The sequence below is a fragment of the Lonchura striata genome, chromosome 13 (assembly GCF_046129695.1).
Source record: "Lonchura striata isolate bLonStr1 chromosome 13, bLonStr1.mat, whole genome shotgun sequence".
In the NCBI taxonomy this organism is placed as follows: Eukaryota; Metazoa; Chordata; class Aves; order Passeriformes; family Estrildidae; genus Lonchura; species Lonchura striata.
The window spans coordinates 11,121,080-11,383,653 of record NC_134615.1 but is presented as its reverse complement, the minus strand read 5'-3'; the positions used below and the strand labels follow the sequence as shown (position 1 = coordinate 11,383,653).

The following is a 262,574-nucleotide window of genomic DNA, read 5'->3' as shown; positions in this document are numbered from 1 at the left end:
CATGGTATAGCATATCACAAAGTATCTTGATCCTCACTTACTAGATTTACACAGCAATGTCTTGGGTAAGCAATCACAATACATAGACATCTGTTATCTTTCTAATTCAGACAGCTCCAGAGGGAAATATTATTATACAGTGAGATTTTTCAAAGGTAGAAAGGAAGTGAAGTATTCACTTAATACTGATTTTCAGTCAGATGTCTAACTGCCTTTGTAGCTTCAGAAATTCTCTCATACATATTTAGGTAGTCCTGTGAGGAGCAGGGAGTTGGACTTGACAATGCTTTTGGGTCATTCCAAATTGAGATGGTTTATGATTCTGTGATTCCATCCTCACCTGAGAGCCTGACCCCTTCTGGCCAGTACCAAAAAAGGTAGCAGATACATCAGGGGGATCATCAGTGTAATGACAGGGTCAGCACAGAGGTAAAAGAAGAAATAAGCAGATGAGTTGGGATTTATCTACAAAGTAAAGAAATACAGCTAGCAAGACAAAGATTTTAAAGTAACATGAACTGTAAGTCAGATACTGATTTTTACCCATCTCTTTAAACAAAAAATATTGTCTCACCCAATAAGATGAAAGGCAATATACCTAAATCTTCCAAAGGCCATATTATTTCCAGGCATTTTTGCCACAATAATGAATTGATCAGTACTTGCCTCTGACAATGAGAAAACTGAAATTTGGAACCAAAGACAGGAACATTATTTCATAGACGTAAATGACATTATTTTTAGTACCACTGTAGCAACCACACATTAGGATTCCAATTTTCAAGGAGCTTTAATTTTTTGTACCTTTTTTTAACTGTACCCAAAACCTTACACCCTTTAGACACATTCCTAATACAATACCTGCAATCATGCCCAATGTTGCTCAAAACTGGTTCATTTGGAAGCAGATAATCTACTAGCACAAAGCACAGTACAAGTTAATCCTGAAAATATTTACTTAAAACCTCAGCAAGTGTTACCTCTTCCCCTACATTCTGTGAGGGAATTAGTCCCACAACAGTCAACTTGGACACACCCACAGTACACTGGAGTCCCTGCATATAAATCATTATAAACATAAATGACAACTGTATAACACTGCCTCACTCCTAATAATACTTTTGTCATTATTACAAAATTTTACCAGAACTTTAAAGATTTGAATGAAGAAAAATTTTAGAAGTTTACAGGGCATAAATATCTCCTAATCAAAGGCAGCTTGGAAGCAATCATAGAGGTTACACGAGATTTACTTAGTCTCTTTTTTTAATGAAAACTTGGTTGATGAACGTGGGAGGCACAGACATAAAGCACTTCAGTTGCTGTAAGATTTTTGATTGATAACTATTCTTAATTCCAATTAATGAAAGAAATAAACAGGCAAACAAGTGAATTTAAAACTGCATCATTATTAAGATGAGAGGAATCTGTGGCCAGTGGTTTCTCAAGTTTTTCACACTGACAAAGAAGAAAATACATAAATACTGATAAAGTTTACAGGTAGCCATACAGGAGAACTGCATCATAACAAGAACCAGTCATTTATAATAAAAGAACAGATATAAAAAAAGCCAAATCACAGATCTTGAGCAACTCCTTTTTGATAGGATTAAACACTGTCTGGTGTCACACTCCAGAGGATATATGAGTGTCCTTCTTTTGAAGCAAGAAAATGGAAACCCAATAGAAAAGAAAATCACTTCATAAAAGAAATACATGTGTTTACACTCCCAAAAGAATTGTGGAATTCTATCTTTTTGACAGTTTCTTAAAAACAGAGAAACAAACATGCTTCTACAAGTAAAATTAGCAGAGGAGAATGTGGGATATGCTTTCTTTAAATAACAGCAAAACAATAGAACCAACTTGTTTTTCACATCTTCAGTGCAGAACAAAGAAGTGTGACAGTTTGCTGGAGGTCACAGACCACCTGATAGACTCATCCATATAGGATACTGTTGGGCAGAGTGGTTACTACTATATACAGATCTAGAGGGCTCCCTGTTGTCAGGCAGATTGCTGTTGAGAATTTTAGGATGCTTAGAGTAGTTAATTAAAGAGAAGCACTGGGAGCATTGCGAGGCCATAAATTCCTCCCTCATAGCTTATGGGGCTCAGTGCTGGAACTTTCCATATGGCTGTTTTTAACTGGCATAAACTTGTTTTGACCTTAACCAGCATTTTAGACTAACACTACACAGGGCAAAGAGAGAAAAGGTGGGGGGAAGTTATTAGTCAAAGAGGCTTGCATACATACTCAATTATATCTGTACATATGTAATGGGAAAATCAGCACTCCTGATTTATCCACTGGTATGTTAAAAAAATTCAAAGCAAAGACAATATGGCAGTTTATAATCTAACTGTTCTACAAGCACATAAATTAACACACATTTTGCAATCAAACCAGCAAGCACTAGAAGAACAGGTTTGTTGTATCTGTAGGTATCAAATATCATAAAACATAAATTAACGAGTCTGTAGATTATTAAATGACAGTTGAGATGCCAGCTTTCCTTTTTTTATCATGGAAGATATTCCCAGGATCTGTGACATCTGTGGTGGCTAATCCCCCATAGAGAAACTGACATTAAAAGGAATTCACACTGTGGTAAAGCCATACACCATTACAATGTTAGCTATGGGTTTCCAAAGCTCTCCTGCATTCTACGCTGCAGAGCAGAACTGGAGTGAAAACTGACAAGGTTGGTTTCCACATTTGCATTGCAAACAATAGCTTTATAAGCTGGGACTTTGAACTACCCCACTGTGGTGAAGATTCCAACATCTTTCACAGGAGAAAAGAAAGATTGCTACACACCACTGTTCCCATCTGGTGTCCTGAATGTCTTGCATCTTTCAAGAAATATTTCTTTTCAATTGCTACCTGCTTCATTTTCAGCACTGAATGTGACTTTTTTAAGTTTGATAAAAATGGGAAGATATCACTATGAAATATCACTGTAATCTCTCCAAACTCTGTAATTGACAAATGTATAGTTATTCACAATAGCTTCTCGGAGAAAAAAATATCACTAAGAAAAAGGAGTGATAAAGTCAACTTTCTGTCCCACCTCATCTCAGGTAGTTAAGCTTAGTCTTGCTTGCATTCCAAAGTCACACCTCACTGGTCTTCTACTCCTAACAGGAAAGCCTGTTCTTGCTTTCTCTCATAAAACCCTTCAAGTTAACTACTATTAATTTCATTTCTGAAAATGACAGTGTCATTATCCTTTGTTTTCTATCTTGTGCTTTTGGATTGAAAATCTTTTATCTCTGCATCATCTCATTCTGACTTCTTCAAACCTTGCTGCACTAAAAACCTCCCAGTAGAAACTAGCTCAAAGTGTGACCCTTCCTTTTGGATAGAAGGTTAATTTTCAATGATTCCATCATTCTTCCCAAAGGGAAGAAACCCAGAAACCAGCAAGGCCACTTCATAAAACACCACTGGTAAAACAGCAACTTTATTTGTCATTTTTCCACATCACCTGTTTGTAAGTAGCTGGGGCAGCAGCTGTAAACCAGCAACTAAACAGGGCAGGCATCAGGAAGAAAACAGGCAAGTACCCCAGAGCAAATTGTGTCAGTAAAAACAGAACAGCCATGGAACCCAGCCTCATCTGCATCCAGCATTTGCCTCTGCTAGAAAGATTTGAAATAGGAAGCTATTTCTGCTCCATTACTTTTAGAAATAAAACTTCTAAAAGGGACATGACCTTTAAGGATTTTATACAAGGAGCTGTAGAGCTCAAGCTCATTTACAACCAAGGACTAAGTCTTTATAGTGGTATGGCAGTAACTCCACACATAAAAACATCAAAATACTTCATTTCTACAGCATTAATCATACTTTCTGCTAGCCTTGAAACACAGCATTCTTTCATCCAAAACAGCATCCCCAAAGTAATACTACATATTTTAACTTTGCTGCTATGATGAGAATAGCAATTACTGACTATGCACATACTTTCCACTTATTTAGTAAAAATTACCCACTCTTTTTAAAGCCAGTATGTTTTGCTGGCTTATATGACAGCAGATATATAAATGAGACCATATTCACTTCTCATGTATGTGAAATCACCCATTATGTTTATCTGAATTGCAACACTCTCCCTTCATTAAATATTCATATCTCACTAGACCTTCATTCTTTTCACTACATGAAATAATTTTTCAATGACTGTTTCACAGTGCAGTATATTATATCAAGATTAAAGCATCAATAATTAGCACTGAGGAGAGATAAATTTCAACAAAAAGTCTGAAATAATTAAATAATTAAAATAAATGTTCAAATTACCTCAATGGAATCATATCCAAAGAAAGGCTGACAAACTATATTCTAAAAGAATGTAAATAAAACACGATTTTGTTCTCCCAGAAACATCTAAGAAAGGAGACGCCTAGTCATTGGCTGGTAAACAGTCTGACACCACTAGATCAGTCCTAGTCTGCCTCAACAAGGTTCTGCCTCATCATCCTAAACTCTTTAATCTGTATAAGCACAAAATGAACATATTAATTGCTCCTCAGAAATACTGCATTTGCTGGGCACAGTGACAGTCTCAGGGAACTGGTGGTACCTGAAAGCACCTGTGCCACTGTACATAAACACAACAGCAACTTCATGCAGGGCTGCACTTTCTATTTACTCTGTATTTCATTTATTTTTAACTCAGACACTTGACAGATCACACAAGCACAAACCTATGGACAAACAAAGCCATTTAAGTGATGAAAGCTTTCTATTTCTACTGGGAGCTGATATAAATGACATTTTACATCACTGAAAATACAATTAGGTAAAGATACAAGAAAAATATTCTGAGCAAAAACAACTCAAAATATAAAAAGCTGTAGCTCTAATCTGGTTTGCTTTAGATGGCAGGCTATTTTGGATAAGGACCATCTTTCTGTGGGTAATTTTAACACCTTCCACAATGAGCCCTTGACTTTTATAGTGACAAAGCAGCTACCAGAGCACACATCAGACAGACAATCTTTAATTGTTATATTCTAATGTTAGCTGAAGCAAAACAATAGAACTAGGGATCTCAAAATCCATAAAAAAATATCTCAGAGTTGTCACAGGAGGATGAGATTCAACATGCTGATAATTCAGTCCAATAATCACAAAGAATAAGAATTTGTGAATTCTAGATGATAGTGTGTGAATATAGATCCACAAAATATATTATCCCAACTACTAAGAAAATGTGCATCTGACTGTGAACTAAGACAATGAAATATGGAACTTCAGTTCCACTTAAAGCAGTAGTTGCTGTATCATCAAATTAGAAATAATGTCTGATATCCTTGCATTTACATCCAAATCTCAGCATTTCTGGAGATCCAGTGCTGCCCTAAATGCTGAATATTATTCTCAAACAAAATTAGTAAAAAAGGGGATAGCACAATCCTGACATACCCTATACAGAAAGGCCTCCCAGTTACCTTCCCAAGGTCCTTAGGTGCATGAACAGGCATTTAAGACCTTCAATGGCCTCATGGATAAACTCTTGTAATACTGAAGCTCTCTAGGAGAGAGACTTGACCATGTGGTGGTCTTCCAAACTGTCCGTAGGCTGGCAGGTACCAGAGATACATGATATTATGGGAGCAGCTCAATGGCCTTTTTTTTATGTTAACAGGCAAGAAAGGCAGACACCATTCCCAACAGCCCTAAAGTTCCAGGAGTTGGGCCAGGTACACTGAAGTTTTCCTTCACATTTCAATCCTAAAATCAGCCTGAAGATTTTTGGCAGTCACATGCAACTATATAAAGGCAACTTGAAGCAGCCAGAGGCAAAAAAAAAAAAAAAAAAAAAAAAAATAGTAGGCGGCTGGAAAGTCAAGGGCACAGGAAGAAAGGCATGGTAATACATCCCTGCAAGAAAGTATGAGAGCAAGTGCACTCCCTGAAACAAAGGACTGGGAACTACAAGCCAAGAATTTATTTGCTGTAGTTTGATCCCAGCCATGTTCCGATAAGCAGTGATATAGGTATTTTCTGTGAATAAGGAACAGCTTTTTTATGTGTCTTCCCATATGAAAACTTCTTCTCTTAGCTGAAACAGACCGTAAAACTCTAAACAAGTAATAAAGTTCTTTGGCTATTAATAGCCTACACTTATGAAGTACCAGTTGTCATTGAGAATAGTCAGTGTGCCAGTCACTCCCAGAGTCACAGACCCATCATTAAATGTCCAGCAAGTGGTTGTGTGAATAGTAAAGGACAGTGAAACATAAATCTACATTTGGAAAAAAAAAAATAGGGAAGAAGGAATATGACCAAATGTTTTATAGACACCAGAAATTTCTATACTTCTGTTTTAGAATATGTTCTTCCTAAGTACCCATGTAAACTGCCAACAACATCTACATATTCTAATGAATTTAGATAAATCCTTTTAAAAGAGTAATGTGATTTGCCATAGCACCTGCAGTAGATCTAACACAGAATTCACACTGAGAGGTCACTTTAGTATTTTCCTTCAGGAAAACTCTTTTATCCAAAAGATATAAATTGTTTGTTCTAACAAGATATTTTAGGTACTACATACTAGCAGTGGAATTTACCAGAATTTCCCTTTCCTGTAACCACTTCCCAGTCTTCCCTCCTGTGCCTTCACATTCCACTGAGCTCTAAAGCAAAGGCCTCATGACAGAAATCCTTGTTTGGTGAACATCCTCATAGCCTCTGCATCATGAAAGCACCTGGAACTATTCTTCTAAATTGCAGTGTTATGTTGCATTTAGATAAATTGTGTGAGTCTTTTGTATTCTTGGGGAACCACATTCCCCTGATCAAACAAAGAAGATCCATCACTTCCAGTTCCACTGACCAGGAGAGTTCTAACCAGTGCTCACTAATAAATATCCTTCCACTCAAAAGGATAATCAGTAGGACTAACCTGACTTGATGCTATTCTAAAGTATTAACTAAAAGCTGTGCTAAAATAAAAAGGAACACAGCAACCCAGAAATCCAATATAGTTGCCAACATTTTTCTCTTTTGTGTGTCCTCTAGAGAATGACCCATAACTGAACCAGGAAACCAACATAATAGCATGAACTGAAGTTTCTTTCATCTAAAATGACCCAAAATGCCCTCCTGGAAAAAAAAATAGGGGAGGAACTTGTCTTCCCACACTACTGCTAAATCTCTGGGTTAAAAATCCATGCAAATCTAATGCAATGAAGAAATGTGATGAAAATGAAATTAATGTACTTTTGTACATTTGAGGATTTGGAAGAATCCCCCTTTCTTTTGAACATATAAAATGAAAAGATCCACAACACCCAGAAGGCTGTGAATAATTATTTTTACTAACAGGACTGCCAGAAATTTTTAAACACTTACTAAGCACAAGATTTCAGGATTAAAAAAAAATTAACTTTTAAGTTTTTTCCCCAGATTCCTTTCCTCAACAGACTTCACATAAAGAACTTATTTCAATTTTCTCCTCTATTAAAAATAGATGACATTAATAAAGCCAAAGAGGAGGCATTTCTATTCATCTAAATTCTGTAAGGAAGCATATTTATGCAGATGTATTTGGATGTGAACAGTACAAATCATTCAGAAGTGTGGCTCTGGTCCCTCAGGTTTGGCCTTCCTTGCGACATAAACAGTAAATTCAATTCTGCTCTTGACTTGCTGATTGCACAGGTGCCACTCTAACAGCATATTCTCACCGCTCATATAAAATATATCTTCATGTTTCTTGTGAACTTTCAGTAGCTGAAGTTCTGCATCACTCAGTGGCAAATGAAGGCTACAACACAGAACTCAGAATTATTTATAATGACAGCCAACAGAGAGCTCAAATTCTTCTGTTGTTTGCGCTGAAGTAATCCTAAAGTAACTTGATTTCTAAAACAAAATTGAGTCTTGATTGAATTTTGTCTAAAATATTCCAGAAGTTTTGTTAACAATTAACTATAAAAGAGTGAAATTGTCTTTTTTCCCCCTTGAGGGCTAAGCTATACTCTTCCAAGGAGGAAGCACTTCACCATTTATGAGCTACAACACTCCTGAGGAGAAACAATCTATCCTGCTTTGCTCTTCTCTCTTGCTAATCAGTGAGAATTTCTATCAGCTTGTGATCTCTAGAATATGTTGGTGTAGGCTGGGAAATCCCCAACCACCAAGACTGACAAAGATTCAAGTATTTTACCCTTTGTAAAACGTGATCTCAGTTCTCTTATGCGGTAGCCAAGATGGCGGCATAACAAAAACAGAAGCTCATCCTGACTGCAAAGTGCCTAGAATCTCATATCCACAGAATAAACTTTCTTGGTATAAAGAAAATAACAGAAAGCCAATGGTCAATGCTGTTTCTAAAAGAGGTCTGTAATCTATTAGCAGAGTCTGACTCTAACTGAACAGATTTAATCAGCTGTCTGTTGGCTAAAAGAGGTTATCACATCTCCACCTTTGCTCCCTCACTTTGCCAAACCAAGCCACGTGCTTTTTTCTTGCCATAATTGTAAAACCAGCAGGTATCTGTTGCAATACACAGAGTATCACCACGCAATATCAGAAGGCTTTAAGCAATCCCCCATACAGAGCAACACCAGATCACATCAGAAGGCTTCAGACATCTGTGCTTCTTGTTTTTTTAGCCCAACCTTTTATACCCTCACATTGATGCACTGCACCTGTGTGCCCTCTGCTCCCTTTGGGATTGCTCAGTGCCCCTGGGCACTCCATGGCTCATTGCTGTCAGTGCTGCTCACCTGCTGCTCACAGCTGCACCCACTGGGGATGAGGCTGGGCCCAGCCCCATCCCGGTCACCAAAAACTGTGTGCCTACAGGTGTCTAATGGCCTGTACAGCAAGACAGGCACAACTCTGTCAGTGAATAGCTGCCAAAGAACTTAAGAAAAAAATGTTGTCAATATTCAAGAACAGCCCATACAACTTCTTTACTAAAAAATGAAATGTACTTGAAGCATATTCAATGCAATTATTCATCTCTGTAAACAGGTGAAAATACTGGGACCATCATCTGGATTTCGATTCCAAATTTACTCTAGAAAAACAACTAGTCTGGTTTATTAAATCAGTTTGTGAAGTGTATAAATAAGCATCCTTGATAGAATGATAAAGTTCTGACAGTCTGCAATAGCCTGGGGAGACTATTCGATATGTCATTGTGCTAAGGAAGTGCTCTATTTTTGTGAAATGCTTTAATACAGTGATATTGACAGGACCAAGAGAGCCTAAGGTAAATAAATACTGTCTCCCTTTTGAGAAAGCTGTTTACTTCATGGTGTCTTTATCCTTAATAAATGCTTAGATTCACTTTATGAGTTACAGTTTTTTCACAAAATAAGGATTATTTTAATCACTTAAATTAAATACACCATGACACCTCCAGGCAGGTAAAAAGGTGTTCAGGCATTGTTGAGTCAGGCATCAACAAGCAGCTGTAGAACATCTGCATGTTAGTTTTGAAGACCAGAGCCTTTCCTAATCTTAATGTATCCAAAGAACAGGATAAATCAATAAATGATGATTTATCCACCTAGCAAATTTTTCTATATTATTTCTGTATTTGCCTACATGGGAAACTGTAGTAAAAGCAGAAAATAATTTCAAATCAAGTAGAATAAGGCTGTTCTACTTCACATCCTTCAGTTTTTAGCAGATATTATCATTTCACATAACAGGCTGTTATTTTTGTTTATGTTTAGTGTTATACATCTTTCAAGATCGTGTACTGAGCAACAATCTAAAGTAAATTAATACACTCAGCAAGAGATGAAAGAAAACAAAAATAATGAAGAGGCAACATGGTGTAATACTTGTTATAAAATAAAGAGTTTGTGAGATCAGAGGGAGGAAAAAAATCAGTGTAACTAAAGGTTTAGGTGAGATTTGGGGTCAGACTACCTCTCCTTTGATTGTTTTTTCTCAACAGATATGCAGCCCCAATATTTATTGTGTGCTTAATACAAGGCTCCCTGTCCACTGGCGCCTCTGCCTTAACTCCTCATTCCACCACTTTGGCAAAGCTGATTAAATATGGAGCATCTTAGTGGACTTAATGGATTACTGCATATACTAACTTCATCTTTATTGTATAGTATATAAAAATACAAATTAAAATACCTAAGACATATATAGAAAATATCATTAAAGAGTCTAGTATATTAAAAGCATTAAGAATTTCATGCAAGAAATCTCAAAAATTGCACAACAAAATTGCACATATTCCTTTCTCCTTTTACCCAGCAGTGTAAAAGCAAATATCACAGCCAACATTGCATATACAATTCTGCATTTGAATTCTGAACCCTGACTCTTAAAGTCAAGTTTAACTGCTATCTTGATCTGGATGTAGGGTTTCTAAATTAACTATTATTATTTTTGTCTGTACTCCCTCACTGTTTATTCCCAAGGCACCATGGCAGCTTGTGGTTTACCACCAGGGACAAGGTAGAAGGCTGTTAAAACAGAAGCTTTTGTAAATCTTAGGCAGAGTGGCTCCTACTGCTGCTGTGGTCATAGAGCAAACCAAATATGTGACTACAACACAGACCAAGAAAAAGTTCTGCAGAGTCTGTGAATTAATAGTGTCCACATAATTTCTGTCTCCATTGTGCTCTGTTAGATGCACCAGCACATGACCAAAACACCACTTTGGTACAGATCACTATAGATATTTAATATCCCTTCACTTTGTCTCATTTATGTGTACTCACATCAAGCACAAAGCTCCTGATTGTTGTTCCTTCTTGGCCATGAGGTTGGCTTAGCAATACACCCCTGGAAAATGTTCTAGTTTTCACTATATTGCCTACTGCTGTTACCAGCATTATTCCCTTCCCATGTTTTACATCACAAATTATGTCAGAATAATAATGAATCAAATCAAAACACAGAATGACAGTGTTTACCTGATGTGAACATGCTCCAAGAGTGAAATTAGACTTGCTAAAATGCACATGCATAAAACTCTTATCTTTTATATACATCATCCACTGTTCTTAAAAATATGTAAGTACATATTATGAACAAAGTGTAGTTCAGCACAAAATGAAACCATGCTGGACCTGTTACAAGTCCAGTGTCCGACAAAAATTAGCTTTTACATGTTGAGGGAACCTCTTGCATCATAGTTGAAGCCTTATGGATCTTTTTTCTATTTTGTCATATCCTTCCTCATCAAGCTGTGTTCGATTATTTTCTCACAACTTCTAACAGAACTCCAAATTTTCCAATTACCTGTGAGTGTTGTCCCCATTTGCTCCACATACCAGGACATGCTCAGCTATGGCCTTCTTCCTAAGCAATATTTTCTTAAAACCTTGTCATTTTCATCCATTTCTTCCTCAAATAAGTCTGGGAAACAAGGTCATTTTAAGCATATTACCTGTCAAGTTTCAGCCATTGCTATGTAAACATGTATTTGTCTTCTTCTGGTTGCTCAAATGAGTGGTAAATTGAGTCAGGCAGAACTGAGATCCTAGCACTTACTAAAAACTACAATTAGACTGATAAGAAATTAATGATCTTGCAACCTACTAGTGAAAACTCTCATTTAAATTACAGTCTTGTTAACTTTTCTTCCTTCACTCTTCACAAACACATTTCACAAACATATAAATGGGGGGAAGGAAATTAAATAATATCAATTATATGGAGATATGTTTAAATGGTATTCTTCAGTACTTCACTTAAATATCCCCAAACAATCATTCAGAGTGTTGTTGAAGTTAACATCTTTAATAATTTTGCATATCCAGAATAGATTCTGACATTTTGACTTCAGTATTTTGTTCAAAACAGTAACAAGCAAAAATAAAAAAGAGTTTCAGTAAATATTATCATAAAATACTGATTTGAATTTAAACAAAGAAAAGCAACCTGACTAGCAATCAAAACACTAAGATTAAGAAAAACACTGTAAACTTTATCTTATTTCATCCTGCAATTCTTCTCAATAATGTTTGTTTATAGCAATAAAAATAATTACAATGTGCTAGATAAGAACATTTTAGGATGATTAAATAAACCTAGTGCTATTTTATCTTTAAAAAGAGATCAGATTTGAAAAGAAATACTCATTAGTAATTTGAAAACCATGCTATGCTACACTTGCATTTAATAAGGTAATTATTTACATTTATGCAGTACCTTTTATCCCAAAGCAATTTACAATTTACAGCCACAGATTATCACTTCATCTCCAGTGGAACTCAGCAGATGTGAAGTGTACAACTTCTGGTAGGTAACAGTTAATATAAGGTTTCAGTTCAATAACTGACTCATATTTATGCCTCCAATTAAATCAAACAAAAAAAATATTAAATTATTTTTCTGAAGTCGTATTGCCCTTTTTACATACCATCCATTTGCAACATGAGAAACAGGTTCTACAAGAAGCAGAAAAATATTTTCCCATTACAGATTATCTAAAATACTGCAATATTGGTGGTCCAGCAAGGATTCTGAAAGTGCCATCAAATATATGGGTAGCACTTCTTCCTGAAGTGCTTCCTATGAACAACAGTATTTAGGAGTAGCTTGGGATCAGAAACCACATTTAGAAATAACTCTGATGTTCAGACATGTCAATGTAGGCAATGTTTAAAAGAAAAAAAAGATAGATATACAAAGCACTCAAAATGTAACAAGTTTGACTTTATCCACTAGAACAACCATATTACCTTAAAACAAGTTGTATGCTTCCATCTTCTGTGAATTTACTCTGTGGAATGCACATTTTCACCTTATAGCCTCTATCAACAAGGACGAAAAATTGCTCCTTTAAAATAAACAAAACAAAAAGCACTGAAGGCAAGAAGTTGTATGACAAGAAATACATTTGTTTTAGGATAAAAACACTGACTAGCTTGCTCGAAGGTTAAACAAAATCAGTTTTGCTTTTCCAAGAAAATTTGGCATGAGCATAACTATGACTGAAATTCAGGCTTTCCTGTATAGAAAAGCAAGGACATGAATGAAACAGACAAAGGCATAAAACACTGATAACTGTGAAAATGCCTTCTTGTCCAATCAGCCTGTGGAACCACCCGACATGAGATATGGGGAAAAACAAAATATGAGCTTAAAATTTCGGACACCAGTGGATCATTTTATCCTCAGCATGCAAGACAAAGTCCTTCAAGAAATAAATGCCCAACATTGGGCTGTAACATCCAGACCTGACCATGCCACTACACATTTAAATTGCTTAATGCAACTCTGTGTAAACTTTCATAAATGCTAAACAATTTTTAGAATTTGTAGTCTCCTTTGCAGACACAGTGACCACAGAAGGGAAAGAAGATTACAAAAACCTACATAAAAAGTCCATTCCAGTTCTAGGATCAGATTCTGATTCTTGCCCTGGGGCCTCCAGAGGGCTGTTGTTAAGTTGAGCTTCTACCAGAGTGGGGAGGACACTGCAACAAGAGCCACTCTCCAAGAACCTATTGGTGACAGAACCAGACAGATCACTGACCTGATTGATTTCATCTCACAGCATACACAAAAGTCCTACAAGAAGTGGCCATATTGTCATTTCCATGTTTTAAATTCATAGAAAGAACAAGTAAAGCACTAATTGATCATCTACTGTGAAAAGATCTGGAGAAATACTTAAAGCAGCAATGTGAATACCCTGTCAGAATAAATTATAAAACATGCATTTCCATATATATCTCAGAGCGAATACTTCATGCAGTCTGACAAGGCCATTTTGAATTGATCACACCCAGTTCTTCTCAGACATTCATGCATAAACACTTGATACAACAACATTAATGGGCAATGACATAAGGAATTTTGGTCTAACCAAACAGACTCCATCCGAACACTTCCATGCTTAACTCCTTCCCCATCTCCCTTAAACAAATGAGAGGTTTTTCTTTAAAGGTGAAAAAAAAATTATTATATAGTTGTCATTTCATACCTTTCTTCAGCAAGCCCTCTCAATAGAAGTGCAGTATAATAAACAGAAACATAATTAGGCCTCAGCCATGTTCCTCCTCACAGACTGCATTCACCTCCCCTCTTGTTCCATATCAGGCTAGTTATTCACAGAGACTTTGAAAGAACTAAAATTGTTTCAGAGTTTTAGTAAATCAATCCAGCCAGACAAATTTCTCACAGTTTTCATCTGATGTCATTTTCTCTGCAACTATCACTTTCTGACCTGAGCCAATCTTTTCTTAAGACTGTATTTACCACGTGGGTTTAGAACAAAAAAAAAAAAAAAATTAGAAGCTTAAACCAAATGTTCTTAGTAATTTCTAAGAGATTTATGGTTTGCACCCGGTCCTAAACATCTGGATATAGAAATAATATTATTTTGGTTACATAAAATCATTAATCTAAAAGGTCAAATGACTTTACAGTACATTCTTTTTATGCTGCTGTCCTCCAAGCTTTCTCTCAGAGAACAAAATTGCAGAGCATATCACAGGAGCTATAGAAGCATGTTACAAATTGTAAGTTCCCATCCACACTACATCTTTGGGTGTCAGTACCACTGGGAAATTTCAGGAGACAGTATGTGTAACATAAGAAAATCAATTATCTGCAACCTGGCTAGTGGCTGGAAAATTAAAAATATTCCAGCTCTAATTTATGTAAAACTTTGTGGAGTGCAGAAGGTATTCAAGGAGAATGTGATCCAGGATGTCATTATCCTTAGGAACAAGCATTATAAGCAGTAGATGACCATCACTTGTGTTTGTCTTCTGAAGCACCAGAGTACAGCCTGTGCCAATTTAAAGAGTCAGCCCCTCCTTACAGACAACGTGAAGATCTCACTTCTACTACACTTTCTGGATTGCCAGGGAAATGTAGCAAAACCTAAGACAAAGTCCCAGGTATGTTGGTACTAACTGGGACTGTGGTGGTTGCTTGTTCTTAGCATGAGCAACTATTACTATTTAACTATTACTGCTACTTCTTTTAGACCTAAATATAGTACAGTCATCAAGGAGAAAGCTACATCAGATCTTCAGTTTACTCAGGCCAAGCTGAAGTTGTCCTTAGTTTTTATTTCTTTCTAGGTTGTAGACTAAAAAGCTGAATCAAATTTAAGCCAAATACCAGTCAAAACATCTTTATTTTTTCCTTCCTCAATCTGAAAATAAAACTTAACTGCTAGTTTGATGTTTTGTCAAACAGGAATAGAAACTTCTTCCTTTTTTTCCTCTTTTTTTTCCCCCTCAGATAATTCTGCTTACTGCTTTAGAACAATAGTTTGACTACACTGACATTCCTAGGGGACCCCATTTAGCACAGAAACTGTTCATTTCCACTAGAATTTGCAGAGTGGCATCCTATTGATTCTTTTAACTTCATTTTCCTCCCTTCACATGAACACCAGTGCACCCAATATAAAATTTAGTCTCTGCACACACTGTTCTGCAGCCCCTGTGGCATCCTACTGGCTCAGACACCTTTCTTAAAGAAGTTTAAACTAAAGGCAACAGACGGCTGGACCTTTAATTCTTCTTACTGCATGGAGAAATATAAATAGGCTCCATCAACATGCCCTTGCACACATCACCTTCCCCTTTGGTGCTTCCTGCACAAATGTCCATGTGTTCCACCTGCATTTGCTCACCCCCAAAGCACTGCAATGCACAGTCAGTGCATAAAACACAAACACCTGGGGCAAAGCTGCTGCACCTGTTGGCAATGTGAACGAAGGACACCAGCCTCCAGCAGATGAAAACCAAAACTGTCACACAGTGAGGGGACACTGCAGATCCCATGTGGCCCTCTCAGTTTTTAAATTATACATTTTCCACAGAGAACTGTATCAGGATTTCTGAACCAACTAACAGATCAGTAATAGCTTGAATGCAAACACCTTCAGAAAGAGCTGAGCTAAACACAGAATTATCCCACAAAATCTGCTTGACTACTTGCATGAAATTAAAGGTCTTTAAAAAGTAACCATTCATGTAATGTCTTGTACTGTGCTTAATAGATAAGTGAACTAAAATTGTCTATTATGTAAATTTCCTTCTCTTGAACGTGACAAGTTGCTTTTCCTTTGCATATTACACCACCAAGTGGTATAATGCTCTTATTTTTTGTTCGGTATGTTTCCTCTAGAGACACCAGTACACAAAACAAAATTTAATTTAAAAAGATGAATTGCTTCCTTAAAAAGTTAACTGGAGTATCACCTAAGACACTTGTTTTAAACTTTCTCCTATTACAGCTTACAAGTGCAAATTTAATACAAGTACAAATTTCATCATAGTTTTTCCCTTACAGCACTTAAAATTTATTAGGAAAATATTTCTCTCCACATTATTTGGGTAACACATATATCTAATGGAGCATTGTGATGTGCCTGCTACAAGCACAAGCATTTTCAGATATTTTATTCAATTAAAACATGACAAAAGTAATTAAAATACATATGGAAAACAAATATTCAGGTCTTAACTAAAGTCTGGCTAAGTATGTGAATCAAGGAAGTTCAGAACTGACTGGTAATATTTTAATTGAACAAACAATCATGCATGTATTTGAAACAAGCAGGACTACACACATGAGTGAGGGCAATGGGATCAGGCTTAGAATCATGAGTAAATATAATTTGGTTACATCTCAAAGGACCCATCAGTTCAACCTAAAGTTCAAACTTTTCACCCTCAACTCCAATACCCAGCCTTATGCTGCTACCAGATTGTGTAGTTTTATCTGGAAATCCACTCCATAGTCTGACAAAAAAATGTATATACATATGATCTACTGGCCTCTGGCAGTAACATCTCTCCTCCCCAAGGAAATTACCTGCTGCAATTGCTAAGACAGATTTCAGTTCCAGTTTGCTTGCTGTTCAGGTTTCTCCCTTCTTTTGCTCCACATCCTCCAGCTGACTAGGGAAAGGCAGGGATGATGGATAAATCCCATTTGTCCATCAATCCTCTCTCATGAGGATCCAGCTGAATCCTGTTTCATTTTCCCTACCTGTGCAGCAATAGCAACCAAGAACCAAGGTCATAAATGTTTAAATTTCATGCAATTTCATGCATATCTACCAAAAATTTTGCTATTTTAATTCAGAGGTGTGCAAAAAGGTATTTCTTCAGGTGCACAAAATCACTTCAAAAGAGAGTTATTAAAAGAGGTGCTAGCAGGATCTGGGCAAGGTCACAGGAAAGATATTTACAAAACACAGATTTGTACAAATATACACACACACACAGAGCATGATCCATATGAGTGCTTTATGGGCAATAAGATAATCATCTCTATGACTGAATTACAACCTTATTATAAAGTTTATTACAGTCATAAGGATCTTGGAGTAGAAACAGATAATTGCCTATTTTCATGAGTAAATAAGTTAGACACTTCAGTGCTAAGCTGAAAAAAGAGAAAATGCATCATAATGATGAGACTGTCTATTCAAATTAAGGGAAAAAAATGCCATCTGTCACAGTGGATTTTGTCAGGACATGGAAAATGATAATGTCTCTTTAATACTCATAGAATCAAGAAAATATTCATATTTATCAAATTTTCAGCTAATGAGTAACTGATTTAAAAGTCATATTAATGACTCAACAATCAATAAAATATTGACTAGATTCTTTAGTTCAGCCACATGTGTTCAGGTATTTTTAGAAAGGCGTGTTGGGGTAAAATACCGGTTTAAAATTAATGTCTGTCACAAAAACTTTCTTCCAGTGTTTCTATGTGTCACAGACTACAGACCAAACCCACTTACAAAAAGCTCCCAGTGACTTTAACATCCCAGGTTCCTTGGGAAATGGGCTTTTTTCTTGATGCTTGTGCATTCACAGAAATCTGCTTCCAGAGACTTTGGCACACTGTCCTCCTGCGCCTTGCAGCAGCCTCTGCACATTTCTGCTGTTACCAGGATCTACCTCTTCCTCCTGAAGCAGTGATTGGAACAACAAGGTTTCACTAAGCTTTTTATATCTCTGTTGACACACTAAATTATAATGCCTATGCTACATACTCACTGAGCAAAGACAAACCCACAAATAACCCTGCTTATTGCATCCTTCTTTTTTCTTTCAGGGAGGGGGGGAATTAAAAAAAAAAACCCAAACATGACCAATTAAAAAATTATCATATTTGTTGTCTAGCTAAATGAATATACACTAACATGATCTTACGCTTTCCACGGGTCTCAATAAAAGTTCTTTATGAGATGGAAAAGGTATATGTGAAAACACTTGGTCATCTTGAAAGTGTTGAAGGCTAGAGTGGATGGAGCTCTGACTAACCTGCTCTACTGAAAGGTGTCCCTGTCCATGGCAGAGGGATTGGAACTAGGTGGTCTTTAAGGTCCTTTCCAACCCAAACCATTAATGAATCAATGATCTATTTTTCCAACATTTTCTCTGTTCGTGGCTCACAGTGATAACAACACACATTATTGTCTCTCACTCTTAAATGCTAGTTTCTTTAGAAACTTGACACGGATTAAGAACATGACCCTCAGAAAATATGCAATGAATTGAAATTATTAACTCTGCACATTCAACAAGAATGAAACCTCGCCTTTTTAATATCAGATAGTGCTAATTCTTCATAGGCTTACAAATGGTGTTTCAGACACTATGCCCAGCTAGGCTATAAGGGGTTTGCAGCGGGAAGACATACAGATCTTCTAATGGGAAAGCAGAGCTAAAGACAGGGATGGCAAAGCCAGTGTGTATTCTAGGTGTGTGTGAGGACAAACTGTTCAGAAATATCCTTCTCTGACCCAGAGGATGCTATTGAAGGACACACCTAGAAGCTCTCAATATTGGCCAGATGTCACATTACTCATTTGTGTATAATTCTCTGAGACTTTATTAATTTCAGGACAAGATTAGTCAGGAAATTTCAGAATAACAATTGAACAAACGATCTTACCATATGACATCTGAAAGAAAAAACCTTAGAAAGCCTGCCAATCTTCTTGTGGGAACAGAGGATATAGCAACATTTTTTCATTCTATAAAACATGTCCGTTAAATATTTACTAGTCTTGTATTTTCTACATGTGGCCATATCCCAAGCAAAAGCCCTCTACCTCTCACTAAAGTATGCTTAAGAACATTCACTGCATATGCAGTAAGAGTTTTAAAGGATCCAGATGTGAATTAGAAAAACAACTGCGTCCATTATAACTGAATTTCAAACTACTGGAGTAAGATCAAGCAGGAAAGCTGTGGTTTATTCCAGAGCACCACCCACACAATTCTCTGGGTAGGATACCAAATGACAGGAATGTAACCAGCAAAATGCAAAACAAAGCTGTCACATCTGATTACACTCCCAGTGACGGAATGGACAACAGACAAGAGGTTTTCTCGATCTTCACAACCTCTCAAAATAAACCTTATATCACTGTAAAGCCATATATATCATAAATTTTTAATTCTATATATCATACATTTCTAATTAACAACTCTTTTTTTTTTTTGGTATAAAACATCACTTATAAGTCAACAAACTTGAGGAATACTTACAGGACTATTTTGTGGGAATAAATTAAAGCTTCTCTTTTGAAATAGAAACAATTTAATTTTGCACTCCAGACTTCAGAGAAGTGAAATTTCAAGATGCACTGTTGAAGAGGTCTTGGCAGAAAACAATACCTACACAGCGCTGTTGAAACAGCAATGACTGCAGCTTAAGTAATAGCAACAAATACACTATTAACTTTTAAGGACTATGCAATCAATGTTGCATTTAATTTTGAAAACCACTTGCTTGCTTTGGGAGCACTCCCACGCAAGGCAAATGGGCAACTTCCAGCATTTCTAGAAGGTCAGAATTTCTTATTTTTGACCTGTAATGGACAATATATTTTTTTTTTCCTTAGAGTTTTAACCTAATTATAAAGTATTCACTTTCAAACCTGGTGAGCAGGTTTAGGCACTCAGTCAGTAAGGCTGGTCCTGTCGCAGCCTGTGCAGGACAGGACCATCACTGCCGTTTGCCAGGGCACAGGAGAGACGTGTCCCTTGGATGGGTGCAGACTCCACACACCTCTGCCAGCCCTTCTTCGGGGAGACGCACCCTCTGCTCTTCTCACTGGTACAGATTTAGGCACAGGTTCCCACACTCCAGGAACAGCAGGCCTTTGTCTCAGACTGGGGGTCTGTGCTGAACCAGAGCCTGTCGTGCCCGGCCGGCAGCAGCAGCCAGGCCGGGGCCACATCGCAGCGAGAACCTCGCCGGCCCCCTGCCATCCAGCCGGGAGCAGAAGGACAGACACAGCCCCCTCCCAGCCTGCCACGGCCCCTCCCGCTGTCCCCTCCGGCCCTGGCACACATGGTCACGGCAGGGACACTCTGTGGCACCGGGCTCTGCCAGCACCCGGGCTCACAGCTCGGGTGGCGGAGTCACCGTCCCTGGGGCGTTTAGGGACAGACCGGACGCGGCCCCCAGTGCCAGGCCCTGGTTGTCACGGTGGTGACCGGTCACAGGAGTGACTCGGTGGCCGCGGAGGTCCTTCCCAGCCTCAGTGATTCTGTGACTCCGAGAACCCTGCCCAAGTCTCCGAAGCGCTGCGCGGGCCCGGGTTCCCGAGGGCGGGATACGAGGGACAGCGATGCGGGCGCGGCCGCCGCAGGCCGGGAGCAGGGGCAGCGCCGGGGGAGCAGCGGGGCGCTGCTGGGCTGAGGGAGGCAGGGCGCGGGAGATCGCGGCAGGCGCAGGACAGGCGAGATTCAGACTCGGTATTGGGGGGGGGAAATCACTACTCGAGTGATCTGGCCTTGGAACAGGCTGCCCAGGGAAGTGGTGGAGTCAGCATCCCTAGAGGTGTTTAAGAGGTGCGTGGATCTGGCTCAGGGTGATGTGGTTTAGGGGTAGTTTAAGGTTTCTTCCAGCCTTGAACATTTTGTGATTCAGTAGGAAGCCGCGAGGGTTCTGGAGAGGCGACGCTGCCCGGGGAGCGGAGGGGGCTGCTCACAAGGGGAAATGCCCCGAGCTCTGCCCGTGCGGCTCGGGGATCGCGGCTCGGGGCGGACCGCGGCTCGGGGATCGCGGCTCGGGGACCGCGGCTCGGGGATCGCGGCTCGGGGATCGCGGCTCGGGGACCGCGGCTCGGGGATCGCGGCTCGGGGATCGCGGTTCGGGGCGGATCGCGGCTCGGGGATCGCGGATCAGGGATCGCGGATCGCGGTTCGGGGCGGATCGCGGCTCGGGGACCGCGGCTCCCGACCCCGCGCTGCGCCCGTGCCAGACCTCCAGCGCGCCAGGGGGCGCTGCGGCCGCCACCGCTGCTGCGGGCCGCGCGGGGCCGGCCGGCACCGCCTCAGCAGCGCGGCCTGTCCCGGGCGGGCCGCGCCGGGGCCATGGGGAAGAAGCACAAGAAGCACAAGTCGGACAAACATCCCTACGAGGGTGGGTCCCGCCGGGGGTGGGCGGGCAGAAGCCGCCGGGCAGCGCGGCGCGAAGCGCCCAGCGCCGGGGCGGTCCGAACGCTCGGGCGGCGGCGGCGGGGCCCTGGCTCGCCGCGGGCCCGGGCCGGGAGGTGCGGCGGGCTCGGCTCCGCGCGGGGACGGGCGGCTGCAGGGGCTGGAAAGGGCCGATGGGGCGGTGAGGAAGAGCAGTGATCGCGCGGGGCTGGTGGGGACGGGAGCGTGTTTCACCTGGTGCTCACACAGCCTGTTTCTCTGCTGATTTAAGAATACGTAGAAAAGCCACTGAAGCTGGTGCTGAAAGTTGGAGGAAATGAAGTTGCTGAGCTCTCCACTGGAAATGCAGGACTTGATTCCAGCCTCTACGAGGACAAATCTGAACATGAAAAACACAAGGACAGAAAAAGGAAAAAGAGAAAGAAAGGAGAAAAACAAGTTCCTGGCGAAGAAAAGGAGAAAAGAAGGAGAAAAGTTAAGGTATGTATTCATGCTACTGTATTTTAGCAAAAAAAAAAAATGCTTTGACTTTCTCTAGGTATCACAGCCAAAGGTCAGCAGACATAACTATAACCTGTATTCTTAAACTGGAATACATTCCAGCCTCTGTGTGTGAGGCGTTCCTGTCTCATTTTTAAATGATACACACCAAATAGCTGTCACATTTTCTAAATAACTAATTCAGTGATACAGTGCATTGCATGGCTGAATTATTTCAGTGTCCAGCAGATGGAGACAGTACATAAAGAATACAGAATTTTTAGGCACTTGAAAGCTATTCTTATTTTTTTAAACTTTGTGAATATGTCTTGAAAAATCTAGAGAGCATTATGTACATTAATAATGCAGGCTTTGCAGGTGCTCTTACATTTCCATAACAATCTTTCCAGGAGGATAAAAAGAAACGAGATCGAGACCATGGAGACAGTGAGGGAGAACAGGAAATGAAATGTCAGACCCCCGTCAGAATGGAATTGTCACCAGAGAAACCACTGACAAGCACTTTATCCAAGCAGGAGGGTAGGGGGAAGAAAGAAATTTCTTTTGCTAATTCATGTTTTCTGTAATTGACTCATGTTTTATTGTTGTTTGTTTCTGTAGCAAGTGACTTGGCATTTTGTGCCATCTCAGTGTTTTTCTCGGACAAAAGTTTGGTATTGGGTTGCTGTACACTTTTGCAGCGTGGTATCTGGTACTTCTGTCAGAGTGAGCAGAATGTCAAGCAAGGGCAGTGAGAAAAGTAGATCCCCTGTAGGTATTGGGGGGTTTGCCATGGTATTCTTTTCTTTACACTGAATTGTCAAGGTGCATCAGTTTTGTTTGGTTGATTTCTAATATCTTGGAAGTGCAGTCAGTTCTGCCTCACACTGTTTCTCCCCCTCCCTTGTTTTTGGTCTAGAGGTGGAGCAGACACCACTTCAGGAAGCTCTGAATCAACTCATGAGACAGCTGCAGAGGTAATGTCTGTGCTACAGGCTTTCAGAGATGTGAAAATAGCATCCAGTAAAGGAAGGGGCACACACAAAGCTGAGTCAAAATATTATTGGTAAATATATTGCTAAGATGGCTGTTGTAGGAATTTAACTGCTAGTTTAAGAAAGTGTAATTAGAACTTCTCTTCAGCTTAGGCTTGTTGTGAACACCTCCAGTTTCAATCAAGTACATAGTAGTTTTAAAAAGCTTTCAAAACCAGGAAAGTTTTCCAGCAATGTGATGCTTTCTTTAGTGGAAGCTTTTGAAAGGAAAGCACAAGAGATTATAATTACCTTGCCAAAGTTTCTTTTACCTTGAGTTCTCCTATTTTAGCATTATTTACTATAAAAAGGAAGTATGCACTTGAAAACTTCAAGCGTATTCTCTTACTGTTTTACTAACCACATGTCTTTTGGTTAAAACAATCAAGTCTACAGTTCTTTCAAGTAGTCTTTTATTTAAAATAATCTTTCTTGACTTTAAGAGTATCTGCATCTTGTGCAAGAGTGGTTGAAAGATCTTTCCCTTTAGCTGTCTCACGAGACTGAGCTTGAAACTTTGCAAGTTTTCTCTTATCCATAAATTTTCAACACCTAGGCGTGGTGTTAGTTTCAAGAAACTTAAACTATCAAAAGAAGTCTGTGTTAGGTTTGGTTCCCTTTCTGTGCATACAAAAAGCAGCCCTTTTGATTTTGAACTCTGTCTCTTTCCTTTTGGTAATTTCTGAGTGAGCAGTAAATGAGAAGATTATTCTTATATTCTATGTATTTCTTTTATTTCTTAATTATTTCTACTATGGTATAGAACACTTTTGTTAAAATCTAAAACTTTTTTAGAAATTGTTTTTTCATCTTCTGGGGAACACAGGTAGTTATCAAAATATAGAAGGAATTTCTGAAATACGTTTGTAGTGCTTTTTTGGTGTATGGGTCTGCATATGAGATCTTTTCAACCTTGAAAGGGAAAGATTATGCTGATGCAAGCTATTTCTCTCTTTATAGTTCTGATTTCTTTTTAGCTTAGTTATTTCCTTTGTATTTAATTCCAAACTCAGTATGTTCTTTGTTATAAGTTGAAACATAAAAAAAAAATCTTTCATTTCTTAACAGAAAGGATCCAAGTTCTTTCTTTTCATTTCCTGTGACTGACTTTATTGCTCCTGGCTATTCCATGATCATTAAAAACCCAATGGATTTTAGTACCATGAAAGAGAAGATCAAGAACAATGGGTACCAGTCCATAGAAGAATTAAAGGTGATGCTTTGAATTTTGTTTTGACTACAGAGCTTATGCTCAATTGACTTGAGGGCTAGTATTTTATGGGAATAGAAAGATGCCAGAACAAATCAGTACTTGTGCCTCAAGAAATGTTTCCCCTTGAATTTTTGTGGGCAAGAAAGTTCTGACTGTAAAAGAGAAAACTCTTCTGGTTTGTAAATGTGCATCTCAGAAAGATGCAGATGGTTTCAGGCTTTGTGCAGGATTGCATGGAATCTGGCAGTTTGTCCTTCAGCCCGTTGTTTTACATCTGTTACTTTTTCCAGGCTAGTCTGGTCATAGAGATCAACGAGTGAAGGCACTGTGAGCTTGGTCCTGTTGACAGCAACCACTTGTCCTGGTGCTGTAGTGTGCCTAATGAATTCAAGTGCCTGGCTTGAAAGCCTCCTTGAGCTTTTAAAAGATGTGGGGCCTAGTTTTGTTTTGTTTCTTTGTCAGAAATACTCTAGTTCTTTACTGGGCTAGATGAGGACCTGAGAGGTGTAATTTGTGTGTAATTAAAAATTAGGCATATGTTAGTTAATAGTATTGGTTGTATTTTTTTGCACATTCTTCTTTAGATCTCCAAAACTTAAGAAGAGCATTCCCTGTTGTAACAGCTGTTTCTGGTTAATTTTAACTTTGTAAATAAATGAGAATGGGATAAAACAGATGCACCCATAGAGGCTGCAGTGAGTATAGAAGTGCAGTTTCTAGCTCACTTGAATTTCAAACAAGCATACATTTCTTCATTGTAACTAAAACTTTGGAGTAGTCTTTGTAATAATTTAACTTTGCACTGCAGCTTTCCTTTGTCTTTGTTATGTTGCTTCACTTTGTTTTAATGACTGGTGATTGACCAGCAGGTGGGTAGTTGTAGCTAAGAGGGCTTCCCTTAAAACTTGAAAAACTACAAACAGTACTGAACACTTCAGAGTATTTCAAGGATGTTTGTTGGGCTGATAGATTCAGGTCTTAAAACAGAGTTACATACTTATCCCTGTTTACATTTTTAATAGATTTCTTAAATTCATTCTTTAAAAGTGTTTGTCTAAGTTTTTTTCCTAAAGCTCAAGACACCCCATGAATATCAGTATAGTACACTGTAAAATTAACTCTCATTACAATATTCTTCATGTTTGAACAGGATAACTTCAAACTGATGTGTAATAATGCAATGATTTACAACAAACCAGACACCATTTACTACAAAGCTGCAAAAAAACTGCTGCACTCAGGGATGAAGATACTTAGCCAGGTAACAAAAAACCTCAACCAAAATATTAAAAAGTATACTGATTCTTTGTTTTTTTGATCCCTTTTATCCCTTTTACAGGGATCTCTTGAAAATTGATAAAACCTTGCTTGGTATTTGTCCACTGCTTGTATATTGTAATATATATAGTACATTGTTTTAGTAATGCTGCTAGATCAGTCAGTGTGTAGAAACAGTTGAATTTAGTATTTCACCTTCTAGACTCCATTTATGTTTGCTAGTGTAAGAAAGAAAGAACTCTAATAAAATTAGTCTCTATGGGTAGGTTATAAAAAGATTCATTGAAGCAGCAAATAAAAGGATTTTGATGTTATTCAGGAGAGAATTCAGAGCCTGAAACAAAGTATAGAATTCATGGCTGACCTGCAGAAGACAAGGAAGCAGAAGGACAAGACAGAACTGCAGCAAACTGGGGAAGAGGAGAATGGTCCTGGGAAAGACAGAGGAGAACCTATGGATGGTGACACCAAAGCATTCAAAACACCTAGCAAAGAGCACAAAAAGTGAAGTATTATCTGAGTCATTATAGGATATACCTTTTAAATGCTACAGAAACAAGATGGCTTAGGCTCCAGTGGATGTGGGTTTCTCTCTGATCCTGCTTAGACATTTTCATCTCAAGGGATCAAGAGTTACATAAAGCATCTTCATCTACTAAAACCAAATAAGTTTAGAATCATTTATGATACAATCATTCTTGAGTGGAGGTAAACATGTACTGTTCATCAATTCCATTCCTTCAATTATTTTCTGGTTTAGTGTCCCTTTCACAGACACTGTGTAGTTTTGGAGAAAGCCTGCAAACATGAGTTTTTAAACATTTCGGTACAAAAAGCTACATAGCCAATTTTGATTACTTTTTGTCTGTTTACATAGTAGTTGTATTTGAAACATGGAGCTGCATAGCTACAGCATGTGTACTTTCTGAAATAGCTATTTGCAACTAGAAATATCAGATATGAAGATGGCAAATATTTAGGTAAATAAATGCTGGATATTAAAATTAAGAGTATTTAATATACTAAGAGTATCTTAGTTTTCTGGGAGACCTTTACAATTATTAACATAGCATTTACTGATGTAAACTTTTGTCACATGCCTTCCCCAGCTGTATTAAATACAGTCATATTCAATAACACTCTTTTTTTGTTGTTAGTTGTTCTGTCTACAAAACCAGGTAGAGAGTTGGCTAAAACTATTGTCACAGTAGCCTGTTGTATTATTTAGCCAGTTGGTGTTCCAACTTCCTGAGTTGTGTGGGTATATTCACAGGAAAGATAAAGACCTGCTTGAAGACAAATTACGAAGCAATAGCTTGGAAAGGGAGCAGGAGCAGATTGATCGGATTGTTAAGGAGTCTGGGGGCAAGTTAACCAGGCGCCTTGCAAACAGCCAGGTGAGCACTGGGGGGTTTGGTAGCTCCTTTCCCTTTTCCAGAAACCAGGTGGCCTTGGCCTGTTACACCAGCTGAAACCTGATACCTGCTTTTACTGCAGCTTACACCATTTTACACCATTAATCATCTATGTAACATCATAAGGTTTAAAAGAAAGTGCTATTTGAATGCATGCTGAATTTCATCAGCAGAACAACTTGTGCTCAAATTTTCAATAAAGTAGTAGAAAAGGCTGAAGAGTAGAAAGGTCAAAAAAATAAATCTGACCTGCAAAAATCTCGTAGTTCTGAAACAGACACATACCTGATCAAAGGCTATTAATATTACAGGAGAAGAAACTCAGATTGGTAATGCTATGCCTGTTTCATTTTCTGCATTTTTTTGTCACTTGGCCTCTGCAGAAACACTAATATTTATCATAAAATCTTAATTCTTTGTGCCTATACCAATAATAAAATTATCTAGTGAAAGTAAAAAATTAGAGCAGCACTCAATTCTCAGTGACTGATTTCCTTTCTTATTCCTGCAGATAGGACAGTTCCATTAAATGTTTTCATTAGTTTAAGGACCAGGAATTTCAAGTGCTATGTAAATTAAAATAGTCTAATCTTATTTCAGTGTGAATTTGAAAGAAGAAAACCAGATGGTACAACAACTCTGGGCCTTCTTAATCCTGTTGACCTCACTGCAGGAGGTAAGTTGGCATGGTTCAGGTAGCAAGTGACTTCTACATACCTGGCATCCCTGCAGGGGCAGATGAGCAAATCCTGGCCGAGAACTGAATGCCTCTTTGCAGCCTGATAAAGATCTGGATTGGAAAAGCTGTGGCTGGGGGATCACGTAGATAGGCCTCAGCTGTGGCTGTTGTTAGGAGCAGCTGGTGGGAGTCCTCAGTGTTGTTGCTTCTCTGATTTGTGTCAGCTGTTTGTGGAAGCTGCAAAAGAACACTTTTGCTGCTGGAGAATTTCCCAGGATCCTCTTATTTCTGATCCATGTACAGAGTGCAGTGTCTGCTGACCCAGAAGGTCACAGATGTTTTAGAACTGGGAACTGTCTGGGTCCCAGATCATTAGCATGAAGCATTTGGATAGGAAAGCACTTTGAGAGCCATGTCCTGTTCATTTTGCATTCTTAGCTGTGAGTATTAAATTAGTTTAGTCATCTTCGTATGCCTTCTCTGTTTCTGTATTTTGATATGTCCTATTGCAGAGCCAGGTTACTGCCCTGTAAAGCTGGGAATGACAGCAGGAAGGCTTCAGTCAGGAGTTAATACATTACAGGGATTCAAAGAAGATAAAAGAAACAAGGTTACTCCAGGTAAGTGCTGATTTTTTTAAAAAACAATACAAATCCTTTTTCTTATATAAACAAAGTGTATTGATCTTGCTACTAGCACACAAATTTGGAACTAAGGATTTCTAAAGATAAAGCACATTATTAGGTGTCCTTGCCCATGGCAGAGGGGTTGGAACTAGATGATCTTTAAGGTCCCTCCCAACCCAAACCATTCTGTGATACTCTGCATCCATTACACAATTAAACAGCACATCACAGAGTGCAGCTTAAGTTACACATACAAAAGGGACAAGAGATTTACTTTTTATCTACACTGAGAAGAGAAACGGCCAGATAGAGAAAGGTTTTTGGTAGCTGTAAAAGAGTAGGGGTGAGCCTGAGAACCTTTTTCCAGCATCAGACTCTTCATGTTGTGCTGAGGCACACAGTTGTATTAGTGACATATGTGCAAATACAAATGCATTTGATTGAGATCTTACTAACAATTGCTAGTTGTCAACAGATGGTATTCTGTGAAGGCCTTAACAAATACATTCCTGCAAAGTTTTTTCTTGAGGATTGTTTTACAGCCCCTTCTCATTTCTAGCTGCATGCAAAACAGGGTAATAATTAATACTATTGTTATTCATTAGTGACATACTTGAATTATGGACCCTTCAGTTCCTATGCACCAACATATGATTCAACGTTTGCCAACATAAGCAAAGAAGATTCTGACTTAATCTACTCAACATACGGGGAAGACTCTAATCAAGGATCTTCCAGGTAATCCAGCAAGCAAGATGCACAGTACAGCTCCCATGGACAGAGGCTGTTATGTGCAACTCTCTGCAGGATGGGCTGGCTTTGCTGTGGAGTGATGGCCCCGCTGCCTTTATAGCTCACAGGGGTTTGTGTAAGAAACAAACACTTCAGCAGAAGAACCTGCCTCTAAAGTGAAATTGGCCGAGATGGAAGAATTTTGATGCTACTGATTCCTAGGAGTACACTGTCTAAACTTAGTTGTATTTATAACTGAAAGACTCATGTTCAAAGCCAGAAGAATACTGAGTTGTACAAATGTTTATACAAACTGATGGGGTTTTTTCACATTAATTACTGCCTTGAATGAGATAGTTTTGTAAAAATAATTCTATTGGTTTATTATTCTTGATTGTAAAAATTTCAAAACTCATTTGTTTTATGAGAATTTCACAAGTAGCCAGCACAGTGATATAAATTTTTAGGAAAGGGAGGAATACTTTAGTACATAATGTAAATGTGAGGGGCCTGTGCAAGTTTGCTTTCATGTTGATGCATCTGCCTGAGACACCACACTTCCAAGTTTCCCAGTGTCCCATTCAGAATGGATTCCTCAGCTACAGAAGGCAGGCATAGTTAAACTAAAGCAATCCATTTGGCTCAGATCCTGTGCTATTTTTTGTGTTTTCTGTGATGTACATATTGGTTTGACCTTGCATAACTTCTTTATGTTAAATGTTTGATAAGAATGTAATTACCTTAACTATCTTTATTCTTTCAGTATTCAAGATTTTTTTATGAAATCCCAGGATTATCCTCTCTTAATGGCTGATAGTTTGCTGGATGTTCTAACTAAAGGAGGACATTCTAGAGCTCTCAGAGAACTAGAAATGGTAAGAGTGGATTTGTGTACTATCTCGTCGTTGGTTTTAGCTCTAAAGCAAGAGAAGGATGATGCTAATCCTCTTGATGGGTATCCATTTAACTGATAGAATTGGAAGGTAAAGACTGATCCTTGACTCCAGTGGCAGGATTTTCTGGAAAGGAATTATTGTATTGTTCATTAGTGACTATTAACATATTGTACATGGAGATATAATTACCTATTCTTTGTCCATTATCCCATCCCATTATCACTAACTCCTATTTCAAGACCAGTAAGCAGTTGTTTAAAAATGACGTGATCATTGACAGGCTTTTTTTTCCATGAAAATTTTATTACATTCCTAGCTGCCACTATTTCGTTCAGGTGAATTAATAGGTAGTTTTTCCCTTTACTTGCTACTGTGCTTTTAAACTCAAATGTGTGCTATGTAAAAATATTGAACAGTGACTTCAAATTCTTAGGAAATTCCAGTCCTGTCCATGCTAAACATAAGTGGTATCTAGGAGGCTCACCTGATAACCTTAATTGACAATCCAAGAATTATTTGAGAATCTTCTCAGAACAGTTCCTGTTAACTAAAAGTCTTGCTTTGAAGTTCAAATCAGTGCTGGCTATTGAAATAAACAGATTGTAGCCATTTACTAATGGGTCAAATATTACCTAAGTTAATACTAGAAAAAGTTAATGGACTTTTTGCCTCAGCTCACACCTTTCCTTAGCATTACATGCTTAGCTCTTGTACCCAGTAGTGGCACTGGCTGTCAGGGCCTCTTATTCTTGGCAGTATTGAGAGAAATACAATTACATACGGAAACAGAAAACATTTCAGCCTCTAATAACCAGCCTTCCTCTTCTTCCTGCACCCCAGTAAATAGTCTCTGATGTGACATCGCTGTGAACTTTGCAAAGATAAAGGAAACCTGAGCTGAAAAAATGTATTTCAGTAAACATTAATACCACAAGAAAGACCCTAAAAATTAGCTGCATTATAACTTGCTTTACCATGGAAGGAATTAATGGCATTGGATACTCACCTAAAGTATGGCATCTTGTAAGATTTTACTCTGAATTTAAAAGAGTCATTTTAACGCCTTCTTTAAAAATCCTTTATTCAGCCATGTGAGGAAGCTGAAGGCCCACAGGAAAGAAGTGATGCAATAAAAGATGTAAAGGTAAATTTTTTCTTTATTAATTAACTTCTCCAATCCAGCTGTACAAGCTCACAGATGTAAAATAGCCTAAAACTTTCATGGGTGTACAAAAACACTGAGACTTTGACAATCTGCAAGTCTTGGAAAATGGTATGTCCCTTTGTAGGCATGAGGAGAGTAAGGTTCTCCAAAACATTAAGTTTTAACTATATGTTAAGAGAACTGGAAGCAAATGCTTATGTATTTTTGTTTGTGGTTCTTCAAAGCTATAGCTTTGTTTCTATCTTAATCTGGTTTCTTTTAACATGAATTTGTAGTGTGAGCATAAGATGCCACATGATATTAGCAATCTTTGAGAAGTTCTCACTTTGTGCCCCTTGTAGGCAATAAATTTTAGATCTCAAATCATTCTACCCAAACTTTGCTCAATTAGGGAAAGCAGTTCTAGGGCCAGGGCTGCTCTCCTGCAGCCAGTGCCCAGATTGCTTTTAAATTTTGGCCTTAGATCTTTGATAAAATATCCTTTAGGTGAGCTGAAGGAATACCTAAACTGTTTTTTAATTGGGATGCTGCTCTTAAGTTACCACATCATTTATGCATATTCCCAGTGGTTTTGGCAGATACCATTTGCTATTTGCATATAAAATAGAATGAGTAAACAATAACTGTAGAACAGTAAGTTATACATGGTATCTTTTCAGCTTTCCCTCTGTATGTTTACTTTTTTTGTAGAGCACACTAACCTTACCTTTGCATTCTGATCTTCCCCAGATAATTTGGTTGTTTCAAGGCTGAGCTAAGTATTATCTAAATTATTACTTGCTGATTTTTTTTCAGATTATGGAAATTGATATTGCTGCCAGGTTGGACACTGCTAATAGTGACAGACTTACAGCGCTAAAAGCAGTTACAAACTTTGGTATGCCTATAGAAGAGTTTGATTCTGAGGGTGAGTCTTCTTGATAGTCATAGTTCTGATATATATCTGTAACTCCTTTAGTTTCTCAGTCACAATATTTTATATCAAGAAGTAAGTAAGTAGACTTTATTTAGATCTTACTAGTCGGACTTCCTTTTTCTCTTTAAACAGAGGCTGAAATCTTCCAGAGGAAACTCGATGAAACAACAAAGCTGCTCAGAGAGCTCCAGGACGCTCAAAATGAACGACTGAGTACAAAACCACCCCCTAATATGATCTGTCTTCTGGGTCCATCATACAGAGAAATGCACTTGGGTAAATACACTTTTTCTGATCATTCTTGCAGAATTGAGAAGTCCCAGCTGGTATCAACTCCAAGAAAAAAAACAAATCTCAAGGGCCATAATGTAGATTATGTGCTCTGTTAGGCCTAGAGGATTAATTTAAACTTCTTTGAATTTAAAGCCAGATGAAAATCTTTAATAGTAATTACAAGTATTTCCTCTTTATTCCTAAATGTCCCTAGAACTGACTGAAGCTTCTGTATGCTGTGGGATAGACAATAGTGAAATACCAATAACTCCATGAGTTTTGCAGTGTCTTTGAACAGGGCTCATTTAAATACTACCAAGTTATTATTGCAAGGCCAGCTTTGGTCCAGGATGGATCTGGTTATCAGTCTATTGAGTTACACTAATTAATACCAGTCATATATTCTTTAGTTATTTGAGCAAACCTGCTGATCCCACAGATCAATTACACAGCTTGTGTAAATGGCAGCCCTGTGAGATAGGACTTGTATGCAGGGTACCTGTTTGGCACGTAAAACTGACTTGTGCAAGACTATTCATGGTCTAAACTAAACTACATTGATGTGATTAGATAAATTCCCCATTACTGAAGAAATATGACCAAGTTGGTACAGTCTAAACCAGATCAAATACTATATTTTTTTATGGTTCACTACTTACGGCTTCCTTCTTAAGGGAAAACCACATTTGTAGGAACAAGAACAGTCTCTCTTTATATCCAAAGCTTTGTGCTGAATCCCAAAATCCAGCTATTACTAACACCAGTGCTGTGTGGGTGCCACCAGCCCTTTCCCAGCTGCTGCATGTGTGGCCCAAGTTTCATTAACTTACTTTTTAACTTCTGGTGTTTCCTGATGGCAGCAAGCCTTGGGCAGCAGCTGTTTCATTCCTCCTGATCTTACTTTGTCTCTTGGTTCCCAGGATGTCTTGCATGGCTGCACACAGCACAACACAGCTCTTCTGGTTTAGAAATATTATTTAACGTAGTAGCCTTTGTACTAAATAATTGAACTGTTTGCAGGGTGATTCAGCAATTTGGTTTCTATATATAGGATATAAACACATCCTCTTATCTGTTCCAGCGGAGAGAGTAACCAATAACCTGAAAGAACTTGCCCAGCAAGTGACTCCAGGTGACATTGTCAGTACCTACGGAATCCGGAAAGCAATGGGAATCTCAGTCCCTCTGCCTGAGACAGAAGACAGCTGGGTCGATTTGACAGAGGGTGAGTATATGAAAACATCTTGTAGCATCTGTTCAGCGGGAACAAAACTACATCTGCAAATCCTTAGACTGGCTTATGGTGGAACTTGTAGTAGTATGGTTCCAGTTTTCAGTTCTTCTCTCTTTATAAATTCTGTTTGAAATGGAAAGTTGCTGCCTTTGGTTTCAGTCCAATATGAATCTTTTGTGTGTATGGAACTTTGGTTCAGCTACACTGGTTACTTTACAATCCATCTTACAGCACTGCCAGATTTTAAATCTCAGTAATTCATTTAATTTTAGTTTTTCCATTTTGCGTGAGGTTGCAGGAGAGGAGTTAAAATGTCTCACTTGCTAAAATGAGAACATCATGATTCCTTCTGCAGGCTGCTGGCTGTGCACGCCTTTTGCTTAGTTTGGCCAGCTGTTGTGTTTTGGAAGTTGACAGTGTGAGTTCAGCTCACCTCCTCCAGCAAAAGTAGTGGCTGTTTTTGCTGGATTAGAGAGTCTGGTCAGTGGAGTCTCAGTGCCAGACCCTGTCCTCTCCCATTTAGAACATGCACAACAAAAGAGCACCCAGACTTAGGGTAGGCAGGGAGAATTTCCTCTCACGGAACATAATTCACACAACAAATTTACTCAATCTGTGGTTTATGAAAGTTTTCATTAAATAGCGTTTTAACTGAAAGAGCAGGATTAATTCAGGAACTCATTCCTATTTTTAAGGAAAGTGCTCAAAATTATTGAGCCTTTTCTATAACATTACACAGAGGCCTTGTAACAGAACCAAATGAAACAGGATTTTCTGGGACTGTTGCAGAGCAAACAGCTAACACAGAGCTATCTGCATAAATAGCAAATGACCTGAGGCGTGCTCTGCTGTTTATGCACATCTTCACTTGAGTGTTCTGTGGTCAGTGACATGCTATCTGTTGTAAACTTTCAGATTTTGAAGAGCCTAAAAAGACCATCACTGTCCCTGAAAACGAGTGTGGTGCAGTTATAAGCTGAAGATTGTGTTCCTTACAGCTGTTTGTTTGATTTTGTTTAAGAACCAGGTAAATGTCCTTCAGGTGCATTCGCCTTGTGTTTATTGTGTGTTAAACTACTTTTGTTTATTAAATTTTGAAGCTGATGGCTTTTGAAGGGTTTGTATTAGTTACTTCTGCTATGTAAATGCACTAAATTATTCTTTTTGCATTCTCTAATATTTTTTAACTCCTCTGCCACATTTAAGTTTTCCTAAATTTCCAAGTGTCTGGAAAAGTCAAAGGATAATGAAAACGTGCCTATATACGGTGCAGGGACTCAACCAAAAGTTTCTAGAAGCAATGTATAGACTTGTCTCTGAGTCTGGTTAGTGCAAACAATTAGTGTCTGAACTCCCCCTTTTTAAAATTACCGTGCAACTCTCATGGACTTGAGGAAGAGAAATAAACTTTTATACAAAACTGATGCAGTGTGGTGAATTAACAAAAGCTCAGCTTTCTGAATGTGGATTAATCTCCTCTTAGAGAAACCTTGCTGTGTACTTAGAGTATCCTAAAACTAGAGGACAAGCTCAGACCCATGACCAGAAATGAGACTAACACTGTCAGCAAGTAAAAGTACCCCATGGATGTGGTACAGTCATCTCTGAGACACTCAGGCAGACAGTTCTTTATATCGGGCAGAGGCATAAGCAGGTACTGCCAGATAATTAATGGTTCTAGGCTTATTTCTCAGAAAGCCTTCTCACATTGAGACAGTTCCCTGTTCACCAGAGGTGCAGACCAGGAGCACAGCTCTCAGGCACAGACAGCTCGAGCATTGTGGGGGTACAGGTGCAGCCTGTGACACACCCAAGGCTTTTCCTGTGGTCCCCATTTGCTCTCACACCATCACAGTGCTGCACATGGCTTCTACCACTACCAATGAGGCATCCTTCATTATTTTTAAATGTTGCTTTTCTTTCATCTGCGATTCCAGTATAACCCTGGAGTCAAGAGGAATGAGCTGTAGGGTTCCAGCCATTGCTGCTGTGTGCAGTGGCAGGGAACTGAACTAAGAGATAACTTACAGGCCAAACAGCACCCTCTCCCCTCAGTCTTATGGCCAACATCATCCTTGCTTCCTTCCTTCCTCTCTAAAAATGCTGCAGAAAGATTTGTTTTTAGACTTTCACAATTACTAAAATACATTGCAAAATTTTTAATTGTCAGTCTGGGTTTTTCTCCAGCAGTTTCACTTGTCCCAGAAGACTTAATAGTCACCACTAGAGTTTTTCAATTCTAGGTAATAGCAGCTGAATTATTACTCATAAATAAATGAATTTTTCCATTACTGTTTAAATAACTTTCAGGCTACAAGAAAAAGACAATATTTAGGGCAAATGTGCCAGCCAAATCCTTACTGTCTCTGTCCATAGCATGTCATTGCCCATCACTCACCTTATAGATGGTGCAGTAGGTAGCTGCCAGTGACAGAAGAATTGGCATTTCTCATCAGCTTTAGAACATGTAGATATCACTAAGCATTTTCTACTGGCAATATTTTTTAAAAATATAAATATTAAGTTTAGTTCATGAGTAAAAACAGTCCTATTAAGTCTGCAGCACTATAAAAATATAAAATATAAAAAATATACCTCCTTTTCATGGGTCCATCAAAATAAATGCTAAACTAAACACATTTCAATGAGTTTTTTATTTCATAGTAAAAACAAAAGTTTGTTCTTTAAAACAGATTTCTAGTTCCAGATGTTATTAGCTCTTCAAATTAGATACAGTGCCATTTTTTCTATTTAAGAAAAAAATAATGCTGCAAGAAAGATTTTTCCACTGAGATTCTTTCCTCAATGTTAAGTTTCACAGTTCACTCTCAGAAGGACTGCTGAAAACAATTATTTCAATACAGTTGCTTCTTAAGTTGAACTTTTTCTGTGGTTGAATATAGTTCTCATATTGTAGAGTTCCAGATCTGGTGAGAAATTAGTCATCCTCTTTTTCAGTACACACAGTTTCTGACTTCTCCAAGAAGGCTGTGCACAGCACACCAAGTGAGCATTCTTTTTAAACCTGCAACCAAACCCAACTCCTTCCCCTTTGGAAGCTGCAGCTCTTCCTGCCACTTCTGCAAATGAGGTTGAGTTGAAGTTACACCCAAATAAGTTACCAGCCTGACAGGCAACACCATGTAAACAAAAGTATTTCAAAATGCTGGTACAGACAGCAAATGTTCTTTCATAGATAACTTACATCTACAGTCTAGTAGTTCTGTGAACAGGAGCACTTCAGAGCCAGCTCTATTTATAGGCATAATCATTTTTCAAAATAGATTCATGAGGCAAATGGTCACTTTACCTAACATGACATGACGGACTGCTTAAAGGAGCCTTTGACACATGCATGGTCCTGTAAAACAATAAATAAATCAAATGCTTGCTGAGCACCTGTAACTACAAATACACAACATACAAGAGTAGCAAAAGCTGTTTGAAGGTTTATTCAACTACAACACTGACTTGCACTAACATGACAGTGAGTATGACCCTTCTTCAGCAGAGCCTATGTGTGAGCTAGACAAAAATTCAGGTTTTCTTACATGCTGTTTTCTGTTGGAGACTACTACACACATATATTTGATCTACAAAATTGATAAAGACTACAAGTACGATTTTTAATCCACAGTTGGACAATATTTAGGTTTGTTCCTGTCTTGAATATAGTCACTTCCTATTCTAAAGAAACTACACAGTAATTAGAAAGCAGCAGTGAAGCACAGGACTGCTTAAACACTTGTCCAGGATGGGTTGGTACTAAACCCAGCAGCATTAGGAAATGCTGTTTGTAGGGGAGTAAGGCTCAGCCAAACAGGAGTTGTACTCACTAATCACTGTGCTGTCCAGCCCTGACATGGTATATGGGGAAAGGGGGAACCCATCCTTAGTAACAGACATAACTGGGCACAAGATGTTAGCCTTACAAACTGCTATCATCTCCACCAACAGCAAACAGATTAACAGACTGCACTAAGTAAAAAATGCCATAGAAAAATGCATAGAAATTAGCAAAGGACACTAACCGCTTAAAAACCTTACAATCTAAACTAATTTACGTCATGTCCACAATGATCTTATGAATGCTCTACTCATACTTCCAGTATTGAGGTTCTGCTGAAACATTTCATTATGAATACATTTTTTCCATACCTTCTTTATAACCCTCAAAACCAGTTTTTGAAAAAAAACTGCACTGCCTTTGAAAGGCATAGAAACCAGCCAGTAGCTAGTCAAATTGTAGAAATAAGAACAGAAAAAAAAACAACCACTACTGACACAGTTCTCTTTATACAGTATCTGCTACTGTTTCTAATACTATATTAGTAATTCTGTTCTTCAGCTTCCCAGAAATTCAGAACAGATTATTTTTTCTTCCCTAAGTGCCCTCAAGAACACAGCACAGAATCAGAATTCCTGCTGGGATCAGCAACACCAGCTGCTGTCAGAGCCTGACCCTGTGCTCCTCACCATCACTTGTACTTTTTGAAATATAAAAAATTCAAGATTTACCATGACAGAACAAAATGCACACACAGATACTAATTACAGAGAAATACAAAGGAGAACATGTAATATAATGTAAACACGCTGAACTAGATGAAAGTAATTTCTGAACAGCTCTTGGTCATGAAAACATCTGCATAACACAAGGTACTGCTGTGGAGGAGGCGAGGGTGGTGAAGTGACCCCATACTGTGCAATTCAGCTTTTTTTCCCAAAAGAATTCAGCACAGTTACCATGTGACACACTTGAGTTTCCTTGTATTCCTCTTCCCATTATTCAGCTGTCTTCTGCTGTGCAGTCTGTTCAGCATTAAAAGCAGGATACGCAGTGCCCTCAGTATCAGCACACACGTCAGGACAAACACAATACTGTAAGCAGGTGTGTGCCAAGCAGGCAGTGGAATGTTTTAACATGGGAATGGCTTCTACAGTGCATCCACACCGGCTGTCACTGAGCTGCTAAGACTCCCAGTGTGAGGAAAACAACTAACTGAAAATGCTTCATGGCAATTCCAGATAAATCTTCAAATTACTTCAGGAAAAAGTAGTCATTTTCAGACTGACAGTTGTGTATCTTCTAGGAACCTCTCAGAATTCTTCATTATTTAAAAAAAAATTCTCTCATCTTGAGATGTAGAAGAGATAGGAACAGTATATACATGTTTTTAGAATAATAGTCCTTCACATAAGGAGGGAAATTCTACGTCTTCACAGAAGGGAGGCAGATCTAAGTCTATTTTGATTAACTTCATTGTAGCCTCAGTTCAGTCCCATGCCTTGGAATTTGGCTGTCTCAGTGCAAACAAAGTAAGTCCTCAGTTCTCCCTTGCCTTTGACATTAATGAGTCCCCTACATTCACATGAGTATCCCAGCTCCTGTAGTATTTTGCTTGTTTCTTCTGTGACCTTTGTGTGAAAAAAATTAGAAAAGCTTGTGAAATTCTTCTGATTATTCACATTAAAGCAAAATTCCACAACCAAATAGAAATAATGCCTTAGACATTGCAAGGCTCATAGGTTTACCTGGATCTTGCCAAGCTCCCCTGTGCTCTCCATTCGGCTGGCAACATTAACAGTGTTGCCCCAAATGTCATACTGAGGCTTCCGGGCACCAATCACACCAGCAATCACTGGACCATGATTGATCCCTACAGAAACACAGGAAGCTGTCATTACTGAGGGAAAAAGGGATGTGATTGTGTTAGCTGTAGATTCAGGGAGAAAAAAACCAAAACTTAACTGCAACACCTTTCCAGTAATCAGCATTAGTCCTCTTCTATAAATAATCACACTGAGGCTCAGGAGATGTGAAGTGACTTACCATTGCAAAACAGGAAGTCTAGGGCACAAAGCAGAATTCTTCCCCTTCTACTTTTAATATATAGAAATGAGCATTGTAATGACAATACTGTCTTTAGTCAACAGTCACTAACAGGGTACTTCACTTTTCATCTATATCTTTCATTTCTTCCAAAGTCATCCAGCTACACTCTTCCTGCTGCTCCCTCCAGTGATGAGAAAAAGCCCACCCGTGGAAGAGCTTGGCCTGTCTGAAAAGCTGACCAGACAATATTGCCTTTGGCTGTTCAGCACCTGGACCTACCTCATCCTACCTACTTCTCACTTGTGTGGGCTGTGGAGTTCCCATTCCCCACAGACAGAACTTACCAACGCGCAGGCGGAAGTTGTTAAAGGAATGTCGGTTGATGCCATCCAGTTTACTCATCAGGGCAATTCCATACTCCACCATAATCCCAATGTGAGCATGCTGCCTTTCCCTATCCTGTGCAAGTCATAACACATGTTAATGACCAAATTACAACACAAAAGGCTGTGTCAGGCTGCTACTCCAAAGCAGCATTAGAAGTGACTGGAGTGTTTATAAGGATGAGACCACTCATCCTTGTAAATGCAGAACTGCAGAATTTCAAAACTCCATTAAATACAGCTGGGATGTCTGTGAGGCAACGAGAGTGATATGATTAAATTTTATAACAAATTAATGTCTGCCCTTTATGGTTTTAGCTTTAATTCTACATATTTTGGGCACATTATTATATGCATCTTAATGTCATACAGAAACCTGCTATACTGAAAATGAGCCAGAGAAATTAGTGTTAATTATTCTAGGTAACAGTTTCAGACCTAATGTGGCACTTGAGGATTCTCTTTCTGTGCCAGTTCTCAGGTATCAGAAAAAGCCTACTGTCCAGTTCTGAGATGGCCTTTTCTTTGGCTCCCATTCTTTGACTCCCCTATTTTTAGAGCCCTTCTGTTACACATCTAGGAATGTTAAACTACTGGAATCAAAGATGAAATAGGTAAAAAGTATGCTGGGATTACTGAATACTTTAATTCAAAAATAAAATGGAACTAGGAGGTAAATAGTGAATTCAGCAGGAGACAATACAATTTTGTCATCTTTTTCCACATTTCAGGAAATCACCATTCATTATGTACTGTTTCGTATCATGTTATATTTTGTTACTTTGAACACACCTATGCACCCCCAGAATACTGAAGGCAGATTCAGAGCAAACATACCTGGTTGTTCTCCTGGCCTGGTGTAACACTGAGACCAGCTGCTGCCATGTAAGTGCTTCCAATTGTTTTTATTTTCTCAACACCGCTAAATTTAGGTTTTAACAAGAGCTGTTTGAATGGAAAAAAAACAAGAACTTGAGACTTCAATACTATATTTCAGTGTAGTATTTAACTAGAAATCTCATACTGTCTACCATAAGCATTAAACATCTCTAACAATACTATCACTCACATGAAGATTAGATGAAATATTGAGGGTTAGTTTCACAGTTTTGCTCTACCTACTCAAAGGAGAAATGAAAGCATTGAGGTACTGAAAGTCCTTAAAGTCAGAACTTTCAAACCCTACTTCTAATGGATTAGATGATGCATGTGAAAATCCCAACCAGATAGGAAAATATCTTTCAAGACTGCAGTGCTGAAGTCAGATTATTAGTACAGCATAAAAATAGGTTTTCCCCCCTCTAATGCTCACAGATCTAGTGAAACATTTATTTTGCAGAAAATATGTAATCCAGTGCATTTTTGACAGAAGCTTAATTACCTCATCAAAATCAGCAATGATTTCATTTAACAGCCTCAAGCATTCCAAACCTTCTTTATTGACATCACATTCAGTGTAAAACACCTTAAAATCTGGTACCGATGCAAACATGACACAGACACAGTCGTAGGATTGATGGTACCAGTCCTAAAGGAAAGCAATAAACCCACACATTGTCAGCAGCCACATTCCCCCTCAGGTATTCACACTCATGATAATTGTTTGTAACCAGTAATCAAATTACAGCTTTCATATGAAGTCAGCCACATCTCTTATTCTATCAGAAACATTAACAAAGTGGATTTGCCTAAGGAAAAGCTAAGATTCTTTAAAGAGAGTTTCATCTTAAACATTTCTCTTTAAACATTTTCATCTACTTGGACATTATCACTCTTCTGAGATACAGCATTGTCCTCTCTGATGACATGCTGGCAGAATGAGATTTCTTTAAAAAAATAATTATTATCAATGAACTTCTCTCTGGACATACTGTCTGCTCCTCAACTCATTTCCCTCAAAACTGTGATCCATCCGCCCTGCTAAAACAGTGTCTTGGGAAAGCAGTAGTAGATCTCATTAAAATATTTGCCAAACTAAGTCTTGAAGCTGAACTACTAATTCTGAGAACAGATTTCAGGGACTGACACTAGAAATATTCATTTGTTTGAGGCCATCTGGTTAACAGATTCTTGGGTTTACAATGGTCTTGGAATACAAACAAAAGTCAAAAATTGCACAAATTTACAGTCTGTGTTCTTTTTCACATCATGTGTAATATATATCACAGAAATCCAATTTGCTGTTCTTCACATAGGAGAGGCTCAACACACCTCATTTCGTTTTTCTCCAATGAAATATGCAGCAACGTGTGCTGGAAGTACATTTTCCAGCAAAAGCCTGTTAACATTCTCCATAGTTTCAAATTGTTCATGTTCTTTTTTAAACTTATTTTTCCACAGACAATCCAGTCGACAGTAATAGTCAATCTGCAAAGAAATCAAATATGATAAATTAAACCCATAAAATAACTCACTGAAGAATATTAGGCAATTTTCTCAAGAAGTCTAGTAGCAATAGTTTCTTCAATGCCTTTTGAGCCTATATAGTTATGAAAAATGTGCTTTGAGAGCAAAGGTCAGAAAAATATGAAGCAGCCACTAAGACCAAATGTCATTTGATACCATCAGGTGTATTAACCAAAATGACACTTTAGTAATATGATTATTTTTATCTTGAATTGCTATGTTGATTTAGAATGAATACTGATATACAAATGCAGATAGATCAAAACTGGAAGAGCCAGGAAGTTCTCCAGGGCAACATCTGTGATGCAAACACTGTTGAAAACTAGAAAAATGTTCCCATCCTTTCATAGTAAAAACTCTTTCATCACCAAAAACTCATTATAAATGTGTTATCTGCAAGATCAGAATATTAAAACAAGATAAAAATATATACTAATTTAAAGCACAATTTCAAGGAACAATACTTTCGCATTTCATTTAAATCAACTTGCTGCAAGTAAAGGAACTAGGCAATTGCGTTTTAAATACATACCTGTTTTGCAAGTAAAACTAGAGTTACGTAAAACAGAACCAGATATAAATTAGTCATTATCCTTGGTTCTTTGATGAAAAACCTGAAAATAAGAAAGCAATACAAAGTCATCTGTATGCTTAAAGAAAATCTGCACGCTGGAGGGTTGGGGTGGGAGGTGAGGGGAAGGGGGTGTCTGTCCAGACTTGCACCACAGTGTCACTGTTCATTTGTGCCAGTGGCTGGCAGGGGACAGGTCCTGTCCTAACAACGAGAAAGGATTATCAGCCAGTCTAACACACGGAATAATGCATTTCACATCTTGACACACTGGGTGTTGAAACCTTGTTCAGTAGCTGCTACAGTGAGATGCTCAAGTAAACATGGCTTTATCTTAATGGAGCCATCTTAATTTCCATCAGACTGAGTTTCAGCTCCCACCCCACACTGCCCTACAAAAACACAGCCAACAAAACCTTGAGGTAGGAAAAGAAACTTTCTTATTTGTGGAAGGAAAGACAATAACAAATTAAAAGCCTGAATTCCTAAGACAAAGGCAGCAGTTAAATCATACCTGTGTCTGAATCACCACTCATATTTCATAGTAAGATCAGTCTTACCACATCTATTACTTTTTACAAATGCAAATTAAATTCTCATCATACGAATGATTAAGTTCACCCAAGCTTTTTTGAGGTGTGCTGACAGGTTACAGCCCTTGCAAAATAAATTTATTCTAATCTTCAGCAATGAGACTATGCTGAGGAACCTGAGAAAGACTTAAAAACTAATAGTAAACCCTTTGCATGTAACTTCTCTCCAGTGTTTTCAGTTTCTGCAATTAGATCAGGTAAATTGCTGTTATTTTCCAAAATACCTGCACTTAGGTTAGTACATGAAGAGTTCACCATCCTGTTGACAACCAAGCTTGAGCCTCAGACTTTTAGCAGTTTTTCTTCGTAATTTAACACAAGAGCAACCTTACTATGACATTTATGCTCTACACTCTAGTCCTTAATATAATCCAAGACTTCCAGGGATCTCAGAAGCCACATTACAGAATGTTTTCAGAGAACATGTCCTTTGTTTAAAAAGCATATGCAAAAAAAGGTGACACGGTCTAATAGGGTTTCCATGTTGTCAATTTTACAGAAAGGTCTGCAGTGTCTGGCTTACATGATTTTGGTATGTCAATATTCCAGTAAGTGCACAAAAATCTAACAGCTCCTTAAATGCAAAGGATGAGAAAAGGATGAGAAACTTTACAGTGCACCTGGTACTGTTGCCATAGTTGTCTTTGTGTTGAAGGGTATTAAAAATGATGAGGTAGACAGTCACAGCAATGGACAGGAGGAGAACTTTGAGTTCGAAGCTCATTTGAAGAAATACCGAGCAGGCAATGAACCCCAATATGCAGCAGTAAGCATAATACTGTAAAAGAGGAATGTAAAGAGCCTTTGCGTTATCCAGAACTTATGTCTAAGAAATGTTCAAACCATAGCAAATGCTCTGAGTTCATGGTCACTGCAATTTAAAGCAAAGAAATTACAATCACTTAAAGTTGTTTTGTTTTTTTTTTAATGGCACTAAAATTTTAGTTTACTTTTATAATTTGTTATGGGTAAACAAAAATATTTAAACAAAAAAATCAACATAAGTAAGCAATGCTAGATAAAAACTGAAGAATTGATAATTTATCTACTGAAGTTTATTAATTTTAGCAATTATTTATTTAAAGTTCAAGAGTAATCTCAAGTAGGTTCACAGCCCATAGAACCAGCACTGAACAAGTCCAGCACTCTGATCCTATTCTGACTGTGCTTTCCCATTGGAACCTAGAGCAGATACCCCATTCCCAGCTCCCACACCAGTAACACATGGAGACCATGACTGGTTTTCCAGCCTGAGACACAGCTCCTTAGAAGAACAGTGGTGCTAATAAGCAGTATCAAGCTATGGCCACTATCCCCATTATGGAATTACTGAGCACTTTGCCAGGGGAATCCCAGCTCAGGCAGGGGGTCCAAGGTTAGCCTGCAGCTGGCAGCACCAGACATGGCACCAAGTGTGTGGTGCAGACAGGACTGCTGCCTTCAGCCACGGGCACAGATGTGAGGTGCTCAGCTGGCATACTTCAGTCTACAAGCAGCTCTAAAATTACCTCAGCTTCTGCTCTTCAAGAATTCATTTCTCTTTATGCACAAAGTGCAGTTTTCCCACCTGTAATAGCACGGGCCTACTACAGAACTGTGAGATTCTTGGCTAAATAAATAACATTTCCACTGAAGTGAATGAAACCAGAACAATTTATGAGTGAATTCCTAATCAGAGCCCATATATTACACATTATACCAACTCTGTATATTGTAAAGACATTGAGTCTACCTCCAAAAGATACTGAACACTCTCCCTCAAGCCAAACCTCTGGAAAAGGAGCCACTATGTAGAGAATGCCAAGAGAAGCCTGTCAGCCACTTAAGCCCTTTCACTCTGTCAACACATTTTACTGGGACATTTGCAAGTACAGCTCTTATCTTTCAGACTCAAACATTATCATCACCCTGTTCTGCTGGTTTTTTCCTTAAAGATTTAGACCTACTTCTCAGTCTGAAATTCCTAAAAACTGCAAAGCCATACTTTACTTAGTGCAACAACAGCAGCTGAATTATCTTGATTTCATTAAGAATTTTTCTACTGTCAAATATCTAAAAAAGCTTCCTTTTATACAACAACAGAACCTGCCATTTGTCAGTAATATACATGATGTTCAAAGATCAGGCCTAAGTAAGATGCATTCACTACTTACAGTTTCCTCTATGCAGGAATGAGTTGTGTTTCCAAAAGCCTGATTTACAAACATGAAAGAACAAAAAATTACCAGGTAAGCACAATGTGCATTTCATATGTGTAACTTATCATTTGCCATAAGCACCTGAATGAAAGGCTTCTCATACAACTTGCTGCACATAATTCAAAAATATGTCCATCATCTAAAGGGGTGGCCAGGTAACAAAGGAGCATCCCAAACATTTGGATGAACTCAAAATAGAACACTACTTTGGCATTAAAGACATAAAAAGTGAAACCCCCAGAAATAATACTTTTGTGTCACTAGTAAGTACTGAATTTACCCTTACATAAATGCTGGAGAACACCTTTCAAATATGCTAGGAGACCAAAATAAACCAAAACTTCAGTTTTTTTACATGAATACTCCAGACTTCTGAAAAATCCCTAAAGGATGCACAAGAAAGCTATATATAAAAATACAAAATATCCCTTAAAACTGCCTTGTGTCATGAGCAAGTCTTCATCTTCAACAATTTAAAAAAACCAAAACTTTATCTTTATAAATAAGAAGAAAAAAATTTTAAATATTGCCATCCACCTCCATGATAGGAGTAGGACTTCAGTGATCCTTGTGGGTGCCTTCTAATTCAGGATGTTCTATTATTCTATACCCACCATCCAAAACTCATTTCATTTTAATCCTAGAAATTCAGATGGTACTCTACTCACATAGGTGGTAGCACTCAGGTCATTTGATCCAGTAAAGTTGGCAGGTTTGTTCTTTTCAGTAGTCTTGATTTATTGGAGGGAAAGGAAAAAGAAATACAAAACACATCAATAAAACCACCATACAAACTTATTAGCAGGTAATCACTGATGTTTTTTCTCCATGTATTTGACAAAGAGTGCTGATCTGGATGTCTTTTCAGTGCTACTGAATAAATGTTGAAATACAATTGCACCCCATATAGTTGTATTAAACATGTATGCAGACACAAGCTGCAAAAAGGTTAAAATTTACTTATTTTCTAATTGGGGGTAAAGGTTTAAATTATGGCTATGTTAATTTAGCAGCTATTGGGCACAAACATGGTTTTGTCTCACCCCTCAGTTTCACAGCTGCTGTTCCTGTTTTCTTTCAGTCTGTCTCTGGTGGTGATCACATGACACCACTGTGAGTCAATTCAAGGACCTAAGCCAGCAGAAAAAACACCCTATGAAAGAAAATTAAGTGTTTTCTGCAGTATTGCTTTCAGAATGAACTCCCCATGGAATCAAAAGAATGGCGGGGCAAACAAACACCTGGGATCAGGAGGACATCAGTTTTAGTAGTTAACTATCAGTTAAATGGAACTGTCAACACACAGAGATTGTTTAAATAAAAAAACCAGCACAGTAATTCAAGTGTACATGCCCTAGGTACAATAAAATATTCCAATTTAAAAGACAGATGCCATTTCCACCTTACTCCAGCAGTACCTACCCTCAATGCCTTTGCTTTTAGGAGAGAGCCAAGTTATATTCTTCTCTCCCTCATCTACATTACTACCAGTGAGTGCAAACACCACAGTGAACTGCTTAAAGTGCTGCCTGCCACTGCCAAACATTTAAAACCACATTAAAATAGGAAAACATCTTAGTGATGAGGGTTACAATCAAGAGCTGTTCTAAGTGTCATCTTCAAAACAAGAAAAGTTTGTAGAACTGAAGTCTATCACTTGTACTTTCAGTTCCACAAACTAGGAGCTTTTATTTTTAATGCTTTTACTTGACGTCATGCACTATCCCTGTGCAAATCAACTCCTGCTGTAAATCAGGCATTAGAAAAAGCAGCAAAAACTGGTACTTGATGAAAAGTATGCAGGAAGTTACTTAAACTGTGGATTTTCAATAAGTTAATCAATTAATGTGATTACTTACCAAGTTAAAAATGGCTATAATCAGCAAGGCAGCTATAGTGATGACTGCTAAAGGCAGCCTAAGTAAAGGCATTGTTTCCACCTTCTCTGAGACGGCACACAGATGGCGCAGGAGAGGCCGCTGATCTGAGCAGCACTTCTGGAAACACAATTAATTTCTTTCAGTAACAGGGATAACATTTTGATACAGGGGAAGATATATTTCTAAATATAAAGTTGACCTTTTTTCTGCAGGAGAGTGTCAAGAGCCTTCACTGGAATTCTAATTTAGAACTTTGAATCTCCTCATTCGGAGTCAATGTCTAACACCTTTCCCCAGCTAAAAATAGAGACAATGTTTCCTTTCTTCAAAGGGGTTGGGTGCTAAAATTTTTCTGAATTTGTGCTTTAAAAATACAGAATTATGATCTGTTTGAAAGTTCTAGAGAAAAGTTAATAAAAATGCAGTAAAAATTTTGTATTATTTTAGTTATAGAGCTATAATACTATATTTGTAACTACATTTTCAGATTAATAAATCAAAACCAACCTAGACAGTCTCCATTCTTGCCATCCCTATGTCCTCCAACTGTTGCCATAGTCAAAAACATTCAGTAAAGCATATGATTTTAATGACTGAAAGCATTATTCCATTATTTGGCTACACCAAAACACTCCTAGCATAAAACTTAAGACTGATACAACTGCAGTCCTGGAATTTTCCATTTTCTACATGTGTAGAAAAAACACATGAATGCATATACACACATATACCCCTCTCTCTCTACAGACATATATGCAAAAATTCATGTTTATACATATATAAATACCACACATACATAAATTCCATAAATCTGTCTAACCATACAATTAGTGAGTCATAAATCTTTATCCCATGTCCTGAGTGCAATTTTCTCTTATTTTTTTCTTTCCCCTTGACACAGCTCAACCATGGCTCTGTAAGAGACTCTCTCTTTCCCTGGAGAGCCCCATCCCCTCTCTGGGTGCTGCAGTGCAGTGGTGCTGCATGTCCTTGCTCTGGCACATGCAGGTTTGATGAGTGCAAGGAACATTCTATAATCCCTTCTCTAAAATCTCTTCCCTCTCCCCACCCTGCTCCCAGGCAGTTCTGGAACTGAGGACTTTTTTTTTAACTCTGTATCGTTGAACTCCTCATCACTATGGGCTCTCTCCATCACTATATATTTTTAAACAATAATTGCATGTGTTAAATAATGCAAAGAAAAAGGAACTACAAGTGCAAAGTGTCCCAATTGATGTAATGGTGAATTTGGAATTCTAAAAGCCATTAAATTGTTGCCAATAAATTATTCATATGTTTGTAATTTTCATTACACTTCATAAATTATTATGAAAACTGATCTTCTGTTCCAACTTCTTTTAATATTGTTCCCAGCATAGAGAACAACAGTATTTACAACCAAAATTACTATTAATGACAAACATAAAAATAAAAATACATTTTAAAAATCCAACCCCATGTCCTCCCTCCTACCCATCTATTTTTTGCACTCAAATAATTCTGAATTACTATGAGAATTTTTTCAGACATGAAAATCTGTTTCAGAGAATGGAATCTTCTGGTAACCTGAGGTTCAAGGCTCCTGTAACTCCTACTGAAATTACTAAAATTTCATCAGTCTAAAAGACAGACCAAGTTGCTGAAATATACCCATCCACTTTTGAAAACAGGAAGTGTTTTTTAAAAGTAAACTTACCAGACACTTCTCAGCAAAGCACACAAACAAAATAAGCGCAATGATGACTGCAACAACTCCAAAGGAAATTCCCACTTCTGCCGTTCTAAAAAGAAGAAGAAAGCACTAAAAAACCCACATTTAAATATGATTTTTCTTCAAATAGCACTGAATAACTGTAACATCACACAAGTTATGGTTGCTCTGTTGCACAATCACTGCTTTAAGAGATTCTGCCCTTGATGGCCTGAGCCACTGCCCTGTGCATAAACCACATGGTAACTGCACTGCAACAGCCATGAAAAACAAACATACACTTCAGAATTAGCCATCATCTGCTTTCTTGGAGGTGTGACTAGCAGCTCAAAGTTTCCCCCTTGTAGCTCTACAGAAAAGAATCACTGAGCACAGTTTAACCAGCTAAATCCCATTTTCCTACTGCTCAATGTCCTTACAACCAACTGTGCTTACAAAATAGTATTTCTTATTTAACTGACCTCCTCCCTGTGTGTACTAAGCAAACAAAATCGTAAAGAAGTCTTTCTATTTTATTTTCATACTAATATCTTGGATCTTATGCCAACAACAGGAATGCAATCCTTTATCATGGGATAAATTAATGTATGTTTCTTAAATTTAACCCTTCAGGAACTCCAAAAAGTTCCATGCACATGAGGTTCACTTTAGCTGTTGGTTAATTGGAATAATAAATAATTAAAATACCAGCACTTACTTTGGCATGATAAGCATCTGGATCACAAATATACAGAGGAACACAAAGCTGGCACACACGAAGTAACTCTTGAGTTTTAGAATAGGAATGGTGCGATACTGAAACACAGAGAGAAAAAAGCATCAGGGTCATTTCAGGGGTGTTTTTTCTTAATTTTATTACATTCTTGTGATGACACATATATACAAGTTTATACAGTATTATTAAAAATGCACTAAAACAGAACAAAAGAAGACCAGCACGAAAAAAAAACAAACTAAATCACTTGAACATTGTTCAAGAAAAACAGCCTAGGCCAAAGGATAATTTCCAAATTTCCAGCCTAGAAGGAAATGCAGGCAGTATGTAAAACAGCTCTCCATAGATGCCCGCAGTCAAAATCCTTATCAAGAAAGGACATACACAGAAGTAAACTAAAGTGTACATACAGATCTACACCAGTAACTACATCCACAGCACAGTAAATTTAACAGCAGTTATTCAAACAGAAGAACTACACTGCACCTAACAAATACCAGCATTATATCTACAATGAAACAGCCACAGAAAACAAAGTGTTTTCATTATGGATGCAGAAATCTTTTTTTTTTTTTTCTTTCCTTCTTTAAATCTCATTACTTTTGAGGGAAGTAGTTTATATAAGAAAACATCAAACTCCCACTAATTCCCTTATTGCAAAAATTTGACCACAGATTAGAGATCCTCTTGTTTAAGCTCAGAATTTGCATTTTCAAGGAAGAATGACCAGTTCAAACGACTCCTGATATGTGCTTTCCATTAGTTACCAGAAGCCTCTTAGGATGTGCAGTCACCTCCTGAATCCAGTTTCAGAATGAAAAGTTTCAAACATATTCTTATCCAGCTCTGAAGGGTAAATCAAAGACCAGGAAGGATTATTTTGCTCTAACCAACCTCTTTTTCAAGACCAGGTTCTGCAAAGATGAGCGAGAATCCACAGAAGTCATCTGACCTGCCACACCAGGGACTGCAGCCAGAGAGAGACAGGGGTTACCAGGAGCACACAGGGGCCAGGGACAGACACAAAATCATTGCTGCACCTGAGACCCCACAGCCACTCAAAACACGTCTGATGCTTCTGCAAGGTCTTTATGTTTCATAGCAGAACAAAGCAGTAAAAAATAGCAGTAAAAATATAGCGTTTTTACTCATCTGACAGGCAGATCCACAATAAATTATTGTGGATCCCCTTAATAATATCAGACTCCTATTAGGAACACCTGAAGTACAGTCTTCCTAGAATTTAAATGGAAGAAAAAGTTTTTCTTCAGTGTTTTAAGAATTTGTTAGGAATTTAAATATTTTATTTTAATTTAAAACAAGACAAAAAAATTTAAAAAATAAAAATAAAAAAAAGGAAAACCCAAATCACCACCACTGACTGTGTTTGTCTGCTTTTAAATGCCAATGTACTGCCAAAGGAATTACCCGCCCCGACAGACCACTTGCCTTCATTGGACCAGACACTAAAGCAACTTTATTACCCACAAAACTTTGACTTTGTATGTAGCTTTTTGTTCAGGACAGCACCCCATCTCATGACACTTCTTGTTTTAATAAAGAAAATACTGAACAGTAAGACTGATCACTGGCTTCTTGCTAAAAAATGCAGTAACACTCTCATATGCAAATTAAATAATAAAATAGGAACTAAATAAAAACAAAGACCAAGAAAAGAGCAAGACAAAAATCCTGATAGCTTTATATATATATTTTATATCTAGGCTTAAATTAAGAATGCAGGTTAATCTCAAAGAAAAGATGAAGAATAAATTAAAGTACTGCATACGTAGTTGAACTGAGGCCTTCAATGGTTGACATCATTTCATCATAAATATCTTCCTCTATCCTTCCCTTCTGAGATGAATTTCTGGGGATGAAATGAAGTCTGTGTGATGAATGCTGCTCAGAAACAAGTAATGTGTACAGAGCACAATTTCTCAGCACACAGTGGGTCAAGTCTCCAGGAAAAAGTTAAACCAGAATGCTCAAAACTTAATTAAAATTGATTAAATTTATTAAAATTGATAAATTGATTAAAAAATACACCCATGAGCACTTGATTTCTCTAGTAACCCAAATCATGCATTTTTCAAGACAGTGTTTTGACAAAAATTGATTAAAAAATACACCCATGAGCACTTGATTTCTCTAGTAACCCAAATCATGCATTTTTCAAGACAGTGTTTTGACAAACTGAGGGAATGTTCCACAAGAGAAAATCAGCTCCACATTTAACTCGGTACTACAGGTACCATTGACAATTCTTATCACATTAATAATGCCAACCAAACCCAAATCTTTCCACTGCTCTTTATGGGTCTTTCTTCCTGATTCCCTCTCACGCTGCTGCAGCCCAGCATGCAAAATAGAATCTGAATGACTGGAGGGACAGTAAGACAAGAAGCTCCTTTTACAGTCTGCTAATAATAACAAACATGAGCTGAGAAATCTTCTAAAGGCTGAAGACTATGGCAGGACTACCATACACAGTGATTAATCAACCAAATGATCACATTCTTACAGCACACTGAACTGCAAGGCAAGCACAGGAACACAAGAAAAAATAAAAGATACTTGACAAACCTATCAGAAGTTCTCTGGCGCCCAGTAGAACACAAGGGTATTTCCTAAATAAAATAGGAATTAAGGATACGTTACACACTTTTTGAATAGCAAACAACTATGGGAAATAAACATCAAGAATCTGCAAAAACCATTTTTATTCAGAAATAAAAGAAAGCAGAACCATTCTCAAACAGAAATGTTTCTAAAAATCAATCCTTCCCAGCAATCCTTTCTGCTTTAACAAGTGAGAAGTGAGTGTTTTCTGACAAAAAAAGATTGTTAGACCTTCCCTCTCATTCTTCTCTACACACCAAAATAATTAAGCATGCACCAGCAGAAGCAAGCAGACTGGAAATTACTTCCACACATCTAGATGGATGGATAGATGGATGGATAGATGGATGGATGGACGGATGCTTAAATTAAAAGTTTCTACAGCTGTGGCTCCAGGACCACACCTGAACGCATGCACATCTCCTGCTTCCAGCTTTCAGGAAGGGCAGATGGAAGTAAAATTTTATATTCTTATATTTTAAAATCTTAAAAACCTTAAGAATTACTGATCTTAAAAATTCTTTACTGATAAAATCCAATTGCCAGAAGAGCATGTGGAGGGACTACTTACTTTCTATACATTTCATTTAAATATTGAGTGCATCTATCCATTTGGTTTTGTTTTTGTTTTTGTTTTTTTTTTTACAAAAATCACATGCACCAGGCATCTCAAGATGGAAAAATAATAGGTCAAATAGATAGTTTTACTTTGAAGATTTGCTATGATGATGGTATGCTGGAGAGCTTGGCAGTGTGAGAATGGTGACGTTCTGAGAGAAGGAGATGCTGCACAGACACCCTCAGCTGCGCGCACTGAACACCAAGGCTAAGGGCGGACATGCAGCCACTGAAGTCAGGGGTAGAGTTTCACAGAGGAGTTAGCAGCTGCAGGCTGCCGATCACCGCTCGGGAGCTGACCTTCCTGCGCCGGCCCTGCGAGCCCGAGGAGTCGCTGCTGACGCTCTCGCGGTGGCTCAGGTGGGCGAAGGGCCGCGCCGCGCCCCAGGACTCCAGGTACCGCGTCATCCGCACGGACGCGCGCATCTTCAGCCCGTCGTTCACGCGCGTTTTGGGGAGGTGATTGTTTGATAGGCATTGCTTGGACTAACAGAAAGAAAACACTCTCGTGGACAAAAGAGAAATTCAGGCAAATAACACACAGAGCTTCAGTATTTTGTAGTGTAGTTTAAGATTAGACAAATCTAAGTGTTTTGTGGGGCTCTGAAGACATTAGCAACATGTCAGCCAACCTCAATTCCTTTATCTCATTTAATTAAGGTGAGCAAAGCAAATCACAGCACACAATGAATTGCTTCAGCTGCCTTTACTAGACTCAGCTTGCAACACTGCAACAGTCAAACTTCCAGGTTTCCGTACAGTGATGCAAGGGCTCACAGGATCTTATGAATAGATTCAGCTCCCTTGCAGTCAGCACTATAGCAGGGGGAAAAGGTGCCAAACCCCTGAGCTGGGGTGTATCAAAACAGTGGTTAGAGATTCCACAAATTACAGACTCCACATTAGATTATATCTCTGTGTCACAGGTGCTGAGTCAGGCAGTGCAGACAGGGTGTACAGAACACCCTTGCAGAACTACAGGGAAGCGAAAACTACAGAATAAACCAAGACATCAGTGACTGATAATTCTCTAACTTTTCACAAGTATCTTCGAGGAAGCAGAGATCATTTTAATAGACATAGGTCCTCATTCTGAGAGTATGTGTTGTGTGCAACTTGCTAATTAAAAGTGGCTCTATGCTGTTCCTGCAGAGATCAGAGGGGGATGAAGTTTCTCATCTGCATTCTTTTTTCATTTGAAACATTTTTCTCATCAACCACAAGCCAATTCAAAATAGCAATACTCCAGTGTTTGTAGCAACACACAGCTGCTAATTTCACACTCTGAATAGAAGGTGAATCTTAATTTTTAAATAGTGAGAAAGATGTCTGATGCTATTTTACAAGGCATATTTTAGCTGGAAGTGGCCACATAGTACAGGTTTTCTTTCATTCCTTCATCCTCATCTTTTGACCAGGGCTTTTGAGACACTTGACACAAATACATAGTCAAATATGTGTTTTTACTCTAAGTGGGTTACATAAGAGGTTTCAGCATAACACTACCTTTAAAGTAATAGGCATGTCATAGAAAGCAGGATGTGCTTTCAGATCTGAACTCTCAAATCCAGGCTACTCAGGTGACTCACACCATGCTTTAATTCTATTCATGAATTAAAAAGCTGTATGCACCACAGAAACCTATGTAATTATGTGTGTATATACTTGAATAAGTATATATTAAAAACAAATACATACCCTTGGATCGACCACTAAGTAGGTTTTGATATTCATGGATTCAAGGTAAGGATCCCTCAGGTGTCCATTCCCTTCTTCTACTTCATAAGCTTTGCCTAGGTGATTTAACGTTGCTTCAGTGATGTGAACACGGCTGAGAAGGGGAGAAAGAACAAGAGACCCAAACACTCACAGAAAGGTCACATTAAGCATTTCATTTACATTTCAATGGCCCCTGCTGACATTTCTGCTTTTCAGATATCCCCTGCTTTGGCAGCCAACTTAAAAATCCTGCCAGTACTTAAAATTATATTTGCAATCTTTTACCATAGTACATAATTCATAGCAAGCATGCTAACATACACTTCCCATAATGAGATAGTATTGGTATAAAATTAAATTGAAATAAGCAGGAAAGTAAATGAAGCAAGAAAAAACGTGATCAAAAGAGAACTGATGACTCACAAGACAGGCAGGCTCACAGGCAGGTTGTGAGACCCGCAGGGAAAATTCATGAACAAAACACAAGCAAGGACCTCTTTGTGCTAGAAACCCACGAGGGTGGGGGGAGACAAAGTCTGGGAAAAGAAAGCTGGGGAAGGTTTTTTGTTAACTCTGAGGAGAATTCTGAAAGTCTGCCTTTTCTGACTGAAACAATCTAAGGAAAAAGCAACACAGCAGCAACAACAATGCACTTCTGAGAAGAGAAGCCAGTATTTTTCTGTACCTATTCACACTTCCCCTTAAATGTTATTTTACTCAGTATCCCAAATCATGTATTTCTGTATAAGTTATAATATCTTTCCATCTAATTTCTCAACAAGAGACAGGAGGGAGTTCATAAACTAGCATTTCTTAAGTTCTACTTTCTCATTGTTCATCTTCCCATGCTTTTCTCACTTTTCTTTGTCACCAATCCATTAGCTCAGGACTGGGAAAAGCAAAATTCCAGAATGGTAACTGGCAGTGTGCAGCACTGCTGCCTAACTACAGACAGCAAAGGAATCACTGTTCCATCCACCTCTCCTTCTTAAAGCTGGACATAGGTTTGCATGAACGTAATGTGTCCAGGACCTGAAAACTACTGGCTGTAGCTTCTAAGAAGGAAGAATAAAAACTTTCACAATACTTTTCAAATCAATAGTAAGAGCTGAATTGTAGAAGGCGCTTTCATTTGTTTACTGGTAGTTTTCTCAAAAAAAATGTTTAATTGTTACTTTAACTACATACTTTTGCAATTAAGGTGAACCTTCAAATCTGAAATTTTAAAGTTTCCCCTAAAGCATAATTTTCTTACACAGACACTGGAGCATTCTGGTGGGTGATGTCTGTGCCCTGAGCCTTAAAACACAGCCATGTGCTGCAGCATGTTTCCTGTGCTTTTCCCTTTACTCCAAAAAGCAATACATTTGTTCACTACCCACCGTTTTGCATTTTACCAGGCTTCCTCTCCCCTCTCCTTCAAATCACACACTGACAAAGGACATTTCTGATCCTACTGCAAACTTCTCTGCCAATTAGATGCCAGTGATCTCTCAGCAGTTACTAATTGCTCATTGGATTCCAGGACAAGCACATAACCAAGAGCTGCTCTCCCAGGCAAGCTGGAGCACGCACTGCTGCCCTTGCCATGGCAGAACAGAACACCCAGCACACTGTGCCCAGTTTCCTGTGCTGACAGCAGAATAACACGTGCTGAGATTTCAGGCATTTGCATATTAGAGAGAACTGGTCATAAATGCATTGTTTTGGTTTTATGCTACTCTTTTCTGCTTTAGTAGCGTATTACGCTGCTATGAATGTAAGTAATTTTTAAAATCACAAGGAAGATGAACAAGGTTACCCTGACACTGGACAGAAAATACTTCAAAAGCTAGAAGTTTTCCTGCATCCCTTCTTAAGTCTTTAGAATTCCTTCATTTACAGAAACTCAAAATAGATAAGATTCCTATTTTAAACAAAACCTCTGGTTGGCTCCTAATGACAAAACTGTTTCCAAAGGAGCAGGACTAGCTAACATTGGAATGAGGAATCCCCAAGAAATAATTCCTTGCAGAGCAGGAAAAAAATAACACTTGCATAGCAAATAATGCCCCTTCCACCCTGTCAGGCTCAATCCTCCACAAGTGGAAGGTGTTTCCTCTGGCCAGTTTTGAAACGCAAGATGAGTGATACTACACAGCTATACATAGAGGAAGTAGTGAGAAAAACGTTTCCGGATCAGCATGACAATCTAAACCAGCTTAATTCTTTACCATCTTATCAACTATAAACCTGACAACCATAGAAGAATAATCAGAGTTTTCAAGATTAGGCAAAGGTCCTAAACGTGACTAACAAAGTGTGGTTTTGTGCCATATCCAGAGTCATGCTGTTTGTTTTACCAACAAAAGAAACTTTACAACTCTGTATTCTTGTTTAATCACACTGAATCAACACACTAAACCCTTCAGCCTGGCTGTGGTGTAACTGTTAATCAAGCTCCAAGTAGTTTTCTTTCTGTTTCAGTCACCAATATAATAAAGTATTTTGATATTCATAACCTCTTATCACTTAATAAACCACTTTAATTTTTAAATTACAAGCATATACCTAAAAGCTGTCTGAGGTACAGAAATAATAAGAAAAGCTACAATGTCACTGGTTAGAAACATTTACTAAAAGAAACCAATTTGCACAGACTACCCCGACACAAAAAAATTATGGTCTGATTGCAAATGTTGGTGGTTTTGAAAAACATTTACATTTGTTCTGTTCAAGGAGTGTCTTAAAAAGGCTACACGAGACCAACCTCAGCCCCAGTCCTTGTATCACCGAGCAGCACATGGCAAGTTATATTCCCACTCAGCCTCAATCCTCCCATTCAGCACCACTCCCTTCCCTTCCTTCTGCCCATGGCAAATGCACAACAAACAACAGCTCCAGACTCTCCTTGTTGGGATACTCCCCATCAGGGGGCATTTTAATTTCTGAGTTTTTTGTGGGCTTTGAGTCGTGGGGGTGCTGAATACAGAGCTGATATAACTCAAGTAGAACTGATCAATGCATTAGCAGAAACACTGGGTAAAGTCAGCTTGGCCTTGGCCTAAGGAGTACAACTGTTCTTTAACTGAACTCACAAACATGTTCATCCCTGTGAACAGCTGGATTAACTAAGTCAACATAATGCACACGAAGGGAAGGTCAAGAAGCAGTCTCTTGCCTAAGAAGAATAGAATTTTACAGCTCATTGAAAACCCAATCAGAAAATACTAACATTTTACAGCTCTACTACATACACATCTGTCCTATTTCCACCACCCCACGGTGAGGATGTGTCATGGCACAGTGACAGACCCTGCGTCGTGCCAGCCCGGCTCGGCTGTGGGGAGGGTACCCAGCCCTGCACGGAGGAGCCCTCAGTTCAGCCCAGCCCAGCCCTGCACAGAGGGGCCCTTGGTTCAGTTCAGCCCAGCCCAGCCCAGCACGGAGGGGCCCTCGGTTCAGCCCAGCCCGGCCCAGCACGGAGGGGCCCTTGGTTTGGTTCAGCCCAGCCCAGCCCTGCACAGAGGGGCGGCCCTTGGTTCGGTTCAGCCCAGCCCAGCACGGAGGGGCCCTCGGTTCGGTTCAGCCCAGCCCAGCCCAGCACGGAGGGGCCCTTGGTTCGGTTCAGCCCAGCCCAGCCCAGCACGGAGGGGCCCTTGGTTCGGTTCAGCCCAGCCCAGCCCAGCACGGAGGGGCCCTTGGTTCGGTTCAGCCCAGCCCAGCCCTGCACAGAGGGGCCCTTGGTTCGGTTCAGCCCAGCCCAGCCCAGCACGGAGGGGCCCTTGGTTCGGTTCAGCCCAGCCCAGCCCTGCACGGAGGGGCCCTCGGTTCAGCCCAGCCCGGCCCTGGCTCACCCCGGCACTCCGGCGGACTCCATGCGGTTGGCCAGGGACACATCGTGCGACCACACGTCGTACTGCCACTTCCTCAGGCCGATCACCCCGCACAGCACGTTCCCGGAGTGGATCCCAACCCTCATGTTGATGTCCACACCCGTGGCTTCTCTCACCTGCCTGGGGAAGCATGGGGGAATAGAGCAGACTTGTCATTTTATCTCCTCCTCCTCTTAAGGTTTAGTCTCATCATACACTTGGTGCAAAGGCAAGACAAATTTATGATCAGAACTATTGAACTACAGCTCATAAATACATTTTGAATGTTGACAAGAAAACTAATTAATTCAATTAGTTTAAGCAATTAATCCAACTTAATTCAATATCTGCATAGTATCTATATTTTAAACAGCCTTCTGTATAACACTTACTTTATTGCTTCACACATGTCGAGCCCCATTTTAACACAGTTTCTGGCATGAACTGGTAAGGACACAGGCAGGCCTGAGACACAGTAGTAACAGTCTCCCAGGATTTTTATTCTCATGCATTCATTCTCCTGAAAAATTACACCAAACATTTTAACAGGAAAAGATTAACTGCAAGTAGGGTAACAGTTCCAAAGGTTCTGGTTTGAGAAAGTCAGGCTTTGTTCAGTCCTTGTTGAAACAAAGTTTACTTCTTATTCCCCAAATGCCTGGACATTGCTCACTAGAGATTACAAAAATGACCACTTGAAGCATTTCTGAAATAAAAACCATCTTGTTAGTTTCTCACCTTTTTCTTGAACTGTGTAAAATTGAAAAAACTATAAATAAAATAAAATCATCACAAAATTTACAAAATCATCACAAAATTTATGAAATCTACTTATCTATCTTTTAATCTTCTTCTGAATTATGGGCAGTTTCCCCTCTATTTTTACATGGCAGCCTCATAAGTAACAGTGTGAGGTGTCATAAAACCTCCCAGCACTGAGGGAAGACTTAGAAATTCAGATGCCCAACCTGGTAGTCGTGCAGATGCAAAATGGCGTTTTTTTGTTATTTCAAACATGACTGAAGAGAAAGCTGGGACACACTACAGCTTACTATTGCTAATAAAAAACCCACCCATACTGATTGGTAGCAAAAAAAAAAAAAATTCCTAACTGTAACATAGGATACTGCTGCCAATGACAGGCAGGAGAGAGCAATAAGTCTCTGATACTGGCTTTTGTTAACACTTTACTGAAGAATTTTTACTACAAAGGTTGCAAGCAAGCCAGGGCTAATTCTGCAAGGCTCTGTAACGTTTGACTGGCAAGCAGAGAGGGTTTAATTTGGGCCAGCCAATAGCTTCAGCTGTTCAACACTACCTGCTGTGGAAACACAGTTCCTACATCAACTCCAAAATCAGCCCAAATTGTGACAATTTCCCAAACTGAGCTGTTCCCCTGATCAGTTATAGCCTTTAGGGAACATCCATCAGTCTCCACATCTTAATCCATCCCAGAGGGTTCTGAGCAGTGCCACAAGTGACAAGCTCAGAGGGATCAGCAGGGAAAACCAGCCCTGGATTAGAGCTGCTGCACTTCAGCATCCAGCTCAGTGTCCATCAATTTTATTAGGTAAATTGGAGCTTGCAATATTTGTACTTCATGGAAAAGATGACAGAATACTCCCTGGCAGAACAAAAATAGCACAAAAAGCAGGAACCTCTTCTCACAGCTCAACCACAGAGTTGCAAAAGACCTTGACTCACTAAATCCAGACATTACAGTGCAATTTGCATACAGCAGTGAGAAATTAAAACACATCACTCAAAATCTAGATTTTTTTTCTATTTTTGTATCTGCAAAACAGTTACAAAACCTGACCAAATGTGTTTAACTTCTACTTCAGCATTAAAAGAAATTTTGCCATTTGACAACTAAAATGACATAATTTACTCTGTCTTTATAGCTGCTTCACAACAATACAACTGCAATAAATATAGTATAACTTTTATTTGTCAGTACTTAAACACTTAACAGCAACTGAATTCAGATAAATGCAAAACCTAGCCATGCCATTCAGTCAAAAATGTTACTAGCACCTTAGCCAGGTTTTAACCAGTGGTGTATTAAAGAATTTATTCCATTATATCCACAAGGGTTTAATTACAGCAATTTCATTAATCTGCTACATTAATAATTTTAGAGTTTTTCAATTTTTTCTGACAAATTTTTAGGATTTAACAAACACAACACACAAACGTGTAGGTGATACAGTCCCTATAATGTGAGCAATAAAAACCTGAGTTTGTGGTTACTGCTGCAAAAAATTATCCACAAGCAGCACCTGGAAGTGGTAACAGTTCCTGACAGGCTGAAGGGTCAGTATTGAGGGTATGTGTTAATAGGGACTATGTTAAACTACTCCCCAGTGTTACACTTTTTTTAAGTATCCATTAGTAACAGGAAGCTTTCTTTAGTTCACTCCTGAGCTAAAGAGCTCTTTGCCTGATGCCTTTGAAATTATGAACTTAAATGTGTGTCTGAGAGTTCTCCATTTGTGGGGTAAAACAAATGGAGTTTTGAGCTGCACACAGCAAAGCTCCTCAGTGGAGTTTGTACACGAAACCTCCTACAGCCCTGCTGCAACCACTTACCACCATCAGACAATTTCCTAAATGATACAGATAAACCTCCACACCCAAGAACTGGAATTACAGTAGCAACTTGCTACATTTCCCATTTTTTATTTACATTTTGTTTTAATGTGATTTTGCCAGTTAGCTTTAAAGCAAAAGCAGTCTTGCCTTCCTGACTTGAGGACTAACACCCAGGTGCCTCCTGTTGTACAAAAAGACTTCTTTTTCCAAAGTCCTTTATCCTACAGGACAAACCGTAAACCTACCTTTGCAATCTGATCAAACTTTCCAAATAGTTCATTCAGCATCACTACAAGTTCCTTAGGAGAGCAGTCACTAGCAAGGCGAGTGAATCCTACGATGTCTGCATAAAGAATGCTAGACAAGAGCAAAAGGGAAAAGCAGGGAAAGTGAAATATGAAGATACATCAATTCCACAGTCAGCATAACTATTGAAATGCATTTAACAGAAAACATCTCTCTCCTCTTTGGGAAACAACTGCAGCAAAAGGGGTTCAAGTATCTCCCCGGATTTCAAAAACAGCCCACCAGTTCAACACATGTTATTTTCCCACAGCAGGAAAGAAGCTCACTTCAGCCTCACAGTCTGCCTTCCAATTTTAGTTTCACCAGACCATATGTACTGATAAGAATCAGATTATATCAATACAATTAATTCTAGGGCTTCCACTTACCTAACATTTTGGTGTCTTTTTACATATAGGCTGTGGAAGTTGTTGTCATGCATCTGCCTGTTATCATTAGTTTCCTTCAGTCGCTCAATGATTGCCAGCTTCATTTCCATGGAGATATGAGCAGGCAGGATGGATAAAAGCAAATTTTCCTAAAAAGGTTGGGAGGGAGGAATAATTGTGCAAAATTATTAACACAGTAAGTCTGAAACTGCAGAATTCTACTGACTGAAAGAAGGCATAAAGAAAATCAAAACAAAAATGCCTTTATTCAAATAGTTTTTGAATAATGCGTGTCAGGTTTTTCAGAAGACATTTTTACATTGGTATTCTCCAATTGATGTCACAATTCTGTTTCATATTTTTTCTTTTGTTCCTTATGGCCTAGGTGTGACATTCCGTTGTAACCATGAAACACACAGACAAAAAATGTCAATATTCAGTACTACATTTTCTGGATAAATTACATTTTATTTTGTCCCCTGACATCAGTGTTATGTTGGCATTGTCTGATAAAGGTTCTGTAAAAGCTTATGTTTTGTACCTATCTATCTATTCAGTATTAAAAACGTTTGTAAATTCTCAAATGCTGGAAAAGCAGCAACAGACACAAAAGTGTCAGCTGCATGCTGCTCTAGCTAAACCAAAGCAATGCCACTGAAATGAAGTCTTTTGTACTGAACAAGAAACAGACTCCTCCAAACCCACTTTCATTGTTTGACTATTCAGGGCACCCTTTTACACTCACTCTCACTCAAAAGCCCATTCTTCAAAGAAGACCCTGGTAAGCTGCTGGGCAGAAGAGGATGACACAAAGAGAGTACTTTGAGTGAGGAAGGGCTCTCCCACCGCAGAGATGGAAGATTAAATGTGTGGAGCAGCTATAAGCAGGAACTTTTTCAGACAATATCAACAGCAAGATTAACACATTGTGAAGCCAAGTAAAATGCTAAATACTGTCCCCTGGGTCCAAGTCCTTGACCCCTTTCCCTGACTATCCAATGCAGCCATGTGCAGGCAGCAGTGAGCTGCCAGGGTTATTTAACCAGTGCCTGCCCCCAAGAAGAAGAGACAGTCCCTGAGCATCAAGTACTCGTCCGTGCAAGGTATAGGCAGCAGTTCAGCTTGAGACTGATCCCAGAACTAGAAGCACCTCCTTTCCCTCACCTACTGTTTTGGTACTAGGACAGTCAACCCTGAGAAAGAACTTAATATGACAGCCGAATCCCAGGGAATATAACAGGCCCACTGGGAGGCTGACACATCACACAGTTTTCAAGGAAGCAGTGAGGAACCCTGAACTGCAGTTCTCACATCTTTTTCACAGACAAGTGGGTGGCAGAAAGGATACTCCGAATTGCCTGCCAAATTGCAGCATGGACGAAAAGAAAGCTCTCCATAGACTTAAGCGCATTTACACTTCAAACAAGGAACCATTACAAAAAACAATGCCAAACCCAAAATCTTGAACACCCATGGAAGCGAGCACATTGCCCAGGAAATGAGAGCACACTGCCTGCGTGAGATGATCAGAGGCTTCCCCGGTAGCTGCATGGGGAATTCTGCCAGGGCTTTCATGCAGATCTGTCATCTCGTCTCACAAGATTAGCATCAGAGAACAGATCGCACTAGCAGTGTAGCATTTTCTTCTTCCAAGTTTGATCACATCAGTCACTTTTCAGCCTCTTCTTTTTATCTAATAACTGGTGGGCAGAGAACACGATATACATAAGCCTTGTAGAGCACTTCTTAACCCTATTTAGACCAGGAAAGGTGCCTCAGTTTCAGCTCTGGTATCCCTCTACAAACCTTCCTCAGTAAGAAATTCATGCCTGTTATTCTTTGAATACCACTGGAGTTTATGATAATAAATATTTTAATCTATTATATGATTTCTTTTTCTCCCTTCACATCCAATTTTCTCCTTCTAGCAAAGGAAAAACAGTTTGTGAGACAATAAAATATAAGAACAAATAATAGTTTAGAATTCAATGCAAAAAAATGTGACCCAGTGAGCTATAAAACTAACTGCTGAAATTATTTTACAAGTAATTTCAAAGCATTAAGGCTATGTCCTCAAGTTACCTTAGCCCAGTCCCAGAAACAGTTTATTCTAGGAAAAAAGGAACTAAAAATGACTGGCAATTACATTAATTACATTCCTGTTACAAATACTGTGATTTTCATGCAGACAAACCCCAGAAAATCGCTTCCTCCCTTTAACTTCCTTCTTTTGTTACAAATGGCACAACTTTTATTTTTGACGCTAGGTGGGTATCTCAAAGATTGGACCAAACTTTTCAACATGGATTAGTCACCAACCTTATGAATTTATGCAGACTTTGGAAATTAAAACAAGCAATTCATAACATGAACTAGCTCACTCACTTGTTGCCTCTTTTCAATCTTCAGTTTCATTCGGACCTGAATGCACTTTAAGGTGTATCTGTACAAATCCCATGAAGCAACCTGCATTTGACGTTTGTGAAATGCACCCATGAAGTTGCCACAAAGGAAAATCACAGCATTGGCAAGGAGCTGCACAAAAAGAAAAATATTTACCTACTGCAGGGCAGTCATTGATACTTCACTAACACACATATTAGTCCCATAAAACACAATCAACCCCAGACCATGTCTCATTTCCTCTTACCCCATCCCATAACAAATCATCGTTGCTATTAACCAGGATGGACTTAACAGATGTAATCTAACTTTCACAGTCACAATAATGAAACAGAAATTGCTATGACATCATTTAACATTTATGTGCAGGCACCAGTGTTTGGTTTGTGGAAAACCAGTGCACAAACTCCTGCATCAGCATGCTGTGTGGAACCTGGCACACGCCTGCAGGAATGAGCTGGGTGCTGCTGTGAACACACCCTGTTAATGAGTGTTGGGAGCCCTGAACGCAGCAGGCTGTGCTCCCAGGCCCTCCAACACCCCAGGGCAGCACTGGCCCTTTTGATCCACCCTGTGTGCAGTGCCTGGTGAAGGTAGGTAGAGCCACCTGAAAGAGCACAGGTTGGGAAGAGTGACTGTGACTAAGCTAGGCATATTTTTAACAACTTAGTTTAAAAATTAATATAACAAACTTGCTTTTTCCACTTAGGTCAGAAAAACAAAGTTGCACTATAGATTTAAAAATTTGCAATTCTATAAAAAGCCCAAGAGTTTTTGGGCCCAAGCTCCAAATCCACAAACTTGAAACACCAATGGAACTTTTGTAAATAGAATAGTTATGCCAAAACAAAGGGTACTTTGACTGGAGTATTTCACTATGTAACCAAGTTATTTCCTTACCTGAAATGGAATGGGTTCCTTATTTCCTTGAGTTGTCACACTTACTACAGTTAAAACAACAATATGGGAGAGAGCAGAAACAGCACTAATTATGACAGCACTTCTCATCCCAAAGGGTAACATGGTATAAACTGTGAAGATTATGAACAGGAAGAATGGCACCTTTGGAAAGAAAAAGAAAAAAAATAATCACACTTACTTGTTATTAGGTAAATCCCAAAACCCACTACAGAAACAGGAGCAAAGCAGTAGGATTCTCGCTCAATTTCAGGCTGAACAATTAGATATTGGTGTTTCAAAACACAGTTAAAACCATAAGGACAGTGGTAGTTCTGAGAGTTTTGAGAGATTAACAGCTACAGGCTCATAGACAAGATGGGTTAACATGACATATCACCTATAATTTTTTCAATTGTCTTTGCCCTTTATCCTGAACTTATCCTTTACAGCTGGAGATGCACTTTGGATACACTTTGTACTCACACATCAGGAACAGTGTGTTGCAAGGGTAACAATACTGAATAGAATCAGATTTATCACCTGTTGGAAGATATTTTTCTAATTTTAACATCACCCAGTCACATGTGTATGTTTGCTTTGTGTTTGATAAAAAACAAAAAATCCAACCAATACTTCCTGATCCTCCCAAAGAGAATAACCTTTATTACCACTAACCTGCACACATTTTATAAAATGCAGAACTGAACTGCTCTAGATCAGTGGGAAGGTATGCAAAACTTAAAGTCATATTTATAGACTTGTTACAATTGTACAATTGTCAGCTTATATATATGTATATATGTATATGGAATCTAACAATCCTGATCAGAGGAATATATTGTAGCATTCCTGACTCAGCTCCACCTCATCACGGCAACTAAATTGTGCCATTCCAGACAAGAGCTTCCTTCGAGGAAGTCTCAAGGTCCCGTCTGCCCTTAAATATTTTCCCAGAATAGCTATTTTGACTGGGACACTAATAATCAGACGGACAGGCAAATAAAATTTTCATTCTGCAAAAATATTTTTCCATGTATATCTTACTACTTTAGCTGCAGAAAAAACATTTTTTTCTGCCATATTTGCAATCCCCATTACACAATGTTCTGAATGCTCTGTGATAGTTTTATAAGCACAAGCAAAGGATGGAAAAACAAGGGCCATACCCACATTTAAACAAAATAAATAAACAGTAGCTTTAATTAGTGATAAATTCATTACTTGAGGTGAAAATCCAAAGTAAATCTAGCCACTTTCAGAGTAGGGCATCCTTATACTTTAGATTTAAAATCAATATGAATTAATTATTGCCACATGACGACACCACATTGGCTTGCAGCACTGAAAGCAGCAAAATCAAATCTTGCTTTGTTATGTATTTGCATTTATAGTTAAGAACAATACATTTTAGGGGGTTTGCTAAGGTAAGAGGCACTTCCTTAGGTTAAAAAATACTAAACGGCAACTCCAAATGTACAGTGCTGGATCAAGGCCATAATGCAAATCAGATTTTGGTTGTTTAACTGATAATTTCTATCTTTCTTTATTCAAATAAAGAAAGGAAGGGGCAGAGTTCATAAAACAAGATAAAAAGTAATTTTTATTTAATTAAAACTCTTCTGCTTGCATTATGAGATCTTAGGAGGAGTTTCCTATAAATTATGATATTTTTGGCTTCATGAAATCACCCATCTTCTGTTCAGAGATAGCAAGCAATGAAGTTTAGCCACACCCAGCAATTCCAGGATGTGTCATTAATCCTTATTGTTCACTTCACCTCTCCCCTGACTTAAAAACCTGCTCCCTAGGGCACACCCAGCTCTGTAGTCCTTTATACATTTCTTGAACACCTCTTTGACCCAAATAAATGAACAAAGCAAGAATTATTAACAAAAAAATCACTCAGAGATTAATTCATAGTAAATAAGATTTAGTAAAATTCCTAAATAAAAATCACATACAATTACAACTTAAAGATGCAATTCCCACATAAGTTTATGCAATTATTCAGTTTTTTCACTGAAATGTATTTTCATTATAATACTAAATTTTACTGCAACAAACCAGTAAAGCAAATTTTTAAAAGTTAACTCTCAGAAGCATTATTACACAGCTATGACATTCTGAAAGGCTAAAACACACAAACACATCCACAAGTGGCCACCAGTCCTATGCAAGCACCTGAATGAACACAACATACACACCTGTTCCCACAGCTGATAATCACTTCCTTTTTCAAAAAGGGAAACATATCCCACAGTGAGGAAGCAGACCCAAGCCATCACTCCAAACAGCACCAGCCACCTGCGGAACAGGGACTCCATGCACAGCAGCAAGTACATGGCTGCAAACACGGCCAGGGCAGCGCACACGGCGATGATGAAGGCAAGGTGGGAATGAGCTTCCTGCAAATGCAAAACAAACAGTTACAGCTGGTCCAAATGTCCCCTCAGAAAAATACAAAATGCACCAATACTGCCCTGGAAATAGCTTAGATACCTGTGAAATAAGTTAACCTGGGTTTTTAAGTAGACTAGCTGTGGCAGCATGAACATTTTCTGGTAGTCACACATACAGAGCTAATATAATAAATACTATTATAGATACTCATTCTACCCCAGTTCCACTGTTATTATTTTCCAAACTAGCTTAAAAGGCAATTCCCAAACCACTATGTTCTAACTACAATGTAGCTATAATGCAGATGTACCCAAAGAAATGCATTTAGAGTTTAAACTTTGCTAAAGAGGAGTGTAACAGTGGTCTAAGTTCCACAGAGGATAAATAGTTAAAAATAGTGTTGCTCCTTTTTTCCCTTCCTAAGAAATAAAAGGTAAAAGGGATACAAGTGCAATTGGTAAGATTGGATTTGCTTCTAAGGAGACTTGAAAACCCTTTATTATGAAGCACAGGGTTTGGAAAGCAGAGTTAAAAGCCAATGAAGGATTATAACAGCTAATTTACTGTCTTTTTACAACATTATCTTTAAATCAACTCTTCTTCTTACCAGCTGTCAGCTGGGCTTGTACAACACCAAATTTCTTTACAGAAAATCAAATTACACTACATAACAAAAAAATCTTTAAGCTGCATCTTTTCTATGCCTATAGGATCACTGCTCTTTGCTAACTATTGATTCCACCAATCAGCCATTGTTTACACTGGGAGGTTCCTGTTGTGTTTTTATTAACAAAAAAAAATTAAAAAGGAAATTAACATCTACAAATATTTCAAGAAAAAAATCACCTCAGGAATAACCTGATGAAAAACCAACAAGTCATATGAGAAATGCAGAACATTTTAACTTCTGTTCTTGTTCTTTCCTTGGCCCTTTTAGTACTTACTATCATAGCTAGCATTCAATACAGATTAGGATTTGTTCTTAATGTATAGAAAGGAAAAACAATCCTTATACCAATTGTGCAGGTGCCTGACAATCTCTCCTCTTTTCCCATCCTTTCAAAAACATACACAGTAATACATGCACAGTTACTTGATATCTTTCAGCACTGCAACTTTGATACGGTGTGGCTCAAAATATTACACAGCCAAAACGTTTAGTGCGCTGTCAGGGTGACTCCTTATCCTCTCTGCAAACACTGAACACACACAATAGAAGTTTACTCACAGCAGTAACAAAGAAGATTATAATAAGAGTAGTCCAGAAGAGGATGGCAATGAAGAGCAGCAGCAGCAGGAGAGGATGCTGCTGGCTGGTGTAGCGGTACTTCTCGTAGAGCGGGTCCGATATCCTGCCGTCATCGCTCTCGTTGAAGAAGTATTTCCCTTTAGCTGGCATCTTCTCCCAGGCTGGCTGCTATTTCTCTCCGTTCCCAGTGCACACAATGACACAGCTGAAGCCACTGCTTCAAAGAGAAGTTTTGTCGTTTGGCTGCTGCCTCTGTGATCTTCAGGCACACCGAGTAACCCACGTTCTCTGATTTTGCTTCTCATGAGCATCAACTTCAGATTTCCAATACAATCGAAAGCAAGAATTAGCCTCCCCAAAACCACAGGCAATTCATCATCAGCACTAAGCATGAAGCTCCAGATCAACTTGCATTGGTGCAGACAGGTGTTTTTGGCATGAGGGTTTTTTAAATTATTACTTTGCCAGTCTCAAACTCCTTTCCATAAGCTTGACTCTCACTTCCTGGGATGAATCCTGCAGAGAGACAGGATTAGTAAATTCATAGTTAATCATACACAGTGTTCTCCAGGAGGGAGGGAATAAAAACAGTTGATTCCTTAAACTTTCCTTGAACTTTCTACGTGCAGGCTGTGACCAGTGAGCAGAAGCTGCGTGCTGCTGGTGGGTGGGAGCCCAGGAGCCTCATGTGTGGTCAGCAGTGCCCGGCAGTGCTCACCAGGGGCTGCTCTACTCACCTGGCTCTGGCAACTCAAACACTTTCGTATACAAGTGTACTACATGTGTTTTTTTTCCTTTTGAGCAAATGACACAGTTCCTGTCAGTATGTTGTGTAACTGAATGCTCACAACTCCTTGGAAGCTTTGTGTATCTCTGTGTGTGTATAATCATTAATCACAATACACTTGGCGTTTTTTCTCAAAACATGCTTCTTAAAAATTAAGAAATCCGCTTTTATTAATTTCTCACTTTAATTAATGCATAGAAAAATGAGAAAATACAGCTGTCCAAGCCAAAATTCATTAAGCTTCTTTTTAAAGATACTTAACATCTAGTCTTGTATTTCATTCCACTTTAAGTAATACATTTCCAAGGCAATACATGTGTTCTGCTAACAATGAACATTTAGGAATAAACTGTATTGTTTATTTCTAATGATCAGTATTTTTCATACAGGTTAATTAATATAGTTCATTCAATGCCAAGAGCCATAGAAAAGAAGCATGGGGATTTGATGGAGGAAAGCATGAAAAACAGGATTTTGTCTTATTAAAACTTGATAACAGGACCACAGCTTCTTTGCCACTTGACTGCCGTCACCATGGTGCCCAAGGCCACTGCTCCAGGGAGAAAGAACCCACTAAAACACACTTTTTTTTCTTTCCCAGAAAAGCCAAATCCCAGCCAGTAACTTTCAAAAACCAAATGCTTAACTGCACACACACACACATTCAGACTGCTTTCATACTAAAAGCAGGAAAAAGTTTCATAAACCATAGTGAGCAATTCTGCCTCTGGTAAATAGAGCCAAACACTAACATCCTATCCAATTTTTAATGACCAAGCAGACAAAACCAGATATATCAACAGTGAGACTGGACCAAAAAAAAAAAAAAAAAAAAAAAGTGTACTTTTGCAAAATGTGAAACTAGAGCTTCTTTCCAGGGTGCCCCACAAACTTGGATTAATCACAAAAAAACCCATATTGCATCACCCTTATTCAGTAATATCCAGAATAAACTGACATATATATTAACATATTATTATATATATGTATAATAAGCAAATTAAATTGAATCTTTCCCATTTATAGTTAATGGTATACCTAATGTCTCACCTGTACTGGCTATTACTGAGCTTTTCGTCATAATTAAAGTCCTCCCATTTTTCACTTAAAAAATTCTTTTGGTACTCATACCATTTGCATGTGCATAATAATACTCTTGGAAAGAAGTGTGAATCTCAGAAACCACTGACATTTAAAGGAGAGATGAAGAAGTTGAAACATTTGCATCATGTTTTACTGCATTTTTCAAGTCAAAGGTAACTGCATGATTACTTCACTTGAATACAAGCCAGTTTTTTCCTGAAGAAGAAACTCAGAAGATGTGCACAGGGGCAAGTATTTCAATTTGAATTTGTCTTTCAGTGACAAAGACAACACACTCCAGACAGTGGGAAGGTTTGGCCTCTGGTGCACTAGAGTGGCAGACAGCTCATGGAACAGCCTGAGAAATTCCTTTACCATGGGGCTGGGGGGCACTCTGCCTGATGTGAACGACTGTGTGAGAGAGATGACAGGCTTGCTGTCCCAGTTACTTCTAGAAAGTGTATTTCAGAACAAAACCAATTAAGATCTTCTTTAATATACTTGCAGAATTATTATTTTGATGGCAACTTTAATGATATAGATGTATTTTGAGAGGGAACTTTATTTTTCCAATTAGCAGAACCCATTTTCAAAAAATAACTATTAATTACTAAACAGCAACACATTCACAATTATGTGGAAGAAATTATCCTGTCTTGGGCTACTTAATACTAAAATCCAAGAAAAATACTTCACAGCTCGCTTTCTGTAACTTCTCCTGACTACCTCAATGAAAAAACTGTACCACGAATTATGTCTATTCTACAGGATTATACTGTGTGGCTGTGGTTCAATAATCTACTGCTCAAAAAATAAAAAATGGGTGCGGTGTCATCTTAGAACCACCTCTGAATATTATTGAAGAGTTTTACAGAACATCAGATTGAAGAGACATGTCTTTTCAATAGCCTAACCCATTTTAATTAAAAAGAGATTGATATCTCATTGATTTGTTTCTTCCTGGCTGATCTTCCCAGATATGCACTGCAAGTAATTATGAATGACCCCTGGGTCATACAATTTTCTTCTCAGAACTCTACTAGGCAAAGAAACTCCCCAAGAGTACTTTATTGATTTACCAAGAATTCATAATGCACCACATAAATGCTGCTTTGAGGTGAATAATTCAACTCCAAATTAGTTTCAGTTTGCATCCCATGTCCCACTGCCACTACAACCTCCCTTTTAAAAGTCCCCTCTTTTTATGTCTTTCCTCCTTTGATTTTTTTCCAACAGCCTTCTGGAACTGCAGAAGGCAGAGTTGAGAGAGAGAAAAAGATTCTGTCATGGGTGGTATCACACACTGGAACAAGGATCAACTCAACATGGTCCTGTGTATATGCTTAAGGATCATGTGGGCACTGTGCACCACAGCATCACTTTTACTCTTTTTGGTCATTGCCTCTTGAAGATTTGTTGTTATGACATGCCAAGAGAGGTGTAACCCTGAAACAGCAACAAGCCACAAAAACCAGAGGACATTCCCAGAAGCACCAGTGGCAAACATACAGAGCCAAATGGGGACTGGATCTGGGCTGCTGCCATAAAGCCATCAGCTGCTCTGATCAGCAGCTTATCAAGAAAAAACCTCATTTCTTTAGAAGCCTTCATTGTGTTTGGATGAAAAAGAGAAGGAATTATCACCCAGGTCAGGATATATAAGAAGCAGCCCTGGTAGTGTGGGTTGGAAACTGTGCTGAGAGCCTACAGGAGCAGCCACCAAACACACAAATATGATTTAGTCAGATCTGTGTGAGCTTCATAGCCATCTGCAAGCCAGTTAACATGAAGAATTTTTGCCCATTGAATATGTAAAAACATTGGACATGTGAGAGGTATTAAAAAAACTGGACAACAGAATACCAGACTAGAACATGAACCAAAACACCTATTACCTTCCAAATCTACTGTGTTTCAGTGGGAACAAGGATGTGCTCAGATTCAGCACCAGAACCTCTTCTAGGTAAGTACTGGGCAAGACCTGACAAAAGCACAGCCACCTTTCACCTGCAAGCAAAAAAGACATCATTTCTGTCTCCCACAAATCTGAGTATTGCTCTATGGTTTCCTCCCCAGAGATGGGAATTTCCAAGCACTGCTAAACTCTCCAGTCTCCTTCTGACAAATCAGTAGAATTTTGTCACAAAAAATACAAAAGCAATTATTATTTCATTAGCCTACCAGGCTTGGATTGAATTTCTTTCTTCTCCCAGGCTAGTTAAAACTGTCCACCAGGCTTTGTGTCAATTCAGAAAATGCCACATTTTCTGAAGACCTGGCTGAAGACACACATTTCCTGAAGACTCAACAGCTGCAGAATATGGCTTGAACAGAGCCTGTAAGAACGGAGCATCCAAGACATGGAGAGAGCTGAGCACTAAGTCACATCCCAGGAAGCTCTCTGGAGCTCTGGCACAAAGAACAGTCTCCCCTCAGCATTGCAGAGTGGAGCAGCAGAAAGAATGATCTGCTATCTGATACAGAAGTCAGACTGATAACAACAGAAGAGCTCTTGGGATGGCTTCTTTCACTCTCTGCACCCTCCTGCCCACCCTCTCACACACCAGGATGGACAGACAGCCAGTGACCACATCCTATTCCTCCTCTCTTGGGAGAATTATTCAGAGCAGCTCCTGACCAACTTAAAGCCTTTCCAAACAGAATCCAAATATGTTGCAGTTCTGTCTTTAATTTCTAACCTCCTGATATATTCACAAGCAAACACAGCCACAGTAACCACCTAGATAATTTATAAAGTATTTTTCTCTTAGTTGTTCATTTGCCAAGAACTCAAGACCTGATGACCCAGAGCTGCCTGGTTACCAAAAAGCAGTCTGAAATTTTAAAACAAACCTTAATAGAAAGAACCAAATGAATGGATATAAATTGCCTTATTCCTCTCAATAACTTCTGTATAAGAGCAAGCAGAATCATTTTTTCATCTTTAACTATTACAGCACCAGATAGCACAGTTTTGATTTCCATTCTATCTTTTGTTTCACACAAATAACAACAGTGTTTCTGAAATTACTTTAGCAATTTCCATGACAAGAATGATTGCCGACTGCAATTACCCATTATCAAATACTAAAAGGGAATCAGGAGTCTATAAACATGCAATAGAATAATTGAAGGAGATTAGTGGATGAACTATGAATTTCAAGCAAAAATAATCTCCAGTCTAGTGGACTCCACACTAGTTCAGGGTAGGAAATGAACTTTATCAATCCAAACATACACCACAGGAAATACCATTCATGTTAAAGACAACACTTCTTCCTTTTAGACTTTGCTTTCAAATGCTAGCCTGCAGCTACCTTAGCTTCTTCTACCCATACAAAAGCACTGAGTGGAGAACAGGTGTGTTTTCAATGATCTGTCTGCTAACAGTAAGTTTCTTTACAAAGGCATACCTTTTTTAATACATATTTTGAAGTTTTTCATGTGAAATTTCACCTTCGTTAGTTACATTTAATTGTAGAAGGACTTCTGCAACACAGGAAAAAAAAATCTTACTTGTATTCACCTTTATTTTCTCACAAAAAGTGAGGATACCCACTTCAACAAACCAGCACTCTTAAAATACCAAATCAATACAAAAGTAGTCTGTAATTAAAAAAAATACTCCATGACATATTAGAGCAATCAGTGACACTACATCACTTAGGGTTTGCCCTTGAACGTTGAAAGCCACAGCAATGATAATGCTAAATGTGCTGCAAAGAAAGCATTGAAACTGAACTTTTTAATTCACATTCTTATTTCAGTAGATTGCTTCTTCTCATAATGTTTGTTCTCCAATGCTATTTAAAGTAGGACTAAGTAATGGGCTGTTTAATTTGGAAGCAGTTTTTCAGTCTCTTTTACAAGTGGAAGATGTGAAATAACAGAGGCTGTGGTTTCATAAGCAGCCAGCTCTGGCCAGCCAAAGGAGGAGGACTCATCCACACAGAGCCCCCATCCTGTACCAGGCACCTGCACCAAGTTCCTGCTGGGCTCTCTGCAGAGCCCACTCACCAAATACAGCACAGAAAGCCAGTTTTGGCAGGTCACTTCCCTGTCCGGGTGGGGAGTGCAGCAGGTAGCAGAGGTACAGATGAGCTCCACAGCTGGCCCGGGGTTTGGAAAGGAAAAGCAAACCACAAGTAGGAAAGCAAGCACAGCAGTGAGCTCCTTAACTGACTCATCACTTCTCACAGGTCCACAGCCTAAGGAAAAGAATATGAAAAATACCACTGCTAAAGCTGGGGCAGGGAGAGGGTGCATGATGCTAATTTTTAAGCGCCACTATTATTGCAGAATGTGCTTTGAAGAAAAATATTACAGTCACAAAAATAAATTTCTGTGCTACGGATCCAGGTAGGACAGAAAATGGTGACAGAATATGGTTCAGAAAACCAATTGGTAATTTAAGACAAGTTCACGAACTAAGTCTGTAAAAAAGGAAAAAGAGCCCATATAACCAGACTGCTGCAACTGAACTACACAGGAGAGTTTACTACTGTTCTAAGTTCTAAGGTACTTTTTATTGTGAAAACACATAATGATTCAACCAACAAATCTATTAAGCCTTATAATTAAGTGTTGGGTCTGGCTCAGCAGGGCCGGGGAGGAAGCAGTCCTTTTATAATACTGGTTTTCATAAGGAGCAAACTCCAGGGTGTAAAAAGATACATCACACCAAAAGAGAATTGAGCTATGCTTTGCATCTTTCAAAACCAAGGTGTGTGATTATTTCTTGACTTCCTGACCCCCTGTCACATCTTACAGATAGACTTTTTGATTTTAGCTGATCTAAAATTGAACTTACCACTGCAAGAGTCAATATTTCCCTTACGCTTTCAGTTTTCAGACCTGTTTAAAATTCATGTCTTTGAACACAGTGTCCTCAGAAGCCAGAATAGCTTTTCACTGAGTAATTTCAGTTTAGTTATATCAAAAACAGAGTGCTTGTGCCATTACTGAAAGTACTAAAACCTGTAATATTGAGCTATATAAACTGCAGAAAAAAACCCTGAAACACAGAACATTAAACTTCAACACCATGCAGAAAAATATTTTCACCTAAGACCAGTACAGGGACAGAATCTCTGTGTGTCTAAGCCCCAATAATTTCAACAAGAATTTCCCTGATTTTCACAGAAAGTAAAACTCCTGACATTCACAGGATATGTTTTTTAAAAAATAAATGCATCACACTAGGTAATACTGAGCCTTTACTGGAATCAGCAATAAAACAAAAATTCAAGAAAGGCGTATTTGAACGGTCTTTTTTTTCCAGGCATTATCTCATTTAAGTCACAGAATTACAATAAATAGCAAAGTTTTCTAAGCTCAAGATAATTAATTACACCTAGAATGAATTCTCTCAACTGTATTGCAATATTTTGAATATGCCTCAGATAATCTATTTCAAGAAAGCAGTCAAGAAGCACAGATGTGGCAGAGTCAGACTACCAGGGTGTAACTGGACTTTTCTATCACTAGATACAACAGATGTGCAAAAAGTAAAAAATTACAAAAAATTTAAAAATCACTGCAAACAAGAGTGTAATGGGCATCACACATGGCTCTCATTTTTTTCCCGTCCCACGAAGTTATTTAAGGGGAATGTACAATTCAATACAGAAATGAGTCTTGCCCCAATCTAGGATAAATCATGTATTTGCACAGAGCAGGTGCAATCACAATATGGCAGGGACAAGGCAGGAAAAAGATAACACCTGCCCTAAGATAAGAAATCACTTCCCATTTCAGTCGAGTCCATCTAAAACCAGTGAAACAGAGAAGGAGGCTCTCTCCTACCTACAATATTCCCACCCCTCTGAAGTGAATAGAAATACAAACTGGCATCTAAAATTCAAACATTGATATCAACAACAACTTCAGTTTCCTTGATTTTTTTTGGTCCCAGTATCTAATTTTTACAGAGCCAAGTATTTTTTTAAGCATTTTTTTTCAAACATGGTTGTTTCTAGCTGAATTTCTGCTTACTCACCTCTTCCCTAGGCAATGCCACTTCAGAAGCAAAACTCAGCCCAAGGCCAAGAGATGGACACAAAGAGTGTGACTGTGCCTCAGTACCTGGAGCAGTGCACTGCACAGTGGTACTGCAGCACAAGTATTTTTGTTAATGTATTAAATACCCTTTACTAAAGCAAAGTTTTCATACTATTTAAGGAAGAAGGGGGAAGGTAAGGAGGCATTAAATCCAATCTCCCTTTATTTAATGACTAGTACTTCAAGACTAAATCCTATCAAATACCTTTAAAAATCTTATTTCTCTATACTATTCATTACAGGGGAATTTTAACGTTCCCCAAACTAAGCATGCAACTTTTGTTACACCACCACATCCGTACTTCACAGCCAAAAAAACTAAAAGTAACACTTGCAATAAGGAAGTTCCCTCCCTTGGAGGTTAAATATTAAAAACACCACCAAAGAGACAGATATTTCTGATGGAAGCATTGTTTCTAGAGTCATACCCTACCTTGGGACACAAAGCTGTCAGACACCCAAAATTCTTTTTTAGTTTTCCAAAATGCAATACCAGGTTTCAGAAAGGTCCTTTGTGGAGTCATTCTGAAATAAAACTATGATAAAGGACTGAAAACCTCAGAAATCTTCTATTTTCAGTCTCACTTTATAGCAACACAGTAAAAAATTGTTAGGAGTTGTATAAATATTTGTCAGTGATCCAGACAAAGGGCCACAGGAGCCAAGAATTCACAAGGGCCTAGGTAAGCTGCTTTGGATCACAAGGAGGGAATCATGCAGAAGCAGTGAGAGCTTCCCAGTGACAACTAACACGCCTCATGGAATTTTGTTTCCACACTAAGTTTTGATTGTCTACTAAGATACTAAAATGTCTGAACACAGATCTAATCACTATCACTCTCCTTGTTTCATCTTATCTTCCATCTTACCATTTCCAAAGCTTTGTTTGACAGCCAGCCCTGCCAAACCATTCCTAATGCCAACAGGCCACTGGAAACTTGCACTGTGCAAAGCACTGACTCACATGGGGAAATGGGGATATCTCACCTGGCACACCTAAAACAAAGCAGGCACTTAAGTTCTCCTGAAGCAGCTTTATCCTTTGGATATGCTGATACTAAAGCCAGTTAATAAGTATTAAAGTACAACTAGTTAAATCCAAACCTGAAATAATACCACAGACAAAGCAAATCTTCAGGATGTGGCAAAAGTCACTCCTCAAAACAGCTTGCAGTTACTGTCTCACAGCTACACGAGGTTTACAGAAGAGCTTTCCAAACTGAGGCATCACTAACACCAGTGAAGGTTGCACTGCTCAGTGCCCAGCCAGCCCCAGGGCTGGGTGTTCACCCACCACAGCAGCACTGAGAAAGCATTTTCACCTGGACTGCAGCGCTGCGCTGTGCACAGCAGATTACTCCAGGCTTTTATTTACTGGGACCACTGATAAGAAACACATGCTTGTTGTTTGCTTACCATTACAGGCCACAGGATTCATTGGCAAAATCCATATTTCTCTGCTCCACCATGGTCTGGTTCCATCATTTTGAAATTCCTACAGGAGAGTGAGTGCAGCCCACTCAGGTTAAATCCTTGACACTAAATCTTTTGATGTACCACACATGGGAACCTGCAACAAGACAGGGAATCTTTACTCCAAGGACCACCATAGGCATTAACAATGCTTTATTTCTTCCCCTCATAGTTTAAGGAAGAAAAATCTTCTCAATCTCCGCCATACATTCTATGAACCTTTACTCAGACAATCAGTAGAAGAAAAAGTATTTAACTATATTGTGACATGCTGCAGCATGAATATAACCTGATTGAAACAATCATAGTTGGAAAAGTCTGAGAAGGCTCAAGACTGATGAGAGGCATTGTCTTTATGCTAACTGATGCCAATGCTTTTCAAGCAAGGCCTGCATGACAGCAAAGGGAACTCTGCTAAAAATAGGATAAGAATGTTTTACTAACTTTCACAGCACCATCGATAATGAAAGTCCTACTTTTTCAATAAGTTTTGTTACACATAAGACCAAATATCAGCAATAAAAAAAACTCCATGAAAGGCAACTTAAATTAAAAACTATATTATTCAAAACAACTTAAAATATTGCAGATCAGCAAATATGACAATATGGCAGGAAAACAGCTGGAAAAAAAACCAAAAGCACACCAACAAAATATTCCTTCCCAGGAACTTGTAACTCTGGATAAAGACTTGTCTACTGCTAGTGTGGAAATTAAGACATTCTGACTCTAAGTTTGCTTGTTTTGGAGTACCAAGGGACCCACTCTGGGAAGCAGAAGGTAAATGAAACTGCCAAATAATCTGGAACAAAATCAGAAGGGATGCAAAGTATTTTATCACAACAAGAATTGAAGTAAATCTACTGCCATTTGCTGTTAATTTTTTGCTAAAATATACAAACTACTTGAACCACCATTCAAAATAGTCACTCCACTCTGTCACAGTGGGTTAAATGTCCAGCTCATATCTAAGTCTTGGGACAGCTGTGGCCACTTCCATTAGATTTTGCCCAGGAGTAAATTGTACCTAGCCAAGACCTACATGCATCTGCATTAATAAAAATTGGGTGAAAGATGGAAAATATTCTTATGTAAAAGGTCAAAACCCTGACAAAGGCTTTTGGGAGCCTTGGAGAGAGATGAGAATAAAAGCCACAAGATATCTCAGAGAGTTCATCTGAAAAGTCAGATATGAATCTGCTGTGTCTGTGCATGCATAAAAGCAGATAAAAATAAGACTTCGTTAAACCTGTTACATGTACAATTTGGAATGCCTAACTAAACTGCTGCTTTACTTTCACTGTGTCATGTATCCAGTATTAAGGGTGAGTGTCTGATAATCACGAGAGATGCCTCCTGTTCTTCTGAAATGGACCAGTGTCATCTGGGGAGTAGCACATGGGGAGATGCTGAATAGTTAGAGCATCCCAGAAATATCACAGTGCCTTTTAGAAAAATGAACTGTGACAGTTTTAAAAATCACCCCATGTTTATGAAGGTGCTTTGTTGTAATTCATAATTTATAGCACACCTTAGAGAATTACAATGCAATTTAGAGAATTAATGTAATAACTATACAAAGCTGACAAAGTTTCACTAACTTTTTTTTTGTTATTTTTAAAAGCTATGCCTAAAATCATCATTTTATCCAGAGCCCCTGATAAACAGTTACATGCAAGATTCCTTTTAGTTACAGAGGGATGAAGGTGCTGCTCCATAGAAGCATCCTCAGGATCAGGTCCTGGGGATATTCCTGTCCTACACAGACATTATAAACAAAGATAATGCACCAGAGAAATACTTCACATCAAAATGTAAAGGGAAGAGAATTAAAAAAGTAAAAGGTTCTCTCTGTATTTGTAACTGAAGTTCCTCAGAGACACAGAGACCAGCCTGCTGATAAGCAGCAAGTTTCCGCCTGTAAAGTGATACACAAAGTACTTGGAGCCAATTTTTGATCTGCAAGACAGACAAGCCTCTCTGCATTCAACACTCACCACAGGCACCTATTTCCCTAGCAACAGCTTGTGGGGTGCTTTCATTTTGACTGAAGAACATTTAACCAGTTACATTATGAGCCCTGCACCTTGCTGCTACAGCAGCACTTGCTTTTCACACCTACCAAATTGTTATTTGTGTGGCATTGAGCTGCTGGATCAATGCTGCACCTGCAGCACAGATTTGCTTCACCATATTTTGGTCATTTGAGTTTTTTTTTGTTTTTAACTATCTGAACTTTATCAAGCTAAAACTGGTCAAAAGTGAAAAAAACACCAAAACCGTGCCATATTAAAAATAGGTAACTTAGTTACTTGGTAACACCCCTAATATTTTCCACATGTTTCCTTTGTTTGAAGTTTGGAGTATTAGAGCACAGAGAAGTACACAACAGTTGTGTATGTAACAAGCACAGTCCCTGATTAGTGTTAGGGAGACTTAAATCAATCAAAGGAGACAGAAAATGTACCAAAATAATAATGCCACATCAACTATTCACCATCAGATCAAATGGGATAATGAGTATTTTTTTAAAGTACCAAAAACTGAGAAATTACAATCTAGGAAGTAACCATTCAAAACTAAGAAAAAGCAGTATCTTTCAATGAAAATGTAATTGAACTACATAACTGATCCATCCCGAGTTTATCTTCAGATGTTGACGAAGGAAAAAACAAATTTCCATGAAAATCTGCTATGCCCCAACAGAATACAAACTACTAATGGATATAAGCCATAGTCTGAAGATCCAACCTGCTGGTAGTTCATTAAAGATAACCATGATTCAAAGAGCTTGCATTTTACACAGAACTCCAAGGAGAAACCAGTAGTTACACACAAGGAAAGTGCTCAACCAAACCCCGTGCTATGAAGCAGCTCAGGAGCAGATCTGGGAAGAGCAACCAAAGCTGAGAGTTCACTGGTCAGTTCTTCCCTGGTAGATCATGGAGCTCCTGTAGAAGCACAAATCACCCACTTAATTAGTGTCAGGTGTTCAAAATTACTTCTAACTCTCACTGAAGTTGTTCAGCACAATTTAAGAGCAGGCCTGAGAGTCAGCTATTACCAAAAGCACAAGAACATTATTTCAATAACCACATCCTGTAGTTAAAACACAATAAATTCCAGAACTATTTTTCTCTCTTGTAATCCCATATTCCATCTTGTGAATATAAAAATTTTCAAAACCTTCTGAAGCCCTTAGCCCCTGTGTGAGGACAACTAATGTGTTTAAATGAAAGAACTCCAATTCATTTCTTTCCTCCCTCCTATGGATTTTCTGCTGACAGACTCCAAGTGTGTGGTATCCTCTTTCTTCTCGCCTAAAGGAATTGACCTAATACCAACAGCCACCCACAAAAGATGCAAACAAAATAAATGAATATGCACAAGATGTTTTAGGAATACATTAGGTCCAAGCTTATAAGATACAGATAATTTTGGACTATAACAACTTATTACAGCAAACCTCTTTGCTGGCACTTAAATATTTGCTGGACTTTATTATCATACTTCCAGAAACATACAATTCCTGGAGGAGAATGTCTGTTCAGCTGTGGCAGGAAGCAAAATGCTGGACTTTAAATATCACATAAAATAATAATTAAGTTATTTCATAATAGCATTATATTTTCAAAAATAAATATATAATTAGATAAGAATGCATAATGTTAAGGATAGCAGAATGCCTGTGCTTCAGCTCCCACTGACAGACATGGTGGTTACAAAAACAACACAGCAACCAGGGCTTAAATGCACTTACAGAAACTCGGGGGATCTTTTAATGCCAGTTTTTCAGTAGCAAATGGAATCAGCGTCCCTGAGCAATGGTGTGACAGAACAGGGGATGGAATCACGAGGCTCCTTTCCATTCTTTTCACGTGGCTGAAACACCAGCACTGTTTCTGAGGTACTGCCACCAATGCCTGATTGCCAAGGTGCAGCTCCGTCCCTGCCCGAGCAGCAAACCTGACCCCACAGGGGAGGCCCACGTGGGGAATCAGAGGTGTCTGGGATGTGCTCAGCTGCAAACTTCTTCAGCAGCTTATTCATAAATCTCCATCCTCCCTACATGCAGAGTTTAGGTCAGTTTAATGAACAGAAACAGAAAGTTTTGCTGTTCATTTTAAAGAAATAAACCCACAGATCCTGGCTCCACAAGAGGGGTGTCTACAGTAATATTTGCTCAACAAGTTTCTTCTTCTCTTCCCTCTTCCTCCTCACCACTTATTCTATGTTGTTGCCACATCATTCTTTCAGTATGTGCATGTCACTGTTTCTAGGACTACAGATCAACACAAAAATAACCATTTATCTCTCCTAGGTTTTGTTCCTTTTTGCCCAAGAGGCAGACAGGATCGGTGATGGTGTACAGCAGCTTTGAGGGCAGCTCAGCTGGGATAGCTGAGAGCAGTTGGCTGCAGAGCAGAGGCAGAACAACGAGGTGACAGCAGGAATGTGCTCCTTAGCCTAAATGCTAAGGAGGGAGGAACTGTGCTCCCACATGTGCCCCAAGATGAGGAACAGCCCAGACAGATGCAAGGCAAGAGCCAGGAACAGAAGAGATCAGCTCCTCAGGGGAAACCAGACCTCTCAATGCCTTTAGCACCAGGCAAGTAGTCAGGGTGGTCTGAAATTTTCTATTTTAACACATGACAAAAGCCATTAACAGTTGAGTTATGCACAGTCTCTGACCTGCAGGAAATATTCAAAACTGTAAAAAGAAGGGATTGATAAATATATGCAAGCAAGGAAGACTCACTCGAGTCAGATTGGCCCACCCCACCTCTGAAAACTGAAAGAGGAGATCCAAGATCCTTTCCCAGAGCAGGGAGAAGAGTTGTAATTGCATCATTTTTCTAGATGAGCAGCGTCAATAATTTCAGCTCTGAGTCAGTCCTGAGCCCGTCAATGCCCTGTGGAGGTCCCTGGGGCACGGTGCAATTAGAAGTGATGACTTTCACAACAGGCTGCTGAGCAGGATCCAAACACAAATACACTTATGAAAGAAAGAAGAGCTGCTACTTTATTTTTCAGTAAGAGCAAGAACACACTGCCAGTACTTTGGGCAACTTCCAGCAGCCAAATTACTGTTAATGTCCAGAACATTTTCCATTTATGTCTGGGAGCTTCCAGGATGAGTAAATAAGACCTCATGTACTCTTATTTCTATCAACATTTCACAGAATGAAAAAGCCAGAAATAAATCAGACTTGCTAGAATCACCCTGTGAGCACCACTCACATATTTTGGCTGCCAGGTTTATGCTTTCACCAGTAAACACACTTCAAGTTTGCTACCTAAAAATCCAGTCATTTCACACAGATTAAAAAAAAGATGCTCTTCCCTTCCAACTTACAATTTTTGCATGGCAAGATATACACGAGAAGGATCTGTATTCAAGAGCAAGAAATAGGGGAGGAAGAACTGAGGGACTTTGCAGATAAAAAGAACTATTTGAAAAGTTTAGCTCACTCTTCTAGACAGAAGGGAGTTAAGTACACAAACAGAAAAAATATCAATCATTTGTGACCAATTTCCAGCTCCTACTGGTTTTTATCTTGCACACCTTCCAGAGGCTAATCTCTAAACCAGGTATTTTTTGCATTTGATTACCAGCTTCAAAAGACATGAGTTCACAGTGAGAAAAAAAATACAAACATTTACATTTTTAGTGTTTCTGATGTAACACATTCCACAAATATTTACAAATGCAAACCCCATACACTAACAGTTCATTCGTTTTGTTGGTTTTAAATTAATTTCAACAAATGAAGCAGAAACCACTGAAATACAATGTAATGCACAATATGACAAACCCCATATTCATATTTATCACTGAGGCAGCCCATTTTATCCAGGAACTAACATCCAAGTGTTTCAGGGCAAGGAAAATCATAAGCCATATGCAACCTTTCAGTGACCTTACCTGTGCATAAAACAGGCAAATCTACATTTTTAGGTACTCTATGTATTACACACAGACATAAAAATTCTGTAACATTCATTTAAATCATAAAACAATGGTTTACACCCAACTTCTACTACTTTATCATCATGCTAAACCTAAGCATACAGACCTAGAACAAGGAAAGGAAGGAATGTCTGGTAGGTATTTTTGTTTAAATCCACTCCTTAAAATGACTATTAGCAATTACTCTATTCAGACAGATATACATTGAACTATACCAATAATTTCATCACTATTTGGTAAAAGTACCTATAAGCACATATAAGCACAAAGAAACCACAGATGATAAAATAAGTTGGAATTAAGTATAAGGAAACAATCAAAACTTAATTCTCAAAACACCAATTGCTCCACAGCATTTTTTAAAGTCTTTTTTACAAAAAGACATTGAAAGTGTTCCGTGACAAGCATAGAAAAAGGCTTTCAATGTCTTTCACACAAGCTCCCAGCTTTAGGTGGAGTTCAAAAAACTGCGTGGGACACAGCAGATCTGCAAGAAATGTGCAGAAGTTCAAGTGACATTCAAAGAAAACCAGTGGGGTACAAGAAAAAAGTGTCCCATAGGGAAACATACTGTACACTGTCAGTTGCAGATGTCAAGCACAAATTAAGAAAACATTAAGACACATTTTTACATTTAGACACTAGCTAGTGTCTAAATATCATGAACATGGAAACCAACATTCATTGAACTCTCCACCCACACGACTGACTTATGAAATCCTGATTTCCTAGACAGGATGACAAACAAAAGAAGTAAAATAAAGTGAAATCAAAGCTGCACATCAAACAAACTACACATAAGAGAGATTTTACATGTACAGTGAATACTAGATGTCCACTTTACCAACATATGGCTGGAAACAAATCTGTACTGTGAACATAAAGCAAGGACTCAAATCAGCCACAACAAACAAAACTTAAGATTTTGCAAAAAAATATATTCAGGGCAGCAAGAATAGTAAGCAATACATTAATTTTTCTAAGTGGTGTTAGATTTTCTCAATTTCCTTGAATGTTTCCTCCTTTGGCTGAGATGAATGTGAACGTTAGCACAAATTGTGCTTCCCAGGGACGCTGCCAGGGCCGTGCGTGAGTGACCTCCCCAGAGGCAGACCAGACACGAGTGGGGCTCCCCACTGGCAGCCAGGGAGCAGCACTTGGCTCCTCCTCTGAGCCCTTGAGTGACTCTCCCAATTTGCCCTGGTTTTATGACCCTACAGAAAGGATCAAGAGGAGGTCAGTGTGAGGAACAGGGATGATTCAGTGAATGACGCATCAAGGAACTCAGACTGCAGATCAAGAAATCCCAAAGAAGAAAAGGCAGATTCTCATTCTGGCAGAAGTCAAACAAAAGAAGAGCCAGGAAGTTCATCAATAAAGGCAGATTTTTGTGTCAGTACTCTGACTTTGAGCAGGCAGTATGCCTAGTTCTGGCCTCAAATTAGTCTCTTGCACAAGCAAGCTACAGTGCAAACCCAAGGTAACTGCATCAATACAAAACCCTGTGGCAGAATCCAGAAACGGAGCATATAATCTTCACCATGTATTTCTTCAATTAATATGTTTGAAATTACTGGGAAATAGATATAAAAAAACTAAAGGTCCTAAGAAAGAGTTTAAAAGTTTGCTGACTTCACCAATAAGACAGGAAAAAAGTTATAAGAATGTTTAAGCCCACTGACACAGCATTAGTATTTTATGAGAATATCAATGTTAGCAGATTTTTAGTGGATCCTGAATCACAAAATTGTGTTTTAAACAAAGTTTTTAGCATGTGACTATTGAGAAGAACTCACCTTAGGCCAAAAGGTGGTAAAAATTCATAAAAGCAGTGAGAAATCAGCATACAGCTCTGAAAGGCTTTTTTTTTGTAAACAATTCACAACCAAAAGCTATGTTTGGCAATACTGCAAGGAAGGTGCAGTGTCCCCTCAGGTTACCATCATGTTATTAAAACTCACTGTTACCTATGTTCCATGTGGTTAGCTATATAGCAACATAGGAAGGAATAAACAATTAATGAATAGTTAATGAATAGGAATACAAGCAATCATCTCAAGGAGATTAGAACTAGAGAAAACTACATCTTGAGATCATTCTGACTCAAGTTTTACTTCCAATAAAAAGGCACACAATACGGTCTGTGTGCTACAAATGATCTGTCCAAATTATCAAAGACTTTTTTAAAGGCTATCATGGCAAAGAACACGGCCTATCTAGGTACAGAAACAAATTATCAGCAGATCTATTAAAACTTGAGGATTAATAGCATGTAAAATTTCCCATAGTAACTGCCAGTGTACAAACTCACAGCCTCTCCTGTAAAGAAAAGCAGAATAATTTGTCTCATGTTTACTTTATGTTGGATAACAGTATACACAAGTAATAACTAAGGCATTATTTAACTTGCCCCTGACAACGTTTTGTGCAGCCACCCTCTCAGCTGATTGTCTAAAAAACGAGTGTGATCATAATTACCATGTTGCTTCCCTGGTGTAAGAATATATATTTATGCCACCTGGGTGCACAGCTGGGAGGTGAGGAAGCTCTGCTATCACAAGCAGCTCTGGAATCACAAATTCCTCCTGGCTGTCACAGGAGCTGACACATACCTGAAGTTTGCCTGGACATTACTAAAGCTCTTTAAACTAACAGCCCTTCATGTGACAAGGGGACACAGGAAGAGCTGGCTGGTTGGCACTGCAATGAGGAATGAGCAGCACTCAGCCTCCTCTGCTGAATGAGACACCAGCAAAGATCATCCACAATCACCTGGACTCAGCCTCCTCTGCTGAATGAGACACCAGCAAAGATCATCCACAATCACCTGGCCTTGCTGTTCCCTAGCAGAACAGGTGGTTGGTTCATTTAAAAACCAGTTTTTCAGGTCTGAACTCAAATTGTATGGTAACCATGCAACAGACCACCCGAGGGTCCGTGACTGGCCAGAGGGTCACAGAGCAGCACAGGGAAGAGGAATCAAAGGCTGCTTGGATCCTTCTCACAGAGCAAAGAAAAGCCCGTGCTGGGGGTGTCAATACAGGAACAGGGATATGGGAACCCTGGGAAGCATTGACCAAATCCTAAAGAGCACTTCAAAGAAGGAAGATATGGCAAAAAGCATGCTGTATAATTTGTTCTGCACTGACAGGCAATCACTAGCATCACCTGGAAAACTTCTTTAAAAATTCCCCTTACTACTAGCTCTATGTCTTTGTGACTGTCAGCTATCTCATGCCTCCAAGAGTTAAGTATTTCTAGCTCATGAGACTCCAGAAAAGTTTATTTACTTTAAAAAGACAGAGTCAGAACTGGTTTTAATGTCCAGGGCATTTGTTCCTAAGGTCCAGGCTCAGTGAGTGGGTGCAGAGAGGCAGCACCCAGAACCCTGAGGTGTTAAAAGCACTTGCACATAGGGTGGATACAAATACAGCTGGCTGGTGCCTTGCAAAGAAGGCACAAATCAGGGTGATACCATCACTAAGTTGCAGACAAAAAGAGAACTTATTAAAATTCAACCATGAGGCAGTGGAGCTGTTCCCCACTCAGAACTGACACACTTCCCCTTGCCCACTGCCAGGCCACCGCTCTGACAGCACAGTTCAGGTTACAGCAATTTAAAAGTATTTCTGGATAACCTGATTTTCAACGTGTTAGGCAGCTGCCTTCAGAAGGGCTTTTAAAATACACCAGGTTTCAGAAGACATACACTGCCTTCTCCCTTCTGGTATCTCCAGAGTGCCTTCCCATCAAGGGCACTAACCCAAGCCTGACTCTGGATCAGGGCAAGTTCTTCCCAGGTCCACTGCAGTATTATCATGCAATAATAATACAATATAATTAGGTCTCCTCTGCCTGCAACCTATCCCAATTCTGTGAGGGCAGTGCACAGTTAAAGAAATCTTTCCTTCTCCTCCTGGTCTCACTTTTTTCGCCTCTTGAAAATCCTTCCATTTCTAATGAGATTTTCATAGCATGTAAAAACTGCAACATGCGATTCATGGCTTTCCAGTTCCCAGAGTTCCTGTACTTTCTACAACCAATACTCCTCAGAATTACCAGCAAGTAGTAAGCTTGGTTGTTCAGGTGGTTTTTTTTTGGCCACTGCTTCCTGAAAATTGGCTGTTTGTAAATGCACAAACCCAAAGAATGATGCCTGGGATACTGATACACAGAATAGGATGAAGCTGTCATTCAGAAAGATAAAAAGAAACAAGAACAATATTTTGGATTCTGTGGCCTTCAGAACTGATGCTTTAGTTTTCTTTTTTATACCAATAGATGTTTATGCATCTTTACATATATGCATTCTTAATGGCAGCAGAGAGCTCCAGGAAAAGCCTAACCATAAACAATGCAGTTTAAAAAAAGTACAGGAGAATATATTTCTAAGTACAGCTGCTTGCACAAAAGTAGGACAGAAATTAATTCAACATGCAAAACAAGTGTTTAATGCTACTCTGATAAACCAGTTCAGCTACACCTACATCCAAATTCACAGTGTAAACATGCTTGACAAATGGTTATGGAATACAGAGTTAATATAAGAAAAGAGCAACTCTTATTTCTTGCTTAAATTTGTCCGGAATTTTGAAAAGCAAAACTTCCCCCTTTACACTCCCTATATATTATTAATGAATTGCAATTTAATCTCCTTTATCTAACAAGATCCTTAAATAATTGGTCTGCACCTGACCAGAAGCAATTAACACCCACATACAGCTCTGCTCTGACAACCTGTGTCACTGGATCATGTTCTACAACTCCACAAGTGAGGTCTGAACATGCAAGCAATCAACACATCAGCTCGCTGGGGAAAATAAAACAGCCTGTGTGGAATTTTGCCTTTTGTGGCACTGTAAAAACTGCATCAAACTGTCTTCACCAAGTAACTATACTGGGGTTTTCCTATTTCTTTGAAAGGTAATCATGGTGTTCGTACTGTTATCAAATCAAGTTCTCACTTTCTCCGAGCAACTCCTAGCTTTGAGTACCTTCCAATGTGAATTTTTTGTTATTATCTAATGTGCAGCAAGACTGCACATTTTCAAGCAAACCATAATATACATCAACTCAACTGTTGCTGTAGCACCGCAAAGCATCTTCTGCCTTATTTTAAAAGTGCAGCATCCTGAGGGAGGGAGTGCGGGCTTGTAATTGTTACAATTAGCAATCTAAAAATAAAAAGCAAAAACTACTAAATTCAAAACAGGATACTCCTCAGGAACTTGACAAAAAAATTGATGATTTTTAAAAAGTACTACAGTGAAATATTTTTATGTTCATTTCCTGCTGTACAAGAGGAACAGACCTCTGTTAAGACCTCTTAAGAAATACTGAAATTGGGATAACAAATCAACTGGCAATACGTTTGACCAAAACAGAGTCCAGGTCACTTTTCCAGCATGTTTCAGAAGTATAACTTACTACTTGGATAACCAGGAGCCCAATTGTACAGTACAGCCACCACTGATGCAGAGGGAATTGTCCCTGCCTGTCTCTCTAGAAGTTCAACAATGTGTTCTGGCCACTTCCTCTAGCCTGGTTGTTCTGTTCCTACAGAGGAAAAAAAAACCATACTTAAAAAATGCTTATCCTATGAAAAAAAACTGCGTTTTGTCCATTTAGCTTCATGATTCATCTCTGCAGCAGGTCAGATGAGCACCAGTGCTGAGTTCAGGGCGGGGTGGAAGCACAGGGGCAGGAAGTGAACAGAGCTGCTGGCTTCTAGTGACAGCTGCTCCTTGAGCCTGCTTAGCTGCACCATAAAAATCAAAGCCTTCAGCATGCTTACTTCTGTGTTCATATTCAGAATCATATATTTCTAGGATAAAAACCCACTTTTTTTACCCAAACATCATTAGTCACTGTTACCTAACAAGTGAGCAGAAAGAGATTTAAACGTCCCAGGACATTCACAAAAGAGGACATGCCCTCCTGTATATACACAAAACCTTGCTGGAAGAAAAAATAAATATCTTGAACAAGGTGGATACTTCATAACAGAGCAAAATTGGGCCCAAAAACCTGAAAACTCAATCTGCTCACAAGAATACAAAGTGACTGGTAGTTACGTCAAATCTAGAGGAAGATGCATTTTAACCTCAAAACCCAGATCCTGATTAAAGTGCATTAGTAATGCCGACATATATTTGACACATTCTCTGTTATATTTGTTTATTGCAACAAGCATGTGTCTCACAAGTACATAAATATTTGTTTCCTTGGTGTTTACATACCTGTCATCTTCACAGCTGAAACTGCCAGCAAAGGAGGAGCAGCAGGTCAGGCAAAGGGTGTCAAGAAGTGAGAAAGTTCTGATAGCAGTACCTCAACTTCCTTTCAAATGAGAAAATTGAACCCAAAATTCTCTTCTGCTACCGTGACTTATTTTTTTGTTTTACTCCCACATGTGCTCAGTAGCAATAACAGGAAAAAAGAGAAAGACACACAGAAAAGTTCCAGCACAAAGTTTATCCTCTCCCAACTTGACCCAATCCGTGTTGTTCCCCACAGCCTATGTCTGAACTTGTTTGAGCAAGCAGATCCTGCCTGAAATACCGCAGCAGATGGACTCAGGTTAACCTGAGCCAGATGCTAAGAATATCTGGCATTTAAGTGATCAGGGCTTTATCACCCATTTCCATTAATTTCAGCTGAGTTTGGATAAACCTCAGTGAGCTTAGTCTGTCCCAGTTCACCTTTGTGAGCTCCTTCTCAGCTGCACTCCTTGCCCAGCCCTTCCATGTGCTCTGTCATCCTCCTGGAATGCTTGTTCCCTCACCCTTTTGGTTACTTGAATGGAAAACAGTATTCAAGTAATTAGTCACTGCTAGGTGGTTTGATCATCAACTAGTTCTTTCAAAGAACCCCTCAGAATGAATGTATATTTTTTATATAAATTAAGCAGAAAATGACCCAGACTGGACATTAAGTAAATAAGTAAATATTGAAACCTAAGCTGTATTATAAATGAAGAGCATCATACTACAATATTTTATTCAACTCATTGAAATTCTAACTTATCATTATTAGTCATAACAAATATTCGTGGAGTGAAAAGTAACAACCTAAAGCCAAAAATATACAGTCACAGGCAAACTACTTCTACATTTGTCTACCTATAAAATATTTACTATGTTGTCTCTTTCCTTGAAATAAAGCAAGCAGTCTCAAGACCTGACAACTTTATTAAAACCCTTTTAAGCATTTTTGTATTGATTCTGAGACTAAGCTTGTGGCTTTATAACAAGCCATTTACAAGGCAGCATTATTTAAAAAAAAAAATTACTGCTATTCTTGCTGAACACCTCAAAAAAATACATTTCTTTTATTGTGGGCTGAATGACAAGTTGCATGACAAACAGTACTTGTCTGTGCATCCCACAGAACAGAAGGTGGGACAAAAGCCCCATCACTGCCCTTAAGAGACGCAGGATCACTGGAGAATGAGCCTGAATTTTACCTCCTGCACTTCACTTTGCCAGAAGGCGCCAGCAGCAACCTGAGCAGAGCAAACACACAGACACTGCGTGAACACAGCAGCTGAGGGAGAGGCTGCCACAAACAGCCAGCTCTGCTCAAAGAAACTTGTCCCCTTTCTCTGACTTACACCAGTTGCAGCCTTGGTAATTTTTGTTACTTCGTTTTCAACTAGAATCATTGCTTATTCACTTTAGTTTTGTGCCCAGAGACAGAAGTTAAACACACCCTGTTGGTTCCTTCCCTCTAATTACAGACCAGAAGCCACTTTTAATGCTGAAAAGAGGATTACAGAACAGCTGTTAAGAGAGGAGCATTTTGGCCATTAGCTGCGAAGGAAGCTCTTAGGAAAAGCTGTGCATACAGCCCTGCTGTCACAGGAGAGCCGGCTTTGACTTTGTTTCTTACTTTATTTCTTTCTAAAAACTTTCTTTCTTTCTGTTGGCTCTTCTTTAAAGCCTCTGAACGGCAGGGCCTGTGCTGGAGAAATCAAACCAGCAGCTTGGCTACTACAGAGGAGAAGGTTTGTTTATTTTTTGTAAAAGTGCTACTGAAAAGAGACTACACAAAACAAAGCTGTTTGGAGGGCACATTTTAACACATGTCATAATTCCAAGGTACTGAGGTAAAGCAATGCTTTGGCTGGAAAAGGAACAGCAGCCCCAGTTTCTACTTAAATTCTGCTGTTTCTTTGAGTAACCTACACAGAATCATTCCACCTTTTATACCCTAAATCTTGTTAACTGAAGAGGTAATGCTCAGCAGTAGTGACCTACACATGGTGTGCAGGAAATGTCATTACAGCATATTTTGCTATCATATGTTATTACTGAGCAAAGAAAAACACTTCCAAAGGAAAGATCCAATGTATGGCTTGTCCCCCTGCCTGCATCTATGGACTACCCTGCTGCTCAGCACCACAAGACACAGCCTGGATCCTATTTGAGGAGGCTTAGGAAGATAGGATGGTATTAGAGGTCAAAGGCAAACAACAGTTATTAAAAGCAATTTCCAAGTCTCTGGTGATAACAATGATAATGATTTTTATTATGAGATAAGAGTGTTGTAAAACTCATAATTTTTTTAAGGCAGCATTTTTTTCCAGTTGAAAATGTTCTGGCTTTGTAAGAGTAGGAGGAAATCCAAGAACAATATCTTTACTGTTCTCAAAATGTAAAATACAAAACTATAAAGCTCTTTTTTTTTTTTCAAACACAAGACGGACTCTTCGTGAAGTCTGCTGTAACGGCCTGAGGAAGAAGTTGCACTTCCTTATTGTAATACAAGATGATCTGAGCGCACAGTGATTACAAACTATTTCACACCATGACATCCTGTCAGTTTTGCAGACCATCATCTTGAAACTTTGCAGATGCTACTTGAACAGGTTATCTCCCTCTTTATATAAGGTATTCAGCCTTTGAAAGAACCTGTTAACTCCTCAAATGGTGTTTTAGACCCTGCACTTCTCAATTTGAATATTGACCGGGTTTTACTAGGGTAGGAGAGAGAGCTCTTTGGCTCAAGCAGGTCCCGGCTTTCACCTGGAGAGCCTTGCTGGTTGCAGGAAGGTCTGTAACGTTTTGGCTGAGCGCAAGTCTTTGGAGATGTTCGAGATCTCGGCTGGTTGTGGCGGAGAGCGGAGGGCAGCGAGGGGCAGCGGCTCCCCGGTGCCACCACCGCACACCCACTGCTGCTCCCGCACACCTCAGCCCCCAGCCGGACTTCCGAGGACATAAAACACACCCCGATTCACACAATTCTATACAGAAAAATCCGTATTTCTATAAAGAAAAGTCCTAAATGACGCTTGCAATACAGAAGCTTTGCAGATGCTGAGCGCATTGTATTAATCTGGAACAAATCCAAGTAGGCTGGATCCTTTTTCAGAAAGATAAAACGTGGCTTCACCACAAACTGTAAGACTGAGGGAACAATAACTGGGTGAAGTATTTCACTCTATATTTTACAGACTTCATAATAAGTTAAAATCAGAACAAGTAATTTTGATAAATTCTGTAACAATAAACTAATCTTGATAAATTCTGTAACGTTAAACCCATGTCAAAGGTGTAACACAAGAATAAATCTAAGATTCCAACTTAGAGATTTTATTATAATTCCATGGGGAATACTGTCTTTTTCTAATTTTTAATCTAAGAGCAACTGGCAATTACACAAACAACCACCTTGACATGAAACAGTGATCATCATCTCTAGGCTTACACTTTAAACTAATTAGCTCTGCACCAGCACCTGCTTTTTCACTCAGCACAAGCTGTGAGGACATAAATGCCCACATACATTAGGGAATGAAGTCTCTCCCTTGTTTTCTCTTAGCGGCATTGACATTAGCTTCATTAAGAAAAATTTAAGAAGTTTAATGGCTGCTTTACAAGAACCCCCAATGACCCTAATTGCTGTCACTAATGGCTTCTGGAAGCAAAACTAACATGCCATAATAGCCATTAGAAATCTTCCGTATTGGTTTACTGTTTTCAGAGCAGTATTCCACACACACCTCAGTTCTGTTCCACACTTCTGGATATGGGAAACTGTCAAGGTGTGGTGACTTTGGCAAATACACCTCAAAACATTTTCTTTCCACCTACGGGGGACCACAAAAATCCTTTCAGATTTCCTTCAGGACTTAAGCATTTGAAAGATCAGGATAACTAAACAAAGAAAAAAAAATATTTACTTTTGACCTTGACACAAGCATTAAACCCTCCTGGAGTTTTTCTCTTGCTCTAAAAATAGTATTGGAAATTATTGTTAGTAGCCTTCAAAATCTATAATAGCTACAAAATTGCTTTATAGTAATTTTCCTTTTTAGACATAAAGATATCAAGTGAACAAGTTCACTTGGTTTTTTGGTTTTTTGGTTTTTTGGTTGTTTTTTTTTTTTGGTGGGGTGGGGGGAGAAGGGGGGAATGAGTTCCTTTTAGAAGTTTCCAGGTCACTCTTTTCTATTAAAACAACCCCAAAAGCAAACAAACAAACAAACAAGAATCACCACCCCTCAAACTCCTCCATTATGAATTTTGGCTGAAAACAGTAAGGTCACTAATGCAGGTACATTTACAGCTTATTTCCCACTATGAAGAAATTTTCATATTGCAGTGCCTAGATTCTTTTTTTCCTATAATAAATCTCATAATTTATGAGAATTATGAGAATCAAAACCAAAGTTTTTAGGTACATTTGTGTGGATTTTCCCCACTTTATATTTGCACAGCACTTATCATGGCAAGGTCTTGGGCCACAACCAAGTGTGTCAGGCTCTCAGTAATACAAATAAAATATAACACATCTGGCAGGAGAAAAACAGACTTCTCTGCTGAACCAAATTCAAACCTTACACTGCATATTTACTTTGCATGTCCAGAAAGGGTTTCAAAGTGTCTCTGCCCAGTTCTCAGCACTTGTGCTGACCATATCCTACTGCTTATGACAGAGGTCTCAGGCTTTACAGACTTGAACAGAGTCCTGGGTCCCTGGTGATGGCTTGTCCGTGTCCCAGGATATCCTTCACCTGCCGCTGGCAGCATCAACATCCCAGCAACAGTGATCCGATGCTGTACAACGTTTTAAAATGTTTTAAGCCCTTTATTAACACTTGTTATAAAAGTGCCATAACACATCCCATGGAGATTAGAAATAACTTACCTATTCAGCAGTAAAACAAGACACAAACCAAACTTCTGCGGATATTTCAAGCAGAGGTATTTAAGTACCTCCTTCAGCAGTTTAAAGCCCTATTGTGTTAAAAAAGTGCAATCCAAAAGGATCTGAAATACCCTCTACTAAAAAAACTCCAGCTTTTGGCTTTTGAGCACAAAATACAACCCCCTAACTTCTCCATTCATGTGCCAACACTCAGGCCTCGCAGCTTTACCAAACCTCCCTTTTCTGAGAGAAAAAAAAAAAAAAAAAAACTTGGAAAAAACGTTTATGGATCTCAACATTTGTTCGCTGTTCCCAAGTGTATCTAGTGGTGTCATACGAGGCAGTAAATAACCATTGTACGGGAAACCTATCGAGCCTTCCACTGCTCGTGTCGCGGTCCGCGCAGCGCGACCCCCGAGCCCTCACTCGCGGGGCGGTCTCACCTGCGGCCGGCGGGAGAGCAGCAGGCAGCGGCTCGGGCTGCGGCTGGGACCGGGCTCTGCTCTTCTTCTTCTTCTTCCTCCTCCTCCTCCTCCTCCTGCTGCCGCCGCCCGAGGTGTTTCTGGGGCCCGCGGAGCCTCCCCGGCGCGGCGGGGGCGGGACCGCGGCGGCATCGCCCCTCCTGCCTCTGCCTCTGCCTCTGCCTCTGCCTCTGCCTCTGCCTCTGCCTCTGCCTCTGCCTCTGCCTCTGCTCCCGCGCCGGGAGCGCCGCCGGCACCGCCGGGGCATGGCCCGAGGGGCTCCCCGTCATGGTCAGGGTCTCCCCGCCATCGTGAGGGGCTCCCCCTCATGGCCAGGGTCTTCCCCTCATGGCCAGGGTCTTCCCCTCATGGTCAGGGTCTCCCCGCCATCGTGAGGGGCTCCCCCTCATGGTCAGGGTCTCCCCGCCATCGTGAGGGGCTCTCCCCTCATGGCCAGGGTCTCCCCATCATGGTCAGGGTCTCCCGCTCATGGTCAGGGTCTCCCCGCCATCGTGAGGATCTCCCACTCATGGTCAGGGTCTCCCGCTCATGGTCAGGGGCTCCCCGCCATCGTGAGGGGCTCTCCCCTCATGGCCAGGGTCTCCCCCTCATGGTCAGGGGCTCCCCGCCATCGTGAGGGGCTCTCCCCTCATGGCCAGGGTCTCCCCATCATGGTCAGGGTCTCCCCCTCATGGTCAGGGTCTCCCCACTATCGTGAGGATCTCCCCCTCATGGTCAGGGGCTCCCCGCCATCGTGAGGGGCTCTCCCCTCAGCTCTGCCCGCTCCAGGTCTGCAGCCCCCGTCCCGCACGGCTCGGGGGCTCCGTGTGTCCCCCCATAAGCGTTCACGCTGTACAGATGCGAAAACAGAATTCTGCCCGGGACTCTGAAAAATACAGAAGTTTACAGCCAGTGTGTTTTACATCTGACCGCTGCTGTGGCGGCTCTGGCAGAGCTCCCCGCCTCGCCACAGGCTGCACATGGGGGACCTGTCCGTGCTGTCCCACAGCACCGGGCTCCCATCGCTCCGTTGGGTCCCAGAATGTTCCCTGGGAGTCTCACCGGGCTGGCAGTGGTTCCTCAGGGCACCAAGCCTCGGCCACTAATTCAGAGGGAGCCTGGCTCTACCACACGTCAAGTCCAAGGCAGAGCTCACTGGAGGCAGCAGAAGGAAACACTGATTCCCATGGATTTTTGGATTAAGCTTATCTGGTGAGCTGTTAGTCACTGGCAACCGCATACAGCCCATGGCAGGCAGGTGTGTGCCTGGTTACCTGCAGCTACAGCCATGTGTTAGTCATCCATGGACGTACCATGGCTGCAATAATACCTTAGTAACTAAACACAGTTTGTATTTGTGCCCTGCCAGCCAGCTGGCGCTTTCCCCTCTCGTAGGCCCGAGCGATGTGCTTCAGTTGACTCGTGGAGGGAGCAGCAGCGCAGGGCACACATCGTAAGCACGACAGCTTTCTGTGACTCTCTAACTCATGTTCCACTATTGCTCAGTAAATAGGAAAGGCTGTGTTGTCTGAGACTGCCCAGCTATTAGAATGATTTCAGGCTGAATTTCAGGAAGGAATTTATTTAAATCCAGTTTCAGCTGTGTGAGACAACAGATAAGGAATACAGCTGGAGAAGTGGTTAGGTACCCGAGGCACAGGACTGTGCAGCAAGAGAGCTGTACTCTGCTCCTCTGAGCCCTGCCCTGCAACACTTCTATGTGCAAGGTACTGAATCATACCTTGGTCTTCCCATTCCCATTTTGGACCTAGTGTCCAAAAGCACTCGGAAGTTAGAGGAGGATTTAGACAGAAGCAGTGCACAGGCTGTTCAGACCACTTCTTACTGGAAAGGAGAAGGATCTTCCAGTAAAATGATTGTTAAAAATAATTGTCTTCACTGGAAGTTGGATTAGATAATAAGATTTTAAAAACTGCAGGAAATGGAAAATACATTTTCCATTGTGATCTTCTGCTGAGATCACAAATGGAGTCATTTCAGAGCAGATGGACTCAATTTATCATTTCATCAGAATCTTGTGGACCTTCTGAGTACACAGATTGCTTAACATCATTTCTGTATACCTACAAAAAGTATTTGCTATCCCAGAGTAAGGTCTAAAAATTCCTGCATGATTCAACACAACTGACATTGTAGGGGTTTTTTAATGGCAGCAGTTCCAAGTGCTTTATGTTCACTGTTGTGCAGATTACTCTTAAACTAGCAGCAATTACTGTAACATAATTCTAGCAAAAAAAAAAAAAAAAAGTATGTAAAAGGAAAAAAAAAGCAAATTATGGAAATTAATATCCAGCTCACTGCCTCCTGCAGGTGTTACATACAGATTTCCCCCTTCTCTTTTGAGCTGCTGAGGTTTCTCTCAGCGCCGGCAGCCGAACAGCCAGGGCTGACTTCACAAGCAGATGCTACCACCCCTTGCTGGAGAGCAGCTGGCACTGCTGGGAGCCTGCTAACGCCACCACCCAAGCACAAGGTTCTGTCTTGGGTGAGCAGAGTGACAGCACCTCACCTGTGCTTTTAGTGCCTTATCTTTTTGCCCTTGTAAATTAATCCTAAATAAATTTCCTATGCATATGTGGTAGCTGTAAATGTCAGACTGTGGATATTTAGCCCTTCATTGGAGGTCCTTCTGAAATGTCCAGATTTGAATACAGCAGTCCCTTAGGGTTGTATTTGCTTTTGTGAAAGTTTTCCTCACAGACAAGCAACCATTATTATTTTCAAGCTCTTGCTTAGAAAAATATCCAACAACTCTACAATCATATGTACATATTGAGTATATAAAGTCAGAGTATTAAACACACAAATTTAATCTTCCTCAAGATTGAACTGGATAACAATATCATAAATAGTTTTAGGGTTTGTTAAAATGCAACATATTTGCTGATAAAATTCTAACAAAACTAAATTTTTATATTTCTGTGTAAGTTATTTGTAGATAGGATGTTTAAAACAAAGGTAGCTACATTACAGGAGCCTGTTTTGTACAGTTCAGAAGTGTGCTTCAATGTAAATTGCTACAGTACCCGGGGCCATGAGTCATTATGAAACAGAGAAAGATCACTATTTTAAAAAGAAGCAGAGAGAAAAAGCATAATAAACTTCAAGTATAATTCTCATGTGAGGGGTTTACATTTTTCTTTTAGTAAGTCACCGTGGGTTGAACCTGCCTTCAGTTTGTGTGTGCTTGTACTATTCATAGTAGTAAAGAAGATGACAGCATTTTTTTTCTAAATAATTTTATTTGAAAATGTTTCAACACTCAGATTTTCAGTGGTTCCCATAAATGAGTCAGTTAGGACTCATATAGTGGTTGCTGACCAAATAAATATCTGACAAAAGCAAATCAGAAATATATTTATAACCTCAGAAAATATTCTTTTAAACCTTTAGGAAAAACTTGAAAATTAATATAGAGCACTCTTTTGTGGGTTAGACAATATATAAAGTATCACAATATGTGGAGTTGTACTTGTAAAAGCAGGTAGACTTTTAATATATTCCTTTGAGGTCCTGCAACACTACAGCATGGGTAGGGTAGCATGCTTTACCATGCTGCCTTTTTGTAGTTCCTCAAATACCCAGAAACAGTGACCAAGACAACAGTAATTTCTGCTTTTTGTCACTAGTTTCATGATTCTGATTCAGAAAGACAGAAATGAACTGTTTTTAATGAACTCTACAGTAGGAAGTATTTATTAGAATATTGTTTGTTTGTTTGTTTGTTTTGGATGAGATTTAGCATGTATTTACCAGCGTGCATCCGCAGACACTCCACTCTCTTTGGCCACTGATCAATTTAGAGAATGAGGCAAACAACTTGATTTGCTATTTCCTGTAAAGATATCTAATAATAGAACAATCCCAACCTGCTTGACACGACATGCTTAGGAAGGATGTAGTAAGACATTATTTTGAGCTGCTACATTGCTATCACCCTTACTTTCAGGGCAATATTATAATTACTTGCTGAAAACCCTCAGGTTTATGCTGCTAAATGCATGAGCATGGTTTGCATTTTTGGCTTTTGGATCAATTGACCAACTTTGGGAGTTTATTTGTTGCTTTCTCTAAACAGAGCAATAGATGTCATACATGTTTCTTTGGGGACACAAAAAGCTATTCAGGTCTCTTGTTATTTGTTTTAAAGTTGTCAAAGACTCTTGGCTGACTTGGAAAGACAATCATGCTTTCTAGCACTTCAGCCTTCATTAAAGTCAGTGGGACAAAAAAAATTTCTCCAAAGAAAACTACAAGCTCATGGCACTGGGAAATGATAACTAGGGAAGATACCAAGGGTGTACAAAAAAGTGTGTGACTGAGGAGCTTATGCAGAATTTCCTAGAGAACTGAAGGACTTAGGAATAGAACTTCCACCACTTGCAGCTCCAGAACCTGGGCTAGGAAGTTCTGTTTGAATTCTTGGATTAATAACCAAAAAACCACCTGCACCTCCTCTCCTGTTCATGCTTAAGATTCTGTCTCCAAAACAAGAAAATGGATTATTCCTTGAAAAATCAGTGCCTGGTTAATTGCTTAAACCTTTTTACCTGACTGCAGGTGTGATTTGTACTGAACCAAGGGCTATAGATCAGCTTGGGCTTTAAATTGGTATACTCAAGCTGACCTGTAATAAAATGGAACATTTTCTTCTAGAAATTTAATTACTCTCAACAATGACAGAGGACCTGATCTGTGGCTTCTTAGAAAACAGTTAGATGGTCTTTATTGTGGAGTTACTATATTTATTAGTTGGTAAGTCACACAATAAAGGAAAATAAATGAAAAGAAGGCCATTTCCCTATTAGGGGCCCTAACACTGAAGGTGGAGCTTGTCACAAAATGGAAGATATTATTGATTGAAAGAACACAGAAAAGAACAGATCATTTTACCTTCACAGTAGATGGTAAAACTGTTTACCTAACTGTTTTCAATTTGCACTTTCAGTGTCTCTGCATTAGTAACCTGCATTAGTATAACTTCTATACTGGAAAGAAAAGACAAATACTTTGGAAAAATCAGTAAGGAACAAATGGACCATAGATATTATCAAGAGAAAATGCTCTTATGTAAATTGGAAAACAAATGTAGAACACAAAGTTCTAAAAGAATCCACTAGGAAACATGGATTTACAAAAAGAAAAAAACAACACCAACAAACCAAAACCCACCCAACTCTGTTACAAATCAATTTTAAAAGTGTGTGGACAAATTTTATCTGATTAAAGAAATATAGCCCTATTATAGTGAAACCAATGAAGTAAAAATTATTTCTATTACCTGAGGATATAACCTTTCACATTATCTCACTGAACTTTCAGAAGTAGCTTACTTCTTCAAGATTAGTTTATTTAGATCACAATGAGGATTTTAAAAGAGAGAATACAAAGCAAAAACATAACCCTCCCTTTATTGTCCTCTATGCTGAGAAACAGAGCATGTTTTACCAAATAGCTGGTATTTTCTAACAAACCAATATAATAACTGCCCAAAATCTGAGAGAGACTAAAGTGGAAAACTCTTTATTTTCTTACAATCTTGAAATCCCAGAATCCTGCTTCCTATCACTGAAATCAGTGGAAGAACTCCCTCCAAATTCAACAAAACCAGGCTGTGGTAATTCTTAGAGTAAGGCAGAAGAGTAACCTCAAATTTTCAACAGCAAAGGTTTCTCTCCTTTGCAATAAAATCTTAGAATTTATCTTCACTACATTTGTTTTCAATATAACACATTATTAACTGGAATCAGCTGGGCAGTGATTAACATCATTAGGTAAATATTGCCTGGTGCTTTAGCATGTCCACAGGATAGTTGGTGGTACTGGCATTACAAAAAAATTTTTCAATATATATAGAATACTGAAGTGGAGAAAAAACCTGGCTAGCTTCTAACAGGACTGTATCCAAAATGGATACTCTCTGTTATTAAAAAAAGATCCATGCAGCTCATAAAATTTAATCTCAAGTGAGGCCAGCAGCCAGTTTGGGATACAGGACAGCTGTGATGTGCTGTGCTCTGCAGGCCAGATGAGGCACAACAGTAAGAAAAGCCTGTAAAAACCAAGACACTGATGAAGATGCTAAAAAAGATGCTAAATAAATAACTTTCCAATAATGACATCTGAGAAATAAACATCACTCCTAATTTATGTCCGTTTAGTGTTTCACCAGCTCATCACAATTGTCTATTACAGTTTTCCCTCACTAAATAGCACCAGAATATTAAGACTTTCGCAAATGTACAAAGAGAGCAATTATAGTTCACAACTACTGGGTTGCTGTGGACAGGTTTTTGTGTCTAAGTGTGATAATTAGCAAAATAGTTACATAATACAGAAACTACAGAACTGCATTATTTCATGACTTGTTATTGTTTTTTATAGCTTTTACTTTAAAAATGCTCCTCTAAAATTGTAACATAAAATATCACTTTATTCAATAGAAATGCATTTGAAGATTTAGGTGTTGTTTTGGTTTGTTTTTTAAATATCAGACTGTCCATGCTAGGTACAATTACCAGACCAGTGCTCTCTGTAACTGCAAAGGATGGATTTATGCTTTTTCACATTAATGCCTCAGCTTCCAGATTCCCAGCGTCTGTATTTGCCTGTGCTCTCCAAGAAGTTTGTTCTGCTTCTGACAGACCATCGAGTGACTTTGTTCTGAAGAGCTCAGAAGTGCAGATTTGTTACAAAGCACTTGGTGCAGCAGAGCAGGTCCAGGGCAGTGTGGTCTCTGCACAAGAGAAGGCCAGGGCAGCCTCCTCCTTGGAGCCAGTATCGCTCTCACCCCCTTGGCTTTCCACCCTACTAACATGGTGCCAGTATTTTTTTGCAACAAATTTCAGTTTTCTCAGTTCTGCCCTTACATTAGTGGGATTCTGTGAGTAGCTACCACTACCCGAAGATGCTACTGTCTGCATCCAGAAAACATTATAAAGCCAAAGCCTTCAAGATACCTTCTGTAGCTGAAGTTGGTGGCTTAAACATTGCACAGAAGTGATTCAAGTAGGTGGCACACACTGCAGGGCAGACATGAAATTGTCAGCAATCATGCTTTATGACATTATCTTGATGGATAGAAGTTGATATCATAACTGGGTTAGTAAGACATTTTGGGATGAGAAGAATCTTACAGAAATAAATACAGTATTTTGTAAGTTATTCCTCCCATGCACCATGAAAATTTTTGAAAAGAAAAAGCAAACATGCATTGAAGGAAGACAGTATCAAAGATTTCTACCTGCTGTTGGGTTAGCCATTGATTTTTCTGACTGAGAATGTCATTTCATAGTTACTGATTACCAGGCAACCACAAAGGAGCTTGATTCAAGATCCACTTTAGTGAAGAGGGACAAAACCCCAACCCAGCCTTAATCAGTCTCCTATTTATTTTAAGAATGAACAACAGTCCTGTTTGGAAATAGGTCACAGGAGGAGGGAAATGCAAACAGCAACCATTAATGCACATTTCACCTAAACCATATCATGTTATTTTTTAAGAAAAATATTTCTTCACACTCCTGGTGCAATAATATGTTGTGTACAGATCAGAAAGATGTATTTGTTTGGGGATTTTTTTTTTTTTTTTTTTTTTTTAAGATGGGAGATTAAAGTTCAGAACACATATTTTTGTGTTACATTGCCAGGCAGCTAAAACAAGCAATTTGAACCAGGATTATTTTCAAATTTTGCTGTCACCAAATCTAGCACAACAGATGAACTTTAGACCTGGGAAAATGCAGCTGAGAGTGCAGATTAGTTTCACTAACAGCTATTCAGAAGCATTTGATTGCTTAATGATCTTTAAGCTCAAGAGTCAAACATTGCTTCATACAGAAGCAAAGGTCTCTTTATATACCCGCACAAGAGCATTTTATTTATTTTAAACAAGCAAAGCACTCACCAAAGCTGCACTCATGTTCCTCAGATTTCTCTACCACCACACAAATGCATTCTTTACAAGCCAGCTCTTGCATACAGTCAAGTGTTTTTCTCTGGCAGTTTTGCACTATGGGAAAGCAGGACTTTATTATACAGAAAGACTACAAAAATCAGCCTCACATCCCAACATTAGATTGTCAAATTCACACAGAAACTAGCTTCAAATAGGGATATGTGAGGGCTAGGGGGACATATTCCTACTTCAGCCTGCTCAATCAAAGGGGTTTTGGTCTATTTTCCTTTAAAGAGCTGCTGTAGCAGCAGGAAATGCCCTTCTTAAAGCACTAACAATCTGTATCCCCTTTGTGCTTCACCATAACCTGTTGGACAGCATTTGATACATATCACATTTAGCACCAAAAAACAAGGGGTGGGCTCAGAGTTGAAAAAGGATTAGGAAACGCAATGCATCAAGTTTCAAATGCCAAGAGCTATTTAGATCTGCTACAGAGCAGACACCTTCAAGAGAGTCACTGCTGAGATCATTTGTATCCCCCAGGCAATGGCTGAGCAAAGAATCCCCAGAGCACCTCACTTCCATACATCTTGGAAGCAGAAAGATGGCATTCCTCCAAATGGCTTTTATGCAGAGGATACCCAAGATTTTTCATCTTCCTCTACTATAGGTGTACTTAAATGATTTTCAGGATTCCATCAGCTTTCAACAATTAACTTACATCAAAATAAAATTCTCATTCTTTTTCTTGCCCAGTTTCATCCATATCCTGCACTGCTACAAGAAGGAACAAATGGGAACTGGCCACCTCTGAGCTGGCTATTGCCAAGAGAACGCCCCATTGAACAGCATGGCCAAGATGCCCAACAGAGGCACCACACTTCTCTCTTACAAGTTTTTGCTGTCCACAGATTACTAAAATGATCATGGTGGGCCAACCACAAAGTACACAAAGAATTAAAACTTTTCAGAAATAACTGATCTAAATTTTAGAGTTAACCAAAATGCACATTAATTTGATCTAGCATTACCATGGCCAAGTAACAGCCACCTTCTGCCTCTTTCCTTTCTATTTTCTTTTCAAGCAGGTTATATGAGAGAAGCTTTGGGCTTGTAAAGACTCAATAAAGCCATTTCAATTTTAATTCCTGTGTTATTCAGGACATTAAGTAACTTGCAAAGGATTCTTGGTGTTGGATATTTCTTTCCCTGGGGTCATCTCAAACATCCTAACAATCAACTTTGAAGGTTAGTTCACTAGGCTTCAGAGCAAATTACTGTGGGGAAGAGCCTAAGAGTACTTTGGTACAGGAAAATCTGCAACCATGAAGAAATTAAGCATTAAGAAATTAGGTAGAATATAAAGCTCTCAAAATCTGCACTTTCAAGACCAAAAGTTTTAAGACATACTAAACTTGACTCTTAGAAAATTATTTTGCATTGTTAAGCAAAAGAATCAAGTTCTAGGAATCAGCAGAATAATTACATTTTCCCCTTTAACAGTAGCTGGAAGAATTAATTTCTTTTTTGTTACAATCTCTAAATAAGTACATATACTCCCTCCTTGAGTAATTATACACTTCATCTCCTATGGCTTTTACTCTTTAGGAAATGAAGTTAAGTCAAACACTCTGTGTTAAGATCTATCATGAGTTTTATCATTCATCAAGATGTCAAATGGCTGGTTGCACTCATTTACAATACATTTTCCAGGTAAGACTATTTTCTAACCAGCTGCTCACATTATATTTAGGACATATTCATGATGATTCCAGACATGAAATGGAAAAGGCCCATTTTGAAAGTACATTTTTAAAAGTTATCACCAGCCACTGGGCTACAATTATTTTCTAAAGATTTAATTCTAGGAAAACAAGTTTGGTTTTAGTATTTAAAAATCTGAGCTGTAAATTCTGACAAAACAGAAGTCAAGTTATGGCCCATAAATAGGAAGATTTACCTACATTTCTGCTTCTTTTCTGCCACAAGGGAGAAGACTGTCAATTAACAAATACACAGATTTTTAACTACAAACACCATTTGATCCATTTTCTTTTCAATCAAGTCTCAGCAAATCAATTTAATACCAAACAGGAAAATATACAAACATTTCAGTGTATTTATTATTTCCAATGGTCTGCAGTAGACTACCAGAAGGAAAACTACCCGAACCTGCAAGTATGTGCACATCTCCCAGGGAAGGACAAGAAGAACACATTTCAGTGACATCAGCTGTGCTTCAGGAATTGCGGAACAGATTTTAGCTGGAAGTAAATCCCATTAACTCTTGCATAGTTCTACACAACCCCCTCAGCAGGGCAGCTTTGAGCAGCTGCTGCCCTGCAGCTGCAACACAACCCCACAGCCATTTCAGAAGACAAAGAAAATGGATAATTCTGTAAGTTTCCTATGTATTTGAGGATGAAAATTAGATAAAAATCATACATTAAGAAATCTTTACACATGTATTATCTTCCATTTATTCTCAGGCTTACATACTCTGCTCCAGGAAAACCAGGAAAGGAAAACCAGCAAACCAGAGCCACCTGAACAAAATCAGCTTCCAAACTCCAGGCAGAGGAGCGCAGGACTCAGCTGGGGAAGGACCCTGATCCTACAAAAAATGTTACTCGAGTAATTCTTTCCACAGTGCTGTGAAGGGGAAGACAGGGTGTCAAGAATGGTGATAAACTGCAGTAGTTAGATTAAACATTTATTTTTTTCATATATTCACAAAATCTTCACAAAAGTATTGAAACTCAAAAAGGAATTAGACTTGAGTCAAATACAGAGATGAAATGTACAAGACAAATGAGCAGGCAAACTAAAAGGTCTTGAAAGTATTTTACTTCAGATTGAAAAACGAACAGTTCAACTGTTCCGTTTAAATAAAGTTTTGCAAGATATACAGTATTTTATGAATACAATGCTGGTCATTTGAGGCAATGTAAAATACCTCAATTTTTCCTTCATGCTTTTTTTTTTTTTCTTTTTTTTTCTTTTTTTTTTTTTTTTTTTTTCTCTTAGAAAGATACTGTTTACCAAAAAGAAACTTGAGCAGTCCAGGAAAAGCTTTTTTCCATTAAATTTATGAAAACCATAAATTGAGGCAAACCTAAGATTCCCAATGGAATCAAGATTATCTTCCCGCTACCACCACCTTAAAATTATCACATGCTTATTGGAACACTAATATCTGCACCCTAGGAGTACATTTGCTTTCAACAATGAGGGTGATTCTTTTAAACACTTCAGTGTGGTAAATGCGATACAGATCTTTGCAAGTATTAAGTTTTGGAACAGTTTTGCTAATAGCAGCTAACAATACTGGATTAATATAATTTATAAATAATTGTTCCCTAAGCGGTGAACATAAGTCTACACATTCACAATAATCTAAAACAAAATAAATAGTGACTATGCATAATGTGGTACAACTTTCACTAGTTTCTATGAAGAAAAGCTGAACATCTTGATAAAATTATCTGCTCAAATTAAAATATGACTCTAAAAATTAAAAAAAATTGTCAAATTAACATCACTTAAGCTTAGTGTTGGAGTAAATGTTATGACTTGCTGTATTTTTGGAATATATATATATTTTCCTTTTTGAAGTAAAACACTTTTGACACATTGAAAATGTTTATTAATTTAAGTGATGACATTGGTTTCGGTCTCATTTTACTTTAAAAATCATTGCACTCATTAGTGCCCATGAAGGTCAGGTTGGTCTGTAGTATTCTGTAAATGTATATAAAATGAGTTTCTCAAAGCTAGCAGTACTTTTTATAAAAGCATCATCTCAGAACTGCTGCATTTAATACAGCCAGGCACACCAAGTACAGACTCTCCTCTTTACAGAAATATGTGAAAGTAAATGCCACTAAACTCTCTACCACTGAAGTGTCCCAATCCTGTTCCAAACTATGCTTGAGAGTGCAATTTTCCATTCCATTCGCATTCATGGCATCAAAGGTACTGCAACCTAGATTTGTGATGTGACTGAACCACATATATGTGGAGTTTCAATGAAATGAGAACAAGGTCAATGAAGAAATATCATAAGATATGAAAGGTTTGGGTCTTTAAGGCAATATAAAGTATACTTCATTATTTGAAATTGTTTTGTTTTTAATAATTAAGTGTATATATAAAAATGCCTAAGAGGGGGGTGAGAAAAAAATACTTTAATTGTAAAACTTACTTAAAGCTTCAACAGTTATCATCTCCTACAGGAGTTAGCAAAAATATAAAAGACAAAAAAACCCAGACCTGGAAGGGGGAGGAAAGGCACAAACAAGGAGGCATGGGATTAAAGCAGCTCAGGAATGCAAACGTCTGTAACAAACTGAGTTTTGTTTTGTTTTTTTTTTAAACAAAAAAAAAAAAGAAAACAATCACCACCATCAATCAAAAAAGAAAACAAAACAAAAAAAACCAAAACAAACCCCAAATGGCCTTTTGTTGTTTCTTTAAAAAAAAGAAGGAAGTGTCGAGGAGAGACCACTAAGGGGAGGAAGAGAAGGATGCAACTATAAAACCCCATTGCCTGAAATGATGGCACTCTAGAAAACAAGGTGAAGGTCTCAGAGATGACAAGCTCAGTGTCTACACAAAGTACATGTACACTTTACACAAATGAAAATCTTCATTTGCCACCATAAACCTTTCTTTCAGAGGAACAGCTTTTGCAGATCAGAAGTTCTATGAGATCTTCCAAATGCCAAGAAAAGAAATTCTGAGCAATATAACTAGTAATGTCTCTTTATATGGATGTTAAGATGACAATTCAGATTATTTTCCAAACTAATCCTGAGAAAAATTTATGTTTACAATTTAAACAGTAATGTTATGTAAAAAGTATTAACAAATCCACTATTACAAATGTCAGTTTTCCTATATGGTCATCTATATATACACAATAAAATGGTAAGTATATGCAAAAATAATTAAAAAATCATGCACAAATTACTTTCACCTTTAAAGGCTGGGTTTCCCTCAAAATACAATTTTTTGCCTTTTTTTCCTATTTTTTGTGTTTTGTTTGTTACCACCCCCTAGACACACTGAGTACTATCTCTACAGGTCAGCATGAGCTGATGGGAAATACATTTATTTTACATTCAAGCTTTTATATCCTAAATGACCCTGTTGTAGCATATGACTTATCAAATGAGCAGCCTTTTTCCTCATTTTAAAAAATTAATTTTTTCTTTTTTTTCCAGTTTTTTTTCTTTTTTTTTTTTTCTTTTTTTCTTTTTTTATTTTTTTTTTGCAGTGATCAATCTTCATGTTCCGTTCCGTGGCGAGCTGGGAAAAAAAAATGCAGTTGCTAATCTATGTCTGAACAGTCTGAAGCTCCAGAAGAGATCCAAGGAGTCACTATCAAACTATCCTGTAGCATGAGATCATTGCACACAGAAGAACAGTCAAAGTAGGCAACTATCTACAAAGGTCTGACAGGGCTGCATCCCTCTTGTGTTTCCTCTTTTTGCCGTGGAAAAACTGATGGTGTGATTTGCTGCCTTGGTGCTGTTTGTTTGTGACTGAGGTACCATGGCTTGAGTTTGTTGGACCTTGGAAGCCTTTGTTAGAAGAGCGAAATAACCGTGCAGATCCATGCTGTGGGGGAAAGAGAAGATGGTCAATCCCTGCCCGAGGGAACAAAGCATGGCAATCACACATCCCTGCCTCTGCACAACGGGCATGCTGACTCCTGAGAACAACACACCTGGAAAACTTGCTATGGCAGAAGAAACCTGGACATTGCTGAGATAGCAGTGCCAATCTCCCATTTGGGTGGTTGCAAAAAAAATGCTCATCTCTAGCCCCAGACAGGTCCAGAGAGAGAAGCAGAGTACTCAGAATATTGGAAACTATAAAGGTGTTTTACAGAAATGTCCATAACCCAAGACAACACAGGAAGATTACTCACATCTGATCCAGGACTGATCTTATGCCACATCTTTTCAGAGATGGGGTATGTCAGATGATGGACATGCACATTCCAGCCTGGAATTAGTTCTGCCCAGTAACACAAACACACGCTCATAGCATAGCCAAGGCCAGGTGTTTGAGTTCTCTTGTTAGAAGACAGATCATCAGCAAATAAAATGGCATGTCTTCAGAATAATTTTCAAGGAAAGTATTCCAGAAGGTTCTGGACTATGTTTCAAACATAAAAGATCTAACTTCTGAAAAAGTGTAAGAATTTAAACTGCATGTATCCAGGTTATATTATATATAGAGGCATGGAATATTTCCAGAAATACTGAGTTGCCATAGAAGCACTCCTCAGTGTGGGAAATCTCCTAAATGCATAAGCTCTGACAGGTGTCATCATAAGGATGTTTGGCCATAGGGGAAAATGAGGGGCAACGTCATGTAGGACAAAGAATCTTCACCTCCCTTAGTGGAAGACAGATCAACAAGTATCAACAGCTAAAACAGCAGCCAGTCAGAGTTTTAAACACACATTTTTGTTAACTGCTTTCACAGAGTGTAGGCACACCCCATTTCTCAAATTTTGCAATCAAAACTGGACTGATGTGCTTTTTGCGAAGGAGGAAATGGGTGCAACACAGCCGTATACGTCTGGCAAATTTGGTGTACAAGTCACAACTTCATCTGTTTTAAAGCTGGGAAAGCCACAGTTACAAATTCATCTGTGCAAGCTTCACAGAGAACCAGGTGGCTTTAGACACAATCAGTGCTGGAAGCTTTTTAATGGGGCAAAAAGGAAGGTGAAAAATGCAGTGTTCCCTTTTCAGAACAAGTTAGCCTTTTATGGGGGGATATGTGTAATATTCAAATAATCTACACAGTCGTTTTCAAACATTTCACAAACCTGAGATTTGTTCGTGTTGCTGGATGTATTGGCTGTTTGGCTATTTTGTGTTTTCCCACTTGACTGGGAGGATTCCAGTGACACTTCTTGTGACCCCACTCTGTTTGTGGTAGACTGACGACAACTCAACTGTTTAGAGGTTTTGCAAGGTGTTCCATCAGAATCCTTCAGGAAAATGTAAAGGATTAGTGAGCTTTTCTTAAGAGTGAGTATTTCTAAAAGTGAATGTTCTTTTAAAAATAAAGTTAACAGTGGACAAAACTGAAAACTTGTTTATTTTACTAGATATTAAATCCTTGCAATCCAGAATTCTTATCAAATAAAACAGATTTAAAGATGTATTGATGTGTGATTCTAGTTTTGAGATTTGCCTTTTATTTTTTAAATAAAATTTGCAAACAGATCTTTTTCAAAGCTTTTGGTCTGTTTGTTCTTTAAAGCATGTGGCTTAGGACTACCAGTCTGTTTTACTTTTGAAATACAGTTTTCCCAGAGAAAAGAGGGCTGTGGAACTTTGTGTCTATATATTCACTTTCTACATGTGTCAAAAACACACTGCAACTTGTATGTGTAGAAATTGCATAAGAGTTAACATCTTATGCAAATTAGGATTCTGGAAGAATTAATTGACTAGCATTGTGAAATCCCAAAATGTATTTTGTGACAATATAAATCAGAGAAAAAAAAACCCAAAGAAATTTTAAAAAGCATAGTGATAAAACCTCCAGTACTTACTACATCACTAGAGCTGGACAGTGTAGATGATGATGATGATAGAGGACCTGATGAAGAATTTGAAGAATGTTTACTAAGTGTTTCTGAAGTTTTATTTCTAGGTTTTCCCAGTGCTTCATTCTCTTCAGCAAGATTATTGTTGCATTTGTCCAGCTGCTGAGTATCTACTATCAAGGTTACTCCATTACCTAGTAAAAACAAAACAGAAGCATCACCACATATTTAAATGCAAAAATATGTTGCCTTGGGCTTTTTAATATAGCCCCTAAGTTATAAAATACATGTTACATCCACAGCAACACGTGGACATCAACATTAATGCAGTGAGCACTGCCCATGGCTTGAGATGGAAATTAGGGACAGAAGATGTGGAAGAAGGCAGTAGCAAAGTTCAGATGTGCTGTTGTGCTTCTACAGCACTCAAATACATAGATTTAAATTCTGTTCCTATATGCCCAATACTCAGCAACTCAAATTTTTCTTTTTTTGGAGCTCCTAGGATCAGAAGAACTCCAAATAAGTCTCAATGCTTTGTAGGATTTCTTGCATTGAAAATTCAAGGTATCTCTCATATCTGACTATGCTCTGCCTTAAAAAAAAAATAATTGGAACTTAAATCTGAACTAAATCAACAAGACAATCACTCTTACTGTCACCACTACTTCCTTAATACAGGGTTAGTTTTCTTTTTTTGATTGCCATTTTATCTGAAATATGACACTTAGGAGGTAGAGATTTACATAATGTCCATGCACACAGGCAGCTAAAAGGGAGGTGATGGCAGCTCCTGGGACCAAGGCACCGGCTGTCTGCCACTCCTGGGGACAGCAGGGCCACCAGGGCCTGCAGGCTGACAGCTCCAGTGGCACAAAGCACATCCAGCTGACAAATCACTCAGACAACTTCTAAAAACAAGTAAAAAAAAAATCCCAGCCTAGCCAAAAGAACGGGTCCTTGAAACACCTTCTCTGATTAATCACTAACAAGAGAACACTTCTGACAGGAAACATTCTAAAATTAACTGGAGAGTATGAAAATTAATTCTAGTTTGAAAACTTCCAGACAGCAGATACACCTGCACCAAAAGAGGGTGGCAACTGGCTGCTGAAGTCAGAAGATGGGCAATGGATTAAAGGTGATTCCAAAGGGCATTACCAAGTTCTCTGGATCGGTTTTGTGTGTTTCCATTTGTTAAAAATTATTCCACTTACATAGTGAATCCTGGCTCAAGTATTACTTCCTTACAGATACAGTACATTAGACTTTAAAATTAATATTAAAAATGCAGAATTTAAGGATTCAGACTGAAACTAGCATGCCCAGTAATTCTTGTTAAAATCTTGTCCACATTTAAAGGACAAAGGAAGCGTGACACTGACAGTGTGGTAATTTAAATTGGAAGTTTTTCCCAAGTCTTCTTGGAAGGCAGCACTCTTTAGAGACCTCTCTACTAAGTAAATCTATTGTACTACAATAAAGATGGGGACATTTTACTCTTGTACAAATCTAACTTTTCTGGATAAAAAGATAGGAATACTGAAAAAAAAGAGACTGCTATTAAGATGCACACATTGACTTATGTGAGGCAAAAGCAACAAAAAAATCTATACAAGCAAAATGTGCAGGAAGTTTCCCTCCTCAGCCCTGCTGAGTCAAAACTCACCATTACATGAAGATTCTGTTCTGCTTTGCATTCCCCACTGCTTGGATATCCAGTCTCTGTATGTGGCCACTTCTTGTGTTACTCTAATTATTCTCCCTAATATACTGCAAATCAGGGAAAAAAAACCAAAACCATCACCACAATTAATTTTTAGACACAGAAAAATATAAGCAATGAATGTCTGAGATGTAGACTTGGAGACTTTACCTTTCTGTTTCGTTGTTAGGATAATATTTAGCTATTGGGGAAACTGCATGGCTCAGAACAACATAGGCATAATCAAAAGCCTGCTTCACTTGCATGGCACCATAGGAACTCCTGCCAACATCATTACCTTAAAATAAGCATATAAATAAATGAATAAGATTGAAACTGCTGTTATCAACTTTCAGGCTGGAGACAGTAATCAGTTTTAAAAATTGCCCTTAAATCCCAACTAACTGCAGCCACAGGATTAGCATAAAGTATAAATACTTATACTTTACGCTATATATTTATATATTACATATTTATATATTTATAATTCTATGATTTATAAAAGTCTTATGTATTTTTTTAAATATATTTCTTTAGCATAAACAGCTTAAAAGGTCTACAGGGATTTCGATGTAAAGAAGCCCAAACCTGCAATTCTCTGGGTACAAGTACAATATATGAAGAGAAAAGAAATCCTGCAGTGCATCTATTAAACATTTAATAGTACTGTTATTCCACTTTGTTTTCTGAGGATACCTGGCTGTAATGGATCCTCGATGTACAGCATTGATGGTCTGTAGCCATCCAACATGCTCTTCTGCACTTCATCCTTGGCAACATAAGAGCCACCATCCTTTATTCGGATTCCAGTCTTCAGATAATTGAAGTGACGTCCATATAATTCAAAAAACTCTATTAAAAGAACACCATAGTTGGCATTGGGCATACAGGCATCTTCCCTGGGATGCAGCTATTAAGAAGAGAGAAAAAAAATTCATTCATTTAAGACTTCAGGTTCTTCTCTTTTTCACAGAAAACATGTTTAAATACAGTAATAAAATAATAAAACAGATATGTCTAAATAAATTATTTTCCCTTGTTAAATTAGTTTTGCATCTTTAAAATAAGATGCTAGGACAGCTTTTATAAAACAAATACCTCTTCAAAAATAGGCTGTCAAGCATTAATCTTTTTGCAGTTGAACTTTCAGTGCAAAAAGTGAACTTCCAGCACTAATGGCAGGGTTCTTGTGCAAAAGCAGATATTTGCACCTCACAAACCTGGGTCTGCCATACAAATACAGAATTCTCATGTTCACAGCTATATACAGGATCCCCCCTACTGCTAAGTAAGCAGCCTGAGTGAACATAACCAGCTCAGAGTTGTAACAGATATGAAACTTTTTTTTTTTAAAATTATTTTTTCATTGAGCAAATGGAAGTGCTGTTACTCAACATAAGAAAAAAAATAGATTAGGAGATATTTTTAGTTTTAAACTATATGTATGTTGCCCTTATTTCTTTTGTGGTCAGCAGGGAACTGCAAAGGCACTCAGCAAACACTGAGCTCCAGTTCCAAGCTCAGTGTAATTACAGTCTGAAAAAGTAGACATACACTTGTAAACTCAGTTATACATAACATTTAGTTCAGGAAAAAGAACAAGGCTGATACAGCCAGAAATCAGCTACTTCATATTTGTTCAGTATTTCCCTCTCCCAGGCATAACAATATAGATTTGGCTCATGCATTTTGTTCTGTTAGATTTAAGAGAAAGTTGTAAAACACGTTTGTTTGACATCATCTTAGAAACCCAGAGAATCAAAATTACACTGGATTTGTGAAAGCACATACAGGACCTGGAGACCAAATGTTACAAAGGACAGCTGCAGCTAACACCAACCTTATGGAACTTGTTCCAAGCAGGTTACTCAAAATTCAAGTTGTTTTACTATAAATGACATGGCATATCATGTGTATCAAAATCGTATGTATCAGTGCCTGACATTGATATACTAACAGATGTTCCAAACACCTTTGGTACCAAAAGTATCAGCATCAGAGAAGGAACAGAAGATAGATGGGACATACCTAATGTTAAATGAAAAGGGGGTGCAACCCCCAAAAAATGATAGCTTAAATGATTAAATCTGAGAGTTGATCAAATTCCTTCTTAAGGTGATGTCCTTAGGCACCAACGGCATTGACAGATTGCATTGAACTTACCTGAAGGAAACTGACAGCCATTAAAAAGAGACTGTAAGAACCAATTCCACCTGTAAATACTTCATTAAGGTCCCTCTGCAACAGGAACTGTTTCAATACTAAAACTAGAAATGGTAACACAGGATATTTCTGAAAGACAAAAACAAAGCTGTTACAATACTGTGATTTATGCATACAGTGGAGAGCATATTGAAACTATCTGTTTTACTATATTGTATCTTAAGTTAACTATAAATTTACTTATCATTTTTAGTACCAGCGGAGAAGAGCCAATGCCCTGCCTGTGATCAACACAGGTATTTTACCTGTTTAACTCTGGTGGCAGATATTAACAACAGAAAAAAGTTATTACACCATAAAATCAGGAGTATTTGCGTTGAATATATATATTTTTTTCTCACACAAGTGGAAATATAGCAAAGGAACAACTGTGGAAATACCGACATCTGTAACAAAACCTACTTGCTACAATTAAGAGGTAGCTCAAAGTGCACTGAGATTTCTGTCCTGCAAGTACTTCAGATGCCCAGAGTTAAAGAAAGCCCTTCAAAATTACTACACCCAGGTAACATTTTCAGACAAGCAAAATACCTTTGGGTAACTGGTCCTTTAAAGGGCTTATCTGCATGAATTCCCCTAAGAGGTGTGGTGAACACAGACCTTTGGGACAGCAGTGGAGGCTGGGCTATACCTGCACTCTGTACACCCCTCACAGGGGAGGGGCACTGCTTTTATCAACACAGAGCCAAAAAGTTCCTTAGTGTCACATATGAAATATGGATCATGATGTCTGTGACTGCAAAAAGATTAAGGGGAAAGAATTTTGCCAAGAACTTCTCTGCACGAGCCTTATGGTGAGTATTGGGAGCCCTATTTAACTGAAGATCCCTAACTATCTAACTGAAGATTTTTAACTATTTAGAACTTCCAGTCACAAGCTGAAGCGTTGACTATCAGTATATGCCAAAATGTCAAGATGGGATTTTTCTCAAAAAACTGCATACCCTTGATAAAGGCTCCAACTGCCTCAGACTTCCTAAATAACCTGGATGAAGAGAAAGAGGCATTTCCAAGCATAATGCCAAATATGATATCTCAACTAGGTACTGAAGTTATGTGGGACAAAATAAGACCCAAGAGAATGCTCTGCAAGTGTTATATAGAGAGTGCCTCATGAACACCAACGAAGTCACTTGGCAAGAACATGCCAAGTTTTCTCCAAGTCAAACAAAGGACCCTCCACAGCAGCACGGCCCTTGGCCACCTCCTCCTCAGCTGCTGTGCTCACGGCCAGCTGTGGTGTGGCACAGCTGCACAGCCTTGGCTCAGCCTGTTGGGAAAACAGCCATGTGGGAAAGCACCATGTGGGAAACCTTGCTGGGAGTGGGGAGTGCCTCCACTCTGCTCCAGAGCTGCTTCCCTGCACTGTCAGCCTGATCCATGCTGCCCCGCACTGGAGATGATCCTGACCCCAATCCTGACCCTACCCACAGCCTGGACATCCTCACTGGCACTTCTCTGCCAGGCACAGGCCACTCTGGGAGCTGACTCCAGCTACTGGCACCAGACCCGCTCTGCTCTTTGGGCTGGGGGTACCATGGGGCTGCAGCCTTGTCCCTGTGCCAGGCACAGCTCCTGCCCCCTCCCCAGGGGCACACACCCCTCTCACCCCCTGACCCAAGGCCAAAGGGTCACAGATAACCCAGGCAACTTGATTTTCTGTGCTTTCACACCAAAAAAGCCCTCAGGCTTTCACTATCTCCCATCTTGAAATTCAGAAGTGCCTAGCTCAATGAACTGCAGTTAAAAGGGCAGAACACTTAAAACAGAGATTACTGAATTTTTCTTAATCATTGTACCATTAAAACTACTCCACATTTTATTCTTGTATTTTAGTGTCTTCATGCCTTTTAAGGCAATATATCTACAACTTAAGAACATTCCTCAGCATTATCAGACAACAAAAAACAACAGAGTAAAAGTGTATCTCTAGTAAGGATGCAGTCAAAGTAAAACAGAAAATAGAATTAAGTTATCAAATACTCAGCATGTAGTTCCATGAGAGTGTTGCCTAACCTTGATAAAATCTTTGATGAGCTGGGCTGCTTTAACCCCATTCTGTACATTAAAGCTTATATCAACTTTTACTTCAGTGAAGGAATCTGTCAGTTTAATAATAGGTACCTGCAAAAGAAAGATACAATAAGTCAATGCAGATTTCCAAGACACACTTGGTTTCATTTATAACTTATATGCACCAGCAAACCTGAAGTTTTTAATGAATTTATAGAGAGGAAGTAGACAGTGAAATGAGGACTCCTATTTATGAACTCACTTGCCTTGCCAATCTGTTTACATAAACTTTGCTTTTCCAACTCATAAACGCTACTTTCAATTTACTGTCCTGCTGAACAGAACTTAATGCTTCACCTTCCAGGAAATTTATTTTGGATTGGTTTGGGTGAGTTGCTGTTGCAGCAGCTCAGCTCTGGTGGAGACCACAGACACCAGAGGGAGACAAACACTGGAGAAACACAGAGAAATAGTCCTGGAAACATCAGAAATTACACAATTCATGTCACTGGGATCATCACTTCCTCACCAAAATTAACTTCAACCAAGAAGTACGAGATATGGAGAGTACTCGGATGTGTCTCCACCTGAGTGATGGCCAATTTACCTCTCTCAAATAATAATAGCTATAACTTAGATACCCCAATACTCTTACAATTCTTACAGGTAGGGAAGGTAGGAAATTATAATGGAATTAATCTATTTTTTTGCAAGACATATCACTACCTATTTACACAAGGCTGTACTTAGTACTTTGTGAAAACTGATTATACCTGCTTACTTGCAAGAAGAAAAAAAAAAATATTTACTTATGTAAAAACTCAGTCCAGAAATGCACTAGTTTAAAAACATCAATGTACAACACTGACTAGTCCAATCTCTCTTAAAAGCAACATGTTGTGCATATGAAATATCAGACAATTTCCACAACAGAAAAAAATGCTTTTGTTATTGCACTATCAATTATTTTGTCAGTAATAAAAATCATACTAAATAAAAAAGTTCTTTATGTTCTATTTCAAGTTTAATATACGAAATAGTTTCTGCTCATAAAAATTAATTCTTTTAACCAACATCTTTCTTGGATTAGAAATTTAGCTTAAAACAAGGGAATACCCTCTTCCCCCAAACTTACAGTTGCTTTGTCTAAAACCTTCACTGAGTTTTCATCTGCTACATTGTGCTTTCTAAGAGCTTCTTCCAGGGTCCAAAGAGGTAATGTCTCCCATTTTCCAAACACAACTAAATCAATATCACTGAAATGGAAAAAAATAATTTATTCAAATTAAAAGACGAATACACTTAAAATACAAACAACTGACATCTATACATAATTCAAATAGAGCTGACAGAACATAGCTCCCAAATAATTAATTCTGATTTTTCCAAGGAAATGGCTGGAGATTAACTCTTACATTTGGGGAAATACAGACCATTTCAGTTTACCTAGAGGAAGGGACAGATAAACAAAAATCAATTAGGCTGCAAAACCTAATCTTAGTCTCCTCAGGCCACACTGAGCAGAGAGGGATCAGCTTCTCTGGAGTGATTCAGAGCAAGGAATTAACTTCTTGTGAATCACCACCGTTGGGCTGTATTCATCAGGAACATTGATTTAATAGCACGACACCAAAAGGAGAAGTCATGTTTCCCATCCTCTACCCCAAATGCATGACCCTGTCTCCTCCTTTGCTCCAGGTCTGGTGTTTGCCTAATCCACAGAAACCTTCTAATGGGTCTGGCAGAAACCTCCTTCACTCCCCCTTTAAAGGACCCACAGAACATCCTGGGCTAATTTCCTGCCTCTTTGCAACTCTAAGTTGGTTTTCTGGATAACCAGAGCACCAGAGGGCACAAGGTAAGCTGCTGGACTGTAGTATCAAGAACAGGGAGCAAGGAAAGGGAGAAGAAAACACAACAAATTGGGCTTCAGGAAGCAACAAGCTATTAAATAAGATCAAGCCACTAACTAACTTCACTCATTAACTCAGCTCCTTGAAGGGGTGTCTCCATCTTCCTACACTTCCTCCCTATGCACACACAAAATCATTTCATTACACAGGAAGCTGACACCCTAATCCAATCCCTGAACTCAAATTCAAAAGGTGGCTGGTATCACATCTGAAGCCAGTGAGGGCCACTGTGAGATCCTGAGCTTCTCCCTCTTTGCTCCCCAAGTCCTTTGATTCCCCTGCTTGGCCAGGAACACGAAGGAGGTGAGCATGCAAGCCTATAGTTATGCTAGCAAGGTGCTTGTGATATGGAAAACTGTGTAACAGAAAACACAAAAAAAGTTCAGAAATACTTCCCTCTGGAACAGATTCTATAGGTCTGCTGACTGACAAACAGCACTGCTTTAACAATCCCAAAGAAACTCCATCTGCATGAGAGGAGCTCTCTCTTGCCAAGGAGCAGAGCAGCCACAGACCCCCGGGCTGACAAGAACAGGCAGCACCCAGCCACTTTCAGAAATGTGCTCAAAACTGGCTTGAAGAGCAGGAAATGCTGCTGGACATGTCTCTCTTCTAAACTAAATTAGTGTTAGACCCATTGCTGACAATTGAAAACAGGAGACATTTTCCTGATGCACACCAAGAGAGAAAAAGCAGCTCTGTTGCCACCTTGAGCATAGACACTGCCTGCAAATGGACACAGAGATCCAGCAGCAAAGCCACTGTGTGCCCAAACCTGCAACAGCAGCTTAAGTTAATGGATATAGAGCAAATCCCAACAAAGACACAGCATTAAAAACACACTTCAGGCCTTTCTGAATCCCAGAGCATGAAATCTAACCAAACTATTACTGAGAGGCAGGGAAAACCTAGGGCAAAGGGAAGCTTTGATAGAAGGCAACAGTAAATTAATGACCAACACACAAATGATGATCGTTTTGAAAAGTGTAGCAAGCACTGCCACAGGAAGGCCTTTTGTGAGTTTATCTACTGTATTTGAAGTATCTGCATTTTTTCTCCTCCAAAACCTTACCTGAAACAAATACTCAATAAAGGCAATATATGACAAATATATGACAGTATATTATATCTGTTTCAAAACATCAAGCAAATATAGTAAAGTATCCATCAATTGGCCAGGAATATTGCTCCAGCATTACCAGCATCAAATCAAATTTAATTAACCTGATTTAAAATAAATTTTAAAAAGACCAGGAATGAGGCCAAATGTGAAAACAATGCGTATTTGTACATCTCACTTCTGGCTTTACAAACAAAAACTGAGAAATTAGATTTCCTTACAACTCCTGAAACTAAAGCAGGTACTAAAGTATCTGTCAGGTTCTTTCTTTCACAAATAGAGATGAAACCATGAGGATATCCCTCATCTGCAGTGAGTATTAGATGTCCTCCTGTTCCCAAAGTATGGAACTCAGTTCAAAAGTTATCCTCAGATTTATGCTATTTAAATGTGTTTATCCCTACAGCCATTTAAACTTTTGACTCAATTTTTATTTAGTTGTCATAAATACTCACAATTTCTACAGAAGATACAGTGTCACTGATTAAAGACTCCTTATGAAAACTAGCAATAGATTTGGAAAAGGTAGATGTTGACTTTGTACAGATTTCACAAAAGAAGACTGAAAGAAAAACAATTCTGTACGTAAAATTTTCTCTTCAGTGCTAATATTAACAACGTTATGGCAAAGGTTTCAATTTAGTCATCTGTGGAGGTAAAATTTAGCTTTTCTTTTAGGGCCAACATCTTATTTTTGTATTAATAAAGCCAAATCTCAACATAAGCCTTTTCTGACCACATGGTAATTCAGAACCTTCTACTGATACATGCAAGATCTATACAGACATGTGTTACAGTCAATAGTCTTATTTATTGCATTTCTGTACACTTTGTGGAGAGCTAATAGCTTAACACTTTCTTAGCATAACAAGTATTGACACTAACACAGATCCTGGAAGAGCAGATAAATAACCCCAGGGTTACAGGTCCAACAAGCTACTTTTCTTTTGTGTGGAATTTACACTGAAAAATTACTAACCTTGTAGGTAAATATAAACCAGTTTTAAAACTTCCAAATATCTGCACCTGAAACACAAGAAAAGGATATATAAGAAAACATATAGGATGAATTAAGAAATTTTTCAGGCTTCAGAAGACAAAGTTTATTAAATTGCTTGTAAAGACTGGCTATTGCTACCCTCCATTGGTAGATTTTGGTATTGCTAACAGGCACTGAACACTTTTGTTAATGTACAACAATATACTTCAATGTACTACAAACAGCTGATCCTGACTATTTTTACTCATAAAACACTAATAACTTTGACTTTTATAATAAACACTGCTTTTCAATGTAAAAATTGCTCCCATGACCAAATTTGTCAAAAACCCAGAATCCAAGATTTCAAACTGCTTAATGATGACAGAACATTTAAGAAAAGCAGTATCAGTTTAGCTTGCTTTTTGTTTTCATATCTCTAAGTACCTCTCAGTATTTAAGCATTTTCAAATTACACGTATTTCCATTGCTTTGCATACTTTAAAAAAAAAAATCAATTCTGTCATGCCCCATTTTTTTTCTGCATTACAAAGCAAGTAGCACAGCTCTGTCTATTTCTGCTTAAACAACAAATGGAAACTGCATAAAGCTTCAGATCCCACAGAATTTCTACTGGATTTCTACTAGCACTGGAGGTGTAAATCATCAGGTTTCCCCTGTAAGCTGTCCAAAACCACACTCTCATTACTTAGCCAAGCCTTGCAGGGAGGTTGGACTCATGTGCTGAGTCTCAAAGGGAGGCTGGGGAGACTTCAAAGTAAAAAATATCTACACATTTGGGCTAATTTTCAGCCATTCTTCTGATGTGCTTCCTGGAGCCACCTTATACAGACTTGAGTATTCTGCTTTAATGAGTCTCATACACCAGCTTGACTGCCACCTATTTGTATGTCCAGTGACCCACTTTTTATGTTTTTCCCCTTCAGGATAAGAAAAAGGGAGAGACAGGAAAAGATATTTTGCAAATGCCTTAATACTTTAGTAGACTAAGAAGCAGTTTGAGTGCTTTGTCCTGATTATTTTTTATCACTTAATTCCTCTTGGCCCCTCACCCCACACCCAATAAAAAGTACATACACAATTTAATACTGAAAGTTCACAGCTTCTCAGACTGGCAAAGACTGTGAGAGGTACCACAGCATGAACATCAATATTGCACAAAAGCATAAAGGCATTACAAAGCTAAGAATGTAATAATAATAATTATCACTATGTTTATCCAGGGTAGTAATAAAAGTATCCTCTATGAAACTGGGTTCAGTCAAACCAGGATTCATCTAGGCACCAAAAGTACCAGAAAAGTGCTTTTGCACAATGAAACAGCCACTGATGGGTTCAGAAAAAACGAAATGTGCTTTCACATTATCAAACAAAATAGTGTGTTCAGCTGAACAGCAAAGAGAGCCTTTACTGAATAAACAACCCTGGAAGTATTCATAAACTTACTGATACAACATATATGACCTTTACCAAAAGGAATGAGACAACATCTGCTCTTGTACAATAATTTGGAGTATGAGAAACACTGAGCTATTAAAAAAGAAACTCACACCCACACTTCAACCACCCTCTCACAAAAACTGGAAAGACAAAAGAGGAAGAGTGGAGAAATCAGAACACAAATTTTCAAGGATTTTGATTTATTATTAATTTGGAATTTATATTGTTGAAGTGCTGTAGCCATGCATGCATTGAAAGCATCCTAAAACAGAATACTATTATGGCTTGAGACATGAGCATTAGTTTTTGTGGTGTGCCAATGCTGCTGATCATGTTTTTATTGCTTGTGGACAGAGATCTGTATTTGCACTCATAAGATAACTTCAGTCTTCACAGTAGTGTAACGATTCTACTCCTCTACGTATTGTTACTGTTTATCCCACATTTCTGTGAACTTCTTCATATTAAATTCCAGAGATCCTGAAGGAGCTTTAATTACAGTATGTGTCCAAATACATGCTCACTAAGCACAACAGAACTTGGAAACACACAAATGGTAAATTTCTGGTACCAAAACCCCTCTGTCAAAACAACAAAAAATCCACCCACAGTCAATTTAATTTCCCTTTCTTCTACATCTTTCAGTAGAATTTTCTGAAGTTTATCGAACTAAATAGAGTTCATCTTTCTACCTTCATTCCCAATCATAGTATTTTCATAACTGAAGTGTGTCAAGTATATAACATTCCCTCGTGGTCACATGGACATGAAGCTGAGAATATAATAACAAATGTATCCTAAATTAGACTGCGTAAGTACTTATTTGTTTAATAGCCAAATTTTCCTACTGAACTGGTCAAAAATCTTTGTCTTACGAAGTTTTCATTTAAATGTTTTGGGTTGTTTGGTTTCAGCATAATTAAAGTGTTTCTTATGGTCAGAGCCCTGCTGATGCCAAGAACAGCTCTCACTTACGAGGAATGTTTCCTTCTAAGCACATTCCCTTAAGCAAGAGAGCAAATGACACAATTGCTAACTTCTATATATAAAGTAACAGTTTAGGATACCTAGTTTTACACCCCACCCCACCCCCCCCATCTGCTTTTTCAGCCTTTTTCTAAGTGGAACAGGGGAGAGGATAAAGATGTACTCAGACACATTCCACATGTACATTCTCTGTATATTCAAATTCATGAAGCCTTATTTTTATTTTCTTAATATCTAATTTTTATGTATTTATATATATATTTTATGTCTTACCTATGTGCTTAGTGAGAAACTACAAGCTAAATGTGTATGTTTAACTTCCAAGTTTATTTAAACTTGTTTGGCTGTATCAACGACTCAAAATGAACAGCTTAAACATTAACTCATCACTTTACACTACAGCTAGAGCTGAGGACATTGGACCAGGTAACACTCCACCTTCTCAGAGCATGTACTCAAAACCTGAATCTTAGAAGTAGCTAAACCAACACAGATTGTCAAAAGGTTAGTGATTAACTCAAAGGACTGAAAGATTACAAGAGACTGTCCAAGTCGAACACAGTAGAGTTCAGCAGTTCAGTTCCCAAACTGATCTGGCAAAATACGTTTTAGAAAAGTAACACTACAGTAATGCTGTTGTCACCATTCAGTTCCCTGCTAGCCTCCAGAAAACGGAAGAACATACAAAAGGAGTATTCTTCCTCAACGTAACAACTGCAGATAAAATGCAGTTTGACTTTGAAGAATAGTTACTGACTTGAGAAAAAGGAACTGGCACGCTCTCACTCTCCAACATTTTCAAGCACAGTGGAGAAAGACAGTCCTGGCAGATTTAACTGGCACTAGCTGAGAAGTGAACTTTGGTTTTTCAACTACACAGTGTGTGCTTCCTCTCAGTCACATTACAGCTAAGCCCAGTGGTCAGCTGACACTTTGTGGTAGGACTTGTAATTTACTTCCCCTCCTTAAATACCTGGTTGTCACAGAAAACTTTCAGCAGCTTAAAGAAGGACTATTTTCTCAAGGATGCAAAGTTATACATACACACACACACATGTGTATATTATATATGTATATACAAAGTTAATATAAAAGACTTTTACAGATCAAGACTGTCCCACAGAGTACCTCTGGAAGCAGTATGCTCTTGTGCCCCATTCCTAGTGCTAGTGGTAACAAAGAGATCCCCTGGTAATAAATCCATTCACCCCATTAGACTAGTTAAGTTTGCAGCACACAAACTTGCCTAGGAAATCGTAACATCTCTAGACTGAAGCCATCAGTGTTTTTGGTGAAATCCTCTCCTCCAAGGCACTGTCAGGGTGTGGCACCCACACTGCTCCCTACCCTATTGCCTGTCAGACAATACTCCTGCTCTTGATTAGGGTCCACCTGACTGTTTCACTGGGTGAGAGGAGAGCTGTGCAACACCTGTGGCACATGCTGCTCTCTTACACAGTTCCCATGGAAAGGTTACTGTGTTTGCTCAAAGAGAAAATTGCCAGATACGTGGGGTAATGACTCAAACACCTCCCTCCAGCTGTGCAAAGGCAGCGATCACCGAGTGGAGAGCGCTCCTTCCATACGACACTCTGATACATCATCCGTAACAATAACCACTTGGAAAATGTGAGTATATTTTACACACAAACCCACACATTCGCATGCATAGAGCTTCTACAGAATTCACATTCTGTCGTATTCTGCCTATTTCTAAAAAGGCATTCCAAAAAACAGGTTAAGAAGATTTGAAATGAACAGTGGATTTAAGTCACTCATGTCAAAACACTGTCTTTTACTGGAGCAGGATCAAAGAACATTCCTTATACTAGAGATTCTGCTGTCTGAATCTGGTTTGCTATTCTGGCTAACAAGCCCTTATTTTCAGCTACTGTTATCTACAAATAGATGGCTACAGCTAGAAATTTACATTCTGGAAATGAACACAATATTAGTAGAAGAATATAATTAAACTAGATTCAATTATGCCAGAAGCACAACTGTGTCCCCATAAAACCATACTGACTTATAAATGCAACTTCTCTGTCTTCTTTTTAATCTAACCTTTATCAAAAAAGAAAAAAAAAAAACCAAAAAAACACCTATGCATAGGAGCAATTCTTGTTTTGACTGAGTGTGTAACTAGCAAAAACCCATATTCAGTGGAAAGAGGCATTACACAGCTCAGCACACAGATCTACAGATTTGTTTCTTCCTAAACACAGACTCCTGAGTTTTTTCGAATTTGCAAAATATATCAGTTTAGTATAACTGCCCAATAAAAATACCATGGTCTACGTAATGTGACATTGCTGGTACACCACCTTGACAGATTTATTCAAGATCACAGGTCTTACAACTAAAAGCCGTACTACTACAGATAGGAGTTTCAGAAGATTTTTTTACACACAACAGGTTTTAAACACAACATGTATGATAGTTCCCATTCATCTTATCAAATAAATATTCATGAGACTGAACACTGCCACCCCTTATGCCTTCTCACTGACTACAGAAAGACTAACTTGTCTTTGATCCTATGTATGATAGAAAACTTTACCCCCTATTATTTGAGTAAGAAAGATGACCCCACTCATTTCAACAGGTCTTTTTATGTTTAACATGGAAAAATAAACAGCATTTTCAATATTCAATGCTCCATAAAGTAAATAGGTACAAAATGTTGCTTTTACATATTGACAAATAAAACAGTGTCCTACTCACATCTGCATTAGGCCAGAGCTCTTTGATAACATTTTCTATTCTGTTCACCACTTCCATCCGCATTGTCTCTTCTTCAGGTCTGGGAGACATATACTTATAAAAGTCAATGATTTCTTCATGAAGACTAAGAAAAAAATAAAAAGGAGAGAACAAAGAGTCAGAAAAAACCCCATATGCAAATGAAATAGCACTATTCTAACAAAAAATATTTTAAGTTCCTAGTTCCCAATTTCATTAAGGGGCAATTTTAGAGCAACATGCAATTAAAAAAAAAAATCCACATTTACAACACTTTGTAGCATTTATTTCCACATTAGCTTCTTATGCCAACACGTCAATATTGCACTTGATTTGCTAAAAGCATGGAAGGAAATCTAAATCCAAGTGCCTTCAATTCACATTGAAAGTCACACTCTATTTTAATGCCAGCATAACACAGAAATGGTTCAGTCTTCAACCATGAACGCAGCTGTAGCTCTGAGTACACACTTCACAAAAACACTTCCTAGTCAGCCCCTTGGCACCAGGCAGGGAGTTTCAGGCAGCAGTCTGTATTCAGTACCACACTTGCAAAAGTTGACAGTAACTGTGCCAGTACTAGAGCTCGAAAAACTGCTTCTTTTCCTGCTTATAGAAGTCACATAAACTAAAAATGTACTCTCCCCCCATAACCCCAGGAAATACGTAGTACACATGCAGCAGCAGTTGCTCAGAGAATAAGTGACTGACAGACAGTTAACCCATATATAATTTACCATATTACATGTGCTTTTCATTGTCAGTAAGTTATGTTTAGCTAGCCTGTAATGAGAGCTGAAATATAAATGTCCTCATACAGTGCTACAAATTTCTCTGCTTCTGTAGTACCAGAAACACATCATCAACTTGACTAATAATGTAATTCCAGCCACAGAGTAACTAAATTAATTTCATTTGTTTCCTGCAATGACCATTATAGTAATAGCTAGTTATCTTTTAAGAATGTATTGTTTCTAGTTACCAAGTACAACTGCATCTTTCATTAAAGCTCTGAGGGGCCACCAGAAGAGAGCAATTTATTAAGACCAGGCCCTTAGTTGAGATGGGGAATCTAATACTTCCCTACTGCACACACACTTAAATAAATCAAATGTTAATAACTGGAAGCTGTATACAGGTGTCAACAACACTGATTAAACTATCTGACAGTTGTGTTTAACAGAGTCAGAGCAGGCAAAGAACTCAAACCACCTGTGTTAAGTTCTTCCAATATTGCAGTGTTATGAACAACACAACCTTCTCTCCCTCCACCCCTCAAGTTAGGGGAACAGTCACAAAAGCCTGGCAGCTTGGGGTGGCCATTGCCATTACTCTCTAGATAGATAAAGCTAAGATAAAAGACTCCCCTGACAGAGGACATCTCTCACCTCCTCCTACAGCTGCTTTCTTGCTTTTCCTTGGAAGCTTACATCCTGGAGTTAATGTGCACATTCCAAACCACCACTTACAACTTAAACTACACTGACTACTCTGCCTTCAGCTTCTCAGCCAGTTCTATTCTTCACTGCTATTCCATGTGTTGGCATTTAAACTTTCTCACAGTTATCTTCCCAGTGTAAGTACTGGATTCAGGTGAGAAGTAGGTGAAAAAGGACAAGTTGAGCACTCCAATGACCAAGTTCACTCTGTCCTCACTGCCAGTCACATGTACTGAATCGCTAATTTAGTTTCCACATGCTTGACCATTAATCTAGCTTTCAAAACCAAAAGCAACAAGGAAAATGGGCAAACCCTCAATAATTAAACTCCTGAAAATAGAAATTATTTTTCAACTGTAATTCGGTGAACCAGCTTACAGGAAGACCTGGGAGTCAGGACTGTCTTTAGGGGCTACGCAATGGGGAACTGATCAAGAAACAGCCCCATTTCTGCCTCTGCTCCTCTGGACTAGCTGGAGAAGACTGTTTACAACCACAAGGCACATGAAACACTGCTCTGGGGCAGCGTTTTCAGCAAGGACTGAATGCCCACATGCACTGAAGCCACGAGGAGCAACACTGTGCTGTCTGAGCGGACTGAGACATGCTGGGATGATCAAGGGAGTATCCCTGGGGAGAAATTCATGCATGGCACAGCACAAATCCATACTGTCCACCATTAGTGGGCCCAGCTGCTCCTGGGCTCATGCTTTATGGGAGTTAATTGTTGCCTCCGTCTCATCAGAGAACTTTGAAAGAACAAGGCAATCAGAAAAGAGGTCCCTAAAGTGCACAGAGAGCCAAGCCATACACACACTGAGTTCTCAGGGCACTGGTCTTTATTAACTCCACTGACACTCTGAATCCAGATAATTGTATCAACTGCTGCATTCTTTAGAAGCACATAAAATAATGATGTGTTGTCAGAACCAGATGTATTTCTTTTTCTAAACATAAATAACAGATGTCTGCATTTCTTTGAATGGGATCCTTCTTATTCTGAGATAGTCATGAAAAGCTCAGTGGCGAAACAAAAAATCAAGCTACCTGCAAACACACAAACGCCCACACACAGAATGTTAGTAAACACTGCACATGTAGAAAATAATGAAATCTGAACTTTTTCAATGACAGAAGAAAGGCTTAAAGACTACTAGAGAGAGTTCTCATCAGCACTCCAGTTGGAAATAGTTCAGACATATCTGTGTTTCATCTGCTGCAAGACTCCTGCTGCCAGGACCTCCTGTGCTGCACAGAGCTGTGGTGTGCAGAAGGCAGGCAGAAGCTACAGGGGCTCAAGACTACACCTGGATCCGTATTTCTCTGCCCAATAACAGGCTGCTGCCAAGAAGTAAGGGAATGATTAATTAAAGCCAAAACAAACAGAAGTAGGCACACGTGGATTTCAGAGCAGTACAACATGACTTAGAGGTGTGACTCCAATTAATGTGGAGTTAACTCATGCTGTATTGAAAATTAAAACTCAAGGTTATTCACTGTCTTAATCAACATTTATTATAGTTGCTGTTTTTCAAAACAATGTGTTAGGATTAATGGAGTCTGTTTACAGAAGTCTCTAGTGAAATTTTCTATATTTAGCCAAAATGAAGATCAAAGAGACTGATATATTCTTTTTGGCATCATAACAGTATTTCATTATTTAATTATTTAATACTATTACATTCATCAGTAATTTCAGATTAAAGTCCTTAAAAGGAGACTTATTTATAGAAGAAAATTACACTGTAATAAACCTGATTGCACTATTGAAATATATTTCATTTGGCTTTATAGTTATACCGAAGCATATTTGAAGCATAATTAGGATGCATGGAGAGAATTCTCTGCCATGCATAAGAGCATTAGTTTACCATTTTTGTTAAAGCAAACAGAGTAAACAAGTGGATCTTTGAACTGTACTTAAGAAAATCTTAACATATGGGGAAAAGTAAAATAAAAAGCTTTCTGACACTTTCTCTAAACAGGTTTTAAAACAAAGTTCTACCTGCATCACACCTGTTTTCAAGTCTGGTAAGCTGATTCCATCAGAATTTCACAGGGAGAACAGAATTATAGAGAAGTTGCTCCATTTAATTTCATGTCCCACTGAAAGGGACGGTGATGCATCATTAAAAAATAAACTATGGCTGCAAAAGTTGTAATCACAAGAATGACTTCCCATGGTAACATCACTGAATAGCCCCATGAGGAACACAAGACTGCGAGACTCAAGTCTCTTAGGTGAAAAGTCACAGCTTTTGTGAGGAACAAATACTATGGAACATAATGCATTACATTACTTTCTTAGTTAGATCACAACTTATTTTATTTTGTAGCACAACTTGTGGGGTCTAAATGTGAAACTCAGGAATCCTCAAGCTCCTTTACATAAGATGTTCTGGAGTATGAATCTCGCTGCATGTCTGGCAATCAATTAAAAAATAATCATGTACAAACAAAATATCATTTCTGTTTGATATGCAGAGCAGATAGATAACGTGGCTTAGCACATACACTTGATGTGTGCACTTCAGCTACCTGACACTTAAACCAGCACAAGTCTCTCCTGCTGCAAGTCCAGAACTGAAACCAACAGTGACACTGGGAGGGATGTCACACTATGAAACACAACTGGAGATACTACAAGTGTCACTTCTCTGCCCTCAGATCTGGATGCAAAATAAATGAGCAGCCCACTATCCTCACAGATTTTGGCAGCTTGGAAGAAGCCAGCCTGACTGAACCAGTGCCCAGGGCTTGACACCCACAGCAGTGGCAGAGTGGGACCATTCCCTCAGCCCCACTGTCCCAAGCAGCTGAGCAGCAGATCCCAGTCCTGCTAAAGCAGAGTCCAGTCCTGCTAAAGCAGAGCAGCCAGCGAGCTCAGAATCATTCTGACCCGTTTTGCTTAATCACAGGATAGCAGTTAAGTGTTGCTTTGTATGTCAACACACTGTATTATACTAATCAGAATAACTGGTTTTATTTTTAAAAATTCCTGCTTTGGTCATTCTGGAATTGTGCTATACTTCCACTCTCCTCTGGCTCTTCTTTATTCTTCATTTCACAGGAGAAATTACTCAGGCATGCATGTTCTAATTTCTCTCATCAGGGTGTTACCCACGGCTTCTGCTCCAACTGTTCAAAATTCTGCTCATCTGTCTCAAAGAGCTTCTCTGCCTTGGGCTTATATATTCCTTTGCACACAAAAGGCTACTTGCAATGTCACTGAAGATAATTTAAAACAGTGGATATCAACTATACTAATCTCGTGCTCATGCACTATAGTTTGGTTTTGGCAGGTTTTCTGAAGGAAGTTTCATTTGCAGAATGATGAAAATCCAAATTGTTTAGAAACTGTGGATGGTGGGCTGAAGCAAACAATGAACATACAGGTGACTTTCATCTTCCCAAACTCTATGCTTTAAGAGTTTAAGGGATATTTGCAACACAGTCCTGAAGCACTAAGTGACTTGCATTTGTATCTGAATTTTCTTTGGATAAATAATTCCTAAAGGACAGTGTTTAATTGCCCCTATCATTTAAAGTCTCCTCTGGACTAAAAAAAAAAAAAAAAAAAAAACTAAAATTGAAGGAAGCAAGGAGAAATACTGTAGAATTTCAGAATTATGATTGTCTTTGGAGAGGAATGTGAGGGAAGAATCTGAGGCATTTTAGCCACTGAAAGCATAATACTTAAGAATCCAAACTGCATCCATCCCTTCACCCCCAAAAGGAAAGCTAGCTTTGCACAGAAGAGAGAATAACTTCAGTTTGAAGCCTCCAAAGGTATTTTACAAAGAAAAAGATGGTAGTGGTAAATTCTGCCAAAACTTAGTAAGTTTCACAAACTAAACCCTACTATTCAAGACCTATTTGGTTCTGAAATAGTTTTGAACAACAATTGTACTAAGGCAAAGACACAGCCCAATCCTCACTCTCCCCTTCACAATTGTATTAGGGAATTCAACACCTTCCTAAACTAACCTTAAATTTTAACACTGATTTTCCATAAGCTTAATAAAATACTTTCTAGATTACTATTATCATCTACATGTGTTGAATAATGAAGTAGCAACAACAGCAGACACTGTAAAGATCACAAATTATTTTCCCACCTACAAAATTGGGCAAAACCAAGCATTAGAGTCCTGAAGGGAACTGTAAATATGAGGCATCTGCTGAGGTCCTTTTCCTACCACCTGGGCCTCTATAGCAGACAAATCCTTTTAATATTTGCTGGCTTAAGCTACTGGAAAAAAAAAAACCACTTAACTGCATTTGCAGGTGATTTAATAGGCACTTAAGTTTCATGGTGACTGACACATCAGTCCTCATAAGAAAATAAAATTATGTATAATAAAGGAAACAATTTTCGAAAGCCTCAGAGACTTTGACTATCAATTTTTATATCCTTAGCTACTGAAGCATATCAATATATTATAGGTCACATAATAACCGTATTTTGAGACACATACGTCCTATGGGAGCTTTAAAATCAAACATCCCAAAACATGTCCATAATAGTAACTTGACAAAACCAGGAAAGCTTAAGGAACTGGGTTTTTGATATCACACTTTTTTTCTTCAGTTCTCACATCTGAATTACAGCTTCACAGACCATCTATTTGCAGTTTACCTAAAAACAGGTATTCCACTGCATAAGGTTGCTAAACATCACAAAAAGTCAGGATATCTACTGTATAAATTTTCTTAAGGTGCAAATGGAGAATTTTCCTTTGCAGACAGGTAGGTAATGAGGTTTCTACCTGTCCCTTCGATTTTAGCCCAGGTGTTTGTCACCACTGCCTGGCCTCCCAGTCACAGGGTCTGTCATAACACGATTACACAAACCAACCTAATCCGTGCAGGCAAATTTAGGCAAACTCAATCCCACCACCTTTATCAGTTCAGGTAAAGCAGCCACTTCTTGTCAGAGCTGTGGGGAGCCCGAGGAGGAGCCCGAGCCCCCCGAGATGGCAAAGGGTGAAAAGATGGAAGCAGAACTTCAAAGGGCATAGCTACACCCAAAAAACCACCTCTGGCAACCACCTCTGGTAGCTTTCAGGGTTCACCCAAGAACAGCTTACCCTTTCTAACTAACATTTGCTGTCAGCTGAGAAATTCACAGAACTGCCTTTTATGAACAAGGGAGAGCAAAATCTCCACAAATATGTAAATTATTTAGGAACTCTGACCCTGTTTTCAGGACTGAAGTCTTTTGGAATTCGTCTGATCATGCTGATACTGAGTTTTGAAAACATGGAGATAGTTTGTTCACTTCCACCAGTTATGGTGGACTGATTATGTACACGTCTTCAAATACTGTGGGAAAAAAAAACCCACTAAATTTACACTACAAGACCTACACTTTCTATCCTGTGCAAATACTTGAAAGCCTATTTCTTCCTCCCAATCAACACCCACTGCCCCAAATCCCTCAAATTAATGTTGTTTTTTTTACCTATGTTCTGTATTTTACATTAACTTATGGGTTTTAACTGCATCATAAAAGGCATTAAAATAGCACTGCATTATAGAACAGACATTAAAACACTGGACAAAGAAGAAATGTAGACCATTCTTTTTAATTATTTACACTGGTATCTCTATCTTTCCAGTTTTTTAGTTATTTTATAGCTTTGTTATATATAGCTTTGTTTCAATCAGCATTGAGTGCTCTCCTTTAAAGTGATTTGAGCTACTTCTAACTAAACTTTCCAAGCATATTCTTTAGTCAAGAAGTAATGTACCAGACTCTTTTCCTACCAAGGTAAAAGTGAGCATTTTTTGTCTGCTTATAAATTTCATTTTGTGCTTTGCCATCCTGAAGTACACTTGAGTGTACTAGAATTCTTCCTACAGAAATTTGTCTTTCAAGAGGGGTAAAAATTCTTCTGAACTTTAATTATAAATCAGATGCTTGAATTAGTCCTACCACTAATTGATTTGTAGTGTAACTAGGCAACTAATTTACTGGCTTCTAAATCCACGCAATATGCATTCTCAGTCTTGCTCTTTATTTTTACAGCATTTCCAGCAAAAACATTAAATGCCAACTGGAAAGACTGTTTTGAGAAATACCCTTACTTCCCACTGCCCTTTTTTTTTTTTTTCAATCACACCGTACATAAAAACAATCTAGCTGAATCACTGCATGTGTGGGAATAACCTTCTATTTCTTTCCTGGAAATCATCTACGTATCATCCCTCCTTCCCATCTCCGTAAGCAAGGGCTGTGAGAGTCTGCTGCTTCTCTTCCCTCAGGTGATGGAAGATGCATTTTGCTAACAGAGGAGTGAAAAGAGAGGAACTGTTACCTCAACTGATCTGAAAGAAAAAGCACTTACAAAACAAAAAGATGAAGGAGAAAAAGGTTTTGTGCAGGAAAAAGAAAGTGGGAAGAGCAGCAATGGGAAGAAGCTGATTTACTTCATAATGACAAAAAGTTCAACCCTAGTAATATCTAATTATCTAACATTCTAACACCTAATTCTAACATCTCCTATAAAATACAATCACGCTATTTTTCTTTAGCTCACTTGCAGAACAGTATAAGTCTGTTGGATACAGACTATGCCATTTGCAAATGCATCATTTAAAATACAGATATATATTTTTTCAAAGCCTTAAAGTGCAACTATTAGGACGCACTTTGTACATTCTGAAATTATAGGTTCTGGTAAATTTCCAAACATTTAAAACCACAGAGAAGTTGAAAGCATCTTTTTCCTACAGTGGGGAATTAGGATTTCCTCAGCCTTCCAATTCCCTTTGCTTAAGAAAGCACTCAGAAAGACCAAACAACAGTTTATAAGCTTGCTTTAAAACAAGAGCTTAACAAGTAACTATCAGCATCAACAGCAGTTCAATTAACATTAATTAGCTAAACTTTCCCAGTAAAACAGCAACATTTGGGTTTGTTTTAGAGCTGTAACAAAAGCTCCAGTTACTAAATTACCATAACACACAGACAGCTCTGACCCTCTCTGAACCAGCACAACAAGTAGGAGCACGGAGTTTTGAAACAAATAAATGTCTATTACATCAGTTCTGCAAATTACACCAGTGGTGTTACCATTAAACCAAACCAGAAGGAAACAGCAGGTCAGGTAATCTGCCTTTCTATCAGACTCCATAAAGCCAGGCAGCACAGATCTTGATACAGCTCAAGTATATTGCTTCTATTTTGTAAGTGTAGTAAATATTATCACGTAAACAAACAATCTGTGACCTTCTGATAACTGCCACCACATGCTATCTGGGCAGAGGTGAGACTAACACACTCCCAGCAGACTGATGAGTACTTCTGGAGGATAAGAAGCTGGGGAAAAAAACCTCCACTTGAAAACCCTGATGAGAGCAAAAATCCTGCAGCACAGACCTTTGCCACCACAAGTACAGCAGCAGGTCAGCCAAAAGGAAGCCTGGCAAGCCTTGCAGAGGGTTTTCTCACACAGAACAGAGTGGAGAAAACTCTCCTTCCACACATACAGTGGGTTCTGCCTGGCAAATATTCTTGTTCATGACTTAATAAATTATTTGACTTGAAAGGTTAGTTAAAGGAAAGAATGAAGAGCAATGTAATTATTAACTCCTGTCTCCTTCCATCAGAGTAGATTCACACTCTCAAAGGTCCACTCCAAACAAGCCCACAGCAGTCCCTAAGAAGGAAAGGACACCAGCACGATGCCAGGCTCACCCTGCTCACCTGGAAGCCAAGACCAGAGGCAGTGTGAGCTGGGGACTCCCAGCCACACTTGGCCGCACAGATCAGCTACGCACCCCGCGCGCTGGGCTCGCTCCAGAACCCTCTGCAACCCCTCTGTGCAGCAAACCTGCTTGGTAACTGCTCAGCAGGCAGGGGAACCAAGAACAGAATAAAACTCTCAGCACCTCTCCTTCAGGAACATGGGATCAAACTGAAAATAATTTAATAAAAAAAATTAAGTCCGGTAATTAGCCACAGTTGCAGTTCGTTCATAACTTCTCAGCTCCAGAATAAGAACATTTTCAAATTAAATCTGAAGTGCCACTATGCCATCTGGAAAGTCAGTGAGACTCCTAAGCCTTTCCAGCATCTCCTTATATTCACAGTTTTTGGATGGTGGGTTTTTTTTGGAGTTTTTTTTAAGAGGAATGATTTTTGTACAGCATTTTGGAATATTCAAGGAATACAAAACTGAGCCCCAAGGTACTTTGCTACATTTCCTATATCAGAAGTGTTCAAAACTTCTTATGAAAATATCTAAAGCTATTATTACAATTACAATTACAACCATAAAGTTGAGTTTGTAGGTTTAATTTCTATTCCCTGAGCAAAATGAAGAATGACCCCACGTCACCTGTTTTGAAACAAGTTTATCACCTGTTTATTACTGGTTACTTTGGTGACACTCTGCTACAGTACTAATACAAGTTTAGATGCTCTGCTGTCATAGTATCACAGATGTAGCTCCCCCTCTCACTTCCAAATGCTTAAAAGCAACTGCAGTGCGTGCACTTTGAAAGAGGAGGAACAATCACATCCACTTGGCAAAAGTACAAGGAAGACTTCATGTAACTTTTCATTTTCATGAATTGTTATCTTTACAGTAGGGGTGTGCACAGTGAACTATGTTCAGATTAAACAATGCAGTATTCATTTTGGGACTCATTATGTAGTATTATGTTCCCTTAAAGGTATATATTAGAAACTATTTGCTAATATCCTGATTTGTTCTCTTGTCCTCACTCTTTCTTGCAAGGCAGGATGCACAGGAACCAGAAACACCATGGGCTGGGAGCAGTAACACTGCAAAGTATTTTGGAGTCAACAGCCTCATTTGCTCTGCTTATCATCACAGGATAGAAAGCGAAAAAAATCACAATCAAAAAAGGACACTACCTAAGCAGATCACAGAAAAATGTTTACTGTGGTTATCTCTATTAGCCCAGTGATAAACATGAACACTTTAAGAGCTTCCATGTCATGAAACTGCAAAAAATGCTTCTTCTTCTAACATAGGTGACAGATCTCATCCTTCTAAGTACCTGGTGAAGTTGGTCTCTGACTAACCCTGTGGATCAAACAATGGGGTTTTATTTTCTTTATTTACTCTGAAGCTTCAGCTAGTATATCTGTCAGAAAACTACTGATATAAAAATGAGAAGAAAATACTAGAAAATGCTGCACTGAAATACTTCCCATGAGTCCAAAATGTTAAAAGAACAATCCATACTGAAAGATGACTTAGTAAAGATTTCACACAGCTATCTCAGTTGCTGGGTTTTGCTTGGACATGAAGACAGAAGAATCAGCACTTAATGGAAAAATGGGGACTTTTAATGCTCTGACTCAGACCTAGTATCACAAAGGTGGCTACTGGAACCCACTCCAGGATGGGGCATCCCTCACTTGGCACACCTGCTCACACCATCCACATGTGCATTGACACATTTGTGCACAGTCTTCCAACAGAAGCAGCAAATGTAGAGTGAAAGGCTGTGCAGAGCTCTCAGAAACATCCTCAAGATTCCAAGTCACTTGCTGGAAACAGTCTCTAAAAATAATTTGAAGATGATGAAGAAGTGTGCTGCATACCCAAAAAAAAGGGTAGATGATGCAGCAGTGACCAGTTGTAAGAGGGTTGCTGTGAGCTCCACAAAGTGCAGAATCAATAGCAACTGAAAGAGCACGTTTCAGCATGCCTGAAGCAGGTTTGCTTCAGAGGAGCAAAGGCTGAAGTGAACTATTCCAGCATACAATGTTCAGTGATTTGCTGCCTTCAGGCAAATACTACACTGCACAAAAAACAAGGGAGGAAGTTTGTTAATACAGTTATTATCTTCTTTACTCCTAGGTACTTCTATGCCAGGAGCTGACACTGTTACTTGCTGCCATTGAAATTTTATATTTTACTAACTGTATTATACCCTGTCACATTTGTCCAGGTTGTAACAACAGCAGTTTCAGAAGATCACTGGTTAGTTCAAATTTAGATAGAAAACAATGCACATTATGTACAAAGTAATTACAAGAGAGCAAAAGAAGCAAGACTGTACTGTCCTTTCTGCCTCATCTCAAAAACTATCCCATAAGAAGTAATCTAACAGTTTGATGAGGCAAACTTCTCTTCCACCTGATGCTGAAAGCAGATGTAAAGAAGCTGCTTATCTCAATAACAAACTAGTTCTTCAAGGCAAAAATCAACGTGAAAATTTTCTCATGTGAGTACCTGCCAAGTATGACTACTACAGCAGTCATTCCCCACGGATGAATGATTTTAAGATACTGATTCTGAAGCACAACCAGAAGGCTGAGTATATAAAAGATCCTCAAGCATATGAGTTGAATCACCCAACTGGAGAGTGTGACAGAACAAAGCAAAGATTAAATAAAATTAACCTTAGGACCTAATTTTTCAGCTAGACTCAGTACTGTGACCTAAGACTGTGATCTGCAATCATGACTATTATTCAGATCAAGACAGTTCCTTCATCACACTGTCTTTAACTGGCAACTGTGGAAAGCTTGCCAGCCAGGAGTGCCTCTGAATACATAAGAGATAAAGCCAGATGCAAGGCACAAGTCCTTCACACCACTTTCAGAAACTATATGCATATTTCAGATTATAGCAAAAAATCTTACTGAGGGATAAGGGGGAGGAATGCAAATGCATAGAAAGGAGTATACTTTTTATAACAACCCTGTTGAAATGAAACAAACAAAAAAAACCACCTCAAAACCAGAATAAAAACCACTTGCTTTTTGTAGCACACAGGAAAATATAGCTGTTCCTGAAGTAACATAGGAAGTGAACAGCTCTAAAATTAACAGTGAGAATTAAGAAAGCTTAAGAAAGTAAGTTATCACACTTCCTCAGTCTAGCTTAAACACAGCATCAAGAGGTCAGGCAGGGTCAACAAGCTTTGATGAAGGACTCCCTGTCTTCAGACTATACACATTGACTCATAACAGAAAGATCATCACCTCAGTCATCACTCAAACTACAGCACAATATTGCTGCATGCTGTATTTCAGAAGGCATTTAAAGAAAGGCTTATCTATACTTAATATCTGTGACAGGTTATTGCAAGTTCTTTCAGGTGTTGCTACATCCATAAACAAAGTAATTGTAAAGAATCACATGATACTTTCAATAGGTGTACTTAAATGTAACCGAAAGTAAATCTACACTCGGTGAAGGTGATGAGCCAATGTTGCTACTCATCTATACACCTCTCACTTATCATAGAATACTACCCTCATTTCCCTGATTTGAAGTTCTAGAGGATTTTAATATTTGAGTTTGTCCCTTGTTATATTATATTACTTGTAGAATCACAACACTATTTCCTCGACTCTGTCTAAACATCTTCAGTAGTGTTGGCTACTTCTCCAGTAAGGGATCACACTGTAGAGTGACAGCAGAGTGGAGGTGAACAAACACTGATTATATGTCTCTGCTACCATTTTAGTAAAAATACTAAAAAATGCAATGCAAAACAAAAAATTGCACAATACATGCAACACAGTATGGTGATGCAAAATATCACACCATAAAGCCTTCTCAAGCAATTGTAGCAACACTATGCCTCTTTCACTGAACACCACTTTTGAGTAACTCAGAGGTAGATGCCATACCATGGAGGATGTTACGAGACCCTCAGAGAGGCTGATCTGGAATGAGGGCTGCCAAATCATCTTAATTGTTGTCACGGGAGGAAGAAAATTAATAAATGCTGTTGCATCCCAGCACAAGACAGCCCCAGCCTCAGTCAGGCAGCCAGTTCACCCTCACTCTGAGCTGCTGTGCTAGAGCTGCCCTCTCACCCATGAGACACTCTGAGAGCTTGGCAGCCCCAAGGGACACGATCAGTGTGGCTCAGTGTCACACAGATTTTGTGACACAGCTTTAAGGGTCAGGAAGACAACCATCAGGGACAGGCAGGATCAGAAGACCTGTACTGAATGCAGCAATACTGACACTCTGACTGCACTGCTATGCTAGAACACATCAGTATCAGCAATACAAAGCTACTGGGAAGACCTATACCAGCTCTAGTGATGTGTAGGAGAGAGTTTTGTACAAACCTATAAACAAGAGTTCTGCTCTCTTGATTCATGTCTGTCTCCTGTTTTGACATCCTAAGTTCATAGTATCGCCAGAAAAAAAATTCCTCCTGTTATCTATTGCTTAAAGTTACAAAATGATTAAAGTTCAAATTGCTACTGCTATAGCTATTTGCAACCTAGGAAAAACATCTGAAGCCCATATAAACTTCAGCAGTTTTCCTCTCTTTTGCTTGCTTATAGAAATATTTCCTTTAGCCCCCATTTCTAGGCAAAGGCACAGAAAGTAATACTCAAATACTCAAGACATTTTGAGCATTCTTTGGCAGTTCATCCAAAAAGACAATTGAAAAAGAGAAACACTCATAATTTAAGAATTCCCAGCATATTCAAATAATAAATTAACATTCCAACTGCTCACTAAAAACAGCAATAGCACTTATTTGCTTATATGCAAATCTCATGTATTATGCAAGATTTTCACTGGTTGTTCTACCACTACCAGCACAACTCCCTCCCTCAACACAACACCTAAGCTGGCTCTAGGCCACATTCTGCTCCTGCTGCTAGTTCCAACATCCAGCAAGGAGAGCACAGAAACCACTGTTTTACATCACATACAACATAAACAAAAAGCTTTGAGGCATCAGTCATCTCTGAAACTTTAGTGTATGCATGACTTTGGGAGCACATACACCACATTGAAAGATGTATTCAGAATTGCCGCATGATGAGATCAGTAAAAAAGAAATAATAAATATTCCTATTTTTGCCTATTCTATCATTTTAATAGCAAAGTTATGCACACAGCTTCTGAAAACCACATTTAACTTTTCCAAAGTGAATTCCTGAAGTGAAAAATAGACTTTACATTCTAATTTTAAATAAATTATTAGAAACTAACAGGAACAAAGTATAATATGGAGATAGCAGAAAAAAAATTGAAGGGGAGAAAAAAGTAATAATGTGCTCTCCTGATACAGGTCTCCATCTACCTGTGTTTCCCAGAACTGACAATATGACACCAGGCTTCCAAAAACTGACCTTATGCTAACAGTTTGACAATTAAAAAGTAGGAGCTACAACCCCAACATGGTTTAATATAACACTAATAAAGTTTTGGGGTGAACAGGTACTCCTTCTTCAATGCATACTGCTGCATAAAACACACAGCAGCTCTTGGGAATCAGCAAGCACACAAGAGGGAATGACACACTCTTCCTATTACTTAATATAGACATCTTCATCTACCAAAAAAACAGTCTGCCAAACTTGTGTTCCTTATATAGCTACTCCAAGGTAAATAGGTATCCAAGTCCCAGACAGAAGATATGAACTGAAGAAAACAGAACAGCTCGCAAGAATACATCCACATGCTGTTCCCTTGCACATGCAGAAATCAGCGGCCTCTGAAGTCCTCCTTAAACTGTTTAAACAAAACACACTGAAATGTTGGCCCTATTCCAAAATTCTGCAACCTCAAGTAATACTGTTATATAATATTCACCATATATTTCTCAAAAGGTTTAATCAAACTGCCTTTAGTCTGCATCTTCATCCCTAGGAAACATATTTCTCTCTCCCAGCCCTTCCAAAAGAAGTCATGTCTTACTACAGGAGGCTGTGGGGAAATATCCGGTTTCACTTCCATAAAACACAGCTGACTGCTCCAAGAGCTGCACAAGCTGTCACAAGGGTACTGCCAGGACGGTGCTGTGGCATGACTCAGGACAAGACAGAGTGACAGTGGCTCTCATCAGATGGGCACAAGAAAGGAGCTGCACTCCACTCACATCCCTGCACTTCCACTTCACAGCTGGCACACGCAGCTATGGAGCACAGTACTGCTCTAGGAGGCTCTTTCAGGAAGCAAGCAGATTTGTGTCTATGGATCTTTCCAAATAACTCCTTTTTACATGTGATGTTCACAGTGAATTCACCTGCAGCCTATGTTTTAATGTATGTGAGTTCACCGAATCTAAACCACATGCAACTATTCTAAGAGGTGCATGCACACACCTCGTTCCACCAGAAGTCAGAAGTCTGTTTCACCTACATTAAGCTTTTGTGTCAGGTGATGTAACAGTAAATCAGGCAACAACCCTGCATTTGATTTAAGCACTTAAGAGTATATGATGATAACCAACACAAATGATTAGGATTTTATCAGATCTCCCCAAGTCAGGCATTCCAGCTGGTTTTACATTTTGCTAGGAGGTTCACAGACTTGTTCTGCTCACATCACCTTTCTGTCTGTGCTCCAGCCCACATGAAATCACACTCCCATGGCTGATACCATGCAAGGGCCTGAACAAACAGAGCTAGAGACATGCAGAGTAAGTTATCACAGTCAGACAGCTGCCTTAATGTGGTTCCATGTCCTCTGGTCAGCTCATGCCTGGGACAATGGGTTTGTGTCTGCCTTAATGCACTTTGCTTCTTTCAAAAATGAGACTAAAAGATCTGAGGAGCTGACAAACTTCACATGAAAAACTCATAATGGAATTTCTGTAGCAAAGACTTACGGTTTTAAGCTATTTTCTTCCCTAAAGTAATTATGGTTTTATTTCATGGTACCCTCTGCAATCCTAGGCAACATGCTGAGAACCCTTATATTAAACAAGCAGAAGTCTGTGCCAACCAGCTCAGCAGCATGGGAGTTGTGTGCATGTCTGTGTGCACCCCCTCCTGTGGGGGTCACAGGATTCTCTCCCTTTCATGGCAAAGTTTCCATCAGTACTTCAAAACGTGCATTCAGTATTTCAAAACGCAGTTGTCTATCTAATCCACGTTTCTTCTCAGCAGTACACACCACAAATTTACCTCCTTAAACTCACACATTAACTGGGTTCTTGCCTTCAGCTGCAGATTGCTGTGAAAACAGCTCCCTACAGAGTCCCAAATCCACATCTCCTTCCTGGGAACTGTGTAGCACTGGGCTCTTTCATTTGGCACAAGAATCACAGAAACCTACAATAAATAAGCCAAACTTAAGTGCAAGTCTTTATTTTTTGGGTTTTGTTGCACTTAAGTCTTCTTGTTTCAGCAGTTCATTTCTCACATTTTAGACAGGCTCAATCTAAACATGGTGAAAGCTATAATATAACCATTTCAGTATCCCAAATACCTTTTCTTCCTTTCTAATTGTGACACTACTAACAATATTTATTGCTGCCCTTGGGACACACACACAGAGTATCTCATGCAGAACCCCCAACCCACACATCCTCCTACATCCTTGAGTTTTGATACTAACTACCCTTCCAAGACAAACCAAATTTAACTCTTTAAAGGTATGTATTAAGTCAACAGTAACACCATTCTCATGCTGTGAAACATTTCATTCATATTCTGCATTATCCGTTCTTTTCAGAACTGCTGTCTAATGACAGTCCCCAGAGGATGGAAGACATGGAAGCTGACTCTGACTGGTGCAAAGCAACTTGCAGGCAGCACTACACAACTGATTTACAGTGATATTTCACAAATCACCATATTAAGAGTGCCACAACAAAGTAGAGTACCTGTCATGCAAACACCTGCATTATTAATAGAATTGCAAGTCTGACAACTTAGACTAAGAAAAAAAAATTAAAGATAAGCCAGAATATAATGTACACAACAGCACCATTAACTCCAAGAGAGCAAAAACTCCTTTGAGTATTTCAGCACAGGAAAATATTAGGAATATTGTGCATACTTCGGAAAAAAAATCTATCTGCAAACCAAACCCAGTACTGTTGTGGGTTATTTTTACTTGTTTGACTATCTCTTTATATGTGCCTATAGCCTTAACTAAGTGTATTTCTCAATAATAATTTTTAAAAACTTGGCAGAAAAAAATCATGCTTTGACTGAACAGCTACTTAGCTTCTAACCAAAATCTCTATTGCAACATGTTTGCCTTACCTAAATCTTCAGACAGCTAGCTGCGCACTGTTTTGTGTTTACATAATCTGTTCAACTTGCTAAAAATTATTGGACTGGTTTTCCAGACAGCTGATCAATAAAATTGCATATTCAGAGATATTTTGCACAGCCATCCACACAAGTGACATCCTTGCACTGGAAATGTGAATGCCACATGTCAGCTTTCAACTGTTTTTGCCAGTAAATCTGGTCTCATCTTCATGACAGTGGGACTGTTCCACAATTCTGTTGTATTCCAAAGAGTCGATGTTTAAAGTTATCAATTTAACAAAATTACAGGCTAGTATATATGGAAAAGCACCGAGAGCTTTCTCACAATTTGCACAGTAACAATCAGAGAAGAAAAAGATACCTGTTAACACACAAGTAATGATATAATAGCAATGCTGGTATCTTTTTTTCCCCAGTAACTACTAGAACACAATTTTGGAAATTTACATTGGAAACAATGAATTTAAAGTATTTGCTTTAGCAACAACTTTATTTGCTAGGTTACAAACCTCTCTACCCATGCTTACTGCCCAGTGTCTCAAGATGCAGACAGAGGCCTTAGAACAGACAGTTGTTAAAGAGCAGCTGGCAGTGGGGAGAGAAGGCAGCACCTCAGGCCATACCACAGGTCAGGAGGCTTCACCAGCCTTGCCAGCAGCCAGTCGGTCACACTGCAACCTTCACAGGACCTAGGCATTGTCTAGAATTTCCTAGGAAGCTTCAGCTCCTTGTAGAAATTATTTTCACAGCTTTTCATTCATTGCTAGCCAACAGCCTCTGAAACTTTTTATAGCTTTTTAAAAAGGAAACATCACTAATTTAGGAAAAGCAATGTAGGGGTGTATTTGAGAGATGCTCTCTACCTTGCTCTGCTTTGAATAAAGGAAATAGCTAAAACAGAAGCTCAGCATCATGTAAATATATGCCGCAAACTAGATAGTCAATACACATGCAGACTAAGATACCTGAATATGTCTTGATACTGTTAAAAACTCTACAAGGGCCTACCACTTGGAGTTTGAAACTGATTCCACCAAAATTTAACTCTAGCGACACTCTGAACACTTTTGCAAAGTTGTTGCTATTATTGTGATTAATATATTTCTGAAGCTCACTTTTTTCACCCCATTACTATTACTCTCTTGTTGAGACCTACCCTTTTCCACCCTGTATCTTCAATATAGAAAAAAATTTACAAATTTACAAGACAGAGAGAGACCAAAGCACTTCTAAAAATGTTCTCAGCCTCCAAGTAAATAAGTGACAAGGCAGAATACAACCAGAGTCCAAAAACTAACTTACAAAAATTCAGTACCTGGTATGTTCTACACACATTACTTTTAAGTTGCGTGAAGAAAGTTGCAGAAAGTTCCAAGGTACAGTGATAAAAAAACTTAAAATGGTATACTTCTGCAGTGTCATTTTATGAATTATTATGACCCCAGCAGTAAAGGTAACAGAGGAGCTGGCAAGGAAACAGGTAGCCAGAGGTGGTAAGAACTAGTCTTCCAAAACACTCAGCAAATCTGAATAGTCATTTTGACAAATCTCACAGAACAGCAACTTCAGAAAGCAAAGAGGCTGTTGCTTTCCTGTGTGAGGGGACTGAAGGACCCTTAGGTACAAGCTGAGCACAGAAAAACTCACGCAACTAAATCACTACTGATTTCTAAAATGAGCTCTGCCAGGCCTCCACCTCCGTCATCTAGACCTTGAAGGGTTCAAGGCAAAGGTTATGTTTTGAAAAGCGTGAACTTTACAAAAAAATAAAAATCCACAGACGTTGACAAATGGCCTTTATCCAGGGCATCACCCATATCAAAAGCCACCACTGTGTTCAAAAAATGGGAAGAGCTCAAACCAGTTTTCAGGTAAACAAGATAGGTAACTGCCTGCCCTCCGTCTCCATGGGCTCGTGCAATGCCAACTGATGAGACCTAAGCTGACACAAAAACACTATTGACAAAATATTCAGATCAGCATGTACATTTCAGTCAGAGATCCACGACAACTATAAATAACCCCTGCACACTATACATACATGCATGGAAGTTTATTTCTGAGAGCAGATGCCTGCCTGCATGCATACCTTCTCAGTCAGGTTTCAGAAAGCACATTCCCCGGGAAATTAACTAGTCTGTGCGCTTTCTTTTGACTCCAGCAGACGATTATTGTTTTTTTTTTAAGTTCTAGTCCCTACCACGCATTTGTTCCGCAGGCAACACAAAGCGCTCGAGGTGAGCTTGACAGCGCTGCGGCGGGCAGGCTGGCTATGCTCGTTCCCAGCCCCGTGCCTGTCTTCGCCCCAGTGCCTGCCCCGGCCGCGCCGCATGTGCGTGAGCAGCGAGGGCAGCACCGGCGCTCCGGCCGCGACCGCGCCGGGCAGGGCGCGCAGCGGCGCTGCCCGCGGAACGCCGCGACCGAGCGCCCGGCGGCACCGGCCGGCAGTGTAACACGTGCACGGGCGGTGACAGCGGAGGGCCGGCGGGGCTCCGGCCGCTGCGCATAGGCGTGCCCGCCCCATCAGCATGCACACGGGCACCGCCGCCCCGGCGGGCGGGACGCCGGGCGCAGGGGCTGCCCCGCACAGGCCGCTCGAGCAGCGCCGGGGCGTAGCTGTCACCACGGCACCCGCCGCCCCTGCCCAGCCCGGCTCCCTGCGCCACCCGCCGGGCCCTCGCCGCGCCCCGGGTGCCGCGGCCCAGCGGCCCCTCGGCGGCCGCTGCCCGGCCCCGGCGTGCGGCCCCGGGGCGGGGAAGGACCTCGGCCCCCAACTCCTCCTCCTTCTCCGGAGGCCGAGCGCGGCCGCGTCCGGCGCCCCCCCGGCCCGCCCCGCGGACGCTCACCCCACGACTCCCTGGCTGTAGTTCCTCTTCTTCCAGGGGGTGCCGGTGTAGAGCGGCTCGGCCAGGCCGGGCTGGGCGCGGGCGGCCGGCTCGTCGGCCGGGGCGGGGGCGCGGCCCAGCAGCAGGCTGTAGTTGAGCCCGAAGGTGCTGGCCTTGTTGTCGCGCTTCCTCTTGTTGCTGGCGGCGGCGGCGGCGGCGGGCGGCGCCCCCCGCGCGGGCCGGGCCCAGGCGGCGGCCCCCGGGGGCGGCGAGGCCTGGCGGTGGCCGCGGCTGTGCGGGTTGTTGGCGCTCTCGAGCGGCAGGAAGTCGGGCGGGGGGTCGGCGCGGGGGGCGCGGTACATGCCGGGCGGGGAGGCCGGGCCGACCGCGGCGGGGGCGCTCTGCTGCTGCTGCTGCTGCTGCTGCTGCTGCTGCTCCTGCTGCTGCTGCTGCTGCTGGAAGTAGAGGTTGCGGACCCCCTGCGTGGTCTCCCAGATCTGCATCCACAGGCGGTTCGAGGGGCCGAGCTGCTCTGGCTGGAACCAGGCTATCCGGGGATCCATCAAACGGGGACCCACCCCGGCTGATCCGCTCCCCGCGCCGCGCCGGCCGCCGCCGCCGAGACCCTGTCAGCGGGTCCCAGCGCTAATGGCGGCTCCTATGGAAGGGCAGCTCCGCGCCTGCCTGCTCGCTGCTGCCGCCGTCGCTCCACAGCCCCCGCCCCTCCTGGCGAGCGCGGCGAGGCGGGGCCGGGCCGGGAGAGCCGCCGGCACGCGGGCCGCGCGCAGCACGGGGGGCGGCGGCGCCCCGGCCGCTCCCGGCACCGCCGCCTCCCCGGGCCGGGGCGCGGAGCGGGGCCCGGGCCGCCGGCACGGCACGGCACGGCCCGGCACGGCCGGCGCGCAGCGGCCCCGCGCCCCGCGGGGCAACAGCCGCGCTCGCAGGGCCGAGCGCTCGTTCCGCTGCCAGCGCGCCGGGCGCTCCGAGAGGCGCGGGCAGAGCCGCAGCAGCGCTCCCCTGCCGGCACACCGTCAGCTGCCAAACCCCACCGCGCCCCAAAACTCTTGTGAGCGCGCCTAGGGTTAGTTCAGGGTCTTCCTGCCTTTCCCTCCGCACCAGAAGAGGGGCAAAGGCAGGCTAGGTGCAGCCTTTTTTGTAGATGGAAAAATACATCACATACACAATACCACAAACAGCAACAGTGAGTAGTACCAGTTCTTGTCAGACTCGGTTTTATTTTTAGTGTTTTCATACTACAGCCTTAAAACATCTTTAATATCAGCTACAAAGTTTCCAGTGTTTTGCACGAAGGGACCGGTGCTTCCCCCACTTGCAGAATTGCATGGGAGATGATTTCTCTTTAGGAAGCTGGAGGTGGAGGGTTTAGAATTAAAAAGTCATATTCCAATTTCAAGCATTCTGTGAAGGGAACAGTTTGCAAAGATTTAGCACCATTTCCTGGTGACAACCAAAGACTGAAGTTCTGGCTTCTCCCCACCATCCCAGAGCAGAACATACTGTCCTCAGCACTCCTCTGTTACGTCACAGCGTGTCTGATCTGTATTGCCCAAGAAAAAATGAACCACAGCAAGAGGGTTAAATTTGGGGGTTGTGTTGACAAACTTAATTGCTTTGAAAATTAGGACCTGCACCTAGAACTACTAGTGAAAGCCAAATGGAAACTGGTGGGACTTGAACATTGTCTTGGAATTGGGAAATAACCACTATGAATAACCCTATTTTCCAAACCCCACATTCTTCAGTTATTCTGAGAATTACAAGCATAGCAGGAAAAGGTAACAAGAGGAGTCTAAACGATATTCCTTGCACATCAAAAATTCAAATAAAAAAGTTTCAATTAGCAAACTTTTAAAAAAATGCAACAAAGAAAAGTGTAAGTCAAAAGATTTTACATTACCCTTAAGAAGGTAACAGCGACCCGAAAAATAACTGATTTGTTTCCTTTTTCTTTTTTAATAAAGCTAATTCTGCAAAAACCGATGATTTAGTCTACACTCATAGCACATAAATGTCAACAAGTTTTGTTATAGGTCTGAGGTTAATTAATTTACAGGATTCCTCAGTAGCAATCCTAGTCCCAAGCAAATATAGCCAAGACCTAATATAGGTGGTATAGTAACACAAATACTTTAGATTAGCAAGTATGCCATGGTGGGGGCATAAAAAACAAAACCCACACTTTAATATGGTCAAATTGGGGTTTTTTTGATCACTGCTTTGAATTTTAACTCTTTTATTTACTAAAAAAGGAACTTCCCAGGAAAGGCTATCTAGAAACATCATGCATTCACTAGCTGAATCAGCCATTCTTCCATGAAGTTCTGGAAGTGCTTTTCACTCTCCATTTCAAGGGGCAGAGAGGAGGGAAGAGGCTAATGCAATATTCCTTAAAAGTTGAAAAAAAATTCATGTCAGAGGACAAAGAAAACAATTCTAAATGGGCTTTTTATCATAGCAGGAACACAAAACCAGAAGGAGCTTTACTGAAAGCCCAATGCATCTTTCAGTGTGGTGCAGGGATTTAGGTGAACACTCACAAGGCCAGCGCTGCATCAGGACCCTCACTGTGCTGAGAACATGCAGCAGCCACAATCCAACAGCATACAGATTATTACCATGGGATCTTACTTCAGTTCCCAAATGGTTTGATTAAAATCCATCATGTAACAGTAATGCCTGGAGCTCCCAACACCCAGATTCAAAAGAAAAAAGCTTGTTCCTATATCCTCATGTGTGCAAGCCTCAAACTAGGCTTTATTAGGTCTGTATGTTTGACAAAATGCCTCTCACAGAGAGAAGAAACTTACAAAAATTATACAGAAACAAAATGAAATTTAAGTGAATTTACTTTAATGCCTTCACTTTTTCCCAGAAGTTACAAAAATTAACAGGTTTAAATTATCTGAAAATTAGACTGAAAAAAGTCCCACAACTCAAAGCTTCTTCAAACAGAAAGGCTCACCATGTGTCAGCCCTGGTGGAAAACCTTCAAGTTCCTTAATCTGCTGTCTGTCAGAGTCCTCAGATTTTGCCAATTATCCTAAAGTTATATATCTTAACAGCTTGTCCAGAACAAACAATATATAGATTGTTTGCTCAAGTCACCTGTGCCAAAAAGAAACAATTACATTATTTTCAGTTACCCACTACCATTGCCTGAATTGGAATTTGCAACAGTAAATGTAAAGCTAGATTTTTCCATCCAATCCTCAGGAATGTTTTTATTGAAAATCCCTCACTGAAGAAACAGAACTTGAGTTTATGGGCATTTTTGGTTGGTTGTTTTATGTTAATATTCCACAAGGTATTAATTTAATTTATAATACTTAAACTACAAATTCATTTTAAATTTATTAGTTCTCACATGCAGTTCTCATTCTGTAATTTTACTGTGCTCTCAGTTTTTTTTCACATTTGTTTCTCAAACTGCAAACATCAAACCAAGCCAAGTACTACTGGCTGAAGTTACTCCTGTTCCTCTAGGAAGACAATCTTCAAAAAGAGAAAAAAGCCCATACTGTGCAAAAAATTACCTTCAACACACACCATAACCCTTAAAAAGTTAAAACTATTGACTTGACTGTGGTATACAGCCATCTTCTGCTTCTACATGTCAAGGCATGATGCATAAACAACAAATAAATATTCAAATTTTGCCACTTTTTTCTTTCCATAGAGAGCAAGAATAAAACCACACAAGTGGTAATTCCTTTTTTCTGTAGCTGGGAATTTGACATTTTGCTGGAAGCAGAAAATGTCAGCGGTCCTGCTGCTCCTGAACAGGGCAGGGGACCCACAGCCGCCTTCAGACTCTACTTGATACCAGAGCAAGGCAAACTCAGCACCTATTTTGGTATTACAGCTCAGCTCAGAGCCAGTCTGTTGTGCTCAGCATCAGGCAGGGACACAAGTGGAGCAGCAATCCATACTTTCCAAGGACTGTGGTTTTTAACTGAAGCAGACAGATGATGCCTTAGGGACCAGAATAAGCAACCCAATTCAGATACCTGTTTTGATACCAGTCTTATCTGTGAGATTAGATGAATTGATGATCACTTACGTATATTTAGAATCTATTTACTTATGCTACACACTATCTACATCAGTCCAATTTCTGCCATCAAGATCAGTCTTCCCCTTTAGAGGCTGTAAAGGATCTTGTCTTTGTCTGAAGCTTACCCTAGACCTGTTAAATAAACCAGTGTTCAAAGAGCCCCCAAAACATTTAATTTGCACATTATCATCACTTCTGCTGCTGACTTCATTTTCCTCAGTTGGAAACAAGGAAGAACAACTTTTGTAGCATCAATCTTGTAGCTTAGCTCTTTTGTGCCTGTGCATCTCATCTGGTTTTAGTCCCCGATTTGATGCTTCTTTAAATCACTCATAACTTGCTTTGTCTTCCATAGATGCATTCATATTCCTCTTTAAGTGATATGGTTTGTACTGTGCACCAATCTCATTGTGAATTGTTTTTGCAGGACATTCAGCTGATCAGTGCATAGCAAAAAAATAATCCGTGCCTTCCTATCGCCAGAATAGTTTAAGATTTAAATGTCAGTCTGTTTTTTCACTTGAAGGAAAAAAAAATAGGGTCTAACTGATTAAGAAAACCATTTTTATAGTGGATGCCCTATTTTCTGTATATTTATCTGCAACTTCCAGATCTGTATTTGTTTAAATGTTTGATTAAATGTTTCTTGTCGTTATCAACCTAAAAGAAAAAGCCAAAACGAAAAATAACATACTTTGGTTTTCTAATGGTCCCCAGGAAACAGATTCTGGCTGCTACACTTGTAAAATGCGAAGTCCTACATTTGGGACAGTGCTCTTGACTGAATGACCTAAGGACAGCTTTGGAAAGAAGGACCAAAGGGTCTTGGTGGACAGTAAATTCAAGCCAGCAGGGCACCCTTGCAGTGACAACAGCTAACAAATAACAGGCTGTGCTGGCAGGAGCATGGCCAGCAGGACAAGAAAACCAACTACTTGCCTCTATTCAGCATCTAAGAGTTCACATCTGGTGTAGTGTGTCAAATTTTGGGCCCTCAGTACAAGACACAGTAAAGCAGGTCAAGCAGAAGGCCACTAAGATGGCTGGAGAGTGAGAGGGCATACAAGGAGAGCTGGGTTTATTTGGCTTGGAGAAGAGGGAAATACAATTGGTGTTTTCAGCTGCCAAGTGGGGGTTAGGAGATGGAGCCAGGCTCTTCTTGGTTGCATGCAGTCAAAGGACAAGAGGCACATTTTGCAGCAGGGGAAAGTCCTAGAAGGCACAAGGGGAAAATGGAAAAAAAATGTGTTTCCAGTGACAGCAGTCAAGCCCTGTAAAAGGCTGTCCAGAGTTGTAGAATTTCCATTCTGGGAGATGTTCAAGGCCTAGCACAGCCTGTCTCCCAAGTCAGCCCTGCTTTGATCAGAGGACCAGACTAAGAGCCCTTCAGAGACCACTTCCAATTGAGAACATCTACAATTCAATGTAGCACCCAGAAAATGAGAGCAGAACTTTCCATGTGGAAGTCCTTTAAGTGCTCCAAACAAACACTAATACCTTTCATCAGGCTAACAGTACACTATCCTCAGTGTACACGGTATAACTAACACCAGGATTAAAATCCACACACTGTAGGGTATTATACCATAATCCACCTTTCCTCAGCTGTTACACTCCAGACCTCTTCACTGCCTGGCTTGCCAAATCCCTGAATAACCTCTCAACTGCCCCACGCTCTTGACTTCTGCTGTTCTCTAGTCCAGCCTCAGTGGCCCTTGAGCCCTCCCAATCACATCACACATTTCACCTGACTCCTGTAAATTAACAGCAGTAACAGCACTTCCAGGCAGTTTAAACTCATCTTTCCTTCCTCTTGATCAGGATTTCAGAAAGTCAGTCATTTGCAAGTTACCAGTCAGTTTTCAAGTCTACTTTCCAAACTTAGAGACTGAAATCTAACAAACCAAGCAAATTTGGTCATTTTAAGTTCCATGCTTTTAACATGGGAAAAATTTTGCCAAAAAATGGATGCCTGAGCTATAGCAGCACATTGAGAGGAAAAAAACCCTCCCATTTCAAAAACCAGCAAAACAAAATGATTTTGTGCTTAGTCGTGTTTTTTTTTCCTTGAAAAATGTGTATGAGAGGACCTCATTCACAGAAACAAAACCAAAGCTTTTGATATATGGAATATAAAATACAATTTGCATGAATCAGTGATAGTTTAAAAAAATATTTTCTGTATTTTACATCTTAAAAATCTCCATCACAGATATTTGCAAAAGGTATTTTAAGCAAATATAAATTTACTTCAGGTAAATTTACATTTACCTCAGTATAAAAAAAAATATATATTTACCACAGTATAAAAATACTTTCCATTAGGTTTACTACTTCTCTGAATTCAAACTTGTGCTGATGTAGAATTACAAGGACGACTGTAAAATAGGAGACTTAATTTTCAGAAATACCAATCAAAATAAAAACAGGGCGCTGTGTCTAAGTGTAGGATCTGCTTACACTGATTTTCACAGCAAAAAGTTATCACACTGAATTTATCATAAATGAATCTGAAAATTTTCTCCTCATGAACCTCATGGAATAACAGATCCAAGTGCTGACAGGAATCTACATATTTTTCACACACTTCTTTTGGGAAGTCTGCCATAAGTGCCTCTGTAATTCTAGGAACAGGTAAGAGCAAATAGCAAATATGAACATTCTCCCACTGCTCCATTCCCTGAAATAGACCTTGAACTTTTTTTTTTTTCAATATGTCACATGACCAAGAATATTTTCGTAATTACTTTTTCACACAAGTGTGGTTTTCTGCCAGGGTACATGAAGATATCCAAGCAATGATCATGGTGCATGTACAGACCTCAGGATCTGAAGAGCACCTTCTTACAACTCCAACAATCTCAGGGTATGCTACAGGACTTTTTATGCTGATATGTCCTTCATATTGCATCAACCCAAAAGTATAAAAATACTGAATGTTATAAAATGTAGCATTAACATCAAAGCAAAACTGCTCTCCTCAGTAAAGTTTGGAAGTTCAAAACAGTTATATTTTTTGAAAACATTACTCAATAAGGAAAACCTTAAAAGTTCCTCGGTGTTTCAAGTTGGGGTTTTCCCTAGTGTCTCCTGATATGCAATGAATCTTCTCAAATTCATTTTCACATTGTCAAGAACACACAGTTGATCTGTACTATATTGTCCTTTGCCTTCTTTTCGCATCTGTAAAACCAAAAGAACACATGGTTTACTATGGGAGAAGCTTCTCCTATCAGATCATCTCAAGTTTACTGTAATTCTGTATACAGGTGTTCTATGAGAACTCCAAGGTGTTCCCATGTGCACATGTGGAGCTTAGCAATTATTTCTGGAAGTCAATTTACTATAATGCACTACTGCCTAAAACTAGACTAATGGCACATTATTTCATCCAAAAATCTGTGGCTTTTTATATGGAAATATAAAACACATTTAACCTAACAACTGAAGCATCAGGTATGTACTTTGTGTGTACAGTGCTTTTTTTTTCCATAGCTTTTAGACAATGGAAGTCATTCCTCAGGCTGCATCTGACCAAAGAAACAAAGTGTGGAAGGTCATTCTCTGTTTAAGTCTAGGATGTAATTAAATTAGAGTTTAGAATGCCAGCCTTGTTATTCTTGAAAATACAGGATACATAAACTGCTTTAATTAATCAAGAATGGAACAAAAACATCCAACTGCTACTGCAAGTTAAAAACCAAAGATGTCAATGTAACTTCAAAAAGGACTTTTCTCCCACCTCCAGAGACATCTGCAGGATTTTTTGTACAACTATTTCAGAACAATACAGTGATTTGGACATCAGTCATACTGATGGTGTAATGCAGATGTTGCAATGCAGATGCTGCACTGTTACCATAACACAACCATGAATTTTAAGGTATTTGCTTTCCTAAAGTGCATTATCAGAAAATTAAATGTTTTTTTTTCTGTCATCTTATAAATTAATTATCTCTTCCAGGAGCCCAAAACTCAACCTTTAACCCACATTGTGTGCTGAGACCCTGAGCTGGCTGCCCTCGATGCCTACCCTCATTCTGAACACTGGCTGAAATTCCTTCAGTGTTGGAAGCAACTTGATCTGTAATGCTGCCCTTTCTGCTTCTTCACCATCTGCAAATACATCAAAAAGTGCATCCAAGGCTTCCCCTGCTACCACAAGAGAAGACTCCTTCATAGCAACCTCAAGAAGAAATTTTCCAATCATCTGTAATAAAAAAGAAAAATTGATTTCTCTAGCAATGCTGAAGAAAATTGAAAGAAACATCAAAATTCTTTCAAGCTTGCAATGCAAAGTTTGCTTTTTCACCTTCAGTGTTTCAGCTGTATCTTGTCCTTTTGCCAGGACACTGCCAGAAATTCCAAGGATGCTCACCACGTTCACTCTAACACTGGCGTTGCTGCTTTGAATACCAGCCTCACATAAAGCCAATAGCTGCTCAGGAGTCATACACTGGTCAGCAAGGGGAAAGAAGGAAAAGAAGGAAGACACACACAATTACATTTTCATAGAATTTTTGAAATATGACATTTAGACATTGTACTTTTACAGAACACAGGCAAATTCTTCACAGAGTCCTAGATTATGAAAACTTTAAGAATTCTGAAAATGCAATTACCAAGAAATTTCAACTCCCTTTCAACTTGTTTCTCCCAGAACATATCCAAGGCTGACATGAAGTTGAAGTTCTGAGATTTTCACAAATTTATCTAGCTCAACACCTGCTTGCAACTCATTACAACTTACAGTATAAAATCTCAGTTTTCAGTTAAGGCCAGAAAGAACTAGCAGACTATATGGTATTGTGTCTTGTATAAGAAATCATTATGCTTCATTCCTGTATTCAACTGACTAATTCATATCCACCCAAGATTCAAGGACCACCAGCTAGGTGACATCAGGAAATAAACAAGTCATATTTCTAGGTGTTAATTTTCTAAATATTTGTCATTATAACTATCTTCTAAAGATACCTGTGGCTTATTGCTATTCTGGTTTTCAAATAGCTTTCATCTGTTTACACATTGAGGAGGATATATTAAAAAAAATATTCCTGTAAGGTCCATGAAAAACACAGTTATAATGCTATTAATCTGTTTCAGCATTCACAACTGCTGAAATTTTGAACTAAATTTATATTGCTTTGTTTCAAAAACTTTCCAGCCCAATCACACAGGAATTTGAACCTACCAGAGCATTTGAGTTTGAAAGCTTTTACCTGGGAGATGTTCTTTGATGCCATTGTTTGCAGGAGAGCCCTCAAAGCACTGGTTACAGCTTCCAGGAATTCTGTGTCTGTAGGGAGTTCTGTCAAAGAACAGAACCCAGAGCCAGAAGTTAAACAGTGATATGAGGGGCATAGGAAGCAAAGAAATACAAATTCCTTAATCCCTTAATTGCTCCTCCAGGTACTACCACAACAGGAAAAGCTAGATTTTCAGAGACTGGTCTCTGTAGGTTGTAACCATAGTGATTTGTCTGAATTCAGCACTGACTGCATCTAGAGGTCAGAACACAGCTGGGCCTCTTTTTCAGGCACATCCCTGGTTGAGACACTTGTGTGACCTATTGGACGGTGCCAGCCACTGTCACCAGAACAGCAGCTGAAAACTGGTATCACATGGAGGCCATAACACAGGAACTGAGAAAACTGCAGAAGCTGACTGCATACTTCACCTCCTTTCTTCTGCCTTCTTAAGCAAGCTTTTCAGACACCCGAACACTGGACTCTTTCCAATTCATATAAAGAGCATGTTTTCCGGTGGTTTAATAACATTCCAGGAATGTATGACTCAAACACTGCATTATTCTTGTTTAACTACAAACTCATCAGTAGCAGCCTTCAATCTGTGTTCTGCATTTCTTGAGGCTTTTCATTTTCCTCTAATGGGTTTATTTTCTGGACCACTTCAGATGCAGAACTTCTTGATTTATGTGCATCTCCTCCCTTCTCATGTAAACAATCAGATCTTTATGCCTCTCTTTAACTCTGTAAACCACAGAATTCCTTCTAACCACATGTTGGTATTTTATCAGCTCTATCTGGCAGTTTTCATTACACAGCATTTAAACATGAAAAAATGGGCCTGTGCAAATTAATTAATTTTAGCATCTTTAGCTGTCTTCAGATAGCAACTTCTCCAGCTTCATCTGAGAACTTTCTATTACAAAGCATAACATGTAGACCCAAAAAACTGGAAATCCTCTCTTCAAGCATGAGACATACTTTATGTCAACTTCCTTGGGTATATTTTCATTTCTGCATTTTAGTTTTCCACACACTGCACTCAGTAATAATGTTCCCATAGACTAATCACATGTCTTTAAAGACATTGAGAAAAGAGTGTGTTTTGCAGGCAGATGCATTTTCAAGCACTAATGCAATGTCATTTCATACACCACAGTAGAGCACTACATAAGCTGCATCTATGGCTACAAATGGAGACACTTGATGGAAGGGAACTAAACTTCTTGAGCTTCTAAGAAATGAGAAATGACAAAGCCACACATATGCCAGACTTCAACAGAACTGTCTTAGTGAAAATGTTTTCTGACAGTTTGGAGAATTGGCAGCTTTTCTAGGCTCTAAGAATCTCTCTTATTTTTTGAAAACCCATCACCACTGACCTTAAAACAAAGATTATCAGAATAGTCTGAGGAAACAGCCTGCCAGGGACCCACAGCCTCAGTTTGGAAACAGGTAGGGTTTTTTTAAGCCTTTTTTTTTTTCAATCTTGGTTCAGCCTCTCTCATGTCAGTAACAGAGAGGTCATAGCATAAACAATCCAACAGAATTATGGAAATTATGCTGCTCTCATGTATAGGATCACAGAAAGCAGCTGGAAATGCTACCTGCTATAGAGATGATCCAATAACACTCTACTAGCAGATGTATGGGGAGACCTTTACAGTATATCTATGAAACAATGCATCCTGAAGGAACTACAGTGAAGACATTCCAGTGTTTATCAGGATGTATCACAGAATCTGTGAGGCTGGAAAAGACCTCTGAGAACAGTCCCATCTGTAACTGATCACTGCCCTGTCAACCAGACCCTGGCACTGAGTGCCACATCCAGTCTGTCCTCAAACATCTCCAGGGATGGTGACTCCACAGCCTCCCTGGGCAGCTCACTCCACTGTCTACAGATATTGCATATATAATATATATATATATTTTTTTTTTTTTTCTAAAATAGTATTTTTAGAAGAATTACAATTTATTAACTTTTCTGTTGAAATTGAACCACAACCAGAACAGGAAGCTGAACAGCTTTAAGACTTAGTTGTAACAACTTTGCACACTTTCTTACTACAAATATAATTCCAATAAAGCTAAACTATCATAAGCACAAAGCAGATCCTGGAGAACAAGGTGGTTGCTCTCTTTGCTACTGTAATAAACATGGACATTCTTGAGATTTTTGCACCAATTGCTTTTGCCATAATTTGGTAAGATTACTAGGAAAAATGATGTGAAAGACTGTGCTAGACAGTTTTCACATCATTTTTTGTTTTCACATCTCCTTAGACTAGTTAGGACTTTTAAAAGAAAATGTCCCATCTTCTTCATGCTTGTCTTATTGCTGAAAAACTGTTATTACCACAAATACACTTAAGCAAACAGTTCTGGTCTCACAACAAGGCAGTGTTCATCCACTCAGAGAGTTTCTGTGTAGACCCAAACATGAAGCAGATTCTTGCACTATGAGCAGACTTGCTCAAGGTGCAGCTTGGATAAATACATCTTAACAGGATACACTGTCATGTCAGTACATTGTCAACATTCAGTATCCGTATTTTGAAGGACCAGAGGGATAAAGATAGTAATAAGCAGCACTGAATACAACATCCATGGCTACCTTATATCTAGGTGATCAGCAAAGGGGGTCAGCAAGTCCCCTTTACTGAACAGCTTACCTGCTTTAGAAAAGATCAGCTGTGAGAGATGCTGTGCAAGGGACTGAAGTGCTGAAGCTCCCCCAAGACAATCCACATCTGACACCAACAAAATGCTCTGAAGACACGTTAAAGCTCTACACTGCACTGCATTCAGTCTGAAACAAACAAAAAACACACTGAGCAGGTATTTTTCAAAACACCTGTTGAATATAAAGAGGAATCTTGAATATAATAAGGCTGTAATCCAGTATGCAGTTCACAAAAACATTTGTATATCTTTATTCAAAATCATGTATCAGATCTGCCAGTTTCCAGATTTTAAGAGCAGCCCAAAGATAGACAATCCCTCTAAGAGTTTTAAAACAACTGAATATACATGAAAATAGTAAGAGACAATGAGATGCCTACTTTTTAATTAATGGCTTCCAAGATGGATTGTGCATACAGATGTCTAGAGCAACACTGTTCGGAAAAGCAGTTTTTTCAAGAATCTGAGGAGGGGAAAAAAAAAAGGTTTAAGGTTTAGCAATAAAGCCCATGTCTTCCTTTTTATTTTCTTTTCTTTTTTTTTTTTTTTTTTTTGTTAGTGTGTTCAGAGGGAAGACTGAAATTTTAGCCTAATGTCAGATAGATACTTCAAACTATGTGTTTCAAAGTTTTCCAGATAGCAAATCTCTTGCCTGCTAAGAATGCCAGAATTTTCCTCTATCACTTAAATGGTGCAATTATACACTGGGTTTAACACAGAGTATTTTAAGTATTCAACTGTACTAACAACAGGTGATTTTCTAGGTCTCTGCTATTCTTTCTTATTTCTCTCTTTCTTATAGATTCTGCTACAGGAATTTCAGACAGCTCCAAGTCTGGAAGGCCTTACCATGAAACTCAAAATGTCTTCAGAGTTTTCACCTCACACTTTGATGTCTTAGCTCAGAATTCTACAATGCTGCTGACCTAACACAGTAACTGATTCAAATAACAAACTTCACCATTGCAACCCAAAATAAAAATGAGCTAAACAACTCTGAAACAAAAATATTTTATTTCCTGTCAGTGCCAAATACTGTATTTCGGACACTTTGTATAAAACAGAGGGAGAGAAACTTGCACTTTTACAGTGCTGACTGTTGCCATTTATTAATGTTACTTCCACCTCATTTAGCTAATACAGAAATCTGGCCGTCACTTCAGCCAAGTTTCCTTTCTTTCTGTGGGTAATCTTTTTCATGTTCAAATCAAGGAATAACAACCTTTGTATTTGGGGGTGGGGGGGGCAGGGGGTGGAATTTAAAAAGACCTACCAGATTTCTGAAACACATGACCCTTCTATTCTCACTTACATGAGGAAATTTTTTAGGTCATGCAATGATGCACCACCTCTAGGCCAAAAAAAGTGAAGCCAAACTCATTTAAAAAAATACTCCCTTCCTCCAGGTGGATTAGAATAATTTGTTTGCCTAACTTGGGATACAAAGCAGGAACAAGGGAAAGACTTTGGAAATAGTACAGAAGACAATACCTTCTTTGGAATGAGGTTGTTCAGAAATGCTGAGTTAACTTCATCAGAGAGGCACAGGGGTGACAGCAGCAGCCCACTCCCCTCGTTGTAAGAGTTTTCCATGAACAAGTCACTCTCATCACTGCTGGAGAGTTCTTCCCACTCATCATCAGACTGATCTGAAAACACAAGACAGACTTGTAAATGTAGGATACCTGTTGCTCTCATGCAACAGGTATCCTACTTCCCAACTAAAATTGGCTCCTCCAAACTTCTTGGTTTAGAAATCTTTAAGGTCTTGGGCTCTAACAAACTCCTCACAAACCAAATGCCATTAAGCCACACTTCTAAATATTTTATTAAAAATATTTTATACTCGCAGAGGCACAAATATTCTTATGAGAGATTCATCATACATGGGCATGTTAATCTCTGATATTAACAATGTGTTGTTTAAAAATATCAAAAAGATACAGAAGAAACATTTAACAAAGATTTACTAAGATTTTAACTTGGACTGTACCACTTCATTTTCTGAGGTTGACTCAAGCATGCAAATACACCAGTTTAACTTAACTTGTTTACTAATTGCTGTCACTTTTAGGCAATTGTTTCCTCTGGCAATACTGAAGCCACAGACAGATGTCCTCTGCCTGGGCAGTAACTGGGCTGGATGAAGATGTTACTGCCTCCACAGCAAGGTCAGTTGAAACAAAATTATGACAGCAAAGAAAGCTAAATCCTCTCTGATAGTCATTTCAAGCAACATATATCACATAAATTAAACTAGGTTTATAATCTTAAACCTGAACTGGGTCATACTTACATGACTTTTTCTACTAGCAGATCTTTAAGGGCAGATCTGGTGAGAGAAGTCGAGGTTCTATCACCAACAGGCTACTGTGTGAATAATCTGTCCACAGCTGAAGGGGGACTTTGGCTGACAAGCACAATCTAAAATCACCCTCATTTATATTTTAACTTGTCTATCTACATCCACAGAATTCACACTCATTTAGCTGAAGTTTCTTTAAATCTGGTTACATTTTAACTAGTGTTTACCCAAGTCCTAAGTCTACAGGTTGGACTGATCCTCTTTCCCAACAGATGAAAGCTCTGTGTACATAGGTCAGGATGTTTAATTATTGTGACAAAAAAAACCACTATCATATTCACCCCCAAGTAATTTTGCTTGACAACACAGATTCTATGAGATGTAGTAACTACAGGAACAGCCATGCACTTCTGTGGCAAAAGGTAACTTCACCAAAAATACAGCAACCAAGATCCAAATGAATGCATTTCACTTGCATTGTGCAAGTTTAAGAATTTATTTGAAGGTGATGGCTGTGGTTTATCTGATGCAAAGTAACTTATCAAGGTGTGGCAACTTGACCACACAGGCATCTTATGGTAATATCCAATTAGTTCTACAGTCATAACCTGCCAGTGTTAATAGCTTTTGCATGAGAAAATGGTTGTCTTTCATGCTTTACTAAACCATGGCAGCAAGGAACATGACTACATGAAAAGCCTCCTTTTCAGTCTCCTGCTTCTTCTAAAAAATTCCTTTTCCATCTTTAGAAAACAAAGAAAGCAAAAAACATCCCTTGAAAACCAACTGATAATGACACAAGCTGACAATGCAATTCAGCAATAACAAAGACAGCAGTTGTCGTAAGTTGACAGTGAGTGACCAGGGCAGAGCAGGAACTGGGATCTAGAACACTGGCCCATAACTATGATCAGGTTTCTTCTAAAGTTCTGTGAAACAGAGACATTTCCAGCAGCAATCCCATCTTACCTAGCACTGGTGACCCAAGAACTACAGACTGGTCAGCAGTGCTGGAGTCTCTTGGCTCCTTGCCCAGGTGCCCAACAAAGGGAAGCACTCTGCTCCTTCTAAACACTGGCCAGTGCTCAGTACAACACATCCCTCGCCAGCCTGCTGCAAGCTGAGTGTTTTTATGAACTCAGCATAATGGCTAAAGCTATTTTAGTCCTCAAATAATTTGAAAATTAAATGAACAGTTGCCTCTGGATTCCTCCTAATTTCTAGAGACTGTCTGCCCATGAATGGGTAAACTACTGTAGCAAAATACAACACAATCAATTTTACATTACACTGAGTGAATGGCAGAATATGCAGCTTATCCACAAGAGATTTTCCAATTAAAGGGGAAAGCTTATGAATTATAGCTCATTAGATAAGAAATGCAGTTATGAAAGGAGCTTCATACACTAGGTGCAGAATTTCCTTGTGCTGTAAGAGAAAAAAAAAGTTACCATTGAGAATAATTGGGTATTATTTTGGATTTTATAAGAACCTGAACATTTTACTCAGTTACTTTCTACACAATTACTCCTGCAGCAGGCTAAAACTACAATAGCAGTCAAAGCTTTCAGGTTTTGGAGGGTTTAGGGGATTAGTTTTGTTTGTTTGTTGGCTTAATGAAATAGAATTTGATAATCTCTCATTTGTTTTCGTGAAGATTAGAAGCAAAGTTATCAAAACAGGGTTTCAGAGATCATAAAAGATACAGACTATCTACCTCCTACTCTCCTCCAAATAACAGCCTCTCTTTCTCCTCCTCCTCAAGGTTCATAAAGGCAGAACTCTGGAAGCCAAGATCTACATTGTTGCCAGAGTTGAATGCAAAAGCTGCCCCTACTCCTAATTGTGCAACACTTGTAGTATTAAAACTAAATGAAAGGTATAAGATTTATCTGATTTTAAAAAATGTATGCCCCCATCCTGCAATCAGATTAACACACATTTTGCAACAGAAGAACAGTCAGACCTCGCTCTAACTGAACAAAGATTTTGCTGCAATTCTTTAGGAAATATCTCTCTGGCATGAGTGCTTTTTTGTTTGCTCTTAAATGTTGGCACATACAGTATCATGCAAAAAAAAAAAAAAATTAAAACTAAGCAACATAAGTCACTTAAACGAAGAAAAAATATTTAAATTAGCAACAAAAATGGTAACCTACTTTGCCACCAGATGAGGATATCAGGGACAATATGCCCATGGGAGTTTGCCCTTAGAAACCCAGGTGACCAAACAGCAAACTAAAGGTGACCTATACAGAAACTAAACACATCATAACTCTTGCAATGAACAGGACTCCTACTAACCTTCACTGCAGCACATATTAACAATGATTTCCAGAGCAGTCTGCTGAGCCGTCAGTAAAGCTGTCACTTCTTTCAGTTCCCACTTATCAGACTAAAAAATTAAAAACATGAACCAAATTTGATTTTGGAAAACAACATTTAAGTGCCATTTAAAGTATCCAAGCTGTCAGTTAAAAATACAGTCCCAGTCATTTCCTCTTCTCAGTCCAAACTTGAAAAAAACCCCTGAAACACAAACCCAAGCAGTGTTATCTACCATCTTTTTGCTGGATGTTCCAGAGTAAATTCTATTCTCAAGGAATGTCATTTGCCCTAAAATTGTCCAAACGCCAGTCAGCCACACTTACTGGAAGTAAATCTGAAATGTCATTTTCTCTTCTGACTTTTCCTTTTGGTATTTCTTCCATGTTATCATCTTCACCCAAAACACAGTTTTCTGTAGTATCACTCATGTTTTCCTCAGTTTCTACTTCCACAGCAAATTTTAACCCATTTTTTTCAGCTTCATTCATACGAATAATTGTTTCACCAGCATCTATTGCCAATGATTCTGAAAATATCTTCAGGATTGCATTAACCGTGCTTCCCAGGCTGCCTGGTGGAATGGTATCCTTTATATTCCAGATAGTGCCTAAATATGAGGTAACCAAATGATATAAATTATTAAAGTGCTCAATTCCCAGCTCTGTAATAGCCATTTTGTACGGACACAGCCTCCACTACGTAAAATACTCAGTGCTTATATTCTCTATAAGTATTAAAGTGTTTTCTCTACAGATTTCTATTTTTTATAACAATTAATATACTCATCTGTAATAATTGTTATGCCCACATCTTCAGCTCAAGTAAATTTCAGCATGTAAATATTTACAGAATATTTATCATGTAAATATTTACAGAATATTTATGTGGCATGACCTTGGTGTCACTCTGTACCTGAGATAACAAATCCTCGTGCAAGAAACATTTTCTAAGGAGTCTCAAAATTAATTTATTACAGTCCAGTATCTAAAATCATAATGGTTAAACATTTGAAGCAACAAGAATTCAAGGTGGAGAAATCTGAAGTAAAAAGAACTTGCAACCAGTAAAATCAAAACAACTCCTGTCCCACTTATTTTTCACTCATTTAACTGTTAAAAACTATGTGAGCAGTTGAAGTGTGCTATCACACTGAGCAGGGCCTGAATTCAGAATCAGTTTTAAAACTACTTTCAAATATCTACTTGAGTTCTGATGGGCAGATATAACCTCACAAACCATCTGAACAGGCCTTGACAATCAGATGCCCAGACCACAGCAGAGAAGATTAAGCCTTCTGTCCTTCCCAGCCTCCTTTACCTGCCATGCTCCCCATCTCAAAGCAATGAACCCCCCTGAGCACTGTACCTGCTATCAGTGTTCTCAGAAGGATGTGCTTCATGGTGCTCTCTGGACTCAGCATCACTGTTTCCAATATTTGTTGTGCAGAAGCATTAAATGAAGAAAGAAGATCTGGATTATCTTCTGTCACTGCCTGCAAGCAGTTTGCTGCAGCAAACAACAAGAGCAAACATAATTAACAAACCCAGTAGTAGCTTTTTCTCTGCTAATGAGAAAGCATTATCTTTCTAAAAGCTGGAGTAATGAAATGCTGACACAGGAAAAAAAATTCATGCAGCGTTATGCTGTAATTGTCTGACACTGTCCTTCACAAGCTGTGTTTTGGATTAGAAGACATTCTGTGGCAAACCCATACATAAAATAGGTGAGGACAATACTACATCAGCCATGGAATTGGTTGTAATTTATCCATTATATACTGACAATGGACAGCATAAAAAATGCTGGAAGCACACATACCTGTATGACCATTATGAAACTATAATAACAATAATACTGATAAAATCAGACTGAAAGTGATTGGAATTGTTTGGGTTTTTTTTAGAAGGACTATCAACTCTGTTCAACAAATTAAAACCTCAATTATCGAAACATGAAAACAAACTGAAAAAAACAGCCATCTAAAGCCCTCTTCCCACATAACCAGGAATAGGCCATTCTCTTTTGGACTGAAAAGATGCACAAGAGAGGTCAGCTTCTTTATTATGTACTGGTCAAAAATTAATTTAAAGTTTTACATTCAGTGCAAAGTCAAGCAATGCTAAAGTGGGTCCATTATGCAATGAAAGCAATATCAGTGTTACATTCATACAATTAAAAAAAAGTATCTTTAAACCCTTCTCTTCTGTTTTAACCACTTACCTACTGAAATAGCCAGATCCACATTTGTGGTAAATTTCTTCATATAATGTAACACAGCCTCCAAACATCCTTCTTTATTGAATATGTATAGGGCAGTATTGTTGCATTCACTAATGTATGGAAAAGATCAGTCAAACATTTTTCCAGGAAAAAAAAAGTACTGTAGCAACATCTTAAGCACCCCATACTTGTTATTACTCACTCACATTTTTAAAAGACACCTAAGAATTACACAGTAGTCAAAGAGCTATCCTTCATTATTGAGGTTATCATCAAGCCTGTATGAGATGGTGAAAGAGAAGCTGCAAAATCCTGGACACTTTTGAGGAAAGCTGGTTTGTGCCAGCTGCTTCCTCACACAGTGTTCAGAGTTTATCTGGGATCCTAACTACAGGCTCCTGCTGGAGTGTGGAAGGCAGCTCAGAGCTGTGGGCTGCAAGCCAGCCCAGGGCTTCCTGCAGCCACAGGAGACTTCACCCACAAACCCACTGCCAGCAGAGCAGGCTGCTGCCTCTCACATCAGTACTCACTCCACAAAATGACTGCTCTTACCATTCAGAAATGCATTTACTTTCATTATCTAACAGTGGAATTTGTGTATCTTCAAGTTCTCACAGGTACTCTCTCTTTTAAATTGACATATTGATACAAAACTAATTCGAACAAAAAAAAGCACAGGAGCTAACTAGCTACAAGCTATAGCTACTAGCTATATTTTCAAAACTTTAATTTTGAAACTATTTTCAAAATATTATCTCAGCATCAATGTCAGCTCTAATTTCATCAGTATCAAACTTAGCAATGAAACAAGCAGTTCACATTCCTTACCACAAAGTTCAAAATACAGAAGTGATTTACATCACACTTATTGATCATACTTCCTGTTCTCAAGTTCTGACTAAAAAGCAAAAAAATATGACACACAACATTGCTGAGTCAGTTACAAAGGGTCATATGTTCTGTGCAAGATGCTGAACAAGGAGTTTATCTACTGTTCTAGATTCCAATCCCTAAAAAATAAATATCCCAGCTTAGAAATAAGACCTCAAGCCAGCAGCCATATCACACAGACAGGTATAGAGGCAGTTCCACTGAGGCTGTACAGCACCAAACAAAATCCTGTATGTAAAGTGTATCATGGGAGAAAAAATTAAGAGAAACAACACAAAGTTCAAGGAGAACTTTTGGAACAGATTTGTATCACTTCAATATTTACAGTAATTTCTGTATTCATAGTGTTGCCATTTCTCTTCCTTCAACTGGTGTTTCCAATGTAAACTACTAAGAGAACAATTTACATTATGTTCTCATATAATAAGTAAATTTTTATCAGTGCCTAAGTAACTAAGGAATAGTTACCCCAAAAAGTTAATATTAATTTTTGGAATGACCTGCAAAGGAAGTAGTATAAAAAATCTTCATATTCCGAGAGCACTGATCCACTGATCAGAATTTCATTTTCTCAGTTTCTTGTATTGTGATATGGATCTACAGGAAATACATGCAAGAAGCCACAACCCAAACAACAGACTATGACAGAACAAGTTCAGAAAAGAGGATCATAACTCAGGATGAAGAACCAGTAGAAAAAAAGAGTTTGCTACTCTTCTAAAACTAATTACCAACTTTGTGCAATTTTAGAATATTTCACTTTAAAAAAGTAATGCATACTAGAAGATAAACTTTTATTTCAGATAAGATGAGGGCTCATCATTATTAAAGCAAGGTATGTGTAGGAGCAACACAATCAGAATCAGCAAATGAATGCATCTTCCCATGCCAGTACAATACTTTCTTTTTTGCCTCACTTATCACACTCCTTTTCAGGAACTATTTAATTTAGCTAAAATGCCAGTGCTTACATAGTACCTACCATATATTCCACAGCAAATTAATAGCCTCATTGGCTATGTCTTCAGTATAATTTTTGTTCCTCTCTTTGCATTTCTTTGGAGAGAGCTGGTTAGCATCCAGTTCAGTGCTGCACTACAACCAAACAAAAGAACGAGGGTTGGGAAACAATCAAGTCACAAAGAGAAGCAAAACTAACTTTAAAGTATCATCTGCACTGAGTGGAGAGATCCTCTCATGCAGTGTTTATTACCAGAACACCTGACTAGTTTCCTTTCTTTATGAAAACTTGAACCATTGAGAGTTTTTCTCTTGTAGAAAAACTCTTACAGTACTCACTTTGTAGTTAGTATTTGGAATCACTTTCTGATTAAAAAAAATACTTGGGAATTTTAGAACCTGAAGTGCTGTTTCTTGCTAATAGTCTGTATGCCGTTGGCAACAGGTGTTTCTAACCACGAAGATTAACTCAGTTAATACCTTACTGCGCTCTATAGTAATGCTACTACTCATATTTTAAAATGGGGAAGAAACATACAGAAAATTATGATATTGCTCAAGGCTGCTCGTAGAAAGACAGCAGGTAAGAGAAATCAATGCAATATCCAAACTGCAATGCAACACCTGGACCAAATAAAGAATACAAATTCAGTACAGGTTATTCTACAGTAACTTTCCAGCTCTAGATCCAAATACCCATTGAGACAAAATTGCTCACCAAAAAAACATCAGCAGAATAATACCACAACATAAATAAAGGACCTTGATTCTCACTGACAGAACAAACTTGTCTTAACTGACATTACAGACCCAAAACGTCCAAACCTTTCACTCAAAAATTCATCCTAAGCAGAGAACCTCACCGTGGACACAAGTTAGGTGGCCAGAAGCCAGAAGGTAGCGGTCAGAAATCTCTGGAATAACTTTTGTATCACTAAACATATCAAAACATTCTTTTAAAAGATCTTTCAAGTACCTTATTGCAACAACAGCTACAAAAATAGAACTGCTTTTGTACATGGGACAATTAAATACCTATATCAGGTTTAAAATCAAAACAAAAATAAGCACACCTCTTTGAGAAGTACAACCAGGGGTGTCATGATGTCACTTGTCACCATGTCATCACAGACATCAAATCCTCCACAAGCACTCAGATTTCTGGGGAAAACAAAAAATTAGTGTTTTGGATGAGATACAATACCTTCCAAAAACATTTCAAAAACCCCATGCCTTTGATATTCTTCTCTAAACGTTATGGTACTTTTTGTTTTAAACTCAATTTGCTTAAACTGTAGCTTTAGTCTTCTACCTCACTAACGCAAGAGAATAACCTTGCAGTTAAAAAAATTATTTCTATTTATTCATGAAGCATAATTAGAAAGTTTATCTGTACTAAAACATCACGACACAAACTGCACTCAAGTTCTATTTCCTAACAAAGCCATATATTTCTAGCACAAAGCCTGCTCCTGACATTAAAGTCTGCCAGAGCAAGAAAAGCTCCTCTCCCCCACAGACTTCAGCTAATGTAGGCATAGTTCCTCAGGCCAGAATTAAAGCAAGAGAAGCTTTAAGAGAAGAAGGCACTGCAGTTCACAGCTGTCACCAGCAGAACCCCACAGTTTTCCCCTGTGCCATGATCCCCTGATTCCACCTGAGCAGTGGCCAGTGCTTACCGGAGAGCACCTGCAGCAGTCTCCCTGACAGCTAAGCTGGGATCCATCAGCAAGGGCCCCAGACAGCGCACCACGTCCCGCTGCACAAAGGCTGGGATGACGTGCTTCTGCTGCAGCAGCTTGGAAATCCCAGCACAGGCATACTCCCTCACTTCAGCACTTGGGTGCTGCAGCTGCGGAGACACGGACAGGGCACGTCACAGTGAGGGAAAAGGAGCTCAAGGGTTCTCCTGAGTGAAAAGATTGATCAGGGCCAGCACCGTGGTTCCCATTTTACTGCTCCTGAATGGAAGCAGGAACTTTTAACTTCCATGAAAGCTTATAAATCCTTGACTGGGCTATGTGTGTTAACTTTATGACTAGATAAATGCTATTCTGGGTATTTGACAAGATAGCCACAGTCCAGACACAGATTTGACACTAGCTGGCACTGGTGAGACCTCAATTACCATGTATTAAAAAAAAAGACTGAAGTGAGAAGGAAAATATCATCACTGAAGTGTAACAGACATAACACATGCCTCCATAAAGACAAGCTGAAAAAAACAAAAAATATAGCCTTTAAACAAAAAGCATCTGCATAACAGCAAGAAACAAGTGTTCCCTACATTCCTGAAGACAATGTTCACACATGCTGTAACAGTTTAGGTGAGATACAAGAATTACAAATTGCAAAATTAATAACACAGTAGAAGTGCATATCCTGGAAGGCCACGGAGTTTGTTGAAAACCTAGCAGATAAACATCTGCTGAAGAGCAGAACAGAAGAGTGGTAACATCAGATTCTGCCTCCACTGAAAAAGGGGTCTCAGCTCATGCTCATCTGTGCCTTTATTTCTGAAAAAGGGGTCTCAGCTCATGCTCATCTGTGCCTTTATTCTCTCTTCCCATTTCTTTCCTAAACAGGTTAGTCCAAAAGAATAATCAATAAGTGGTGTGTTCAATGAATTAGGTGGGGTGAAGCGAGCAAAGGGGATTTAATTACTTAAAGGCAAACTGATTTTTGCTTCTGATTCTGAAATCACACCTGCGGAAGGAGATTTACATCAGTTTTCACCTGCAATACTTAAGCCAGGACCATGGCCTACAAGTGGCCAAACCAGTCTTTCTCAGCATTTTCTATCCCTTATTCCCTACATGTGGCTCTTGCACACTTGGCTCTATCCACGTGCAGAAGCCTCCGGCCGGGGAGACCGAAGGCGAGCCCCGCAAGAACCGCTCGGCACGCCGCAGGGCGGAGGCGCTGGGAGCGCCCCGCCCCGCCGCCGCAGCGCGGGCGGTGCCGGGGCCGCCCCGCCGGCGCGGCCGTGACGCGGCGGGAGCGACGGCCGGGAGCGGAGCGAGCGAGGGAGGGGCGGCCCCGCTCGGCTCCTTCCCGCCGGGGCCGGGACCGCGCCCGGGGCCTCGCCCGGCACCGGCGCGGGGGAATCCGAGGCCTCGCCCCCGTGCCCGGCCCCGCAGCCCCCGCCGCTGCCCCGGTCCGGAGCGGGGCTCCCGCCGCGCCCGCCCGCGCCCGCCGCCCGGCCCCGCGCGCACCTTCTCCAGCAGCTCCGCCGCCGCCTCCTCCTCCTCGGGGCCGCGCTCGCCGTCGCGCTGCTGCGCGGGGCCGGCGGCGGCTCGGGGCGCCCTGCGGAACCGCCGCGCCCGGCTCTTGCCCATGGCTGCGCTCGGCGCCGGCGCGCCCACGTGTGCGGCCCCGCGCAGGCGCCGCGCCCGCCCCGCCCTGCCGCGGCCGCGCGTCCGACCGACCCCAGCCCGGCACCGAGGGCGGCACCGCGCCTCCTGCGCTCCGAGAAAATTATCGAGAGAAACGATTTCCTCTAAGGGCACTTACAGAGGCGGGATTGACCTGGAGGGTGGAAACCTGGAAGGGGTTTCCTCTCGGGTGTCAGTATCTTAGATTATAAGACCCACATCAAATACAGGAAATGTTGGTCCGGTATGAAAGTTAGAGAGTGCAGCTATAAATTTTCTGAAGTTCTTCTGTGTTCAGTGGAGATCTGTATTTGCACAGTACAAAAGAAGATAACACCTGTTTATACAAAGATTTTATTTTATACACATTTACCTACAAAATATACAGCAGTTAAAAATAATGGATGGGCAGAAGACTTACTGGAAAAAAAATCCAGAAGACAATTCTTAAGTTTCAACTGACAAAGTTACATCAATTACTGCCTTTAAAAGCCAGTCTACCCTGTAGTAGGGGTTACTGAAGTTGCAAGAGCTTTGCAGTTAGAGTCAATTTAAAGAGTTCAAAACATTTTAAAAGGCACCTTGAACAACTTAAACCCTTAAAATTTGCCAGTTTTAGCTACTCAAAAGTTACACTTTATGTGTATATCGTCCACGCCTTGTTGTTAACACTCTGAATAACAAACTTTGTTATTTTATTGTGGCACTCTAGATTTTCTTCACCAAATCTTAAGTTACACATTTGCAATACCAGTTTCGTATTCTGACTATCAGAGCAACAAAACCCACTCAGAATGGTCAGGTGGATTTAGATACAGTACAAACTTACAATTGGGAAGATATAAGCATATTTAAGACAATTAAAAAAAAATTAAAATCTTAAAATAAGTGTTTTGAACCAGATCAAACAAGAAACTACATATGACCACAAGGAAAGTGGCTGGTGCACTATATACACAACTTGACAAATGTAATCCTTGATATATTTGCGAAGTTCTTAAACAGTAAGACCAGTTTTCTCCGGCACAAACAGTCAGTCTTCCTGCGAGCCTTTAAACCAGTTCCAAAAGAGAGACCAGGAGACAAGGACGGCTGCAATGAGGAAGTGTGCTAATAAAACATCAGGAGAATGGCAAACGTTCCTTTCAATACTCTTCATGAGAACAAGAAAATCCATACACCAGATTTTACTTTTTTCCTGAACATTGGCATCAATCTGCTATTTACAATAGCTTAGAAAGACACGTAACACAAATGAGGTTTCATTTTCAAGTTCAACTTCATTGCCAATTAACATACTTCACCTGTATGTTCTGTTCTAGCTGAAGTAAAAAAGTGACACTAATACTGAAAAAGAGGTAATCAGAAGTAGCAAAAGCACTGATAATGTGATAACAAAGAATTTGGATAAATATTCAAGAAAGTAATATTGCACACTTTCACTGTCAACTGTGTTAAGACTTTTACTCCCAGGCAGTGACAACCAGTCCCATTTTAATTTTTTTGCTGTCATACTACCTTAAAAAAGGTCATTTTTGGTTTCCATGGCAGTGGAAAAAAATGAAGGAAGACAGCCCTTATTGAACATGAGGCCTAGGTTTCAAAATTAATTTTCCAGTCTGCAAGACAGAAAAGAAAACAAAGTTTAAACCCTGAATGCTGAACCCAACAATTACACTTCAAGTTCAATGTTACAGTAAGAGTTTAAAACAACACACAAAATGATACTAAGTATTCCACATTCCAGTTTCACAGACACACAGAATTTGCTGAAGAATATACAAGTGCTGTTCAGAAAAACAGACTTTTTGGATTATTTCCTTTTTTTCTTTTAACAAAGAAGGTTTAGGCAATGAAGCACTAACACTTACATCATCACAGGACATATTATATTCTGCCAAAACAGTTCGGCATCGGGCTGCTATACTGTGTGGATTGTGTCAAGGAAAGCAAGTAACACTTGCACACACAGTAAGCAAAAACTAAAAACGCAGTATTAGCACAGGCTCCAACAGGCTGCAGGAACTACACTTTTAACGTGACAAACATTATCAAAGGATACATTGATGGTGCCACCACTCTTTTATGTATTCCAGCAAAGAACAAGCCTATTAGGGTAATACAGCTAATTGTGAAAAATGGGTGATTCCAAAGTGACGTGAAAAATGATACCTAGGAAAGAAATTGGGTTATTCCAACTGCATACTTCCTAAAACACACAGAAAGTTGCTGCCTAGATCCCTTAACTAAAAATAAAATACTGCTCCCTAGCCATTTCCAAGTACTTGTGAACAATTCTTTAGATAAGCATTCAGAGTACAGTATTTTGGCAGGCAATGTCCCAGGACACATTCCACAACAATTCCAGACAGCTTGATAGCTTGACTAAAAATCACCTCCCAGTTTCATGTGAGAATGTGTTCAGCCTTTCAGTTTCCAATACACCACCTGACTGCAGCACCAAGCTATGGAACACAGCACATTAGGCATTAGCCTGACCTTACCTTTTGTGTCTCTGGGTCTATTAACCAGTTCCAAGCCCCAGTTGCTGTGCAGACTGATACCACTATCAAAATCACTGATGAAGAAAAGAATGAGAGTCATAAACAGTATACCTCACTCAAATTTAAATGTATTTATTTTTCAGCAGCAACTCTTAAACATTTATTTCCTTTCTCACTTCTGAGGGAGAAAGAGCTCCTAATTGGAAAGCAAAAATGAAAATATGCAAAGAAACATCTAAATGTGAAACCCTAAGGATTCTGTACAAACTTCCTGGACAGAACAAGTACATCTGAAAAATCTAAATTCTGTCAAGTAAAAACATCCTGATCCTTTAAAGGAACCAGAGTTATCTTTCCAAAAGATTATCAAAAGCATAGAGCTTCTTCTCTATATCATATAAATACTTTCTTTTTAGGATAACAGGAAGAAAAGCTAACATTGGTCACACACCCCATTATAATGAAAAGAGAAAGTCCCTCTTATGTGAATTACAAAACAAGCAATTTGGGGAAAAAACATGAGCCACTGAATACAATACCAGTTATGCAAACCTCATTTAAATATGCTTAAAAGTTTCCAGAATTTTTTTTTTAATTGTAACTGACAGAAAACAGCCATTTTGGAAGCCAAATGCATTCCTAAAGCAGAACTACACATAAATATCTGATTTCCCTGGAACAAGGGGGTTTGAGGTGGTGGTAGTGGTGTTTGGTTTTGCTTTCTAAGTAGTGTCTCTTTCAGTTCCTTCATTCAAAATTGACCTCTCAGGAGAAAACATACTATTTTATGTGTTCTAAAAGAAAGTCTGTATTCTTGGAGTAGAAAAACTTCAGCAGTCTCAAAAACAAAACAAAGTTGTATGTATCCACCACAGACCAGGGATCCCAAAGCTGGCAGCATATCTGTGGAATTTTTTGCCTTCCCCCCTCCTTCAAACCTTCCTGTCAAAACAAAGCTGCCTTTATGGCACACTGCTGTAACTTTTTCACCTTCAATTTTAGAGGGACTATTTCACCTAACCATGTTTAGTTTAAGTAACTACAGCAACAGTCTGGGAAGTCTGAGTCTTGAAGAAAAAAACTTCAGTAACATAATAAAAACCAGATAAAACAGAAACAAACACAACTTACTGTTTCAGGTATTTCCAGAATAATTCAGCCTTGAGCCAATTCAAACTTAACCTAATTTTTTTAACTCTGGCTAAAATATTAGTTTATTATCCTGTATGAACTTGTTGCAGAGTGTTTGAATGTATGCCACAAATTTTAAAGCAAGCCTAAATACAAATTTCTCTTTGGGCAAACTTAAATAAAGGATACACACTGGTAAATCTAACAAGCATGAAAGACTATTTATTCCTTGGAATATCAAACTTACTTCTCCAACGTCCTGTAGCAGGTTGCAAACATGCAATGTATTCAGTAAGTCTTCTTTCAAAAGCTTTGAGATCTGGGGAAGATGTGCATCAAACATAATTAGATCATCTGTTTAGTCATATTTCAAAGTAGAAGATAAAAAGAATTCCCCCATGCACACCCAGTTCTTAAACTGATAGAAAAGCCAATGCAATTATCCTTTATATGCAGCAGAAGTACAGCCATAGTAGCTTTACTCTATTTCAGGTAAGAAATAAGTGGTGGAGTTAATCTAAAAGCCAAAAAACATTCCCACTTACAAAAAGAAAAATCAATACAGTTAAGAAATCACACTATTTTGGGACATCTTCAGAAATAGTGACTTTGATTTATAGTAACTTAAAACGCATCTCAAAACAAAACAAAAAAAAAGTATCACATTTTGAAATACTAACTGTATCAGAAAACCATAATGCCCTAATATCAATATAATGGCAATTTAAAAAAATTGTTGGCCATTTGCCACTGTTCAAAGGGTTATTGTAGCAGTGTGGCTTTGATGACTTTGTTTTGTAGAAAATTTGGGTATCATGATATATATATTGAGATATATATATATATATATATATATGCAAAAAAATCCCACAGCAAACACTACACCAATGATCTTATTCCAATCGTTATTTTTAAAAATAGATCTTTCTTCTTATTGCCATCATTCTCCCATGGTCTTTCCACCGAAATCACTATTAAATCCATTTCAAGTTGATACTCCTAATTGTCTCCAAGGAGCTGTTTTACTTAAGTCCAGGTTAGATTTACACTTCCTTTCAACAAGGTCTAAATTTGATAACATTCCAGCTGAAGCTAGAATTCTACCTGAAGTTTTAATTAGGATCAACTCAACTTTCAGCTAAAGTCTCTGTCAGCATCAATGTGGAACTTTAACCTCCAACTATTGCTGTATTAGTTATCTCAATAAAGCAATTAAAGAATAAGCTTGGAAGAAATAAATCTATTATGATCACTATAAAAGCAGCTTTCTACACTGTGAATTTCTTCCTAAGTGGTTTGCAGGTGAATTTATGGGAGAAGATTACAGTATCTTGACTTCAGCCACAGAACAGCTAACTAGTCTTAATTACTGCCAAGAACAGGGTAGTTAATGGCCTGTCCTCCACATCCCTTCTGGGGAAGATAAACCACCGCCGGCAATTACAGCTAATTAACTGTTCCCTGACTTAGCACAAACCCCTCCAACTACTCACTGAAGCAAGGGGGAACACAAGGCACCACACTAAAACCCACTATTTGAGAAACAGCACCCTGAAAGCATAAAAAAGGCTACTGACAACAAAGATTTCAAGAAAACCCTCACATAATGTAGACATCACTGAAACAAAATATGAAAAAATACTTTTTCAGAAAAAAGAAAACGGAAGTTTTAACTTATTTTCAACCATGCACGCTCTAAGAGCTTTCTCTGAGTTGATGCTTTTGGCAGCTGTGACTAGCAGGGCACACTTCTGGGAACCCTCAGATTGCACAAGCATAGCAACAAAGCCCTGACAACGCCGGACTGTCGGCTTCTGTCGACACTGCCTACTTCTGGTGCCAGCTACAAAACACCTGCTAATTCCCAAACACTGGTCCATTTTAAAAATCTCTGCCAGTCTTTCGGACACTGAAAACTCCTTTCGGGGTTTTGACATTCTGCAAGCTGTAACTTCCAGGAACTCGTAACCCAAACCATCGAGTGTCCCCAGACAAGAAGGGGCTACTTGAGGTCGCGTTCTTCAAATGCGAAAGGAGCCCCGGCTCAGCGTAACGCACAGCGCGGCTCCGGAGCCGAAAGAAACGCGTCTCACGCAAAAAGCCGTGAGCGGCAAGGAGCTCCCCGAGCACAGGAGGATTTCCATCAGCTCCAGCCGAGCAGCGGCAGCCAAAGGGAACCGCGGGCACCCCCTCCTCCCCGGGCGGGCAGCCGCCCTCAGCACAGGCCCGCGAGCAGCGCAGCCCGCCCCGAGCGCGGGACGCCGAGCAGGCCCCGGAACCCCGCCCCAGCTCGCCTGTCTGGGCCGCGGAGGAGCGCCGGGAGCGCGGTGCAGAGGGAGCCGAGGCCTCCCGCGGCCGCTTCGTGCCGCTCCGCAGGGACGGGGCAGCGCGCTCGGGCAGCCCGGGCGCAGAGCCGGCAGCTCCCGGCGCGCCGAAGAAGCAGCTCCGGGCTCGCTCCGAGCGGCCGCACTCACCCTCAGCCTGGTCCAGGGAGTTCATGGCGGGCGGGCGGGCGGAGCGGCGCGCACCGGGCGGAGCACCGAGCGCGGGCCGTTCCCCGCGCACCGCCCCGCCGGCCCGGCCCCGCAACAACGCCCCGCGCTACTCGCCCGCAGCAAGCGCGCCTCGCATTGGCTCCGGCGGGGAAGGGGCGGGCTCGGCCGGCTTGTCCGACAGCTGCGCTGAACTTTATTTGTTAAACAGCAGCCGCGGGGTTTTTCCTTTTCTACGCCTCCTAACATCCTCACAACACTTGAGACAGCTGTTCAATATACGTGTCTCGGCCAAAAAGAAGAAGATACAATATTCTTCCTTCAAGACAGCCAGGGTCAACTCCTACACTTGTTCATTTGGGGGCTTTTCTACACCCTCCCACTCGCAGCCACCAGCCACGGTCAGGCTGCTCGCCCAGGCGCTCGCAAGAGCCACTGCACAGATTTAAAGGCTGCTTTTGAAAACATGTCCAGCAAGACTGACCTGGGATCTCCTCAGTAGGGCCAGGCAAAGCTCTTGCAAGCTACAGACACGAGCAGCAGGCTGAGTATCCTACACGGGCAATTGAATTCATCAGGGTTTCTGTGCAGGAGGATGGCACTGGGGCACGAAGACATCTGTCTCTGGGTGTGGGGCCTGTATCTCTGTGGAAGGGGTGTGAGGTGCCTCCACACGTCACCCGTTGCCCCGTCCCTCGGGCTCGTTGCTGCAGGAGCGGAGTGGCCCGGGGGACGGGGTTAGTAACGGGGACAGCAGCGGCGCCGTGCCCCCGCTGTGCCCCCGCGGCAGCAATCGCTGCTGGACGGCAGCGGCCGGAATCGCGGTCCGCCAAAAGCAGCGCTGAGAGGCTGGGTTTCTGTGCCGCTTGTAAGCGTCCCACGGGACGCGCCGGGATCAGCCGTCATGATCCCACAGCCTGCCTGCTGCTGGCCCAGCTGGGCTGCAGAGGTAACTGAACTGGTCTGTTCGCTAAGTGAAAGCTTTCTGAGTTACTGAGTGACTCGATTAGCGAGCTCTCCAGGGACCCGGGCTCTGTGCGCTGCCATCTGTTTTCAGCTAACTGGTACTGGAGCCTGGATTCTATTTTGTAGTCCAGTGAGAATTTCGTGTTGCTTAAAGCAGAGGCACTGCAGTGCTCTCGGGGTTGGGATCTGGTCTAATTTCTCTCTGTCTGTTTCTTAAAAGGAAAATCATGAAAATATGATTTATAGTAATTTTGCTCTCATTGGTTTAAGCATAATTACAAAATATTGTGTATTCTAGAAATTCATGCATTACTTTTGCTTTGGTGATGGCTCACTGAGTAAATGATGGCCTATTATTTTCTTAAGAGTGTTTGAGTACAACTTATTATAGTTTTGCCTAGTTAGTTTATACCAATTTTGCCAGTGTAAAAACCAGAAAAAACATGATACTCGTGCTGGTTGAATTATGTCTTCCATGTAGGAAGGCAGGACACCTCAATGGTGTTTTTTCTGGCTGTTGACAAAGACTATAGCCTATATTACCATTGGAGTTTCACTGAATCAAAGACTAGAGTATGGGAAGTAGGTGTTTTCTTTCTTTCTACAACTGTACTCTTGCAGTTTGTAGAACTTTAAATTAATCAGACCCCAGGAAACTGGATGCTGCTATCAAAAAGTGAGTTCTCTGCATAGCCCTTGTGGATTTCTAGCATCCTAAAAGGATCAGAAAGTTATTGTTTGCATTAAGCTATTTATATTCATGTGAGCTTGCTGATGTGCAGATCTCCTTTGGTCTTTTATGTTGCTCCAGCTATTAGGTTTATATCTGAACAGATACAGATATCATAAAGCTGTTTTTTATTCAAACTTCAATGATTGGTGACACTTAGAGGCTGAACCTACATCAGGACAAAAATTCCAAGATCTATAACTATTGAGATACTTAAATAAATTGTAATTCCTTTATTGTGTCTAATGTAAAACTTCTTGGACTGTTAAAAATGTTTGGAATTTTCCCCCCCCAAATAGCTTTTACTGTCTACTGTACAATTCTGTTGACTAGCCAAGATAAATGAGGCAAGGCAATGTAACTGTCATGGCACTACAGCTATGACTTAAATAAACTATTTCTTAGGGTTAGTGCATCTGTTAGTAACCCTTGATATCTGTTTCTGCCAACACATGTGAAGCCTGAAAATTAACAGCCTAAGCAAAAGGGCTGGGTGTACCCTTGGATTGCTTCACAAGGCAGAGGTGGTTGGAATAATCATGCTTTGTCAGTTTAGAGTGCTGTCTCAAGTATCTCTTCTCAAGGTGCAAGGAATGCATGTTTCTGAGTTTAGCATCTTTGGTATCTATTTCTGATTCTCACAGCTGTACTTGAAGCATAATGTGAGAGCATCTGTTGGCAGCATCTGCTATCAGAGATAATTAGGATGGGTCACTTGTTTCTTAGTTTGATTGCTTTTCCGGCCGTCTGCATTTTTTAGCTTACATATCCTTTCTCATACTCATTTTCCTCTGAACAATCCCTCCCTCTGGAGGCAATATGTTACTTCAGAGATTCTGTGGTAATGTTTAAGACTGTTACATATTCAGTCTTTTTGCATTTACTAATCCTAATTGCATTTGTATTTTTATAAATCTGTTTACTGCAGTAAGTTTGACAAATATAATCCTAACTTGCATTTAGTGATACAATGAGAGTGTTTACATTCTTTATATTCTTTTTTTGAGTTGATTTTGGAAGATTAAAGCTTAAATCTTATCAAGAGACTGTCTGGGGTTTTTCTGTAAGAAGATCCATACTCAGGACTTCTTGGTATAGACAACAAAAAAAAAAAAATCTGATCAGAAAATTCCATTCCTTTTTTTTTTTTTTGGTAGCAGGCTTATAGAAAATATTTTAGTTTATCCCAGAAGATGAGCTTCATCAAATAGATGCATATTCTGTAGGAAAGAGAATGCCTTTTCTTATACATCTGAACGAAGTTCAGAGGATCATCTCTACACAATAAAAATATAGTGTAGAAATATTGATTTTGTGTGTAGCTTAATGCAATAGATTTATTTTCACTTCTTAGAAGTGTAGTATGAAACTTTTTCTACCACACTGAACATGTTATGTCTTGAGATGCTATAAATGGTTTGAATTTTGGTAGACTGTAAAGCTAATTTGTGTTCCTCTGCTATTTTTCTGCAACTGGAATGAGATTTTTTTATCATTTTAGGTACTTACAGCAGGTGTGGTAAAACTTCACTGTCATATTCCATCTAACACTTCAGAAGACTGGCTTCTTTTATTCAGAATAACTTAATTTCTTATTTAGCTTATTGTTCTTCTTTACACACCTGTCACATGAGAGACACATCAGTTTCTGGGCAAGAAATCAAATCACTGCCAGCAATCCAATAAGAATCTGCATTTCTGCTGCTTCAATAATTTGCGATTTGTGAATCAGACCATGATAGTTCTTTTGGAAGGTGACTGAACTTGTAGTGTTGAACTGGCTCTGCATTTACTTAGTGTCCCGAATTGGCTTTTACTCAGAAATTAGGCCCAGCCACCTCCAGCCCTCTGATAACTAAGGACCAGCTGGAATGCAAGGGAATTTGTTTTCTGCCAAATTTACTTACACTTAGCACAAGAAACTCCCTCATCAGATTCTTGTTCACCTTTTTGTCACTTTTTGAAGTGCTCAGTCTTGAACCATATGTATTCAGCTTTTCTATTTTCTAGTCCTTTCCATTTAATTCCCCAGTAGAGTCTCAGCCTCTTAATCCCCACATTCTCCTACACATTGTATTTGGTTTTCTAAAAGCTATCGAGGAACAGATGTATTCATCTGATTTTGCCTTGTTTGCAAGGCTGCTTTAGTCCTTCAAATGTCATTCCTGGTATGATAATAGAGTGATAACACTGTCTTCTTTTACTGACTTTCAGGTTGAAAGTTAACTGTTTAGAACAAGGACATTTTTCTTTGAAATCTTAGATTTATGCCAAAAACATTAGATCATAACACAATATAGGCTCATAGGAAAATCAAACTGTTTGTTAGTGACAGTGTGGAGAAGCCAAGACTGGAAGCTGGATTTGTTTCATTTCTTTTGGAGGTAGTGGTGTGGAATCTGTGCTGTGGGCAGGCAAACCTTGAGAAGGCCACTGTTCCCGTGTGCCTGGTCATTCCCCGTGGGTATGTCCCCATGTCCCTCCCTGGCTGGCAGCTGCCACCTCTGAGTGGGGTAGCCCTGAGGTGTTCCCAGCAGCTGTGATGGGTGCAGAGCACAGTGGGACAGGTTGTGGTGCTGCAACAGCTGGATTCCTGTGGCAGCTTCTGAGAGCTGGCATCAAATCACTTGTTTGAACTGCTCTGCTCACAGCCTGCTTTGTGCCAGACATGGGAGTAGGAGGTTTGTTGGCTTTTGAAATGATGAGCCATGTACACTGCTGGCTGCCAGGATATGCTGTATTTCTTGCTGAATTTCTTGTTGTTTCCAGCCATCTTTTTGGGCATTTTTGTGTTCAGCCTGAGATCCTATTCACAGCAGCTGCTGTGAGGGTTGTTTGCATTTAGTTATCTGCTTGTCCTGTAGGGTTAAAGTTGTTGCTACTTTTGTATAACAAAGAATTCCTTCCAGCCTATTAAGTGCTTCTAATAAAAACCAAACAAAATAACCACAAGCACACAAATCTGATTATAGCTTTTTTCTCACATAGCTCCATCCTATACCTGCTTCCAGAAGAGCATATCCTGAAATAACACGGCAACCCCTCTGTTAAGTAAACTTCTCATGCTTTTCTCTCTGTAGTATTGCTGCCATACCACAGAAGTGGGAGATAATTTCTCTTGAGATTTTTAGTTAATCATCTTCTGAGGAAAAACACTATTTCTAGATAAATACAGAATTTAAATGGATTCTTTATATTTCATTATTTGTACTCAGGTTATCAGTACCTTTAAAAAACAAAATCCATTGTTAATGCCCTTATAACTGGCAATCCTGAACCTGCTTTCCTGTTGCTTAAATAAACTGTACTATTTATGAACCTGTAATCATGGAAGTTCTTATTGAATTCAACCAGACCTATAGTGCTGAACTGATTCTCATCAGAAGTCAAGCCTTGTCACACCCAGCCCCTCTGATCTCTGAGGAGCAGCTGGAATGCAAAGGGGTGTTTTTTCTGCTAAATTTCTATTCCCTTAATGCAGAAGTCACTTCTAGCTGCTGATGCTTAATGAAGGCACTTGCTGCTGTACACTTTTCAGTACCTCTTTACATAAGGGAAAAATGGATGTAGCAAAGGCCTTAGAAGCATCTTGTGTAAGCAGAAAGTTTGGATTAAAATGTCCCACTGTGGCTGCAAATTTTTGCTGTGACTGTTGTGATGTCCGTATACTTTAGGTTTTATTTAAGCACTGTCAGGAGGCGCTGACTGAGCGGCTCTAAGTGTGTTATAAGGCATTCAGTAATTTAGACAAACCCAAAGAAGGAAATCTGACCTTTCCACATCTCCCTAGAGTTTGTTAATGAAAAGTGGTGAAGGAAAAATTGTACATGACTTCTCATTGATATGGCACTCTTTACAAAGCAAATACAGTGTGAAAATCTATTAAATATGCTTATATTATCTGTTCAACACTTTGGATTAGTCTAGCTTTTAAAATTCACTTCTGGTAACATATACCTAAACTCATATTCTTACCTGTTCTAGTAGGAATCTTTACAAAATGCACCATACCTTTAAATTAAGGTGAGAGAAACTTAAGCAAATAATCATATTTAATAGTATCTAATAATAATAGTGGCTTAGCCAAGTAGTGATATAGATTCATTATGCAAATTTTGCCTGAATAGAACAATATAAATCTGCTTGTACTTTTGGCCTTTGGTCTGCTGTGTGTAGATTTAGCAGATCCCAAAAAAACTGGGAGGTGGCTTCTGTTGGAGATAGGCAAGCAAGCTCATTTCTGATGACTCCTACATTGGTATATGTCTACTGTGGGTGTTTTCAACACAGCTTTAAAAGTATTTATGAAAACTGCTTTATAGCACAGGTGAAAAATGTTCCTGGTTAGTCTCTAGTATCTGACTGTAGTCTGGTGGCTTTTCCTAGTTGCTCTGCCTTCTCTTGGAGTGAGATTTGAGTTCCAGCATCAAAATGGAAGACAGTTCAGGAGAGAATGCTACAAAAGTAATCTTCTGTGGGTTGGAATAAATTAATGGGCTACTCTCAGTAGAATAATTCTGAGAAGTTTGCAGCCCAGTTTAACCAGCCATGTTTCTTAGCATTTTTTAAATGTCTAACAGATATACTCAGGGGAAATGAAAAGTGAGGGGGGAAACTCCTTGCTTTAAGGAACTGTTTTTAGCATTTTTAGTAGCATGTTAAGCAGTAAAGTAGTGAAACTTGGTGATGTTCTAGTACAGTTTTGCAGTCTGTGCTACTCCTTAATTGATTTTCCAGTTGACTGCAGATGGCTACACCAGGGGTGATTGTAGAGAGAAGCTATACATGCAGTTTTACCAACAGATGCAGAAAAAATGAGACACCTTCTGACTGTCATTGCTGCCACCAGCAATGAAGAAAAGTAGGTTTCTGTTAAAGAGTTTGGCTAATTCTGTTACAGAGATGGTAATTACATAGATAGGTGTAACCCAGTTCAGATACGTGACCCTGCAAATATGTAGATAATGTTTGAAGATCATGCCTATTTAATGTTTCTGGATCACCTTAAAACTTCTAGTTAGTTTTAAAATTTCTTATGCATCTAGGCAATATCTTTTGCAATATTTAATTCCCTTCCTCCTCACTGACTTCCAAATTTGACTTATCTCCTTCTGATAGTCATATGACTGGAACTACACCAGAGATTCTCTCTTTTGGTTCATGACGTGTTCCACATGTATAGCAGTACATAATATCTTCAAATGAGAGTTAGAAATTCTATGCCACTATCACAGTTTAGTGATCTATTGAAATGTTTAGGCACAGGAATCCAGATAGAACTACAGCTGCTTCAACTGGCTTGGTTAATGTGTCTGAAATGCAAAGATCATGTGGGATAATTGGAGCAGGTTGTAAATAGACTTACAAATTTTATTAAACTATTAAATTGCAAAGCTTAGAAATTAATTTGTTTTCACGTGTTTTAAAGCACATATGTGGCTTTTTTTCTGCAGATTGTGAAACACTTCTAGAACTGCTTAGAAAAGTAGGCAAGTAGGTATTCCAATATAAAAAAAATATTCTTGCTTGACTATCTACTGTTCCACTCATAATTTCAGGATCAGTGTAAACAAACATTTTTGCTAGTGAAGCAAATGGAATTTGTGATTTTCATCTCTCCACATTGCTAAGAAATGTAATCTTCCAAGTTAAATGATTAAAATTAAGTTACCAGTAAAATTCTTAAAGGTTAACATTCAGCATCAATCCTCAGAACATATGTATTGCTAGTCTTAATTTTTGTGCTATCTTCAGTATTTTTGCAAAAAAACAAGCTACTAACAAAATTACAGTAATGTCAATGTAATAGTTCATAACAGACAGTATTCTTTTCAGCTGACTATTCCTTAGTATGCTAGGATGATGAGATTAAATCAGATTATAAATATACATTTTAATATTTTTTCACTCTAGCACTAAAATGTGATCAAGCAGGAATCATTAACTAAAAATCTTCCTCTGATGTACATTACAGCTTCCTACTATAACAAATACTTTCTTTTCCTGCATATCTTAAAATAGAGATCACAGATACCTCCCTTTTTGTAAAATATGTTTCTGATCAAAGAACACATTGTTCTGTGGGTTCCTCACAGTTTAGCATTGGGCTTGGTACTTGTGGCTTCTGGTACATAGAGGATGGCAACAGCACAGCAATGGGAAACAGGGACACCAACTTTTAGTTTGATATAAACAACTTCTCTTTTCTTCAGGAGATTATTCTAGAATTGTAGGCAATCACTTACAGGAACCTGAACATGAGGTGAAAATAACATACCTCACATAAATAAGGTCTCACACCTGCACTCCAAGAAGTTAAATGACTGTTTTGTATTCTTGAACAGCTCAACATAGCATTTTCCTCTTGCCCTGTAATCAGACTTCATTATTCTATCTAGAGAAAGTTTAGGTTGTTTGAGAGAATGTTGCTTAAAATATTCTCCATTCAGAACCTCAGTTTAAATTTCTTTCAATGCATTTAAATTTTAAACACAGATTCATTGCACTTCTGGGTAACAGCATTTGACCTAGTTAAAATGAAACAGCTTTGAAATAGTTCACTGAATTAATTTCTAATAATGCATAATACATGTAGTGATTAAATGTCTGTCCTGGAATGCTGCTTACATGGCATAAAATGCACTTAACAAACACACGTATAATAATTAAATATAGGAAGTTATATAGTAATTGCCTAATTATAATTTCAGTTTCTTGTGTTGATTCTATATAACTAAGTAAAAATGCTTTTAAGTTTAGCTCTATTTTTTTCAGAACTTCATATTTTAAGTTTATAAATTTCATGTATTTTCATGTATCAGGAGCACAGTAACAAAAATGCAATTTTTCCTGGAGCAAAAAACTCATCCTTCACCTGAAGTTGAAGACACAATCTCCTGAGGATGTAAGGCCATGGACAGGCACTGCCATCCACACCTTGAACACACCTTCACCTCCTCTGCTGCCAAGCAGTATTGATGTCTTAGGCTAGTCATCCTTTCCTAAGGTTAAACCTTGACTTGGGTGAAAGGCTGCCAGGGGCTCTTCTTCCAGCACTCTTTCAGTTTCATATTTTAAAGTAATTTGTTCTGTTTCTATGACTGACTTGATCCCTTACCATAGTACATTTATTCATAGAAGTAGAACAAAACATAGTAGATACTACATGAACTACAATCAAGTACATGGGTGAGATGTGGAACAATCTGTACTTGCAAATATTTGGCAGTGATCAAATAACAGTTGAAAGAGTGGAACTCAGCCATGCTATTTTCAGAGCAAATTTTATGTGAAAGAATTGGAGAGTAGGGGAGTATACTATTCTTTATCTAAAAATGAATTCGTTCTAATGTTATAAAAGCATAAGAACATAAAACTCATCTTTCATGTCCTTAGTCTGAAATCAGATTCACCTACTGTCCTTGCATCTGTTTGAAGTTGGTATGGGTTGAGGTGAACACCTGGCTATTTTAGAATGCTTTTTTTCCTCCCCTGTTGTGAACTTTTCCCATTCCACAAAGCTTTCTTTTTTAGTTACCAAGTTGGTTGCAATTCTTTTGAGTTACTGAAGCTCATGGGGAAACCAGAAGGGCAGCAGAAACGGTGAGGGCGGTTCAGGTTTTAAACATGAATATTCTTGGATGCATAGGATTACAGTATAATGTTTTGTTGTAAATTAAATACTCCTTTAATGATTGAAAATTATGGGGAAGTCAGCAGAAAAATATTTTGACATCTGCTTAATTGGGTTATTTTCTTTTATTAAAGGCTGGTATAAAAAGAAACTACATGTAAACTCTTGACAGCTATTGATGTGCTGAGTCTGATTCCTTGCATGAATACTAGGCACAAACTCTATCAAAATTAGTGACCTACATTATGGTCATGGATTAAATCCTTGCTTAGAACCAGCCTCAGATGACATCTGTTTGTCATGAAATAAAATCTGGCTTTAAATTTGCATACCAATTGCACTTCATTTGTCAGTTTGTTTTAACTTGTGTGCAGGTTAACATTAATATTAGAGAGTTTAACTTTGTAGTGTGCTCATGCTATGATTAGTAACACTGCAGGTCAGTGTGCTCTGTTGTTAATACCTATGGGACTGGTAGCTCAGTGCCTGCACATCTTTTAAAGTAGGGCACTGAATGAGAGAGGCCAAGGCATTTGTAGCTGTTGGGCTGTGGTGTCACAGCTTTGGCTGCAGTGCTCATTGCTATATCTGCTTTCAGTTGCCTGCTTTTAGGCATTTCTTAAGCCTGGTGGTTTTAGACCTTCACAAGTAAAGGAGTGTCCTGTACAAACAAAGGTGGATTTTACTGTTTGTTTTAAAGCAGTTGACAATAAAACACAAAAACTATTTCCAAACAGGGCTCTCAGATGCAAAGGATATTCCTTGACCTCTTCTTTTAGCACCTGTTAAAAGGTTTGGACTTCTGTGATGTTCTTGACATCAACCTGCAAAATGGCCACAGCTTGGAGGACACCTGCCCTTTTGCCACCAGATGAGAGTGACAAAGCCCTGTAACTGTTCAGTTTAATAACTGTAAATCATTTCTGCTTAGAACCTGATGCTGACAACTGACATTTGTTCTAGCTGGAGAACTTAAATAATTTAAATAATTATTTAAAGAACTTTTCATTTAAATAATGAAAACACCAGCCATTTTTCTTCAAGCCCATGTTAGCCTGAAAAGTACTGTTTCTATATTGAAAATAATTCCTCCCTTCCCCTTCCCCTTCCCCTTCCCCTTCCCCTTCCCATTCCCCTTCCCCTTCCCCTTCCCCTTCCCCTTCCCCTTCCCCTTCCCCTTCCCCCCTCTTTACCCCATACTCAAAACTCCATCACCATGTGTTTATACTAGAAGGGAATAAATAACTTGGTTTTCATGCCAAGTAATAAAATTTTGTGAGTTTTTGTGGTCTCTCTGACTCCTCATTCCAATCCAGCCATGGGCAACTGCCTGATTGTTTCCCTTTCGGGGCGGGACACCACAAAGACATGGAACACACAAAGGTGTATATCAAATCATTAGGTTTGATAATACAGTAAAATGAAACATTAAGGTGGCAATTAACCTTTCCCTAATGAAAGAGGGGATTGATTTTTAGATGTAAGCAGATGTGGGGAGGATGACCAAATGCAGAAACTACAGCTGCCTTACAGTATTTGTTATATTTTGTCACAGCCATTCGTGTTAAACCAGTGCAGCACCAATGGGGAGCTTTAGCTAAGAAGACACTGCTGGCAGCACTGAGAATAGTGGAAGTCTTGTAACCACCATCACACCCTCTGTCACCTGCGAGAAATTAAAATTTTAAGAAGGCTTTTCCTTTAAAACAAATGCTCATGAATGTCACTGCTGCACCTTTGTGATTTTAAATTCAAGTTGTAAACAGTCACAGAATAAAGTTGTGTGTTTTACACAGTTGCCACCAGTTTCAGCTTGTGTTTGAACTTCATCAGACTATTCAGGTTAGAATGGGCAGGTCTCATCAGACCTGGCTTTCTCTGCATGTTGTGTAAGATGGATGGAATTTCTCTTAATTCATGGAAAACCCCTCAGTTGTTTCTGCATTTTACCTTAGAGAGATGAAGTGAAGACACTGACCAAGAATTATTGGTGTGAATTGCTGGTCTGTTTACTGACAGTTTGAAACTGTTTTATATCAGTCTTTTGAATGCTGAATTTTCTTGCTATTGGATATTTTTAATTTTCAACTGCTTTAACTTCTATTATAAGTTGAAGTTATAACAGTGGAAAAATTAAAGAAAAAACTGAAATAATTATAATTAGAAAAGCAGTGAAGTAAAATAATGTGAAGAACTGCCTTAATTTGTAGTTACATACATTCCAATCAAATATCAGATTTAAACATTTTTAACATCCATTCTATGAAAATAACAAGTACACTTGAACTTAATACATACAAAATTAATGGCACATGCTCTGTCAAAATATTTAATATTAAGATTAAAATAGATTCAAGATTATGGATTGAACAAACATGCCAGCAATGCTGATCTTGAAATTGTATGTGGATTTTTCCAACTTCTGAGAGAGGCTATTGTTTTTCTACAGCAAATAGTTTAAAAGTATGTGAAGTATATGTCTATTACTGAAAGTAACTTTTGTAATGCATTAAGTACATCATTACCTCCAACCATAATAGGCACAGCACCTTTGCAGAAATGAGTGAAATTTTAAAATTATTGCCATGTCTTTAAAAATATGAAGTAGCTTTTGCTTTATATTTCTGGGGTGTGACAGCTGTTTTTTCATAATATTATGAGAAAATTTCCACTGGTAGTGAATAGCAGAGAACATGACTAGTATGTGTTATCAGTATATCAGAGTAATTAAATTGTTTTGTTCCTTTTTGCAAGACAAACTGTCTAATGTTATCACAGTGCATTGTGTAGTGCAGTGCTTCACTGTCCAGAAGGTTACACAGTGACTTCAATATTATGTTTTTCTGATAGTGCTTGCTGGATTTTCTCTATCACAACTCATTGTCAGATGAGTTTTCATTATTAAATTTATTCATTCTATTAATTAGATTTTTTGGATTTTTTTTGCCAAGAAACAATACTAGCTATAAATCTTAATGGAACAAAATTTCTCTGCAATGGAAACCATAGAAAATAGTCCTGTGCTTGAGAACTAAGTGGTGTCTTTCTGTAAGACCTGCCAATTTATTTTTATCTTGCAGGTTTTTTCATTCATTCATCATTTTCATTAATACATTAACTAAACCCTTAGGAATTACCTGTCAGTGCAGGAGTAAGTAATAATGTAGCTTACTATTCTTCAGGAATGTAATACCAATTTTTAAGAATGATTTGTGGTAAGTGATAGTGTAATGGTAGTGTCATTGTTGAATAGGTAACTAGCCCTCAAAATTATTGAACCTCACCTAACTCCTAACTATGAATTTATTTAGCTGTTGGTACTACAATGTTTGAGGGCTGCACACACTTACAAATTGCCCTGCTGGTGTCCATGTGAGATAGGAGATTGCATAGGCTTTCCCAGGGGAACCTGGAAGCTTGTTTCAGAGTCTGGAATTGAACTAATTCTCTTGAGCCCCACAGTAGGTCCTTAATCACAAAATCATTCCCCACTTCCCCCAAAGGGATTAAATGTAATAACTTGTATCATTTAAGGGCTTTTCTTTTTTAACACTTGAGGTTGAGGGTTTGAGGTGAACTTTGCTAAAGAGTTAGCTGTCATGGTGTAGAATTTCTCTTTCCAGTTGCGGGGAGTGGGAGGTTGAGATGCTGCTCCGGCACACAGGGATCGATCAGACCCTGCTGGCCCTGCAGTAGCCTCCAGCTCTGAGTGGTGCTTTGGTAAGCACTAACCCCTCTGTGTCCTCAGGAAGCTGCTAAAACAAAGTATCCCAAAAAAACAGAGTGAAAGATGTACATACCTGCACTGCGAAGAAATGAAGTGTGTAAAAGGGAAAAGGAATAATATGTTCCCATTTTAGGAGTCAACTTGGGCCTCTGCTTTCACATATGAACAGGAAATTTAAAGGAGCTAAAAAACGCAAAACCAGTTTATATCTGCATTTGGACACAAGTGGAGCACTTCTGTGGATGCTTACTTTTCAAGTGAGTTAGATTAAAGTTAGTGTTTTGATATTAAATTAGTGTAAAACTAAATTCAGCACACCTGTGTACAAAAAAAAAAATCACCTTTGAAACTTCAGTGATTTAAATACAGGAAAAAAACCCACACAAACCAACCAAGCCAAACAAGCAAACCGAAGCCTTGCAGAATGTTGTCATCTAAGTGAATTGTAATTTATTTTTCTGAAAAAATTTCTGAGCAGTGTATGTACATTTTTGATTATCCTGCTATTTTCAGATTCTCCCAAGTGGTCTTAATCACTATTAGGCAAATAAAAGTGCTTGGTTTTCCTTCAATTAGGTGTTTGGGTGAGGTATATTCTTTTAAAATTGGTTAAGAAGGCCAGTGATCCTTAAACATTTACAGTTCTGGCAAGCGTGGAAGAAGAAAATATGAAGCACTGTAGAGGTGAGTAAAGAGAAAGCAAAGGTAACCTGAAGTTACCTAAGTTCCTAAGTCCTACTGCACTTTGGAAGGGCTGGCAGTGCTTCCCTTAGGGAAGCAGTGTCCCAGTGGTTGAGGCAGGGTGTGAGGGAGGTGGGCACACAGCACTGCCCAGCATGGGAGCATCTCCCCTGCCCAGGAGCCTGAGGGCCCCAGCACAGCCTGCCTCAGCCCCCTGCTTGTGGAGACATCAAATTCCCACTTGGCTGCTTCCGCTGCTCCTTCTGGAGTCACCGGGGAGCTCCTGAGGTGCCTCTGCTCCCCTCAGGGCCGGCGGCCGTGTGTGGAGTGTGGGGCTGTGCAAAACAGAGCCAGGGTGGAGAACACAAACTATGGCCACCGACTGTCTTCAAACCTCTGAGTCACACCTGAGGATGGGAACAAACCCTGTTTGACCAGCATCAGGGCCCACAGGAGGGCTGCTGAGGGCAGAAAATTGCTCTCAACACATCCTTTGATCAATCTGCTGTTTGTTTTCCAAACTGCTCAGCTGGGCAGGAATCACTTGAGGCCTACACTGCGTTTTACCAAAAAGAAAACATAGCAGATGAGATTTTAACTAGAACCCTGCTCCAGTGATCAAGTAGAAAGAGGAATGATAACTTTCATCTCTAGTTAAGGCTAAAATATTGCCCAGAGTGCTTGAATTATTGACTGTCTTCATATCGCCAATACGGCTGTTGATTTCCACTTCCTCAGGTCTCTTGTGGTGATGTATTTTAAACGTACTGTATTTCTCATCTTGCCCTCTTACATCTTTAGCTGGATTTACTTTTCTGACAGAAAACTTGTATTTAAAATATTTTTCAAACACCAGTGCTATTCTGACCTGCTTTTCCACTCAAATATTTTACGTGGAATAAATGAAAATGTTGTTGAACTGTAGTCCTGCTGCAGAGGCCTGGTAAAGTTTGAGTAACCAAGGCAGGAGAAAGTGATTTCCTTGTTTAAAATGTGTATTTCAGGGCATAGAACTTTTCTGCAGTGTACCAACATCCTGGCTACATCCCAGCCTGATGCTTGCACTGGTGCCATGCACTTAACATGGCAGAGGCAGGACAAGGAGTGAAGGGAGTGGGAGGCTGCCCATTTCCCCAGCTAGCACCGTGCTGCACCTTTGTAGTCAGAGCTGCCAAGGAGGAAAACAGCTCTCACTGCTAGCCCTGCACCGAGAGCCTGGGAATTGAGCACAAATCGTGGAGGGCAAAGAGGCATCTGAAGCTGGTCTCCTGCTGGAGCAGATCAAAGTGACACAGAGAGCCTCGTAGCTGCTGCAGCCCAACCAAGAGGGAGGAACCACTGCCCTCGCCTTGCCTTTTATTTCCATGGACAAAATGCAAATGGCATGCTCTCTACCCACTGCAGACTGGGGAGGAAAAAACACTGCTCCCTTTGCCTGTCATTTCTTTTATCCTGTTGCTTCACCAGCTGGCAGCTAGTGACAGGCAGGTGAGCATTGTGCCAGGGGTGGGCAGCTCTCCCACGCCACCTTGAAGGCTGCCTGCTGCTGCAGTACCAGGAGAAGAACCCTGCTGCAGGTAAGAACTTCTTCATGATATATTTGTCTAAAGTAATTTGCAAGCTGCTAAAGAAAGCTTCAGTTAATGCACTTTTGCTTATGCTTGTTGCAAAGCTGCATGTAAAACCTCAGTACAGTTGGTTTAGCTGTTTCTGTGCCTTGTAGTGCCTGGGCATAGTATGAATCCTGGGTGGGCTGTGGGAAAGCCTGTCAGCTCAGTCCGCCTCAAACACTCACATGAGCCATGGGATTGAGAAAGAAGAGTTACTGGTTTATGAAGGTTATTTCTCATGTTTTCCAGCTGCAGAGCATGACTGTGGTAGGGCAGCAGTAAACTGTCTGTACTGTCTAAACAGTCTTTGCAACAGATGTATTGAAAAATACAGATACTGGTTGCCTGAGTGATGAGGGTTGCTGCTTTAGTCTGAGTGCACTGATGATTAAAATAATTTATCATCAAGTTTCCATCATCTTGCACTGTCTGAGTGCATGATGATGGAAGCTTGGTGACTAATTATTTTAATGCCTTTAGATACTGTTCTAATTTTGTAATTCTGCATTCTTTTTCTAACTGTTTTTTTTAGTTACCTATGCTACATAGGGTTGAGCATAAGTTCTTTACTGTGTTTTTACTTTGCTTTTTTGTTTTAGTGAGTTTTACTAAAGATGAGAGTGTTCTGTGGGTACTAGGCAGGACACTGTTTCCTCTTGTATTAAGAAATTTTCACGTGTGCTTGGTTTTCCTTGGTTTGTGGGCTGAATAAATGGTGTGAGCCTAAGGCTCTTATCCTTTCTTTTGGGCTCACTTGTGTGTTGTAAACTTCCTACTATGTTTGTAAAAGTACGTATTTTATTGGGTATTTTCCTCTTTGGTACTTTTTCCTTATAATCCTTTTATAGTGTTTAACGGGGTGTAACACTGTTGGGGAGGTAAGTGGAACATGTGGAGGGAAAAAAAATCCATTCTCAAGTCTGTTATGAATGAAATTATGTACAGTGTTAGCTTGACAGTACTTAAGCTACTTTGATGTCTTAGCAGCTTCTTAATATCCCTTCAGTGAGAGCTAATTGTTCAGAAATGTTCCCTGGCAAATTCTGGCATCAGTAATTATAATTCCTGATTTGCTGGGTAGATCTTAGACTCTAAGTCAGAAACTGAAAACTGTGGAGTTGTGATTCTTTTGAGGTAAGTTCAGTGCTGGTTTATGTATCAGGGCTACATTAATAACACTAAAGCTGCAATACCAAGTGCTTAGAAGATGATGAACTGAGTCTCCAGTTCAGTCCCATCCCAGGTGTGAATGATGATGCTGTATTCCCTAGCTATGGTTGCCCTCTGTCATGTGTGACTATTGTTCACTTATTTGTGCAGGATGTTTGTCTCAATATATCTGGGGTATTTTATAATCAAAGCTGTCTTATCTAATAAAGGAAGAGGGTGTTGCCAAAATTGGAAGGCTTCTCATAGATAAAAGTCAGGAACAGACTGATTTTCTAAGGCTGTGCTAAACCTGAGAGCTGAGATATCACAAAAAATCATGATGTTCTTCCTGGAGTTTCTTACCAATCACAACGTTGCAGTGTTACTTTGTGCAAACCAAGTAAGTGTCTGTAACTAGATCCTGTTTGTGTAAGGATTTTTTTATTTTGAGTACCCAGGTTGGTGTGCTGTCAGTGGATATCCCAAACCCTCTGACTCTTTTGTCCTCAGTGACAAGGGATAAAGAAAAGTTAGGGGGAAAAGGACACTGTGTCCAGTGTGTGCTAAATGCTGGGTGATAATAGAAGGCACTCCTCTAGTTATCCTCCCTATAGTAAAAAATTCCAAACTTGATGATAAATAAAATGATGCTGTGTTCCTTATCAAATAGACAGTCAGTTAAAGAAGTGGTGCGTCTTTATTTAAATATGTCATCTTGCTTGTCAGTATTGCTTTACTGTATGGCTTCGCCTTTCTTAGTAGCAATTTCCTGCATATTTCAGTGCAAACCAGCTGTGGAACATTTTAGTGATGTCTGCGTGGGTCCTTCTCTCTGACTTTTGGAGGGAAGAGTGCTGGATTGTGTAACTTGTGTAAACTGTTGAGCTGTAGTGAAGGAAGACATATCGCAGATGGCATGAATGGAAGTAGAAACTTCTTGGAAATGTATCTGCTGCCTCTTGTGAGCTACTCTGAAATTGCAACAGGATGTGTACTTGTTTCTCATGAAAGCTGTGAGGCTTCAAGCCTCTTCTTCCTTCACTATGTTTAGGCTCTTGAGCTAAATATTTCCGAAATTCCAGCTAGTGACACCTGTGGAAAGGCCGGAGGCAGAAGCAGGCTGTAGGAAGGCTGAGTTGGTTTGTCAGGCCAAGCACAGCCTCTGTGCCACAGATTGGGCTCTTCTAAGTGACGGGAACCCTTTTGTGGTGAAACTTTCTAAACAGCAAAGCAGCAAAGTAGTAAATAACCAAGATTTTGCTTCTGGGTGACTCCGTTGGCTAAGGGGACTCAATCAGCGAGCACATCCAGGCACAAAGAAAGCAAGTTGTGTTTCAGCTGGGAGATGGTGCTTTGCAGCTGCCACTGTAAGACCGAGTGCTGTATAGCACTGAAACACATAAGCCAAAGCCTTGCATGGCTTTTTTCTCTTTTGGTTCCATTAGCAGAAGGGAGAGCACTTTTACAAGTGCTGTTTTCAGAGGAAAAATACTGGAATTGCCTGGAGACCATATTTTAGGGAGAATTTGGAGATACACTGGTATTCTATTAGAGACCACAGAAAGGAGCTATGGCTGTGAAAACAAGCCTCATGCTGTTAAAGTGTTAAGAGACTGATTTTGCTCATTAACAAAAAAACAAAACAAAAAACAAAACAACAACAACAACAACAAAATAGTTGTTTGGATGTGGTAAGTGTCCAGGTACCTCAGAAGAGTAAAGACATCAAATAACTAGGAAGTTCTTTACCCTTCCTGACAATGAAACAATGTGCCTCAAGTTCCAGGGCTGGACCCATTAAATCAGGGACTTCTCTCTTTTTACTGCTTTTTTTTCTTGTTGTCCTTGTTAGGTCTTGACAAAACCACTATTGATATGGCTTTTCTCTGATGCTTTTTCCACAGTTTTTAACTTAAAGGAGTTAAGTTCTTTGGAGAAGTCATCTGGCTGAGCGGGCAGTGTGTAATCAGGCGATCTAACGATGCTGGGCTCAGGACCCTGGCAGTAGCCGCAGGGGTACCAGCGGCTGCCGCCTGCCCAGCCGGGGTTGTCGCACGTTTCCTGAGCTCGCTGAACGGTTCCTTCAGTGTTTTGGGGGGTTGTTTGTTTATTTGTTTGCTTTGGGTTTTTTTCCCCCAGCCCCGAGTCTTTCCTTCAAAGGAATGCCATATGCCTGAGTCCTCAAGCAGTGACGTAAGGGGGGAGGGAAGGAGAAAACCTCTTTACATAAACTGCCCCGCGACTTTTTAAGTTGTTCGCACACGAATGGACCTGTGCTCTCTTCCTCTGGCCCCTGGCTTTCCAGCTTTGTGGGAAAGGGCCGTAAGGGTTAGGAAAGTTGGCCTTTAAAGCCAGTGGAAGATACGAGTGGGTTGTTAGGATAAGTGGGAAGCTAGAGGACTGTTCGGACAGTTTTTGACAGGCGTTACAGCTTTATTTCAGGCTTTGGCAGAGCCCGGAGATGCGGAGTTGCAGGTTAGGACAAAACCTATAGGAAACCCAGGGACTGCCCGTGCCCGCGGGGTGTGCTGGCTCTGCAGAGCCCACGGGTGCCGCTCGGGGAGGGACAAGTGCCCCTGCAGGAGGACGAAGAGGAAACCAGAGCCCCGCTCCCCCGAACCCGCTCCCCGAGCCCTTTCCCGGGGCGGTGCCGGCGGCCGCAGGGCCCTGCACTGCGCCTGCGCTGCCGCCCGTGCCCGCCAGGGGGCAGCGGCGCACCGGGCAGCAGGCGGGGCGGGGGTGCCCGGGCCGCGCCGGACTCCAGCCTCGCGCCGCGGCGCCGGCCGTTCCCGGCTGGAATGCCCGCAGGAGCCCCGGCCGTTCCCGGCCGGAATGCCCGCAGGAGCCCCGGCCGTTCCCGGCCGGAATGCCCGCAGGGAGCCCCGGCCGTTCCCGGCCGGAATGCCCGCAGGGAGCCCCGGCCGTTCCCGGCTGGAATGCCCGCAGGGAGCCCCGGCCGTGGGGCCCGCCGGGGCCGCACGGAGCGCGGGCACGGCGCGCTCAGCGAGACCCGTGCCGGGGGCGGGGGAGGCGGCCAGCAGGATCCTGGCGCTGCAGGACACATTTGGCTTCTGGAGCCATCGGAAAAGAAAGGAGAGAGGGGAAAACGCAAGAAGGGGAATTACAATAATGCGTCTGAGCATTGTTCGGCTCGGTTGGGATGGTTCTCATATAGCTTGGGATGCTTGTGTCAGTAAAACATGATGGAAGGGCTGTATTGTTTCCCTGCTATCCATCTGTATCAGTAGCGTATCCTAGGGTATTTTTAACCATTCAGTATGGAGTCTGCTCTGGCTGATGATTACAGAAAGAACAGAAAGGAAAAATAGAGCTGCATGACAGAGGATTTCCTTCCCCAGGCTGAGGAGTATCCCGCACAGCTCCTTTCCCGTATCCTGAAAGCATCAATCAGAACAGCTGGGGCCGTGTGTCGGGGGCGCGATGGGCGAGAGCTGCAGCCCCGAGGTCGGGCACAGGGAGCAGCTTTGTGCGGCTGCACACCCGGGCCGGCCCCGCTTCGGCACAAGGGGCGCAGGAAAGCTCAGCAGTACCGTCAGGCTGAGGAAATCACCAGCCCTCACTTGATCAAACTGGAATTTTGATTTAAAGTTGTTTTATTTGGGGAAAATCAAAGGTGGTCTTCTGTTTCTGCGTCTGTGCTCCAAGTGTTCTGTCACTGAGAGCTTGTGGAGATGAACTTGGAAGCAGAGGGGCAGAAAGTTGTTTCTGGATTGCAGTTTCTTTGTTTGGCTTCCTACCTGGAGCATTTATATAACAACATGTAACAAAACGAAAAGATAGAAATTTCTATTGAAACATTGAATTAGACTTGAGTGAGAAACTGATACTTTTTGTTAGCTACCTCTGAGTTCTAAAAACAAGGAAACAAACCCCAAAATTAGAAACAACCTCTCCTGGCTCTGCCCACCACCCCAGCCTGTCGCAGATGGGTGAGTTCAGTGTTTAGAGATGCTCCTTCAGTGTTTAGGAGTGACAGGCAGGCAACCAGGGGCACTCCACCTCCTGTGCAGGGAGCATTGCGCCCACCTAAACAATACAGATAATGTAGAAAATAGTGTGTTGCTTTGATTTGCTATCATAACACATAGCAAATGCAGACTAGGTCATATATTAGTAGTTTCCTCAATATGGTATTGAAAGATTTGATAAATGCAACAGCAATTAAATGGCTGTTTTTCTCCAAAAATTCCCAAGTTAGAAACACTCCCTTTGCACTCTGGGTTCTTTCCTGTCTTCCCATAGTGGCAAAGTGGGTTTGAAAACTCTTTGCTCACAAGCCTTAAATGGGACTCTGAAGGAAAGAGTTTAATTTCATTTTTGATGTGGGAAGTTAACAAAATTAGCATATTTGTGCTCTGCAGGGTGAGTGCTGTGCAGGCCAGCCAGCCACACAGTGCTAAGCTTTGTGCAGCAGAGCAAGGTGCCCTGGCTGCTGCTATTTTGTACACCTCTCTAATTATTCTTGCTGATTTTTTGAATAAAACTGATCCCCTTTAATATCTTATTGGAGAACTGAGAAATATTCAGAGAAACATACTTGCTCCACAGGGTGGAGCATGGCTGTGTCAAGGAGGTCACCTGGCTCTGGGGTGCACCAGGGCTGCTGGGCACATGAACACATCCGGCAGCCCCTTAGCAAAGTGCCTGCAGCTGCACCACTGCCCCATGAAGGCAGGACCCTCCTGTGCTGCTGATTTACCGTGTGCTGGCCTGGGCAGGGCAGGGTGGCTCATGCCAATGTCCTGGGCCTGCCCTGGAAAAGTGCATCCCCTCAGAAGTGGAATTGTTTTTCGCTGTGGAAAACACCGGTGTGTGTAGTCACCTCCCGTGCTTAAGCACAAACTGAATTACCTGATTAGTTTTCATCTGTACTTTCAGCCTTGGCTAATTTTAGAGCTTGGAATAAGGTTGATAATGGATTTGACTGGTCAGGAATAGCTATTCTGCTTTGAATACACTGAGCTGGATTGAGATGAATTTCCCCACAGAGGCAAGTTGTTGAAGCTAAGTGGGTTTTGCCCATGTAGTGTGTCACCTGCAATTAGCCATCAGGGCAGGGCCCCTCTCAGAGGTGGGCACTGGGCTCAGCTGGGCTCCTCAGCACCCGTGAGGGTCCCATCCCATCCAGAAAGAGACAGGAGGCTCTGGCAGTCTTCTCAACCTGCCTGCCAGTCCCAGCCTTTCCCTGTGGATGAGGTACCTCAGCCCCTGATGGCAGAACTACGAGCTCCCCGGAGGCACGGGCTGGTTTTGGTACTGTTTATTTATGGTACTTTGCAGGTGACACTTTGCTGTCTGTTTTGCTGGTTTCTATTTGAAAATAAATTGCTGTGTCAAAAAATTTATGCAGATACCTGGAATGTTTTGGAGAATGAAAAATACTGGGAGGCACATTTGTCTATGAATAAAAACACATAGAAGTTCTCTTACAATTGCCTTTGTGAGCCCCTTCCACATCTGCCTGTGCCCACTGCAGTGCTGTGGGTTGTGGTTATGCTGCCATCACACAGGCCTGTGACAGCACACTGTCACTGGGAAGGCATCACAGCCACCTGAGCCAGTGTGCAGGGCTGTGTGGAGACATTGGTATTTCAGGGAAGCCTTGAAAATAATTAAAATTCAGTCTGGCCTCTTCTTAAAGGAACCTGGACAAGGCTCTGTGCCATTATCACACAATGCTCCAGGGCCCAAGACCATGACAAGCTCAAGATCTGAGCCTTGCAGGGTGTTACCTCGTCTTCTGTTGGCAGCTTCCCATCCCTCAGGATCTCCCCGATCATGGCCTTCGGATCTGAGACCTGGATGTCCAGGCACGGCACCCTGACATGCTCATCTTTGACTGCCCCCTCTGCAACTTCACTTTGCATCTCCAGCTGAGATGACTGAGAATACTGCCACAGAGAAATGGGATGCCAAAAGGAGGAAATACCCCTTCTCAAGTTTGAGAACCCTCTCTGTGGGGTCCTCCTTTCATGCTACAGAGCACCTGCCAGTGGGGATGTGGGTATCCCCACCACATGGGGCTCCTTCCCCATGCCCACTCTGACTCCCAGGCTGATGGAAACATTGGAGGTGAGATTTCAATACTGAGGTTCGATGTGAATGAAGCATGGCAGGGATGTCGTTTCATGAAGAAATTGTTTGAGAGCAAATTGCCATGGATCAATGTAATCTAATTCCTTTGCTTCTGTGATCTAAATACATGCTTTAATAATTTATTAAGGGGGAGCGTCTAACAGGCAGGAGGGAAATTATAAAGGGTAGTTTAACAGAAAGTGGTATAGGGCAATAAAATATTGAAGTCAGTCATTAAAAGGTGGATAATGTCGAAGTAGTTAAAGGTGGGAGGAGAGAGAGAAAGTGAAACAGGCTTAGAGTGTTGGGCAAGGAGCCCTGCAGGACCATTAGAAAGTCCTTTGGGTGTGAGGTTTGTTCTGTGCCTTTCCATAGAGGTCCTAAAGGCATGGGCTAGACTAAAGGGTCTTTCATCTCCAAATTAAGATTTAAACTTAAAACTGAAGAGATACAATAGGAGATTTCTGGTTTTCAGAATTCACTGTTCTTTTCTTCTCTGCTATTAGCTTAGTTCACAGAAAGGTTTTGTTACAGCTTGAGCTGCTGGACTTGGGGCAGAGCACCCCTAAAGCAGCCTTGCAGGCAGCTTGGTGCTGTTGGGAGACTCAGGTGCACAGAGCCATCCAGGTGCCACTGTGTCAGCCATTGTCCCCTTCCTCTTGTTGTATGGCCTATTTTTGGAAGAAAGTAAAAGCAGACTAAATCTGTTCTGGGGTACTTTTAAAAGGAAACATCCTCACTGCTGACACTGTGTGTCCACAGAGAGTGAGAGGACTGAAGCTGCACAACAGTGACAGTGTTTGGGGCAAAAAAAGCACCAGAAGGTACCAGGAGGATTTAATTGCACTGAAAGTTCAGCAGACCTTGTTCAGATGTTTGAATGCAAGTATTCAGCGGAGTCTCACCAGAATCATAAAGACTACTTTCTTCCTCTTCTTCCTGGACATTATTTTCTATACTTGTGGGGGTCCTCACACAAACTGACACATGGGGAATGTGGGTCCTGTTCACACTGTGTCATTGCATTTGCTTGTGCAAAAGCTTCTAGCATCATCACATCTGGTAAACAGCAAGAATAGATAGAGGCTTGGGGGGTTGGAATTTTTTTTGCTTTATTATGTCTAAATACCTTATAGTGTGTTATTAAGGTTCCTGGACATAATTCTGCATTAAATAGAATGCAATAGGAAGGACTTACCTGAGATTTGCTCTGCTTTTCAGACAAGGACTTGTCCAAGACACCAGTTTGATTTTCTGCCACATTGGAAATCTTTTTTATAGCTCTGAAGGTGTTTCTGAACTGCAGGGTTCTGGTGATGGGACAGTCCTCAGGATTGTGAGGGCTCAGACAGGCTCATCATGACAGGCTAAAGAAACGCTACAAAGAATTAAGTATTTGCTGCATTTATCCTTGCTTTTGCACCCAATAACAGGAAAATGTAATTTGCATTGATTTTCTATATATTTAATGTTTTTTAAAGTTTACTCTGCAGAAAAGCATAATTGATCTCTTATACAATTCTGGATCCTGGCTGTAGTCTGTGATCTCTTCATGTATTTATTTTGCTATTAATAGTACTTACTGATTTGTACGTAGTAAGTGATTTAGTCAAAACTATTTGGAGGCCAAATTTTCTAGGGACTTCTTGTGGTTTTACAGTATCATTACTAATGGGATGAATTTCAAATACATTCAAATTTGTTTACTATTTAGCAATCTGAAGTCTGTGTAAGCATTGTTTCTGGTGTGCCTGCTCTAAATGACCAGTGTGCATTAGGAAAAGGTTTGTATCCATGACATTGCTTCAACAGAAAAGTACCCAAATAAATAAACGCAACGGTAACACTTTGCCTAACTGTGTTCCAGACAAAATTCCCCCCAACTTTCATTCACCTCTAATTATGACTGGCCCCTCCCGTCTCCCCCCTCTTGCCAAGCTTTCATTCCTGCATTTATGTGGTGCTCTGGAGCTGTTGGTTGGAGGAGCTCCACAATGGGGACAGGAGTTGGGACAGAGCAGCTGACAGGAGTAATGGCTTTGCTTTGTACGTCTGTCATCTAATGCTTAACTAATGCAGAATTACTGTCAGCCTCCCGTGGAGCTCACTTTCCTCTCCACCTGAATGCGTAATGACTCCGTGGCAATGAATTTGAAATAAACACTTAATGGCTGGACATTCAGAAAATTAGGAAAGTAGCCGAATTTTGTCAGGTTGTTGTCTCACCAGCTCGCTCTGCCCCGTGACAGGTGTGGGACAGGAGGTGCTGCAAGCCGCCGGTGCCAGGCCCCTCCGGTGGTCCCTGGGCAGCCTCTGCCCACCGGGCACCGACCTCACTGGGATGCAGCGCTGCCTGGGACACCAGCAGCCCCTGATGCCCGAGGCTTTCTGGTCGCGTTGGGGCCGCCCATCCCTGAAGGGATGCTCTGCATGCGGGAATCTGTCCCCGGTGCCAAGCCCCTTGCTCAGCCCTGTCCCACAGCAGTGCTGCTGCGTGGGACTTCTCCTGGGCTGCAGTGCACCCTGGAGCCGCCGCGATGCTTCACCCCAGAGAGCAGAGCAGTCCCTGCTGAGCTCTTGTCGCTCAGTTTGCAAACCCCTCTGGAACCATGTGGGAGGAAATATGTTTTCTAAATGGCAGTCATTACCAGCTAATGGGAATGTTAGCAAAAGGGGAGAGCTTGGAGACGAGGGGGTGGTCGAGTGGGGGCCAGCAGGAGAGCAGTGCCACCACAGGGGCTTGGCAGGATCTGGGGGCTTGCTATGGGCAGGCCCAAGACAGCCAGTGCCTCCAAAAATGACTGCTGGACCTGGAGAACTACGGCTTGGTAGGATGGAGGGAAACCCAGGTGACATCTCCTTGTCAGGATTCAGGAGTCAGGATTATTTTCCACTCCTCAGTGTCTGTTCCTTCCCACAGGGGGACCCAATGGTATGGGAATATGAGTGTTCCCATGCTGCTTTCAGAAAAAGTGGTCTGGCTTAGTTTTCATCAATTCTGGCTCAACCCTGCATGGGCTGTAGTGGCCTGCACCCTGCCCCAGTGACATGGTGATAGCTGAAGGCAGCTGTGCTTCCTAGAGATACTGCTGGGATCAGAGGAGGTTCTTTGTCCAAGGTCCACTCCTCCTGAGGTCTCCCTGGAATCTGCACCACAATATTTCTAGGCTGTGCATTTCTACTTGCCTTGTCTGTCATCAGAGACGTTTGGAAAACAGTTTTGACCTCCCTGCTTTGGGCAGGAAGCGTTGATGTGCACAGAAAAATTCTGGAGGTGGAAACATTTCCACTGGTGCTGTTAAAAAGTTACACATCACCTTCTTCACTGAACTGAGTATCCTGCTTTCACATGTGGTGCAATAGCTGTTAGATCACAACTGAAGAAAATTGGCTGGGCTGAGGTACCTGCTGTGAGTGAACAGTTGTGAGCTCCCTCAACACAAGGATGGGACCACCCTGCCATGTGGGAGGATGTTTTCTGACCCCAGTAGCCAAATTTGAGTTTGTTATTGTTGGGGTTTTTTTTCCATATACTACTTTTCAGCTAGCAGAAAAACATTCAGGAGAATAATTGAGTTGAAAAAATTTAAATCTACCATAATTTCTCAGTACAACCACCAGGGAAAATACATGGCACATAAAAATATCAAATGAGGTTTTAAAAACAAGCAGTGTCAAGAGGTGATCGATGTTTAGTCTTTAAAATACTGCATGTATCTTGTATTTGAAAACCCAAACTTGAGCCAAGCACAGAGCAAAGGCTGGAGCTGTTGGGCTGTTGTGCTGAAGTGAGTGGTGACAGGAGGCCACAGCATGAACTGTGCCCAGCAGCTTGGCCAGCCTCAGCATGGGCACAGGGTTTCAGGAGGAGGTGCCTGCACACAGCTGTGGAAGGGGCTGGCAGTGCCCTACCTGGGAGCACAGCCAGTGCCCTGCCCATACCTGTGCCCTGCCCTGTGCTGCCACACAGATGCCTGTGATCCGTGTATGCTGTGTTATATCCACGCTGCCTGCTGAAGGGTATGGCTGTAAGGTTATGGGCAGCCCTGGGGTGGAGATGTCTGAGCTGACTCCTGTTCCCAGCAGTGCCCTGGGGATCGGGCAGAACTTCCCACTGGCTTGTTAATAACCAGACATGGAGCAAGTCCTTGATGCTGGGACTTAATATGGGCTGTAGTTATTAATGCATCTGAAAAATGAAAACCACAAGTGAGATACCATCTCTGAGTTGCACTAATGGAAGGATTGTTCCATTTTACTTAGCACAAGCCATTAAAATAGCTTTCAACAAATAGCCTGTGCATAAAAAAGTCTAGGAAGCAACTGGTCACTGAACCTTGGTGTTTGTGCGCTTACTTGTTTGTTAAGATAATAAAAAATATGCTTAATCATTAGTTTAATAAGGACTTTCCACTTTTGAAAACTAATTTGAAAGCTATTTCTGAACGCTGTGTCTTTCAAGAACGTGTTGCACATGTTATCTGCCCAGAGTGCCTTGAGGCTGGTACCAAACAGCCTGGTCTGCATACCTGAACTCACACCATTGCTGTAGTGACAAATTGCAAAGCCATTAATTTGTCATGCACTTCTGGTTTGCTTCTCTCCACTGTGTCTAATCCAGGCTCTCTGATGTGAGCTGATGTCTCAGGGCTCCTTTGCAGATCATGGCACCTCCAGCAACTGCTGGCTGTGCCCAGACCTGTTAATGTATCCAAAGCAGGGTGAGCACTTTGGGTTGGACTGAGTGAAGTTCCTTATGCCACACCACTGTTCTTATAGCTAATGCTTAAACTGAGGAAAAAGAAAAAAATCCAGGAGGGGGTTAGGCAGGCAAGAGTTCCGTGCATCTGTAACTATCCCACAAAATTATTCAGCTGCTGGAAATCATCATATTTGCCACCCTCTTCCCCAGGTGCTACAAAATGCTTGGTGGCCTGGTAGACCTTTGCCATGTGGGATTTTTGTCTTCATGTGTTTCCAAAGAAGGTAACTCAAACTGCTTTGGGCAAGCATCCTAGGTCCCAATGCAGACAAACTTGCACAAAGTTCCCAGGGCCCACCTGCTTTGAATTTATTCCAAACCACCAAATTTCTCAGCTTTGACAAGACAGGCCTTGTCTCCTGCAACCTGCCAATGCAGCAGAAACGGGAAGTCTCACCCAGCACATTCCTCCTGCCATGTGTGATGCGTGCTTTTTGCTCTGGAAGTCCTCAAAGTACTGTAGAAACAGTATTGTGGGAATCCATGTTATTGTATCCTGATGATTCCAAATCCAGTTTACTCCCTTTACTGGTAAAGGGTGTTTTTTCCTGCAGCTGTTGTGAGCCAGACTGGCAGGCAGGCTAGAGAAGTTCCTTTTCAAGGATTGCCATTGGTAGCTGAGATTTTGCCAGTCAAACTGAGCCTTCAGAAGCAGCTACAGCAATGCAGTTGAGACATGTGCATGTCTGCAGCCAAGGTCAGTGTGGCCACAGAGACTCTGGGCCCCAACAGTTCTGCATGGCCACCTCACTTGTGTCACTGAGTTGAGTTACACAGGGTCTGTTGGTGGGTAGGACAAGTACACCCTTGTCATGTATTGGTTAGTCATGCCCTGTACCATATTCTCCCATTTCTGAATAAAGGGAAATTGACCTTATGTTTAGGCAATATCCTTGGAAAAACTTATTTCCAGCTCACAGCAACCACAGTGATCCCCTAGGCTTCCACTCTTGGGTGGTCTAAAGCTGTACAAAATGAAGGGGTGTTTGCTCTGCTCTTCCAGGACTCCTGCACTTCTGTCAAGAAGTGACAAACATGGTATGCTTATCTAGACCCATGTGGACCAAATATTAGCTACAGCCACATCCAGCTGTCAAATGACTTATTTGGACTGGACACTCCCATCCTTTGCAGGGTTTAAAGCTCTCCTTCAAACAGACACTTCCACATTCCATCAATGTGTTCCCCACAGCAGCATCACCTGTCTCCTAACAGGCACAACTCTAATTGTTTTGTTAAATTTGATGCACAGTCTGTAGAATCCATTATCTCTTTTACATGATCCCTTTTGAAGGGGAGACTCCACACAGGCTCATTCGTGTAGTTCCAGCAGACCTAAAAAGCCAATCTTCACCTCTACTTGGTACAGCTCCATCTGCAGAAATCAGAGCATAAATGCAGAGTGAGAAAGGGCAGCAACAACAAGAGCAGAAGAAAGCAGCGTGCCTGGGAGAGGGATATGAGGAGTAAAAGAGAGAATTGTCTTTGATGTATTCGTTTCCTCTTATTAGTATCCATCTAGTGGTGCTCAGGCTGAGATAGCTGACCTGTCCAAAAGTTAGTGATCCACACACAATCCACTCCCAATAGTGCAAAAGTACAGACATCACAGAATGAAAATAGCAGAAGTCAAGATGAAGGAGGAAACCACGGGCTGCCAGATATGAGTGGGAATAACCTAAGTTCACCCAAGTGGCAGAGGTACTGTCTTAGTTTGTGGAGAGTGAGGGGAAAAAATGTCTTAACAATCTCATTCTCCCACCTATAAGCACATCTCTTCTGTTTTCTATGCTGCTACTGATAAAGACTGCCCATGCTTGAAAGGACCTGACAGGGTACAAGGTCAACCTTGCACAATTTCCTCTAATTGTGTGGGTCTGGCTGACCTCCTTATTCCAGTGCAAGGAGGGATAACGGCAGGCAGAGATGACAAAGAAAAAGACAGCCAAAACTTTTCCTGTCCCTGTGTCAGGAGACTTTGTACAATCACACAGTGCATTTCCATAAAACAGGCTTTGGGCATGCGGGTGGCTGGCTCCTCTCACGCCTGCCAGGGACCGCAGCCTGCCCTCACTGCCCCTGCAAAGCACAGGACAGGAGGCACAGGGCACTGCACACCCAAATTAGCTCAGCCTGCCTGGAGCACATGGCAAGCTCGCAGCTTTCTGTTCCTTTGCCAAGGCATTGGGCTGTTCTGCAGAATAGAAAAAGGGGGGAAATACACTTGTGTGTGTCTTTATCTGTGTGGTGTGAACCAGTCCTGCATTCTGATGTGTAATTGCCTCTTTCAGCTGCAGGTTCTGGACATGCCATGTGCTCTTTTCTTAATTCAGAGGATGGAGCATTGCAGTGAGTGTTTTGCTATTTGCAGGAGATCTGCATCATTTGCATGGATGAAAGTGATAACTCATCCCCTGGGTGACCCACCACCATTGTGTGATGGTCCCCAGAGCATCGGCCACACCAAAGCAGAGGGAAGTGCATCTCACAGCTCTCCACAGCAGCACTTGTACAGCTCTTCCCAGTGGATTTTTGTAAGTCTTGCCAGTCCTGGAAGGAGATGTGTTGGGCATTGGTACTACCTGAAAAGTTTATTTGAATTGCTCTCTGGGGACATGGCCAGCTTTGTGTTCAGCTCTGTTGGAAAGAATTGAGAAGAAATTTCACAGAGACAGTAAGTCAATAGGTTTCGCTTATAAGCTCATAGGTATCACTTCATAATAATCTCTTTTGACAAATGGATGTCAGTTCTCCAGAAACAGCTCAAGAAAGCAGAAAATGAAAACTTGCTGCAAGTTTTTATTGCCATGCTTCTTGTCCAATCACAGGGAGCCTGCACTGTCTCCTTTCTCAGCGCTTGTGTTCCTGAGGAAGTTAAAATCTAATGGAAGGACAGCATAAAATATATCACTGGCTCTTAAAAGTATGGGAAATAGCATCACAGGGAATAATTATTCAGAGCCACTAAAGAGTTCTGTAAAGAGGAAATGTGGTTTTGGAACATATCTGTCACTGTTAGAAGAAGCTGCAAGGTGTGCCCAGTAGCTCTGGGGCCATGCTGGCCCAGGGCTGGGTTGCTAACAGCAACCTGACATGCCATGAGAAATACTGGTGCAAGAGGGAGCATGCCCTTCCCTCCTGCAGCAGGACTGCTGGCAGTGACAGCTGTGGCACCTCCTCTGCTGGCACTTGGTGGCTGGAGGCACTGGTGCTGGGAGTCCTCTCTCTGCTACCTGTCCATCAAGTTGCAAATGCACTTTGGAGGGTGTAAGGACTATGTTTTTCCTGTTAATATCTTGTCATTATGAGAGAAAAGGTACCTGCAACTGCCATTGACTCTTGTGGGACCTTCAGATGTTCAGCTCATTTGCAGTGGCCCTCCCCAAAATATATGCTCATTTAAACTGTACATGCTCATTGTTTCCAGTATGCTCTTCTGGACTTTCTGCAGCTCATGGTGGGTAGCCCCTTGTGCTGGTGCCTGGAGTTCCTGCTGCTGATGGCTGAACCACCCTGCTGACTTCTCCATTGGCATTGCTTAGGAGAGATGGGGCTGTGTCTGGGGTTTTCCTCACCTCCTTCAAACTCCTTTTCAAAGGTGTCACTTCACTCCTGCTGAAGGAAACACCAGGAGTTGAACCAAGAGTGTGGCTGGCCCTGGAGCTGCACCCACCTGCTGCCTGGGCACTTGCTGCTGCCACCCTGCACTGCTGGGGCCGAGGAAACCCAAACTTGTCTATGGCTGGTGTTAATGGCATCTGTGCCAGCCTCCCAGAGCTGCTGGAGGTGAAATGAATCCAATCCCCCATACAGGGAGTGAGTATGGCTAAAAAGCTGCATCCATCTCCGGCTCCTGCACTCTTCGTGCCCCAGTGCCATCCTCCTGCACAGAAACCCTGATGAATTCAATTGCCCGTGTAGGATACTCAGCCTGCTGCTCGTGTCTGTAGCTTGCAAGAGCTTTGCCTGGCCCTACTGAGGAGATCCCAGGTCAGTCTTGCTGGACCTGTTTTCAAAAGCAGCCTTTAAATCTGTGCAGTGGCTCTTGTGAGCGCCTGGGCGAGCAGCCTGACCGTGGCTGGTGGCTGCGAGTGGGAGGGTGTAGAAAAGCCCCCAAATGAACAAGTGTAGGGGTTGACCCTGGCTGTCTTGAAGGAAGAATATTGTATCTTCTTTTCTAGCTCTTCTTTTTGGCCGAGACACGTATATTGAACAGCTGTCTCAAGTGTTGTGAGGATGTTAGGAGGCGCAAAAGAGAAAAAATGGGAAGATGCCATTTAATAAATAAAGTTATGGGTTAATGTGCCAGCATGGTGATGATACAGCAACTCTATGTGCCCAGGACACTACATGACCACAGACTCCTTAGGGGTGACATGCTGGACCTGCACCCTTCAACACTGCTCCCCTCCAGCACTTGCAAGCCACCCCAAATAAGCACAGTCCCCTGGTTTTTACTCCAAAGGCTCAGTGCTCATCTGCTGGAAGCTGCAGCTAATGACTCATGGTCCATGGAGAGCTTTCCAGTTGCACTGTTAAACCCTTAGATATGCACTTAAATCTTATGTTAATAATAAAATGTGAAAATGTGCATATCCAGGTAAAGGCCTCATGGAGAATGGAAGCATGAGGCTCAAAAATATCTATATATTTTGTTTATTAAAAGGATAATGTTATATCTATAGTTTACCAAGGAATTTCTAGCTGTGTGTTTTCCTGAGTATTGTGGTAATATCTTGGAATAATTACTAGGTAGACAGACAGACAGATTTAGCCTTTCATGTAATAGAGCTTTTTAAAGCCAGATGCAGTTTGTTACTCCCCATGCTATGCAATCATACTCATCTGTCCATCATGTAGGGCTCCTTGGGGCACTGGGATCAGATGATGGTATGGCACTTTGAAGGTCTGTCCATGGTATGGATGCCATTAAATAGTCTTACCTCAGGCCTTGCAAGATTCAAGAGTGTGAAATTGTAAAGAATGGTGGGTATAACTGAGGAAAAAGAAGAATTAATGCTGTGGGATAAATGCATGTCCAAATATTTTTAATTTTTGTTGTTTAGAAACCAGTTTATGCCCAGAAATGTTCAATATGAGAGCCACTATCCTTTTACTTTTTTGGCCAACAAGAATGCAGGCTGCAGGAACCAGCAGCCCATGGAAAATAAAATGTAATTCAAAGACTGCATAAAACTGCAGCTGTCTATAAATCACAAAATTTAACCTCACATCCCAACTGTCCTAAATTTTCCAGGAGTGCATTATTTTTTAGTCTTACATTTAGCATTCTGAACGTTACCAGAAAATTAACATGAAGCCCACTTATCCCAATGTGGTCATTTTAGTTTCTGTGTATGTGCTGCCTGAAACAACACATCAGTGACTGCTCTAACCTCTATAACCACAATTTACCAGCTGACATGAAAGTCATGATGACATAGAAAGTGATTTTATTTAATACTGTGCGTACCTGATGACTAAGACTCATTCCCTGTTCTGGGGAGGACAAGCCAAGAGTGAAGCAGTGCAGGGGAGGACAAGCCAAGAGTGAAGCAGTGCCTCATGTGGGATGGGGCCCCAGAAGGAGGGATGGATGCTGAAGCAGTCACCTTTGTCCTACTCTTCGGGCAGCCTGTTGTGCCACAGAGACACCAGGTTCACTTGATGTAGAAATTAGAGATTACACCAGTTTGCATTTCTGCCACAGGAAGCATCTGATGCTTTTATTTGGGGTAGCCACTATGGCAAGTACTATTTTCTCCAGCTAATTTTAGACATCAAGAAAACCTAATTCCTCGGGGCTGCTCCCAGTGCTGCAGCCTGAGAAAGCGCAGCACCGTGTCGGTGATCTGCTTTCCACTGGGGCTGCCGCGATGTGCTGCTCCACGCCGCTCCAAAAGAACTGGGGCTGCTGTAATTAACATAGCAAAACCTTGCTTCTGGTGCCAGTTAATTCCTTATGTTCATATGGTGAAGAGTGATGAAGAATGGAACTAAAATATTCAATGTTGGAAAAAGGAAAAAAAAAAGGCAAAACCATAAAAATGTTGTGGGGATGAAACAAACTCCTGTGCATGAAGAAATAGGCTGAACTGGCAGGCCTGAGTGAGGGCCAGTGGCTGGGAAGGGCTTGGAGAGAACAAGGGGTGCACTCTGGCTGTGGAGACCTCCCATAATCCATTTTCCTTGAAACAAATACAACCATGGCAAAAATCTTGCAGTTACATTTTCAGGGTGATGAAGGGCAAGAAATCTGCTCACTGCAGCAGGACCCCCAGCAGTCTCACCTCCCAGTTAGTTAACTGGTGTCTAAATGAGACCTGTGGGCGTATAAAGCAGGGAGCAGGAAGGGCTGGTGCTTTTCAAAACAGGTTAGTCTTAAAATACACATTTCACTACCCAGACAAAAGTGAATAATTTGCATATTTTACCTAGAATGTTGTGAGTACAGTGCAGCTCCTGCTGCTAGACTTTTGCTGACTGCTGGTATAAGGTTTCAAGATGAATATTTCTGGATTTTCACAATCCTCTCCACATGGAGATGCACCTTTTCAGAATCCCCCAGCAAAATATTGATGTTTCTACACTTGTATTTAATTCATCAGGACCATCAGGTCTCAAAACTGGACTTGAAAAAAATTTTAATTGGAGGTTATCTAATTCCTGTCAGAAGCAACATCTACTATTTGTGTTTGAGGAATATGAAGACTGGGACTCTGTGAAGCTCACTCAGGAGAGGCAGCATGGCCCCAGTGTCACAGGAAGGTTATAAATTACTCTTCTGAGTAATTGCAGATTTCTCTTTGTGGGGATAAACCAAGGAGTCAGTTACACTTAAATATGAGTATATGCTTAAGTTAATTTGATTTTCATACTAGATAAAGCATGGGGATCACTAACCAAAGCACTTGAGTTCAGAAGAAAGTTCTTTGCAGCCTGAGGAAGGCATACACTGAGACCATTTAAGCTCTAGCTTCCCCTGTCCATGGACAGCATCCTCCTCCAGAGTTAGCTGGGCTTTTGGGGAGACTGTGCCTCTCTTCCCTGGGGGATTGATCCCACCCTCATGGATGTTTTTTAACTCTCTTCAGCCCCAATGGATCATATTAGGGCAGATCAGCATGAACCAGTCTGCCTGCGAGCTGGTGCAGGGACCCCAGAGAAGTGCCTGGCAGCCATGTGGAGGGGGAGGATGCTGGACATCGGTGTGTTCAGCAGATGATGCCCTAATTCAGTTTCCAAACAGCGCTTTGCATGTAGGTTATGCTGACAGGGAGTACCCTGCAGCTAAGCAGGAAAAAAATCCCCAGATTTGCATGCTTGGGGGTTTGCACCAGTTTCTCTTCAGCCGTGTTTAAGCAGTGCAAGTGAAACTGGGCTGCAGGTTCCGCAGGCAGGCAAAGCTCACACGATTTGCCAGGCCAGACGTGTCACTGCGGCAGAGCCGTAGGTGAACACAGGCGTCCCCTGCCTCGTGGGCAGCTGGTACCCACAGCCTGGCTCTGTGCAAACAGTCCTTGTGGTGTGCTCCCCACTGATGGGAGCTTGGCTTCCTCACTGCCAGCTTGTTTTTCTGGGCATGTTGCAGACAGCAAAGCTGCTCTCCTCCTAAGTGTGCTACTGAGGAGAACCTCCTATGCCCTGGATACATCCAAGTGTATAACATTATCTCCCCATGGAAGTGCTAGGATTCTGCTTCGGGAGTCTGCAATGCTGGGGTGGTTTCTCGCTGGGAGAGCAGGACCCACAGGTTCTGGTGGTGTGGGCAGTGGCAGCAGGCAGCTCGAGGATGTGGCACCTGCAGGAAGCAGAGCCCTGCCAGGAGTTTAAATTGGATATCCCTGACTGGAGCCCCGTGGCACTGGGCACTGGGAGGTCTCTGCTGTTCATCTCACTCACATCTTCCTGCTGCACTCCCTCCAGGGATCTGTTTGTAATGGGGTTGGAGGGTGCCAGCAATGTATGAGAGTGACAGACAAGCTGTTACATTGTTATATTTTGCTACCTATCATTTTAATGTCACTTTTAATGCATGAATTATACCCCCATTGTGTGTAATTATATTTCTCCTCCCAACTCTACTCAAGGAACAATGAAAAGATGGAGCTGTTAATATTAAAAACAGCACATATCTCTCAAAAAAAGTTAGAGGTCACACCTTAATTCCTAGTGCATGAGGATAGTTAATCAAAAGATGATGGGACTAGAATGAGTATGGGGACAAAAATATCCTGCACAATTTCTTGTGGAATTTAATTAGAAAGGAAGTATTAATAGCATCTGTGTGTGCAACTCTATTTTGCCTTGCAATGTGAGTAGCCTTACCTGAAACCAGACTGATGAAAAGCCCATTGAACTTCTTTCTCTTTCCTCTTCTTTTTTTTCCCTTCCTTTAATAAAGGAAAATAATGAGCCAAAATCAATAATAATAATAATAGCAATAGTAATAATACTTAATAGTAATAAACCCCAGCAGGAATCAAGTTCCCATCAGCTCCCTTTAGAATTTCTCTTTTAGGTCAAGAGATGATGCTAATCGATGAGGCATTTTGCAAAAGTTCGTGCTCTACTTGTCCCAGTAATGAACCTTCAACCTCTAATTCTCTTAGTAGCACGTAGTTCCTCGATGGGAAAGTCACTGTGGGAGCCTTCATGTTGAAAAGCCAATTATTTATGCTAACTGGGGGCTTGGTACTGTTTGCCTTTGGTCCCTGGTTGCTTGGGCAGGCCTGTTCCGGGGCCACCCTGACACTGCAGGATGAGCGCTGGCTGCGGATCAGAGCTTCCAGGCCACTTTCTTCCCAAATGAGGGACTGTGCTCCCAGGGCAGGGACCTCATTCTGCCTTCAGATTCGCAGAGTATGCCTGCTGGATGTCATGACTGCAGAATGTTTTAGCAGAAATATAGATAGCTCATTATAACAAAGAAGTGGATTTTGTTCCCTTCCCACTCAAAACTGACTAAAGGTTTTAATACTCTTTTTCATTAATTTGCTCACAAAAATGAGAAAAAATTGAATTTAGTCAGTGTCTTGCAACTTAATTTCAATTATGAGATCATAATGCAGACTCTGTTTTCTAATGAATTAAGAAATTAAGGCTTTGTTAATTGAATTCACCATGGCTTGTAAAATGCTTTGTTCAGATGAAAACTGCAACTAAAATGCAAAGCATTTTCTTATGGTTATCTTGTTTGCTTTCCTTTTGTGGTTGCCACACGGTGGGCTGGAGCCTGTCTGGAGGCAGTGGGCAGAGCATGGTTTAGCTGTGCCAGGTGCTAGGTTGCAGGTTTGAAGCTCTGCTGGGATGTAATGGGAGATGTGGACCACAGAGAGGAGAGAGTGTGAGGAGGAAGACAACACTAAATAGAGTGGGTCATCCCTTGTGGTCATACATCTGTCTGTTCCCAAGTGTGCTTCAATGAATGCTATATATGAGGCAACCAGTCCATTCTTCAAGTGTCTCTTTAATTTTTTTTTTTTCTGTTTAGCAATCCTGATGCTAAAGGAGATCAGGCACATAAGCAAAACTAAATTTCATCCTCAGTCCCCAAGCACACTCTATTGCTGGTGTCAGAGACTTGAGTGAAGACTGAGTGAAGCCCACTTGTGCCATTTCCTTTTGCTGGGGTCAGGAACTTGTCCAGTGGTTTCAAAACAACAGGAAGTGTGCTCAGGTGTCCCCTAGGACACCTCTGCCCAACACAAAAGCTTTAAATTGTCCTTCTGCTTCTCCAGGTCATTGTATTTTTGGAAATACTCCTTTTCTTAGGACAAGGAATGAGCTGCACAGCCCATCAGCAATGTCAGAGCCTTTTTGTGGCAGCACCTGTCCCTCAAAGAGCCCACACCAGACAGCCATGTGAGCAGGGCCTCAGTACAGCAACCACAGGGAGACAAGGTATTTCTGGTCTCTTGTCTCTCACACTGACCTAAACAAAGACATTGCCAACCAAATCAATTGGTAAAAGTTCCTTTAGCCCACAGAGGTTTTATGGCATCACAGGTAGACAAGAAGCCAAAGTTTCTGCTGAGCTGCACTGTACAGTGACGGTGTTTCATCAAGAACCACCTCCTTAGGGCTGGTGTCAGGAGTGGAGATTCCCAGAGCAGCAGTAGTAGGATAAGCCCCTCCCAGCAGGGATGGCCAGAGTGGGGAGCATGGCTGGCTATTCTATTAGCAGATGCCTGTTAGGAAGGGGGTGCACTTGGCTGCCTCAAAGCTTGGATTTCTACTTGGCTAGGTAAAAGAGCATGTTATGCAAGGGAGGTTTGCATTGACCGGCTAAGCATTCAGGCTGTTATTTTGTAGTAGCATTCTGATTTCCTGAAGATTCTTCAGTGTGGGCTTCTGAGGAAAACTGAGATCTTATTTTATATATGACTTATACAGGATGATCTCCCATCATGTCTGGCAAAGATTTTAAAAGTTTATGTGGGAACAAGTGTCATCTGGGCATGAATGTTTAAACACAGACTTCTGGTCCCTGGGCTGAGGGCCTACACTTAAATCACTGACTCAGCTGAGTGATTTTTATGATTACATGGAGCTAGGCAACATGCTAAGGGCTGAGCACCTATGTGAATAATAAATAATCCCACCATTTTCATCCCTCCAGCATGCCTGCTTTTCCAATCAATGGCCCTGTCTACCTTTTGGAGGTGGTAGCAGTCAGTGCTTCGTTTAGGTCTCATCACATGGTCTTACAAAACCAGTGAGTGCATCGACCTGAGATGCTGTGCTGCAGGGCAATCTGTGCCTGCCATGGGACCACTCTGCTCATACAGCCACAGGAGGCTTGTCCAGCCAGCCAGGCACTGGAGAAGGGGATCACTGCAGTGAGAGTCCACTGCCAGCACTGCAGCAGAGAGACATTTTTGTGACCAGGAACATATGTTCCCAAAAGATTGTGAAAGGATGAGCTGGGATATTCTCATGGTTTCTTGTGCTGCTGTGAGTGTCACTGCAGAGAAGGTGGAAACCTGGATAGGCCTGGGCATTCTTCCTTTGCAAAACCCTTTATTTCTGTAAGGGAACCAGTCTCCGTGCAGGGGCACAGGCATGTTCAAGCACTGGGGCCGCTGGCGACTGTCGAGGACTTCCAGCAACTCCTAGATCTCAGGCTCGTGCAGGCACTTGGGCTCCAATTATAGTGATATCTTGCTCTCAGTCCAATTAAAATTTCATAATCTCTCCACCAGCTGGGGTGGACAGAGTGTACATCAGGTCAAGAAATATCTTCTAGCTACAGTACTTCTCTGGGAAGTTTTTGGCTCCATGAGGAATAGTACCTATACAGATCTGATGGAGAAGGGCTGTAAAACCGCAGAACTTGCAACTTCCTTGCAGCTCTTTTTGCAAGCTATTTTATTCTACGTTTGGGGGCAGGAAAATTAGGCTTTGAAATATGAGTTGTAGATAAGGCTGTGAGGAAGCTTAGGATCACAGCCTTAGGTGAAAATAAAACTGTAATACATAAAGCATTAAAAAGGTGAAGTATAATGGCGGCCTCCAAAGACTTGTGAACAGCTGCAAGGCAGTCTGCCTTATTGCTGCGATTTTAACATGAATTATATGACACTAGGAAAGACCTGCTCCTGATCAGAGAAATGGCTACATGGCTGTTTGCTGCAATACACTGAGGACTCTGTTTTAATCAGAGGTAGCTGCCATTCGGCCACCTTTTTGTTAATGGTATTATTGATTATTTGGAGCTGCTCACAAGCCTCAAAGCACTTTACAGAATTAGGGGAAGCCTCTGGAGCAGATTTGTTGTTTGTTAGTTTGTTTTTCTTCTGTGGAGCAGTTGCACTGCAGACCAAATCCTGAGCTCTGTAGTTAGCTCCATCTTAACTAGATCTTGCTTAGCCACTGGCTTTGGTGCTCACCCAGCAAAGGCAGAGAGTGGCTCAGATCCTGTCCGGTGCAAGTTGCCAGTGCAACCAGTGGCACAAAATTCTTGGAGTTTTGTCTAATAATATCTAGGAATTAAATTTGTAAATAATACATGAATTAATTAATTAGAGTCTTGCAGATGCCCATCTTTGAGCTGAGTGTTTGTCACAATTTGGGAACTGCTTGTTATGGACAGAGGCAGGTAGGATGCACTGCTCCATATGGAACAGGCATTTGAGGCATTGAGCCCAGGCATTGCTGGTGCACTCGAGCATGTTTTGATTCACCAGCATCAGTGAACAGATTCAACCCCAACAACTGCCCATGTCCCTCCCTAGAGCTTTGAACTGAGAACATGATGTGCTGAGAGATAATGTGTTCTCTGAACTTGTGCTACAGATGCAGCTACTGAGGGGCAAGGAGATGGGCAAGCATGACTTTTCATCAAGTAGGAAAAGTTTCAGAGCAGAAGTCATCCCCTGCTGCGAGCAGCTTCGGGCCTGGCATGACAACAGCAGTGCTGCTACCATCTGTTGGTGAACAGCAGAAAAGGAGCAACAATAAGCCCTCAATAAATCACATCCCAGATACGCAGGTACACGTGGCACCAGTTGGCCACTATCCCTCAGCGAGCACAGGAGGGTGTGCTGTGCTGCACAGACCCCTCAGAAAGGCTGGGTCAGAAGCTGCCCTGGGGACAGTGCCGGCTGTGCTGGCACTGGTGAACAGCAGGTGACACTCAGCTTGGGGCACAGAGAGAGGCAGGCAGCTGGAATGCAGGCAGAGCACTGCAGCAGGCTGGCAAGCAGCGGTGGCCTCCCACCTTGTTTTCCTCCAAAATCCCATCTCTGGTGGCTCTCCTTTTGGGGGAGTGGCAGGGATGGCAATGTCAGGGGGACAGCACAGCTCCTGGGCTGCAGTGCCAAGGCCACCCCGTGTGCTGCGAAGCACAGGCTCTGCAGGCACAGCAGGTGTTGGGGCCAGTGAGCCCTGCAGGCTGTCATCTCTAGGGCACAGCAGCTGTGTGGAGGAGCCCTGGCACAGTGGGAATCTCCTGGTGAGTTAGTTCTGTATTCCCAGGCCCCTTTAGCAGAATGTCCTGGTGTGGGGGAGCCTGGCAAAGCTGCAAAGAAAGTGGGCTGAGTCACTGCAAACGATGGCTTTAAAAAAGTGATGGTATGTCTTAACATCCAATAAATGCTTGTAGAGATCTGAACCTGCCCTTGAAGGTGCTGCTAACCCCTGGCAGAAGGGTTATGGCTCCAGAGGTTTATTTTTTGTTTTAGAGGACACTCTATTTATCATTTAAAAGTGCTCTCTAAGACGGCAACCAGCCTTGACCACAGCTCATCTTCCCAGCTCCCTGTGGAGCAGGGCTCCCGCAGCTCCCACAGAGGTTTTCTGTAAATGTTGTAAAGCTCTTTTTGTATTTTTAATAACAAGGTGGACAATAACTCTATTTACAGGGAAATCTTCCTTTTGCAGGAGTATCATGTATACCTCTTTCTTATTTGTTGCTCTCTGTTCCTACAACCCTATTGCAAATGGGTAATCCTTGTTCTGATTTTTTTCTAGCAGGGATGTTTTGTTTTCTTGTTGGCTGATGCTGTCTGTTCAGTCTGTGGAGGATTAACCTATGTGCTGTTGCTAGGTGGCCTTAAGCAAAGAAATAACGCAGATCACAGACTCCTGCATTCCTACAGTATGTAACTCCCTTGTTCAGCAAGATTTTTCTTTCTCTGTCCCTCTCATGTTTTGTGTTTATGGTTGCAGAGGTATTTCTTAGAAGATGCACATATAATTTAAACAAAAATAATGGACCAGAGCTTTAAAATGTCAGGTTTATTTGATCTTAAAATATTTAGTAACACTCTTTGCCAGCTCTTTCCCTGGCTTGTCTTTTGACAGTGTCTAAACCTTCTCCATAGTATTTAGATTTTTCTCTTCCTCATGTCAACTCTTGGGCTCCTGAGGGATACCCAGCTCATCTTCACAGCCCACAGGTATTGGGAGAAAGGCGTTCCAGTGGAGCTGGGGATCACACCCCTCTGAGACCACCCAGACATGTCAGGGTCTCATCAGGGTCAGAACATGATGGGTCTGGGCACCCCATTTTGTATTTGTACAAAAAAATACCTAGAGCAAGGAAGAGTTCAAGGAAGAGCTGAGAAAGTGATTGCAGGGTTGATAGAATCTGGGGAGGCAAAATTAGAATTTTGTAGCTCAGGCATGCCTTACTGCCAGGCTGCTGTCTACCAGTGCCTGTCATATTTTGCAGCACTTTAATGCTTTGCTCAAAGGACCTTTGAAGTCTCTTATGACCCAAATACAGCCTAAATCATGGAGCATTCCCCAAAGAGACATAGCACTTATTGGCTCAGTTTGCTCCTGGTGAAACTGAGGCAGAGTGATTCAAGAGCATTGTTTTCCTCATGGCATATGCTCAAATGTGCAGTTCTCAGAGGTAACTGCACTTCTCACTTCTAGTGGACACAGAGTCAGAGAGACACTGCCCCAAGGCTATAGAATACCCACCAAAAACCCAGACACACTTCTGTTGACTCCAGAGCCTAACTTCTATCTCTGCTCCAGCTCCTGTCTCTGCCAGTATTGCTCTGGTCCTCTGTGCCCTGCCTTCACAGATATGTTTTCTGCTAAGAAAAATAGTGAGAGGGATTTGTGGTGTGGTTTCATGCTGAAACAGGACTCTGCAGCCTTCTTTTGTGTGTGCATATCTGTAGCAACTTCTGACAGCATTAGAGAGGCAGTGAAATCAAAGGTACCCTGTTTCTTCAGGTGCTTGATGGAAGAGAAGACCCTGTGAGGGCAGATGGGTGCCCTTTGCTGTGTGTCCCTGGAGAGGGCACCTGGAGTTCTGGAGATTGGTCTCTGCACCTCGAGAGGTAGCCATTGGAATGAGCTCATTGTATTTATCTGGGAAAGTCTTTTATCCTAACCTTTTTTTATCCTGTTGTTGGACAAGTAATTCCCTCTACTGACTGCTAACATCCTGGGATTTAACTTCCTTTTTTACATTAACCCATCCTGCTATTTGAACTGTTCATAAGCAGCATTTATCAGCCTTCTTCAGATACTGATGAAAGATGAGCAAATACATCACCGTGAATACTTAACGACTTGGGGTTTAAATTTTTCACATCTTTTCTTGAGAGTTTATTTTATAGACATTTTCTGACATGCAGTTATTCTTAAATCTTTTGAAATCTCCTGAAATTGCACACTGGACTCCTAAATGAATATTTCACACCGATGTTGCACAGAGCAGTTAACAAGTGGCTGTGTAAGCCCACAGTGCTGCAGATGGGTCCAGCCAGCCCCATCCGTGGCCCCATGCAGCTGTGCTCTGAGTCTGCACACTCAGGTGTGCAAATGGAGGCAGCACTTGGCACAAATATTTTCCATATCCAAACATGTTTGCTGTTAACTGTTTTGTCCATGAATGCTCAGGCCATTTGACAGTAAGGAAAAGGCAGGTGCAGTAGAGCCCCAGAGTTGGCAAAACCCACTCCAAATTACAGAAATGTTTGTTTTGCATCACTATCAGTTGCCCAACTCTATTTCTGATTCCCATGTAGGAGTGATATGACTGACGGGCCTGCCGAGTGCTTACCGTGGATACATTCCTCCTTCTCAGCCTCTTGTAAAAACAAGGCTGGCTCATATGTTGAATCTGGCAGTTTGCATTAATAAAATAGGTTGGTCTGAAATGCCCACAGGACTTTTTTTCTCCTAACACAGCAGGGTGGGGTTTTTTTTTTTTTTTTTGTATATACAAAGGACTCTGATGTAAAAATACATATTTCTACAAAGCTCTTCTGTTCTTCCTCCTGTGGCTCTTTAGTTTGGCGGCCCCAGCCTGGCCAGGTGCTCAGTGCTGGGATGGCCATCTGCACCCTGCAAGCTCAGCACTGCAGCCAGGATGGGCTGATGGGGGTACAGCTGCACTGGGAGCCTCACAGACGCTGGAGCTCACTGCAGTGGGGAAGGGTGGGCTGGAAGCAGGGCAATGGCCTAGGGTTTAGGAGCAGTCTAGGCCACGGCTAGCTCTGACACTTGGCAAGCCTTGGTTCATTACCAAGTGTCACTGTGTCTCAGTGGCCTGTTCTCATCCAGCTAGGCTGCCTTTATCCTCTGGTCATTGGGCAGGAGACTGCTAAAATACCCTGAAAAGGCAAATTTCCTTGTTCACATTGATGTTAGTAGCTCCCAGGAAGTGGAGGAGCTGCAGAGTGTGCCTGGGAGCAAGCCCTGTCCCAGTGCCACCCTGCCTGTGACAGTAGCCCTGTGGTGGTGCTGGACAGGGTACACATGAACATACAAACTCCCAGGGCAGAGCAGGGGCACGAGGACCCACAGGCAGCACCCATCCCAGGGCTGGTGCCACCAACCCCTGGAGGTACAAGTCATCCTTTTTCTCCTACCATAGCAGTGCACATTGTTTCCTCCAAGGGACTGGCTGCAGCCCCTGCATGAATGTGGCCAGCCAGGGCAGTGAGGCAAGTGGCCTGGAAGGAGCACCAGCACCCCACACCACTTCTCATGCTGTGGGGGACAAACCTCCCTCTCCAAATTGCTTGACAAGAACCAAACTGCTGTGTGTAGGGAACTATTTTAACTCCTGAGGAAATCAGGCCAGTTGTTGCTACCTTCTGAAATGACTCAGCCCTGCGGTAGCCTCCAGCTGAGAGCTCTGCCAGGTGCAGTTGTCTGCAAATGCCAGAAGAGAAACTGTGATGATTTTGTAAACTTTATATACAAACTTTTGTAAACTTAGTACAAATAAGCAATCTTTTGCAGGTTGTCTTTCTCCCCTCTTTCTTACATATGAGAGGACCCTGTTCCCTGTTTGCAGTTAAAATTAGAAAAGTGGTAAAAACCTGTCATTGTCGATGTGTAACTTACAAAATATGAAGACTAAGGTTTTGAAAAGGCCTGAATTTACTTGCTGGGAATTTATTTACACTGAAAGTGAAGAGAAGCTTGGCATTTAGCTTCCCCAAATTCATTGGGAAACCCCAGCCTACATGCCTGGATATGCTGGACACCTCAGGAGCATTTCACAAAGTAAAAGCAGAATCATTGATGTAATCGAAACTTCCTGAAGTTTTTGCTAGCCTGCGGTATCGGGTCTGCTCAGCTGTTGGTTATTAATGATCACACAGCAAAGAGAAGGCTCATATAAATGTTATGTCTTATTGCTATTGATTGGTTGTAAGGGTATTACTTGACCAGAGTATGGTGAAATTGATTAACTTTATTAATTATTTATTCCGTAGTAACTAGATATTTAATGTATCTGTACATCTATTGTGTCTCCTCTGCATTTTGATTAACGTTTTCTTCATGCAGAAGAACAAACCCGTGCAGCAAAACATCCTTTCTGACATGAAACCCAGTGGCTGCGCAATGCCTGCCCCGGCAAGGCTGGTTCCCCTCGGGAGCTGGAGGCTGTGCGGAGCAGCCAGGGCTGCACCGGGCGGCGGAGCCACCCCGGGGCGGCGGCATTTTCAGTGCCGCCCGCTGCCGGGGGAGCGACGCCGCTCCGCAGCCGAGGCGGCAGCGGGGCCCGCGGCAGCACCGAGCGCGTCCAGCAGCTGCGGGGGCCGCGCCCGGGGCAGGCCGGCACGAACCGGAGCGGCCGCAAACCGGCGGCTTTGGGTGGCGTTCGGCTGCCCCGGAGAGGAGCCGTGCCCGGCGGGAGGGCCCGAGTCGCCCCTGCCGCCTCCTCCTCCTCCTCCTCGCCCCCGCTCCGGCCCCCGCCTCGCTCCGCGGCGCCGCTCGCTTTCTCACAGCTCCCGCTGCTTCCCGTTCCTCCCCCGGCTCCCGTTGCTATGCCCCGCCGGGCCGGCCGCCGGCAGGAATTCGTGGCCTGTCCAGCTGCTCCCAGCGTGGCCCCGCGCCCCGGCTGCGCCGCCGAGAGCCCCTCCGAGCTGCCCGCCCCAGGCTGGGCACCGCACCAGAGCTCCGGGGGCTCCCAAATGCTATCCCGGCTGCTTTCCCACGGCGTGGCTACACCGGGCTGTGCTTTTTCGCTCGAGAAGACATGTCAGGACCTGACATTCTGTTGTTCCCCGAGTGGCGATGGCTCCCGAGCATGGCCATCGCTTTGGGATCACATTCCCCCGGGATCTGCGGCCAGGAACACTCAGCCCTGCAGCCGCCACTGTGCCCGGCGGCTGCGTGGCGATGTTCGAACTGCCCCGGTGCTCCGGTGCTGTGCCGTGCCGTGCCCTTCCAGCTGGCAGTGCCGACCTGAGAAATTTCCCTGGCAATCCAGGGGAGTCTGGTCGCCCAGACAGCAGTGGTTGTTGCCCGGAGAATTGTGCGATCTTCTGGAGCAGTTTTTCATCCGCGGCCCTCCTGGATGTTTGTGCCCGCCTCTGGGCACACACCGGAACCCTGGGTATTTGATGCCTGACTGGAGGACACAATAATAGTATTGAGCAACGTAGCAAGATAACCAAATAAACAGCAGAGCAAATTTTTAAAGTTGATATTATTAAAAGTATCTTAAGAGCTTGCACTGATACATTTAAAAATGTGCTTTAGGATTTAAAAATAAAACCCTAAAAATAAATGTAAACAAATCCAGTTCTCTTTACAGCCTATGGCCTCTCCTATTTTGCCCAGCTGACTGTAAGCCTTATTGCTGATAAAACTTACTCTTTTCTATCTACGAAAGGAATCCTAATAAGAGAAAAATAAACACTGCCAATTGTAGGATTTAAACAGAATATCAATTTGACTGATCACAGGGAAATATTCTTTGACACTTCCAAAACCCTCTGGGGAGATGAAACTGAGAGAAGTCTGAAGAAACCTATGCACATTCTATAGAAACTACTTGACAAATCTTACTGAATTTAATAGAGAATGAGATCTTTTCCCTGGTTTTTTTTGGCATCATAATTCAATAGCAACGAGATAATTTTCTATTCAATAATTTTCTATTCAATAGTGAAGAGATAACTTTCTTGTGAAGTTTTTTACAGGAATAAAAACTGCATATTCTCACACTGCCACCTGCTCCCCACCACAAGCTCATCCACATTATATACCAAATCAGAAGAGGGACCATAAATATCTTGGTATTAAAGAACAAACTTTCGTTAAAATACCTCTTTCAAAAACTGCCTGCGGGTCTGCCTGTGCAGCTGTGGGGTTTGCTAATCAATAGCACCATGCAGTACGTTGTGTCTTTTTGCATAATTACAGAATGAAAGCAGACACAGAAAAGAACCAAGTGGAAACTATTAATTTTGTAGAATGGGACTTGATTTGTGTTTCATTTTTCTTTTCTTTGGTTCAGTGGGAAGGAGCTGGAAGACTGGAAGAGGAGGTGACAGCAGCAGTTCAGCTGCCTGTCCTCAAACTGCTTGGTTTAATGTGAAGCCACTGTTTGAACTTTGCTTTTCTGGACCTGTGAAGAGCTGTGAGGGTAGAGAGGCAGCATCACCTGGGACAAGGATGTAAGGCAGGGGCAGGCTGAGCTGGGAGACATTGTACTGCAGTTGTGAGCAATGGTTTCTTACCACTACTTGCCAAAGCGGCCAGTGATGGTTTTCATGGCAGAGACAATCTCGAGGGTGAGACGGTTTTGGTGCAAAGCATCTTTACTTGGTGCACACTTTTTAAAGACACAGCAGCAGTAGTAGATGGCTGGGTAATGCTGGCAGGACTTGAAATGTGCTCAAGGACTATTATTTTTGCTTGGTTTATGAGGAAACAGAGGTGGAGAGAGATCGCTTCTCCCTCTTATTTTATTGGAAAAATACCAGTGGAATGGAAGCCTTTGGAAACATAGGAATTTTAGACAAGCTGTGCCTACCCATGTAAAATGCTTCTAAGAGTCCAGACCCTGGCGACAGGTTGCTCTGTGACTCTCGATAGGAGCCGGTCCAGACAGCAGCTGCCTGGTTGTGTTTGGCAGTCTTTGATACCACATTTTGAGAGTTTCCATGGTGTGGGTGGTGCCAGGTCCAGTTCCTGGGATGAGTTTGCCCCGAGGCCTCATGGCACTTCCTAACCCCTGCTGGGATCGGGCTTAATGGCTGAGAAAATCCACCATCCACCTCTCGAGATGATCCTGGACTAATTTGAATGGGACTTTTTGACTGCAAGATGGAAGGAAAAGTGATGTGCCCACTATTAGCTATTAACATTGCTAAACCTTTTCTCTGGGTAGAGAAATCTTCTGTCTCTGGAGTGTAATTCTGAACATCTCATAAACATTACACAGATACATGGCACAGAAATTTATAAGCAAAAAAAGGAACAAGGATGCCTGAATATATGAGGGACATGAATCACTCCTAATGCTGGAGGTCGATCCATAATACCTTAAACAAGTACTCCAAGTGCTAATTATCTGCTAATGGGGTATTTGTTCTCCTTCAGTTATGTAAAAGTACACGGCATTCAACTTAAAGAGTGCACTTAAATGGCTTTGTACGGGTGGAGAAGGAACAGCTTTGAAGGCTGCTGCCATGCTTTGCCCTGGAGCTCCTGGAGCCCCTTGCTGAGCTCCTGGTGTGGACTCTTGCTGTGCCTCTCCTCCGGCTTTTTCACTTGTCATTCCAACTACTTTCGTTCTCCATATCTTAACATTATCCTAGTCAGCAATGCTGCCAAAGATGTGAATAAAATTATAAATCCTATATTGTGGCTTTTGCCACCGCTGCTGGCCAGAGAGCAGTGAAGATGCCTGTTGAGTACAAGGGGAGCTTCCACCCGAGTAACAAAGCCCGGTAAAGTGAATGAGCTCTTTGATCGCAACCCTGGGAAGAAAGGGTCTCAGTGAACTACTCTCACGGGGAAAGAGATGCAGTGACCCATCCTCATTGCAGAAATGCCTTGTCGGAGCTCGCAAAGCTGAGCTGACATCAAGGAGAGGGTGAGGGACAGGGGCCCGTGCTGGAGCCAGCAGCTGGAGAACCTGTAACAAACCTCCACTGGTCAGATCACCCCAGAGCCACCGAGGACCTTCCTTCAGCAGGGCTTCAGCCACTTTTAACTAATTCAAATGAATAATGTATTTTTAATTCTTTATGTCCTTAGAGCAGTAGTACAGACCCATGACCAACAGGAATGAAAAGAACACTGAATATGTGGATCACAGAGACTTTGAGCTGTGATAAAAATATGGAAACGTGATACTTTCTTACACTAAACATCATAAGTTATTAAATAACATTATCACTAAGTTATCATTACAGGAATAATCAAAAGGCAGATGCAGAGCCTGGAAAATTCTTTGTGATAATAGTGGTTTCGTCAGGAAGTTCAGATCCTCTGCCTGACTCCCTCACCTAATTGGAACGGAGGCCAAAATGAATAAAAACTTTGCTTGGTCACCTATGGAATACCTGCTTGTATCTGTAGGGCATTGCATGATCTGTGTCTTTAGCACTATTATCAGTAATGACTTTTACTGTAACTGTGGAGGGGGGGTGAGTATATGATTCATCTACAGATGGGTATTTTGTGATATTTGAGCCAAATTCAGCTCCAGTGTACAAAATTATTCAAAAAAAATTTCAAAACTTATTTTTCAAAATATGTCACTAACTGCACCACTTACTCTATCTTGATTTCAGACTATTGTAACTTTTTTAACTAAAAAAATAATGACTGATAGAAAAGCCACACACAAGTGAACAAGAATTTGAAATCACTGTGTTTATTAGTGATGTATGAATGTTAATATTGGTGCACATGGCATGAGCACATGAAACAGGCTCTTAATCCTGTTTGAACTAAAATGTATTTCACAGAGAAATTTCCCCTTCCATTTTCAATGCCCTTGATAACTCTCAATCCCTTTTCACTGTAAATTCCCGAAGTGTAAACTCAGATGCCCTGGGTGGATGCTGCCTGCAGACACACCACTGATCCTTCACATGAAGCCTTTCCTTTCCGTGCACATCCTCCCTCTGGAGCACCTCTACTCTCTGCTGCTCTTTAGCCCAAATTTAAAGCTATGTCAGTCCTTGCTTATGACTAAAATGTGGGATGCCATGTACTTATTTATGTAAAGTGTTTGGAGGCTTTAACTCAAGAGCACCATAGAAACTGGGCTGGTATTGTAGTCGGGGCTTTTATTCAGGTTGTCTGATGTGCTGCGGATGCTGCCTGCCTTTGTGTACTCCAGCCCCATGTTTATCCCGACGCTGCCTTTGTGTTCCCTATTTGACATATTTTACTGTAAATAAAGAGAAACACTGTCTTGCAGCTGTATCCACTGTGACATTTGACTCTCTGCTGAATGATTGCATTGTGCTGTGTGCTTTAAAAACATTATCTCTTTTAAGAAATAATCTAGTCCTTTAATAGTTTCCTGCATGTGCCTGTATTCCTTTGCACTTCCAGAGAGCTCAGGTGTTTGCCCACCTCTGTCAAACCTCAGCCAGAGCTGCTCTTGCTGTACTGAGGGCTGGTACCAGGTCTTGGCACTGCTCAGTTCCCATTTCACCTGGTCTTTTTAACTGCACCCTCTGATCAGATTGTGCAGTATGGCTTTTTCTGGAGCATGAGCCTTTTGCCACATTTCTTTAGATATTATGCAGCATCTTTAAATGAGGTCTATTAATATAATATATTCTTTATTATAAGTTGACTCTTACTGGCTACTATACAATTATGGTGATCTTCCCTCTGCTGCCTGGTAATGGGTGATCACCATCTCAATCTTTTTATGTGTTGAAGATACTCCTCTTTTTTACTTTAGAAAGTTTAAAACCTTACTGAGGCTGGCTTTCTCAAAGCTGCCTTGATTCATTGGGTGCTTAACTCCCATAGTCCTTGTTTAACATCCTTTTTGTGAAATTTGTATTTTTGCCTTTACACAACTGTGTTGTTTTTATATAACTTGTGATTGCAAACTGATTCTGAAACACTTTCAAAATAATCCTCTGAATTTAGAAATGCACAGGGGGTTGCTCTAAGTATTGAATGCAAATAAATCTATAACTGTAGAGGGGCTGGTAGTCCTGCTGGCATTTTCCAGAGCAAGGCCAATCAGTTTCCCATAAGGCTGCCAGGGTGTCACTATCTCAGATGTGACTATTGTTATGGATAGCATCTTCCTGAAAGTCATCAAACTTTAAAAATGATGTTCACTGTGCATGCACATGGCAGAAGAGGGCAAAGCAAAATGAAATCAACATCTTGAGTTAGCTGGTGTGAAAAGCAAGTGTATAGGTTTCCCCAGAAAAGGAGCGCAATGAAAGCAGCACTGGTGTCTTTGAGGAGAAGCATGGCCGTGAGTGGAGGGGCAGGGACCACCATGTCCCCACAGATCAGGGCTCCGTGTCTCCGTGTCAGCCTCATGGGGCTTGGAAGGCGAATCTGATGGAGGAGGTGGTGGATGCCTCCACCAGCAAATCCTGTTTTCAGACAAGCCATGCTGAGCTCGGGGGGCTCCTCTGCATCTCAGGACTAGTTCCCTCTCACCAGCAGCTGCGTTGTGTATAGTATAGGATCTGTGTCATGCATAATATAGAACAATGACATTCCCAAAAGGGGTTACAAGCAAAGAATCCGGCATCCAAATTGTCCCAGCGACCTGATGAGACATGGACGTCATTCGGAGCTGCAGGAGGGCTCTTGGTTCTCTCCCGGAGAGAACAGCTCTGCACTCTGGCAGTCTCGGCTTTGTGCTTTTATTAAAATTCCCCAGAATAAAAAGAAAAAGCATCTGTGAAGGAACAAGACAGATAAGAGATTCAAAAAATATTTTTATTGCAATCTTAAATTACCATAATTAAATTAAATTATTAAATGTATTTTTATTAAATTAGCACACAGGCTGGTGTCACTTGCCTTAAATATTTTAATAAAGCCTGTGAAGTCTTCCCTTGTTATTAGTGCTCTTTGAATGTATCTATTTTAATGATAGTATGAGTTTAAGTCCTGGTACTGGGAAGAGACCCTGGATGGGTGAACTCTGCATTTCTCTGGGGGGTCCAGAAGGGTTATGGGGCTTTCTTTGCTCAGGAGTGGCTGTGGGACATGTACGTATATCTGGAGGAGATGCACAAATGACGTGTTGTGACAATAGAGCAGCAAAGCATTTAGGCACATGTTGGAAAACTCTGTGGAGCAGAGATGTACTTACAGAGCAGGGCCTGGAGGAAATCTGTGTATTGCTGGGTTTGAAGATAATAGAGAGGGATGAATTAATAATTATATATGTGTGTGCTACATTTAAAGACAGATTTTTTTTTTCTGCCAAACCTACCTTCCCGCTTTCTTTATCACCGGCTATAAACTGGGTACTTCTCATGGAAGGTGGTGGTTTTAAAGATGCTGCTGCTTTTGGAATTAACTTGAACTACTTTCATGGGAGGGGCTGGGGATGCTCAGACCAGGGCTCCTCACCTTGCTCTGAACTGGGTAGGGCCTTGCAAATAACCTTCTCACTGGCTCTCTGGCAACTGAAAAAGTAAAAAAAAAATGAAAATGAAAATTTATAGATTTTCTGATGAATTTTAAAAATGGGGAAAAGTTGGTTCATTTAAATTATGTAATTTAAAGTTATTTTTAAAATATATAGAAAATGTGGGAATCTGCAGAGGGCTGGATGGCAAAGGGGCTTGGGGTGGCAATGGGGCTTGGGAATTATTTGCCAAGTGGAATGTGTAAAACTAAGATTGAAATCCCCTCTTTCTTGATTGCATGGGGATTTGAATTTGGGTCTCTGAACTCCTCTGAGAGTGCCCAACCGCCAGCACATTCTGGGATGAGAATCTGTCCTGCTGAAGCTGTTCTGCTTTGTAAGAATAATTAAATATTCATTGGGCCAGTGAGAGAACAGAAACAAGTTGATAGCCTGGGGATTAAGCCTCTCCAATAAGACAAGGATACAGAAGTAATTCAGTTCCTGATCCAACTCTGATGCTGAATGGATATGAATCTAGGGTCATGCTGACCAAGTTTACCAGGATCCTGTATTTTTCACCATATATGTATCATAACATTTTTTTTCTCCTTGTCATCTTTCCTTACTTTACAGAAACTGCTACCACACTGGCTTTTATAGTGGTGAGTCTGTGTCAACTAGAGTTATCCCCATTTTTACTGGAATCAGAATTGGGGACATGGGCTCTTTAGCAAGCCATCCTTGTTCCAGCATGCCTTTTTGAACCCCCAGTTTGCTACTTAGTGCAGTGGGGTGGAGGAAGTATACCTTAATTATAGGTTTTTACAGGAAACATTTTTTACTGTATGCCCAGTCTGTGGTAGTAATCTGTAATCACACAGTAGGAGGGAACTGTAAACCTTTAATATGACATTAATAAACACAATATTTTCTGTCAAACAATAACAAAACAGAAAATCAGAACTAAACATCTATTCAAATATGATGCTGCACTAAGGAACATTTTTTCAGTTCTATTCTGAACTCACCTGATTAAATGACAAACTCATTCCTGAGTTGCTTGGTTTTCTTTTGGTGTGGGGAAAAAAGAAAAAAAGATGTTTTCCAGATGGAGCTCACTAGCAAGAAAGCTGTGCCTATACCCAGCCCCCTGCGCCCCCGTTTGATGCAAGCCCGCAGGCTGGGCAGACTGCGGGCAGAGCGCTGTGTCCTCACCACTGCCCTGGGGCCTGGCTTCGGCACCTTCCCCTGACAGGTCTGCTTTCACAGGATCTTAGCAAAACCCATTCCTTTCATTCAGTACACCTTCTCTTTTGATGTCCAGATATACGACTGGGCTGTCCTGATGGCCCATCACATGCCGGGGTGAGGATGCTTGGAAACAATTCCTAACGCACTGCTTGGGGCACGGTAAATGAAGTGCTTGGATGCACCTTGTTCTTACACAGAAGGCTCTGTGAAACCAAAGAACCCTGTCTAAATGGGAGAGGAAACTTATAGAGTGTTTATCGTGAGCAATTTCATTCATAACTTGGCACCAAGTGCTCTGTGAGATGACAAGTTCAGATTTTTCTAGAAACTGCCTTCCCAGTGGGCGACTCCAGGAGCTGCAAAATTTAACACCTTGGGAGAGACAGAGTAAAGTAACTCTCCCTCCCAGCTCTGCACAAACAGGCGGCGGAGGGGCGTGTGTGTGTGTGTGTGTGTGTGTGTGTGTGTGTGTGTGTGTGTGTGTGTGTGTGTGTGTCTCTGTGTGTGTGTGTGTGTTAAAAACCGCCCGCGACTTTTCCCGCGGCAGCTGAGCCCTTGCGCTCGGGGGGGATTTCGGTGCCCCCGCCCCGGTGCAGACCACGGGCGGCGGGCCCGGCCCGTCTGCGCGGGGGCTGCGCTCCGCGGGCCGGGCCGCGGACCCAGCGCCGGCCGGGCCGGGCCGGGCCGGGCCGGACCCGACGGGGCGGGGGGGAGAAGGGGGGGCGGCGGCTCGGCGCGGCCGCGAGTCCGGTCCGCGGCGGCGGTCCGCGTTTTGCGGGCGGCCGCTGTATTTCCCGGGCCGTCCATGGCTCGGTGCTGTTGGCTCTCTCTCCGTCTGATCGGCGCAGGCTGCGCGGGGCTCCCTACGGGATCAGAGCGCTCCCCCGCCGGGACTCCACTCCTCACATCCTCCTGCTGGGACTCAGCTACATTTCCAGCCAAGCCTGGCTTTATTATGTGTGTCTGCACTGCAGCCCCAGCAGCAAGATCAGGAGGAGGAAAAGGAGCCAGGACAAAGAAAAGAGAGGGAGGCTGGCGAGAGCTAAAGAAAATAAAAACCCAGGGCAGCAGCGGCAGCAGCGGCAGCAATGAAGGCAGGAGCGGTGCCACCTTCCAGCGAATAACCCATGGAGGCAGCTAGCGGCCCCGGCATCGATGCAAAGAAGCACTTACCTTGTTCCGCGAAGTGCGTGCGTGCAGGGGAAGGCGGCGGCGAGCGCGGCCGGCCGCGGGGAGCCCACCCGCCCGCCCGCCCAGCTCCAGCTCCGCGCCGCGCACGGCCGGCCGCGCCGCGCCGGGGACACGGGGCGGCCGCCCCTCGGCCCCCGCCGCCAGCATAAAAAAGGACTCGTCGCCCTCCCCGGTCAGCGGCGGGGGCGAGGAAGGGAGAGGCAGCCGGGGGCGAGCGGGCAGAGAGGGAGGGAGGGGGCCGAGCGCGGCCGAGGGAGGATTTAGGAAAATCGCAACAAGGTCGCACCCCCGGAGCGCCCCGGATTGCCGGGGCCGGAGCTCCTCGTGGGTTTAGACAGAGTTCTCGCCGCGTGCCCTCCCCCACCCCATACCCAGGGACCCCGCACAGGGCTCTGCTGCTTTTTTTTTTTTTTTCCCTCTTTTTTTTTTCTCCTTTAAAAAAAATTTATTATTCCGAAAGTGCGAGCCGGACTGAGCCGCAGGGCGCCTGCAAACTTTAAAGAGAACAAAAAGGCGGGTGGAGGCGCGGGCCGGGCTCGCTTTGCGTCGGTAGAATTTGCACATCCAAGGGGGGGGGGGAGGGAAGGAACAAAAAAAACCCAAAACAAACCAAAAACCCAAACAAACAACAACAAAAAAAAAAAAAAAAGGAAAAAATATTGCAACTGTTGCGCCCGCGATTTTTCTTTTTTCTTTCTTTTTTCTTTTTTTAAATTTTTTTTTTCCCCGGGGAAGGTGCCCGAGGGGTTGGAAAGAGGAGTTGAACTTGCCGCATTGCAACAGGCGAAAGAAGTGAGAAAATCAAATAATCGATCCCGCTGCTGCCGCTTCTCCTCGCAAAGTTTGGAGGTGCGGGGGGCGGGGGGCCGAGAGAGAAGGCAGGGAGAGGAAGAGAAGGAAGGGACAGGAGGAAGACGAGGAGGAGGAGGACGAGCCACGGCGCCCGGACATGTCCAGGAGGAAGCAAGCCAAGCCCCGCTCGGTGAAAGGTAAGGCATCCTCCACCGGCCCCCGCCGCCGCCGCGGCCCCGGGCAGCCGCCGCCGCCGCCTCCGCCGCCGCGACGCGGCCAATCAGGGCCGGGGCCCGGCTTGGCGGGGATTGCGAATCCCCCCCCGGTACGGGCTGGTGGTGGCGGAGACCCCCCCGGAACCCACGGCGTGTCCCTGCGCGGGGCATCCGCCCGCCCGCCGTCCGTTCCGGGGTTGTGTGGGTACCGCGGCGCCGGCCGAGACTCGCCGGCGACACGTGTCGCGATAATTGATGAAAGAAGCCGGTGGCATCGTTGAGGCGGGGAGGGAGGAAAGTTTTGCGGTGATGCTCGGGTGCGGTGGCGCATCGGCGGGCCGAGGAAGGGAGGAATGAGTTCACTCGTGTTTTAGCCGGTTAGCCCGAAATTAATGTTCCTTTATGACTGGGAATAGTAGCGCCGTCTGTTTGCTCCTTCTGTCCAATGCGCGTAAGGGTGGTGAAAGAAGGGGAGAATTAAACCCGATTTGATAGATAGGGGTTAAGAATTTGCTTGGGCTTGAAGAAACAATAGCCAAATTTAGTAACGGGTTTATGAGTAAAGGTTAGACATTAAACTATGCGTATTCTTCTCCATGCCCAGCGAAGCGGTGTTTAAAATCTCCTGTTTACCTCCGTAACAAAACAGCTGTTGGAGAAACGTAAAGGGAGGGCCAGGACCAGCCCCGCGCCGCACTGCACGCATTGCCAGCTTTTTGACTTTTAAGTGAATGGGTGCGAGAGAGAAAGCGTGATTCCAGAAGCCTTTCGCTCCCAGCCACGAGGAGGTTAGCTGATGTTGGGGAAGGTTTTATTGTCCTCTGCACAAAGCAGAAGTCGCAAACTCAGTGGACCGGAGGCTTTGTTGTAGAAACACAAAAGGATCAGAACTTTGGACGCCTAGAAGATGAAACAAAAAGTCCAAAGCTTTTGTAATTAAGTAACTTGTAAGTGGACAAAAATTAGCATGCAGTTAATCGATCAGCTAAAGAACAAATTGAAACCACATCCATTGCCATTTTATATTATTTGTGAAATATCCGTTCATTAATAGATGATTGCAGTGTAGTTGTATGTGCTTCAAATGTTTACCAAGTTTTTGTAAAGTCAGTCCTTTATCTTTGTACAACTCCCTTAATAATTTTTCCCCAAACTAAGAGCACCTTTTAGCATTGTGCTGTGGGGCAGGTTTGCAGCGTGGCATTGTGACCCTCCGCAATCCCGGACAATCTGCTAATGCAGCTACTTCAGTAATTGGTAGATGAATGTTACAGTCTCTGGGCAGAAGAAAGGCAGAGATAGAGCTATTTCTAGGGGATGCTCTGAAATACATTGTTTGAAACTAAAAGAATCACAGTTTGAGGACGGTGGAGCAGGCCTTGGGTCATGACTTCTCTCAGATGAGGGGATCACATTTAGTGGCCAGGCCTCTGAAGTTTAAAATATTTTCCTGTGCTCAAGTGTAACATTTAACATTCAGGAAATAGTTCTATGCCAGTGCAAACAGTCTTTGCTCTAGAAGCTCAGTTAGTAAACCTTGACATTTTGTGACATACAATTTTAGATATTTACCATTTATTACTCTTTTGTTTTCTTCCTCGTTACTTTTAGGCTACAATATCTCTTGCAAGTGGTTGATACTTTATAATGAAATTTTTACTCTAATTCTGATATAGAACTGATCATTATTTATGTGCTCACATTTATGAATTAAAGTAGGTAGCTTACTGGCAAGTCATAACTGAGAAACATTATCCCTGTAATGCAGAAAATTCTAGAAGGTCTTTGCAACAGTGAGCTGGGTGAAGCCCAGTTTTTAAAGATTATAAATATTTTTGATGTCTCTAGGCACAAAAAATTGTTTCCAGCTTCAGCAAAATCTGGATGTAAATTACAGGTCTTAGTTTGAGCTGCCTAACGGGGAGTCTAAGAATGAGCTGAATCTGGGTGAAATTCTGGATAATAGGAGACAGCTCATGTGTGCATGTAGGATAAAGAAATTCTTCATTCCTTTCTATTCACCCATATCTTCTGCTTGTAAAAAGTCCGTTGTATACATTTTGTGGTCTAGGGAGCTGGCAACCCAGTAGATTGCCACAGTACACGTTTCCATGGAAATAATTGAGATGTAATAAATAAAGGCACTCTGAGGTCATAGGTTTCCCAATTCAACTGAGAAGAGAACAAGCATAAATTATGTGGATATATGTGTGGCATTTAGGACTTAAAATAATGCAACATTTTTCTCTTTTCCATCTTTTATTTCACTTTGTATTGCAGCTTTGCTATTTATTAACTACTATGAGATTTGTGTATCCTTTTTCATTCAAAAAGATTATGCACTAAAATAGGATCAGTCTGTGCCTGTGATGAAAGGGATTATTCTGCATGCAAAAAGCAAGTTGCCTGCATTTTAAGTAGGAGCAATGGTGACTTTAAAGAAATGATTGACTTTGACAGAAGTATTGAATGTTGACAAGTCTTAGATGCGCGTTATTGCAAATGAAGTGATAGCAAACCCAAAGTGGATGCCAGCACAGCTGCAGGTCAGGTGGCCCCTGTGCTGTATTATGAGGTCTCAGGTTCAGCCTGGCAGAAACTTACAGTAATTCCTGCAGCTGTAACTCCAGCAGTAGCCCTGGGCTTCCCCCTGACATGGGATTTATGATTTGCAATACAATTCACTGATTTGTTTTGACCATCAGTTTGTGCAAACTTGAAGATGCTAACCTTATAGCTGGTGGTTGGAGACAATGTTGGCTTAAAGGAAGGTGGTTTCACATCAATGAGAATGGAATAAAAGTGTGAGTGTTGAGTCTCTGCTGGTTTACAAAATGAACACTTAGGGGACAGTGTGGTGGTAGCAGTGATGGAGTAAAATACTTTCTGAAGCTTTACTTCATATCACAGATGAAGCCCAGGAAAGTAATTTTCCTCAGCACAGACTCTTGCCCTGTTACCAGTAACCTCAGCTGCTGAGAGTTTTTACAGTTCTTTCTAAGGAAGAGTTATACTTTAGTCAGTGTTGTTAAAACCACGTGGACCTGAACCCCAGAACGTAACACAGCTGTCAACGTCAAAGCACTCCGTCTTGTCCCCCATTACAGCTAATGAGCACTGATACTAACACCGGGGTCCTGAAAAGTTTGTTTGGTGCTGGCTACTACAGGGAGTGGGGGGCACCCAGCCCACTCAGGGGGCTGAGGAGGACAGGTCTTCCTTCTTCCCCTTGCTCAAACTGCAGCTTCTTGTGTTGGAGGTGGTTCTGGACGTCGCCATGCTGAGATGTGGGTAACAGCAACCCGTGGATTTCCAGTCCCATGCAATGGTAATTGAGGCATTACTGGAGTGCCCTTTGTGGGACTGGGCTCGCATTGGCACGAGGTTTTAGGCATCAGATGCACTTTGGCTGCTGAATTTGACAGTTCTGCAAATTGCTGTCAGCTTGCGGGGGTATTCTGTGCATAAACGTGCTCGTTGGTAATCAAACTGTTTTGCAAAAGAATGCACTAATTAACTCTAGATTTGTTATCCTACTTGAAGTTGCAGAATTGCTGTCATATTTTTTTGCTTTCTGTTGGCAAAAAATGCTGATAGAAACTTTTGATTCACACCCTACCTGCCTCATTTGTGTCAGTCAAGAAGAGAAAAGGGGGGTTGCTCATTACTTCGTTATCTGCAAAGTAAATAAAAATACTTCAACCATTTGCTGAGTTCCAATTAGTTGATTGCTATGAATGATCTTCTTTAAAGGAATGCTGTTTTACCTATCTGCTCATACAAAGGTTTGATTTTGAATGTCTTGTGAAAAGGATTCTCTTTGTCTTGATTGATGTCAAGAATAAAAGCATGATGGTAATATCCCTTTGAAAGCTATTGTATTGTCAGCTCTGGCTGACAGCAGGAGGCCCTCCTAGTGCTATAGATTAGCGCTGTGAAAACACTGACATTTTCTTTGTTATATTGCTGTTGTTCTGCTTGCAAAGTCAATTATACAATGTTGGAGCTCAGTTACAGAGTTGACTGTGGAAGTAACAATGTCTTTCATACTTGTCTTAAAGATATAATTTTCCTTTTTTCCCAGCTGATAAAGAAGAACCTGAAGGTACTGGAACAGTACATTCTACAAATTAAATTTTGACAAGTATAATCATAATTGCCAAATACAAGAGACTTGTGTGATTATCCTTTAATTTTACAGTTCATTCAAGTTTCGGTGGAATTTTATTGATACAGTGAAAGCAGCAGCTAAAATTGATAAAACTCATATCAAATAAGATTATGCTCTTGATTGTTCTTTATCAAGTGTAGCTTTTGGGGGATTAGGAATAATTGGAGATGTTGGTGTTTCATTGTGGGGCTGGTGCCCTGAGAGTGTTTGAATCCATGCAGTATTCCGAGCACTGCCTTCAGGGATTAGCCTGCAGTTTTTAATTTTTGCCTGTGTATTCTGCTACAAGCCTAGCAGCGTTCTCCTCTGAACTCCACAAGTCCCATTTTCCTGCCTTTCTTTCCCTCTGGTATGCTCTGCTGGCCGGGATCTGGGTGGTATTTAACTGGTTTTACTGATTGAAACTCCTGCCTGTGTGCAAACATCTTTTAATTGCGGCCTGCTCCCATTGGTCTCAGTGAATATTACGAATAAACATGGCCAAAAATTGAAAAGAGTGGGAAAGGTAACATAAAACATTTAAATATAAATGGGAAGAAAATAGAAATCTCATATTTTTAGTGACTCTATGTCTAAAGCCATTGAAGAAGAATAACTACCATTGTACAGCTCTAGGAGAATTCTTCCTATGTTTTTCTTCAAAAATATTTGTGTACAATCAGCACAAGTTAAGGAACATCATTCACTGCTGAATTGCTTCAGATGACACATGCAAAAAAAAAAAAATCAGAGACCTCTCATAGGATGTTAATTGTAGGATTTCTAAATTACTATTATAAACTAATAGAGTAACAAAAGATTCTACAGTTACCAGTAATTTGTCAGGATTTATTTTGTTTTTCTTCAATAATTGAAAATTAATGTCTTGAAGTGAAAGCAGATGTTCATGCCATCCTCTGAATTGGATATAAAAATGATGTTTTGTAGATGTGTTAAGCTTGTGTAAATACAGATTGTCTTATCGTAGATGTGGCTTTGGCTTGGTTTTATCTATTGTTTGGTGCCAAATTAACTTTTAGGTTAAACGTGGGTAAGTGGTTTAAGCTTGGTTAAATTAACTAAATTGAGTACTTGAGGTGGTATCCAGTGATCAATTACTACAGTAAACATTTTAAAAACCCTACCTCACCTGCTGGCTTTGTGAATGAGGAGACTTTCTCATACTGTAGAATTAATATTTACTTCTATTTGATAAGTGCACTTGTAATTGTTTACTTGGCTATTTTTATTGAATTGGCTAATTTTTATCTTGCTTTCCAATTCCAATTTGTGAAATCAGTTTTAGATTATTTCAACGTTTGAAAAATGCAAATCACATTTTTTTGGAAAAAGAAATAATCTCCTGGTCTCATGCGTCATATTATTATCATATTCTTTTACACAAAAGATTATTAGTTACCCACAATAATTGAACTGTCTTATAAAATGCCTGTATCAGATCCTCATCACTCCATCAATGTTCTCTGTAAATGCCTCTGAAAAAGCGTGGCTATTATATTCCCTTGTATCCTAGTAAATGTGCTGGCGAAATGAAATACTACTAATATAAAACCTATTAGAGACTCCTGCTAAATCTTGACTGACAAATGGTGCTGGAGGGGAGGGCCTGCCTTTGGTGTGTGTGTTGGTGGACACAGACTCAGCGAGTGCAGGTGGGAGCTGGAGCCAAGTGAGGACCAGCTCTGAGTTCTTATGTGCATTTATTCCACATGTTTGGGAGCCCAGAAGTAGATTCTCATGCATTTTCTTTCCTGATGTCCATTAGTAAATGGAGAAAAGCTAGTTCCTTTTTTTCTTAGATAAATAAGGTGATGGGAATTTTAAGTACTACATCTTTTTGACAACACCTAGATGTATAGATATGTGCAGCACTGAATTATGGTGGCTTGTTGGAGTCCCATTATTCTGGGGAGCAGAAGGATGTGCAGGGACTAAATGGTCTCTTGTGACATTTCCAGATACAGAAGGCTCAGGCTTCGACCTTTTGCAATGGCTTGTTTTCAAAAATGTAAACAAAGGGACCCAATGGTTTTGGGAAGTGGGTGCTGCCATTTGGAAGGGACTCACAGATCTCCCTGTGGTACTGTGGGTTGATGGATAGCATTAGCTTTCCACAGAATTACTTACTTCAGGTAGCACTGCAATACCCATCTGAATCTCGCCATAAGCACCTTCATTATATTGTTTGCACTTGCTTAAAAAGAAAACCTTTTCCTTTCTAGCCACAGATTAGGCAACAGAAAGACCAATTTGTAGAGCTTGTAAATGCCACTTGTTAATCATATGCAGTACAATAATTAATTTTTTCCCTCTTCCCCCTTGGATGTATTAAGTCAACTTTTTAGCTTTTTTATGTAATTGAAATTTGCCCTTTTGTTACCTGGGCATGAATTATTTTTGAAATGTTGTCATTACCCGCCCTGCTGTGAGGTTTATCTCTTCTGTTCATCCTAATTAAATAAAACATACTGTTGTTCACTGGTCTCGTGTTGAACTGAATTACCTGCCTGAAGGCTCGCTGGTGTCGGGCTTGCTTCTTGTTGCAGCAACAGCCGTTGACTAACACATTTACTTTTAGATTTTCATTTCAAAGGGCTCAGTTTGTGCAGTGTGACAGGTGAATGGTGAATGCTTTACAGGACTTTCAAGAGCTGAACAAACAGTAAAGGACTTATTGCTACTGCAGCGTGGCAAGTACAAATGTAAGGCAGCCTTTGTGGCAGAGGAGTGTTTCCTTTGCTGCATAGAGGCCACTCAGGAGACCTGAAGGGCTCACTTGGGTATGCTGGGGGTGAAATAATCTCAGTTGTGATCTCATTTAAACCCACCCTACCTGTGTGTTCTCCTGGGCAATTTCTAGTAGGGTTGATCTCGTCTCTCTTTGTAGCATCACCCGCAGTCATGTTCTCCTTGAGTCTGGCACTGATAACGAAGGCTGCTTCAGAAGTGTAACAGTTGGAGTTTCTTCACACAGAAGTTATTTCTAGTTGATATTAGAGAACGTAAACAATGCATTCAGGTTTTAAAGCGAAGCAGAGGGAAAGATCCCTCCTTGTAGAGAAACAGTTTGTTTAAGCCTCTGATAGCACTGCAGAAAATGCATTGCTCACTAGTGAAATCCTGTTATGAGTAAAAGTACAAGAATTAACAAGTCGCTGTACTCCGGTCTCTGTTGGCTCTTGCTAGGCTCTGGAGGTTTGGTCAAATGTGGCCTAATTCTGCTTTCCAAATATTAAAAAAAATTACACAGAGGGCAAAAAGACAAGTTCTTAATATGCATATCCTGGGAAAATCCTAAACCAGTATTTTTACCCCCTCCAGTCCCAAGGCTAATCAAAATTCCTTTGTTTCCACATCTACCATTAAAATATATGCCTCCCTTGGTTGCCTGCTGACTGAACAAGTTTAACCACTCAATCGATTGGACTCACAAAAGCTGTTACTGGCTTTATGTAGTATTTGCCTACAGGTAATATAGAGATTGGGGTGAGGGTCTAGGTACCCTTCACCAGGTACTTAAATTCGCAGCTCTGTTCATTTCTTGATGATCCTCACCTGGCTGATAGGAGGTTTTTCTGGGTTATTACTGAGGCAGCTTAGCCAAGCATCCACCTGCTGATTGCTGGAACTTGCTTCACATGGTGGGTAGCTGAGTGGTAATGAGGATAATGTTGGTGAAGACAGACTTGCCACGTGCTTTAGAAAGGGAGTGGTGCAAAGTAGAGGTAGTGTACTGTGCTGGGTGTGTATCTGTTTTTGCTGTCTTTAGTGTGAGTACATTTTGTTTTTCCTTGATAGTAATTGGAGCTGGGTTGTATGTTTAAGTGTAAGTCCAAGCTCTCTGAATAGCACTGTTAATTGAGATTTGTGTTAGAAGACTGTGAGTAGGCTCCCATCAGCTGTAGGGTGAGGGCTCTGTCTTGTTTTTGTGGTAGTGTTTCTTACAGGCCTTGGTGGGGGCTGGATTTTAGTTTCATTCCTTGCACTGCAATTGCAAGAGCAGGAGCAGCAAAGAGATTTTATGGGAATGGTCATTCAGGATCTAATGCTGGAGAGAGTGTCTCCTGCTCCTTCTGCTGGCTCTGAGATTGCTGCTGGGAGGATTTCCAGGGGAGCACTGGGAAGGTTCAAGGTGCAGAAGATGCAGCAGGGCTGTGGAGCTCCTAGATGGCACTGGGGAAGCCCAAGAGACCTGGGTTGTGTTTAACATCTGTCATTGTAAGCAGGTACAGATTTACATGAGAGAAAGTGGCTGTGATTCTGCATTCTTTCAATTTCATGTCTGAAAAAAGGGCAAACTAAAAGGAGGGAGAGAAAAAACATGGTAGAAGGCTGAACTTCATGCTTTGGGAAGTGGAAAGGCTAAACAGAGAGAGAAATAAAACAGGGAAAGTAGAAAATCTGTTGCTGCAATTTGAGTATGGAGGGTGCCTGATAATTAGGTGCAAAGCCTTGGCGTGGAGGTTGGCTTACCTGGAACTGTATCGATATTATTTTGAAGTTTAAATCTAAAGACTGAGAGAGGAACAGATCTGAAAAGTGACTCCAGCTCCATGGAAAAGTATGTGATTATGCATAAGTAGGAAAAAAACCACTAGACATGTAAATGACTTAAACAAAATAGCTTTTCTGCTCTTACGAGACAGTGACAGTGCTTTCCTGCCTGGAGGAGTGCATTTGTTGTGCTATATAGTTATTTTCTGTTTACTATAGAGACATTTGAGGACAAGTGTGATTGCAGTCATGAGTTCTTGGCGTTTCAACTATTTTAGGATCATGGCAGTATCTGAACTTGGCCTGTGAGGACTCACAATTGTTCAGGGTTTTGGACAGAAGGGGAGATCAGGTTGGTAACTGGAAAAAGTAGGCTTTCAACACTTACTCTGTGAATATTCACAAATACATATAGTAGATAATGTGTCTTTGTGTGTAAATGAAAGAGAAAGCTTAGAGGAATAGGTAATATCTTTTGTTGGGCCAACTAAAATGGTTGCAAAATGCAAGGAAGTTTTTCTGATGCATGAGCCTGCCTGCTGTGCTGAAAAAAGCAGCAGCATTCTGGCTATTTTGCTTGATAGGTAAATGTAGCTTTGTTCTAATTTACTTATTCAAGCTATTACTCAGATTTCTATTGCTTCATTAGATTACTCACATGAGTAAAGAGATACTGGATTACACAGTATTGCCAAGCTTGTGTATTATTTATTGCTGAATTCTGTGGATGCATTTTGGTTGGGTAATTTGTTCATGGCCTCCTTTATTTCTAGGAAAATGGCATGCCTTGCCCTTTATAATTTCTTTGCTTTTACTGACCAGACTGTTCCCCCAGAGGGCATGTGGGATGTGGCAGAGTACTGAAAATACCAGGGTAGGGAAGTAGAGAAGGAAGGCTGTGTGTGACTTGCACCTTATTTATGTTTATGCTAGAATTATGTAGAAAAAATGGTGTGTTTCTGTCAGGGATACATTGTGGGTAATGTGGTAGGCAACTCTGGCTGCCAAAGTTGTTGCCTCAAAGATTTTTTTTCTTTTTTTTTTAAAGATAAAGAAGTACTTTGGTCTGATTCTGAGCATACTTGAGGAGTATGGTACAATGCATTATGAGCTGTTTTAAAATGAAACGCTGAGTGCTTGTCTTTGGCTCTTTAGTCAATGCTTGTATATGAGCCCATTGATCTGATTCCTATAATTTCATGGGTGTTTTCTTTCCTGCTTGATAACAGATAAGTGATATTCATTTTAGAACTCAAATTTGATTTATTTTTATTACTATTTTTTGTCTCAAACACTTAACAGAGAGCTTCTTTTTTCATTCTTCTCAATATAAGTAGATTCAGTAATAAGCCTGAATATAAAGGTGAGGGTCTGAAAGCCCCCACCCCTGAGAGATGCTTGGCAGAGGCGTGGTGTGCCTGGCTGCAGTGCCCCGAGGGTGCTGTGGAGGGGGAGCTGCCGGCCCTGCCTGCAGAGCTGCCAGGCTGCACCGCCGGGTGTCCCTGGCTGCAGCAGGAGCTGCTGCTCAGGGGCCTGGGGGCACAAACCCCCTGCAATTGGCAGAAGGATGCTGTGTTGGTGGTGGGGCTGTTGGTGTTATGCAGGCAGATTGCTCACAAATGGGGTTTGCTGGCTGCTCTGACATGCACCAGGAATTCTCCCAAAGACATAATGCATATTTTCATAAAGAGGTATCCGAGTTATGGTTTTCCCCCTTGCCAGTGGGTCTGTATTCAAAATGTGGCTCCAAAGAAAGTGCATATAAAAATGAGCTTTTAATTTGTCACCTGCTGCTGTACCACCCTGTCCTCCTTGAGATGCCAAGTTGTAAATGAGGTTTTTGTATCCCCACACACGGCCATCCAAGAAATGTTCTCTCTGTTGTAGCAGTTAGTGGCACAGCTGAAGACATCAGACTTAAAACCTGGCTACTGGCTTAAAACCCGCTGCTGTCTGACTGGCATGAGCAAAGCCAATGTGGTGCAAAACTTGAGCAAACAAAAAGGCAGGTAGAGAAATTGCTGTCTCCAGAGACTTTGGAGGTCCTGGCTGCCTCCAGAGCAGAGGCTGCTAAAACCTTTCTGTCCCACAGTGTTAAGGTAAAAGGAAGCAAAATTGTTTGTTTCTGCTGTCTCTCAGAGTGCTGTTGGAAAACTCCCTTCAAATGAACCTTAGAAAATGCAGTATTGTTTCTGCAGGTCTTATCTGGGAGAAAAGTGTTTTGCCTGGCTATATGTGGTCTCTTCTAGCCTGCCTGTTTGTCCAAGCACTGGGGGTGGTGCACATGCCAGCTGTAAATTCTTGTCTCCTAGCAAACCTCAAACCACCTAATAAAAACATTGCTTGAGGTAGCCACCAAGAACTTGATTTTTAATTTATGCACAGATGATGATTTCAAGGGAAAATAGCCCAACTATGGGACAGGCAGGGAAATTGCCATGATGATTCCTACATATCTGTAACCTAAGAAAATGTCCGTGAAGTCCCTCCAGGAGCTTTGTTTCCCTTCCTATTGCATCTGGCCCACTGTGGAGCTTGGGAAGCTTGAGAGGGAATACTTACAGGTAGGATTTCCTCCCCAGGTTGAAGCCTCTTTGCTTGTTTTTCCTCCTTTGAATCTTTGCTGGTTTTGCTCCTTGCAGTTAGGGAGAACATGACCACAGCCCTGGAAGTGCCTTCAGGGAAGGAAGCAAGCAGGGCAGGATAGGGCAGGGTGGGCTTGCCTGCTGGGTAGTGAGCCCAGAGTCCAGCCTCAGCCACTGCTCATGGTGAGCCCATGGTGGGAGCTGCTGAGGCCCTGGTGGGGAGGAGATGTGGTAATCCTGCTCTTTTGGGAAGCTGAAGGCAGTTGGCCCCTTTATTAGACGGAATTTATCTGCTTCTCCTTCTTACTGTCTACTGCTGGCTGGACTTGATTTTCTTTTATTGGTACATCCCAACAAGTTTGTTTTTTTCTGAAGATTTTCTTGATTTGATGTTGCCCCTGGATTAAATACAGTCTGCAAATTGGCATATGTTGGCACGCTGCTCTGGAAGGGAGCATGGAGATGATCCCTGGTTGGTTTGAGGCTGCCATTACCTTGCACTCAGCCTGTGAAACTGCTTTTTGCCTCTCAGCTGCTTGGCCCAGTCCCATGGCTGTGCCCAAGGCTGCTCCAGGTGAGGGCAGATCTGATGGGGTTAGTTCTTCTCTTTCTGGATCCTTGTCCTGCTGCCTTCCGAGCTTCCTTCAGAGCCAGTTTGACCTACCAGCCCACCAGAAAAGTAACCCTGTAGCTCCCTGCTGGCCCTGCACAGGTCTGGGGTGTGTTAGGGTAGGGAAAGCCTCCATATCAGTGTCCGAGTTCCATTGCTTTGCGTCAAACCTTTGTGGAAAGAGCCTCAGGTGGGGAGGCTGAGCTGTGGCCCCTTGTGTGGGAAGTGGGTGTGCAGGTGTATCTGCAGGGGGCTGGTGGGCGGGCTGTGAGCCCCCTGAGAATGTGCTCAACAATGGTGGCTGTTGGAGCAAGTGCTCAGATCCATAGTGAAGCACAGGGTGCAAAGGGGTACAGCCTGAAGAAGTTCACTGGAAGTTATGAAGAGTAGACTCAAGTTGTTCAAGTGCTTGGTGCTCTCTGCCATTCCTGGCACAATATGTCCCAGCAGAGGTGTGAGCTGTGGAGTGCTTGGTGCTGTGTTCCTGCAGTGGCTGGATGCTGCTCCTTGTTCCCCTCTGGATGGGGGCCCAGCCGAGCAGGCAGCTGTGCTCTGAAAGGAATGCAAAGCAGAGAAGGGCAGAGCTCCTTCTGCGAGGCAGGGAGAAGGCGCCTGGACCAGAGTTTGGCCAGCATCTTTCACTTTCCTGTGCTGGTGAATTGCTGGCAGCTGCCTTGTGTGAGGCAGCATTGCTGGGGAACAATTTTCTTCTCTGTTCTAACATAGTAGAAATAATGCCACTAAGAAATTAGGTTATGTATCTCAAGGGAAAGGGAGATTTGTTATTCTGCTTTTAGCGTGCACCATAGACTGTGTCACCATGGGGCCCGCACCACCAAGTGGGTGCTTGTGCTAATCCTGCTACTTAAATGCCAGACAGTTCTTTGGCAGAGGCCGATCTGTCTCCCGTGCTTGGGTAACAGGAGATACTATGGTAAATTCCAGCTCTTTTGGCTACTTTATAGTCTGTTTTCTTGGGGCAAATTTTGACTATGGTGCAATAGCACCACGTCCCATGAATGTCCTGCCTGGGCTTAAAATGTCACAGTGGCTTTGTGGAGGACAAAGCCTCTGCTGCCCAAAGCACCTGGTGTCCTTGGGCCCATGAAGCTTGTGGCCAGCCTGGCCTCTCTAGTTGCAGCAGTGCCTCCTGCTTGTTTGTATTCTTACTGGGATAATTTCTGAAGCAGCAAATTTTGATGGCTTTCCCTGTAAGGAAGGATCCCCCCTCCCCCTACCTTCCTCCCCCCTTCCCCTCATTTTCTTATTTTTAGTCACATGAAGTAAAAGAATTGGTTGTTTGCCAAGAAGGAAAACCAACAAACAAAAACCCCAAAGCAACCACAACATTGTACCTTTCCTTGCTTTTAAAAAACATTTCCTTGTAAGTGTAACTAATGATGTGTGTTTTTAGTAGAAGCCTGTGATTCAGTGTTAAACCAATAGCACAACAAAGAATAAAAGACTGGTTTATTGTGTGTTTTCTTATTTAATATTAATCTTGTTCAGATTTTGGAAAACTCTGTGGTGTGAAAATATGAAGAAATTTGCCTCTTGTAAAGGAATACAGGAGAATAAGATGTTTAACTTGGCATGCTTGTGCAATAGCATTGGTTGAGCTGCAGTCTGGGCTCACAAACAGCCTTACTTAAAAAAGGAAGGTTTACATTTTATAAATATTTCTGCCTCTCTTTCTCTTTCTTTTGCAATACCTAACGTACACAGTCTGTTCTGCTGTTAACTCCCTGATGCAGAATTCCTGAGTTTGGGCTAATAGAAAATTTGGAGGATTCTTCATTATCTGAACCTCTTGAGAAATACCAAATATGTTCCAGTAATTGTGGTGTAGTACAACAGGGAGTCACACTGGCAGTTTGTTGGAAAGGGTTTTTCCTGTAGTTATGAAAACCATACAACTATTAAAATCCCCAAATCTGAAACCGCTGGGATTACTCATATACTTACAGTTAAGCGCATGCCTAAAGGTAGATATATTCAGCATGGCATTTTTGACTGGCATTTGATTCATAGCTTGAGAATATGAGAAAAAAACCAAACCATTCCTCAGTTGCTTTAGTCCTGGGCAGCCTTTTCATTCTGTGCTTACATGCTGTAGTATGCTGGGCTCTGGTTCATGACAGAAGCACCTGGGTTTTCTGTAAAGCAAATCATTGATAATAAAGAATGAAAAGTTTGCAAAATAATAAGATACTCCAGGCTACTAGAAGAGACTTGGAGTCAGATTTTTCCCCTTCTGCCTCTACCATGGATTCTGGAAGAATGATCATGTGTCAATTTTTTTTTTTTCTTTCCTCTTTCAATGTTTTCTATCTTAGTTGTATGCAAAGAGGATATAACATTTGTGCCTTGGAGAGTAGAGTGAATGAATTTATTAAACACTGTGAGATGCTGTATAGGTGAAAGTGAAATGTAACACCAATGTTACAGTTCAGGTCATAATATTTGGGTTTGCTTTGTTGTTGCTTCATTTTCCCTATTACAGATTATTTTCCTGTTAACTCTGTTGTATAAAATGGAAAGTGATGCTTGATTTCTAGTTCCAGTATAGAGGCTTCTTTCCTTGCTGTGTAGTCTTGTACTGAGAAGGTGCTGGTTGCCTTGCTCATCTGTCCACAAGGTAGCAATAGTTCCAGCTCTCTGTATGTTTCAGTTTCTTTCCTTAAGACTTCCTTCTATGAAATATTTTGAATCTTCTAGTGACTTTCTCTCAGAAAGCATTGGCATGTGCCTACAAGTTTACTGGTATATCACCCTAAGCAGTTAGCCCACCTATTCTTGTGAAACGAAATGCATTTTGCACCCATGAAACGAAGTGATTTGCTTTGAGCCAAAATTTGGAAATATGAAGGTTGTCGAGGGTAACTAATGAGAAATGGTTTTGTTACATTTCTTTAAAGGAGGTTCATTTGCACTAGTATCAATATGTGGGGGAATTTAATTTTAAAACCAGCCCCAGCCACTTTGTAGAAAAATATAATGCAGTACATAAACTCATTTTAGACACTACTTATTCTACTGTGTCCCATTAGTTGATGTTTACACAGTGCTTTGAAAATGTAAAGCACTATATAAGTGCTTATTATTACTACATTATTATTATTCTCCCTCTTGAAAAAAGACCCTCTAGGGAGAAGGGGGACTTGCTCTGCATTTCTTCCATAGTGCAGATCCCACAAGAAGTATACCTACTTGTTTTGGTTTGTACATTCTTCCCTCCCCGTTTCCATGTTTTTGGAAAAAAGGTACTGTGTTTTAGATATTAGAGATTTTATTTAGTTTATGCTGGGTAGCTACAGCAATGAGAACATTATTTGAAGGCATCTAAAAATCTTAAAATAGCTTTTTATTACACTCTGTGCAACCAAGTGAATCCACCCTGGCACTGGCCCCTGTGGTTTGTGGGTGCCGGGGCTCCTTGCCCAGCCTGGGCACTAAGGGATAAGCAGGAGCCAGTGATGATGCCCTTTGCTGGGCTCCTTGTGATGTTCTCTCTTCCACAAAGAACTTCTTGGACCCTTGTGGGCCCAAGGACAAAACTTGTGAGTGAAGGGAGTGCAGGATTGGTACTAACAAAGCCTGAGAATAATTTCCCTCCTGTAGAAAGGAAGCACTACAAGTTTTTCTGCAGTATCAGAACTGCTGTTTTTCCTTCTAACCTGTATCACAAAAGAGGACAAGATTTCAGTTTAAGTTACTTTAATCCCCTTTATTCCTTGCCTCATTATAATGAGAATGGCTTTTAGTGAGCAGTATTAACCATTTGCATCCTGAAACTTGAGAGCAATTCTCTTTGCCTCTCTGTTATATAAACTGTGTCATCCTGTGGTAGAGGCTGTAATCATGGCTGATGAAATTTGGAGTTATTTCTGCCTGGGTACCCCTGGGCTTGCATTGTCATAAGGTGGAGTAGCAGGAAACGTAATCCTCCTTTAAGTACAGCATGGAGCTTTCCACTCCACTCCTACTTTTACATTTGTTCCACTGTTGTTGGGTGCTTTGGCCCCTGCCTGGCTTCATGTTGGGTTCCCTGCAGTGCAGCAGCTCTGCTTCCAGCATTCCCAGCTCATCTTTACATTCAGCTCCATGTGGGAAAAGGAACAGAGGAAAGGGAAAGGGAAAGAGTCCTTGAAAATGTGAAGGAGGGGATAGTCTGTGGATACTGTTTATTACACAGCATAACCTGACTTAGGTTTGTCACTGAATTTGGCCCTTGGTTATGTCACACACATGGCCACTAAAAAATGAGGTCACATGCAGCATTTCAGTCTGGTTTCCATCCGAAATGAGGTTTTACACATGTACCCTTCGCTGATGGTCCAGTCTGAGCTGATGTCCCCAGGCAGTAGGAGGGGGTGCTGGTCAATTGTAGCTCTGGTCTCAAACCTCTAGAAACAACAGGAGGGTGAAAGAAGGAGGGAAGCCCCCCAAATCTGCTGAGAGAGCTTCAGCAAATGGTGAGCAGCTCATACAGGCAAATGCTCTGTGGGAGTGGGGATGTGGTGACAGGCTGGGCCAGTCCTGGCCATGTTCAGAGTTCCCTTTCCTTTATTCACTTCAAGAGATAAATAGTTCAGATGTGACTGACAACAGTTCCAGACATTGTCTAAATTAAAACTGAAGTGTAAGTGTGGTCTGATAACTCACACCCACGTTTTGTGTAAGTACTTGTTAATGGGTTCATCAGCCTTGTCACTGCTGGTCTCAAGCTTTAGCTTTAGAGAGGAAGGCATTAGGCTGCAGGGAGGTGCGGGGATGGAATGGGGCTGGCATTGGCTGGGGGCAGCAAGGGGTGGGGGAAGTACTGTGTCTCTTAGTTTGCATCCCTCCTGAAGCTGCCAGTCCTGAAATAATGGCCCAGGAAATTGGCCATGGGCAGTTTTGCTGTGCTCAGTGCCCAGGGACTTGTCAGTGCTGGGGAAGTGGTGAGATGGATTGGCACGGGCTTGCATCCCTCCCTACTTAATTTCTTTCTGAATAGCAATTAATTTGGGAGTGGAAAATTATAAATTTTTATAGACTGAAAGTTTAAATTCAGAATGAAATCCACTTGGACACTGGATTGTTTGTTTAATTGATTGCAGATGAATGCTCAGACTGAGCCTGGGGCAGCAATAGGTGTATGGACTTGATATGGTTAAAAAGGAAAAAAAAAATCTACAATTTCTTACCTCTTTCTGTTTGAGCTTGACAAGTTTGTAGAAACCTTGTCAGTGAGAGCAGACTTGTTACTGAAACTTGGCTCCAGGCGATACCCAGCACAAGCCCTGGGTGATGCAGGGCACTTCCCATACCCCCAGAGTAGACATGGTGTAAGTGGGAAAACTCCGGAAGGATCAAATGTACCTGCCGTGCCTTAGCAAAGGCAGCTACTTGCAATAGAAGTCCTCAGAACTGCATTCTCGTCAAATTTCCTTGACAGAGCTCATCCCTTTCCCTCTTGTTGTCATTTTCTATTTGTGTTTTATTGACAAACATAGGAATGATAAAATATAAATGAAGGTGGCAGTCATCACCCTCACTGTGGCGTAAATCATGGGGTACAGGTTTGGGGCCCAACCCTGGGGCAGCTCTGTGGGATGGGGTGGCTGTCACTGGTTCCTCAGTGTCCCCACCGCTCCCCGAAGGATGGGGGATGTCCCAGACTCCCCGCCATGCACACCGCGTTAACGCTAAACACAAGCAGGCGCAAAGATGCTCCACAAACACAACCGGTTTGTGTGGTGGCACGGGAGGCGAGCAAATCCCCTGCAGAAGACGCAGGGCAGCTGCCCATTGCGGCCCCTGAGCCGGCCGGGCGGGCCCCGCGTGTCCGTGCCCGGGGCCGCTGGCGGGGTCTGGCTCCCGGGCCGCCCCCGCGGAGCGCCGCTCCGACAGCCCGGGGCCGGGCAGATGGCTCCCTCCGGCCGCGGGGCCCCGCTCTTCTGGGAGCGAGCCCCGCTGAGACTGCAACAACAGCAACCCGGGGGCCGGGCAGATGGTCTACTGCCGGCCGCCAGCATAATTGCATCAGCTGGTTTCTCCTGCAGCCAGCCGAGCCTCCTATTTGTACCGCTCTGAAATGATGCTGATTTGTTTTCCTCCTTTTTTTATCCCCCCCTTCCCTGCCTTGTTTGAATTTATGTAATTTTTGTGAGGGATGGGCTGAGGCCGGGGGGCGGCCATCTGCCAGAGGTGTCGGTGGTGGGGTCTGTCCGGCAGACACCCGAGCGGGCGGGGGGCACGGCTCTGGGCTCCCGCTCCTGCCTCGCGTGTCGCTCCGGGCTCGAAGGGACGAGCTGGACCAGCACGACCCTTTTTCCAGCCTCGGTGCTGCACTGCAGTCTCAGTCCGTGTGCAATACGTCTGCCAGCCTCCACCTTTAAATTGCTCCACATACCCGAGCTGCCGCTCCCTGGAGCACGCCAGCCCGAGGTCTGAATTCTGCAGCAAAGCCCCTCGGGTCCCGGCTCGCTGCCTCCCCCTCCCTGGGTCGGCACCTCGGCGCTGCTGCGGCAGGAGGGCTGCGAGCTGTCCGCTGGCGCTGCTGGAGCAGCTCTGCAGCCCTGCTCGCTCGCCTGCCACCCTCGCTCCTCCTTTTGGGCTCTTGCTTCACAGACAAAAGATCTGCCTCTTTTAACCTGGGACTCTTCTGTTTACAGGGATTGCTGTCAGGTGTGGGCTCCGCTGACTTTCTAAGACACAAAATATTTATGGAGGGTAGGCCGGGGTCCCTGGAGATGGCTGATGTCCCTGTGTTGCGTTCCCAAGTGTCTCAGTGCTTCTTGCTCATGGTTTGGTGGGGTAGGGGCCAGGAATGATGAAGTGGCGCCTGCTGTTTGCTCTGGTTTTAGCTCTCAGCATGGCACAGGTAGTTGCAGTAGTGCTGATCTCAAGTTGCTGCTGACCCAGAGGTCCTGTAATCCCTAATAGTAGTAGGATTAGATTTTTGTCCAGCCAAGTCCTCTTTTCCTTTTGATTTTTTTTTTTCTACTTTTGCAATACTTTATGCCCTAGCTGACATACATTCTGCCCCCTCCATTGACCTTTGCCTGGGTACTCCAGTTCCTAGGAAAGACTTGCCCTTCTTTTCGGAGAAGCTTGTCAACCTGGCCCTCCCCTCAACGCTGTCCTACCTGCCCCTTTGTCCTTTTTTTTGTGTGCAAGATTGATTTTTGTTGCTCTGAGCCTGTATCTGGCCCCCTCTGCTCTCATTAAGCAGACAAAATCTCTCACTTCACTTTCTGGGTCCACGACTGATTTCTGTGGGGGTAATTTTAAGACTTTGGTTTGTATTAATCTGTCAGACTTTTCCACTGTCATTAAAGGTGTGAAACTTGCTGAGTTCAACTGGCTGCTGTGTAACACTGCTGCTAGTGCTGAGCTTCCCATTGGTGTTTCAGAGAGGGATGGGACATATGGATGCATCAAGGATCCTAAAGCACCTGATAAAGTCCATCTTTACAAATGGAGAGGGTCTGGCCAAACTACACAGCTTCAGTTGCTGCAGCACTGTGGTGGGTTCAGCTAGCAATGGGGTGGTGCCAGTATAAAAATGCTACGTGTCCCAATTCTGTGAAAGTCCTTTATCTGCCATAAACTCCAAATATGCAGCTGCTGGTGTTAAACCAAAACTTTGCAAATCTCCTGTTGGGCTCTTCAGGATCAGTTCTTGTTTCTTACTTTTTCCTTAGAGTCTGTAGGTGTGTGTAATTATATGTATTTTTGAAAGCTCTAACTATGCCTCATTTAAACTTCTGCAAGCATCTTTGTAAGGTCAATTAAATGACTACAGAAGAAAATTATCGAAAAATGAAACAAGGGAAATGTGCATTTACCCAGATGGGGCTTGCAAGCCAAGCAAAATGTTGTGTTAGCCCAACAAATGGGTTATTTAAGCAAAGTCCTACCAACACAAACATAGGAGAGTCAAGGCTAAGTGAGTTTTGGAGCAATACAGGATGTGACCCTCTCAAGTTCACTTTTCAGGATTACACAGGTTGAGAAGATGGGCCTGATTTTAAGGTATGCTTGAAAATGGCATTTGAAAGATGCTGATAAAAGCACTCTGAGCTGAACTTTTCAAGTACTCCCCTCAAAATTCAGTTTTGGGGTGTGAACAACTGCACCACTGTATTCTTTTATTTACACAATTTACTTGAGTAGTGCCAAAGTCAGTAACAATGAGGTTGGTACAGGTCTAAGAGAGGGAGGGTGTGGTGTTATACCCTGAAGAAGACACAGGGGAGGGTGTTGTCTCCTATGGTCACACGTGTCCAGCTCTGGGGAGGACCCAGGCGTGCGTGGCTCTGCCCACCCCTGGGCCTGGCAGGGCTGTGACCTTGCTCCTGGCACGGTGTGGAGCAGCATCCGGCCCTGGGACAGGGGACAGGCCCCAGAGTGAGCCAGCACCGGGGGCTTGTGGATGCACTGAGGGCTTTGGAGAGGAAAAGCAGTGATGCACTCACGGGCTTAACGCTGGAACTGCATTTCAAGAACAGATTCTGCTGCACTGAATTACATTCCTATTTAATTTCCATCAAAGTTAAAAGCAAAACTTCTAAGTAGCTGGATTGGGCCCCGTGTGCTCACAGTCCCTCTGCTGCTAATCAAAAGCAATACTCTGTTGCTAATTTGAGATTTTTTTTTTTTAAAGTAGCTTAAAACAAGAGGAAACGGTCACATCCTGAGCGATATCCTGTGTGCTACAGCAGTGTTCTTGCTGCTTAGTGATCAGAATTTCAGCTTAAGGGAATGAAATCCAATCCCTGTAAAAATTAATTTTCTTTGTGGAGATCTTGTACTATTGCACAAGGTATTTTCTGATGGCAAAACGCAAATCTAAAATCTATATCCAAGTGAACAAAATGATTAATTAAATTAGCTGACTGGAGGAAATTCAGAGGACACTGAGCTGTTGATTTGATTTTAGTAAATTCATTTTAATATGTGAGATTATGTTTTTAATACTTGAAGTTATCAGTGTTTCACAGTGCAGTTAATTATTTCTCAAATTGTATATGTTCAGGACCACTAATTTGGTATCCAGGGCTGCCCGAGTGCTGATGTGCTCTCTGCCATCGAGTGCCCCCCACTCGCAGGGAGCTGCAGTGCCCTGGCTGTCCAGTCCCACCAGGCAGCTTTGAGGGCTGCTGCTTTAGATTTACGTTTTTTGGCTTGGTGTTGTTCATAGAGGGTTTGGGCAAATGTCTGTCCTGGGCAGCACTGTTTCCTGCCCAAGCAGTGGCAGGGAGTTCAACACTGAGCCCACAGCAGGAGATCTGAAGCATCTTCTAGGGGATGGCAGCAAAATTCCTGCCTGTGCCACCCAGGAGCTGGGTGATTGTTTTTCTTTTCTTTCTATTAGTTTTTTTTTTCTTTATTTTGGCAGCCATCTGCTGTGCCCAGCTTCTTTGGCTTGGGGAGATGTGACTGCTGATTCCCAAAGTGGCCAGGAGGGAAGAAAGTCAACAACTTGGTCCCCTGCCCACCTGCAGGGGCGGTGGGGCTGGCAGGGTGGCTGGCCAGGTGGGAGCTGGTGGCACGTGGTGCCTTCTAGCTTTGTACACCACAGGGAGAAAATCTGCCCAGCACTCTGGTTTTCTCATTCTTATGTGTTGCGAATGGCCAAATGACAGAGGGAACAAATGGGAGTTTTGGTATCTTGGCAAAATGCTCTGCAACCTACCAAACGTGCCCCCTTTGCACACCCAGAGCCAGAGGGAGGTGATCAGCCTGCACTGCTCCTGTCCCACATTGCTTCTGGGTGTTCAGCACAGCAGACCCTGGGATTATCTCCCAACACAAGCGAGCACATGAAACCAAAGGTGTTGATCCAAAAAATGCTGACCTAGCAGGCTTTAATATGAGAGCAAATATGTTTCACCACTCTGTGTTTTACCCCTTAGTTGTGCTCAGAGCTGCTGGAGCCCCCTGTGCTGACTGGCTGTGGCATTTCTGTGTGACCATGGGCCTGTGTGTGGCCTTCAGCATCTCTGAGTGAGCCCTGCCTGTGGAAAGAGGCAATGGCTAAAATTAATTTGGCTCTGCCCACAGCATCAGGGGGTGATTTACTCCCATCTTTAGTATTTGAAGTCAAACTTAATGAAGATGGATATGTTGACTCCTCTCCTTAGATATTTCAACCTGGGTATATCTGTTAAGGCGTATATTTGCATTGCTACCGGAAAGTTTGCAGTATAGTTAATTTTTCTGTTTTATATTTGATATTAAACTGCTGCATAGCTTAAAACACCTGGAGAACACAAATCAATCTTTTAGAAATATGGTAAATAGCATTTTTATTAAGATAAAAAGAGCATTAAAAGGGAAGAGGAAGGTGCTGCCCATGTTAGTATAGATGTGGGTGAGTGTGAGTTAGCCCAAAATAAACAAAGCTGTGCATTAGCTGGAGTACAGGCACAGCAGGTTTGGTGGATGCTGAGGACGTGGGGAAGGTGGATGGTGAGCAGCCTGGCTGCCTGGTGGCTGTCCCCTGGTAGCCCTGCCTGTGTAGGCAGGGTCATACAGCTGCTCCTGCCTGGTACCCCAGTCCTGGGCTCTTCTTCCAGCAGTTCGATTTCAGCATAGCAAGGACTACTTGCTGGGGAACAGGGAAAGGGGATTTCTGCCCGGTGAAAAACACGGCTGTTTGTTTGGGTGCTTTGGTACTTTTTTGTTTATTATTAATTCCTTCTTGTCTATTAACTTAAGAGTGTAAATGCTTATCAATGATCCGTGTTTAGTAACTTGAGACACTGTTGCAACTCTTGAAGGATGGTGTTTCTGGTTTTGAAGCCTTCAGCTGGATCGAAGCAGGATAATGTAAGACATGTATCGAAGCAGGATAATGTAAAAATCCTCTGCCCCAGGTGATTATCCTTCCTTGCCATGCCAGCTGTAAATTGGGGTGAAAATGATCCTTTGTCTATTTCAAACTTCTGCCTGGCAGGACCAACTGTGTCTCATAAAGCATCTTATTGGAAAAGCTAGCTGTAGCCAAGAAATTACTTTTATATTTTGAAAAGTATTTGTTGACAGTGTAAAAACCTGATTACTAAATAAAAAAATTCTAACTAGAGCCCCAAATCAGATGCTTCTGCTAGGAAAAAAAAAGTTGCAGGTATGTGTACGAACATACATAAACACCTATATATATTTATGCTGTGAATCTGTGATAGCTCCTAAACCAAACCCCAAACAAGTTATGTTACCAGATGAATGGTTGGAGACTAAGCTTCTATGTATTAGAAAAATACTATTCTGGGTGGTTAGCACAAGAAATATCTATGTTTAGGATAAATTTAGCTGTTTTCTTAAGCTACGGTGAAAATTGTTGGTGAAAGCTTTGACATCTAATAATGATTCACCCTTCCATGCAGGCATATTCACTTTGACTCTTGATCATCTGTCTTTTTCTCACCTCATGTTGGACACACAGGCAAAGGCTGTGAGTGTTGTCCAGGAGTGATGATGTCCTGTGGGGGTGGGTAGAGGAAGGGATGCTCTGAACAGTGTTTTTCTCCTTGGGTTTGTGTGTTTAAACGTAGATCAACAAGAGCTCTCTCAAAAAGTACAATTGTTTTCATTTGTGGGAGAACACAAGTTCTTCCCCCTCATAGTGCAGCCACTGTGCTGTGGAAAAGTGAGGCTGGGTGGTCAGAAAGTGTATTTATAGCCAGCATTTCCTGTTCTTGTCCAATATGTAAATGTTTGGTTTAATTAAATATGAAATAATTTTTATTCAGAACTGTCTGTGCCTCCAGAAACAGAAGGACTTCAGGATTACGCTCATGATAAAACATGAATGATGGAGAGATTATTATATTGGGAGTTTATTTATTTATTTTCTTTAGAAGTTAATCTTATGTCAGACTGAGTAACTGTGTTGTATTTTCTGCTTCCCCTGCTCACTGGGATCCCTGGGCAGGACCTGCTCCTGCAGAGGAGCCGAGTGTCCCCAGGTAGCAGAGATCAGCAGTGTCCTGTCTGCTCCAGAGGCAGCAAGCAGGAGGGCAGCACCACCCCTGCCACCCCTCCTCACTGGGGCTTAGGAGAAGCTGGAATTGGCCTAATGAGGGTGGGCAAACAGGAACTGCTTCTGGGAAGCAGTGGGAGGATCCAGACTGATAAATGATTTCAACAGGATAAATATATCACTTTCCATCAGTCTGTTCTCATTTGGGAGCAGGTCCATCTTCCCTTAGTTAAGCTCAATTAAGTGTAGAAAGACAAGATCCACCCTTTTCATCTTAAAAGTTGCAGAATAAAAAAAATAGGTTGATAGGTGAGCTCTTATTTTTCCTGTCTGCCCTGTGGGATAGTTTCAGAAAATTCCATAATATATGTGTAAGCTGCTTTCCAACTCTCTGGTAAATGATTTTACTTTTTAAGCTCTCAAATTCTATTGAATTTGAATTTTTATTCTCATTTCATTCTATAGAAATGCAAAAGACATTTTTGAAACCATAAACTTTCTGGTATTTGAAATTAATTATTTCCAATCCCTATTAGGCTAAAAATAAAACAATCTGACATATGTGAATCGAACTCCAAGGTTTAGGAAAACAAAGTGGCAGGAGGCAATGGCATAAATTGTTGGAGGCTAATTCCATGCTATGTATTTAATAGCATAATTTGTTAAATATTTTGTGAGCATGTGGATCCTGTAGCTTGATCAAAACTGTACATTATACTCTGTGAATGAAGAGTTAATGTTAATAGTTGGGGTAAAACATGTTTCTAGCTTTGCTCTTTTTTAACAGTCAAGTAAAAATCCTCCTAATGTTTTATTACAGCAAGAGTTGTATAGTATTTTTTCTTTCTTGTTAAATTTCTGTGATGTTTCCACCCTCTCCCCCAGTGGCAATGTTGAATCTTGTTTTATAAGAGAAGGATCATTACATATAATCAAGTAATTTAAACAAATGATCTCTTAGCTCAAGGAGACATATACTGTAATATAAACTTGCTGAAATGAAAAGCTGCTGTTCCAAACCATTACACTGTATTTTTGAGTTTTTAAAAGCTCTCATTTTAGTTTTGCAAACAACCCTGGCTTCCAGAAGTTTGGGGGTTTTCATTGGTCCCATACCTGTTGGCTGATGTTTTGATGACAGCATACCAGTGATGGAGATATTAATCTGTCTTGTTCCCAGTTAAAGTGGAAAGGGTCTTACCTTGCTGCCTTTGAATAATGTGGTACTACAGCCCCAGCTATTGCAGCACACTGCAGCTAGTGACCCTGCAGCCAGCTGTGGGTAGTGCTTTTCAGGTGCTACAGACATACCAGGTCTGTGGAACAAAAGGGCTTTTTGAAAGGTATCTGCTAAGTTATGAATTTGGAAACAGGAAGGTTGGTTTCATGTGTATCTGTTGTTTGACAGAGAAAAAAAACAGTGACAAAAATGTAGCCAACTTCAGCCATTCATTCCTGCACTTCCTCGTGGGACTGACTGGTGGGGACATCCAAGGAGTGGGGAGGGAAGGATGAACCTGGAAAGGGGATGCTGGGAGTGAGCTTTGGTACTTCTTGCCAGCCCAGGACTTGCTTTCCAAATTTTCCCCTCCCCTCTTGGTCATTTCAGAGTGTGTGTCGCATTTCTGAGGGTGCCCAGTGAGCAGTTGGGCTGTACATGGTTACCCTGCTGCTGCTTTTAGGATCTCATTACTTCCATGTAAATAAGTGATGAGTCTGGTTAGAAGAGAAGGCTTCACTCCTAATTCCACTGATGCCAATAGCACTAAACCAGACTTTTTAAAGCTATCTCCAGGTTCAGCTCAGTTGGGGTAAGTGTGTTTTTTTAGGAAACTGATTTGTGATCTTGAACAGCATTTATCATATATGCGTAGATATGGAAAAATACTTTTTAAATCAAAAGTGCACTAACTTATTTTAAATGCAAGTGTGAGTGAATGTCTGTAGATGATTATTTTAAGATCAGGAGATTTTCCTTCGTCAAGGTTTAAGGACTTGCAACAAGTGTTAGCTCTGTCAGGTGTTCTGTACCCTGAAAAGATGAACAAAAATGTCCAGGCTCAGTTTGTGCTTCAACAGAAGCCACTCACATGTCCTATTTTTGAAAGTTGGTTAATAATTCTCTTGCCAAAATACCAAACCCTGACTTTTAAGTAGGACTTAAGGTGCTGTATAATGTTGAATCCCTCAAGCTTTCTAGACTTGTGTATGTTCGAGCTGTTGGTGAGCAGGCATAGAGAATGTGCTATTGCTCTGGGTACTCAGAAACCAACATGCCCACCTTGGAGCCAGGCTGTCTGTTGAAGTGAGAATTGTGCAAGTGCAACATTGCTCATATTTGAAGTAAAATGTTCCAAGTTTATCTGAAAAAAAATGTGTAAGAACACACTCCATCCCCCTGAACCTGAATCCAGGAGATGATTTTAGTAGTCTGCAGGGAACTGCAGGCTGCGGTGTGCTCAGGGCTGCCTGGAGGCAGTGTGGTGAGTTAAACTGTGGGAAAGAGCTCACCAAAAAGGTACCAGCATTAACCAGAGCACAGGGCAGCCTCTGGTATGGGCTGTGGGGCTGATGCCAAAGGACTGCCATGGGAAGAGCTGGAAGTCAGGGGCATGGCCAAGCCTCCCCGAGTGTAATAGAACTTGCAGTGACTGTTGCATACGTTAAAAGAAAGAAGAAATGTTTTGTTTGATGCTTCCTAGACAGTCACAAAACCTTGCCTTAACAAAACAGAAGGAGTTCACATTTTTAGACGGATAGCTTGCATGCCGGAGGAGAAAGGCTCTCTGCACCTTTATCAATTACAGGGCTGACTTTCTGATCAATAGGAAGTTTTATATCCACTTGAGTGGCGCTCACCCTAAGAGCCCATCCTTGAAGCCAGTCAGCAGTAAGGGGAGGTTTCCCAGCACACGCTGTGCCCGTAACTCGTGCTCGAGGAAGGGACGGCGGCGGTCGATCCCCCTCTGCCACGGAGCTCTTTAGGCAGCTCATTTGTCACAGCAGCTCAAAGTGCTTTCTGTACAGACACAGGCACGGCCAAAGCAGGACTGCACCGTGGAACATGAGTAAGCACGGGCCAAGTATGAACACAGCTTGCATTTACCATACAATTTCCATAAGATTTTACCAGGAAATAAAAAAAACCCCAGTGAAATCTCATTAAGAGGGAAAAATAGAAGTGCAGGTAGGAAATGTATTCAGCTGTCATAAAAATTTGTAGAGGAACTGTGCGTCACTGGATGAATTTTGCCTGGGAAAAAAAACATTAGTGCAGCTAAGTGGCCCTGTTCTTCTTGACTATAAATTAATTATCTCAGCCTTTTTCATAGCACTTAGATTGGAAGGAAGTTCTTTGTTTTAAAAAGTAGGTGTTTTTGTGCTGGTATTTTTTTTTTTCTATTTCAGTTTGGCTTTTATTTAGGGAAGTAGGGCTATTTTCATTCTTCTTTCATGTGCCATACATTTAGTCCACTGAAATTTAAATACAAAACCTTATGCAAGTTGTATTTAAGTGAACTTCTATCAACATACAGGCTTGAGCCATATGTGGGAATCCCCACACCCTGTTTCCGAGGCTTAGTAGCACTTGTAGGAGACAGGACTTAGGGTTTTGGCAGACTTCCTCGAGACAGAAGACCAGAAATCAAAACAAGAAAATAAATATGACAAGGAAATGTTGCAGAACACAAAACCCTGACAGGAACACTTGTAGTAGAGGAGCAGACACAATAATACTGTTTGCCTCCAAGAAAAGATGTTTTGAGTTAATGTTATTCCTCATGGTCTCTGCCTGTAGGAGAGGGATTTTAGCCTGGAGGCAGAGGCTGAAAGGGCTGGTGGCCTTATGAAGGGGGATGAGATGTTTGCTTGTGCCCTCTGTTTTTCTGCAGATGTGTTGGGAATCACTGTCCCAAGCATTGCATTTACTCTTAAAATGGGCCTTTCCTTTTCATGTCACAGCTGCACATTTTGCTGGTTCATTCCCTCCTGGCTCCCCCAAAGTTGTAAGAATTGGTACTAGTGAGATCATTCCAAAGTAGTCTCTTGACACCTGACTTGCATTTCTGCATGGTGGCATTGACACAAGCACGTGGGCAGGGGACGTTTGCAGAATGGACATGACCGTGCACTGAACGTGGCTAAACCCCCCTCCAGGGCTGGCTGGAAAACTCTGTGAGCTCCTGGATGAGAGGTTTGCTCAGGCTTGGGTTTAGTTTTGCTTTGGTTGCATCGTGCCTGAATATTCACTGTTGGTGGAGAGCAAGATAAGTATGTGTCCCTTCAGCATTTTATGAAACAAAGTAATGCAGATATCTATAAGTGAGACATGACATGAAGCGTACAGATAGTAAGTTTGGAATAGTTCTGGGAGTTAAGAATTTACATGTCTTTATTAATTATTAGATGTTATTAGTGAGTGACTAAGGAACTGGGAAGCTCTAAGCGTTCTTTTGAAGTAGTGTACCCAAATTAGGCTAAATAAATAAATAAATCTAAAAATGTTGGGGAATGTCTGCTCTAATGAATTTTCTAAATACACAAATCACACTTATTAAATCAGTGGATCTTTTAACTGTAAAAATATTATTACTGTTACACTAGGGAAATCCATTCAGAATTATAAAATATTTGGAAACTATGTTTCATTTCAGTGGAAGGGTTGTACATTTAATAGGAATAAAAAGAAAAAAGTATGCTTTGGGATAAAGTTTTAAAAGCCAGCGTTCCCCCTTTCTTTGTGTGTGTGCCAATTTTCAATAAGAACTGTGTTCTCCTTTTAGTGTTGTTTAAAATAAACCACACATATAACAAGATGTTGAAATTTCTTTATGGTATGTTAGCACTAAGGACAGGTTGTTAAGGGGTTATAAAAAATATTAGTTTCCACTTTATGGTGGTTGTGTTGGTTTTTCTGCAAATTAAATTTAATGCTACAAAGGGCTATATGTCATACATACAACTTTCTCTCCTTCATTGTAATTTCTATCACCTTAATGCAGCCAACAAAGCCTGTCTTTTGAGTAGAAGAATCTCAGCTGGAGAATTCCCCTCAACCTGTGTAATAAAATTCTGCTGTATAAAAGTGTGGGGCATCCACCCACGTGAATCAAAAGGAGGAGGCAGGATTCTTCATGTATTAGCTTTGCTCCTGATTTTATTTATCATTTTACATATCCTTCTATATTTCCCTTTACATTTTTTACCATCTGTGTGTTCCTTCATCAAAACATTTAAGCTCACGTATAAATAAGACAGACTTTACTGTTAGTGTTTAAGAGACCGTACAGAAGAATATATTGTTTTATTATTGAAATACAATTTACAAACCAGAAATGATCATAGATGCAAATTTATACTTTGCGCATTTTTTTTTCCTTAATAAGAATATGTATATTTTCATCTGGGGAGAAAGCAGCATTAAAATGAGCGAGCCTGGGGAGCAGTGCCACACACACAGGCACACACACACGCATACGCTTGCATACACAAAAGAGCCACAGTGAGGGATTGCTGGAGAAACAAGCTCCTACCAGTGTCTGGTGAAACCCAGCTCTCTCCAGGAAAGCTGGGGCTGGGCTGGCCACGGCCTGAGCCCCTGGGATGGCAGCAGAGTGGGAGCACTGACAGCCTGGGGTGCTCAGCACTTCAATATTGGCCTTTCTGAGGAGGGGAAAAGGGGGAAATAACCCCACTCACCAGATGGGTTTTTCAAGCCCTGTAGCTCTAATTAAAATGACTGGTCAGGAAAAGCCTCCTTTCTTTTCCTTTTTCTGTGCTACCTACACTGCAAACATAGTTCACTAGTGAAACAACTTCCGAGTTTGAAGGATTTGCAGTAAAAATTGGTGTATTTTTTTAGGCTGAGGTGTGGAAATCTGGTTAAAGACTTCTTTTCAGCTGTGATTAATAGCCCTGGGTGCTGAATGGGGTATTTGTGGAGGGGAGTGTGATGCTAAACAAAGTGTTTGGTAGAGCAACTATGCTCCTGCTGGAGCTTGCTGCAGCTGGGATGAGGGCTTTAGGCATAATGTAGTAAAACCTGCTTTGAAGATTTATGAAGTAAGAGACTAAAACTTGTGTAAGACTAGAGTTGGTTGTGTGCTTTACAATTTCATCAGTGTCCCTCAAGGTAGTGGCTTGCTGTTGAAGTAATTTTATGTTCTTTTTATCATATTTGCAAGTGTGAATTTTTCATCAGTATTAAAGTCTCTACCTCAAACCTAACTCTGAAAATTGGTGTTCCCTGCCATCTGAAACTGCTCAGATCCTGTGAAATGGGAGATGTTGCATTGGCTTCTATTGGGTCTGGATGAAGTCAACAGTGGAAAAATAGCTGTGAAGTTGAACTTGATTTATGGTGATGATATGAGCTGGAGAGCTGACATCAGCTCCTTGTCAAAGGGAACGGAAAAGCCTACTTGCAGTCCATGGCAGTAGGGTCTGAAGGGATGTGGCTCTTGGTCTAGCCACAGCAGGTGGGACAGTGTTGTTTTTGGTAGATTTTATTATAGAACTGCACGTGGTTGGATGGATTTGGCCAAGGAGAATGCAGAAGGGTGATCCCCATTAGCAGCAATGGGGAGCAGCCTGCAGTTTGAGGGTGTGCTGTGCTTTACCAGAACAAAAGGTAGCGTGAGGAGTTATGGCTCCACTGCTCATCTGCAGATCCTAGTTATCTACTTCCATTCTTCCTGGGTTTGGTTCCTGTTTCCATACATGAAGATTATTTTCAGAATATTCCCCTTTCTTTCTCTTATTAGCCTGTGTTAGGTGTTAACCTTTCAGCATTCTTATTAGGTGTCTGAATATAGGGCCAGCACAGGTAAATTTATTAGGTGTCCTGCTTATAGAGAAACTTTATAGCCCTAATGTAAAAATAGTGCTCTTCCCTGTCTTTTCC

At 41.0% G+C, this 262,574-nt stretch overlaps 6 protein-coding genes across 12 annotated transcripts in view; 2 read left to right on the top strand and 4 right to left on the bottom strand.

Annotated features, from left to right (window-relative positions):
* The first annotated feature begins 21,251 nt into the window (after positions 1-21,251).
* Positions 21,252-34,748, top strand: BRD7 (bromodomain containing 7). The gene is made up of 17 exons (XM_021536138.2): positions 21,252-21,373; positions 21,659-21,867; positions 22,278-22,407; positions 22,787-22,844; positions 23,970-24,114; positions 25,265-25,375; positions 25,712-25,896; positions 26,666-26,789; positions 27,408-27,483; positions 27,999-28,106; positions 28,718-28,850; positions 29,608-29,719; positions 30,828-30,884; positions 31,701-31,812; positions 31,954-32,097; positions 33,176-33,319; positions 34,244-34,748. The coding sequence occupies exons 1-17, from the start codon at positions 21,325-21,327 to the stop codon at positions 34,306-34,308; spliced, it is 1,962 nt and encodes a 653-aa protein (XP_021391813.1). The 5' UTR covers positions 21,252-21,324; the 3' UTR covers positions 34,309-34,748.
* A 1,215-nt stretch (positions 34,749-35,963) lies between these two features.
* Positions 35,964-95,767, bottom strand: ADCY7 (adenylate cyclase 7). The gene is made up of 29 exons (XM_021536135.2): positions 95,624-95,767; positions 78,002-78,155; positions 68,635-69,171; positions 67,211-67,411; positions 65,007-65,168; positions 64,089-64,238; positions 61,704-61,852; positions 61,275-61,386; positions 58,827-58,954; positions 58,417-58,575; positions 54,560-54,692; positions 53,162-53,347; positions 52,208-52,251; positions 51,411-51,491; positions 50,516-50,588; positions 49,604-49,701; positions 48,892-48,976; positions 47,175-47,312; positions 45,984-46,046; positions 45,271-45,309; positions 43,738-43,895; positions 42,486-42,567; positions 41,759-41,914; positions 40,929-41,075; positions 40,385-40,492; positions 39,509-39,623; positions 38,864-38,988; positions 38,075-38,746; positions 35,964-36,689 (listed from the first exon to the last, which is right to left on the bottom strand). Exons 3-28 carry the CDS (start codon positions 68,803-68,805, stop codon positions 38,600-38,602), a joined length of 3,210 nt encoding a protein of 1,069 aa, XP_021391810.2. The 5' UTR covers positions 68,806-69,171; positions 78,002-78,155; positions 95,624-95,767; the 3' UTR covers positions 35,964-36,689; positions 38,075-38,599.
* A 10,251-nt stretch (positions 95,768-106,018) lies between these two features.
* TENT4B (terminal nucleotidyltransferase 4B) lies at positions 106,019-147,187 on the bottom strand. The gene is made up of 12 exons (XM_021536134.3): positions 146,543-147,187; positions 126,264-126,387; positions 121,092-121,138; positions 118,215-118,335; positions 117,083-117,190; positions 115,007-115,135; positions 113,540-113,753; positions 113,015-113,141; positions 112,808-112,911; positions 111,145-111,332; positions 110,410-110,574; positions 106,019-109,184 (listed from the first exon to the last, which is right to left on the bottom strand). The coding sequence occupies exons 1-12, from the start codon at positions 147,082-147,084 to the stop codon at positions 109,005-109,007; spliced, it is 2,049 nt and encodes a 682-aa protein (XP_021391809.3). The 5' UTR covers positions 147,085-147,187; the 3' UTR covers positions 106,019-109,004.
* Positions 147,188-147,736: 549 nt separating this feature from the next.
* HEATR3 (HEAT repeat containing 3) lies at positions 147,737-170,572 on the bottom strand. The gene is made up of 15 exons (XM_021536131.2): positions 170,450-170,572; positions 168,914-169,086; positions 168,308-168,395; positions 167,257-167,369; positions 165,384-165,493; positions 164,529-164,669; positions 163,487-163,770; positions 163,140-163,230; positions 160,022-160,179; positions 158,911-158,993; positions 158,521-158,657; positions 155,819-155,907; positions 154,909-155,052; positions 154,630-154,806; positions 147,737-153,779 (listed from the first exon to the last, which is right to left on the bottom strand). The coding sequence occupies exons 1-15, from the start codon at positions 170,570-170,572 to the stop codon at positions 153,660-153,662; spliced, it is 2,031 nt and encodes a 676-aa protein (XP_021391806.2). The 3' UTR covers positions 147,737-153,659.
* Positions 170,573-170,804: 232 nt separating this feature from the next.
* On the bottom strand, positions 170,805-176,815 carry CNEP1R1 (CTD nuclear envelope phosphatase 1 regulatory subunit 1). 3 transcript variants are annotated; one of them, XR_002465897.2, is made up of 7 exons: positions 176,718-176,815; positions 174,491-174,562; positions 173,113-173,186; positions 172,671-172,780; positions 172,480-172,534; positions 172,127-172,227; positions 170,805-170,913 (listed from the first exon to the last, which is right to left on the bottom strand). XR_002465897.2 is itself a non-coding variant. In XM_021536130.2 (6 exons), the coding sequence occupies exons 1-6, from the start codon at positions 176,740-176,742 to the stop codon at positions 172,186-172,188; spliced, it is 378 nt and encodes a 125-aa protein (XP_021391805.1). In that variant the 5' UTR covers positions 176,743-176,815; the 3' UTR covers positions 171,590-172,185. The 3 variants fall into 3 exon arrangements, 1 of the variants encoding a protein (XP_021391805.1); XR_002465896.2 differs by lacking the exon at positions 170,805-170,913 and adding an exon at positions 171,594-171,700; XM_021536130.2 differs by lacking the exon at positions 170,805-170,913 and having other exon boundaries at positions 171,590-172,227.
* A 53,610-nt stretch (positions 176,816-230,425) lies between these two features.
* ZNF423 (zinc finger protein 423) overlaps positions 230,426-262,574 on the top strand; it is a 228,206-nt gene continuing 196,057 nt past the window's right edge. Inside the window, exons 1-2 of one of the 5 annotated variants that reach the window (XM_031505849.2) lie at positions 230,426-230,828; positions 231,565-231,818. In XM_031505849.2, coding sequence (XP_031361709.1) covers positions 231,779-231,818 — 40 coding nt within the window. In that variant the 5' untranslated portion in view covers positions 230,426-230,828; positions 231,565-231,778. Of the gene's footprint in view, positions 230,829-230,916; positions 231,002-231,116; positions 231,819-262,574 lie in introns of those variants that run through there. The other 4 variants (XM_021536121.3, XM_077786323.1, XM_077786322.1 and 1 more) reach the window with 4 other exon arrangements.

Coding starts and splice junctions, on each gene's coding strand:
- BRD7 (XM_021536138.2), top strand. CDS start 21,325: ATGGGGAAGAAGCACAAGAAGCACAAGTCGGACAAACATCCCTACGAG. Junction 21,374..21,658: donor GGACAAACATCCCTACGAGG/GTGGGTCCCGCC, acceptor TGCTGATTTAAG/AATACGTAGAAAAGCCACTG. Junction 22,845..23,969: donor CTCATGAGACAGCTGCAGAG/GTAATGTCTGTG, acceptor ATTTCTTAACAG/AAAGGATCCAAGTTCTTTCT.
- ADCY7 (XM_021536135.2), bottom strand. CDS start 68,805: ATGCCAGCTAAAGGGAAATACTTCTTCAACGAGAGCGATGACGGCAGG. Junction 48,977..49,603: donor CAGATGCTTATCATGCCAAA/GTAAGTGCTGGT, acceptor TCTTCTTTTTAG/AACGGCAGAAGTGGGAATTT. Junction 39,624..40,384: donor CAGGCCAGGAGAACAACCAG/GTATGTTTGCTC, acceptor TGACTTGCACAG/GATAGGGAAAGGCAGCATGC.
- TENT4B (XM_021536134.3), bottom strand. CDS start 147,084: ATGGATCCCCGGATAGCCTGGTTCCAGCCAGAGCAGCTCGGCCCCTCG. Junction 115,136..117,082: donor TCATCAAAGATTTTATCAAG/GTTAGGCAACAC, acceptor TTTGTCTTTCAG/AAATATCCTGTGTTACCATT. Junction 113,142..113,539: donor CGAGGATCCATTACAGCCAG/GTATCCTCAGAA, acceptor GCTTATTTTAAG/GTAATGATGTTGGCAGGAGT.
- HEATR3 (XM_021536131.2), bottom strand. CDS start 170,572: ATGGGCAAGAGCCGGGCGCGGCGGTTCCGCAGGGCGCCCCGAGCCGCC. Junction 169,087..170,449: donor CGGCGGAGCTGCTGGAGAAG/GTGCGCGCGGGG, acceptor GTGTCTCCGCAG/CTGCAGCACCCAAGTGCTGA. Junction 158,994..160,021: donor ACAACCTCATTCCAAAGAAG/GTATTGTCTTCT, acceptor TCCCCTCCTCAG/ATTCTTGAAAAAACTGCTTT.
- CNEP1R1 (XM_021536130.2), bottom strand. CDS start 176,742: ATGAACTCCCTGGACCAGGCTGAGG. Junction 174,563..176,717: donor CTCCCTGGACCAGGCTGAGG/GTGAGTGCGGCC, acceptor CATCTTCCCCAG/ATCTCAAAGCTTTTGAAAGA. Junction 172,535..172,670: donor AGAGTGGTGGCACCATCAAT/GTATCCTTTGAT, acceptor CAATCCACACAG/TATAGCAGCCCGATGCCGAA.